The following is a 288,358-nucleotide window of genomic DNA, read 5'->3' on the forward strand; positions in this document are numbered from 1 at the left end:
GCCAATGGCATCCTGGCCTGTATCAGAAATAGTGTGGCCAGCAGGACTAGGGAAGCGATCGTCCCTTTGTACTCAGCACTGGTGAGGCCGCACCTCGACTACTGTGTTCAGTTTTAGGCCCCTCACTACAAGAAGGATGTCGAGGTACTGAAGCACGTCCAAAGAGCAACGAAGCTGGTGAAGGGTCTGGAGAACAAGTCTTATGAGGAGCAGCTGAGGGAACTGGGGTTGTTTAGTCTGGAGAAAAGGAGGCTGAGGGGAGACCTTATCGCGCTCTACAACTACCTGAAAGGAGGTTGTAGCGAGGTGGGTGTTGGTCTCTTCTGCCAAGTAACTAGCGATAGGACGAGAGGAAACGATCTCAAGTTGCGCCGGGGGAGGTTTAGATTGGATATTAGGAAAAATTTCTTCACCGAAAGGGATATCAAGCATTGGACCAGGCTGCCCAGGGAAGTGGTTGAGTCACCATCCCTGGAGGTATTTAAAAGACACGTAGCCGTGGTGCTTAGGGATACAGTTTAGTGGTGGACTTGTCAGTGTTAGGTTAACAGTTGGACTCGATGATCTTAAAGGTTCTTTCCAACCTAAATGATTCTGTGAATAGCATCCTGGCATCTGGGAATGTTCCAAACAATGCTTGAATTTGCTAGCTACCTTCCTATAGGCTACTTTCCTAGTTACATCCAGGGCCTCTAATTGGTGAAAAGCTTCTTTCCTAGCCATCATAGTTACATACTTCAGTGCTAACCATAGTGTTTCCAGGCACTTGAGCATATAGTGTCCTCCAGAGTGGATTAGTCTCTTATTCTCCCAAGCATTCAGATGTATTACTTCATTACCGTCATCCATAAAAACCAAGCACTTACCTGCATGTGGAGACCTCAGTTAGGGTGAGTTACCTTTACCCTGTTCCACCTTCTAAAATTCTATTTGCCTCATGATCAGAAAAATAAGCCCCGGTTATAGAAATGAGACATTTGGAAATAGGCCTCCAAGGATACAAAAATGTGTTTTATTTATTAATTTTGGTTTCAAAACACATGTACATATATGAATAATGAGGTTCATTTTCACTAAGGCTGACTGGAAATAATTTGAAAAAAAAACGTTATTTTAAGTTAAAAATAAAAAACTGGATGGCACATTCAGTACTATCTGTACTCTGTACCTTATCACATGAAGCGGTGAGCACTTTGGAATTCATTTCCACTGTATTACAAACATCATATCCTTTTATCAATTGTATTTCAGTGTATTACAAAATACTTGCTGTTAGGACTATCTTAGGATCAAAGTGAACAGGAAAGTGCCCTTAAAATTATCAGAAATTTTAAACATGAAGCAGTACTATTATCTAACTAATGAAGAAATAAGCTGTGTTCATGCTATAGGCTGCATGATGTGGTAAGTCATGTTGATACTGCATGTCAACAATTGTTTGTGGAGCTGGTTTCAGCAATAGGGTTTTGGGTTCTATGACCATGTGACCCTGTTTGACAATCAACATCTGCTTGGGAGAGATGGGATCCACCTCACTAAACAGGGCAAAGGTATCTTTGTCAGTAGGATGGCTGACCTGCTAAGGAGGGCTTTAAACTAGGAATGATGGGGGAAGGAGAGTATTACCAGCAGCCCTATGAGGGAGTCATGAACAGGTTTGACGAGCAAAAGGCCTGGAGTGATGTGACAGTATACTGGTTTTGGATGGGACAGAGTTAATTTTCTTCACAGTAGCTAGTATGGGTCTATGTTTTGGATTTGTGCTGAAAACAGTGTTGATAACACAGGGATGTTTTAGTTATTGCTGAGCAGGGCTTACACAGTGTCAAGGCCTTTTCTGCTTCTCACAATGCCCCACCAGTGAGTAGGCTGGGGGTGCACAAGAAGTTGGGAGGGGACACAACCAGGACAGCTGGCCCCAACTGACCAAAGGGGTATTCCATACCATATGACGTCATGCTCAGCAATAAAAGCTGGGGGAAGAAGAAGGAAGGGGGGATGTTCGGAGTTATGGCATTTGTCTTCCTAAGTAACTGCTATGCGTGATGGAGCCCTGCTTTCCTGGAGATGGCTAAACACCTGCCTGCCGATGGGAAGTAGTGAATGAAGTCCTTGCTTTGCTTTGCTTGTGCGTGCAGCTTTTGGTTTCCCTATTAAACTGTCTTTATCTCAACCCATGAGTTTTTTCACTTTTACCCTTCTGATTCTCTCCCCCATCCCACTGAGGGGGAGTGAGCGAGCGGCTGTGTGGTGATTAGCTGCCTACCGGGGTTAAACCACAACAGACAGAAAGGAATCACAAAATCAACAAAACAGAGCTTAAGCAGGGTTACCTCCAGCATTTGCATGTAAGCAAGGAAGTGCCTACAAGGCACCATTATGGGGGAAAAAAAAAGCAGCCCCTTTCTGGGTAGTCCGCATGCCAGGATGCCTCTCTGAAGTGCCTGTACACGAATTCATACAGTATGGGGAATAAACACGAGGAATTAGAGACCTTTGTGCAGTCGCAGGGCTATAATTTTGTTGGGGTCACAGAGACGTGGTGGAATGGCTTGCATGACCACATAACTGAAACAGCTACAAGTCCCTGAAGACTGAAGAACTGGCCTAGTGGCACATGAAGGCTGCAGCAGAGTGGCATTAAAAATACTGCACTTAAAAGAATTAGTTCTTTCCAAAGTTGGCATAATGGCAAATAGCAAAAATCAGGAAAACAGTTCAATATTAGCAAATTTGCTTCAGGTAATTTCAGTAGAAGTTGATGTAAATACAGAAATACTATGCTGATATGCTTTCAGCCATATATTATGTTGTTTTATTTTTCAGCACACCATCAAATTTTCTTTTGATACGATCAAAGAACCATACATGTTCACTCAAATAAGGTATAAAGAAATCTGTGCTTCTATTTTTCTTTAGTTTTCAGTCCCTCAGTTTTGTCTGTTCTCTAAACAAAAAACCTTGAGTGTTCTCATGGCGAAGATGTGCATCAGTTAAAAATCACCCATTTACTACAAAAAAGCGAAAAACATTAGGACCTTTAGGATATGCATATCAGTAGTAGGAACCTGATTGCACTCCAGAGAGAGACTTTCAGATATCACAGAAATACTCAGATTCAGTACTCTAGTGATTAGTTCAGGAAAAATACATATACAGATAACTGGATTAAATGGAAGCAACTAATTTTGGCTTAGTGAACTGAGCCTGTAAAGTAATTCCTATATATATTCTGGGCTTCCATTAATGGCGAGATGCACATATTATATAGTCTTGGGCTCTTCTGGTATATGGCTGGGCTACATGGTAGTGCATCAAGATGAAAGGAACTTGCATTTTTTTAAAGGACTTGCAATAATGACGTAAAATCTCCTAGAGTCAAAAGTAGAGTTTGATGCAATAATATACAGCCACCAGTCATATTGTACCAGCTTTTCTCTGATCCTGTTAAATATCATAAGACAGGAGGGCCTACTATAAGCTTTTACTTATATGGAAAACTTTTTAGGGATGCTTATTAAAGTTAGAATAGAATAGAATAGAATAGAATAGAATAGAATAGAATAGAATAGAATAGAATAGAATATATCAGTTGGAAGGGACCTACAACGATCATCTAGTCCAACTGCCTGACCAATTCAGGGCTGACCAAAAGTTAAAGCATAGTATTAAGGGCATTTTCCAAATGCCTCTTAAACCCTGACAGGCATGGGGCTTTGACCACCTCTCTGGGAAGCCTGTTCCAGTGTTTGACCACCCTCTCAGTAAAGAAATGTTTCCTAATATCTAGTCTGAACCTCCCCTGACACAGCTTTGAGCCATTCCCACGCATCCTATCACTGGATACCAGGGAGAAGAGATCAGCACCTCCCTCTCCACTTCCCCTCCTCAGGAAGCTGTAGAGAGCAATGAGGTCGCCCCTCAGCCTCCTTTTCTCCAAACTAGACAAACCCAGAGTCCTTAGCCGCTCCTCATAGGACATGCCTTCCAGCCCCTTCACCAGCTTTGTTGCCCTCCTCTGGACACATTCAAGTACCTTAACATCCTTTTAAAATTGTGGGACTGTAGTGGTTGACCTTGGCTGGACACCAGGTGCCCACCAAGCCACTCTATCACTCCCCTCATCAGCAGGACAGTAGGGGAAAATAAGATGGAAAAGAACTCGTGGGTCAAGATAAAGGCAATTTAATAAAGCAAAAGCAAAGGCTGCACGTGGAAGCAAAGGAAAGCAAAAAAAGATTTATTCTCTACTTCCCATCAGCAGGCGATGTCCAGCCACTTCCCAGGAAGTAGGGCTTCAGTACGCGTAGTGGTTGCTCTGGAAGACAAATGTCGTAATAACAAATGCCCCCCCGTCCTCCTCCTTTCTCTTAGCTTTTATTTCTGAGCAGACGTCATATGGTATGGAATATCCCTTTGGTCAGTTTGGGTCAGCTGTCCTGGCTATGTCCCCTCCCAAGATCTTGCCCACCCCCCAGCCTACTGGCCTTTGGGGGTGAGGAGGGGGGAATGTTGGAGAGACAGCCTTGATGCTGTGCAAGCACTGCTCAGCAGTAGCCAAAACACTGGTGTGTTATCAACACCTTTCTAGCTACCAATACAAAGCACAGCACTGTGAGGGCTGCTACGGGAAAAATTAACTCCATCTCAGCCAGACCCAATACAGGGACCCAGAACTGCACATAGTACTCAAGGTGAGGCCGCACCAATGCTAAATACAGAGGGATAATCACCTCTTTTGACCAGCTGGTTATGCTGTGTTTGATGCACCCCAGAATGCAGTTTGCCCTCTTGGCTGCCAGGGCACACTGCTGACTCATAGTGAACCTGCTGTCAACCAGCACCCCCAGATCCCTTTCTGCAGGGCTGCTCTCCAACCACTCCTCTCCCAATCTGTACTTGTGCCCATTGTTACTCCATCCCAGGTGCAGAATCTGGCATTTGTTCTTGTTAAATTACACGCCGTTGATGATTGCCTAATGCTCCAATCTATCTAGATCCCTCTGCAAGGCCTCTTGTCCCTCGAGAGAGTCAACAGCACCTCCCAGTTTGGTATCATCAGTAAACTTGCTAATGGTGCATTCAACTCCTGCATCCAGATCATTGATAAATATATTGAACAGAACTGGCCCTAGAATTGAGCCCTGAGGAACACTGCTGGTGACTGGTCGCCAGCTAGATGGAGCCCCATTCACTACAACCCTTTGAGCCCTGCCCTTCAGCCAGTTCTTCACCCAGCACACCGTGCACCTGCTCATCTCACAGTTGGACAACTTGTCCAGAAGGATGCTGTGAGGGACAGTATCAAAAGCCTTACTAAAATCCAGAAAAACTACATTCACCACCTTCCCTTCATCCACTAGGCGAATTACCTTATCGTAGAAGGATATTAAATCTGATATTTATAATAGCTAGTTAGGACTGAAACACCTCTACCTTCTGCTCAGGAAGGAGGAACAGCATCATGGAGATAATTATCTTACATATTTTGCATGCTAAGCACTGAAGAATCATGACTTAGGCCAAAACCTCATCCACTTGTGTTAAAAATAATGTGGGCCTTTTTTTGTCTTTGTTTAAATGTATAATTGAGGTTCTTTTTAGATTATGAGCTTCTTCCTTAATAGGTTGTGTGCAAATTTCAAGCTTTTATCTGCAACAAGAGAATCAAGGGTTAATTCATAAAAAATGTAGGTACCTAGCTGCACTTGAGCAGGTCCACAGCTCTGGGATAAGTTCCCTAGTCTCCAGTACTTGGAGAGGGTTAGAGAAATGGAGCATGATTCCAAGATCCTGAGTTTACACCAACCACAACTTGTAAGTGTACTTGGCACAGTTCAGCATCCTCCAGAAGTACTAACAGAGCTATATTTGCACTTTATTCCCTTATTTTTCTAGTTCTGGCTTAGCCAGATGGCTGTTCCTGTGCCTATACATGTGTTTTGGTCATGACGACGTTCACAACAGCCAGTATGACAAAGATGTCTACAAAAAACTCATGGGAAATGTACAAAATGTCCTAAATGTTGCTTCTCTCAGTAATTTATAGGTCTAGTTACTTTAGTAACACCTTCCTCTCCAGATTTACTGAATCTTCCCTAAAATTAGGCATTTAATTTATTTCTGTCCAGATAACTCCTTTATTCTAAAGTGTTAATTTTTTTTAATAGAATGATATTAAAAACAAGTACAGCCTCCCAGATATTGCTCTTCTTTGTAAGATAGTCATACGCTCGAGGCACTTGCTCACTGTTGTCAATAAATCCTTAAAAGAGCAAGAAAAGCTGTTCTAGAAGGGGCTGAAAGTACCAGCCCTTCCTCCACATCTTCAACTTTCTTGCTGCTCATAAGGCTATATTGCAGGGCAGGAGGGGATATGGATCTAAATCCCTTCAGGAAGTGGAGATAGATAGATGAAGTTAGGTGCTGTTCCACTTTCTGGTTGCGTGTACTATAGGAAAAAACACGGTCCTATCACAACTACCTTTGCCAGCTGGGCTTTGTGCAGAGCCTGATCTGTCAGACCTAGTCTGTGCACCTTTACTAGACACAGTGATATACAAAGATGGTCCTTATTTCCTGACAAGTTTAGGTGGCCGATGCATGTCAGTTTGTATAGAACCGTCATCACAGAGGTATTGCTTGGTACGTCCAGGGACAAAACTAAGCAGCTAGAGAATGTGTATACCATAGATGGAGCAACCTAGGGACCTGACACACCTCCTGTCTTAGCTGTGCAGCTGCTCAGCTAATTGCTGTCTAAAAACAAGATCCACAAATGCCTCTTCACAGAGCACCAAACCTTTTGTTGAATCTGTGGCCAAAAACATTTTGTAGATTTATCCTTAACACCAGACATATTAAGAATGAAGATAAGAGTTTCATGACAAACAAGACTCGAGGTGCTGAGAATATAATAAAAATACCAAGTACTGCAAGATTGGTGCTAAAATTGTAAGCACTGACAGTATCATGCTAAAATCCTCACTTCACCAAGGTCAGTCAATGAGAGTTTTACTAAAGACTTGACAGGCTAAGGACTTCATGTTAGGTTTTTAGAGTCAATACAAAACTATGTAAGTCTTGACCATATCCATTGACTTCAGCCTGTCTACTGCGGCACTGGAAACTTCTCAGCAGAACTGTTTTTAAACTGGCATCATAGTTTAAATACAGGTTACTTGACCACTGAAGACTAGGCATACCTACGTGTTTTTAAACATTTATGTCTGGCCACTGAAGCTAGCATTTTGTTTAAACTAAAAGACAAAGAACTATTTCAGGATTTTCTAAAAGAAAAAATTACAGCAAAACCAGACAAGAAATGGGATCTAATATATGCCTTCTATTAACAACACAGAAGTTAACCCAAGGATCTTGGCCGTATTGCAGTTCTAATAATTGCATTTTAGCTCTCTAAATTCCCTCCATAATTTCATATAGGTAGAGAATTCTTCACTTCCTGTCCTAAGCTGTTGTATAGATTTCCTATTTGTTAATGAACAATGCCACTTTCCAGTAAAGCAAGGTTCAAGTCATAAATAAACTAACTGGATTTTATCAAATTAACTATTACAAAAATACCCTAATTCCAGTTTAGCCAGATGTAACTTCTCAGGTAGCTTCACTGGTAAAAAGAATTACGGTTCTCCAAAGTTGGTCTTCTACTCTTCAATTGAAATCTCTAAGATAATAATATTTTAATACACAGCAGTATTATCTTTGAATGAAAGAGTATATGTTTTACTTTGAAAAAAAGAATATGTATTTTTCAGATCACCACAAAAGGATATCTGTAACATATACATAAAATGTATATTATTAACATTCAATAACATGCATATCTTCCAAAGCAAAGCCTGAACAGTTTTTTTTCCTGAATTTTACTCTGTCATTTGAGTACATTTTTTCTGATGCTCAGTTTTTACTGAGCGCATTATGGACTTCTCCAGGGTGCAGAAAATGTGTTTTTATAAGTAAAAATCAAGACATTGAAATGCGATTGCTATAGGAAAAAAAATCTGTTATGTTTTTAACTGAAGTTCTCTGTTTAGGATAATAATAAAACCCAATATCCTAAAAGGCTTAAACCAATTTTTATTCATTCTTGCCCGTACTGCACATTTCCTAAAAACTAAATTGTTGTATCAAATGTAAACAATGCATTCCCATAAGCTAATTGGAAAGAAGTACAAGTTGCATACAGCATATGGAGTGATCAATATTTTAATGTGGTAATTAAACGAAGCAGCACCTTTCAAATACAAATATTTATATTACAGATGTTCAGTGGTCTACATTTTTACCTATTCAATAGAAAACAAAGAAACCCATAGTGCAAACGAATCACACGGCCTTAGAATATTGACCTCTGATAGTAAATTTCAGACCACTGCTTGGAATGGTGCTGAATAAAACACCAGAGGATTGTTTTTACCTAAAATACTCCTTCTTGCTACATATTACCATATACCTTGGAATCTTATGGCTATGCAGAGATTTGTTTTTATGGAGATAAACCACCAAATCTGTACTTTAAAGTAAAAGCCTTAGTTTTCAGCTTTAAAATACAGATTACAGGCCTGATATTGCAAGGAAGTGTACACTGTTCAGTAGTGCCTATTGTCTACAATAGGCTCCTTGTAATTAATTGAGACTGCTCCATAAGTGGAACATGCAATATATATTTCTATGTCCATTACTTATGTACTGCATGGCAAATGCTAACACTGACATTAAAAGTAGTATAGAGCATGAGCCAGATCTTCAGAGGATATAAATCACAATGGCCTTATTGCAGGTGATTGAGGCATGATATTTTATACCACTGTAGGATTTAGCCTTGCATTATTGGGAGAAATAATGTGATTAAATATGAACTATAAGAGTATGAGTCATACATGTAAGTATTTGGAATGTTTAGATAATTAGCAGAAATTATTAATGCTTAGATAAGTAAAAGTACATGTGAATATTGAGGAATCTTTTGCCTCAAACTGACTTATATAAACATCTAAGTCCACCACCACTTTCAGTGGGACCATAAATTCTTAAATCAGGAGATGATCTCAGCAAGTTTAAGACACATACCTGAATCATAAACCTAACAATCTGGTAGAAGTCCAGCAAAGCATTTAGACATAAGCCTAATTTTAATCTAGTGACTAGCTCCACTGAATTAATAGCACAACTCATGGGCTCAAGGTTAAGCAAATGCCTAAAGCATTTTATTGACTCAGTTACAACTATAAGATAAGAACTTCTTGGGACTGCTTCCCAGAGACTGCCAAATATGTAGTTAGTGTGAGACTAGAAGTATTGATATTGAGGAAACCCCAGCAATTCTGTAAAAGCCAAGGGGCACACGAATTTCATGTCTTTGCAGGGGTTCTAGATTTGTATGTACTAACCTGAAATATAATAAATAATTTACAGATTCCACAGCCCTGTACAAATATTAATTACAGCAAGTCTTATCACACTTCCTTATAGCAAAAATGAAAATAAATTGTCCAAAGTCTGGCAGAGAGTTAGTGGCAGAGCTGGTAACACATTTCTAATCCCCATTTATTTGTTCCCTGTTTTGATTTGATGTCTAGACACTCTGTTACAGAAATCATACTTTGGGCTGAGGGTATTGCATTTTAGCTAATCAGTCCTCAAGATGCTATGTTAATCCTGTGTCCTCATGAGTGCCTACAATATTCTCAGTACATGAGTTGTGAGCCCTAGTATTTTATAATATTAAAAAGCAGTCTAAACATTAGAATCCAAAGCACCTCTTTATGAATTAATTACCTTCACAGCATTTGACCTCTTAACAAGAGTGTGGTCTGTAATTTGAGGGGTATCATTAGCAAGCAGTTCCTGTAAAACTGGTACTGGTACAGATCTGTGAATGCTGCTCTCTAATTCAGAATAATAGTCTTAAGATTGTGCTTATTGCTTTTTTTTATCTGTGGGGAAAAATATATCAATTCTTATTGAATGGATCTAGTATTCATCTCTCCCTTGATATCTGGTATAAAGAAATTCATATTATCTGTTTGGTAAAGGCAATAGTAAAAGGTTGATGAAGAAAATAGAGACTGTATTTTAATGAAAATACCTCTGAAATTTGGTAGGTAGAGAGCTTTTATAAACTTTGGTTTCTTCTGGGTTTCTGTATTAGGAGTCTCAAAGCTTCCTCCTCCAGTTAAGGTTAATTTATTGTTTGTAATAGCTCATATGCCTTAACAATGTAAAGAAACCAGTTAATAAGATGCAGCATAGAGGAAGGACCAATGAATCTGTCACAGTCTACTTAGTGAAACTATGACTACAATATTCCAATGCTGAAGTCAGTGAAAAGACACCAGCATGACACAATCCAAGAAAAATGCAAGCTGATATAGCAGAAAAGATTCTTTGTTTAAGAGCAGCAGAAATTTCCAGCAACTATCTGGACAAAAATGCAAGATAGAAGATAATGCAATTAAATAACAAAACAAACCCAAACTAAAAGAGAATCATTATAAACCAGAACAAGGACACTTTGTTTTTAAGTGCACACAATGAATTTTGAAGATCTTTGTTCAGAAGGGGAGGAGTACATTTGATGGGTGTGTAGGTTCTGAAAAACCACATTATCAATTATTTTTTCTTGTTTGACTTCAGTCCAGTAATTTTTATTTGAACAGACCACATGCTTGCATGTTTTTGATTGCAGGAAGTGACTGACTTGTTAAAGGAGATACTATTTCATTTACTATCTTAAGCTTTCCTCTGTCCTTCCTCTTTCTGATAGGGACTCTGTTACGGCAGGCACTGTTTCAGTTCTTAAAAGAAAAAAAAAATGTTTAGTAAACTACTCCCTGTTTTGTTTTCAGCCAGCTCACATCCACTCCAATCCAATCTCTCTCTCAAATTGTTTAGAAAACAAACAATTTGACTGCCCCTCAAGTTCACTCCCCAATCGGTCAGACCCTCTGGGCTGTATCCCTTCTCTCTTTTACACCAGTATTCATCCAAAGAGCTGTCACTAAATGGGATGGAGTCACTTCACTTGAGCTATGAGTAATTAGGGAGTAAACCCCCATTCATTGCTTCCTTAAGTAAACTTTTCAGAGTATTCAAGATTGCCTCATCAAAAGGATTAGTTATCAGGAACAAAATCTCACTGTTTACCTTTGAGACAGGTGTGGGTTAAAGAACTGCTGATAAAGTACCTGGAGTAGGGATCATTACATTATACCCAGTTGCACAGACAGAGACAGTCCTTCAAATAATAATAATTTCCTCTTTGCTTTCTTTAACTGTGGATTGTAAAGGTCCATTTTGCAGCACCCAGGGAAGAGAACTGAACTGTTTAAACTCAGCTTTCAACGAGATCAGACTATGACCCTTACTATAAATCATATCTAGAACATAGGACAGATTCTCACCTGTTCTAAAATGCATTTTGCTCCACTCTAGGAGATCAATAGCAACTCTCCATCCCATAGAAGATACTTGGACTCCCCATTGGGTTCCTCTGATATTGGGGACAAGAAAGAAAAATGTATCAAGGACAAGAAGGGCAATACTGCAACATCATGATGTAATTCATGCCAGGAGAGTTTAACACTCAGCTCTCTAGACCCAGGTGAACAGGGATAACAGAAAGGTAACCTCACAAGCTGCTTTGGTATAATCTGACAACTTGGCAATATTTTTCACGTCACCCTGAAATATATATATAATCCATAAAAGCCCAGTGTTGACCATTTTCTGAAGAAATGATTGCTGACTCCATGGATATTTCTATGTCCATATTTAGGATGGCTGTATGTTAATCCATTAAACACAGAAATAGAAGCAGAATGCATTCAGTGCTTCTCAAAACCCATTTTCTGTTTAAAAGTTTCAAGTCTGAAATATACTAAAAGTTCAAAACTGCCTGGACTCCAGTAATACAGCAGGAAGTTTACACTGCAACTAATATATTTACTTAAAGCACATTCTCACTTTTATTTTCATTCTGAATAATAACTAGAGAGGAATTATTCTGCCTATTCCTTAGGAATTAAAAGTATATTTAGAGAACAACCCTGGTCGTTCATCAGATGAAAACACACTGCAGTCAAATTAGAGTTTTCCCTTGCTTTAGAAGAGTAAACATATATACAGTAGCTATTTCTTGAAATCAGTCTTTGCTAAGCACATAAATCTTTTTATATAATTCTGTAACTACAAAAAGAGGTGTGAGTGTGAACATCTTATTCATGAATGTAAGGAAGTACACCTTCCTACTCCTAAGGAAGGTGTAAAGAAAATAAAACTGTTTCACAATGCACAGTATCTAAATTTCTGATTTCCTGTACTACTGTACTACCTGAGTCTGCAGTACAATAATAGTATGCAAGTCGACTTCAATACGTAATTGAAGATTAAAAGAGAAATGGTGTTTTTACCCTTTCAGAGCAATGAGGAAATTTGCAGTGTGATGTGAAAGAGAAGTTCAAAATCTTATTGATACTCTGAAAATAAGTTCAAAATCTTTTTTGAATTTTTGCCCTAGACGTTATTTCTGTGCTTCTCACTTTACTCACTTTTGCCAAAGTAAAGAAACATTAATAGGGTTAATGTAAAGAACATTAAGCTAAGGAAATATTACATTCATTTTCATTTATTTTTCTTTATTTTGACCTCTTGCCTTTCAGTATGGCTTTCCTTATGCTATTTAATGCACCTTGAACTTGTAAAATTCAATTGGTTTTTATAGTGTTTCCTTGCATGACAAAATATGCATTTCTAATTTAAATCATTCAACAATGTTAATTTCCAAACAGCAATACCTTCTCTTTTATCAATATTATGTGACAAAAATCCCCTTTTATCTTAATATTTACTTTTTAAAAGCTACAGCTTTGAAAAAATGTGGGATATTATTCATTGCACCTAAGAAATCTTGAGTACAAAATTTAACTCAAAGAATTAGATTTATTCAGTAATGAATATGTACCAGTGCCTTTCATTAATGGTATTGCGAGGGCTGGTAGAACTTTCTTTACCTTCAGGGGCATGGGACTGCACCTTGAGTAGCAAGAAGGCATGCTGAGCCCATTCTCTGTATCTTATAATACTGCTAGCAGGCCCTTAACATTGTAGTGAGCACTGAAACCCTGTTGTTAGGGAAGATGAAAGGCTGGATAAAATGGTAAGCCATGTGTTTTTCAGTCATCACTTCTGAGAGGGGTATCCTTGTTCTTGTTATACTGAGGGTGAAAGCATGTGAGCAGGTGATGACTTCTTCCTCATTATAACTCTGGCTTTCAGCACTTAACCCAGCCCATACGTTTTCTTGTGAAACCATATTAATTTTAATATTAATTTTTGGAAGCTAAGAATATATTTGGATCTAACGCTGCAAAAGAACTGGTGGACTTGAAGTTACTGACTGAGATTAACATGGGTCCTATGAATAAAGTGTCCTGAGTAATATTGCTGTATTCTCATCGGGGGTTGTAATTTGTTACATAGCTGGGATATGACTATAAGGTATAATTGTGTGAAAACACTTTGTTTAAGCCCAGCTTTGTCAGATCATGTCATATTGTAATAGTTCCATGTATATTACAAGCTAGAATGTTGCTACAAAATCAGGCATAAAAAGCCTTATGGCTACATCCCTTTAGCAAGTATTGTAGGTAGACCTTAAGACTAAGTCATTCCATTACAGAAAACAAGGGGTGACTAGGTAGCATTCATATCTCAAACCTGAAATTAAGGTATAAGTGCAACTTTACTGATGCATAGGCTTTTCACTTGACTTCTGTAAGGAAGTAAGTTTTCTTCTCAAAGAATTTGTCATGGTTTTGCCACAGAAAAAAATATTACTCATTGCTATTTCATAGATTTCAATGAGAAAGAGAGTATTATCCAGGAAAAAATACTTTAATTTCAAATATCTGCCAAAGCCATTCTGCACTGCATGAGTTTGCAAATCCAGCTTCTAAATATATGATAGGGCTAAACTGCTATCCTTCCTGCAGACAAAACTTCCATGTACTTTAATAGGGGTTTTCTTGCCACATGCCAAGGAGTAAGCTGTAAATTTTTCTTATAAGCAGAACTGTTTAATTGCAAGAAGTTTGCATGTCATATCAAGCACGTCTGCAGAAATAAACAAAAGACCATGAATCCAAAACACCAGTGTCTATAAAAGAACTGAATAAAATGGCACTTTGACAATATTAAAGCAAAAGAATAATGCAAAGACTTAATTAAAAAGAAATTGGAACACAAGATTTCTTGTTTTGTGAGAGCTATATTAAATTGACGTATGAATCATATTATTATTCATAGTACTATAAACTCTCTTAATTTGCTTACTAACTGCCATATACATCTAAGATCACTATTGACTAATTTAGAAAGTTTTATGTAGGGAGCATTTTAAAAACGTACTGAGACAGGATCACTTGATAGCACTTGTAAAACACAAGAACATAAACTGAGTGTCATGCTGCTACATTCTACTATCAGCAAAACCTGGCTTAACACCATAATTGAAAGTTTTAAACAGAGATTAATTGGTACCAATTCAACTTAAAGCCTCATTGAGTTTATCTTCTTGTAAGCTTATTATACAGTGCACTTAAATGTGTAGACTAATGTAAGATTTACTATGAGGCATTTTGAACTGATTGATTTATCAAAGAGTTTAACACTTTTATTTGTGTGTATGTGTGTTTCAGTACATAGCTGAAAAAGCATGGTGACCTAGTAACTTGGTCCCAAAATAAACTGTAAAAAATTGCAGGGATAAGCAGAAGCTTGAGCTACAGTCATTCCAGAAAGGAAATCTGTGGGGTTACATACAAAATGGCCTCTAGATTGGGCCCTTTAATAAAGGTCCTCTGACACTTATAAATCTCTGTATTAAGGTTATGACTCAACTATGACAAAATCACTAAGGTCTGAGAGTGGGTTAGAAAATCTTAGCCAGAAAATAAAATTTCTTTTTTTTTTAACCTATCCTGTAAAATATGTATATAAGCACACATTGTTCTTCTAATTTTAGACCTTAGACTTTAAATGTAAATAAAAGCAGATTAGTTCAGAATTAATAGGAGAAAAAAACCAGATGAGATATTTAGCAATCCCTGGCCCCTCTGTGATATTTCATAAAGTTTTTTCTACACCAGTCAAAACTGAATACACTTACTGTGCATATAAAACTATCTAAATATTTCTTGCAGTCGATTCACTTGTGAGAAATCTTTAGCAAGATGTGTAAAACATTTTAAAATTACCTTCTCTACGTGTTAGATAATAATACAGGTTATATAACCTATCATAAAAGATTTTTCATAAAAGAAGGAAAAACCAAGGAACTTGAAATACAAAACAATCTATATTTAAAGAGCCATCAAGGCTGTGTCAGAAGTGACAAAAGATAGGAAAGTAGAATGAGACTGACATTCTAATCTCAATTCACATCATTTTAAAATGGCAATTTATGGTGCAGTTTCTCTTAAACTTTTGAGTTTCATGGATCTTGCCAAAATGCTGCAAAACTGCAAAAATGCACAGTGATTAGTTCCATTAAGAGTTAAGTGTGTCATTCTATTTTCCTATCTTTTGTCACTTCTGCATACATTTGACTTTAAAGGTGTTGAAAACATTTCAGTTTGGAACTCTACCTCATGCCAAACTAATACAGGGCTACAAGGATAAAAATAAAAAAACCTGTTATTTTCAGAATTTAATTATTCAGATACAGTGTTCGTTTTCTAACAGGACTAGTCCACCTGCAGGTTTAGGATTGCTGTGGTTTAACCCAGCAGGCAGCTAAACACCAAACAGCCGTTCGCTCACTACCCGCCCCCCACCAGTGGGATGAGGGAGAGAATCGGAAAAAAAAAAAGTAAAATTCGTGGGTTGAGATAAAGAAAGTTTAATAGGACAGAAAAGGAAGGGAAAATAATAATAATAATGATAAAAGAATATACAAAATAAGTGATGCACAATGCAATTGCTCACCACCCGCCGACCGATGCCCAGCCAGTCCCCGAGCAGCGGTCACCGCCCCCCAGCCAACTTCCCCCAGTTTATATACTGAGTATGATGTCATATGGTATGGAATATCCCTTTGGCCAGTTTGGGTCAGCTGTCCTGGCTGTGCCCCCTCCCAGCTTCTCGCTGGCAGGGCCTGAGAAGCTGAAAAGTCCTTGACTAGTGTAAGCACTACTTAGCAACAACTAAAACATCAGTGTGTTATCAACATTATTCTCCTACTAAATCCAAAACACAGCACTATACCAGCTACTAGGAAGAAAATTAACTCTATCCCAGCCGAATCCAGGGCAAGGATTTGATCCTAAAATTAGAGGCTGAGTCTGCCCACCACATTTCCAGAGATGCTTACAGCTCTGCAGAATCTTAGAACTCTTCTGTTCTTACACTGCTCAACAAAGCTTGTAAGCATTCAGTTGAGAGGCATTTAAGCATTTGCAGATTTGGCAGCTGTATGTCAAGACTTGATCCTGGCATATAATGAAGGTCCTTTATTTCAGAGGAGTTGAATGTGCTCCACTGCCTGATGAAGGATGCTCATGAACAATCTTTTAAAAGCATTTTTGGTGCTGGAAGATTCGGACACATGAGAAGTGGTATTCTCAGAATTATGCAGGTGCCTTATGTCCAAATCTTCAAAAGATACTTAGAGGCCTAAATCCTACTGGAATACTGATTATGAACTCTGTAAATGTGAAAATTCCAGAGGAGATGAAATCTGCAAGTGGGATGAAGGCTCAGTATTACAATGCTTAATGATTCCTAACTTGTAGACATTTTTTGGTCACAGAAATACAAAAGGTGAAAAAGCCACATTTTGGTCCATTTCCTAGTGACTATCTTTGATTTTATTTGTTTAAGCAAAAAAAGCTTGAAAGGGAGAAATTCAGAATCACTTGCCACAAAACACTCTAGATCCTTGTGGTTATAGTACTCACCATGTAGGAAGAAGATTTTGGTTACAAACCCTAATTCAAAGCAGAAAGAAGAGGGATTTTTTGTCCTAGGCCTCCTGCATCTCTGGGCCCTAGACAATGGCGGAAGATGGACACCATTACCATCTTCATCAGTACCACCATTTACTCTACTTAAGACTCCTGATCTCCTGACTACAGGACTAGTCCTCACAGATCAGGTAAGCAAGGGAAAACCTTGATGGAACATCCCATCAAGGCCTTGAAGAGCTTGGCAGTTGCAGGCCTCAGCCAGAGAATGGTGGGTGGTAAGGAGATTGTACTACTAAAAATATAATTATCTATAATTTAGCTACCATTATTAGGGCACTGTTGCTGAATGAAAGCTTTGAGACTATAAATTTGGAATACAGGCATCAGAAATGATGTGACAATGCCACATCTAGATTAAATTAAATCATCTGGATGAAGGAGTCGAATGTACATTTAGTAAGTTTGCCAATGCTACTAAACTAGGAGGAGCTGTGGACTCCCTCGAGGGTAGAGAGGCCTTACAGAGAGATCTGGATAGACTAGAGAGCTGGGCAATCACCAACCGTATGAAGTTTAACAGGAACAAGTGCTGGATTCTGCACCTGGGACAAGGTAATCCTGGTTATACATACAAATTGAGGGACGAGAGGCTGGAGAGCAGCCCCACAGAAAGAGATCTGGGGGTCTGGGTTGATGGCAAGTTGAGTCAACAGTGTGTCCTGGCAGCCAAAAGGGCCAACTGTGTCCTGGGGTGCATCAAGCACAGCATAGCTAGCCGGTCGAGGGAGGTGATTGTCTCACTCTACACTGCACTGGTGCGGCCCCACCTCGAGTACTGTGTGCAGTTTTGGGCGCCTCAATATAAGGAGGACATCAAACTATTAGAGTGTGTCCAGAGGAGGGTGACCAAGATGGTGAAAGGTCTCAAGGAGCGGCTGAGGTCACTTGGTTTGTTCAGCTTGGAGAAGAGAAGGCTGAGGGGTGACCTCATCGCAGTCTACAACTTCCTCAAGGGGGGCAGTGGAGGGGGAGGTGCTGATCTCTCTCCGGTGACCAGCGATAGGACACAAGGAAATGGAATGAAGCTGCGCCGGGGGAAGTTCAGATTGGACATTAGGAAAAGGTTCTTCACTGAGAGGGTGGTCGGTCACTGGAACAGGCTCCTGTCGTAGTTTAATCTCAGTCGGCAACTAAGCACCACGCAGCCGCTCGCTCACTCCCCCCAACCCCGGTGGGATGGGGGAGAGAATTGGAAGAGCACAAGTGAGAAAAACTCGTGGGTTGAGATAAAAACAGTTTAATAATTGAAATAAAATGATAATAATAATAATATGATAATAATAATAATACACAAAGCAAGTGATGCACAGTACAATTGCTCACCACCCGCCGACCAATGCCCAGCCAGTCCCCGAGCGGCGGCCCCCCCGGCCAGCTTTCCCCAGTTTATGTACTGAGCATGACGTCACATGGTATGGAATGTCCCTTTGGCCAGTTTGGCTGTGCCCCCTCCCAGCTTCTTGTGCACCTCCAGCCTTCTCAGTCAGTAGAGCATGGGAAACTAAAAAGTCCTTGGCTAGTGTAAGCATTACCTAGCAACAACTAAAACATCCGTGCGTTATCAACTTTGTTCTCATCCTAAATCCAAAACACTGTACCAGCTACTAGGAAGGAAATTAACTCTATCCCTGCCGAAACCAGGACAGCTCCCCAGGGAAGCGATCACGGCACCAGGCCTGTCAGAGTTCAAGGAGCATCTGGACGACGCTCTTAGTCATATGGTTTAGTTTTAGGTAGTCCTGCGAGGAGCAAGGAGTTGGACTCGATGATCCTTATGGGTCCCTTCCAACTCGAGATATTCTATGGTTCTATAATTCTATATTTTGCATGCAGGTTTAAACTGCAGCTCATCAGGAATACAAACTGCTTGAAGGCAAATCTAAGCATGACAGGTACAGAAAGAAAGAAGGTCTGAGCCTATCCTTCGCATGTGCACCAATGCATGGTATTGTCTGCAACAGGGCTTGGCAGAAAAATTGTTCTGGGATCTTTTACGATACAGCACCAATAGCGGCAGAATTGTATTTTGGGAAATTAGGCTTTCAAATTATAGGTGTCCTAGTGGCAACAATGTAGGTGTGTGATGCGCAGGCCTGGGAACATGTTTCCTTGAGCCTGCTCTCCAGCCTGCATATCACAAAAGCCACTGTAGCCATAGCCAAACTGCCTGTAAGATCTGGATGTAGCTACCTCTCTATTTCTTTACATACGTAATTTCCAGATACCTTTATTGCACCTTCAAAAATCTGGCCCTTGGGATCTAGCAGTCCTTCTCTCACTTGATGCTGATAGAAAATGCCCTGTCAAATGTCAATGTATCTTTAGAATATACCATTTAAAGGTCAAATCTTTAAGCCTTACTCTTGTGAGTAGCTGAGAAGAACATCCTTTCAGTGGAACCACTTCCAGTAGTAAAGATTTAGTCCCATAAGTAAAGCCGGTAGGAACAAGCCTTAAATTATGTTGCATTTAGTAACTATAATCATTACACATCTCAATCTGCCAAAGCCATATTGTGGGACACTATGTAACTGAGTACAGAAGAAAAATAACAGTGCAGGAAGCTTTAAATGATGTGGGATTGCTTTCTTTGACATCAATATGTATTTGTTTTATATCCTCAGTTTCAGTGACTTTGGATTTCAGATGTAAAGAATTTAAAATAGTACAGGACAGAAGGTCTAAATAGAGGCCTATCTCTGGTAATGCAGGCTGCAGGAGAGGTAAGGCAATTGATGCTCTAACACAACAGTAAAGAAAAAGATGTCTAGCTTTCTGCAAGTACTGTGTGAATGAGCCTCCCAACCAACCTGGTAAAAGATTCTCTAGTATTATACATTTATCATCCAAAATCTGATGGTATATTTTTTCTAAGATGTGGTATGTCGACTCATTTTCTTTAGAACACAGTTGTTTGTTTGTTAACAACAAAAAAGACTTAAAAGGCACATGAAAGCCTGTCCACGGCTGCTGATGAAAGAGACAGTTTAACAATGGACCTTCTGACAGGAGATTGGATCCTTCTGTGGGATGGAAATAAGGTCTCTACTATAGTATCCTCCTCCCAGCCCAGTGCTGAGGGAAGCCCCCCACAGCATTCCCTCCCTAACCTGTCCAAGGGGTTGATGTTACCTATATTTCTGCCTCCCCACAGCAGTGAGGTGTGGGGCATTGGTGCAGGCAGGGTAGAAGGAAAAGTGGGGGCAGAGAGCAAATAACCCCACCACAGCCCTGGCTTTCCCTCACCCACTCAGGCCAGGGTACTGGCAACAGCACCCTGTAAAGCCAGGAAACCACTCCCGCCTCCTTTAGCTCAAGAGGGTGCCCCCCAAAACCTGAAAAGAGTGGTCACATTTCCCTCTCATGCCACATAAATACATAATACACTCCATATAGATATACATATCCTCCATAAGCCCGTGTATTGGGTGTATGTCGCAAAGTTTTGGTAGTGGGCAGGCTGCAGGGGTGGCCTTTGTTGGGAAGAGGTCAGGGGCTGCCCTGCGCCACACAGCTGCTTCCAGCCAGCTTGGCAATGGACCCACCGCTGGCCAAAGCTGAGCTAATCAGCAAAGTTTGTGGCACATCTGTGAAAACATATTTAAGAAAGGATAGAAAATACTGGATGGAGAGAGGAGAAGGGAACAAAAAGAGTGAGAAACAACAGAGGGAACACCGAGGGGAGGGGAGGGGAGGGGAGAAAGAAGTGCCCCACTGCACTATTCACTGCAGATATTCCCTGCAGCCTGTGGAGGACCCGTGCCAGAGCAGGGGAAAATTGTGAGAAGGAAGGAGCAGCAGAGAGAAACCATTATGTATTGACCATAACCCCCTATCCCCCCTGTGCTGCTTGGGAGGGGGTAGAGGAGTCTGGAGAGGAGTGAACTTAAATCTGGAAAGGGGAGAGGAAAGCTGTTGTTTTAATGTTTGTCTTTTTATTTTCCACTACCCAAATTAGTAATCAATTTTTTAATTGTAATTGGCAATGAATTAAATTAATTTTCCCCAAGTCGAGTCTGTTTTGCCAGTGACAGTAATTGGTAAGAAATCTCCCTGTCTTTATCTCAACCCACGAGGTTTCTCATTCCTGCTCTTCCTCTCCAAGGGGGCCCTGATGTAAGGGGAAGGCTGAGGAAAACGAATTAAAGGACATCTGTCCGCCTGCCCTCCCTGAGCACTGAAGTGTCGCCCACCCCGCCTCCTCTCCCCCAGCTCTAAGCAGCGCAGCGACTCAGCCCCGTTCACAGGAAAATTATGCTAACTCCAGCGGCACGTAAAATTGATGTAGAGCTGCAAGGAGCGGAATCGGCCTGAACCCCCCTCTCTTGTCTCAACAGGAGTTTCGCCACGTTACACAAAGCCATGCTTGTCATTTAAGGAGACGTTGCTCCCTAATTAGTGTGCGCCCCTCCCAGAGAGGGCAATACTGAGGCCGCGAGTGGCGCAGAGCAGAGCGGGATGTGGGGGTCCAGGCGCACCCCCACCCCCCGCCGCACCCTGCTCCTGCTGTGCACCACCCCCCGACGTTACTTTGATTGACAGCTGGACAAATGTTTCCCCTGTTCAAATGCCGGCGGTATTGGAACCTCAGTGATCTCAAAGCTTCACCTGAAGTGGTGGGGAGAGGCGGTGCCTCCGCTGGAGGCCCTGTGAAATGCCGGTACCCGCCGGGGCCGGACCTGTATGCCTGTTTGTCAGGGGCGAGATGATGGGCATAAATACAAAACAGCGGTTACTGTGCGGTCGCTGCTGATTGGTAGCCGGCGGCGCCCTTCATGGGTGGAGTGGTGGAGGAAGGGCGTGCGGAGGGGGAGTAGCCGATGGGAGGTGCAGTTCTTGGCACGGCGGCGTGCCTGCACGGAGAGGGGACTACCCCTCCCAGGGTGCCCCGCGAGCGGCGGCTTTCTGCCTCTGAATATGTATCAGAATGTTAATAATGAGCCGCTTCTAAATTTGGTCAAAGAAGTCATCTTGCTAGAGCGTGCTGTGGGAGAGGTGACGCTGCTGCTGTTGTCACTGCCACTTCCCGGAGTTTCGAAAGGCGAGGAGGAGGGGAAAAAGATTACAGCAACCCGGATCGTATTTTCTTTTTCATCCTTCTCTTAAAAAAAAAAAAGCCCCAAACCAAAACAAACTCAAACACTAAGAGAGGGGAAGTGAAATCTGACTGATAGGAGAGGAAAAGCCCACCATAATAAAAGATTACTGCACTTAAACCTCTGGAGACGCGATTATCGCGCGGGGTAAAGACAGGCGCAAAGCCGACTGCTAAACCTTTCCAGCCCAGGACCTGCTCTCGTCCTAGTAAAGAAAGGAGATTTTTGTTTCTTTTTTTTTTTTCCTTCTGTTTTCCCTCAAACGCGTGTAGGAGGGATAACAACCGAGACCAATAAAAGTTTGCAGAAGGGAAAAAAATTGAGAGAGAAGGTCGCTAGGAAAAGCACGTACCGGTGCTAGTGGAGGGACTTTTTTCTCCCCTGCCTTCCTTTTCATCCGTCGCTACACGAGGTTCCCAGCTTGCCGGAGCTATCAGAGTGGCGGCACTCGGCGCTGTCCAGCTCCGGGAAATGTGGCAGCGACCCCCGCGAGCCGGGGACGCCACCACCGCCGCGTCTCGCTGTTGCTGGGGGTGCCCTGCCAGCCCCGGGGCGGCGGGGCCGGGGCGCCCCTGCTCGTCGCTGCGCCCTTAGCTCCGGCTGCCAAGGCCTCCTGAAGCGGCGTGGATGATCCGCGACCTGAGCAAGATGTACCCGCAGACACGGCACCCGGTGAGTGGCGGTGGTGGGCCCCTAGAGGAAGCACACGGGCGCGGAGCGGTGGAGATACCGCAGAGTTGTAGCCATTTTCTTATTGTTGTCCATGGCGCCGCTCCGGGATGGGGGTTGGCTCCTTAGAGTCATCCTCATTCTAGGCGGCTTCCCTTCCCCCATCCCAAGGGCTCAGCTGTTTCGGAGGAGGGAGTGTCCCGGTGGGAAAGAGCTAGCGGCGGCAGCTCTGTCGGGGCGGGGAGCCCGGGGCACTGCGGGTGTCTAGTCGCCGCCGCCGCCACTCCCGGGGCATGTGCCGGGGGTGGCTGCGCCTCCGGGGTGTCTGGAGGGACGATCACATTTGGGGGAGCTCCGGGTGCCGGTGGGGGGGAACGCGACCCGGAGCGGGTGAGACGGGGGGGTGATTAAAAGATCCTCTGCTGACTGATTTCAGGCTCCACATCAGCCCGCTCAGCCTTTTAAATTCACCGTTTCTGAATCCTGCGATCGGATTAAGGAGGAGTTTCAATTTTTGCAGGCTCAGTACCACAGGTAATGATGTTTACTTTCCCTGAGTCTCGTGTTTGCTGGGCTCTTGCCAAACCCCTCTCCCTCCCTCCCACGGCTCCCCGAAGAGGTGGCGGTGTGGGGGTGCCGGAGACCCTTCTGGCTGAGTCCCCAAGGTGCACAGGGGACCAGTCACCCCAGTGAGGCTGTACCTGCTCCTCTGAAACCTGCTGCTACCTATTTCCAGGTCAGCACCTGGTCCTCCAGGGCGAAAGGCTCTCACTTAGAGCCAGGTACTGAATGATGGAAGTGGATTCCCTCCCCTCCACACACACGCGCGCTCTTTCTAATTTTTTTTTTTTTTGGGTGGATGAAGGAAAAATCATCCGAGCTGGGCTCGTCCTCTGCTTTTCTTCAAAATGCTGCTAAGGGTGCCCATCTTGTCTTGACTTTGGTCCCTCATGCCTTTCACTGATATGTCAAGTGTTGATAACCTGGAAGTGTAGCTAGTGAGCTGTTTCATTATCCTTCAGTTGAAGAACATTATATTTTCAAAGTGTCAAATGACTTTTCGCAGGATTGTTCAGTGTGCTTCTGAAAACAAAAAAGTCAACGGAGGTCTTGATGTTTGCTGCAGTATCCCTTAAACTAACAATAGTATTTTTCTTGCAGTTCTGTCATCAGTAATGGGAAAAAAAACAAACAACAAAACCCAGCAACTTATTGCTTCTTTAAGTGGTGATATATATTTGATTCCTCTGTGGGCTGAATGAAAACAAGAGGTGTTTCTAAAATTTATTTAAATAAAACCTCCAAGAACTAAATTATGTATTTGTAAGTGGCTTTTCAAGCTGTAGTGCTATAGTTATGAACCAGCACGTGCATTTTCTGTGAACCAGTGGAATTTATTTTTGTCAGTGAAAAATATTTTCCTATTTGTACTGGGTCACCAGTTCACTTAAGAGATGAAGATGTTGCACAAAATCACTTGAAAGAGGAAAAGGATGAACCCTGCCCTGAACTCCTAAGTAAGAGCTGGAATGTAGATTTTCTTTAGATTTTCTTTATTTGTATGTTGAAGAAATGATTGAAAGGGGGGGAGTAAACCTGTGCTCAGAAGAAAGTCAATTTTGCATTACGAAGTGCTCATGTGTTTGGCTTTTTGTTTGTTTGTGGTTTTTTTAACAGTTTAAAGCTAGAATGTGAAAAATTGGCCAGTGAGAAGACAGAGATGCAGCGACATTATGTCATGGTAAGCAAGCTGCATAACAAATTCAAAATGTCTGTTAGCTTGGTATACTGAAACTAACATACATTTGGATTGCTGGAGGCAAACAGATTATAGTAGTGCTGCTGCTGTTAAGGTTGCATCAATATTTATATTATAAATTCTTAGTTTCAGGGGTTTATAACTTGACTAGCAATTAGTTTCTATGCAAAATCTGCTTTTTAATGTTTTAAGCAATTGGGGATACTTCTTCAGAATGCTGGTGGATTACTTGTCAGCCCTTTAAAGGCATGCACAACTTTTTTAGGGATGATGATTTCACTTTTGCTGACTTCTCCCAACTATCATATCTTCGTAAAACAGTTCGGGGTAATCTGTTTTCTGTTGAGAGAGTGAACCATATATAAACCCAGAGCCCACTTCCTAGAACTGTTGCTTCTGGGCTGCTGGCTCATTGTTTTACTAAATTCAGAATGTCAGGGATCTGAGCTGTGAATGGGGTTTCCTCAATGGTTGTGGTCTGTCTGGTTAAATAATTGCATAGGAAAAAATCTGTAAATACATAATTACATGATGGATCATGATGTCTCCAGAGGAGTTCTTGCTATCAGCTCTCTTGTACATCTGTGAAGGATTAACTGTTTTCCATATGTACATGACAAATAACACCCTTATATTTACAAAAACAGTAAATAACCTTGAAAAACTGTTTACCAAGAGCACAAGCATATGTTAAGGCTCACATTTGTCTTTTTCATGCCTGATGTGCTGAAGTCTTGGAAATTGCTTGGTACTAACATTACACACTGAACTGAGTTCCCTGCGATATTGAGGCACAAGAGATCTGTAGAATGGAGTATCTGTTTTGGCTCTGAATTTCCATGTTCTTTGATTTTTTGCATCCCTACAATTTAATTGTAGCTTTTTTGTGTTTTTAATTTAAAATATCAAATAACCAATCTTTTAAAGGTTGCTGATCTATTTCTATGTCTAGTTTCAAGCACTTTAGGCTTTTTTGGCATCTTTAATGTGTTCTACGGAATAAAATCTTGAGCACTTTGTGTGTTTTCTCTGCTTCTAATCTTTAACTCTGTTCTTTGGGGGGGTTGTTTTTTGTTGTTTTGGTTTGGGGTTTTTTTGTTTGTTTGGGGTTTTTTTTTGCTTGTTTTATGGCTGTTCTTTGAAGTTGATAAGAAGCAATGTAGATAAAGCAAAAAAGGAGGGGGGGAGGGAAAGGTTGCTGTAAGATGCTCTTTCAAATTCCGAGAGCTTTTCAAGGCTAGTCAATGTTTTTAGGTCTGTATATCTTTATACAGATGATGTTTGATTCAAAGTGAATTTTCAAATTATTTTTATGATTGCAAGTTCTAATAGAGCCATTTTCTTCCTTCTTAGTATTATGAGATGTCCTATGGGTTGAATATAGAGATGCATAAACAGGTAAGCAAATATTTTGTTTTCTGTAAGAATGTTCTGCATAATTTATCTCATCAGTCTTAAAACAGATGTGTATTCTGTGTGAGCTGATTTAATTGCATGTTTAAGTGCACTGGATATTTTTTCAGCTCCACAATGCCCTGAAACTTCCATCTGTTATATGCCTGTTGGCTCCCTGTTGTGTGTTATTCTGTTGACTTTCCACCTCTGCACATGCAAGTGGACATGAGTAGGGATGGGAACGTGGGTTGTAGCTTCAGTTCTCTCTAACCTTTGAGGCTTACTTTTTGGAATGACAGCTACATTGTAAACATATTTTAGGTGTCAAGGGACATGTATTTGTGTGTAGAAAAATACTATCATCTTCAGTTAACCTCAAAAGATTTAAGATGGAACTACAAAGGCAATTGATGTACAGCCACGTTCCTGTTTCCTTCAGGCTACTTACTTACTTGGACCTTTGTCCAAAAATAGTGTCTTAGTTTTTCAAACTCAAAAGAGTAAATGAGTTTTCTATGAAGATGTTAGCATGCTCAGTTTTGTGCCTTGAAGTCTAGCACTTAAGCCAAGATTAGGAGGAGATTAGTCAGATGGAGCATGGTAGCGTAATTAGAATTTCTTATTCAGTAATGTGTGTTTTTTAACTTTCTCTAGAGAAGAATGAATTGAACATCTGACCTCTTTTCTAGTGAGGGAACTTTTCATATGGTGGAGTTTAATACTGACAACTCATTTTAGCTAATGGTTGAGCAATTCACTAGCATTGCTGAGGAGTATAAACTGCAAAAATAAAGAAATGGTTGGCCGGGAGAAGAAAGATCATCTGAAAATTGGTTTGTATGCATTTCTGTTCAAACTAAGAGATTTGGAACTTCTCTGGGTTGTGGAAATAGGATTTCTTTATCTTGTTGAGGGCAGGCATATAGTTCAATGGGGTTTTTTTCATGTTATTTATTATATTTTGTATTCCATTAGCATCCCAGTGTCACAGTAGTGATTAGGGCCATTTGGGCTAGATGGTATACAAATACAAAGATGGTGGGATTTCCTGCCTCAAAGCATTTTGAATCTGAAGCTCTAAACCTATGGAACCTTGTACATATACAGTTTTTTATGGACATATACACAGGTCCATTGAATTCAAATGTGCTTCTCACAGATGTAATACCTACCCATAAAGACTCAAGAAGTGTGTTTAAGAAACAGGTGAGAAGAAAAGGCTGTGATTGTAGCTGATCAAATTCTAACTATATGGTTACTCTGTGGATCTGATTCAGATCATTGCAACTGATGGAAGACTGTTCATTGACTCTTGGAGGGTTTGGATCTGTTTTCAAATGAATAACCAGATTGTTTCAGGCTATTAAACCTAAAATAATAGGTGTGAACATGATTTATAAAATTCTCAGTCCTTACAGGTCACCTATGTAGCAAATTCTCATAGGCATTTGAAAGCAACCATTGTAGTCAAACTTGTTTATATATCTAGATACTCTGTTTTCACAGCAATTAGTTGTATGTAGACCTAAACTGACTCCACAGAATTCCATAGGACAAAATCAGGTTGCATGAAAAATGTGTAATTATATTGTTTTGAGGAAAACTAAATGGGTTTTGGTTTTGTTTATTTCTAAATACTTCAGAAGTTGTATGCAATTATGGCAATGGAGACGTCAATGATATTCTGGAAAAATTAAATACTTATTTACAAATAAATGTGGGGATTGCAAAGGACTGAGTTCTAATTAAACACCATTTCCATTACTGTCACTTCTGTTCAATTTAGTAATGTAATTATTGTACTCATGCAAAAATATTTTTGTCAGATGTTGACTGAAATTAGTTGCAACTAAAAACATGTTCTATATCGTTCTTAAATCTGATGTTAGTTTTGTCTTTCATGTTTACCATTCTATTGCCACAGCATTTTTTTTCTTTTTCCTTTTGTTTTAGCAACTACAAAATATTTCCCATCTTGTTTTGATTGCAGTGTTAAGACCCAATTTTTGTCTATAGTGTTGTTTCATTTGATGTGTTTGAAGCTTTATTAGTCTTCCACCTTAAAATCTCTTTTCTTCCTTCCTGATTTTATCCAGCTGAAACTGAGTGATTCACTTTTTGCTTTCTAAAATCAATCACATCAAAAATCCTGAGGGCAGTTTATTACGTTGTGAAATACAAACAGCCCTGCAAACCACCTATATAGTGAATTTTTTTTCCTGTTTTTCACTTTAACACTGTCCTGGTTTCGGCAGGGATAGAGTTAATTTCTTTCCTAGTAGCTGGTACAATGCTGTGTTTTGGATTTAGGATGAGAACAAAGTTGATAATGCACCGATGTTTTAGTTGTTGCTAGGTAATGCTTACACTAGTCAAGGACTTTTTAGTTTCCCATGCTCTACTGACTGAGAAGGCTGGAGGTGCACAAGAAGCTGGGAGGGGGCACAGCCAAACTGGCCAAAGAAACATTCCATACCATGTGACGTCATGCTCAGTACATAAACTGGGGGAAAGCTGGCCTGGGGGGCCGCTGCTCGGGGACTGGCTGGGCATCGGTCGGCGGGTGGTGAGCAATTGTACTGTGCATCACTTGTTTTGTGTATTATTATTATTATCATATTATTATTATTATCATTTTATTTCAATTATTAAACTGTTTTTATCTCAACCCACGAGTTTTTCTCACTTGTGCTCTTCCAATTCTCTCCCCCATCCCACCGGGGGTGGGGGGAGTGAGCGAGCGGCTGTGTGGTGCTCAGTTGTCGACTGAGGTTAAACCATGACAGTCCTTTTTGGCGCCCAACGTGGGGCACGAAGGGTTTGAGATAATAACAGATTAACCGGAGTGTATTAAGGAACTTATATCTGTTAGTAGTTGTGGGTCACAATGTTGGTTTCTCTGTTCTCGATATTGATTTGTATAATCTGCATCATGCTCTTTTTCCTGCTGTACATGTTAAAGACTGGTGCTGGGTTTTGCAGTTTGCTGTGGTCTGCAGTGATTAGTGATGTCTCGCTTGTGAGGTTTGTTTTTAGAACATTGACCTTGACGTTAGTGTGGTATGTAAGTTTCGCAATGAAGCCGTTACTGTACCACGGATACCATTTCGTGGAGACAACTAGCAATTGCAGTAACTTTTCAGTATTTTGAACATCCTTGGGTAGTTAAGATACTTCTATTAATACTTCTTGGGAATATTGTTTCGGTTTTGTCTAAAGTTGGTAAGCAATTTAAGAATATCATCCAGAGAGATGCAGATCATGGCAACGTGCTGGGGCCTGGCCCATGCATACCGAGCCCTGTTCAACACCATTCAGTGCCCTCAAAGGGAAGAGAAGGTCTCTGGATCTGACAGTAAAACGACATGCCCTGCGGCCACTCCAACCCCGGCGACATGCCCTGCGGCCACTCCAACCCCGGCGACATGCCCTGCGGCCACTCAGACTCCGGTGACATGCACTGCGGCCACTCAGACCCCAGCGACACGCCCTGTGGCTGAACCAAAGAACCAGCCTGTGCTGGTATCAGTCGCCCCTGTACACAAGAAGAAATCTTGGAAGCGGAAGTCAGCTCGTTTAGTAAGGGAGGAAGAAGCTGCTTCTAAAAGGGAACCGGAGGAAGAACTGTACGAGACAGATGACCCTGGAGAAGGGCCATCACGAGAACAGCAGGAGGAGAGCCGGCCGCTGATTGGGGAGGAGGAAGAGGAAGAACTCATAAACGAGGCAGTGGCCACCCAATCTCTATCCCTGAGTGAGCTACGAGATATGCGAAAGGACTTCAGCCGCCGTCCAGGTGAGCATATTGTCACCTGGCTGCTCCGATGCTGGGATAATGGGGCCAGTAGCCTGGAATTAGAGGGTAGGGAAGCCAAGCAGCTGGGATCCCTTTCTAGGGAAGGGGGCATTGACAAAGCAATTGGAAAAGGGACACGAGTCCTCAGCCTTTGGAGGCGACTCTTGTCAAGCATGAAGGAAAGGTATCCCTTTAAGGAAGATGTCATATGTCGCCCAAGCAAGTGGGCCACCATGGAGAAGGGTATCCAGTTTCTGAGAGAATTAGCTGTGCTGGAGGTGATTTATGATGACCTGAGCAATGAACAACTATCCAAAGATCCAGACGAAGTCAAGTGCACACGACCCATGTGGCGGAAGTTTATAAGGAGATCACCATCGTCATACGCCAATTCATTGGCAGTGATGACCTGGAAAGACAGAGAAGAACAAACGGTGGATGAATTGGCTGGTCAACTCCGGCAATATGAGGAAAGTCTCTCTTCCTCCCTCGTCTCGGCTGTGGAGAAACTGTCCGAAAAACTGTCCCGGGAGATCCAGCAACTCAGAGAGGATAGGTCCTACTCCTCACCTGTACGGACCAGTATCTCGGCTATTAGAAGTAAGCGTTCTTTTGCTCAAGAGAGAGAATATAAAGGATACACACCACGGGGCACCCTATGGTTTTATCTGCGTGACCACGGAGAGGACATGAGGAAGTGGGATGGGAAACCTACTGCAGCCCTAGGGGCACGGGTATGCGAATTGCAAGGGAAAACAATCACAGAAAGAGGTTCTTCCAGGAAAATTGCTGCTCCAGTTTCCAGCGGGCAGTTCCCCAGAGAAAGTAGAAGGGCTGATCTTACTCCTGATCTTAATGAAGAAACTTCTGACCCGTACGTACAAGAAATGAGAAACGAGTACTGTGATGAGGATTAGAGGGGCCCTGCCTCCAGCCAGGGGGAGGAAAGGGACAACCGGGTTTACTGGACTGTGTGGATTCGGTGGCCTGGCACATCAGACCCACAGAAGTATAAGGCTCTAGTAGACACCGGTGCACAGTGTACCCTAATGCCATCAAGCTATATAGGGGCAGAACCCATCTGTATTTCTGGGGTGACGGGGGGATCCCAACAGCTAACTGTATTGGAAGCCGAAGTGAGTCTAACTGGGAATGGGTGGCAGAAGCACCCCACTGTGACTGGCCCAGATGCTCCGTGCATCCTTGGCATAGACTACCTCAGGAGAGGGTATTTCAAGGACCCAAAAGGGTACCGGTGGGCTTTTGGTATAGCTGCCTTGGAGACGGAGGAAATTAAACAGCTGTCCACCTTGCCTGGTCTCTCGGAGGACCCCTCTGTTGTGGGGTTGCTGAAGGTCGAAGACCAACAGGTGCCAATCGCTACCACCACGGTGCACCGGCGGTAATATCGCACCAACCGAGACTCCCTGATTCCCATCCATAAGCTGATTCGTCGACTGGAGAGCCAAGGAGTGATCAGCAAGACTTGCTCACCCTTTAACAGCCCCATATGGCCAGTGCGGAAGTCTAACGGAGAGTAAAGACTAACAGTAGACTATCGTGGCCTAAATGAAGTCATGCCACCGCTGAGTGCTGCTGTGCCAGACATGCTAGAACTTCAGTATGAATTGGAATCAAAGGCAGCCAAGTGGTATGCCACAATTGATATTGCTAATGCGTTTTTCTCAATCCCTTTGGCAGCGGAGTGCAGGCCACAGTTTGCTTTCACTTGGAGGGGCGTCCAGTACACCTGGAACCGACTGCCCCAGGGGTGGAAACACAGACCTACCATTTGCCATGGACTGATCCAGACTGCGCTGGAGCAGGGTGGAGCTCCAGAACACCTGCAATATATTGATGACATCATCGTGTGGGGCAACACAGCAGGAGAAGTTTTTGAAAAAGGGAAGGAAATAGTCCAAATCCTGCTGAAGGCCGGTTTTGCCATAAAACAAAGTAAGGTCAAGGGACCTGCACAGGAGATCCAGTATTTAGGAATAAAATGGCAAGATGGACGTCGTCAGATCCCAATGGATGTGATCAATAACATAACAGCCATGTCTCCACCAACTAGCAAAAAGGAAACACAAGCTTTCTTAGGCGTCGTGGGTTTTTGGAGAATGCACATTCCAAATTACAGTCTGATTGTAAACCCTCTCTATCAAGTGACCCGGAAGAAGAACGATTTCAAATGGAGCCCTGAGCAACAAGAAGCTTTTGAACAAATTAAACGGGAGATAGTTCATGCAGTAGCCCTGGGGCCAGTCCGGGCAGGGCAAGAGGTAAAAAATGTGCTCTACACCGCAGCCGGTGAGAACAGCCCTACCTGGAGCCTCTGGCAGAAAGCACCAGGGGAGACTCGAGGTCGACCCCTAGGGTTTTGGAGTCGGGGATACAGCGGATCCGAGGCCCGCTATACTCCAACTGAAAAAGAGATATTAGCAGCATATGAAGGGGTTCGAGCTGCTTCAGAAGTGATTGGCACTGAAGCACAGCTCCTCCTGGCACCCCGACTGCCGGTGCTAGGCTGGATGTTCAGAGGGAGGGTCCCCTGTCCACATCATGCAACTGATGCTACGTGGAGTAAGTGGGTCGCACTGATCACACAACGGGCTCGAATAGGAAACCCCAGTCGCCCAGGAATCCTGGAAGTGATCATGGATTGGCCAGAGGGCAAAGATTTTGGAATATCGCGAGAGGAGGAGGTAACGCGTGCTGAGGAGGCCCCAATGTATAATGAACTCCCAGAAAATGAGAAGCAATATGCCCTGTTCACTGATGGGTCCTGCCGTCTTGTGGGAAAGCATCGGAGGTGGAAAGCTGCTGTATGGAGTCCTATGCGACAAGTTGTAGAAACTGCTGAAGGAGAAGGTGAATCGAGCCAATTTGCAGAAGTAAAGGCCATCCAGCTGGCTTTAGACATTGCTGACCGAGAAAAGGGGCCAGTGCTCTATCTCTATACTGACTCATGGATGGTGGCAAATGCCCTGTGGGGGTGGTTGCAGCAATGGAAGCAGAGCAACTGGCAGCGCAGAGGCAAACCCATCTGGGCTGCCGCATTGTGGCAAGATATTGCTGTCTGGGTAGAGAACCTGGTTGTAGAAGTCCATCACGTAGATGCTCACGTACCCAAGAGTCGGGCCACTGAAGAACATCAAGACAACCAGCAGGTGGATCAGGCTGCTAAGATTGAAGTGGCTCAGGTGGATCTGGACTGGCAGCATAAGGGTGAATTATTTATAGCTCGGTGGGCCCATGACACCTCAGGCCACCCAGGAAGAGATGCAACATACAGATGGGCTCGTGATCGAGGGGTGGACTTGACCATGGACACTATAGCCCAGGTTATCCATGAATGCGAAACATGTGCTGCGATCAAGCAAGCCAAGCGGTTAAAGCCCCTCTGGTATGGCGGACGATGGCTGAAATATAAATATGGGGAGGCCTGGCAGATCGATTATATCACACTCCCACAAACCCGCCAAGGCAAGCGCCACGTGCTTACAATGGTGGAGGCAACCACCGGATGGCTGGAAACATATCCCGTGCCCCATGCCACCGCCCGGAACACTATCCTGGGCCTTGAAAAGCAAGTCCTATGGCGACATGGCACCCCAGAAAGAATTGAGTCAGACAACGGGACTCATTTCCGAAACAATCTCATAGACACCTGGGCCAAAGAGCACGGCATTGAGTGGGTGTATCACATCCCCTATCATGCACCAGCCTCTGGGAAAATTGAATGATACAATGGACTGTTAAAGACTACGCTGAGAGCAATGGGTGGTGGGACATTCAAACATTGGGATACGCATTTAGCAAAGGCCACCTGGTTAGTCAACACTCGGGGATCTGCCAATCGAGCAGGCCCTGCCCAGTCAGAACTTTTACGTACTGTAGAAGGGGATAAAGTCCCTGTAGTGCACATAAAAAATATGCTGGGGAAGACAGTCTGGGTTATTCCTGCCTCAGGCAGAGGCAAACCCATCCGTGGGATTGCTTTTGCTCAAGGTCCTGGGTGCACTTGGTGGATAATGCGGAAGGATGGGGAAGTCCGATGTGTACCTCAAGGGGATTTGATTTTGGGTGAGAATAGCCAATGATCTGAATTATGTGATGTTAAGTACTAATTATAGTTATAATAATTATACTAATAATACACAGATATACTAATAATATTATATGCCATACTAATGTTATTACAATAAGAATCACCCAGACTAATGAAGAATAACTTCAGTGAAACCAAGCAAAGCACAGTGATGATGGTACCAGAACTGACTTCAACATGAAACAATCCAACACCACATACCATCTCCATTTTTCCTGCCCTGGAAGATTATTATGACAGATGGAGCCCAAAGTCATGGACTAAATGAACTCACCGAACATTTTAGAGGGATGGCCCACAGACGAAGGGAACGATATCTCTGTGTGTGTGTGTGTGTGTGTATATATATATAAAAAAAAGAAAGGGGGGTGGTGATTAATGAAAATGTACTGGAAAATATGAGACTTGAGCATGACGTAGATGGTATAGAATAAGGGGTGGATATTGTCCTGGTTTCGGCAGGGATAGAGTTAATTTCCTTCCTAGTAGCTGGTACAGTGCTGTGTTTTGGATTTAGGATGAGAACAAAGTTGATAACGCACCGATGTTTTAGTTGTTGCTAGGTAATGCTTACACTAGCCAAGGACTTTTCAGCTTCCCATGCTCTACCGACTGAGAAGGCTGGAGGTGCACAAGAAGCTGGGAGGGGGCACAGCCAAACTGGCCAAAGGGACATTCCATACCATGTGACATCATGCTCAGTACATAAACTGGGGAAAGCTGGCCGGGGGGGGCCGCTGCTAGGGGACTGGCTGGGCATCGGTTGGCGGGTGGTGAGCAATTGTACTGTGCATCACTTGTTTTGTGTATTATTATTATTATTATCATATTATTATTATCATTTTATTTCAATTATTAAACTGTTTTTATCTCAACCCACGAGTTTTTCTCACCTGTGCTCTTCCAATTCTCTCCCCCATCCCACCGGGGTTGGGGGGAGTGAGCGAGCAGCTGCGTGGTGCTTAGTTGCCGACTTAGGTTAAACCACGATAAGCACAGAGGCATATCTGTCTTTATTTGTTTTTCTGGGCAGACAGCCTTGGTCCTCTTAGGTTCTTTTCCTTATGTACTCACTTGGATGCCCTTGTAATGGAAAAGCAGACAATAATGCAGTGAAGTTGCCCTTTGGCATAATTTGGCCTAGTTCTCAAGATCAGGTTGGGCTTATTCACTTATTAGGTTTATGTCTCAAAAGATTCAAGAGCAGGACTTCCTGGAGTCCTTCAAGTACTCTAGTAATTGATGGCCCTGATATTTGAAACCTTTGTGTATTTTTTTTCTTTTAAAGCTTCGGTTCTTCTTGGCTGCTCATGGCCATGGCGTATTTATTTTTTGAGAAATTTTTCACTGGAACAGAAAATGATGGCTGTGATGGAGTCATGACTCTGACTTAGCAAATTTGATAAAAGGATAAACGCACAGAGCAGCAGTGGTGTTTGCCCATGTGTGTATGGGGGGTGGTAGGAGGAAAGGAGGGAGGAAAAGCATTTCTCTTCCCACCCCTCATGATGCTCATCATCAGTCATCCCTTGTTGATTTTGATAGATAACTCATAAAAGTGAAACCTATGGGGAATTTGTCATTCTGAAAGGAAAGCTAATGTAATTAGTACCAATTGAAGTATATTTAGTAAATTGGATTTGATCTTAATTAAGCCTGCATAATGTTGCCAATTTTTAACAATTATGTTTGAGAACATAATTACTCAGTTACCAAAATTTAAAAAAATCCAAATTACTAATTTTACCAGTCTAATGCTATTTAATTTAAAGACAAGTATGGGGTGTTTTGTGAAAGTGGTGTTATAGCCTAAATTATTAACCTAATTTTTTATATTCTGTAGTAGGATCAATAGAGCTTCAAAATAGACACATTCTGAAGAAAAGCCAAAAAGTTGGGGATTGTGGGTTACAGTATGAACAGATATTTCCCTACAATTTTAAATTTCAATAATAGAATAAATGTGAACATTTGAATGTGGTCTGAAGGTGCCTGTTTATTACTAAGTTTCTAATATAGCGTTGCTACTTATTGTTGGTGGTCATTCAGTTTAATTTCTGACATTAGGCAGTTTTAATGTTATGGTAAACAGTTTATTTAAATTGCTGTAAGCAAACATGCTTTCTGAAGGTTTTAATTCAGAATTGTAATTATCACTTAAAATAAGTGTCTGTAGTTGACTACAGACAACAGATACTTGTGAAGAGGAATGATGGAGAATATAAATAGGATGCAGCATTCACTTCTTTTGATTATGTTTTTGGAGGTGGCAAACCATAAATTATGATTCTTTTCTCTGGTTAAATCTCTATCTTTTAATTCACATATTGGGAATGATGGATTTCAGCATTTTTGAAAGAAAGTTCAGATCTTTAAGAAGATGGATGTTTAAAAAAACTATAAAATAAATTAAATGACTTTTTAAAATCACAGTAAGAACCCCATGCCTTCCCATTTCAGTCCAATCCATGTAAGTTTTATTACAGGACTTGGGCAACAGCCATTTGAGTGTTGCTAAAGTATTAATTGCGTAGAAATGAAAGGGCTCTACTAGCTGATAAGATGTCATAATCATAATTGCAGTAGTCAATGGTAAATGATGATATATGGCATTGGGAACCTTTTAGCAAACTGTAATAACTACGAGGAGGGAAGTAGTAACGATTTGCATTATATCTGATACCCTCTGGTACCAAGTAGATTGCCAATACTGCTTGTTTAGCATTTCCTAAGGGTAATAGGATATTGATTTCTGACTTGGAAGGAACAGCTTTGTTTTCACCATTGAAAAGTATTGCAGGTTGTTAAGAAAAAAATGACTTGAAGAGGCCTGACTGCTGCCCATCATGGAGCAAATAAAGCAAAACTGCCGAGGCATGGTGGAGCAGCGAGATAGGGCCCTCAGCTATTTGCTCCTATTAATTTACCATATTCGACAGCAAATCAATTGACATCTCTCTATCTGCTGGAGAAAATGCTGTCCAAGGCAGATAAAAGGCCCTGTGTGGTACAGGGAATAGACTGGATTGGCCAAGCAGAGGCTGCAGTTAATATGTAAATAAGTGAAATCAAGACTACTGTTGCTGAGAAAACCATTTTAAATTAGGTTGGGGTTTATAGTGAACTATTTAAGAAAGTAGTATAGAATTTGGAGAGTAAGGGGAGATTTATTGACCACTTAGTTAATATATGGGTTGTATGACATCCCAGCCTTGAGTTTGCTTACTTCTTAAGCATTAGTAAATTATTTTGGTAAAAGGGTAAAGATGGGGATCAGTTTGTTTATTTGAGGGCTGAGTTTTGACCTTTTTTCATCTCCATGGCTGTAAAATGCATATATCACTGAAAATTTGTCTGTATATGTGCTATGTACGTGGGTGTATGTGGCACAGTTTTGGTAGTGGGGGGGCTGCAGGGGTGGTCTCTGTGGGAGGAGGTCAGGGGCTGCCCTGTGCCAGACACAGTGGGTTCTAGCCAGCTTGTCAACAGACCCACCATAGGTCAAAGCTGAAACAGTCAATGTGGTGCCTCTGTGAAAACATATTTAAATAAGGGTAAAAATGCTGTGCACTGGGGGAGAGGGGTGCTCCAGGTGCTAGAGCAGAGATTCCCATGCAGCCTGTGGAGGAGACCATGGTGAAGCAAGTGTTTCCCTGCAGCCAGTGGAGAGGACCACGCCCTGACCCCAACCTCCTGCACTGCCTCAGCAAAGGGACTGAGTGTAACCTGTGATGATAACAAGGGGAGTGAAGACTAGAAAGGGAAGATGAGGGGTGTCTGGAAGTGAAGTTGAGCTGTAATAGGGGCAGGAAAGTTGCTTTCCCTAAGTGTTTAAATGTTTGTTGTCTTTGTTTCCCAATACTTGAATTAGTAATTAAATATTTAAAATTAAGTTAAATTCCTCAAGTCAAGTCTGTTTTGCCTGTGACAGTAATTGGTGGGTGATTTCCCTGTCTTTATCTTGTTCTTCCTGTTTCCTCCCCTGTCCTGCTGGGGGTGGGGGGGAAATGAGCAAGTGGCTTGGCTGCTAGCTGGGGGCCAACCCACCACAAGTGTCTGAGGCTTACAGTGATTTATGTAAGCTTGATCCTGTTCCATTTCGTATGTACATTGTGGTGCAGTTTTCAGTTATACATACACTCACTGATCTCATTACCAATTTTCCTAGAGGACCTCTTTCAGTGTACAGAATAGACATTAGGAAAGTAGAATTAAGGCTGTAGAGGTGACTATAAAGCAGTCTTGAAAGTATTTGGCTGCTTGGCTCTGCAACTGAAATAACTTTTAATGTAAGGACTCGGGTATATGAAATAATTGGGATTGTTAGCTCCTCAAGGCAGGGATTCTGTTTTACTTACAGTGTATACTGTGCAGTCGGTTTCTTAAAGCAAGGAAATAGACAATATCAAAGCTGAAAAACACTAGGAATTCAGAGTTATCACTTTGGTCTTAGTTGTTTGTTGTTGGTTTTGGGGTTTTTTTTAATGAAAAGATATGATACTATTTGTGGACATAATAGAGAATTGGGTATATCACAAACATGGGGCAGGTTGTAAACAAAGTGGTTATAGTTGTTACAGAAGTCACTTCTGCTGTCTACAAATTGAGCACATCTGTTGCTACTGCCTTTCAGAAAACCTATTTAGCCACAAGGCACAGAGGGAGCAGAACATAGGTGATAATGTGAAACACAGGAAGTATAAACATACTTGCATTAACTAACAGATGACAATATGCTTGAAGCCCAACCTATCCATACTCAAGAAATCCTAGTCTAGGAAAGAAATTGCATGTTTGAATTAAAAAGTAATCTTTATTTTAAAATGTGAAAATCTGAAGTGTTTTTAAGAATACCTATTTGTGTCTCTATTTATCTATATATTTTTACAGTTCCATTTTTACCTTGAAGTACTTCTTAAGTAAAATTTTCCCCTTGATATTGTGTATCTTAGTGGTGACACAAACTGTAAAGCGCAGTGGGAAGAATTTCGTCACAATGTCAAGAGCAGGTGTCTAACTTTTTTTTTATAATGTATTTCTAAAGTATAATTGAAATATGTCACAAATACTAAGTAGAGCTGTAGTATTTCCCTGGCTGTGTATATAGGTTTTGGACATATGGAATAATCTTTCCTAGCCCAGGACCAGGTATGTAATGTTTTGGCATTGAACATTGTGGTGTTACTGCCGAGATGTTTAAATGCACAGATGTCAGGCAGTCAAGGTTATAGTCCCTGCAGTAAACTTGAATTGGTCTCTTTATGGTTATATATTTGTGTGTTATACTGTATTGGCAACTTTAAATGTTAAATCATTCCAGTCCCCAGAAAATCATGTGATTGGCTTAAAATTAATCATTAGATAAAAATAATAAATTTGGGATTCTTTTTGTTTCCCTTGTAATTTTAAGCTGTCAAACTGCACTTGGCTCACCTTTCTTAGTTTTTCCTCCAGCGTTCTCCTATAACCACTTTTTGTTAGTAAAGTGAAAAGTATCCTAAGATTCACAATAAAATCAAGGGAGCTGGATATGTGGTGTAAAAAATACACATATAGCTGGCACCTTTTGTCATAATTTCCTGTTCTCTGAAAATGTGTGAGGCATACTCTACTTAGAAAAAAATAATACCTTGTTTGTTTGTTTTTTAAAAAAAAGTATATTCTAGACAGAATTGCTTGTTAAATTTTTTTGTGGATTTATTATCATATGATGGCACAGCCACACTGGTGGTAATTCCTTTTTCTGTGGAAGCAGAGGGAGCACAGGACAGTTTTGAGTGGAGGTCTTCTAACGTTGCCTCTTTCTTTTGGTCTGCTTAAATGGTTTCTCTGCAGGATCTTATACTGCCAGAGATTTTTTTATATTTGCTGGATGAGATTCAACTTCTTCAAAGGAGAAAAACTTTTCACTGTTATGCTTCAGATGTGGAACACTGACAATGAGAATGTGTGCCTTTCTTCTTTCTTGTATTTGTTTAAAAACCTTGGCAGAGCATTTCACAGTTGAGCCGAAGTCAAAAACTGTCCCATTTATGCTATAGTCTGCATAATAATAGGTCTTGCCACTAGATTTTGATTGGCTTGCATCATGTAGTGTGCTTTGTGCATGTTCTATATGATCACTGAAAGCATTTAATTTTTAAAAATGTTCCTTTCATCCATCTTAAACACAATAATCTTCTCATTTATTTATTCTGTCCACTTATGTGACTGGATTCTTAGTGTCTTTTGCCTTTTTGGTTGTTTGGAGAATTTGCAAATGCAGAAAACCTCTACAACCCTCATCCTCACTTACCCCAGTAAGAGCAACATAAGCCCTAGGACTGAGTAGCCAGTAATATACCAGCACCCCCTGCAATTGACAATGTAGTACATGAGTATGGAAAGGCTGTTATTAATTCATCAGCTGGGTTTCAATTACATGCATAGCTAGTGATACAGACCTACTGTTTCAGAAATGTGCTTTTGAAAGCAAAGGGACCCCTTTCCCCTTTTCTTTTCAGAGTTTGAACCCAAAATGGAAATACAACAGGGCCAACATATGCTCTCTGCAAATATTTAATAAAACATTTTGGTACTTGTAGGTAGTGACAGCAAAAGCTATTGGAATTTAACACTGACAAGGGATAGAGAGAGAGAGTTTAAAAAAAACCCAACAAAACAAACACCCAAGAACAGCAGCAACAAGCTGTGGCCTAGGTCCATTGTATCCTCAGGACAGCTTCCTAGAAAAATTATTATGGGGAGGTCTTGGGGTTAGAATGAGAGACATAGTGGGAGACAAGGGAAAAGGAGGTGACGTGAAGTCCACTAAACTGGCACTGCAGCATGTTTCTCAGGTGTTTCTTTACAGAAGCTGGAAGGGAGTTTGGATGGTGGTGCACTGATTTCAGTGTTTGGGTTGTAGGATGTAGCACCTCGATGGTTGAAGCTGTAATTTATCATGTTAAAATTTCAGTATAATTAAAAATTAATCATAAGGCATATTGGAGTGAGTTTGTATCCTGGAGCTGAGTGAGAAGGTGGCATTTTGATTGCTCACTTTCTTTTTTGTGTCTCTTTGCTTTACGGCAGTAGAGGTGAGGCTTCTTTTTGCTCATTCTTTATGACACAGATAGCTAAGTGTGGACTTTAAGGTTTATATATTTGGACATCCAGTTAACCTATTTATATTTGGTAACTTTTCTCTGGTGATCAACAAATTGCTCCCATTTAGCACTTGATTCAAATCTTAACCGCCCCCCTAAAATGGGGGAGAAAGTGAAGCAAACCTAACATTTAGGAAAGTTTAATCTTGGGCAACTGCTTTTTCCCATTTGTAACCTTTCCTGGGGATGAATAAGTTTTCTGCTGTGCTTCATGATCAAAACACTTTTAGATTTCATTTTGAAAACAGAGGCATTCTCTCTCCTATTCGTCAGAGTTCAATACTCTCTGACCAGGTTCTTTTAGATATTCTACACAAGGAGGGTTTCATGTTTTAACGCTAAATTTACTTATTTGAAGATATTTGACTTTACATGGGTTTTTGATTTAGCAGAGTGATACAGCAACGTACTGAAATCACAATACAAGCACAATATAGCAATTGCAGTATACAGTTGGATCACAATACAAACATGATTCTTCGTACCAGTCTCTATATGCTTGCTGTCACAATGCTGGGAAGGAATACGTGGATTGAAGACTGCTCAAGCCCGTTGCTCTCTTCGAAGTTAATTTTGTTGGTTGCTCAGTTTTTATACTTTATATTGGGCTGAGCCACGTATATACTTCCCTCATGCTGGTATGGCTAGCTCAGGGAGACATTCACGCTTTTCTGATAAACTCTGGAAAGGCCACTTGAACAACTAGTTGATCCACTCAACTGATACAGCCTGTCATCTAAAACAAAGGCCATCCTCTGGTCCCCACTGTATTGAGATAAGTTCAGCTTTCTTTACAACAGCTGTGGTCACTTCTATGTTCTTCTCTGAGCTTCATGAGCACATTGCCTGTGCTCATCCCCTCTGAGCCTTATTCCATTGTGGGGGTGGTTTGGTTGGCCACATTCCACCCCTTGACTCAGACCAACATTAAACAATTACTGGTGTTGCACAGTGAGCTTAATACATTCATTATATGAATGACCAGCCCTCTTGCCTGTGTGCAGTGAGTGTTAGAGCATATACATATATGGGAAACCACTAACTTATATCAGTTTGGTATGTGATTTAACTTGAGTTAATATTTCATTCATGTGTACTATTCAAATTTAAGATAACAGATAAATATCAAGGGTATAACAAATGACAGTACAATGATTATTAACAATAGGAGCATAGAATATAACATCAGTTTCAGTACGTTGCTAGCTTTTGGTGACTAACCTCTGAAGATATACCACTGATGTTCAGTAAGGCTGTTTTCCACTTTCACTAACCAAATCAATTTGTTATTATCACATACCGTTTTTACTTGTCCTTCCTCTAAGCTTTTTCCAATTTCGGACAGATGTTGAGTAACCTTAGCATTGTTTGAGAAACTTTTCTAGTTGATGGAAGGTCACTCCAAGTGTTACTGTGATGTATTAAACAGTGCAAAGACAGATGTCTTTTCAGTCAGATGAGACTTTAAGTAAAGCCTTTGACACTGTTTCCCACAGCATTCTCCTGGAGAAACTGGCTGCTCATGGCTTGGATGGGTGTACTGTTCGCTGGGTAAAAAACTGGCTGGATGGCCAGGCCCAAAGAGTTGTGGTGAATGGAGTTAAATCCAGTTGGCGGCCGGTCACAAGCGGTGTTCCCCAGGGCTCAGTTTTGGGGCCGGTCTTGTTCAATATCTTTATCGATGATCTGGATGAGGGGATCGAGTGCACCCTCAGGAAGTTTGCAGATGACACCAAGTTGGGCGGGAGTGTTGATCTGCTCGAGGGTAGGAAGGCTCTACAGAGGGATCTGGACAGGCTGGATCGATGGGCCGAGGCCAACTGTATGAGATTCAACAAGGCCAAGTGCCGGGTCCTGCACTTGGGTCACAACAACCCCATGCAGCGCTACAGGCTTGGGGAAGAGTGGCTGGAAAGCTGCCTGTTGGAAAAGGACCTGGGGGTATTGGTTGACAGCCGGCTGAATATGAGCGGGCAGTGTGCCCAGGTGGCCAAGAAGGCCAATGGCATCCTGGCCTGTATCAGAAATAGTGTGGCCAGCAGGACTAGGGAAGTGATTGTGCCCTTGTACTCGGCCCTGGTGAGGCCGCACCTCGACTACTGTGTTCAGTTTTGGGCCCCTCACTACAAGAAGGATGTTGAGGTGCTGGAGCGTGTCCAGAGAAGGACAATGAAGCTGGTGAAGGGTCTGGAGAACAAGTCTTATGAGGAGCGGCTGAGGGAACTGGGGTTGTTTAGCCTGGAGAAAAGGAGGCTGAGGGGAGACCTCATCGCTCTCTACAACTACCTGAAAGGAGGTTGTAGCGAGGTGGGTGTCAGTCTCTTCTCCCAAGTAACAAGTGATAGGACGAGAGGAAATGGCCTCAAGTTGCACCAGGGGAGGTTTAGATTGGATATTAGGAAAAAATTCTTCACTGAAAGGGTTATCAAGCATTGGAACAGGCTGCCCAGGGAAGTGGTTGAGTCACCATCCCTGGAGGTGTTTAAAAGATGCGTAGATGAGGCACTTAGGGACATGGTTTAGTGGTGGACTTGGCCATGTTAGGTTAACAGGAAAAATACAGCAGTGGAGATGGTCTTGGAGAAATCCCAGCTCCTGAGACAGGTCTCTGTAAGAGTATGTAGAAGGAGAGAGCATCTGTTCCTTTAAGGGTATCTGGTCAAGGGTCTTTTTCAATGCAAAAGGGGATAATAAGAAAAGGAGGAAGCCGTAAACAAGAATGCACAGAGACACAAACCTGTCTGATCGACAAACAATAAGGAAGGCAGTAACAGGTGGTAACGAGAACCAAACCTGGTCAGTCACACTAATTGGTGAGGGTATATGCAATATCGGAATGTTTATTTCAGTTAGATTATCTGATTGAGGACCTTGTCAAATGGGATACTAAGGAAAAGGGGGAAGCCATAAATTATGCAGAGGCACAAACCTGACAGGCAAACACAACTGTGAGAAAGACAAGAAACAAACCTTGTCGGTCACACTAATTGATGGGCTATCAAGAAATTGCAGGCAAACCTGAAGGTCCTGGATTTTGGAGGGGAGTCAGTGGAGCTATGCAAACTGATGAAGGAATGTGTAGGTGCTGTACTGGGTGTACGTGGCAAGGATTTGGTAGCAGGGGGACTGCAGGGGTGGTCTCTGTGAGAAGAGGTAAGGGGCTTCCCTGTGCTGGACACAGACAGGCCTAGCCAGCTCCACAATGGACCCACCGCAGGCTAAAGCTGAGCTCATCAGCCAAGTTGGTGGTGCCTCTGTGAAAACATATTTAAGAAGGGGCAAAAGGCCACAAAGGCAGAGGAGTGGAGGGGGGTGGGGGGGAGGAGGATGAGAAACAACCCTGCAAACACCAAGGTCAGAGGAGAAGCAGAGGGAGGAGGTGTTCCAAGTACAGGAGCAGATATATTCCCCCAGCAGTAAGTGGAAGAGACCATGGTGGAACAGATATCCACACTGCAGCCCATGCAAGTGACCATGCTGGAGCAGATTTTCCTGACAGGAACTGCAGCCCATGGAGGAGTCCAGGCAGGAGCAGGTTTATCCTGACAGGGACTGTGGCCAGTGGAGAGCCCGTGCTGGAGCAAATTTTTCCTGAAGGACTGCAGCCCATGGAGAGGACCCATGCTGGAGCAGGGGAAAAGTGTGAGGAGGAAGGACCGACAGAGACGAACTGTTATGGACTGACCGTAACCCCCCATTCCCCATCCCCCCCTACGCTGCTCAGGGAAGGTGGAGGAGATAGAGGAGTCAGGAATGAAGGAGTGAAGTTAATCCTAAGAAAAAAGGGGGGGGGGAAGGTGTTGTTTTAATTTGTCTTTGTTTCTCACCATCCAACTCTATTATAATTGGCAATAAATTAAATTAATTTTCCCCCAGTCGAGTCTCTTTTGCTTGTGATGATAAGTGGTAAATGATCTCCTATGTCTCTAGTGTCAGCTACTGGTGAGACCTGTGCGAGTGAATACAGGGCCAGCAACTGGAGTCAGACCAGGGGTGTAAGTGCCCCTGGCCTGTGGTGCCAGCAGCTGGAGTGAGTGGGGGTCTCTGCCACCAGCTACTGGGGTGGGAACGGTGTGTGTCCCAAAAAACAGCTACTGGGGGAGACCAGGGTGAGTGTGGGTGTGGGTGAGGGCTGCAAGGGTTAGGTGCAAGCTACTAGGGAGACAGGCGTGGGTGGATTTGGGGCCAGCTACTGGAGTCAGACCAGGGGTGTAGGAGCCCCTGGCTTGTGGTATCAGCAACTGGAGTGAGTGGGGTCTCAGCCACCAGCCACTGGGGTGGGAATGGTGTGTATCCCAAAAACCAGCTACCGGGGGAGATGGGGGTGAGTGAGGTGAGTGAGATCTGGAGCAGGGCCATGGGTCACAACCTGTGTGCCGGCTGCTGGGGAGGGGCTGAAGATACAAACATGTATCTATCTTCCCCAAACCTGGTGTGCATGGGGGTGTGCATGTGTAATTCACTAGCAAGCTTCAAGCTGGATTAGCCAGTGAGTAGGAGGCCCTGGGTCTAGGCAGGGGTATCAGGTGGGTGGAAGGTCCATGCTGGTATCCAGGGGGACCTGAGAATGTGGAAATGCTTGTGAAATGAGTGTGTGAGTGTGTGTGTGTTTGCTAGCAAGCATTAAGCTGGAATAATCAGCGAGTAGGGGACCTGTAAAGTAGGTAAGAGGGCCTGGGATCCAGGCTGTGGTATTGGGCAGAAGGAGGGGGCTGTGCCAGTACTTGAGGGATCCGTGAATCTGCATGTGCTTGTGAATTTAGAGATTGTCTTGTGTGTGCTTTCACTATTGAACTTCTATCCCTACCTGCCAAAGAGGAGGAGGGGGACTTGGCTGTCTATGCTTCTGTTTTATGTGAGTCCTGTAAGTAGGCACTGTTGAAGGCAGCGCCTTGTCTGTGACAGTCTGTGTAGTTGGTCATGTCAGCGTCCTGTGTGTGTCTTTGTGTCTCTGGGTTACATGCTCTGTATCCCTCAGTCTGGCCAGAGACCTTGGGACTGGGCTCCAGTGACCAGGCAAGAGGAAGTCCTGGGCTGGAGCTGCTGGAGGTGGCGGCCACTCCTAACATCCCTTAACACCTACCTGTCAAAACAAGATGTATAGTTTTGTTTGTTACTCTAGATGTAAGGATCCACAGTACTGGGGGGAGGGCAAAACTCTCCACTGATGGGATCTGTGCAGCATGCTGTGGCTGACCACCTGGGGTCTGCCTGATGCTGCACAACAGCAGGGTTCCCAGCATCTGTGAAGGTACGTAAGATTTACTATCTGTCCTGGAAGGCCCAAAATGAGAGACAAACACCTAAGATTCAAATACTTTAGCAGGCAATAGCTTGGAGAGGCTGAGCTCTGCCTGCTAGACAGTTTTATTAGCTCTCCTGATAACATACCGAGGCCATAAACTTAATACTTACAAAACATTGTCTCCTTTGAACAGATAGCCACGTAACCCTGACACCATCCCCCCCTCACTCAGGGTATGCCCTGACACCCTTCAGTGGATTTGGTTTAGCAGGATAATGGGCATGAAAAGCCTGAACCTTAGTTGGGGCATGCACCTCTGATGCAGGCTCCCAGGAATGGTCCTCTGGGCTGTACCAATGTACCTCTGGGCTTGTGCCAAATAGGCACAAGGATGAAGCTGTCCATCCGATGGACCATGCTGAGAAAGTATGGCCCTGATGGTGTGGGTGGAAGCACCTGCCTCCAACACAAAAGGATGACTGGTATCCGGGTGGGCCAGAACCGGGGAAGTCATAAACACCTGCTTCAAATTGTCAAAGGCCCCCTAAATCTTGTGCTTCCACCAAAAAGGGACGCCCTTACGAGTCAGCACTGTGAGCGTAGCAACCTTTTGAACAAAATTCTGAATAAAACTCTCATAAAAATTAGCAAAGCCCAAGAAGTGCTACATACCACACCGTTGAGGGAGCCTGCCAGCCAAGAATGGCATCAATCTTCATGTCCATGCTCACACCTCAGGGTCCATCAAATACCCCAGGAAGTCCATACACTGTTGGAAGAAAGCACACTTCTCCAGCTTTGCATAAAGACGATGATGGCGAAGGCAGGAGGGGACCTCCACATGACAACTAAGCTGCTCTACTGAGGCTTGAGTCTTCTCCTGTATCTCACCCAGTAACAGTCCCAGTTCCTGTTAATACTGCAACTCAAGCTCTTGTATCCGCTCCATACACCACTGCGGAGCTTCCACAGCATTCTCTGCAGATGCACCTGTGGGGGCTTGGGGACCAGAAATCTTCACCCACCTGGGCGGGGAGGGGGAGTCTCTCCAAGCTAGTTGTCAGGGCAGGCCCAAGACAAGAGACAAAGACATAGGATTTGAAGGCTCTAGCAGGCAATAGCTTGGAGAGGCTGAGCTTTGCCTGCTAGCCACTTTTATTAGCTCTCCTGATAACACACCAAGGGCAGCCTAGTCATAATATTTACAAAACATAATCTTCTTTGAACAGATAGCTGCGTAACCTTGACACTATATTTTTCTCCCTATTTCTATCTTATTATTAAAGCAATTTTTGTCATTGGGGTTCTTCAGTCATCAGAAGGCTGGTTTGCTAACCTGATGATGGAGCAGGACAGTATAATAAACACTATAACACTGCACCAGTCTAAAGAGATGCAATTCATTAGATGGAGTAAAGTTTTGCCTGAAGGCAAGTTTGTCATTCAAAAAGTGTGCTTTCAGTGAACTAGCACCAGTGACACTATGCTATCACAGCACAGCAAAGTTAGAGTCATGGATTCAGGGTGAAATTCAGTTCCTCCCCACTGAAGATGCTATTTGTTGGCAGTATAGCAATGATGGTGATTGCTGTATGAGCACTTTCCACTGCCTTGTCACTGAAAGGGGGCTGCTATCCTGAACACTGTCTTCTCCCAAACAGTATATGAACATCCATTTACAACTATCTGGAAAGTAAGCAAGTTTCCAGAGTGGCAGAGTGGATTGTATCTGGACTGAAATAGTGGGAGTCAAGTTTTGATGAAGCAAAGCCTCTATCCTTTCATTTACCATCTGCCTCTTTTTTATCCCATTTGAGTGGAGGGGTTAGTACTGAAATGTATTGTCTCCCACTATTATCAGCTCTCTGCTGAAGTATTTTACTTATCCACCTTAACTGCTAAAAGCTTGCATTTCAGTCCCTTGTAAATACTGCCTAAAATCACTTTGTTGTCAGGCAACAGCTGCAACATTCACTGTGGTTGGTCCCCCAAAAAATCATTAATTCTGAAAAATGTTAATAGCTTCAGTCTTCAGTTGAAAGATTTAATAATCAAAATTTTAATTTACTCCCTCTTCCCCCCCAAAAAAAGTTTAAGACAGATTAACCTGTCAAGAGCAGCATCACTACTGATCCAACTGAGGCAGAGAAGGAGGTTGTATATTCTCATTAATACCATAATTGGTGTCTGGAATCTGTTCAAAAATTAGGATTTACTTTTTAACAGAGGATTATGGCTGATTTTGGAGCTCTTTATGGTCTGCAGAGGCTTGTGAAATTAAAATATAAAAACCATCAGTTAAACATTTCATGAAAAGCCCTTCCTTATACTAATCCAAAGAAACATGCACAAGTGCTTGAGAGGATGAAAATCCACAATATGTTTTGGTAGCTAGCCACTTACAGAAACATTAACATTCTTGAGCAGGTGTCATGGTTTCAGCAGGGATAGAGTTAATTTCCTTCCTAGTAGCTGGTACAGTGCTGTGTTTTGGATTTAGGGTGAGAACAATGTTGATAACACACCAATGTTTTAGCTGTTGCTAGGTAGTGTTTACACTAGTCAAGGACTTTTCAGCTTCCCATGCTCTACCGACTGAGAAGGCTGGAGGTGTACAAGAAGCTGGGAGGGGGCACAGCCAGGACAGCTGACCCAAACTGGCCAAAGGGCTATTCCATACCATGTGATGTCATGCTCAGTATATAAAGCTGGGGGAAGAAGAAGGAAGGGGGAGACGTTTGGAGTGATGGCGTTTGTCTTCCCAAGTAACCGTTACGCGTGATGGAGCCCTGCTTTCCTGGAGATGGCTGAACACCTGCCTGCCGATGGGAAGTAGTGAATGAATTCCTTGTTTTGCTTTACTTGCATGCGTGGCTTTTGCTTTACCTATTAAACTGTCTTTATCTCGACCCATGAGTTTTCTCACTTTTACCCTTCCGATTCTCTCCCCCATCGTACTGTGGGGGGAGTGAGCGAGCGGCTGCGTGGTGCTTAGTTGCCAACTGAGATTAAACCACGACAGCAGGGTTGCTCTGTGAGCTTCTAAAGTAACTTAGGAGTTAGCAAGATTCAGTTCTTAGTAGACTTCCAACACCCTGAAACAAATAGTCAGTCAGAAGCCTCTAGTGTTTATGAATTATTAATGCTGCCTTTCTCTGTTTTTTTTCCCCTTAGTTTTGCTTTCGTGTGTTGTCCTGGTTTCGGCTGGGATAGAGTTAATTTTCTTCCTAGTAGCTGGTACAGTGCTGTGTTTTGGATTTAGTATGAGAATAATGTTGATAACACACCGATGTTTTAGTTGTTGCTAAGTAGTGCTTACACTAGTCAAGGACTTTTCAGCTTCCCATGCTCTACCGACTGAGAAGGCTGGAGGTGCACAAGAAGCTGGGAGGGGGCACAGCCAGGACAGCTGACCCAAGCTGGCCAAAGGGATATTCCATACCATGTGATGTCATGCTCAGTACATAAACTGGGGGAAAGCTGGCCGGGGGGGCCGCTGCTCAGGAACTGGCTGGGCATAGGTCGGCGGGTGGTGAGCAATTGCGCTGTGCATCACTTGCTTTGTGTATTATTATTATTATCATATTATTATTATTATTTTATTTCAATTATTAAACTGTTTTTATCTCAACCCACGAGTTTTTCTAACTTGTGCTCTTCCAATTCTGTCGTGGTTTAATCTCAGTCAGCAATTAAGCACCACGCAGCCGCTCGCTCACTCCCCCCCACCCGGTGGGATGGGGGAGAGAATTGGAAGAGCACAAGTTAGAAAGACTCGTGGGTTGAGATAAAAACAGTTTAATAATTGAAATAAAATGATAATAATAATATGATAATAATAATAATAATACACAAAACAAGTGATGCACAGCACAATTGCTCACCACCCGCCGACCGATGCCCAGCCAGTCCCCGAGCAGCGGCCCCCCCGGCCAGCTTTCCCCAGTTTATGTACTGAGCATGACGTCACATGGTATGGAATGTCCCTTTGGCCAGTTTGGCTGTGCCCCCTCCCAGCTTCTTGTGCACCTCCAGCCTCCTCAGTCAGTAGAGCATGGGAAGCTGAAAAGTCCTTGGCTAGTGTAAGCATTACCTAGCAACAACTAAAACACCGGTGTGTTATCAACTTTGTTCTCATCCTAAATCCAAAACACTGTACCAGCTACTAGGAAGGAAATTAACTCTATCCCTGCCGAAACCAGGACAATATCCACCCCTTATTCTATACCATTTGCATCATGCTCAAGTCTCACATTTTCCAGTACATTTTCATTAATCACCACCCCCTTTTTATATATATATATATACACACACACACAGATATCATTCCCTTCATCTGTGGGCCATCCCTCTAAAATGTTCGGTGAGTTCATTTAGTCCATGACTTCAGGCTCCATCTGTCATAATAATCTTTCAGGGCAGGAAAAATGGAGATGGTATGTGGTGTTGGATTGTTTCAGGTTGAAGTCAGTTCTGGTACCATCATCACTGTGCTTTGCTTGGTTTCACTGAAGTTATTCTTCATTAATCTGGGTGATTCTTATTATAATAACATTAGTATGGCATATAATATTATTAGTATTATTAGTATATCTGTGTATTATTAGTATAACTATTATAACTATAATTAGTACTTAACATCACATAATTCAGATCATTGGCTATTCTCACCCAAAATCAAATCCCCTTGAGGCACACATCGGACTTCCCCATCCTTCCGCATTATCCACCAAGTGCACCCAGGTCCTTGAGCAAAAGCAATCCCACGGATGGGTCTGCCTCTGCCCGAGGCAGGAATAACCCAGACTGTCTTCCCCAGCATATTTTTTATGTGCACTACAGGGACTTTATTCCCATCTACAGTACGTAAGAGTTCTGACTGGGCAGGGCCTGCTCGATTGGCAGATCCCCGAGTGTTGACTAACCAGGTGGCCTTTGCTAAATGCATATCCCAATGTTTAAACGTCCCACCACCCATTGCTCTCAGCGTAGTCTTTAACAGTCCATTGTATCGTTCAATTTTCCCGGAGGCTGGTGCATGGTAGGGGATGTGATACACCCACTCAATGCCGTGCTCTTTGGCCCAGGTGTCTATGAGGTTGTTTCGGAAATGAGTCCCGTTGTCTGACTCAATTCTTTCTGGGGTGCCATGTCGCCATAGGACTTGCTTTTCAAGGCCCAGGATAGTGTTCCGGGCGGTGGCATGGGGCACGGGATATGTTTCCAGCCATCCGGTGGTTGCCTCCACCATTGTAAGCACGTGGCGCTTGCCTTGGCGGGTTTGTGGGAGTGTGATATAATCGATCTGCCAGGCCTCCCCATATTTATATTTCAGCCATCGTCCTCCATACCAAAGAGGCTTTAACCGTTTGGCTTGCTTGATTGCAGCACATGTTTCGCATTCATGGATAACCTGGGCTATAGTGTCCATGGTCAAGTCCACCCCTCGATCACGAGCCCATCTGTATGTTGCATCTCTTCCTTGGTGACCTGAGGTGTCATGGGCCCACCGAGCTAGAAATAATTCACCCTTATGTTGCCAGTCCAGATCCACCTGAGCCACTTCAATCTTAGCAGCTTGATCCACCTGCTGGTTGTTTTGATGTTCTTCAGTGGCCCGACTCTTGGGTACGTGAGCATCTACGTGACGGACTTTTACAACCAGGTTCTCCACCCGGGCAGCAATATCTTGCCACAATGCGGCAGCCCAGATGGGTTTGCCTCTGCGCTGCCAGTTGCTCTGCTTCCATTGCTGCAACCACCCCCACAGGGCATTTGCCACCATCCATGAGTCAGTATAGAGATAGAGCACTGGCCACTTTTCTCGATCAGCAATGTCTAAAGCCAGCTGGATGGCCTTTACTTCTGCAAATTGGCTTGATTCACCTTCTCCTTCAGCAGTTTCTACAACTTGTCGCATAGGACTCCATACAGCAGCTTTCCACCTCCGATGCTTTCCCACAAGACGGCAGGACCCATCAGTGAACAGGGCATATTGCTTCTCATTTTCTGGGAGTTCATTATACATTGGGGCCTCCTCAGCACGCGTTACCTCCTCCTCTCGCGATATTCCAAAATCTTTGCCCTCTGGCCAATCCATGATCACTTCCAGGATTCCTGGGCGACTGGGGTTTCCTATTCGAGCCCGTTGTGTGATCAGTGCGACCCACTTACTCCACGTAGCATCAGTTGCATGATGTGGACAGGGGACCCTCCCTCTGAACATCCAGCCTAGCACCGGCAGTCGGGGTGCCAGGAGGAGCTGTGCTTCAGTGCCGATCACTTCTGAAGCAGCTCGAACCCCTTCATATGCTGCTAATATCTCTTTTTCAGTTGGAGTATAGCGGGCCTCGGATCCTCTGTATCCCCGACTCCAAAACCCTAGGGGTCGACCTCGAGTCTCCCCTGGTGCTTTCTGCCAGAGGCTCCAGGTAGGGCCATTCTCCCCGGCTGCGGTATAGAGTACATTTTTTACATCTTGCCCTGCCCGGACTGGCCCCAGGGCTACTGCATGAACTATCTCCTCTTTAATTTGTTCAAAAGCTTGTCGTTGCTCAGGGCCCCATTTGAAATCGTTCTTCTTTCGGGTCACTTGATAGAGAGGGTTTACAATCAGACTGTAATTTGGAATGTGCATTCCCCAAAAACCCACGACGCCTAAGAAAGCTTGTGTTTCTTTTTTGCTAGTTGGTGGAGACATGGCTGTTATTTTGTTGATCACATCTATTAGGATCTGACGACGTCCATCTTGCCATTTTATTCCTAAAAACTGGATCTCCTGTGCAGGTCCCTTGACCTTACTTTGTTTTATGGCAAAACCGGCCTTCAGCAGGATTTGGACTATTTCCTTCCCTTTTTCAAAAACTTCTTCTGCTGTGTTGCCCCACACGATGATATCATCAATGTATTGCAGGTGTTCTGGAGCTCCACCCTGTTCTAATGCAGTCTGGATCAGTCCATGGCAAATGGTAGGGCTGTGTTTCCACCCCTGGGGCAGTCGGTTCCAGGTGTACTGAACGCCCCTCCAAGTGAAAGCAAATTGTGGCCTGCACTCTGCTGCCAAAGGGATTGAGAAAAATGCATTAGCAATATCAATTGTGGCATACCACTTGGCTGCCTTTGATTCCAATTCATATTGAAGTTCTAGCATGTCTGGCACAGCAGCACTCAGCGGTGGCGTGACTTCATTCAGGCCACGATAGTCTACTGTTAGTCTCCACTCTCCATTAGACTTCCGCACTGGCCATATGGGACTGTTAAAGGGTGAGCGGGTCTTGCTGATCACTCCTTGGCTCTCCAGTCGACGAATCAGCTCATGAATGGGAATCAGGGAGTCTCGGTTGGTGCGATATTGCCGCCGGTGCACTGTGGTGGTAGCGATTGGCACTTGTTGGTCTTCGACCTTCAGCAACCCCACAACAGAAGGGTCCTCCGAGAGACCAGGCAAGGTGGACAGCTGTTTAATCTCCTCCGTCTCCAAGGCAGCTATACAAAAAGCCCACCTGTACCCTTTTGGGTCCTTGAAATACCCTCTCCTGAGGTAGTCTATGCCAAGGATGCACGGAGCATCTGGGCCAGTCACAATGGGGTGCTTCTGCCACCCATTCCCAGTTAGACTCACTTCGGCTTCCAATACAGATAGCTGTTGGGATCCCCCCGTCACCCCAGAAATATAGATGGGTTCTGTTCCTATATATCTTGATGGCATTAGGGTACACTGTGCACCGGTGTCTACCAGAGCCTTATACTCCTGTGGGTCTGACGTGCCAGGCCACCGAATCCACACAGTCCAGTAAACCCGGTTGTCCCTTTCCTCCCCCTGGCTGGAGGCAGGGCCCCTCTAATCCTCATCACAGTACTCGTTTCTCATTTCTTGTACGTACGAGTCAGAAGTTTCTTCATTAAGATCAAGAGTAAGATCAGCCCTTCTACTCTCTCTGGGGAACTGCCCGCTGGAAACTGGAGCAGCAATTTTCCTGGAAGAACCTCTTTCTGTGATTGTTTTCCCTTGCAATTCACGTACCCGTGCCCCTAAGGCTGCAGTAGGTTTCCCATCCCACTTCCTCATGTCCTCTCCGTGGTCACGCAGGTAAAACCATAGGGTGCCCCGTGGTGTGTATCCTTTATATTCTCTCTCTTGAGCAAAAGAACGCTTACTTCTAATAGCCGAGATACTGGTCCGTATAGGTGAGGAGTAGGACCTATCCTCTCTGAGTTGCTGGATCTCCCGGGACAGTTTCTCCACAGCCGAGACGATGGAGGAAGAAAGACTTTCCTCGTATTGCCGGAGTTGACTAGCCAATTCATCCACTGTTTGTTCCTCTCCATCTTTCCAGGTTATCACTGCCAATGAATTGGCGTATGACGATGGTGCGCTCCTTATAAACTTCCGCCACATGGGTCGTGTGCACTTGACTTCATCTGGATCTTTGGATAGTTGTTCATTGTTCAGGTCATCATAAATCACCTCCAGCACAGCTAATTCTCTCAGAAACTGGATACCCTTCTCCATGGTGGCCCACTTGCTTGGGCGACATATGACATCTTCCTTAAAGGGATACCTTTCCTTCACGCTTGACAGGAGTCGCCTCCAAAGGCTGAGGATACGTGTCCCTTTTCCAATTGCTTTGTCAATGCCCCCTTCCCTAGAAAGGGATCCCAGCTGCTTGGCTTCCCTACCCTCTAATTCCAGGCTACTGGCCCCATTATCCCAGCATCGGAGCAGCCAGGTGACAATATGCTCACCTGGACGGCGGCTGAAATCTTTTCGTATATCTCGCAGCTCACTCAGGGATAGAGATCGGGTGGTCACTGCCTCGTTTATGAGTTCTTCCTCTTCCTCCTCCCCGATCAGCGGCCGGCTTTCCTCCTCCCGTTCTCGTGATGGTCCTTCTCTAGGGTCATCTGTCTCGTATACTTCTTCCTCCGGTTCCCTTTTAGAAGAAGCTTCTTCCTCCCTTACTAAACGAGCTGACTTCCGCTTCCAAGATTTCTTCTTGTGTACAGGGGCGACTGATACCAGCACAGGCTCGTTCTTTGGTTCAGCCACAGGGCGTGTTGCTGGGGTTGGAGTGGCCGCAGTGCATGTCGCCGGGGTTGGAGTGGCCGCAGTGCAAGTGCATGTCACCGGAGTCTGAGTGGCCGCAGGGCCTGTTGCTGGGGTTGGAGTGGCCGTAGTTCGTGTTGCCCGGGTTTGAGTGGCTGCACGGCCTGTTGCCCGGGTCTGAGTGGCCGCAGTGCATGTCGTTTTACTGTCAGAGCCAGAGACCTTCTCTTCCCTTTGAGGGTACTGAATGGTGTTGAACAGGGCTCGGTAGGCATGGGCCAGGCCCCAGCACGTTGCAATGAGTTGCATCTCTCTAGAGTTGCCAGGGTGACAGCATACTTTTTCCAAATATTCTACTAACTTTTCAGGATTCTGCATTTGCTCAGGGGTGAAGTTCCAAAACACTGGGGGTGCCCATTGGCCTAGGTACTTGCCCATCTTGTCCCACACACCCTGCCACTCATAATTATTCAGCCTTGGGGCAGATCTCTGGATGATATTCTTAAATTGCTTACCAACTTTAGACAAAACCGAAACAATATTCCCAAGAAGTATTAATAGAAGTATCTTAACTGCCCAAGGATGCTCAAAATACTGAAAAATTACTGTAATGAAGGAGGAAACATCATAGAAGAAGGTAGCGACGCTGCCATTCTGTATTTCCTCCGTAAAAAAACTCTCAGAAAAGTTACTGCAATTGCTAGTTGTCTCCACGATATGGTATCCATGGTACAGTAACGGCTTCATTGCGAAGTTTACATACCACAGAAACGTCAAGGTCAATGTTCTAAAAACAAACCTCACAAGCGAGACATTTCTATTCACTGCAGACCACAGCAAACTGCAAAACCCAACACCAATCTTTAACATGTACAGCAGGAAAAAGAGCGCGATGCAGATTATACAAATCAATATTGAGAACAGAGAAACCAACATTGTTACCCTCAACTATTAACAGATATAAGTTCCTTAATACACTCCGGTTAATCTGTTATTATCTCAAACCCTTCGTGCCCCACGTTGGGCGCCAAAAAGGACTGTCGTGGTTTAATCTCAGTCAGCAATTAAGCACCACGCAGCCGCTCGCTCGCTCCCCCCCACCCGGTGGGATGGGGGAGAGAATTGGAAGAGCACAAGTTAGAAAGACTCGTGGGTTGAGATAAAAACAGTTTAATAATTGAAATAAAATGATAATAATAATATGATAATAATAATAATAATACACAAAACAAGTGATGCACAGTACAATTGCTCACCACCCGCTGACCGATGCCCAGCCAGTCCCCGAGCAGCGGCCCCCCCGGCCAGCTTTCCCCAGTTTATGTACTGAGCATGACGTCACATGGTATGGAATGTCCCTTTGGCCAGTTTGGCTGTGCCCCCTCCCAGCTTCTTGTGCACCTCCAGCCTCCTCAGTCAGTAGAGCATGGGAAGCTGAAAAGTCCTTGGCTAGTGTAAGCATTACCTAGCAACAACTAAAACACCGGTGTGTTATCAACTTTGTTCTCATCCTAAATCCAAAACACTGTACCAGCTACTAGAAAGGAAATTAACTCTATCCCTGCCGAAACCAGGACATCCCACCCGGGTCGGGGGGAGTGAGCGAGTGCCTGTGTGGTGCTCAATTGCCAACTGAGGTTAAACCACGACAGTGTGTGTTCAGCTGATTAATTCAATAGACTGGTAGAGATGTGAATAGGTATGCTAACTAGCACCAGGGCTAACCTTTAAAGTTTGTTAAAGCTGTCAGCTTTCAATGACATATTTTCATTTTTCTTTTTCTGAACTAGAATACAAACGTTATTTGTATGCTTGGTGCCAGCAGGGGTGCCCCAAGGAATCAGCTTTTAAGATTTTTTTTTTTTTTTAAATGTAGAAAACAGGTTCAAGGAAGGTGTCAGCTTTACAATCCTCATTTACAGTCCCTGTCATGGCAATTTGTTCATGTTGTGCCAGTAGCTTCTCTCAGTTCTCATTACAATCATTGTCATCAAAACAAGGTATAGGGATTTGAATATCTCACACATTGTCTCTCTGAAATAGCAAGATCTGAGGGAAATAAAAGAGAGAAAGGCAGGTTGGGGACTTGAGATGCTACACTATTATGTAGGTTAGAAGTGTAAGGAAAGTTTCTTAAATTTCACCAACAGTGAGAAAATTTAAAAAAATGAAGAAAAGGCAAATTCACTTTACAGTTCCCACTTTACCCTTCTGATAAGTTGTTCTTTTCAAAGATTTTCACGTGTGAGAAAAAGAAAAGGATCTTGACAATCCAGCAGTTACTGTGTTGCATCCTAACTGGTCATTGCTAACTTAAAAATAGAGCTAGCCATGAAACCCAAGTTTGAATCTAGAATCTAAAGAATTCCCAATATTATTCCTGTTTTGTTGAGTCAGACACCAAAGCACAGGAAACTGAAGTAATGAGAGTGAAGTTACAAAGTCAAGATCAAAATCCAACTTCTGATAATAGATAACTGCTCTCTTTTCCTCTTTTCTATTTTTTCTTCTTCCTCCTTTTTCATTACTTTTGAATAAGAAATGGTACCAAACTTCTCCAAAGTTCAACGCTGTGCAATTTCTGCATTCTTGTTCAAATGAATGGATACTACCAAGCTAAATTCACAATCTGCTTCAAGATTCAGTTCTGCGAGGGACTCAGATCCAGCTGTTTTGATAATACCTGTACTTTAGGCTCATCTCAAATTGCCATTGCTACACTTGAAAGGAAGCCTGAATTTTTGTTAAAAACCTATGGTTCTGGTCAGGTTCACAGATAGACTGCCTAAAGCTGCTCCAGCCTGGACTTATTTTATATTATTTTGTGATCTTTGTAAAATGGAGAGTTTGTCCTGAAACGTGGTGACAGAAATTATGTGGTTTTTTTCTTTCTTCAAAAGAAATTAATATTATCTGTCAAATACTATCTAACCAGGTTCTTTTATTAGATATTCTACACGAGGAGGGTTTAATATTTAATGTTAAATGAATTCAGTATTCCTGTTCCTGTACCAATTCCACCCAACAAAGTCTGGATGCTATCTCTTTTAGTTCTATGTCCTATTGGTCTAGGATTTTGTAGCCACCAATCATAGAGAGGGTCACTGTAATCAGCACAAGTCTTATTCCATGCACTAGTGTGCATGTTAATTAGGTTCAAATGTACATCCATTGTCATTAATCTCGGAGCCATAACCATGGGCTCTTGTCCATCATGCAATTGCATTAAGTGAGGGGTACTTTTGTTAAGAGGTTGTTTGGGGTGTTTTATAAGATACACAATCAGGAGCAAGTGGTATCTTAATTTTGTCCATTCACATTGACTTGCTCATCAATTATTACTGGTGTTTATGGAAAAATTGCCATATATTATTATGCTGTTCTCATTGTTTACAGTTAGTGTGTAATTCTTGTGAGCCACTAACATACAATTAGTTACCTTACATGTCTGTAGCACCCATTTCACTCTGTTGTTAAAACTGTGTGCAGCTTCCCATCCAGTGTTATTACACATAGCTAAATTCAGATTAACCTTAAATCTTAGGGTTAGTGTAACATTATCACCTACTATCAGTCCTTGACCTTGTGCTATTACAGATGGTATTCCTCCTGTAACTGTAGTTTCAAAGATGGGTTTGTGACTGATGTTCAACACCCAAGTTGTCCCATGGGCCAGGTGAAAAAGCAGAACCTGTTAAGAGACTGGTTTCAGGTGTATGTTCCAGTTATCAGTGTTCCCAAGGTGATAAGGTAACACCACATTTTCCTGCAAAAGAAGACACCTAGGTCTTGGACATAATCCAAGCCTCAGTTATGGTTAACTTACTGTCGTGGTTTGACTCCAGTCAGCAACTAAGCACCACACTTACCCCCTTTAGTGTCTACAGCATCCCATACTCCTTTTCCTTTGTAAAGCAATAGAGTCACCCAGATTGATCCCTGGGTTGAATGTTTAACCACAACCTCATCTCCAGGGCTTCAATAGGGTTTCACTTCTGTCTTAACAGGAATTCGTGCAGCTACTGACTTGAACCCCTCATCTATGTGACTTCCCATGGGAGTCTGTCACTTATTTAGCCAACTTACAACTTCCTACAAATGGGATCCCCACTTAGAGGTATTAATAGATTTGCTCTTGTGTAGCTGTTGTTATAGTAGTCCATTCCATTGTTCTGCTATACCATTACTTTGAGGTTGATATGGTAGGTGGAAAGTCGATTGTACTCCATTTGAAGCACACCTAGTTTGCACTTCTTTATTCTTAAAATGTGATCCATTATCAGATTGTATTTCTCTGGTCAAGGGAAAAGTAGCAAACCACTGGTTTGAACCAGCAACGGTTGCTAGACCAGCTGCAGCTCCGGTGGAGTGCACATTCCCTATACCACTATTTGTACTGTAGGGATGTATTTCCAGCCTTCAGGTGTTTGCTCTAAGGGACCAATAAAATCTACCTGCCAGGTTTCACAGAGTAGTTTACCTTCCCTGAGACTGGCAAACTGTTGTCCTTTTGACATGTACTGTACCATTGTTTGACAAAAATGGCATGAACACAACGATCTGTACCAGCAACTGGAGTAGGGCTGTGGCTTCGGGGGCTCATATGTCCAGATGCCAGCAACTGGGGAGACTGGGATCCAGGGGCAAGCTACTGGGCAGACCGCGTGTCTCAGCCCAGCTGTTGGAAAGATCCACCTTGTACATATGTATATGCATATATTCTCACTAGTAGACCTCCATCTTGCTCAACCAGAGAGGAGAGCAGGATGAGGCCATTGGTCTGTGTTCGCGTGAGTGCTCTGAGTGTCTGTCTGTGATCTTTGTGGCTAGCCACACATATATATGTGGTATATATGTGTGCTCTGTGTGCAAGTGCCTGCTGGGAATACATCTTCAGCACTGGTTGGTCCTGGGGACATGGAGCGACAGCAGCCTCACCTCTCTTGGGCTGTTGGATCCAGCATGATGTACTTTAACAATATACTTATTATTATTTACAATGACCAACATTTCTGGACTCTGGTTCCGTGCAGCTGCTCGGGCAGCAGCAGCCTGGAGAATGGAGCCAAATTGGTTCCCCTAGTCTTTTAAATTGTTTTGCTCAAAGTGTTGAGTGGTACTCCCTAACAGTTGAGGTATGCAGGGAGCTGGTGTGGGTCATAAGATCTGCTCCTTCCTGGGTTTCTGGCTGGGTTTAACTGCCTGTGTGGTTCTAACCTTTACCTAGAGGAGCACAGGGGCACACAGTGGCAGGCGGGAACCCAAATTAAGGACTCCTGAATTCATGAGCACATTGCCTGTGCCAGTCTCCACTGTGCCTTCTTCAGTTGTAGGGGTCTGTTGTATTGGTTGCATCCTAAGCCAGGGAGCCAAAATAACTGAAGTGCAGTTCAGTCAAGGTTTGTGGAAGGGGGCAAACTTGGACTCTGCCATGTTTGTCCATATGTTTTTATGAAAGCCACTTCATCAAGGGCTGTGTAGGGCCAGGTTTCTGTAAATAACCCCAGTGGTGTATCTGACCGGCTTCCTGTCTGACTCGGGAGATTCTGCATTGTATTTGAGGTGGACAAAACACTGTCTAGTGGTTTGATAGCCAAGAAGTCAGTGGCAGTGTGTACTTTGCAAGATCTTTTAATTCTAATAGTTAAACCAAACGGGACAAATATGTAGTAGTTTTGGCTATGAGAGGTATGTGGGGTTCCACTGGATTTTTATGACAGCTGCAGGATGGAGATGTGAATTCAGCGCTCTTCCTTTGTGAAACACCATGGGTCTGAAGAGAAAAATAAGTGTTCACAGTTGTGTTGTTTCCTGCTCTTGATACTTTAAAATGTCTTGAATCTGAAGAAAAGGCCATTTAATTTAGAGCATGTGACTGGGAAAATTAGCAGTTGTCGTTTCTCTGACTCTGAATGTGATCTTGCATTCTGTAGTACTTTGTGAAAGTCTCTTAACACCTCTGTCTCCCCCTCTGAAATGGTGATGATATTTACATCACAAGAATGATGTAGGATTTAATTCCTTAACGTTCATTATTAGATGAGAGGCTTTTGAGAATCACAGAATATTGAATGAATATATATTTGCTGTGAAGGGAAGAGAGCACATTCCAAATATGTGTCAGCTTTGTAACAAGGTCCAGCAGTGCATTTACTACTCTGGAATTTCATTTGTCCTTATACCCCAGAGGTTATCAGTAGATAACACTAAAGATACTTGAGTTGCTGTGTTGCCTGCTACTCTCTTTATTGTATTTGGAGATAAAAGTTGGAAATGGGGGGCTGATTCTCTGATAACATTTAGAGAAGGAAGGCAAAGAGAATAAGGCCTATGCTGACCAAAATGCTTGTGCCACACTTTTGGTTTGAGGGAGGAGGCAAAGAACAAGGAAGGCTTGGAGGAAACAACTTAATTAGTTTTTTCTCACAACTCATACTTCCCTGCAGTACCATTCACTCTCTGTGACAACTGTCTAGCTTCACAGTACCCCCTTTGAAAGATGGCATTGTGCTGATGTGTAAGAGAGTCAACTACAAAACCACTGTCCGCTTTTTATAATTTGATACAAAGATATAAATTCATACAAAGTAGGTACTTCCTCTTGAAATATCAATCTATAGTGTTCAAATAACACTAAAAGATTGAAAAGACTTTGTGCATAAAAAATATACCCCAGTGTGTATCAGTGTGTTAACAAAGAATATATTGTGTGTTCTTATACCCAATTTAACCAGTCGGCTTTCTATCCTAATTGCAAAAAGCTGCTACAGTCTGAACGGTTGCTTATTTGCAATTTCTATGAATAATTTTTAATTTCTGGGGAGAAGCTGTCTGTTTTCTTTCTCAGTCTCCCCCCCCAATAAATAAATAAATAAATAAATAAATAATCCAGGCATTAATACAAGCCTCTTGCTCTAAAACAGTACCTGTGGAAGACGCTGACTTCTTCAAATGTCAAAGGACTTTTTTATGTGGGAGGTGCTTGCTATATATTTGTCCATGCATAATTATAGAGGTGTTTGTTACTCTTATAAAGTTGCATGTAAGCTCTTGATTTATTTCAGTCAAGAGTGACATTCCTTTTCCTTTGTGTCTCTTTGCTTTATGGCCATAGAGATGGCTATAAAGGGAGACAAAGCTAATGTCTTTGAAGTGGACAATATGAGGAGAAAGAAATTTCCATGCATCTCTACAAGATATTTAATTCTCTCTCCCTCACAATTTTCTCTGGTTAATCTTTACAGATTGGTGACCCCAAAATATGCTTTCTGTTTCACTTCTTTGCAGCATAACAGAAACCTTATATTCCTATGCCTGTGCCACCCTGGACATTTTTGAGGAATGGTTTGTTTCTGACTTTTTTTTTTTTGTTTTTTTTTTTCCTAAAGCCACATTTAACTGAGGATGACAATTGTTCTTGCTCTTAGGTTTGATCACGTAGATAGAGATGTAAAGAGTAATAGCACCACAAACTTGCACAAGAATAGAGTCTCCATGAGGATATATGTGGGGTGGGGTTTTCTGAGGTTGTGGGTTTCCTCTTTAAGATGAGTTTAATATGTATACAAGATGCTTTTTTAACTAGCATTAGCAGCCTCACTAGCTCCCACTTTCAAACCTTACCTCTGAAGATACAAACATGCAGCTTTTTTTTTTCTTCAAATATACTTTCAGCAGAATGGACTTATATGCCTTATGGACATACAAAATGTTGATGTTTTGTTCTTTATCTAGATGCAATTTACTTAGCTCTGTTTTCTGCCTGGAACTCAGATGTGTGTTTCTTCTAAAGCATTGATTTTTAACAAGTCTTTTTTGTGTGGGTGAGAAGAATCCTGGGATAATCTTAGCTTATACATTTTCCAAGAAAAATAGTGCTGTAAATATGAACTATATTAAGGACCATGAAGTTTGTTTAAGCCTGTGACAGAACCTGAAGAACGTGAAAATCTGTAGACACAGGAAATACCTCTCAGTATTAACGTGAAGCAAAGCAGAAAGCTTCCAGGTAGATGAGATGCACACACCAGGGTCTGGGACTAGGGGAAATCCAGGTGCAAGTTTCTGTTCTGTTCTGTCAAAGACTTCCCGTGAGACATTGGATAACCTACTTTGGTTGCTGTCTGCAAAGAGATTGAAGCAATGCTGTGGACGTTTTTGCACCACTTAGCTTTAGATATAGCTGAATGAAAGCAGAATGAAGCTTGCAATGTGTGGGGTGAGTTAAGTGATTCAGGATGGAGCCAAAGAAATCCAGTATGTACTGAGGGTAGCTCATAAGGAAATGCTGAGGTCAGGGGTTTGTCTTAAATCTAATACTGCTTGAAGGATGAGACACCTAACTTAGCATTGCCAGGACATGCTGCCTTTACTTGGGAGTCTCAGCCCAGAATTATTTTTTGAAGAATGGCACTTAAACTCTTAAACTGTCTTTTAAAAACTGAGCATAGTGCATTTTTTTCTTAAAAAAAAAAAAAGCCGGAGAACACAACAATCTTAGTTCATCTCCTTTTCTGTCTACTAGCGAGATCCACATTCCCCTCTACCAGGAGAGTGTGTAATGAGTGGGTTATCCAGCAGAAAGCTGTTTAGTTTGCATGAGATGATACTTAACGGTTTGTTAGAGCTGAAAGAGAGATTCATGCTATATGCTATGACCCTGGAAAGACTGGCCAGCTGGAAGGAACTGTGCTGGGTTCCAATCCCTGTCCCAAAGCAATATATATGTTTTAGCCCATGGTTATTTTTCATGTACAATGAATCTGAGCAGGGACTGGAACAGGGACTTTTTTTCCTCCAGTGTAAGAATTGGGAGTATTTCTTTCCCAGAGTTCACAGTTCTCAATGCCTCAGTTCTCAGTGGTCATCTCTCTTCCCACATCTCTCAAGCCCTTGAAACTCAAGGCAGGGACTGGGGGAATGAAGTCCGTCCCATCGTAGGAGAAGATCAGCTTCAAGACCACCTGAGGAACCTGAACATATACAAGCCCATGGGACCCAATGAGATGCATCCCAGGGTCCTGAGGGAACTGGCAGATGTAGTCGCTAAGCCGCTCTCCATCATATTTGAAAAGTCATGGCAGTCAGGTGAAGTCCCCGGTGACTGGAAAAAGGGAAACATCACACCCATTTTTAAAAAGGGTAGAAAGGAGGACCCTGGGAACTACCAACCAGTCAGCCTCACCTCTGTGCCCGGTAAGATCATGGAACAGATCCTCCTGGAAGCTATGTCAAGGCATATGGAGGACAGAGAGGTGATTAGAGACAACCAGCATGACTTCACCAAGGGCAAATCGTGCCTGACCAACCTAGTGGCCTTCTATGATGGAGTGACTGTGTTGGTGGACAAGGGAAGAGCAACTGATGCTGAAAGAGTTGGGGTTGTTCAGCCTGGAGAAGGGAAGGCTCTGGAGAGACCTTATTGCGGCCTTTCAATATATAAAGGGGTCTTATAAGAAAGACGGAGTGAGACTTTTTACCAGGGTCTGTAGTGACAGGACAAGGGGCAACAGTTTTAAACTGAAAGAGGGTAGATTTAGATTGGACATAAGGAAGAAATTTTTTACAATGAGGGTTGTGAGACACTGGAACAGGTTGCCCAAAGAAGTTGTGGATGCCCCATCACTGGCAGTGTTCAAGGTCAGGTTGGATGAGGCTTTGAGCAACCTGACCTAGTGGAAGATGGAAATTCCTGAAACACATTGAAGATAACTTCTTGATGCAGGTACTAAGGGAGCCGACTAGAAAAGGTGCCCTCCTAGATTTGTTGTTTGTAAACAGAGAGGGACTCGTGAGTGAAGTGGTGATTGGTGGCTGTCTTGGACACAGTGACCACGATGCAGTTGAGTTTCAAATAGCTGGCGATAGGAGAAAAACTGCCAGCAAAACTTCGACCCTGGATATGGGGAGAGCAGACTTTGGGCTGCTGAAGGAGCTAGTTAGTAAAGTTCCCTGGGAATCTGCTTCTGAAGGTATTGGGGTCCAGGAACGCTGGTCACGTTTTAAGAGCCATCTCTTAAGAGCGCAGGAGCAGGCAATTCCAAAGTGTCGGAAGTCAAGCAAGCGGGGCAGAAGGCTGGCTTGGCTGAGCAGGGATCTTCTAGAACTTAGGCGGAAAAGGAAAGTGTATGGACATTGGAAGCAAGGACAGGCGACATGGGAAGACTACAGAGATGCTGTTCGCCACTGTAGGGAGGAAATTTGTGCGGCCAAAGCTCGATTAGAGTTCAAGCTGGCCAGCACTGTGAAGGACAACAAAAAGGGCTTTTTTAAATATGTTAACAGCAAAAGGAGGATCAGAGATAACATTGGTCCGTTACTTGATGAGATCGGTCACCTCACAAATAGGGACGTAGACAAAGCAGAGACGTTTAATGCCTTCTTCGCCTCTGTCTTTAACACCGATGATGGGCCCTGGGACCCCCGGAGCCCTGTGTTGGAAGACTGTGACTGGGGGGGATGATAAACTCCCAGCTGACCCTGAACTTGTTCGAGACTTGCTGCTCCAGCTGGATGCGCATAAATCTATGAGGTCTGATGGGATTCATCCCAGGGTACTGAAAGAGCTGGCTGATGTTATCGCGGGACCTCTCTCCACTATTTTTCAATGGTCTTGGGAATCTGGAGAGGTCCCAGTCAACAGGAAGCTGGCAAATGTTGTCCCAATTTTCAAGAAGGGTAAGAAGGAAGACCCTGGTAATTACAGGCCTGTCAGTCTCACTTCAGTGCCTGGTAAAATTATGGAGAAGGTTGTTCTGGGAGTTACTGAAAAACACCTGAGAGACAATGCAGTTATTGGTCATAGCCAGCACGGGTTCACGAGGGGAAAGTCCTGCTTAACTAACTTAATTTCATTGTATGACAAGGTCACCCATCTAGTTGACCAAGGGAAGCCAGTAGATGTGGGTTTTTTGGATTTTAGCAAAGCTTTTGGTACTGTCTCTCACAGTATCCTTCTGGACAAAATGTCCAGCATACAGCTAGACAAGTCCATAATACATTGGGTGAGCAATTGGCTGACGGGTCGGGCTCAAAGGGTTATAGTAAATGGGGTTACATCAGGCTGGTGGCCAATCACCAGTGGGGTTCCCCAGGGCTCAATTTTAGGGCCAGTGCTCTTCAATGTTTTTATAAATGATCTGGACGCAGGAGTCAAATGTACATTAAGCACGTTTGCCAATGCTACTAAACTAGGAGGAGCTGTGGACTCCCTCGAGGGTAGAGAGGCCTTACAGAGAGATCTGGATAGACTAGAGAGCTGGGCAATCACCAACCGTATGAAGTTTAACAGGAACAAGTGCTGGATTCTGCACCTGGGACAAGGTAATCCTGGTTATACATACAAATTGAGGGATGAGAGGCTGGAGAGCAGCCCCACAGAAAGAGATCTGGGGGTCTGGGTTGATGGCAAGTTGAGTCAACAGTGTGTCCTGGCAGCCAAAAGGGCCAACTGTGTCCTGGGGTGCATCAAGCACAGCATAGCTAGCCGGTCGAGGGAGGTGATTGTCTCACTCTACACTGCACTGGTGCGGCCCCACCTCGAGTACTGTGTGCAGTTTTGGGCGCCTCAATATAAGGAGGACATCAAACTATTAGAGTGTGTCCAGAGGAGGGTGACCAAGATGGTGAAAGGTCTCAAGGAGCGGCTGAGGTCACTTGGTTTGTTCAGCTTGGAGAAGAGAAGGCTGAGGGGTGACCTCATCGCAGTCTACAACTTCCTCAAGGGGGGCAGTGGAGGGGGAGGTGCTGATCTCTCTCCGGTGACCAGCGATAGGACACAAGGAAATGGAATGAAGCTGCGCCGGGGGAAGTTCAGATTGGACATTAGGAAAAGGTTCTTCACTGAGAGGGTGGTCGGTCACTGGAACAGGCCCCCCAGGGAAGCGATCACGGCACCAGGCCTGTCAGAGTTCAAGGAGTGTCTGGACGATGCTCTTAGTCATATGGTTTAGTTTTAGGTAGTCCTGCGAGGAGCAGGGAGTTGGACTCGATGATCCTTATGGGTCCCTTCCAACTCGAGATATTCTATGATTCTATGATTCTATGTCCTTGCCCGTGGCAGGGGGGTTGGACTAGATGATCTTTAAAGGTCCCTTCCAACCCAAACCATTCTACGATTCTATGATTAGTGTGTTCTCCTAGAAGGTGGGAAGGAGAAGTAAAGAAAATTTTGTCATGTATGTAACGCTCTGATTAAAGTCTCTAACCACTAAGATGTTACATAAGTGTCTCTCAGTTCTTCACCCCATTTGCTTTTTATGTTACTGCTGCTGTGTTTTATGTGGGAATAATTCTGGCAGGGATTCTCAGCTCTTTATGGGACATGGGTGAGGAACATCAAGTTGGAGGGGGGGTGTTTGCCAGGGCTTAGTTGTGAGCTGAATGCCGAATAGCTTGGCCTTGTCAAACTAAAGATGTTTCTGAACGTGTCCAGAAAGGGAACTCAGAAATGCTTAACAGGGAGCATCAGTGCTGGAGACTCCTATGTGCTTTTGGTGGCTTCAGCATTGTGCGGTTCCGGAGTGAGAAGGCAAGGGGGCAAACCCCAGAGTTTATATTTGGTGTGCCTTTTTGGAAAGCAATATGTTAAGAAATAGCAGGTGAGATAATACTACATGGTGTGGTGGGTTGACCTTGGCCAGCTGCCAGACACACACCCAGTCATGCTCTCACTCCCCCTCCTCAACAGGATGGGGAGAGAAAATAAGATGAAAAAGCTCGTGGGTTGGGGATAAGGACAGGGAGATCACTACCAATTACTGTCATGGGCAAAACAGGCCTGACTTGGGGAAAATGAATTTAATTTATTGCTAATTAAAATAAAGTTGGATGGTGAGAAACAAAGACAAAAACTAAAAAACCTTCCCCCACCCCCCTTTCCCCCCCAAGGCTCAACTTCAGTCCTTCATTCCCAACTGTTCTACCTCCTTCTCCCCACCCCGATCAGTGCAGTAGGGATGGGGATTGGCCAGGAGGGGTGGTCAGTAGATCTCATCATCTTCATCTCTGCCACTCCTTCCTCCTCACACTTTTCCCCTGCTCCAGCATGGGTCCTTTCCACGAGCTGCAGTTCCTGTGAGGAGAGCCTGTTCCAGCATGGGCTCCTCTCCATGGGCTGCAGTTCCTTCAGGGAATAGCCAACTGCTCTGACGTGTGGTTCTCCATGGGCTCCAGTGTGGATATCTGCTCCGGCATGGCCCTCTCCATAGGCTGCAGGGAATGTGTGCTCCTGCGCCTGGAGCACCTCCTCCCCCTCCTCCTTCTTCTCTGACCTTGGTGTTTGCAGGTTTATTTCTCCCTCCCCCCCTCCCCTTGCCTGTGCAGTGTTTTGCTCTTTCTTCTATTTTTTCACAGAGGCTTCACCAGCTTCGCTGATGGGCTCAGCTACTTCCTGCGGTGAGTCTGTTGTGGAGCAGGCCGGAACTTGCTCTGTCTGGCATGGGGGCAGCCCCTGGTTTCTTCTCACAGAGGCCACCCCTGCAGCCTTCCCACTCCCCCCCCTTGCCATGTAAACCCAGTACACATGGGAGCCACTTACTTAGAAGTGGCTGTCTTTCTCTCTCTGGATTGTAAGATACTTGGGGCAGGGCAGTATTTCCCCAAGACAGTTTTGTCCTTGTTTTGCCTCCCATGTGAATTCTGCTGTCTTCTCCACCCCAGCTGCAATTAGCATGCTCCAGTGATGTCTCTCTCAGTGGCAATGTGGTCAGTGCTTTAATTTTTATTAAGGAGGTTTGTCCCTTGGTAATCAGTCTTCTTGGCCTCTGTTTTCCATCTGGAAAATGGGATAATAGTACTTTCTTGCCTTGATGGGATTTTTTTTTTTTTTGGGGGGGGGGAACCCTTCTTGTCTTGTGGTAGTATGTATGTCCCCAACTTCCTTCTGCATGCTCTCCTGCCTGGGAGCGGGGCCATGCCCAAAACCTTAGCAAATGCCAGAAATAGGACTTGTTGCTGTACACACAATGCTTGCAGCACAGTGGGATCTTGATTCTCTGATACAAGCAATTATATTGTAAAATTGAGGAAAATGCAGATTTCATTTAACCCTTCTATACCTCATGGTTTTACGCAGAATTAGCCTGGGATAGGCTTTTGCTGTAGATCTCAAGTACATAGTTTCCCAGTCCCTTTTTAACCTTATTTTAATTTCTACCTGCTTGTTAGAATATGAATCTGTAAAAGGCTCTTTCTTGATTTATTTGTTGCAGGGGTTGGAAGAGGATAATGGCGGTATGACTTGTCAAAAGATTGGGCAAACCTGCTTAGTATTAAACAGTGACAATCACTGCTTTGGTAGAGTCTGCACTCCTGAGCATGTGAACACTCTACATGTATAAGAAACTGTAAATGTAGTTTTGAGAATAAATGGAAGTTGGACTTTGGAAAAGAAATACGTGTTAGAGGGCTGTCCAGTATCACATAGGAGAAAGGAGCTGGGTTTTCTTGCTGCTTATTTGTTTGCTATGTAAATATTTGTGGTGGATTGACCTTGGCTAGCCGCCAGGTGTCCACCAAGCCGCTCTATCACTCCCCCTCCTCAACTGGACAGGGGAGAGAAAATATGATGAAAGGCTCATAGGTCGAGATAAGGACAGGGAGATCACTCACCAATTACCGTCATGGGCAAAACAGACTCGACTTGGGGAAATTAGTTTAATTTATTGCCAATTAACAACGGAGTAGGATAATGAGGAATAAGAACAAATCTAAAAATACCTTCCCCCCACCCCACTCTTCTTCCCAGGCTCAACTTCAGTCATGATTTCTCTACCTCTTCCCCCCATTGTCTCTGCAGCTCCTTCCTCCTCTCTCTCTTCCCCTGCTCCAGCGTGGGGTCCCACCCATGGGAGACAGTCCTTCACGAACTTCTCCAACGTGGGTCCTTCCCATAGGCTGCAGTCCTTCATGACCTTCTCCAGCGTGGGTCCTTTCCACAGGGTGCAGTCCTTCAGGAACGGACTGCTCCAGCGTGGGTCCCCTGCGGGGTCACACGTCCTGCCAGAAGACCTGCTCCAGCGTGGGCTCTCCATGGGGTCACAGCCTCCTTCAGGACACATCCACCTGCTCCGGCGTGTGGTCCTCCACGGGCTGCAGTGTGGATATCTGCTCCACCGTTAACCTCCATGGGCTGCAGGGGGACAACCTGCTTCACCATGGTCTTCACCACGGGCTGCAGGGGAATCTCTGCTCCGGTGCCTGGAGCACCTCCTCCCCCTCCTTCTCCACTGACCTTGGTGTCTGCATAGTTGTTTCTCTCACATATTCTCAATCTTCTCTCACAGCTGCTGTTGTGCAGCGTATTTTACCCTTTCTTAAATATGCTATCACAGAGGCACTACCACCATTGCTGATTGGCTCAGCTTTGGCCAGCGGCTGGTCCGTCTTGGAGCCGGCTGCACTGGCTCTATTGGACATAGGGGGAAGCTTCTGGCATCTTCTCACAGAAGCCACCCCTGTAGCCCTTCCACTACCAAAACCTTGCCATGTAAACCCAATACATTCCACCCCTTGCCTCTGTGAATCACATATTTAAGAATTATCATTAAAATACACATTCATCAGACAATCTACAATCTTCACAAATTTCTCTTACATCAACAAAAAGAATTCCCCACACCAAAATCAAAATAACATCATCACAGCACTGACAAAAGTGGACAATTTACACACACTCCACCCCTCGTCCCTTCACCACAATTACAACAACAGAAATTCCCCACAATTATTCCGCTCTCTAGCAATGTTCAGTCCATGTTTTGCCCATTACCTCTCCCAATTACTATCCTTATCTCGAATTCCTCGAGCCCTACACTGGGTGCCAAAAAGGACTGTGGTGGGTTGACCTTGGCTGGATGTCAGGTGCCCACCAAGCTGCTCTATCATTCCCCCTCCTCAGCAGGACGGGGGGGAGAAAATAAGATTTAAAAAACCCTCTTGAGTTGAGATAAAGGCAGTTTAATAAAGAAAAAGCAAAGGCCACGCGCACAAGCAACAGAAAACAAAAAATTATTCTCCACTTCCCATCAGCAGGCAATGTCCAGCCACTTCCTGGGAAGTAGGGCCTCAGTACACGTAGCAGTTGCTTCAGAAGACAAACCTTAATAATGAATGCCCTCTTCCCCTCCTCCTTCCTCTTAGCTTTTATTGCTGAGCACAAGGTCATATGATATGGAATATCCCTTTGGTCAGTTTGGGTCAGCTGTTCTGGCTATGTCCCCTCCCAAGATCTTGCCCACCCCCAGCCTTCTGGCCTTTGCGGGTGAGGGGGGAATGTTGGAGAGACAGCCTTGATGCTGTGCAGCACTGCTCAGCAGTAGCCAAAACATTGGTGTGTTATCAACACCTTTCTAGCTACAAATAGAAAGCACAGCACTGTGAGGGCTGCTATGGGGAAAGTTAACTCCATCCCAGCCAGACCCAATACAATCTCCACCCCTCTAACTCCTCCCCCCCGAGTGGCACAGGGGGACAGGGAACTTATCTTTTCAGAGATGCTTGATGATTTTTTTAATTTAGATTGATAGATTGATAGACTGTGAAATGTGTTGAAATCTGGTGTTCTGCACTGAAACACTGCTGTGCTTTTCCACTTTGGTGAAGCAGTGGGTTTTAGGAGGTCAGGTAGGTCAGTTTCCCTATCTTATCATCACTTTGCCGCTACCTTTCTTGGTTACCCTTCCTGAGAAGGGTGCTAATTTTGCAGGCAGAACAGCTGTGAATTTAGTAAGACTCTAATATCTCTCAATTTATAATCTAGCTTAGTCTGTAAAGGTGAAGAAAGCCTAATTTATAACCAGATCAAATGCACTCTACAGAGGTTCTGCAATGGATATTGAGAATAATTTTGTATAGGTTTGGGCTGCCTTGGTGGAAAATGGCATCTACTATTAAAACTTTGTTTATAGGTACTGAGTGAGTTAAGATAAAGTGCTTTTTGGTGCACGTGCACAGTATTTAAGAGTGTGAATGAAGTATTCACAGGCATGTTTTAACTACTTTTGAACAGACCTGCTTAGGTCTTGCTGAGTAGCCTGGGAGCCTGGAGGTCAGCAGGGGTTTACTGTGCTGAGTATTTCTCCAGCTTCTTGGGCAGTTTTGCGACTAGTTTAAGGCAACTTCAACTGTGTGTGTATGAGCTGAAGTTATACCTGTGATGGTAAAGTTGATGTGCCTTTTGTGGGTGTATACTTGATGTATGTTGCAAGGCTTTGGTAGTGGGGGAAGAGCTGCAGGGGTGGCCTCTGTGAGAAGAGGTCAGGGGCTGCCCTGTGCTGGACACAGCCAATTCCAGCTGGCTCCGCAGCAGACCCACTGCAGGCCAAAGCCGAGTCAATCAGCGAAGATGGTGGCGCCTCTGTGAAAACATATTTAAGAAAGGGCAAAAACGCCACACAGGCAGAGGAGGAGGAGAATAAAAGTGAGAAACAGTAGTGTGGACACCAAGGTCAGAGAAGGAGGGGGAGGAGGTGCTCCAGGTGCTGGATCAGATATTCCCCTGTAGCCTGTGGAGAATTCAATGCCGGAGCATTTGGATATTTCCTGACAGGAATTGCGGCCTGTGGAGAACCCATGCTGGAGCAGATTTTTCCTGACAGGCCTGAAAGCTGTGGAATAGCCCACGCTGGAGCAGGGGAAATGTGTGAGGAGAAAGGAGCGGCAGAGAGGAACTGTTATGTACTGACCATAACACCCTGTCGTGGTATAACCTCAGTCGGCAACTGAGCACCACACAGCCGCTCGCTCACTCCCCCAGCCCCGGTGGGATGGGGGAGAGAATTGGAAGAGTAGAAGTGAGAAAACTTGTGGGTTGAGATAAAAACACTTTAATAATTGAAATAAAATAAAATAATAATAATAATAATAATATACAAAGCAAATGATGCACAATGCAATTGCTCACCACTCGCCGACTGATGCCCAGCCAGCCCCCGAGCAGCGGCCCCCCAGGCCAGCTTTCCCCCAGTTTATGTACTGAGCATGACGTCACATGGTATGGAATATCCCTTTGTCCAGTTTGGGTCAGCTGTCCTGGCTGTGCCCCCTCCCAGCTTCTTGTGCACCTCCAGCCTTCTCAGTCGGTAGAGCATGGGAAGCTGAAAAGTCCTTGGCTAGTGTAAGCATTACCTAGCAACAACTAAAACATCGGTGCGTTATCAACATTGTTCTCACCCTAAATCCAAAACACAGCACTGTACCAGCTACTAGGAAGGAAATTAACTCTATCCCTGCCGAAACCAGGACACACCCCCATCCCTCCTGCGCTGCTGGACGTGGGCAGCAGGTGCAGAGTTGTCTGGAGTGAAGGAGTAAAGTTGAACCTTGGAAAAGGGATGGGGGAGAAGGTGTTGTTTTAATTTTTGTTTTTGTTTCTCACTACCCAAATCGATTTTAATTGACAATAAATTAAATTAATTTTCCCCAAGTCAAGTCTGTTTTGCCTGTGATGGTAACTGATAAGTAATCTCCTTGTCCTTATCTCGACCCATGAGCTTTTTCATCTTATTTTCTCCCTCTGTCTTGTTGAGGGGGAGTGAGTGAGTGGCTGTGTGGGTGTCTGACTGCTGGCCAAGGTTAACCCACCACAGGGTGTCTGTTAAAAATTAATTTTTGTTTCACTTCTGTTTTTTTTCCCTTCACCTACACAACATCCTATGTTATATTAGTGAAAACTGACTTTTTTCAGTTTAAAATGACCAATTTCTTTAATGGCTTCCCTTTATATTAAAGGTTAATATTTTCCAGCTTATTCTCTTATCTTCACTGTAGCTCGCACAAAGGAAATGCAGTCTGAGCTATCCACTTGTCATCAGACCTATTTCCCTCTCTTCCCCCACCCCCTGTGAATTTTTCTATTGTCTTTGTGAATAATAGATAGTGATTATTCACAAACAGGTTTACAAACAGTCTGTAGGTAGTTCAATGATTTTAAGGTTTCCGTCTTTATATTCTGGCAAATTTCTAATACAAACGGAATAGCACAACCAAGTCTAATTATCATGGGAAGCTATTGTTACGAAAAGGAATAATTATAATAGTTTGTGCAAAACTGACTCTCATAAACCAAAATCAATACAAGCTTTGTGTATTTTTGTGGGTAAAAACATTAGGGTTTGAATGAGGTGGGTTTTTTTTTTATATATATAAAAACTTGCCTGCAGCCTTTTTGATTAAAAGGGTGGCAAGATTCTAGACCTAGCTAACTAAATATGAAATTAACAAGCCCAGAGACTACATTTTGGTAAACCATAGAATTAGTATGTGGCAAAAAGCTACAGATCCTTTTAAATAAATAAATAAATACATACATACATAAAGAAATTTTTTAAAAGGGCAGAAAAATGTGGTTTTGCTGTCTGTCATGATGTCTGCTATAACTGGAAAACCATGTCGGTTTATGGCCATTTTTTTTTCATTATTTTGACCACAGCATTTAGTTTTTTCATCACATCACTACCAAGCCAGTATGCCCACCACTAATTTCATGGGGTGGGTTTTTTTATTATTATTTTGAATTCACTGTGCAATTGTGTATTGGTGATTTGGTTTACCGGATGACCTAATAATTACCTTCAAAGACTAGTTAAAAACTTGCAACTAAACCAGATTTTGATGTTAACCTGAACGATGAAAAGGTTATTATGTGGTTGATAGCAGTATGTTTTGGTTGCAGTGCAGTAGAAGTGAAACAGAGTGCCTTCCCATACCAAGAGAAGTATCTGTATATGCTACAAGATGAGCAGTTTGCCAAGAGGACTGCTATGCAACTTGCCCTTTTAACAGTGTTTTCGTATCCTGACTTAGAAGAGGAAGATGTTGAGTGTTCACAAAAAGTCTCAAAGGTTTTGCCTGTTCGAGACTGACATTTTCTGTATACTTTGAGCTGGCAAAAGATGGCATTGATGCTGAAAGTGGTGATCCTATCTTTTACCCCTTTTACATCCTCTTCTTTGGGTTAACCCCGTGGTAAATTGGCTCTGGGAATGGGATTTGTATTAAAAAACTTTTTTTAGGTGGGGGGGAGGGTGTGTCACTTTTAACTTGGCTAAGTAAGTTCCTTGTTTGGTTTGCCACATACCCACAAAAATGCTAGCGATGTAAGGATGGGTTGAAGGGGAGTAGCTGAAGTAGGGGAGAGCCTCTTCAGTGGTAGTGCCAGCTTTTTATGTGAGTTGTCCTGGTTTCGGCAGGGATAGAGTTAATTTCCTTCCTAGTAGCTGGTACAGTGCTGTGTTTTGGATTTAGGATGAGAATAATGTTGATAACACACCCATGTTTTAGTTGTTGCTAGGTAGTGCTTGCGCTAGTCAAGGACTTTTCAGCTTCCCATGCTCTACCGACTGAGAAGGCTGGAGGTGCACAAGAAGCTGGGAGGGGGCACAGCCAGGACAGCTGACCCAAACTGGCCAAAGGGATATTCCATACCATGTGACGTCATGCTCAGTACATAAATTGGGGGAAAACTGGCTGGGGGGGCCGCTGCTCGGGTACTGACTGGGCATCGGTCGGCAGGTGGTGAGCAATTGCATTGTGCATCACTTGCTTTGTATATTATTATTATTATTATTATTATTATTATATTCTATTTCAAGTATGAAACTGTTCTTCTCTCAACCCATGAGTTTTCTCACTTCTACTCTTCCAATTCTCTCCCCCATCCCACTGGGGCTGGGGGAGTGAGCGAGCGGCTGTGTGGTGCTCAGTTGCCGACTGAGGTTAAACTATGACAGAGTTTAAAGAGCACATGAAACTACAGCAAGAGCCTTCTCTCTGTCTCTAGAACAGATGCAGCATTTGTCTGAAATTAATGCAGCTTATAATAGCTCTCTACACAAAGTGGGATCTCACAGGGAGTTATAGCAATGGAAAAGGTTTCATGAAATCTGTATGATACACATTTCTCAGAGAATTCTCCTTTGTTCCATACCTCCTCTTTTATTTTTATGGCATTTTCTTAAACTTTGTATGTGGTTTCTTTAAAAAAGTTTTTTTTAAGTTGAAATCCCTCTTGGATGAAGAGTATTTGAAAACTTCAGTAATGCTGATTCTGCACAGAATCTGATGTAATTTAAATAAAAACATCATTTAGTGTTGCTTGACTTGAGTCTTGTCTTGGTAGGAGTTTTATTAGGGGAATGCCATTCAAATGAATTGAACATCAAGATGGATTTAGTGTATCCAGCTATCTTGGACAAGTGAATTTCCTGAATGTATTTCAGCATTCATGTCTTACAAATCTCTTAACGTTTGCTTTGCAAATGTATCTTCTTAAGAAGGTTAAAAAGAGAATTGTAAACTGCCCTATTATTTTAGATGTAGTTCACTAGTGACACTGCCACTTATTAAATATTCACATTTTGAAGAATAAAATTACCAAGTTCTTTCCTTGTCTTCCTCTACGTAAGGCAAAAATGGTGACTGCTGCAAGAAACCAGAGTTGCAGAAATTGGCTGCGTCCAAAGAGTTACAGTTAATGGCTCAATGTCCAAGTGGAAAGCAGTAACGAGTGGTGACCCTTAATGGTCCATACTGGGACCAAAACTATTTAATATCTTCATCGATGACATAGACAGTGGGATTGAGTGCACCCTCAGCAAGTTTGCAGATGACACCAAGCTGTGGTGCAGTTGATATGCTAGAGGGAAGGGATGCCATCCAGAGGGACCTTGAGAGGCTTGAGGAGTGGGCCCATGGGAACCTCATGAAGTTCAACAATGCCAAGTGCAAGGTCCTGCACCTGGATCAGGGCAATCCCCAATATAAATACAGACCGAGGGATGAATGGATTGAGAGTAGCCCTGCAGAGAAGGACTAGGGGGTACTGGTGGACAAAAAATTAGATATGAGCCAGCAATGTGTGCTTGCAGCCCAGAAGGCCAATCGTATCCTGGGCTGCATATAAAAGAAGCATGGCCAGCAGGTCAGGGAAGGTGATTCTCCCCCTCTACTCCACTCTGGTGAGACCCCACCTGGAGTACTGCATCCAGCTCTGGAGTCCCCAGCACAAGAAAGACATGGACCTATTAGAGCGGGTCCAGAGGAGGGCCACGAAGATGATCAGAGGGCTGGAACACCTCTCCTATGAGGAAAGGCTGAGAGAGTTGGGGTTGTTCAGCCTGGAGAAGAGAAGGCTTCAGGGTGACCTTATTGCAGCCTTTCAATATATAAAGGGGGCTTATAAGAAAGATGGGGACAAACTTTTTAGCAGGGCCTGTAGTGACAGGTCAAGGGGTAATGGTTTTAAACTGAAAGAGGGTAGATTTAGATTGGACATAAGGAAGAAATTTTTTACGATGAGGGTTGTGAGACACTGGAACAGGTTGCCCAGAGAAGTTGTGGATGCCCCATCCTTGGAAGTGTTCAAGGTCAGGCTGGATGGGGCTTTGAACAATCTGGTCTAGTGGAAGATGTCCCTGCCCATGGCAGGGGAGTTGGACTAGATGATCTTTACAGGTACCTTCCAACCCAAATCATTCTATGATTCTATGAAATGCTGAAATCCAAATGGAGGTATTTTCAGCAGAGGTAATTATGATCCACGATAATTGAGACTGAGCCATGAGAATTCATATAAAGTTTTTTCTCCTCAGTAGGAGGTAGAGCTACAGTCTGTTATTTTGTTGTTGCTCTCAGAGAAGCAGCATTCTGCTGCATTAAGAATCCCTTCCTATCAAGCTAATAGTTGCAGTGCATGTTTTACTTGTAAAATATGAATCTGTATCATCTGAGTGGTGGTAGGGATGTGTGAAATGCTGGAACTTTTGTTTCATTATTGAATAAATATGCTCATTTTGTCAGCTCCAGGATATTTTCCCACTTTACTTTGAGGGTAACCTGTGCTAGAGAAAAGGAATTGGTATCCCGATTGCATGTCATCGTACAGGATGCTCTGTAATCCCCAAGCAACAAGGTCGGTTACGGTTCATTGTAGCTCACCCATCCTTAGGGTGCTACAGTGTGGAAATTCACAGATGGTACCTCAGCAGAAAGGTGATATTGTCATCTCAAAACATGAAGAAATCATGAGTCAACACCTCAAGTTGAAACTTGCATTTAAATTTAGAGTAAAAGAAAATGTCCCCTGTGTATATACTCGTAGTGTTTTAGATAACTGTCATTTGTCTTTTGGCTGGTTTTTTTTTTTCATCTTGTATGTATTTTTAAAAAGATGTTTTCTACATGGGAAAGGGAGAAAGGTGTTTTAAAAAAACCCTGATTTTCAGATAATCACCTGGTTCTTTAAACTGGGTTTTGATTTTTATTTAAAAAAACCCCAACAAAACAAACAACACCAACAAACCCCACCTCACCAAAGAGTATGAAAGATTTATTTATCTTCAAGAAAGAATTGTCAGGTATCATACTTTCATTTGGTTAAAAATTGAGGTCGTCACATGCTTAAATTTGTGTCATTTCAAGGATCCAAAGCTGATAAGTGATTATAGCATTGCTCTAAAATCCATTGCACTATTCCTTCATCTCTTTCTGGGAATTTTTTAAAATTATGCTCGTGTGCTGGGTTAAAAGAGGCAAGGTCTTTATTAAATTATGTCAAATACAAAAATCTGTAAGCATAACTGATGAGAATTGCATCTGAGTATTGCTCATTTTCATAATACAACAGGAAGGTGCAATGGAAAAGGAGCTACAGTATTTTCCTTTGCATAGACCATTTTTCCTTGAAATAGATATCTATTTTTTGCTGGATTTCTTTAGTAATTGATAGCTTGTTACCACATGGTATGAAATTGCTGGAGGAGGAGATGAGAGAATGAAGGCTTGAAAGCGAAACACAGTTTTCAAATACTGTAAGAATTCTTGTCATAGACCTAACAAATTCACTGAATATATCAGTGTGCTGATTCACAGTGTTTATCTTTTTTAGAAGGAAACATAACTGAATGTGATCATCTATGAATCAAACAGGCTATGGGCTCTACCTTTCATGACTTGAAGGGCTGAGGCTTGTGAGCTAACTAAACCAGAAGTAGAAGAGAAGTAGCAACATTGTTCCTGATGCATAAAGACTGATTCCTGGCCTCCAGACTAATTGAAAATAAATTGAGTTCATTGGTTTTTCTGGTTTTATGAGGGACTTCTGATTGCCCTTTTTATAAGTTTATTGATCAGCTTTATGTAGTTGTCCTGGTTTCGGCAGGGATAGAGTTAATTTCTTTTCTAGTAGCTGGTACAGTGTTTTGGATTTAGGATGAGAACAAAGTTGATAACGCACCGATGTTTTAGTTGTTGCTAGGTAATGCTTACACTAGCCAAGGACTTTTCAGCTTCCCATGTTCTACCGACTGAGAAGGCTGAAGGTGCACAAGAAGCTGGGAGGGGGCACAGCCAAACTGGCCAAAGGGACATTCCATACCATGTGACATAACAGTACATGTGCTCAGTACATAAACTGGGGAAAGCTGGCCGGGGGGGCCGCTGCTCGGGGACTGGCTGGGCATCGGTCGGCGGGTGGTGAGCAATTGTACTGTGCATCACTTGCTTTGTGTATTATTATTATTATTATCATATTATTATTCTTATCATTTTATATCAATTATTAAACTGTTTTTATCTCAACCCACGAGTTTTTCTAACTTGTGCTCTTCCAATTCTCTCCCCCATCCCACCGGGGTTGGGGGGAGTGAGCGAGCGGCTGCGTGGTGCTTAGTTGCCGACTGAAGTTAAACCACGACAGTGTTTTTTGGCGCCCAACGTGGGGCTCGAAGGGTTTGAGATAATAACAGGTTAACCGGAGTGTATTAAAGAACTTATATCTGTTAGTAGTTGTGGGTCACAATGTTGGTTTCTCTGTTCTCGATATTGATTTGTATAATCTGCATCGCGCTCTTTTTCCTGCTGTACATGTTAAAGATTGGTGTTGGTTTTTGCAGTTTGCTGTGGTCTGCAGTGAATAGTAATGTCTCGCTTGTGAGGTTTGTTTTTAGAACATTGACCTTGACGTTAGTGTGGTATGTAAACTTCGCAATGAAGCCGTTACTGTACCACGGAGACCATTTCATGGAGACAACTAGCAATTGCAGTAACTTTTCTGAGAGTTTTTTTACGGAGGAAATACAGAATGGCAGGGTCACTACCTTCTTCTATAATGTTTCCTCCTTCATTACAGTAATTTTTCAGTATTTTGAACATCCTTGGGCAGTTAAGATACTTCTATTGGTACTTCTTGGGAATATTGTTTCGGTTTTGTCTAAAGTTGGTAAGCAATTTAAGAATATCATCCAGAGATCTGCCCCAAGGCTGAATAATTATGAGTGGCAGGGTGTGTGGGACAAGATGGGCAAGTACCTAGGCCAATGGGCACCCCCAGTGTTTTGGAACTTCACCCCTGAGCAAGTGCAGAATCCTGAAGAGTTAGTAGAATATTTGGACAAAGTATGCTGTCACCCTGGCAACTCCAGAGAGATGCAGCTCATTGCAACGTGCTGGGGCCTGGCCCATGCCTACCGAGCCCTGTTCAACACCATTCAGTGCCCTCAAAGGGAAGGGAAGGTCTCTGGCTCTGACAGTAAAACGACACGCACTGCGGCCACTCAGACCTGGGCAACGCGCCCTGCGGCCACTCCGACCCCAGCGACAGGCCGTGCAGCCACTCAGACCCCGGCAACAGGCCCTGCAGCCACTCAGACCCCGGCAACAGGCCCTGCGGCCACTCAAACCCGGGCAACACGCACTACGGCCACTCCAACCCCAGCGACATGCACTACGGCCACTCAGACCCCGGCGACATGCACTGCGGCCACTCAGACGCTGGCGACATGCACTGCGGCCACTCCAATCCTGGCGACATGCACTGCAGCCACTCAGACCCCGGCGACATGCACTGCGGCCACTCAGACCCTGGCGACATGCACTGCGGCCACTCCAATCCCGGCGACATGCACTGTGGCCACTCCAACCCCGGCGACAGGCCCTGCGGCCACTCAGACTCCAGTGACATGCACTTGCACTGTGGCCACTCCAACCCCGGCAACAGGCCCTGCGGCTACTCGGACTCCGGTGACATGCACTTGCACTGCGGCCACTCCAACCCCGGCGACATGCACTGCGACCACTCCAACCCCGGCAACAGGCCCTGTGGCTGAACCAAAGAACCAGCCTGTGCCGGTATCAGTCGCCCCTGTACACAAGAAGAAATTTTGGAAGCGGAAGTCGGCTCGTTTAGTAAGGGAGGAAGAAGCTTCTTCTAAAAGGGAACCGGAGGAAGAACTGTACGACTACCCTGGAGAAGGGCCATCACGAGAACGGGAGGAGGAGAGCCGGCCGCTGATCGGGGAGGAAGAAGAGGAAGAACTCATAAACGAGGCAGTGACCACCCGATCTCTATCCCTGAGTGAGCTGCGAGATATACGAAAAGATTTCAGCCGTCGTCCAGGTGAGCATATTGTCACCTGGCTGCTCCGATGCTGGGATAATGGGGCCAGTAGCCTGGAATTAGAGGGTAGGGAAGCCAAGCAGCTGGGATCCCTTTCTAGGGAAGGGGGCATTGATAAAGCAATTGGAAAAGGGACACGTATCCTCAGCCTTTGGAGGCGACTCTTGTCAAGCGTGAAGGAAAGGTATCCCTTTAAGGAAGATGTCATATGTCGCCCAAGCAAGTGGGCCACCATGGAGAAGGGTATCCAGTTTCTGAGAGAATTAGCTGTGCTGGAGGTGATTTATGATGACCTGAACAATAAACAACTATCCAAAGATCCAGACGAAGTCAAGTGCACACGACCCATGTGGCGGAAGTTTATAAGGAGCTCACCATCGTCATACGCCAATTCATTGGCAGTGATAACCTGGAAAGATGGAGAGGAACAAACAGTGGATGAATTGGCTAGTCAACTCCGGCAATACGAGGAAAGTCTCTCTTCCTCCCTCGTCTCGGCTGTGGAGAAACTGTCCGAAAAACTGTCCCGGGAGATCCAGCAACTCAGAGAGGATAGGTCCTCCTCCTCACCTGTACGGACCAGTATCTCGGCTATTAGAAGTAAGCGTTCTTTTGCTCAAGAGAGAGAATATAAAGGGTACACACCACGGGGCACCCTATGGTTTTACCTGCGTGACCACAGAGAGGACATGAGGAAGTGGGATGGGAAACCTACTGCAGCCCTAGGGGCACGGGTATGCGAATTGCAAGGGAAAACAATCACAGAAAGAGGTTCTTCCAGGAAAATTGCTGCTCCAGTTTCCAGCGGGCAGTTCCCCAGAGAGAGTAGAAGGGCTGATCTTACTCTTGATCTTAATGAAGAAACTTCTGACCCGTACGTACAAGAAATGAGAAATGAGTACTGTGATGAGGATTAGAGGGGCCCTGCCTCCAGCCAGGGGGAGGAAAGGGACAACCGGGTTTACTGGACTGTGTGGATTCGGTGGCCTGGCACGTCAGACCCACAGAAGTATAAGGCTCTGGTAGACACCGGTGCACAGTGTACCCTAATGCCATCAAGCTATAAAGGGGCAGAACCCATCTGTATTTCTGGGGTGACGGGGGGATCCCAACAGCTAACTGTATTGGAAGCTGAAGTGAGTTTAACTGGGAATGGGTGGCAGAAGCACCCCATTGTGACTGGCCCAGAGGCTCCGTGCATCCTTGGCATAGACTACCTCAGGAGAGGGTATTTCAAGGACCCAAAAGGGTACCGGTGGGCTTTTGGTATAGCTGCCTTGGAGATGGAGGAAATTAAACAGCTGTCCACCTTGCCTGGTCTTTCGGAGGACCCCTCTGTTGTGGGGTTGCTGAAGGTCGAAGACCAACAAGTGCCAATTGCTACCACCACAGTGCACCGGCGGCAATATCGCACCAACCGAGACTCCCTGATTCCCATCCATAAGCTGATTCGTCGACTGGAGAGCCAAGGAGTGATCAGCAAGACCCGCTCAGCCTTTAACAGTCCCATATGGCCAGTGCGGAAGTCTAATGGAGAGTGGAGACTAACAGTAGACTATCGTGGCCTAAATGAAGTCATGCCACCGCTGAGTGCTGCTGTGCCAGACATGCTAGAACTTCAATACGAACTGGAGTCAAAGGCAGCCAAGTGGTATGCCACAATTGATATTGCTAATGCGTTTTTCTCAATCCCTTTGGCAGCGGAGTGCAGGCCACAGTTTGCTTTCACTTGGAGGGGTGTTCAGTACACCTGGAACCGACTGCCCCAGGGGTGGAAACACAGCCCTACCATTTGCCATGGACTAATCCAGACTGCATTAGAACAGGGTGGAGCTCCAGAACACCTGCAATACATTGATGATATCATCGTGTGGGGCAACACAGCAGGAGAAGTTTTTGAAAAAGGGAAGGAAATAGTCCAAATCCTGCTGAAGGCCGGTTTTGCCATAAAACAAAGTAAGGTCAAGGGACCTGCACAGGAGATCCAATTTTTAGGAATAAAATGGCAAGATGGACGTCGTCAGATCCCAATGGATGTGATCAACAAAATAACAGCCAGGTCTCCACCAACTAGCAAAAAAGAAACACAAGCTTTCTTAGGCGTCGTGGGTTTTTGGAGAATGCATATTCCAAATTACAGTCTGATTGTAAACCCTCTCTATCAAGTGACCCGGAAGAAGAATGATTTCAAATAGGGCCCTGAGCAACGACAAGCGTTTGAACAAATTAAACGGGAGATAGTTCATGCAGTAGCCCTGGGGCCAGTCCGGGCAGGGCAAGAGGTAAAAAATGTGCTCTATACCGCAGCCGGGGAGAATGGCCCTACCTGGAGCCTCTGGCAGAAAGCACCAGGGGAGACTCGAGGTCGACCCCTAGGGTTTTGGAGTCGGGGATACAGCGGATCCGAGGCCCGCTATACTCCAACTGAAAAAGAGATATTAGCAGCATATGAAGGGGTTCGAGCTGCTTCAGAAGTGATCGGCACTGAAGCACAGCTCCTCCTGGCACCCCGACTGCCAGTGCTGGGCTGGATGTTCAGAGGGAGGGTCCCCTGTACACATCATGCAACTGATGCTACGTGGAGTCAGTGGGTGGCACTGATCACACAACGGGCTCGAATAGGAAACCCCAGTCGCCCAGGAATCCTGGAAGTGATCATGGATTGGCCAGAGGGCAAAGATTTTGGAATATTGCCAGAGGAGGAGGTAATGCGTGCTGAAGAGGCCCCACTGCATAATGAACTACCAGAAAATGAGAAGCAATATGCCCTGTTCACTGATGGGTCCTGTCGTCTTGTGGGAAAGCATCGGAGGTGGAAAGCTGCTGTATGGAGTCCTATGCGACAAGTTGTAGAAACTGCTGAAGGAGAAGGTGAATCGAGCCAATTTGCAGAAGTAAAGGCCATCCAGCTGGCTTTAGACATTGCTGAACGACAAAAGTGGCCAGTGCTCTCTCTCTAGACTGACTCATGGATGGTGGCAAATGCCCTGTGGGGGTGGTTGCAGCAATGGAAGCAGAGCAACTGGCAGCGCAGAGGCAAACCCATCTGGGCTGCCGCATTGTGGCAAGATATTGCTGCCCGGGTGGAGAACCTGGTTGTAAAAGTCCGTCACGTAGATGCTCACGTACCCAAGAGTCGGGCCACTGAAGAACATCAAAATAACCAGCAGGTGGATCAGGCTGCTAAGATTGAAGTGGCTCAGGTGGATCTGGACTGGCAACATAAGGGTGAATTATTTATAGCTCGGTGGGCCCATGACACCTCAGGCCACCAAGGAAGAGATGCAACATACAGATGGGCTCGTGATCGAGGGGTGGACTTGACCATGGACACTATAGCCCAGGTTATCCATGAATGCGAAACATGCGCTGCAATCAAGCAAGCCAAGCGGTTAAAGCCTTTTTGGTATGGAGGACGATGGTTGAAATATAAATATGGGGAGGCCTGGCAGATCGATTATATCACACTCCCACAAACCCGCCAAGGCAAGCGCCACGTGCTTACAATGGTGGAGGCAACCACCGGATGGCTGGAAACATATCCCGTGCCCCATGCCACCGCCCGGAACACTATCCTGGGCCTTGAAAAGCAAGTCCTATGGCGACATGGCACCCCAGAAAGAATTGAGTCAGACAATGGGACTCATTTCCGAAACAACTTCATAGACACCTGGGCCAAAGAGCACGGCATTGAGTGGGTGTATCACATCCCCTATCATGCACCAGCCTCTGGGAAAATTGAACGATACAATGGACTGTTAAAGACTACGCTGAGAGCAATGGGTGGCGGGACGTTCAAACATTGGGATACGCATTTAGCAAAGGCCACCTGGTTAGTCAACACGAGGGGATCTGCCAATCGAGCAGGCCCTGCCCAGTCAGAACTTTTACGTACTGTAGATGGGAATAAAGTCCCTGTAGTGCACATAAAAAATATGCTGGGGAAGACAGTGTGTGTTATTCCTGCCTCGGGCAAAGGCAAACCCATCCGTGGGATTGCTTTTGCTCAAGGACCTGGGTGCACTTGGTGGATAATGCGGAAGGATGGGGAAGTCCGATGTGTGCCTCAAGGGGATTTGATTTTGGGTGAGAATAGCCAATGATCTGAATTATGTGATGTTAAGTACTAATTATAGTTATAATAGTTATACTAATAATACACAGATATACTAATCATACTAATAATATTATATGCCATACTAATGTTATTACAATAAGAATCACCCAGACTAATGAAGAATAACTTCAGTGAAACCAAGCAAAGCACAGTGATGATGGTACCAGAACTGACTTCAACATGGAACAATCCAACACCACATACCATCTCCATTTTTCCTGCCCTGAAAGATTATTATGACAGATGGAGCCCGAAGTCATGGACTAAATGAACTCACCGAACATTTTAGAGGGATGGCCCACAGACTAAGGGAATGATATCTCTCTGTGTGTATATATATATATATATATATATAAAGGGGTGGTGATTAATGAAAATGTACTGGAAAATATGAGACTTGAGCATGACGCAGATGGTATAGAATAAGGGGTGGATATTGTCCTGGTTTCGGCAGGGATAGAGTTAATTTCTTTTCCAGTAGCTGGTACAGTGTTTTGGATTTAGGATGAGAACAAAGTTGATAACGCACCGATGTTTTAGTTGTTGCTAGGTAATGCTTACACTAGCCAAGGACTTTTCAGCTTCCCATGTTCTACCGACTGAGAAGGCTGAAGGTGCACAAGAAGCTGGGAGGGGGCACAGCCAAACTGGCCAAAGGGACATTCCATACCATGTGACGTCATGCTCAGTACATAAACTGGGGAAAGCTGGCCGGGGGGGCCGCTGCTCGGGGACTGGCTGGGCATCGGTCGGCGGGTGGTGAGCAATTGTACTGTGCATCACTTGCTTTGTGTATTATTATTATTATTATCATATTATTATTATTATCATTTTATTTCAATTATTAAACTGTTTTTATCTCAACCCACGAGTTTTTCTAACTTGTGCTCTTTCAATTCTCTCCCCCATCCCACCGGGTGGGGGGGAGTGAGCGAGCGGCTGCGTGGTGCTTAGTTGCCGACTGAAGTTAAACCACGACAGTAGTTCATTGAAAGCTGGAATAACACTTGATGGAGAAAGTAAAAGGGTTGGTGTTTTTTGTTTGGTTTATTTTTGTCTGAAGGAGAGCAGAATATAATATGATAACACTGGTTGCAGTGTTTTCTGCAAGCTTCAAAAATGAAACAATTCGACCTTGTAATTGGAGTTCTGGCACACTCTTCATAGTTCTCAACCCTGATAATATATCTGCTTCTTGATGATTAACAGTTGGCACATACTGCTCCAAAGTAAGCACTGTAACCACAATACAGAGAATGAATGTAGGATAATGGGCCTATAGCTACTTTTGAATATTCTGGTTTTGTGTATTTGTAAATGAAAACTTGAGTGCTGGTGGGGATCAGGAGTGAGAGTTGGGCACTACCAGCTCTAAATATTTTGTAGAGGTAAAATGGTTTTAGTATTTCTTTTGTGATAACATTTAAAAAGAGCATCAGAGCCCCCTTTCCTAAGCACTATACATGTAAAGTTGATAAGTATGGTTTCTTCTAGATTCAACTGTTAGAGGCATTCAACTTTTTGTTGAAATGCTGGGTACCTAATTTTTGCCCAAGGCAGTTAAGGACACCTCAAGGTGAATGTAAGCCTACTGAAAATAGGTTTTGACTCTCTGTCACCTTTTGTTGGTTCTTTGATGCACAGATTGAAACTACTCATATGCAGTATTTCTTTATGATTACTCTTCCTTCTGTCCCTGAAAAAACAGAGTATGAACTTCTGGTGTAAATAAATAGGGGACTTATTACATCCAATTAAATTAAAACTGTGTACTTTATGGCATGTTTACCATACAGTAAAATGCTAAGGATGTGCTCAGATTGACTCGTGTCATTTCTAGTAGGCATAAAAGAACTGTGGTCAGACTCTCTGGAGGGATATGTAAGGGGAAGAATCAAGTAGTAAGAGAGCAGTGATTGTTCATGTGCAGCTGCATTTCATCTTTTATGGGCAAAGATTAAAATGGGAAATTCTGACCTAACTACAGCTATGAGACAGAAGCAAAAGACTGAGCTCAGAGAAGAAGCTGCCTTACTATGATACCACAGTTTTATATGCTTAAAAAAAAGTTGTTTTTTTAAAACTATAAAGTAACATTCCTCCAGTTGGTAGAGAGAGATGAAAACTACTCACTCCTATGATATGAGGCCATATTTCACAAATTGTGCTGCTATAAAAGGCGCCGAGGATTGCTCGTAAGACTACAGACCTCTCCTGAAACAGCACATCCCTTGGCAGTGTCCCCTTCTTGGTTTTGCTATTTGAGCAAGTGTTTTCTGCTACCCTGGTGGAAGGGAAATTGAAGCCAATTTCTGCCTTTTTAAATTCCATTTACAGCCTTTATTCTGGATGCTCTGTTAGAGGTGTGTGTGGCAGTGCAAGGCAAGATATAGCTTTTTACCTGGTGGCAGCCTGAAGAACTGAAGGTCTATGGGAAACTCTAGGCCATTCATTTCTCTGTCACCTACTTGCTGTTAGGAGTAAATATTAACCAAAAGTGTTGACTTGCTCAAGTGACAGGTTTGAAGTGTGTTTATATACCACCTTACTTGATTTGCTTTTTATTGTTTTAATCACGAATGATTCAATATGTATCTTTTCCTACTCAACTGAGTTCCACATGGTTCTTGAAGCATTAAATAAAAGCCATGTCTTACCAGTTCAGAAGCCCACAGATCGGGGATGTACATTAGTAAACAAATTTTTGAAAATTCTGCCACTCTAGTTTATTTATTATTTGTTTTTTTCTCTGCTAAAAAGCAGTGCAAGTGGAGATTTTTAAGCAACAAATTGATTTTGAACTCCCTATGTATAACACATTTTTGATTATTTTAACATCTCAAGTTTATATGACTCTTGCTTCTGTTTTATGCCATAATTGTGCTAAGAATTTGCATGTATGCTAAAATACTTATCAAAGCATGTTTAAACACATTCCCATATTTTACAATGTAAAAAAATTTACTCTTGTGCAGCAAGAGTAAATTGAATTAAACACCTAAGTGCCATCTTCAAAGGGATTTAGGAGTCTAATGGTCTGTCCACATGTTCTCTTCCATATACAGTGTGGTAGCTGCTGGGCAGTAGTTGCCCCATGAGTATTCTTACCCCAAAGACCAGCCTGTGCTGAGTGCATGTTCAAGATCTGGGTTATCTCATGAGAGATTTTGTGTAGCCTTGCCCTTAGGCTTGTCTTTTGAATTTTTTTCAAAAAATACCTAAGTTTTTATAGACACTTACATATTTAAAGGTCAGATTTTTAAAGATCCTTATCTGCATATTTAGGTAATTAAATACCATTTAAACATTGCTCCCTAATTGCTTTGGGCAATAAGATTTTGTTAGCTGAATAAGGGACTCTAAGCAGTTACTACTGTATTATATTCCTTCAATAATGGTGAAGGAATTTTGACTGATACAGGTCTTCATTCCTTTATTTGGATCAGATTCTGGCACGATGATTTTATTATTGTCTCTATATTCATAACAAAACATAACAGAAAAGTTGTCAACATTGTAGTTGATAAATATTTAAGCTTTTTTCCCCTCTTTTTTTTTTTTAAAGCAACCATGTAAATGGCTATGGAAAGAGCTTAAAACTTAAAATAGCGTCTTTTGTAGGTGTCTCCTAGAGAATGCTAACAATACAAGCTTACATTAGATAAGATAAATGATAAGACAGTTCCAACTCAAGCCTTCTCTGCCTGCCCCTTCCACATCTTTTCTGGTTCAATGTTGGTGTGTTTTTATGCAAAAACAAACATCTTTTGTGTTTAGGGAAAGGAGTAATAGAAGTATCAAGTGGTCTGATGAAATTCAAATGCACCGTTGTTAGGAAAATCTCATTCCCTAACTATTGTACCAATTAGTCTTTATAGTATGAAATTGTATGAACTTTCTTTTTTTTTATATATATAGTTTACATTGTATACTGCATAGTCATGGTTAAGTAAGCATGACTAAAGGACCCCAGCTTATTGCAAGGAGGAGGAGGACAGCCCCCGCCCTGAAGAATAAAGAATACCCCTGGACTACCGAGATAACACCAGCATCCTAGCCCCTCCAACACCTCTGTGAAACCCTTCCATTATCTGGCATCATAGATAAGTAACTGTAGCAAGACCAACTCCAGGGACATTTAGATCAAGAAAGCAGCAGATGGATGATGATGCCATAGAATTATAGTTGCTTTTCAAAACAGTAGCATGTGTGTTAAGTAGCAATTTGTCAAATCATGTTGTATCTGAATGCTTGAAAGGTACAAGAACCATGTGTAAAACCGCATTCGGGGTGCCCCAATTTGAATGGGACACCTCATGCGCATGAATAAAGAATTACTCTTGTAATTCTATACTTTGCGTCCTAGTCTCTCTCCTCAGTCAGCACGGGCCAGTTGCAAAATTTTCATGACAGTTTTGGCGACCCAGATGGGACTTAGCCAACTCGCTTGATCCAACATCTCACTACCACCCAGACCCTGACGATCTGCACTGATGTCTTGTGGGCGAGTTCACCTTGAGATACTCGGGCATGGGGGTAGTGAACCATGGATCTTATTTGGTGGTAATGAGGTGATTTTTTGTAATAATGGGAGGCGGACAAAGAGGTCACCAGTAGATGAATTGTTGCAACACTGGAAATTTATTGATGGGATGGCCGGGTCATCAAAAGCCTGAGCCCTGTGTCAGGAAAATTGGCCAGAAGTGACCACCTTTGGTGATGCGTACCAAACGTGGCCACAGTCTGGTTCTTTTAATGATATTAAGCTGAGCTATTTATGCCAGCAATTGGAGGATTGGTTCCCATCACAAATGGACTATTGGTATATCTGGGATAATTACTGGACTATTGATTGGTATATCAGGTATCAAAAAAATATTTTTCCCCTCCGGAGCAGAGAATAATCAAAGATCTCTGAATGAACGGGAAAAATAAGAGCTCTTTACATTCCGGATATCAGAGAGAAGTTTCCCCTTCAGGTCATAAATTGAGTAAAATCTCCAGCCGAATGGGAAAATCAGGGAAGTTCCACATTCAGCTCTACCTGCCTATCCTACTGCTCTTTTTTCTGCTTTTACTATGGTTTCTGCTCCAGCTATTGCTACTGCTTCTGGTTTGTAAGCACATCTCCGACAAAAATTATAGGGTCAGGACTTGAACCTGGCCAGCTTTCTGTGGGAACAGTCCACATGCCATTTGCACCCGCTGATTTGGTTTTGGGGCAACAACAAGTGCTCAGACTGTGAGATGATCCAGAGAAGGTGATACAAACTATATGTGGCATCTTCCGCATTTATAACCCTACGTGGGCTGACATGCAGCAAATATTTGAGACTGTCTTTACTCCTGATGAAAAAATTAAAAACTGGGAAACAAATAACAGATGGCCCGGGGAAGCACAGGGCAGAACCCCATGGCCAGCCAATGACCCAGGTTGGTTCCCCAAATTTACCAGCCGATAGAGGTATGCTGCAAAGAGTGAGAGGGGGATTGTTAGAATCCTTAGAACTGGCAGGAAGGAAGACACTAAATTGGGCTAAGGTCCGAGAATGCCAGCAAGGAAATGCTGAACATCCTTCTGAATATTATGCCCGATTGGTTAAACAAGTAAGAATGTTTGGAGGGGTCAACCCTGAAAATGAGGAAAAATTGGACTCTAATGGTATCTTTCTTTGTAGATCAGTCAGCCCCAGATATTAAAAAATATTTTTCTAAACATATGCCTGGATGTCAGGGCAAAGGATTGAATGAAGTAGTCAGCATTGCTACATTCATGTTTAATGGAAGGGATGAAAGACAGCTGAAGCAAAAAAACCCCCAAAAAACCCCCAGGAACAGAAAGCTAGTCTATTGGCAGCAACATTGAATAGCAATCCTAGACTAACGGGATGGGGATGTGGAGGTCTTCAAGACAGAAGCAGAGGAGGAAATTTTAGGAGCAATGGGCCTTGAGGAACAGGAAACTGTTGTCATTATTGTGGACAACAAGGTCATTGGAAACGGGAATGCCCAGTACAACCAAAGGACTTCCCAAAAGGACCTCTCAATCCTATGGTGCAATCTTTCCCTGCTCTATGCAACAGGGGCAGCTAGATTTCACCCAGGATTGACAATTAGCAGGGTCCTATTGTGCAGTCACTACAGGAGCCTCTGAATACAAAATATTTTCCCCTTCTTCTTATGAGAATCTGGTTTTAAACCTTTTAATTAATGAACATAATTACCCCTGTCTAATACATACAGGGGCAACTTTTTCTACCTTAAATCAGTATACCTATTCATCCAGGCTCTCAATACCTTTTTGCATTTACTTGGGGAAAGATACAGCTAACAGACAAGGCTCCCTCAGGGCTTCGCTGGGTCCTCCACTATTTTTCTAAAATTTTAGTAAAAGATTTGCAGGATGATGTGTTTAAAAAAATGGATCTGTTTTTGATACAATATGTTGATTTATTAATAGCCAAGGAATCTTGTATAGCTGACACCTCTACCTTACTGTTTGTCTTAGCTGAGAAGGGCCATCGGGCTTCTCCACATAAATTACAATTTTTATAAGAGAAGTGTAAAATATCTGGGTTACATTCTCCAACAAGAGGAACAGCGTTTATCTGAGAACCATATTAAAGCCATTCAAAATCTTCCCCGATCAGTTACTAAAAACAAATGTGAGCCTTTTTAGGAGCTGTAGGATTCTGCCGACCCTGGATAGCTGCTTTCGAGGAAACGGCAAAACCACTGATACAGATTACTGCTTAAGATGCTGGAGAACCCATTCACTGGACAACAGACAAGGTAAAGACATTCGAGCTTTTGAAGCAAGCTGCACCTGCTCTGAGATTGCTAGACTATGGTAAGCCATTTGCCTTGTTTGTACATGAAGGGAAAGGAATAGCCTCGGGGATGTTAACTCAAAGCCTTGGGGGATGACAACGTCCAATTGCACGTTATTCAGCTCAGCCAGATCCGGTAGCTCAAGGATCCATTGCCTGTGTCCGTGTGATAGCTGCCACAGCACTCCTAATTGAACGGAGTAAAAATCTAGTGCTCAGACACCCTCCGATGGTACAAGTACCACACAAAGTTGAAATGCTGCTGTCACAGCACATTACACAGGCAATGTCACCACAGCAAATGCATCACTATGAGCTGATTCTCTTAACAATGGAAAACATAACAATTAAGCAGTGTAATACACTGAACTCCCTTTACCTGGGGAAAAAACTCCACATCATAATTGTGTAGTAACAACCTGTAAAGCTGAAAAGACTCAAGGAGATTTAATAGATGTGCTGTTTCTAGATCCTGATCTGGAACTATTTGTTGATGGGTCCTCATATTATCTGAACGGCAACTGGGTTATGGGTTATTCAATAACTACTGTGAATGAAATAGTGGAGACTTCACCACTCAGTTCAAAGCTGAGTGCACAAGCAGCAGAATTAATTGCATTAACAAAGGCCTGTCAGCTGGCCAAAGAAAAGACTGTAAATATTTATACTGATTCTTGATATGCATTTGGAGTATGCCACACTACTGGGCAGTTATGGAAGCTGTGTGGGTTTATACTTCTAGTGGAAGTAAAATATCAAATGCTCTGCAAATTACTGAACTGTTAAAAGCTATACAGTTCCAGAGAAAGTTGCTATTATTCATCAGCCACCCCATACTGGCGGAAGGCAAAAGAAGAGATAAGAAATAGTCTAACAGATATTGCCGCTGAAGCTGCAGCATGACTGCTGTACAAACCACCAGGCTTACAAGAAGTCCAATGGTCCGACCTGGTGTTGCCCGCTCCTGAAAAGATATGTTTGACTGTTCCTGCTGAAGAAATTGACTCTTGGAAGAGGTATGAAGTGACCAAAGACTCCCAGGGAATATGGAGAGCAGGTATGGAAAACCTTCCTATTTTACCTTAGCAATACCTGATTCCCATAGCAAAAATGCATCACCATCTAGGGCATTTTTGGACTGCTGCACTAGCCTAGACATTGCTGAAGAATTGGTTCATGCCAGGAATTTATGCTGCAGCTAAATAGGTAACCATGTCTTGCACACTACCGTTACCCTTGATGAATATTTAACAAAGACCTCAACAAACAACAAAACTGTCTCCCTATGAAATACTATTTGAAAAACTGATACAACTCCCCAGAACTGATGTAGCCACTCATAGAATTATATTAGCAGGAAATGAAAATGTGACTCAGTATATTTTACAGGTTCATAAATTATTAAAATACAATCAGGCCCAGGCACAGCTAATACAACCAGTACCTCTAGAAGGGGCTCTGCACCCCTTCAGTCTAGGGAATTACGTTTGGGTAAAAGTACACAAAAGAAAGAATAACTTATCTCCTTGGTGGGAGGGACCATTTTTGGTATTGCTAACCTTTCTCAGCAATAAAGGTGGAAGAAAAATTGACTTGAATCCATCACTCCCACCTAAAAGCTGCAGCTGGTCTGGAAGTGGAACCAAGAAATCCTCCTGCCACTAAGGGAACATCCATCACTGCAGAGACTGATTCACCCGCAGCTGGGAAATTACACAGAGCCAGCAGATTGGCTGTGAAACCACTGATCTTGTATAAGAATTTGACAACAGGAAAGTGGAAATTAACCTGATACTTACGAATTGCACATGGACTGAACCATATCCTTACTTAGAATTAAAGTGCAACCAAGGGATAATTATTTTTGCTGTTTGTGTCTGTTTTCCTGTGAATAGTGATTTGGAAGCCTAGATTTTAATGATAGCCTTTCTTATAAGCCTGTGGTGGAATACTGATTATACATATTCATTCCATAATTCGGCCATAGCAACAGTCCAAACTATAGCAGCAGCAGCAAATAAGCTCGACTGTTGGATATGCACTAAAAGCCTATCCTCTACGGGAAATCAACTCTCCTCGGTTTCTGTCCCATTGAATTCTCAATGGTACAAGGATGAGCATATACGTTATGGATTTTCACTAAAGAAAGGAATGATACTGCCCTTCCGCCAAGAAGGGTTTGTCACTAGTTTGAAAGGAGACCCCTGGATATGCTTGGAGAGCAAACCTGTTGACAAGCATACTCACTTTGTAGGGTCTGGGAACTGAAAATGCCAATATATCTATAAAATTAATAGAATTAATGGAAATGGACAATTCAGATCTTGGGACCATATAGATGAAAAGGGGATTCTGTTCCTATGCCTAAAGGCAATCAGTATTCCTCCACAGATTCTTTCAAAACCTTACTATATACTACATCCACTGAGAGTGAAAGGGAGATTCTCCAAAAGCCCTTACATAAAACCTATTATAAGACATCACGCTGTAGGTTTCTTCTTGGATGGAGTTTATCAGGCCCTGCAGACTCTGAGATAATGTGGATATTCACAGACAGATAAATTTGGTATTCTGTAGGAAGCCATAATCAAAGTAAAGATAATTATAAAATTTTGGTTTCCACTACGGGCCTATAGGATCCTGATCGCTCTGAGTCATCTAATCTGGGTCCAAATCTTACTGATTTACCTAAACAACCAAATCCAGCACATGCTAACCGTTTTGCAGGAAACAGTTTATATGACTCAGAATTATTTGAGGATTATACTACCCTATTTACATAACTACTTGGGCAATATTGGATATGTGGAGAAAGGGCATTTGAGTATTTACCCTCAACCTGAGCTGAAAAGTGTATTCTAAGTGCATTATTACCATCCACACAGGTTAGAAGCACTGTCTCTTCTGCCCCTGTAGCTCATAACTACTGATATATATGGGAAAAAGTGTTACAAACCTCTGATAGAATGTGGCACTAAGTTCCACCTGTTTCTAAGAGCTCTTATCCCATGGTTAGAGGTTGCATAACTAGAAAAAGCGATTGCAAATGTGTCAATAGAATTAGCATAAGCCATTAATGAAACCGCAGATAGTATTATAGCCCTACAGGAAGAAATCAAAGTATTATGACAAATGGTAATAGAGAATGGATTAGCCTTAGACTACCTATTAGCAGCACAGGACAGAGTATGTGCATTATTGAATAATAGCTGCTGGTTTTATGTAAATCAAGACCAGAAAAATGAAACTGATATAAACAAGATAATGACTCATTTTAAAATATTGCATGAAGTAAGACAGGGATCTCCCCTAAATATATTTGGATGGTTAACCTCTTGGCTCCCAGACTTCGGTATAGTATTGTGAACTAAAAGGTTTTGGTGGTTGTATTCACTATCTTACTTTGCTTTGTAATTATATATGTGTGTTTACAGTGTTGTATTTACCTTATGCACTCGATTTACTACTAAAATAATGAATAATATAGTGTAACCCTGACAGTCAAAAGAAAAGGAGGGATTATTAGGAAAATCTCATTCCCTAATGTCATGGTTTCGGCTGGGATAGAGTTAATTTTCTTCCTAGTAGCTGGTACAGTGCTGTGTTTTGGATTTAGGATGAGAATAATGTTGATAACACACTGATGTTTTAGTTGTTGCTAGGTAATGCTTACACTAGCCAAGGACTTTTCAGCTTCCCATGCTCTACCGACTGAGAAGGCTGGAGGTGCACAAGAAGCTGGGAGGGGGCACAGCCAGGACAGCTGACCCAAACTGGCCAAAGGGATATTCCATACCATGTGACGTCATGCTCGGTATATAAACTGGGGGAAAGCTGGCCGTGGGGGCCGCTGCTCGGGGACTGGCTGGGCATCAGTTGGTGGGTGGTGAGCAATTGCATTGTGCATCACTTGCTTTGTATATTCTTTTATTATTATTATTATTATTACTATTTTATATTATTCCAATTATTAAACTGTTCTGTTGTGGTTTAACCTCAGTCGGCAACTGAGTACCACACAGCCGCTCGCTCACTCCTCCCCCCCGGGCCCCGGTGGGATGGGGGAGAGAATTGGAAGAGTAGAAGTGAGAAAAACTCGTGGGTTGAGATAAAAACAGTTTAATAATTGAAATAAAATAATAACAACAACAACAACAATAATAATGTAGTAATAATAATAACGATACAAAAAGAAAGTGATGCACAGTGCAATTGCTCACCACAGCCGCCGCTGAGTGCTGCCATGCCGTACATGCCGGGGTTTCAGAATGTTTGCTGTCTGTAAGAAGGGTTGACTGTGCAATGTTTCTGATGCATTTGGCAACGCTTCTAAGATATAATGCATGATGTAATCTAACACTACTCTCGAACCTACGTGAACTTCCATCTGCAGGCTATATCCTCCACTCATTTATAGAGATCTTTGATTTTTATATTTATTTATTTTCCTGATTTAAGTAGAACTGAAGTCTTACCAGAATAACTGCAGACACTAGAGGGTTAATGATAAAGTGCTAATCCTTTTTGGAATATTTGTGAGATTGGGATTTTTAAACATTTATCTGTGAGTATTACCGTAAGTTGGCAGATGAAAAACTCTCTAAGACTCAATTTGGAGTTTTAGAAAGCAGGCATTCTTTATTGCGGCGCTGGGTGCGCAGGGGATCGTTCCACCTAGTGTGCGCGCCGGGCTGCTCATCTATAGGAGTTATGTACAATCAGAATATACATATTCATTAGATTTCCAAGAAATGATTAGCATATTCATGTTACTTCCTGGAACTCATTAACATATGTAAAAGTCTTTAACGCATGCGCTCTTATGTTCATTGGTGGTCTTCCAGGGTCCTCTGGTGGTCGTCGATAGTCTTCCTCACTGTGTCCGCTACTTGAACTCAGTCTTTTCGCCTGCGCAGTTTGTCTTTTGGCCCAGTTGCACTAACTAGCTGATTTCAGCATAACTTCCTTATCTATTCCACCCCTGTACACAGAGCTTCAAGGATTCCTTTTATCTATGGAATGTCCAGTCTACAGAACATTTAGCTACTTTGTTTCGACAAAGACAACCATATGTCTCCTTAGTATTTCTTTATATTCGGTATCAATCCTTTCTTTTCTTTTGAGGATTCGTAGCTAGCAAGCTACAATCCTCACTTCATTAAAGAGAGTTAACAAAGTTCAATGGTAAATGGGACAGTGTATAAAGGACAGAGTATAGCTCCATTGTGATTTAATCCTAATGCAATACTTGTGTATATGGTGTATACCGAAGCATTATGAATTGTTAAAACAAAAGCTGTGGCCTTATTGTTGACAGAGTCATAAGTGAAATTAACCAAATACCACCAAGATTGGAATTCCTTTTCAAATTTAGTTGCATTGTCCCAGATTACCTTTCGAATTACAGTGGGTAAGGTGCCCTCTTCTTCTTCTCTTATAATTGGTGTATGTGTAGTTAACAGGATTTGAAATGGTCCTTTCCATTTTTCTTGTAGCGGTTCAGAAGTCCAGGATTTGATGTATACCCAATCTCCAGGCTGGAATGGGTGCGCTGGGGAATCAAGACCTATAGATTTATTTAAAATCACATATCTATTTAGTTCTCGTAAAACTTTCCCGAGGGCAATTAAGTAATTTCTTGCATCACTTTCCCCTTGTATTCGCATCTCTCTTGGCAGTCCAGGTATTTGGTATGGTTGTCCGTACATCAACTCGTACGGGCTGAGATGTTGCCTACCTCGTGGTTGGACTCTAATTCTTAACAAAGCTAGAGGCAAAGCTTGTGTCCAATTCATTGAGGTTTCCTGACATATCTTGCTTAACTGAGTCTTGAGGGTGTAATTCATTCTCTCTACTTTATCACTAGATTGAGGCCTATAAGGGGTATGTAAGTTCCAATTAATACCTAATAATCTGCTTATTTCAGTAATTACCCTGGCTATAAAATGTGGACCTCTATCTGATGACATCCCTAAAGGTACTCCAAATCTTGGAATTATTTCTTTCAACAATATTTTTACTACATCTTTCGCCTTATTGGTGCGACATGGAAAGGCCTCAGGCCAACCTGGATATGTATCCATGAGGACCAACAAATACTTTAGTCCTCCTTTTCTTGGCAATTCGGTAAAATCTATTTGCTAATATTCCCCAGGTGCCTGTCCCTTGGCAGTTTTTCCAAATTGAATTTTATTCTGTGTTTTGGATTGTTCCTACAGCATATTTCGCATCTTTGTGTGACTGATTTAATAATTTCTACCATGTTCCTGCTAATAACTGACTTCTGTAAATGTTTTAACAAATTTTCAGTTCCCCAATGCACAGCGTTGTGTTCTTCCTTTACTAAATTATTCATGAGGGAATGAGGTATGACTACTAGACCTGTAGGTGTAACCGCCCATCCATCCTCTCGTCTTTCTGCTTGTAAAGTCTCAATTAATTTTAAATCTTGCTTATCATAAATAGGGTTTTTCTGAAGGGAGATTCTCTTCTCTGGCACTATAGCTAACATTTCCTCCTCTATGCCTTTTTCTGCAGCCCACTTTGCAGCTAAATCAGCCAGTTTATTTCCTTGCTCCTGAGTGGTTCGTCCCGATTGATGAGCTTTATAATGCATAATAGCCACAGCAGCAGGAGTTTTTATACTTTCTAGCAAATTCAAAATTTCTTCCTTATGTTTCACCTCTGCCCCTTGTGCGGACAATAGCCCCCTTTCTTTCCAGATCGCTCCATGCGCATGCACTATTCCAAAAGCATATTTCGAGTCAGTCCAAGTATTTACGTGCTTGTCTTTCTTTACTTAACTGCAAAGCCCGAGTGAGGGCATCAATTCAGCCTTTTGGGCAGATGTTCTAGTGGGCAATGCTTGTGCCTCTACCACCGTCTCGACAGTGGTAACTGCATATCCTGATACCCGCTTTTCCTTCTTTCATAAAGCTGCTGCCATCCGTGTATAGTTCTCAATCTGGATTCTGCAAGGGAATATCTTTCAAGTCGGGCCTGCTTGAATAGACTTCAATGGTCTGCAGGCAGTCATGTTCAGGTTTACCTTCTTGTCGAGCTGAGAGGAACATGGCAGGATTAATTATGGCAGTAGTCTTTAAGGTCACATCATCTGGTTCTATTAGTACCACTTGATATTTTAACATTCTACTAGGAGACAACCAATGTCCACCCTTCTGGTCCAATACTGTAGTTACCATGTGTGGAACATAAACAGTTATTTTGTCCCATGGTGAGCTTCCGAGCCTCTTGTATTAACAGTACCGTTGCAGCCATTGCTCTTAAACATCCGGGCCATCCCTGGCTTACTGGATCCAATTGCTTGGAAAAATATGCCACTGCTCTTCTGCATTCTCCCAAGCATTGGGTTAAAACACCTAAGGCCACTGCTTGCCTTTCATAAGTGAATAGTTCAAAAGGCTTTTCTAAATTAGGCAGCCCTAAGGCTGGGGCTTTCATCAAGGCCCTTTTAAGTTGAATGTATGCATTCTGACTTTCATTTGTCCATTGCAGGGGACCTTTTGATGATTTCAGTAACTCATATAAGGGTTTTACCATTAGTCCATAATTAGCAATCCACAAGCGACATCATCCCACCATTCTTGAAAGGTTCTCAATTCATGAACGTTTCGAGGTTCTGGAAGTTGGCAAATACCTTCTTTCCTTTCATTGCTTAACTGTCTCTGTCCCCTCAGAATTTCAAAGCCTAAATATGTTACAGTTTCTTGTGCAATTTGAGCCTTCCGTTTCGACACTCGATAACCGCTAAGTCCGAGGAAGTTTAATAAACTGATTGTCAGTTCCAAGCATTCTTCCCGGGAGTTCCCAGCTAATAGTATGTCATCAACATATTGTAACGTTACTCCATTTTTATTGTCTTGTCTCCATAATTCTAATTCTTTTGCTAGTTGATTTCCAAAAATCGTTGGACTATTTTTAAATCCTTGCGGTAATACTGTCCAAGTATACTGAGTCCTTCTTCCCATCTCAGGGTTTTCCCGCTCCAAGGCGAACAATTCCTGACTTCCGGAGTCAAGTGGGATGCAGAAAAAGGCATCTTTTAAATCTAAGACTGTAAACCACCCCTGATCCTCAGTGAGAGCAGTTAATAGTGTGTATGGGTTTGCTACCACTGGGTGTATATCTTGGACAATTTGATTCACTGCCCTCAGGTCCTGGCCTAACCTATAAGATTTCCCGTCAGCTTTCTTAACAGGTAAAATTGGAGTATTATACTTAGATTCACATTCTCTTAATAACCCATATTCCTAAAACTTCTGTATAATAGGTACCAACCCAAGTTTAGCTTCTAACTTTAAGGGATACTGTTTCAATCTTACCGGTGCTGATCCTGGTATAAGGTCTATCCTTACGGGTTCAGCCCTCATTGATTTTCCGGGTATTTCTCCTGCCCAGACAACAGGAATCACTGCATCCTCAGCTTCAGCCGGGATTTTTCTTTTCACTTGCTCAATTTCCTGCAATAATTGAGGCTGGGACAAATTTAGATTCAGGCATTGACACTTCTACTTCTCCATTTTTGAACTTTATTTCAGCTTCTAGTTTTTCTAATAAATCTCGGCCTATTAAAGGTTTTGGTGCACCTGGTAGATACAAAAACTGATGCGTTACCCATTGTTTTCCAATTTTAAATTTTAGAAGTTTAAAGAAGGGCCGCGTCTCCGGCTTTCCTGTCGCACCAATAATTCTCACAGTATCTTATCCTAACTCATGTTTCTTCGTGTTCAAAACCGAATAAGTGGCCCCTGTATTGACCAAACATTCTATTTCAGTTTCATCTTCCCCCAGCTTAATTTTAACCAGAGGCTCTGCTGGGGAAGATTCCTCCGGTCTTCTTCAATCCCTTGCCTCTACAGCTCACACGGGAGTGTCTTGTTCCCCAAATTTCTGCAACGATGGGCACTCTCGTTTCCAGTGCCCTTTTTTTTCTACAATAAGCACACTGTGTCTCTCCTATTGGGGACCTTGGGAATCCTCTACCACGTCCTCTTCCTTGATAGCCACCTCTAAATCCTCCCCTGGGTCCTTCTCGAGTACCATAGGTTCCTCCTAGTGTTGCAATCAGTCTAGCATTTCCCTTTTCTTTCTGCTGATCTCTGTTCCTATAAATCACCCAAGCCACATCCAACAATTTTCCCAGGTCCCTGGCATCTGCTCCTTGTAATTTCTGCAGCTTTCTTCGGATATCATCAGCAGACTGCCCGATAAACAAAGTTGCTAATTGATTCTTCCCTTCCTCTGATTCAGGATCCAGAGTGGTATACTTCCAAGTAGCTTCTTTCAATTTATTTAGGAAATCGGTGGGAGACTCCTTTCTATCCTGCTTAATCTCGTATAATTTTGACCAATTTATCGCTTTTGGTATAGCATTTCTTATACCATACAGGACCCACTTCTGATACTGTGTTAATAACAATTTCTGCCCATTATCATTAGGGTCCCAGTCAGGATCTGCCGAGGGAATGATGCTCCAACTGTCCTTATAATGTCCCTGCCACTATTTGGGCTTCAACCTGAGTCCTTGCCGTCTTACAAATCATCTCCCTCTCTGTACTATCAAACAATACTTGCATGATAACTTCAATATCTTTCCAATCTGGATCCTGAGTTTTTATCATCATTTCAAAAGCACTAGCCACTCGATCGGAATCATCCCTATAACTACCAGCAGCTGCTTTCCATTTATTTAAATCTGTAATCGAAAAAGGCACTTTCACTACAACCGAACCATCATGCCCTACTGCTTGTCTCAACGGAGCTTGCAACGCGGTTCCCCGTCGATTCCGAGTTCTCCTTGCCCCCCGCGTGGCCCCTGCAGCGTCTCTCTCGGACTCATCGTCCAATCCACCCTCTGCCCCAAAGGGCTCAAGTTCATGGTTCTGAGGCCTCTGCCTCAACCCTGAAGCCACTAACATCTCTAAATCCTCTTCCTGCTCATTCTGGGTCAACTTCAAACATCTCTGTCCAATACTGCATGCCAAACAACACCTCTTTAACACTTTCCCTTTTTGTCTCTCTCACTTATCCTTTTCCAATGCCAATACCAGAGGATCAGTTGGGGCCAAATTAATTCCACACTCCTTTTGCCACTCAGGAAGCTGCCTTAATGTGAAGAACATATCAGCATACAATACCTCATCCCATTTTCCTTCTCTCCTTAGAAACAGCATTAGTTGTAACAGAGTATTATAATTCAAAGTACCATTCCTTGGTCACTTTTCTCCGTCTTCTAGTTTGTATAGTGGCCACCATTGATTACAATACTTAATTAGATCGTCCCTTTTTGCGACCCCACCAGGGGATCCTGCAATTTGTTTCCAATGCTTTAAAATACAACCCAAAGGTGATTTCTTTAAAATTCCCCCACCCATGGATGATCCGGCAGATGATCTGGCGCCCATTTTATACACAAAGAATCACACACACAGACGAGCCTTTCATACACAGGGAATCACACACGCAAACAAGTCTTTCGTACAACAACAACAACAATACAAATAACTATAATAATACAAATAACTAATCACTATATCAGAGAAATACTTACAATAATAGAAATCACACGCAGACGAGCATTTTGTACAGCAATAATAATACAAATAACTAATTACTACAGACAAATACTTACAATAATAGACAAGCATTTACAATAATTGTTACTGCGGTTGCTAACCAAACGGGGACTCTAACCCCTGCCTGGGTCCTAAACCTAACCCTGCGGAGCTTTCACTGCGTCTGATGGGCAGGTAGCGGGGACTCTAACCCCTTTGAGTGGGGACTCTAACCCCTTCCAAAATTTCCAAAAGAATGCCTTATTACTCACAAAGCAGTGTTCTTTGCTCAGGGGCTTTTCGGTCCGGGGATCGAGAGAAGTCCTCTCCGAGAATCCCTTGGTGCCGGCTGAGGTTCTGCGATCCCAGGATCCGTCGAGGCTCAAGAGCAGTGTCCCATCTGGGTCGCCAAAACTGTTACCGTAAGTCGGCAGATGAAAAGCTCTCTAAGACTCAATTTGGAGTTTTAGAAAGCAGGCATTCTTTATTGCGGTGCCGGGCGCACAGGGGATCGCTCCACCTAGTGTGCGCGCCGGGCTGCTCATCTATAGGAGTTATGTACAATCAGAATATACATATTCATTAGATTTCCAAGAAATGATTAGCATATTCATGTTACTTCCTGGAACTCATTAACATATGTAAAAGTCTTTAACGCATGCGCTCTTATGTTCATTGGTGGTCTTCCAGGGTCCTCTGGTGGTCGTCGATAGTCTTCCTCACTGTGTCCGCTACTTGAACTCAGTCTTTTCGCCTGCGCAGTTTGTCTTTTGGCCCAGTTGCACTAACTAGCTGATTTCAGCATAACTTCCTTATCTATTCCACCCCTGTACACAGAGCTTCAAGGATTCCTTTTATCTATGGAATGTCCAGTCTACAGAACATTTAGCTACTTTGTTTCGACAAAGACAACCATATGTCTCCTTAGTATTTCTTTATATTCGGTATCATGAGTATTAAAAAATAGCTCAGTGTCTTGCTTATGGCAAAATCTGTTCAGGCAATACTAAGAGGCACCTAAGGTAACATTCTGAGGATGTTCAACTGCAATTGCTTTTGGAGCCAGGCCAAATGGGGTATTAGATTAGAAAAGGAGCAGATAGTGTATCCTTTCTGAAGTCTTTGACTCTTGAATATAAATGCAGATGAGATATTTTGAGGTTCCAGGTTGTAGAACTTTTAACATCCTTCCTAACATTTGTGTATATACATGGTGTTTTCCTTCATGCTTTCCTGTTGACTCTGGTCTCCAGCAGTAGCCAGTCCCTTTCTCAGTCATATTGAACCTCTATAGTCTGTTAGCAAAGTACTGCTGCTAAATCAGGCTGTTTTCTTGCTGCCCACTTGTTAGCTCTGGCAAAGCCCAGCTGCAGCCCAGCATTGCTGCAGAGGAGAGAGATCTGCATAGTGGCATGTGAAATGCTTTACTCTGAGTACCAGTATTTTGGCTTGCGGTTCATCAGGTTAATCTGTCTCACACTGTTCAGATAGCAGTACCCTCAAAAGGTGTGTAACAGTTCTTGCTGCTTACTCTCTCCTTTTTCTCCCCTTGCCAAGACCTTATGATCATAATTTTGCTCTTCAAAGCAACTGTATTCTAGGAAAGTACTGTAAATTTTATGGAAGTGTAGCATTGGGGGATGATAAAACATAACTACACACATCCACTGATTTAAGAACATTCATTGTTGGGGGAGGTAAAGATAATTTTTAAAAGGAAATAGTGTTAACACGTGGTTGTGAGTAGGAAGGACTTCTTAGCCATGTTATGACTGGATTTGTCTAGCTAGGAAAAACTGCTGAGAGGTGTCTCAGCATCTCTTGAAGCCCTTACTGAGCTCTTTTTCTTCTCTGTACATTTGCATAGGAGCTGGGTACTGTCTCAGTTCATTTTTCTGTGTACAACATGAAAAGGCTTTCACTGTTTGTATTCCAGTGGAATTGATACTAAAAGGTGTATTAAGTTTGTATAACTCTTCATATTAGATCAATTATTTTCAGTTGCTTAGAAATTTTTGGAAAACACTTTTTAGCTTAATGTTTCCCAGGCTCAGAAACTTTCTGATGTGAATGAGAGATGAGAGACATCTTCTGACAGTGGGGTGGGGTGGTGGTGATAAAAGAAAAATTATCATAGCTGAAATAGCTGGGGTTGAATGTTGAAATTCAATATGGACATAAAACTTAATTGAGGAGAAATGCCTTAAAGTATTTTAGATTTTAAAAAAAATTTGCTAAGTTATGTTCTAGCTGAACCAGAAATTATGAATTTGATGGAGGAATTGGTGAAATTTTACAGCCTATGTTGCTCAGGAGGTCAGATAAGACAATTGTAATAGTACCTTCTGGCCTTAAAATGTATGAATCTACAAGCATTTTAAAATTACATGCTGAGCATTTGCATTGTACTTTGTGCAAGTGTTATGGTTTAACCCGGCAGGCAGCTAAACACCACACAGCCATACGCTCACTCCACCCTCCACCAGTGGGATGGGGGAGAGAATCGGAGGAAAAAAAAAGTAAACTTCATGGGTTGAGATAAAGACAGTTTAATAGGACAGAAAAGGAAGGGGGAAAAAAAAAAATAATGATAAAAGAATATACAAAATAAGTGATGCACAATGCAATTGCTCACCACCCGCCGACCGATGCCCAGCCAGTCCCCAAGCAGCAGTCACCCCTCCCCTGGCTAACTCCCCCCAGTTTATATACCAAGCATGACGTCATATAGTATGGAATATCCCGATGGCCAGTTTGGGTCAGCTGTCGTGGCTGTGCCCCCTCCCAGCTTCTCGCTGGCAGGGCATGAGAAGCTGAAAAGTCCTTGACTAGTGTAAGCACTACTTAGCAACAACTAAAACATCAGTGTGTTATCAACATTATTCTCATCCTAAATCCAAAACACAGCACTGTACCAGCTACTAGGAAGAAAATTAACTCTATCCCTGCCAAAACCGGGACAGTATCCACCCCTTATTCTATACCATCTACGTCATGCCCAGGTCCCCACACTTTCCAATACATTCCAATTAATCACCACCACTTTTCCTGTCTTTTGATATAAACACACAGATATCACTCTCTTAGCCTATGGGCCATCCCTCTAAAAAGTTTGTTGAGTTCATTTAGTCCATGACTTTGGGCTCCATCTGTCATAAAAATCCTTCAGGGCAGGAGAGATGGTGTGTGGTGTTGGATTTGTTGCATGCTGAAGCCAGTTTTGGTCCCATCACCGCTGCGCTTGTCTGGTTCTATCATCGCTGCATTTTGCTCGGTTTCATCAAAGTTCATTCTTCATTAATCTGGGTGATTATTACTGTAATACTGTTGATATGGCATATAGCCACCACAGAAGAGATGATATACAGTATTATATAGCAATTGACATCATACAGTTCAAATTATTGGCTATTCTCACCCAAAACCAAATCCCCTTGAGGTACACATCGGACTTCCCCATCCTCCCGCATTATCCACCAAGTGCACCCAGGTCCTTGAGCAAAAGCAATCCCACGGATGGGTTTGCCTTTGCCCAAGGAATAACCCAGACTGTCTTTTTTATTTTTTATGTGTACTACAGGCACTTTATTCCCATCTACAGTACGTAAGAGTTCTGACCGGGCAGGGCCAGCTCGATTGGCAGATCCCCTCGTGTTGACTAACCAGGTGGCTTTTGCTAAATGCGTATCCCAATGTTTGAATGTCCCACCACCCATTGCTCTCAGTGTAGTCTTTAACAGTCCATTGTATCGTTCAATTTTCCCGGAGTCTGGTGCATGATAGGGGATGTGATACACCCACTCAATGCCGTGCTCTTTGGCCCAGGTGTCTATGAGGTTGTTTCGGAAATGAGTCCCGTTGTCTGACTCAATTCTTTCTGGGGTGCCATGTCGCCATAGGACTTGCTTTTCAAGGCCCAGGATAGTGTTCCGGGCAGTGGCATGGGGCACGGGATATGTTTCCAGCCATCCGGTGGTTGCCTCCACCATTGTAAGCACATGGCGCTTGCCTTGGTGGGTTTGTGGCAACGTGATATAATCGATCTCCCAGGCCTCCCCATATTTATATTTCAGCCATCGTCCTCCATACCAGAGGGGCTTTAACCGCTTGGCTTGCTTGATCGCAGCACATGTTTCGCATTCATGGATAACCTGCGCAATAGTGTCCATGGTCAAGTCCACCCCTCGATCATGAGCCCATTTGTAAGTTGCATCTCTTCCTTGATGGCCTGAGGAGTTATGGGCCCACCGAGCTAAAAATAATTCACCCTTATGCTGCCAGTCCAGATCCACCTGAGCCACTTCAATCTTAGCAGCCTGGTCCACCTGCTGGTTGTCTTGATGTTCTTCAGTGGCCCGACTCTTGGGTACGTGAGCATCTACGTGATGGACTTTTACAACCAGGTTCTCCACCCGGGCAGCAATATCTTGCCACAATGCGGCAGCCCAGATGGGTTTGCCTCTGTGCTGCCAGTTGCTCTGTTTCCATTGCTGCAACCACCCCCACAGGGCATTTGCCACCATCCATGAATCAGTACAGAGATAGAGCACTGGCCACTTTTCTCGGTCAGCAATGTCTAAAGACAGCTGGATGGCTTTCACCTCTGCAAACTGACTCAATTCACCTCCTTCAGCAGTTTCTGCAACTTGTCGCATAGGACTCCATACAGCAGCTTTCCACCTCCGATGCTTTCCCACAAGACGACAGGACCCATCAGTGAACAGGGCATATTGCTTCTCATTTTCTGGGAGTTCATTATACTTTGGGGCCTCCTCAGCACGCGTTACCTCCTCCTCTGGCGATATTCCAAAATCTTTGCCTTCTGGCCAATCCATGATCACTTCCAGGATTCCTGGGCGACTGGGGTTTCCTATTCGAGCCCGTTGTGTGATCAGTGCGACCCACTTACTCCATGTAGCATCAGTTGCATGATGTGTACAGGGGACCCTCCCTCTGAACATCCAGCCCAGCACCGGCAGTCGGGGTGCCAGGAGGAGCTGTGCTTCAGTGCCGATCACTTCCGAAGCAGCTCGAACCCCTTCATATGCTGCTAATATCTCTTTTTCAGTTGGAGTATAGCGGGCCTCGGATCCTCTGTATCCCCGACTCCAAAACCCTAGGGGTCGACCTCGAGTCTCCCCTGGTGCTTTCTGCCAGAGGCTCCAGGTAGGGCCGTTCTCCCCGGCTGCGGTATAGAGCACATTTTTTACATCTTGTCCTGCCCGGACTGGCCCCAGGGCTACTGCATGATCTATCTCCTCTTTAATTTGTTCAAAAGCTTGTCGTTGCTCAGGGCCCCATTTGAAATCGTTCTTCTTTCGGGTCACTTGATAGAGAGGGCTTACGATCAGACTGTAATTTGGAATGTGCATTCTCCAAAAACCCACGACGCCTAAGAAAGCTTGTGTTTCCTTTTTGCTAGTTGGTGGAGACATGGCTGTTATTTTGTTGATCACATCCATTGGGATTTGACGACGTCCATCTTGCCATTTTATTCCTAAAAACTGGATCTCCTGTGCAGGTCCCTTGACCTTACTTTGTTTTATGGCAAAACCAGCCTTCAGCAGGATTTGGACTATTTCCTTCCCTTCCTCAAAATGTTCTCCTGCTGTGTTGCCCCACATGATGATGTCATCAATGTATTGCAGGTGTTCTGGAGCTCCACCCTGTTCCAGTGCAGTCTGGATCAGTCCATGGCAAATGGTGGGGCTGTGTTTCCACCCCTGGGGCAGTCGGTTCCAGGTGTACTGGACGCCCCTCCAAGTGAAAGCAAACTGTGGCCTGCACTCCGCTGCCAAAGGGATTGAGAAAAACGCATTAGGAATATCAACTGTGGCATACCACTTGGCTGCCTTTGACTCCAGTTCGTATTGAAGTTCTAGCATATCCGGCACAGCAGCACTCAGTGGCGGCGTGACATTTTGTTCAGGCCACGATAGTCCACTGTTAGTCTCCACTCTCCATTAGACTTTTGCACTGGCCATATGGGACTGTTAAAGGGTGAGCAAGTCTTGCTGATCACTCTTTGGCTCTCCAGTCGATGAATCAGCTTATGGATGGCAATCAGGGAGTCTCGGATGGTGCGATATTGCCGCTGGTGCACTGTTGTGGTGGCGATTGGCACCTGTTGGTCTTCGACCTTCAGCAACCCCACAACAGAGGGGTCCTCCGAGAGACCAGGCAAGGTGGACAGCTGTTTAATTTCTTCCGTCTCCAAGGCAGCTCTACCAAAATCCCGCTGGTACCCTCTTGGGTCCTTGAAATACCCTCTCCTGAGGTAGTCTATGCCAAGGATGCACGGAGCCTCTGGGCCAGTCACAATGGGGTGCTTCTGCCACCCATTCCCAGTTAGGCTCACTTCAGCCTCCAATACAGTTAGCTGTTGGGATCCCCCCGTCACCCCAGAAATACAGATGGGTTCTGCCCCTTTATATCTTGATGGCATTAGGGTACACTGTGCACCGGTGTCTACTAGAGCCTTATACTCCTGTGGGTCTGATGTGCCAGGCCACCGAACCCACACAGTCCAGTAAACCCGGTTGTCCCTTTCCTCCCCCTGGCTGGAGGCAGGGCCCCTCTAGTCCTGGTCATAATATTCGTTACTCACTTCTTGTAAATGCGAATCAAAAGTCCCTTTATTAAGATCGGAAGGAAAATCAGCCCTTCTACTCTGTCTGGGGAACTGCCCGCTGGAAACTGGAGCAGCAATTTTCCTGGAAGAACCCCCTTTTGTGATTGTTTTCCCTTGCAATTCACGTACCTGTGCCCCTAGGGCTGAGGTAGGTTTTCCATCCCACTTCCTCATGTCCTTTCCGTGGTCACGCAGGTAAAACCACAGGGTGGCCCGTGGTGTATATCTATTTTATCCTCTCTCTTGAGCAGAGGGACGCTTAGTCCTAATGGCTGAGATACTGGTCTGTACCGGTGGGGAGTAGTACCTATCCTCTTTGAGTTGCTGGCCCTTCCGGGACAGTTTCTCCACAGCCGAGACGAAAGAGGTAGATAGATTCTCTTCGTAGTGCCAGAGTTGACCAGCCAATTCATCCACCATTTGTCCCTCTCCATCTTTCCAGGTCATTAATGCCAATGAGTTGGCATATGACGATGTTGCGCTCGGTACAAACTTATGTCACATGCATCGTGTGCACTTGACTTCATGTGGTTCTTTGGATAACTGCTTGTTGTCCAGGTCATCATAAATCACCTCCAGCACGGCTCATTCCCTCAGGTACTGGATACCTCTCTCTCTCTGTCCTGTTTTCGGCAGGGATAGAGTTAATTTCCTTCCTAGTAGCTGGTACAGTGCTGTGTTTTGGATTTAGGGTGAGAACAATGTTGATAACACACCGATGTTTTAGTTGTTGCTAGGTAGTGTTTACACTAGTCAAGGACTTTTCAGCTTCCCATGCTCTACCGACTGAGAAGGCTGGAGGTGCACAAGAAGCTGGGAGGGGGCACAGCCAGGACAGCTGACCCAAACTGGCCAAAGGGACATTCCATACCATGTCACGTCATGCTCAGTTGTCCTGGTTTCGGCAGGGACAGAGTTAATTTCCTTCCTAGTAGCTGGTACAGTGCTGTGTTTTGGATTTAGGGTGAGAACAGTGTTGATAACACACCGATGTTTTAGTTGTTGCTAGGTAGTGTTTACACTAGTCAAGGACTTTTCAGCTTCCCATGCTCTACTGACTGAGAAGGCTGGAGGTGCACAAGAAGCTGGGAGGGGGCACGACCAGGACAGCTGACCCAAACTGGCCAAAGGGATATTCCATACCACGTGACGTCATGCTCAGTATATAAAGCTGGGGGAAGAAGAAGGAAGGGGGGGACGTTTGGAGTGATGGCGTTTGTCTTCCCAAGTAACCGTTACGCGTGATGGAGCCCTGCTTTCCTGGAGATGGCTGAACACCTGCCTGCCGATGGGAAGTAGTGAATGAATTCCTTGTTTTGCTTTGCTTGCGTGTGTGGCTTCTGCTTTACCTATTAAACTGCCTTTATCTCAACCCATGAGTTTTCTCACTTTTACCCTTCCGATTCTCTCCCCCATCCCACCGGGGGGGAGTGAGCGAGCGGCTGCGTGGTGCTTAGTTGCCGGCTGAGGTTAAACCACGACATCAGTATATAAAGCTGGGGGAAGAAGAAGGAAGGGGGGGACGTTTGGAGTGATGGCGTTTGTCTTCCCAAGTAACCGTTACGCGTGATGGAGCCCTGCTTTCCTGGAGATGGCTGAACACCTGCCTGCCGATGGGAAGTAGTGAATTAATTCCTTGTTTTGCTTTGCTCGCGTGCGCAGCTTTTGCTTTCCCTATTAAACTGTCTTTATCTCAACCCACGAGTTTTCTCACTTTTACCCTTCCGATTCTCTCCCCCATCCCACTGAGGGGGAGTGAGCGAGCGGCTGCGTGGTGCTCAGTTGCCAACTGAGGTTAAACCACGACACTCTCCATGGTGGTCCACTTGCCTGGGTGACATAGAACATCTTCCTTGAAGGGATACCTTTCCTTCACGCCTGACAGGAGTCGCCTCCAGAGGCTGAGGGCTTGTGTCCCTTTTCCAATCGCTTTGTCAATGCCCCCTTCCCTAGAAAGGGATCCCAGCTGCTTGGCTTCTTTACCCTCTAATTCTAGGCTACTGGCCCCATTATCCCAGCATCGGAGCAGCCAGGTGACAATGTGCTCACCTGGACGACGACTGAAATCTTTTCGCATATCTCGCAGCTCACTCAGGGATAGGGATCGGGTGGTTACCATCTCATTTATGGGTTCTGCCTCTTCCTGCTCCTGTTCTTGTGATGGCCCTGGTTCATCTTCATCCCTTACTAAATGAGTTGATTTTCTTGTGTATTTCTTCTTGTGTATAGGGGCGACTAATACCGGCACAGGTTGGTTCTCTGGTTCAGCCACAGTGCCTGTCGCTTGGTTTGGAGTAGCCGTAGTGCCTGTTGTGGGGGCTGGAGTAGTTGCGGTGCCTGTCGGTGGGGTTGGAGTAGCCACAGTGCCTGTCGCCGGGATTGATCTCTGGATGGTATTCTGAAATAATTGTTTAATCTTAAACAAGATCACGACCTGAACCATATTTAGGAGACATAGCAATAGGACCATGCTGGTTTGACCATCCCAAGGATATTCAAAATTCTCAAGAGCTGTTGTAACTCGCCTGAAGGAGAAAGGGAAGGTGAAGGAGCGGGGGAAAGTGTCCCCCCACGTCTCCCCCACAGATTGGTTTCCTGAGGAGAAAAGGTAAAAAGTATAATTATTAATAGTTTCCGAAAAGTGACTCCCGAGGTACGGAGATGATGGCAATGCCGAGTACAAATACAGAAGTACAAATACAAAAATGAGTCTCATGACTAATAATTTTATCACGTCATAAACCAATAGTGTTACACAGTGCACCAAAATGATCCTTGATCCAGCTCTCAGAGGTGATAGACAGCAGAACAGGGAACATATACAGCAAGTAAGGTTTTACATAACACAACTTTGAGAGCCAGCATGACAACTTTGAGAGTAAATTAATGAACATTGTGACCAGCAAATGTTAAACCAATATGATGAATGCTTATAACAAATTTGCCTTGACGTGCTCTGGTCAGATCTGTCGTTATCTCAACCCTTCGTGCCCCATGTTGGGCGCCAAAAGGACTGTTGTGGTTTAACTCGGCAAGCAGTAAGTTTTATTCTTAGTTCCTAAATAGTGCAGTAGAGGTATCCAGATAATGTAACTGTGGTGAAAAGCAGTCTTCTGCTGAGCACAGGCTGAGGTAAAGGCATTCCAGGAACCTTTGGTTAGTGTTCAAGCTGACCTCATCAGCTGTATAGGAGTTGGATAAAGTTGCTACATGAGTATTAAAGATATGTAGGAGGACTTTTGTGGTGGAGGAAAGCATAATATGCCTTTTATTACTAGGGATGTTCTGTGGAGCATGCATCTTCAAATGATCTATCTAGGATGGAAAATCAGTAAATCTGTGTTAAATGACAGGCCAATGGGACTCTGCTCAAGTCAAGAAGGTGTTTTTGAGTTTTCTCTTCATGTGGAAGAGCCTCAAAGAGTAGAATATGTAGCTTGCTCATTGGTTTTAAGGCCCTCAGGAGATTCCTTTATAAAAATAGTAGCATGGCTGAGACCCAAAATTTGGAAATGCCTTAATTAATGTTTCTTGAACAACTATGTACAGGTACTTTGGAGCTATTATGGTCTATAATTCCATAATCAAATATTGTTTCTCAAATAATGCAATATTAGATCATGCAGCCTCTCTTGCTGAAGCTTAGACACGCTTCTTGTAGCTCCCTGTACTGCTCTATATAACAAGCAGTTCATAAATCTCAGTATAAAATAGTAGAGTAAATGTTTTTTATTTAAAAGGATATGTAAATTTTGCACTGCAGAATATCTGATTTTATAGGCATATGTAGACCTTTGAAATTAGAAGTAATTTACCTTTGTAGTGAGCAGAATCTATTCCCAAGAGTCGTTTAAGATGCATATGCTGATGAATCAACAGAAAATATACAGTAGAAAATATATAGTAGATTAATGTCAAAAATATCTTAAAATGCATAACTTTAATGAGGCTGGAACTTACATAAACAGTCAAGACCAGTGAGAAGATACTGGGACAGTGTAACATAGAAATTGCTATATAAATAACCTACAGGAATTTAAATGGATTTCAGAGAAATCAAAAAATTTTATTGTTTGAGAAATAGTGTGTGCTAACTCAAGTGTATCATAATATATACAAGGGGGCAGAGTTAACTTCATACATGCCCTTAGCTCTAGTGTACCATATCTTCTGAATACATGGCTATGTAATCGTAATATTCCTTGAACGCAGATTGATTTTATATGTAGTTCTTGTACTTTTATTGCTAGTTTTTAGCCTTTCTGTTGTAGATAGGTTTCTAAGGGTTTGCAGTTTAAAAGACTGCTTAACAAAAAGGCTGGAAAGTTTGCTGATAAAAGAAGGAAGCCTAAATTGCACAAGTATGTACATCATCATACATTTAGTAACTTTGCAAGAAGAGTATTCTGTCCTACCATATAATGAGGAACTGTCCCTGGTTACAATTTATTATAAGAAAATCACAATTTATTACAAGAAAATCTACATAGCTTTAAATATTCTGTCTCTGTAGCTGTAATTCTTGTGTTATCACTCCAAAGTACTCCATCTCTGTTGTGTATTGTTGAATTGGTCTTTAAATGCTTTTGTTATTTTTATAACCTGTTCTAGTTAGAGAATGACTAGAGATGAAAACAAACAAATCTATGTTCTGTGTTAGTGGGTGACAATCATGTTTGAGAATTTATATAATTAAACTTTTTTCTTCTTGTCATTTGCAGGCAGAAATTGTCAAGAGGCTGAACACTATATTTGCACAAGTCATTCCCTTCCTATCCCAAGAGGTAAGGTAGTAGTACCAGTACCGATCTAAAAAATTGTCTCATCATATGTTACAAAAGTGGTACTTTGTGTTGACACTGTTTCCTTATAAATCTCTCAGTGCTTGTAGATGACTTTCCACTGCTGTTCTTGTTGTAACTTGATTATCTTCTCCAAGTCCATTATAATATCATTTAAATATATTCATGTAATGGAGCATGTTATAATGTACTAAGCAAAATTTTAATTGTTTAAATATTTTGTTCTCATGTACAAATGCAGCTTTACTCAAAATTATGACCTTTTTGATCTGGAATCACGATAGCTTGAAAAAACTGCTAGAAAGGCATGATTTGTGCTATATTCTTGATACTGTGCTTTAAAGTTCAGCAGAAACATTTATGTTGTTCTATTGAGTAGTGATGCTCAACAAAGTAGACGTACAAATGCAGCTTTTTTCTGCTTTTTTTCCTTTCTCCATCCCAGATTACTTATTATTACCTTAAAGCCTTTTGTTTTCTGTGTATTTGGGGAATATTAAAGAAAAATAAAACCCATTGTGATATAATTTCTCTAAGCACTAATTTTCTTCAAATTATGATTTTCTGGTCTTATCTGGAGTGCATTGTAGATACTTTGAGGGGCACTGGGATTTGGGGGAGTCAGTTGGTGCTAGCAAGGGAGCCTTGGAGACACAGGCATGTGTCAAGTAAAATGAAAGTGTGGTTCATGAAAGGAGACTTCAGGTGCATAATAGCTTTCCCTGCTCACCCCACTGAAGGAAATGGACTGGAAAGTGGGGGCTGCTGATGCATGCTGACATGCATCTTTTTAATGTGTGGTTTCATTTTCAGTAGAATCAGTAGGTGAGAAGTCAAAGCTGGAAGCTGTATTTCTTTGTAGTGCATCTGTAAAACATTGTATGCATGCCTGAGAATATGCTAGGACTCTTTCTCCCACCTTTTTAATTGTTCTGTAAAGTGTCATTGCTTTTCAAGAGAGCTGCTCATCCTGCAATGTACTAGAGGCCATGTTTGATATTAGCATTCAGGTAATGCTGTGTGCACATTTCTGTGTGTGTGCACGTGCATGCATGTATGTCTGTGTGTGAAATGATGAGACTAACACCATCAAAACTAGAACCTGACAATGTTCACAAATGCTGTGGTTCTCTGCTTATAAAGATGGGTTTGTGAAAACTAAATGCTGTGTAATACTGATCTAGTTGCATCACTAGGGGACCAGAATTCAAGTCCTACCTGTGCTGGGTTGATCCCAAGCAGCAACTAAGCACCGCACAGCCACTTGCTCATTCCCCCCGCATTGGGATGGGGGAATGTGAAAGGCAAGGTGCTAACTGCAATACGACTTGCTTAGAAGAACGAACACTACCTGGGACTATGAGCGTTTACCTCATGGTCAACATGACCTAAGACTCAACCTAAGCTGGCTCTCTCCAGCTGAGAACACTCCATACTGACGATAAAACAATAGGAGATTTGCCTTAAGAAACCAGGCATATAACCACGGCCAGAACAGCGATTGACCAGAATCCAGTATAAAAATCACTCTACCTGCACGGGACATCAGTTTAGAACAGTGAAGATTAACACACCACTGACCATACATCTACACCACCTGCACAGGACAAGTACATACTGATTACACGAGCATTAGTAACTGATTAGCCCACTCCTTAACACAAGTAATTTGATTGGTCTACACAACTGTATTGTAATATATATAAAGCCTGCTTTCCTCTATATTGGGGTCCTCCATGCATTAGGCTGGGGCACCGCTATGTGCATAGCTAATATGAGAGAATATATTTCCTTGGTAATTCTATGCTAAGCGTCCTTGTCTCCCTCCTCGGCTGGCGAAGAACTGACTTGTACAGTTGGCACCCCAGATGGGATGCTGCCGACTCGCCTGATTCACCACGTTGCTATGATCCCTTGTGATTCAACATCCTGCTGCCGGTAATAAGGTGAGTTCACCTGTGAATTTGAATACAGGGGGTAGCGAGTGGAAGAATCCTTTTGGGCATTAAAAGAGGTGCGTAATGATGGGAGGAGAACTTAGTATAGTGAAGAGGTCAGCCTTAGAAGAAGTTCTAAAGGATTGACCGAAAATAGATGGGACTTGTGGCCTCTTGAGAAAAAGGGCATTACAGTTACGCCAATTAAACTGGCCTGAGGTGACCTCTGTTGGAACTGCAGACCAACAGTGGACCAATATGGGCAGTCTGGATGAAGATAGACAGCGATTGTTGTGTCTCCAATTAGAGGACCAGTCCCCAGGGCAGATGGATTATTGGTATATCTGGAATAATTACGACTGGCGAAAGAAATTTCCCCCTCTGCTCAACCATTAAGGTTGGGTGAATGGGGAATTTTTACAAACCAAACCCCCTCGATTTCCCCCAACTTTGAGGACCCCGGATCTCCTAGTGCACCAGAGATTCAGGCTCCTCTAAAACAAGAGAACAGTCACATAGGAATTAGGGCTTCTCCCCCAAAAAAGGTGGCGGGATTAATAGCCCAACTGAAGTGCATCTACACCAATGCACGCAGCATGGGCAACAAACAGGAGGAGTTGGAAGCCATTGTGCAGCAGGAAAACTATGATATAGTTGCCATCACAGAAACATGGTGGGATGACTCGTACAACTGGAGTGCTGCAATGGATGGCTACAAACTCTTCAGAAGGGATAGGCAAGGAAGGAGAGGTGGTGGGGCAGCCCTGTATGTTAGGGAGTGTTATGACTGTCTAGAGCTTGACGATGGTGATGAAAGGGTCGAGTGTTTATGGGTAAGAATCAGAGGGAAGGCCAACAAGGCAGATATCATGGTGGGAGTCTGTTATAGACCGCCCAACCAGGATGAAGAGGCAGATGAAATATTCTATAAGCAGCTGGGAGAAGTCTCACAATCGCTAGCCCTTGTTCTCGTGGGGGACTTCAACTTGCCAGATGTCAGCGGAGAGGAAGCAGTCTAGGAGGTTCCTGGAGTCTGTGGAAGCTAACTTCCTGACACAGCTGGTGAGTGAGCCAATTAGGGAAGGCGCCCCGCAGGACCTGTTGTTTGCGAACAGAGAAGGACTTGTGGGTGATGTGATGGTTGGAGGCCATCTTGGGCATAGTGATCATGAAATGACAGAGGTTTCGATTCTCGGAGAAGTAAGGAGGGTGGTTAGCAGAACTGCTACCTTGGACTTCCGGAGGGCAGACTGTGGACTGTTTAGGGGCCTGGTTGAGAGAGTCCCTTGGGAGGCAGTCCTGAAGGGCAAAGGTGTCCAGGAAGGCTGGACATTCTTCAGGAAGGAAATCCTAAAGGCGCAGGAGCAGGCTGTCCCTATGTGCCGAAAGATGAGCCGATGGGGAAGAAGACCGGCCTGGCTGAACAGAGAGCTTTTGCTGGAACTCAGGAAAAAAAGAGAGTTTATAACCTTTGGAAGAAGGGGCAGGCAACTCAGGAGGACTACAAAGATGTCGTGAGGTTATGCAGGGAGGGAATTAGAAGGGCCAAAGCCCAACTAGAACTTAATCTGGCTACTGCCATAAAAGACAATAAAAATGTTTCTATAAATACATTCACAACAAAAGGAGGGCTAAGGAGAATCTCCATCCTTTATTGGATGCGGAGGGGAAACATAGTGACAAAGGCTGAGGAAAAGGCTGAGGTACTTAATGCCGTCTTTGCCTCAGTCTTTAATAGTAAGACCAGTTGTTCTTGTGGGTACCCAGCCCCCTGAGCTGGAAGACAGGGACGGGGAGCAGAATGAAGCCCCCGTAATCCAAGGGGAAATGGTTTGTGACCTGCTACACCACTTAGACACACACAAGTCTATGGGGCCGGATGGGATCCACCCAAGGGTACTGAGGGAGCTGGCAGGAGTGCTTGCCAAGCCACTTTCAATCATTTATCAGCAGTCCTAGCTAACCGGGGAGGTCCCAGTCGACTGGAGGTTAGCAAATGTGATGCCCGTCTACAAGAAGGGCTGGAAGGAGGATCCAGGGAACTACAGGCCTGTCAGTCTGACCTCGGTGCCGGGGAAGGTTATGGAGCAGACCATCTTGAGTGCCATCACACGGCACGTACAGGACAACCAGGTGATCAGGCCCAGCCAGCATGGGTTTAGGAAAGGCAGGTCCCGCTTGCCTAACCTGATCTCCTTCTATGACAAGGTGACCTGCTTAGTGGATGAGGGAAAGGCTGTGGATGTTGTTTACCTGGACTTTAGTAAAGCCTTTGACACCGTTTCCCACAGCATTCTCCTAGAGAAACTGGCTGCTCGTGGCTTGGACGGGCGTACTCTTCGCTGGGTAAAAAACTGGCTGGACGGCCGGGGCCCAAAGAGTTGTGGTGAATGGAGTTAAATCCAGTTGGCGGCCAGTCACAAGTGGTGTTCCCCAGGGCTCAGTATTGGGGCCAGTTCTGTTTAATATCTTTATCAATGATCTGGATGAGGGGATCGAGTGCACCCTCAGGAAGTTTGCAGACGACACCAAGTTGGGCGGGAGTGTTGATCTGCTCGAGGGTAGGAAGGCTCTGCAGAGGGACCTGGACAGGCTGGATCGATGGGCTGAGGCCAATTGTATGAGGTTCAACAAGGCCAAGTGCCGGGCCCTGCACTTGGGTCACAACAACCCCATGCAGCGCTACAGGCTTGGGGAAGAGTGGCTGGAAAGCTGCCTGTTGGAAAAGGACCTGGGGGTGTTGGTCGACAGCCGGCTGAACATGAGCCAGCAGTGTGCCCAGGCGGCCAAGAAGGCCAATGGCATCCTGGCTTGTATCAGAAATAGTGTGGCCAGCAGGAGTAGGGAAGGGATCGTCCCTTTGTTCTCGGCCCTGGTGAGGCCGCACCTCGACTACTGTGTTCGGTTTTGGGCCCCTCACTACAAGAAAGACATTGAAGGGCTGGAGCGTGTCCAAAGAAGAGCAACGAAGCTAGTGAAGGGTCTGGAGACCAAGTCTTATGAGGAGCGGCTGAGGGAACTGGGACTGTTTAGCCTGGAGAAAAGGAGGCTGAGGGGAGACCTTATTGCTGACCTTAGTACCTGAAAGGAGGTTGTAGCGAGGTGGGTGTTGGTCTCTTTTCCCAGGTAACAAGTGATAGGATGAGAGAAAACAGCCTCAAGTTGCGCCAGGGGAGGTTTAGATTGGATATTAGGAAAAATTTCTTCACTGAAAGAGTGGTTAAGCATTGGAAGAGGCTGCCCAGGGAAGTGGTTGAGTCACCATCCCCGGAGGTATTTAAAAGACGTGTAGACGTGGTGCTTAGGGACATGGTTTAGTGGTGGAGTTGGCAGTGTTACATTTTCGGTTGGACTTGATGATCTTAAAGGTCTTTTTCTATCTAAATGATTCTATGATTCTATGATTCTAAGTTGTAGTGGGACCCAGGCAGGTTCCTGGACATCTGACTTTAAGTACTGTTCACGTTCCTTTCAACTCTTATAATTTAATGATTGCAACTATTGTGAGCAATACTGGAAAAAAGATTGCCCCTATAAGCCCAGTTTTTCTCTGACACCACAAGCTATGCCCGGTTCAGCCGTGACTCCTGGATTCAGTCCTCCTGCCCCCACACAAAGACATAGTTATACCCAAGACTTCACTCAAGATTGACAATTACTGAGAACCTATTATGCAGCAACCATGAGTAATGCCCACATGATTTTAAATACTCTGAACCCACAACAAGAACTCCAATGGACCCTTAAAGTGGGGGGAGAAATTACTTGTGTCTAGTAGATACAGGTGCTACACATGTGGCTCTAAACAAATGACCACAAAATATTAACACAGTGGGACAAAAATATATCATGGGAATTGAAGGAAGCCCCCAACACATACCCTTGTTAGAAGAGGTGCCCCTCCAGATAGGGGCCTTATCAATTACGCATTCTTTTATACTACTTGAAAACAGCCCAACTAATTTATTAGGGAGAGATTTACTCTCTAAATTGCAGGCAAATCTAAACTGTTCCCCACAGGGCATGCGGCTCCAGATACCTGTCAAAAATTTATCTAAGCTAGTTGCCGCATTACAGGAAACCCCTGAAGACTTCACCCTACCAAAAGAACTGCAGAAATTCCTGCCTCATATCTGGGGGTGGGATCCCACTGAAGTAGGGCTCCTAAAATCCACAGCAGCAGTTATCTTACGAACTAAAGAGGGTTCCCCACCTTCACTCAAACAATACCCATTATCTCATGAAGCCATTGAAAGGGTATTACCCCTAATCCAAAACTTTTTACACCAAGGAATATTAAAAGAAAGCCAATCACCATGCAACACCCCCATTCTACCCATTAAAAAAAACCCTAAACCAGACCTGGATGGAAAACCTGTCTATCAATTCATACTGGATTTAAGAGCAATCAATGAGTGGGTAGAAATACCCCACCCAATAGTGCCTGATCCATCAACTATTATCACCTTAATCCACCCAAATTCTAAATTTTATAATGTAATTGATTTATGCGCGGCATTTTTTAGCATCACTCTTCACCCGGATTCCCAATATATTTTTGCCTTTACTTGGATGTCAGGGCAACTTACTTGGACCCAATTACTTCAGGGTTTTGCAGGATCGCTGACTTATTTTTCCCCCTCAGATATTGATCAAAGACTTATGGGATGTAAAATCTGTACTAATACAATATGTTGATGATTTGCTTATAGCTAGTCCCAACTCCCAGACATGCAAAATCTATACTCTAGCATTATTGACTGCATTGGCTGATAAAGGTCACAAAGTTTCTCCTTATAAACTCCAATTTTGTAAATCAAAAGTGGAATATTTGGGATATATCTTAGAAGAAGGTACTCAACTTTTATCCCCAGATCATGTCCAAGCAATCCAAAATATTCCCCGGCCACAAACTAAAAAACACATGCAAGCCTGTTTAGGAGCTGTAGAATTTTGTAGACCACGGATTGCTGCTTTTGGAGAGTAGTATACATTAGGATCAAGCAGGAATATGAGGCACTTTGCCGCAGACTAAGTGCACAAGCAGCCAAATTAATTGCCTTAACCGAAACCTGTAAATTAAGCACAGATAAATCGGTTAACATCTACACAGACTCGCGATATGGCTTCGGAGTGTGCCACGCTACAGGAAAAATTTGGAAAAAAAGTTTTATAACCTCAGAAGGAATACACATTTCAAACAAAAGAACACATAAAAGGACTCTTACAAGCACTCCTGCAACCTAAAGAAATATCTGTAATACATCAACCAGCTCACCTCAAACCCACCTCACCACATACTAGAAGAAATGCTCTTGTTGATGCAGCTGCAAAAGCCGCAGCAAGACAACCCTTTACCCCAACCTCACACTTGACTGCAAAAAAAAAAATTGACCCCCTCTATGTTGGGGTTCTCCATGCATTAGGCTGGGGTACCGCTATGCGCATAGCTAATATGAGAGAATAAATTCCCTTCGTAATTCTATACTAAGCATCCTTGTCTCCCTCCTCGGCCAGCAAAGAACTGACTTGTACAGGAGCGAATCAGAAGAGCAAAAAAGACGACTTACGGATTGAGTTAATGATAGTTTAATAGGGAAACCAAAAGCTGCATGCACAAGCAAAGCAAAAAGAATTCATTCACTACTTCCTATAAGCAGGCAGATGTCAAGCCACGTCCTGGAAAGCAGGGCCTCAGCATGCATGTAGCAGTTACTTGGGAAGACAAATACCATAACCAAAAATGTCCCCCCTTCCTCCTCCTTTCCTCAAGCTTTTATTGCCAAGCATGATGTCATATGGTATGGAATATCCCTTTGGTCAGTTGGGGTCAGCTGTCTCAGCTGTGTCCTCTCCCAACTTCTTGCCCACCCCTTGCCTACTTGATGGGAGGTAGAGTGGGAAAAATAGAAAACCTTGATGTTGTGCAAACACTGCTCTGGAATAGCTAAAACACTGGTGTGTTATCAATGCTGTTTTGGTCACAAATACAAAGCACAGCACCCTACAGTCTGTTATGAAGAAAATTATCTCCATTCCAGCCAGAACCAGTACACTACCCAAATCTGAAATGAAGGTCTATTGATTTTATACTTTGATTGATACAGAATCACTATACATCTAGTTATGGGGTTTTATTTGTTGTTCAGGAATAACACAGCATATAAAAATGAGGTATAAAACTGATTCATACTCATGCTAAAATGAGCACTAAAATGACATGTTTTTTTAAACAAAAGCAGGAGAAAGTATAGAATCATAGAATGATTTGGGTTGGAAGGGACCTTTAAAGATCATCTAGTTCCAAGCCCCCTGCTGTGGGCAGGGACATCTTCCACTAAATCAAGTTGCTCAAAGTTCCATCCAACCTGACCTTGAACACTTCCAGGGATGGGGCATCCACAACTTCTCTGGGAAACCTGTTCCAGTGTCTCACCACCCTCATCATGAAAAATTTCTTCCTTATGTCCAACCTAAATCTTTCCATTTAAAACCATGGCCCCTTATCCTATCACTACAGACAATGCCAAAAAGTCTTTCTCCGTCTTTCTTATAAGCCCCTGTCACCCGACACTATGGGGACAGGCAGGTTCTTTTACGGATCCTTGGTAGAATGAGAACTGGCCACAGGGTTGTAGTTATAATTAGAGCTTTATTATTATATAAAGATTTTAGCAATCAGCATAGCTTATCGTTACACAGAATTTCTAGTAATTAGCATAGCTTTCCTATTACCTAAAATTTCAGTTACCTCTAGACTTTTCAGTCACCTGGACCCTCTGCAGATCGGGTCAAATTCTTAATAATCTCCACACGATACAATAATCATAATCTAGACTCTGACTTCAAAAAGTACACGAGTCACTCAATCCTCAGAGGAAGAAGAACGAAGGAGGTGGTGTCACAGGTGCTCCCCCTTCCCCCTCAGTCACTGTGCAGGAAGCATGAAGGCCTTAGCAGTCCAGCTGCTGTTGTATCCACTTCAAAAACCTTTTGGATAAACTGATGTATTTATACCTCTCAGTTTGGGAGTTTGGTCTTTACCATTTCCATAAGTTAGTGGATTCTGAAGAGGCTGCCAGACAATCAATATGCAAGAATTTTGGCTGCAGGAGACAGCAAGCTGCAGATGGTAATGTCTGCATAATGATGATCTTTATCTCTTCCTGTCCATTGCCTACCTGTTGCTCTTGCTTTAACCTAATGACGCTGCTCCCAGTATACATCAGGCCTTAGCATGAGCTGTGTGTTAGCCAAAATCTGAGCAGGAATTGAGTGAACGTTCACAGGAGGCATCGCTGACCACCGGCAGATCACGGGTTTTGCCATCCAGAATCTCTCATGTGCTGTTATGCTTCCTTGTTCCATAATGGGTGTCACCATATCCTGGAAAAAATGCTGTCCCAGGTGTCAGGAGCAGGGGGTACCAGTCACAGCCACCTTTATATATTGGAAGGCTGCAATAAGGTCTCCCTGGAGCCTTCCCTTCTCCAGGCTGAACAACCCCAACTCTCTCAGCCTTTCTTCATAGGAGAGGTGTTCCAGCCCTCTGATCATCTTTGTGGCCCTCCTCTGGACCCGCTGGGGACCCCAGAGCTGGATGCAGTACTCCAGGTGGGGTCTCACGAGAGTGGAGTAGAGGGGGAGAATCACCTCCCTTGACCTGCTGGCCACGCTTCTTTTTATGCAGCCCGGGATACAGTTGGCTTTCTGGGCTGCAAGTGCACATTGCCGGCTCATATCTAGTTTTTTGTCCACCAGTACCCCCAAGTCCTTCTCTGCAGGACTGCTCTCAATCCATTCATCCCCCAGCCTGTATTTATATTGGGGATTGCCCTGACCCAGGACCTTGCATTTACATTCTTTTGAGTAAATATTGATTGTGCTTATACTCATGCAGACACATGAAAGCTGGCTGATTTACAGCTAACAATATAGTTATGGCAACCCAGAGCTCAGCACAACCTGCAAAAGCTGTTTGAGAAGCCAGCAAATGTTCATGAGGTTGTCCCCTGTCAACTTCTGTGTTGGCATTATGCAGGCTGGCAGAGTCTATAAGAATTTTTTTCTGAAGGTGCACCTTCCCCTCCATTTGCCAGTGAACTAGCTAAAAACAAGCTAGGAAGTTTGCCCTTTAATAGGGATCTTCAGATCTTCATGCAAAAGAATATACTTATATATTACTTATAATATACTTAGAAGTACAATAAAATGTCTCTTGCGCGCACACACACAGAGGAAATGCTGCATGTGTTACCATATGCAGACTTTTCCTGTCAAACACTTTTAGTGGGTGGTTTTCCTTTTGCAAGATAGGTATGGACCATGTGCTTCCTCTTCTCTGTATGTACATTCCCTAGAGGTGCTTGTAAAGTTCAGTAAATTTAGATGAAGAGTATGAGATCCATTATATAGAAGCAGAGCATGAGTCCTTCTGTATTGTTCAAAAGGAAATAATTATTGGTCTGAGATGTAAGAGGCTAAAAAGCAAAAAAAGATTTTTTTCCTCCATTGTAGACTTTCCCAAGACTAGAGCTGAAACAGTAAATACAAGGAAGCTGTCAGATATTTCTAATCCTTCTACCATGGAAGGCAACTTATTAGCAATTGCATGCATATATTGCTGGTAGTTTTCTTAACGTTTTATGAAGTGATTATTATATGTTGTCTAAGTTACAGTGCCTGGATTCAGTGACCCTGCTGGTACCTTTTAGTTTTCTAAGGGTGTGCTGTGCTCCACTGTAAATATGTTTTTGCTCTGGTTCTCACTAGTGTTTTCAGCTCTGCTTCATTTCATTATGCTGTCTCTAGATCAGGCTTTTCAAAATGACGTTACTGCAGTTCTTGAGTAAGACCTAGCCTGTATTCTCTATAAACAAATAATACAACTGTTGTCCCACGAGCAGGGTCCGGTACCTGGTGTGCAATAATCCAATCTTACACATAGTTCTCATTGAACTTTTCTTGGTGGAATCAACGCTCCAATCAATGATTCTTTTTCAGCAACCCTTTTAGCCGTTTTATCTGCCTTTCGATTTCCTTTAATAACCTCAGTTTGTCCTTTCTGGTGAGCTTTGCAGTGTACAGTTGCAACTTCTTTTGGTCCCAGAACAGCTTGCAGCAGTTTTAAAATCTCTGGTCCATACTTGATAGGGGTTCCCTGAGAGGATAACAGTCCACGCTCTTTCCAGATGGCTCCATGTGCATGGACCACTCCAAAGGCATATTTGGAATCTGTGTATATGTTTTCCCTTTTATCTTTGGATAGCTCTAAAGCTCGAGTAATAGCTATGATTTCTGCTTTCTGAGTGGAGGTATTGGGTGGCAATGCTCGTGCTTCAACTTCCTCTTGTAGAGTTACCACGGCATATCCAGCTTTTCATTCTCCATTCACCATGGAGCTACTTCCATCTGTGAAAAGTTCAACTTCTGGATCGCTTAATGGCACATCTTTCAAATCGGGTCTGCTGGAATATACTTTTTCAATAACAGGTAGGCAGTCGTGTTCTAGCTCTCCCTTCTCGTCTATCGGCATTAAAGTGGCAGGATTTAAGGTTGAAGACATTTTTAAAGTGACATCGTCTTGTTCGATCAGCACCACCTGATATTGGGCTAGCCTGCTAGGAGAGATCCAGTGGTGCCCCTTTTGTTCAAGTACAGCCATCACCGCATGTGGTACAAAAACTATGATAGGCTGCCCCAAAGTTAATTTCCGGGCTTCTTTGACTAGCAGCACCACTGCAGCTACAGCTCTCAAACATGCAGGCCATCCTTGGCTTACTTCATCTAGCTGTTTGGAGAAGTAAGCTAGAGGTCTTTTCCAGTCTCCCAGAGTCTGGGTCAGAACTCCTAACGCCACATGTTGCCTTTCATGCACATATAGCGTAAATGGTTTTGTCAGGTCCGGCAACCCCAAAGCGGGGGCCCTCATTAATTCACTTTTGATGGTATCGAATCCTTTCTGGCATTCTGGGGTCCATTCCAAAGTTTCCCCAGGTCCTTTGAGAGCAGCATATAATGGTTTGGCAATTTAACTGAAGTTTGGTATCCAAAGTCTGCACCACCCTGCCATTCCCAGGAATCCTTGCAGTTCTTCCTTAGACCGTGGAGGAGCTATTCGACAAATAGCTTCCTTTCGTTCCACGCCCAGTTCCCTTTTTCCCTGAGATATTTCAAATCCCAGGTAAATTACAGTTGTCTGCACAACTTGGGCCTATTTCTGGGATACTCGGTACCCAGCCAGTCCTAAGAAATTCAACAAATCTACGGTCGCAATTTTGCATTCCTGCTCAGTCTTCACCCCCAATACTATGTCATCTACATATTGTAACAGGGTACTGGAAGGATTCTTACCTTGCCATTCTTCCAATTCTTTGGCAAGTACGTTACCAAACAAGGTTGGGCTGTTCTTGAATCCTTGCGGTAGTACAGTCCAGCCAGAGCTGTGTCTTCCTTCCGGTGGTGGGACTCTCCCATTCAAAGGTGAAAATCTTCTGGCTCTCCTCTTCCAGGGGAATGCAGAAGGCGGCATCCTTTAAATCTAACACTGTAAAATACACATTGTCTTCAGGTATTGCAGACAACAAGGTATAGGGATTTGGTACAACTGGATGTACATCAACTGTGATTTTATTAATTTCTCTTAAGTCTTGTACCAATCGATACTCTTGGGTTCGAGGATTCTTAACTGGTAAGATGGGAGTATTGTACTCTGACTGGCACTCCCGCAACAGTCCATACTGCATAAAAGTATTAATCAACGGTTCTAGGCCCACTCTAACCTCTAATTTCATAGGGTATTGTCTTTTTCTTACCAGTTGAGCTCCCAATTTTAATTCGACCTTTACCGGAACAGCGTTCTTGGCTCGTCCAGGTTTCTTGGAAGCCCATACCAGGGGTATTATAGCATTCAAAATTTCCTCTGAGATTCTGGTCCCTTCTTGTTTCTTTTCAGTCAATAGACACAGTTGAGCTCTCCACGCTGTCTCCTCGGGCACATGCAACTGAATGGACTTATCAGAGACTGTTAATTGCCCTTTCACTTTACACAATAGATCATGTCCCAGCAATGGGAGGGGGCATTCTGGCATATATAGAAATTCGTGAGTCAGTGTAGTGTTTCCAATTGTGCGTTCCATAGGTTTTAAAAATGGCCTAAGAGCTCGCTTTCCCGTGACCCCAACAATTGGCATATACATTTTACTTACAGGCCTTAAAGTTACTTAAATATACTTTAAGTATATTTAGTAATATGATTAATAATTTATTTATTATTATATTATTGTATAATATTATTATATTATTATAAAATACAAATATTAAGTATATTTAAGTAACTTAAGGTACTTAAAATAACTTTACAACTAGTTACTACCGAATAGGTTGCCCCGCTATCTACTAAGAAATCTATAACCTCGTTCCCCAGCTTTATGGGAACCAGGGGATGGGCTGGGGAAATCTTGATATTCTCCCCTGGTCCCTTCATTCAGTATCAGATGTCCCTAACATGATCAGATTAGCATCTGATTCTTGCCCCCCTTCTCCTGAGGATTCAGCAAATGATTTTCCTTTCTGTGGGCATTCAGATTTCCAGTGTCCTTCCTTTCTACAATAAGCACACTGATTAGGACCCAAAGGAGTACGGTTCGAGGAATTAACTCCCCGCCCCACTCCGCTCTGCATTTTCCCCTATCTCTATTATTATAAACCTTGCATGCTATTTCTGACAACTGTGATACAGACATTCCTCCAGCTCCATCTACCCTTTGCAGTTTCTTTCTAATGTCAGGGGCTGATTGTCTGCACATCCTCAGCCTCCCCACTGTCCTCAATGCATTTCTTTTCACGTTCTTTGCAACAACCCTTTTTCTTTCCTTTCCCATTAACACTTTCTGCTAATACATACATCCCATCAGCATCATCCATCAACAATCTACATTTTTTTCTTTTTTTAATTTTTTTTAATTTTTTTTTCTTTCATGATCAGGCCTCAAAACAGAAAACAAATCAACGTACACAATCTCATCCCATTTATCCATCCTTCTACAAAACAGCATTAACTGCAAAATAGTGTTATAATTCAATGATCCGTTCTCTGGCCATTTTTCTCCATCATCCGGTTCATACATTGGCCACCATTGGGCACAATAAGCTTTTAATTTATCTTTCTTTAGGGGATCCCCTCCAAATCTTCTCCAATTTTTCAGGATGCATCCTAAGGGAGTACACAGGGGTACTTCGGTAGAGGCAGCCGCACCCATATTACCAGATTCCGACCCCCTGTCGGAACAGGATTCCTCTGAGCTCTCACTGCGGGCCTCTCTTGACGCGTCTTATGTAGAGCAATTCCAAGCCATTTCAAAAGCGGCTACTTACCTCCTTGGTCCCTTGCCTCCTTTTAAATATCTCATATTGGCATTGCACCATTGAGTTGCCTGTCGTCCGTCCTCAGAGAGGAACCGGTGGATTCCCTGATCAAAAGGTTGGTGCGTGCTGGAGTCCTTCCCAGTCCCGTCTCTCGTCCAGAGCAGCAGGACAATCCGGGCAAGGCTTAAAATAGCAGTCCCATCTGGGTTGCCAGAAACTGTTGTCCCACAAGCGGGGTCCAGTACCCGGTGTGCAATAAGCCAGTCTTACACACAGAGCCGAGATATTTATTTATCTCATGTTTGCGCAAAGATGGGTGCTAGGTGGTAATTCCACAAAGCTAGCACACCACACAAAAGAACTACAGTGTATTTATATTGTTACATGATTAGCAAAAGCCCGCCGAAGTTCACGCTCATTGGTTAGTTATGTCCAAATTAGCCTCGCTTGACATGTAAATTAGCACGCATGCTCCTTGCAGGTGTGGGGGGGCAAGTCTTTCCAGTCTTGAATTGAGTCGGTGGTCGCAATCTCCCCCTGCTGCCTTTACCTTTCCCCTAGTTACCGCAGTTTCTTGCTGACTTCTTGTTTTTCTGGCAATCAATCTAGCCTCCGACGCCTTCTAGGGCAGGATGTTCCCCTTCTATCAGTCTTCTAGTTCTTCAAGGGCATAGTCGTTGTAAGGCATGCATTGTTTATACAAGGTAATCAGGCTAGTGCAATGAAGACTACAGTCTAGGATAGGTATTAACCCAAGCATATGGCTACACAACAACAAAATAATATGAACAAAACATAGCAGAACCCCTTTTCTTCTGCAAAGTGAATTGTTCAGTGAGTTTTGCATTGGATCTTGTTAGTGGTGCTGGAGAAATGCTGAAATTAGATGTTGTTAACACTATTTTTGTGTGTCAGGGAGGATTTCTGCGAGACGGTTGCTGTCAGCACAGGTTCCCTGTCACTGGAAACATCAGGGAGCTCTGAAATGCTATAAAAAGCCCAGGTATTTTCTGCCATACTGCAATATATTTTTCTGCGATGAGACTATTCTGTTTTCATTTAGCTTTATGCATTGGTGTGTGTTGTTTGTATGTGTGACTTGATGTAGCTTCTGGGCCACTCAGGACAGTGGGAGCTCAGAGGGAGTCTGCCTGGACTCTGTTGCCGTCCTGAGATACAAATGATGGAGAGGCCAATTTACAGACCATCTATTTTGCGTGTTTTGCATACTATGCCACTGAATATTAAATCAATGTTAAAGCATCTGGCAACTGGAGAGTTTTAATAGTCTTTACCATACCTAATGAAGGTTCAGTGTTATAAGGCTCATTAGTTTTCTCCTCTCTATGAAGGCTTGATCCCGAACCTGTTGGAATCAATGAAAGATGCCTCATGTAACTGCTTAGGGAATTTGTGTCTTATTATGCCTTATCAGAAGTGCAGGGGGGATGGGGAATGGGGGGCAGTTATGGTCACTACATAACAGTTCCTTTCTGCCACTCCTTCCTCTTCATACTTTTCCTCTGCTCCAGCTTGGGTCCTCTCCATGGGTTGCAGTCCTTCATGGAAAAAAATCTGCTCCAGCATGGATTCTCCATGGGCTGCAATTCCTGTCAGGAAATATCCAACTGCACCACCGTGGTCTCTTCTGTGGGCTATAGGGGAATATCTGCTCCGGTGCCTGGAGCGCCTCCTCCTCCTCCTTCTTCTCTGACTTTGTTTTTCATACTGCTGTTTCTCACTGGTTTTGTTTTTGTTTTTTTTTTCTTTTTCCTTCTCCTTTCTCCCTCCTCCTCTGCCCGAACAGTGTTGTGCCCTTTCTTAAATATGTTTTCACAGAGGCGCCACCAATTTGGCTGATTGGCTCAGCTTTGGCCTCCTGTGGTAGGTCCCATTGCTGAGCCAGCTGGAACTGACTGTCCCCTGCACAGAGCCTTCTCTCTTCTCACAGAGGCCACCCCTGCAGCCCCTCCCCCCACAGCCTTGCCACATACACCCAGTACAGTACTCTACCCTTCCACCTTCTTTTCCCCTCACCTGGGAAATAATATTTTTTCCAAATGCTCCTCACTGCCATTCTTTTGTATGTTTACTCAAAAGGAAAGGAAACCATTGTGGGGTTGGCTTATTTTTCCAAAATAAATTGGAGTTATTTCTACAATTAATTTCTTTTCAGGTCAGTTTTCTGTAGGTTTCTGTCCTGGTTTCGGCAGGGATAGAGTTAATTTCCTTCCTAGTAGCTGGTACAGTGCTGTGTTTTGGATTTAGGATGAGAACAAAGTTGATGATAACGCACCGATGTTTTAGTTGTTGCTAGGTAATGCTTACACTAGCCAAGAACTTTTTAGTTTTCCATGCTCTACCGACTGAGAAGGCTGGAGGTGCACAAGAAGCTGGGAGGGGGGCACAGCCAAACTGGCCAAAGAAACATTCCATACCATGTGACATCATGCTCAGTACATAAACTGGGGAAAGCTGGCCGGGGGGGCCGCTGCTCGGGGACTGGCTGGGCATCGGTCGGCGGGTGGTGAGCAATTGTACTGTGCATCACTTGCTTTGTGTATTATTATTATTATTATCATATTATTATTATTATCATTTTATTTCAATTATTAAACTGTTTTTATCTCAACCCATGAGTTTTTCTGGGTTTTTCCTCCAGCTGAGGGAGCTGGCGGAGGAGCTCGCCAAGCCGCTCTCCATCATTTATCAGCAGTCCTGGTTAACAGGGGAGGTCCCGGACGACTGGAGGCTTGCCAATGTGACACCCATCTACAAGAAGGGCCGGAAGGAGGATCCGGGGAACTACAGGCCTGTCAGCCTGACCTCGGTGCCGGGGAAGATTATGGAGCGGTTCATCTTGAGGGCGCTCACAAGGCATGAGCGGGACAACCAGGGGATCCGGCCTAGCCAGCACGGATTCATGAGAGGCAGGTCCTGCTTGACCAACCTGATCTCCTTCTATGACCAGGTGACCCGCCTAGTGGATGAGGGAAAGGCTATGGATGTGGTCTGCCTGGACTTCAATAAGGCCTTTGACACCGTCTCACACAGCATTCTCGTAGAGAAGATGGCGGCTCACGGCTTAGACAGGTGTACTCTGCGCTGGGTCAAAAACTGGCTGGACGGCCGGGCCCAGAGAGTTGTGGTGAATGGAGTTCAATCCAGTTGGCGGCCGGTCACGAGCGGTGTTCCCCAGGGCTCAGTTTTGGGGCCGGTCTTGTTTAATATCTTTATCGATGATCTGGATGAGGGGATCGAGTGCACCCTCAGGAAGTTTGCAGACGACACCAAGTTGGGCGGGAGTGTTGATCTGCTTGAGGGTAGGAAGGCTCTGCAGAGGGACCTGGACAGGCTGGATCGATGGGCCGAGGCCAACTGTATGAGATTCAACAAGGCCAAGTGCCGGGTCCTGCACTTGGGTCACAACAACCCCATGCAGCGCTACAGGCTTGGGGAAGAGTGGCTGGAAAGCTGCCTGCTGGAAAAGGACCTGGGGGTGCTGGTTGACAGCCGGCTGAACATGAGCCGGCAGTGTGCCCAGGCGGCCAAGAAGGCCAATGGCATCCTGGCCTGTATCAGAAATAGTGTGGCCAGCAGGAGTAGGGAAGTGATCGTGCCCCTGTACTCGGCACTGGTGAGGCCGCACCTCGACTACTGTGTTCAGTTTTGGGCCCCTCACTACAAGAAGGACGTCGAGGTGCTGGAGCGTGTCCAGAGAAGAGCAATGAAGCTGGTGAGGGGTCTGGAGAACAAGTCTTATGAGGAGCGGCTGAGGGAACTGGGGTTGTTTAGCCTGGAGAAAAGGAGGCTGAGGGGAGACCTCATCGCTCTCTACAACTACCTGAAAGGAGGTTGTAGCGAGGTGGGTGTTGGTCTCTTCTCCCAAGTAACTAGCGATAGGACGAGAGGAAATGGCCTCAAGTTGCGCCAGGTGAGGTTTAGATTGGATGTGAGGAAAAATTTATTTACTGAAAGAGTGGTTAAACATTGGAAGAGGCTGCCCAGGGAAGTGGTTGAGTCACCATCCCTGGAAATATTTAAAAGACGTGTAGATGAGGCACTTAGGGACATGGTTTAGTGGGTGGTGGTGTTGCATCGACAGTTGGACTCGATGATCTTAGAGGTCTTTTCCAACCTCAATGATTCTATGATTCTATGTACCACTTGCTTTGTGTATTATTATTATCATATTATTATTATTATAATTTAATTTCAATTATTAAACTGTTTTTATCTCAACCCACGAGTTTTTCTCACTTGTGCTCTTCCAATTCTCTCCCCCATCCCACCGGGTGGGGGGAGTGAGCGAGCGGCTGCGTGGTGCTTAGTTGCCGACTGAGGTTAAACCACGACAGTCCTTTTTGGCGCCCAACGTGGGGCACGAAGGGTTTGAGATAATGACAGATTAACCAGAGTGTATTAAGGAACTTATATCTGTTAATAGTTGTGGGTCACAATGTTGGTTTCTCTGTTCTCGATATTGATTTGTATAATCTGCATCGCGCTCTTTTTCCTGCTGTACATGTTAAAGATTGGTGTTGGTTTTTGCAGTTTGCTGTGGTCTGCAGTGATCAGTGATGTCTCGCTTGTGAGGTTTGTTTTTAGAACATTGACCTTGACCTTAGCGTGGTATGTAAATTTCGCAATGAAGCCGTTACTGTACCACGGAGACCATTTCATGGAGACAACTAGCAATTACAGTGACTTTTCTGAGAGTTTTTTTACGGAGGAGATGATACAGAATGGCAGTGTCACTACCTTCTTCTATAATGTTTCCTCCTTCATTACAGTAACTTTTCAGTATTTTGAACATCCTTGGGCAGTTAAGATACTTCTATTAATACTTCTTGGGAATACTGTTTCGGTTTTGTCTAAAGTTGGTAAGCAATTTAAGAATATCATCCAGAGATCTGCCCTAAGGCTGGATAGTTATGAGTGGCAGGGTGTGTGGGACAAGATGGGCAAGTACCTAGGCCAATGGGCACCCCCAGTGTTTTGGAACTTCACCCCTGAGCAAGTGCAGAATCCTGAAAAGTTAGTAGAATATTTGGACAAAGTATGCTGTCACCCTGGCAACTCCAGAGAGATGCAGATCATTGCAACGTGCTGGGGCCTGGCCCATGCCTACCGAGCCCTGTTCAACACCATTCAGTACCCTCAAAGGGAAGAGAAGGTCCCTGGCTCTGACAGTAAAACGACACGCCCAGCGGCCACTCCGACCCGGGCAACACGCCCTGCAGCCACTCCGACCCCAGCAACATGCACTGCGGCCTCTCCGACCCCGGCAACAGGCCCTGCGGCCACTCAGACCCTGGCGACATGCACTGCGGCCACTCCAACCCTGGCGACAGGCCCTGCGGCCATACAGACTCCAGTGACATGCACTGCGGCCACTCAGACCCCAGCGACACGCCCTGTGGCTGAACCAAAGAACCAGCCTGTGCCGGTATCAGTCGCCCCTGTACACAAGAAGAAATTTTGGAAGCAGAAGTCGGCTCGTTTAGTAAGGGAGGAAGAAGCTGCTTCTAAAAGGGGGCTGGAGGAAGAAGTGTACGAGACAGATGACCCTGGAGAAGGGCCATCACGAGAACAGGAGGAGGAGAGCCGGCCGCTGATCGGGGAGGAAGAAGAGGAAGAACTCATAAACGAAGCAGTGACCACCCGATCTCTATCCCTGAGTGAGCTGCGAGATATGCGAAAAGATTTCAGCCGTCGTCCAGGCGAGCATATTGTCACCTGGCTGCTCCGATGCTGGGATAATGGGGCCAGTAGCCTGGAAGTAGAGGGTAGGGAAGCCAAGCAGCTGGGATCCCTTTCTAGGGAAGGGGGCATTGACAAAGCAATTGGAAAAGGGACACGAGTCCTCAGCCTTTGGAGGCGACTCTTGTCAAGCATGAAGGAAAGGTATCCCTTTAAAGATGTCATATGTCGCCCAAGCAAGTGGGCCACCATGGAGAAGGGTATCCAGTTTCTGAGAGAATGAGTTGTGCTGGAGGTGATTTATGATGACCTGAACAATGAACAACTATCCAAAGATCCAGACGAAGTCAAGTGCACACGACCCATGTGGCGGAAGTTTATAAGGAGCTCACCATCGTCATACGCCAATTCATTGGCAGTGATGACCTGGAAAGATGGAGAGGAACAAACGGTGGATGAATTGGCTAGTCAACTCCGGCAATATGAGGAAAGTCTCTCTTCCTCCCTCGTCTCGGCTGTGGAGAAACTGTCCCGGGAGGTCCAGCAACTCAGAGAGGATAGGTCCTACTCCTCACCTGTACGGACCAATATCTCGGCTATTAGAAGTAAGCGTTCTTTTGCTCAAGAGAGAGAATATAAAGGGTACACACCACGGGGCACCCTATGGTTTTACCTGCGTGACCACGGAGAGGACATGAGGAAGTGGGATGGGAAACCTACTGCAGCCCTAGGGGCACGGGTCCGTGAGTTGCAAGGGAAAACAATCACAAAAGGGGGTTCTTCCAGGAAAATTGCTGCTCCAGTTTCCAGCAGGCAGTTCCCCAGACAGAGTAGAAGGGCTGATCTTACTCTTGATCTTAATGAAGAAACTTCTGACTCGTATGTACAAGAAATGAGAAACGAGTACTGTGATGAGGACTACAGGGGCCCTGCCTCCAGCCAGGGGGAGGAAAGGGACAACCGGGTTTACTGGACTGTGTGGGTTCGGTGGCCTGGCACATCAGACCCACAGAAGTATAAGGCTCTAGTAGACACCGGTGCACAGTGTACCCTAATGCCGTGAAGCTATAAAGGGGCAGAACCCATCTGTATTTCTGGGGTGATAGAGGGGTCCCAACAGCTAACTGTATTGGAAGCGGAAGTGAGTCTAACTGGGAATGGGTGGCAGAAGCACCCCATTGTGACTGGCCCAGAGGCTCCGTGCATCCTTGGCATAGACTACCTCAGGAGAGGGTATTTCAAGGACCCAAAAGGGTACCGGTGGGCTTTTGGTATAGCTGCCTTGGAGACGGAGGAAATTAAACAGCTGTCCACCTTGCCTGGTCTCTCGGAGGACCCCTCTGTTGTGGGGTTGCTGAAGGTCGAAGACCAACAAGTGCCAATCGCTACCACCACGGTGCACCGGCGGCAATATTGCACCAACCGAGACTCCCTGATTCCCATCCATAAGCTGATTCATCGACTGGAGAGCCAAGGAGTGATCAGCAAGACTCGCTCACCCTTTAACAGTCCCATATAGCCAGTGCGGAAGTCTAATGGAGAGTGGAGACTAACAGTAGACTATCGTTGCCTGAACAAAGTCATGCCGCCGCTGAGTGCTGCTGTGCCGGACATGCTAGAACTTCAATACGAACTGGAGTCAAAGGCAGCCAAGTGGTATGCCACAACTGATATTGCTAATGCGTTTTTCTCAATCCCTTTGGCAGCGGAGTGCAGGCCACAATTTGCTTTCACTTGGAGGGGCGTTCAGTACACCTGGAACCGACTGCCCCAGGGGTGGAAACACAGCCCCACCATTTGCCATGGACTGATCCAGACTGCGCTGGAGCAGGGTGGAGCTCCAGAACACCTGCAATACATTGATGATATCATAGTGTGGGGCAACACAGCAGGAGAAGTTTTTGAAAAAGGGAAGGAAATAGTCCAAATCCTGCTGAAGGCCGGTTTTGCCATAAAACAAAGTAAGGTCAAGGGACCTGCACAGGAGATCCAGTTTTTAGGAATAAAATGGCAAGATGGACGTCGTCAGATCCCAATGGATGTGATTAACAAAATAACAGCCATGTCTCCACCAACTAGCAAAAAGGAAACACAAGCTTTCTTAGGCGTCGTGGGTTTTTGGAGAATGCATATTCCAAATTACAGTCTGATCGTAAGCCCTCTCTATCAAGTGACCCGAAAGAAGAATGATTTCAAATGGGGCCCTGAGCAACGAGAAGCCTTTGAACAAATTAAACGGGAGATAGTTCATGCAGTAGCCCTGGGGCCAGTCCGGGCAGGGCAAGATGTAAAAAATGTGCTCTACACCACAGCCGGGGAGAATGGCCCTACCTGGAGCCTCTGGCAGAAAGCACCAGGGGAGACTCGAGGTCGACCCCTAGGGTTTTGGAGTCGGGGATACAGAGGATCCGAGGCCCACTATACTCCAACTGAAAAAGAGATATTAGCAGCATATGAAGGGGTTCGAGCTGCTTCGGAAGTGATCGGCACTGAAGCACAGCTCCTCCTGGCACCCCGACTGCCGGTGCTGGGCTGGATGTTCAGAGGGAGGGTCCCCTGTACACATCATGCAACTGATGCTACGTGGAGTCAGTGGGTGGCACTGATCACACAATGGGCTCGAATAGGAAACCCCAGTCGCCCAGGAATCCTGGAAGTGATCATGGATTGGCCAGAAGGCAAAGATTTTGGAATATCGCCAGAGGAGGAGGTAACGCGTGCTGAGGAGGCCCCAAAGTACAATGAACGGCCAGAAAAAGAGAAGCAATATGCCCTGTTCACTGATGGGTCCTGTCGTCTTGTGGGAAAGCATCGGAGGTGGAAAGCTGCTGTATGGAGTCCTATGCGACAAGTTGCAGAAACTGCTGAAGGAGGTGAATTGAGTCAGTTTGCAGAGGTGAAAGCCATCCAGCTGTCTTTAGACATTGCTGACCGAGAAAAGTGGCCAGTGCTCTATCTCTGTACTGATTCATGGATGGTGGCAAATGCCCTGTGGGGGTGGTTGCAGCAATGGAAACAGAGCAACTGGCAGCACAGAGGCAAACCCATCTGGGCTGCCGCATTGTGGCAAGATATTGCTGCCCGGGTGGAGAACCTGGTTGTAAAAGTCCATCACGTAGATGCTCACGTACCCAAGAGTCGGGCCACTGAAGAACATCAAGACAACCAGCAGTTGGATCAGGCTGCTAATACAGAAGTGGCTCAGGTGGATCTGGACTGGCAACATAAGGGTGAATTATTTATAGCTTGGTGGGCCCATGACACCTCAGGTCACCAAGGAAGAGATGCAACATACAGATGGGCTCGTGATCGAGGGGTGGACTTGACCATGGACACTATTGCACAGGGTATCCATGAATGCGAAACATGTGCTGCGATCAAGCAAGCCAAGCGGTTAAAGCCTCTCTGGTATGGAGGACGATGGCTGAAATATAAATATGGGGAGGCCTGGCAGATCCATTATATCACATTGCCACAAACCCACCAAGGCAAGTGCCATGTGCTTACAATGGTGGAGGCAACCACCGGATGGCTGGAAACATATCCCATGCCCCATGCCACCGCCCGGAACACTATCCTGGGCCTTGAGAAGCAAGTCCTATGGTGACATGGCACCCCAGAAAGAATTGAGTCAGACAACGGGACTCATTTCCAAAACAACCTCATAGACACCTGGGCCAAAGAGCACGGCATTGAGTGGGTGTATCACATCCCCTATCATGCACCAGCCTCTGGGAAAATTGAACGATACAATGGACTGTTAAAGACTACACTGAGAGCAATGGGTGGTGGGACATTCAAACATTGGGATACGCATTTAGCAAAGGCCACCTGGTTAGTCAACACGAGGGGATCTGCCAATCGAGCTGGCCCTGCCCAGTCAGAACTTTTACGTACTGTAGAAGGGTATAAAGTCCCTGTAGTGCACATAAAAAATATGTTGGGGAAAACAGTCTGGGTTATTCCTGCCTCGGGCAGAGGCAAACCCATCCATGGGATTGCTTTTGCTCAAGGACCTGGGTGCACTTGGTGGATAATGCGGAAGGATGGGGAAGTCCGATGTGTACCTCCAGGGGATTTGATTTTGGGTGAGAATAGCCAATGATCTGAATTATGTGATGTTAAGTACTAATTATAGTTATAATAGTTATACTAATAATACACAGATATACTAATCATACTAATAATATTATATGCCATACTAATGTTATTACAATAAGAATCACCCAGACTAATGAAGAATAACTTCAGTGAAACCAAGCAAAGCACAGTGATGATGGTACCAGAACTGACTTCAACATGAAACAATCTAACACCACATACCATCTCCATTTTTTCCTGCCCTGGAAGATTATTATGACAGATGGAGCCCGAAGTCATGGACTAAATGAACTCACCGAACGTTTTAGAGGGATGGCCCACAGACTAAGGGAATGATATCTGTGTGTGTCTGTGTGTGTGTATATATATACAGAAATAAAAAGGGGGGTGGTGATTAATGAAAATGTACTGGAAAATATGAGACTTGAGCATGACGCAGATGGTATAGAATAAGGGGTGGATATTGTCCTGGTTTCGGCAGGGATAGAGTTAATTTCCTTTCTAGTAGCTGGTACAGTGCTGTGTTTTGGATTTAGGAGGAGAACAAAGTTGATAATGCACCGATGTTTTAGTTGTTGCTAGGTAATGCTTACACTAGCCAAGGACTTTTCAGCTTCCCATGCTCTACCGACTGAGAAGGCTGGAGGTGCACAAGAAGCTGGGAGGGGGCACAGCCAAACAGACCAAAGGGACATTCCATACCATGTGACGTCATGCTCAGTACATAAACTGGGGAAAGCTGGCCGGGGGGCCGCTGCTCAGGGACTGGCTGGGCATCGGTCGGCGGGTGGTGAGCAATTGTACTGTGCATCACTTGCTTTGTGTATTATTGTTATTATCATATTATTATTATTATCATTTTATTTTAATTATTAAACTGTCTTTATCTCAACCCACGAGTTTTTCTAACTTGTGCTCTTCCAATTCTCTCCCCCATCCCACCGGGGTTGGGGGGAGTGAGCGAGCAGCTGCGTGGTGCTTAGTTGCCGACTGAGGTTAAACCACGACAGTTTCTTAAAAAAGTTTTTTGTTCTCCTCCCCATGGCCCTGGGAACAGGATTTAAATGAGTCTTGGAATTATAAAACAGAATGCTCATTATAAAAATAAAGAGCTAGATTCTTTTCTTTGCCTCAGTGCAGAGAGCATTGCTTAGGAAATGGTAGGGAATGCAAAGATGGCTATAAACCTCTGGGTCAATGAAACTTTTTTTTATTGATCAATTTTTTTTGAATGACGATCGAAAATGCTATGAACCATTTTTAGTGTAATAGACCTCCACCAGAAAATGGTGGTGTAATTTTTTTATCATCCCCATGCCATATAACACAGTGTGACGCAGGGCTGTCAGCTACATAATTGATGTAAACTGTACCTGTCCTTATCACGTGGATGACCTGGAGATTATAACGCATGATCAGGAACTTGAGTCTTGGGTATTTTAATTTTCTTTTACTGTTTATCCATGGTGGTGATGCACCACTGCATTTTTTCCCAAATGCCAAGAACCCATTTCCTCATATTTGGCCTGCTTTTTATTCACTGACTGCTTGTAAGTGACAGATTTGGTTTATGTTGGCACTATTGCTTTAGAAAAAACTAAATGGGACTGCTGTGATTCTGTTTTGAATAGTATGTTTACTCTCCTGGCATTTCCTTAATTTAATTTCTCTTTGCTTAAAACCAAACAAACCTGAAAACTATTTTCTGCCTTCCAGAAGTGTTTCTAAATTACCTCCTTCATTGTGCTTGTTAATCCATTTTTTGTAGTTGAGGTCAGCATTTCTTTTAGTTACAGATGGATTTTTAGGCTCGTTTTTCCTTACCCTGGGAGAGAATTTATACGTGAAAATATCATTTTTGTATATGCATTGCAGATTCTGGGCCCTTTTAGTAATAGAGCAGGGGAAAGCACTGAGAACTGGTAAATCTGAGAATGCCAAACCCCAGAGCTAGCAGAGCCTGCCCTTATGACCCTCCTCTTCTAGCTTAGCTCAGAGTGATACCGTAAGTCGGCAGATGAAAAACTCTCTAAGACTCAATTTGGAGTTTTAGAAAGCAGGCATTCTTTATTGCGGCGCTGGGCACACAGGGCATCACTCCAACCTAATGTGCGCGCCGAGTTGTTCAACACCAGAAGTTATATACAATTAGAATATACATGTTCATTACATTTCCTAGAAATGATTCACATATTCATGTTACTTCCTGGAACTCATCAACATATGTAAAAGTCTTTAACGCATGCGCTCTTATGTTCATTGGTGGTCTCTCAGGGTCCTCTGGTGGTCGTCAATAGTCTTCCTCACTGTGTCCTTTTGCTCACCTCTTCAACTTGGCGTCCTTCAGTCTGAGTCATTCTTGTCTTCCTTAAAGGTTAACTTTAAAGGTTAACTATTGATGTATGGTTTGCCCCTGTTCTTTTCCTATTACTGTTACAGGGTGTTACATATACTTCTGAGCACTGATGCTATCATTCCCTCCTATTCTTTTGAGGACCTGGAGCTATTAAAGCTACAATCCTCACTACATTATTGGTTATGAATATATTGTAATTCTTTCCGATATTCTATCTTAGCTGATAACTGTCGCATTATACACCAGATTCTAAGATATAAAATTAATATCAGTAATAGGCATAATACAATTAGTATTATCAGAATAATGATTGGATGGAGCATCAAGTTCAGGATTCCTGTTGCAGTTGGTGACCAGCCAAGAAGAGTTTCCCACCAATGATGTTCTCCATCCTTTTTCACCCTTTCCAAGATATGATGTATTTCTTCCGCATCATGATGTACAGTAACTGAAGTCCTTTGTCTCGAACTCGTTCTAGTAATTGGCACAAATCATTATGTTGTAGCAACTTTTTCACTAATGTGAGATTCATTCCAATGGGGGTAGGTAACAAATCTTCATTTAGTGTATAATTGGATTGTAGTAACTGATAAGAGGTAACAGGAGCAGTATAGTTAAAATCACATCCCATAATGTTAGTGAAGTTGCAAACACATATATTTGAATGGTTGCTATTATCTACTTTAACATTATCTACAAATATAAAATCACAAAAGGTTCTCATACAAACACATCCCTTTCCAATATATACAAGCATAGTTTCGAGCATTCCATCGGGATGCACTTCAAAATGACAGACATTTTGCTCAGTGTCAAGGCACACGTCTTGGGCTTTAATGGTGTTACTTTCACAAATAAATCCTCGTTGTTCCCGTACAATACATGTACTATCATCAACAGTCTGCCATTTGTTTCCATTTCATTGGGCCCATACCCTATGTTCTAATGGATAGAGTATAGCTCCATTGTGATTTAATCCTAATGCAATGATTGGGTATATGGTGTATACCGAAGCATTATGAACTGTTAAAACAAAAGCTATGGCCTTATTGTTGACGGGATCAAAAGTGAAATTAACTAAATACCACCAGGATTGGAATTCTTTCTCAAATTTAGTTGCATTATCCCAAATTACCTTTTGAATTTTGGTGGGTGGGTGCCCTCTTCCCCTTCCCTTATAATTGCCGCTACCATAGATTGCATCCACAATTGAGCCTGGACACAACTAAGGGCTAGAGAAACGTTATTTTGGGCTGTAACAAGATTTGAAATGGTCTTTTCTATTTTTCAGAAGTCCAGGATTTGATGTATACCCAATCTCCGGGCTGGAATGGATGTGCTGGGGAATCAAGACCTAGAGATTCATTTAAGACTACATACTTATTCAGTTTTCGTAAAACTTTCCCGAGAGCAATCAAGTAATTTCTTGCATCATTCTCCCCTTGTATTCGCATCTCTCTTGGCAGTCCAGGTGTTTGGTACGGTCGTCCATACATCAATTCGTATGGGCTGAAATGTTGTCTACCTCGTGGTTGGATTCTAATTCTTAACAAAGCTAAAGGCAAGGCCTGTGTCCAATTCATCGAGGTTTCCTGGCATATCTTACTTAACTGAGCCTTGAGGGTATAATTCATTCTTTCTACTTTACCACTAGATTGAGGCCTATAAGGGGTATGTAAATCCCAACTAATACCTAACAGTCTGCTTCTTTTGGTAACTACTTTGGCTATAAAATGTGGACCCCTATCTGATGACATCCCTAAAGGTACTCCAAATCTTGGAATTATTTCTTTTAATAATATTTTACTACTTCTTTTGCTTTATTGGTGCGACATGGAAAGGCCTCAGGCCAACCTGTATACATATCCACGAGGACCAACAAATGCTTTAGCCCTCCTTGGCAATTCAGTAAAATCTATTTGCCAATACTCCCCAGGTGCCTGTCCCTTGGCAGTTTTTCCGAACGGAATTTTATTTTGTGTTTTTTGGATTATTCTTACAACATATTTCGCATCTTTGTGTGACTGATTTTATAATTTCCACCATATTTCTGCTAATAACTGACTTCTGTAAATGTTTTAACAAATTTTCAGTCCCCCAATGCACAGCGTTGTGTTCTTTCTTTACTAAATTATTCATGAGGGAACGAGGTATTACTACTAGACCTGTAGATGTAACTGCCCATCCATCTTCCCGTTTTTCTGCTCGTAAAGTTTCGATTAGTTTTAAATCTTGCTTATCATAAACGGGGTTTTTCTGTAGGGGGATTCTTTTCTCTGACACTATAGCTAGTACTTTCTTCCCTATGCCTTTTTCTGCAGCCCGCTTTGCAGCCAAACCAGCCAGCTTATTTCCTCGCTCCTGAGCGGTTTGTCCCGACTGATGAGCTTTACAATGCATAATAGCTACAGCAGCCGGAGCCTTTATGCTCTCCAGTAGGCTCAAGATCTCTTCTTTATTCTTTATCTCCGTACCTTGTGAGGATAACAATCCTCTTTCCTTCCAAATTGCTCCATGTGCACGTACTACTCCAAAAGCATATTTAGAATCTGTCCAAATATTCACACACTTATTTGCACTTAACTGTAGAGCTCGGGTGAGAGCTATCAGTTCGGCCTTCTGAGCTGACGTCTTGATGGGCAGCGCTTGTGCTTCCACCACCGTTTCGACAGTGGTGATTGCATATCCTGATACCTGCTTTCCTTCTTTCATAAAGCTGCTACCGTCTGTGTATAGCTCCCAATCCGGATTCTGCAAGGGAACATCCTTTAAATCAGGTCTGCTTGAATAGACTTCCTCAATGGTCTGCAGACAGTCATGTTCTGGTTTGCCGCCTTCTTGTCGAGCTGAGAGAAACGTGGCAGGGTTAATCACAGTAGTAGTGTTTAAGGTCACATCATCTAGTTCTATTAGTACCACTTGATATTTTAGCATTCTACTAGGAGACAACCAATGTCCACCCTTCTGGTCCAATACTGTGGTCACCATGTGTGGAACATAAACAGTTATCTTTTGTCCCATAGTAAGTTTTCGAGCCTCCTGTATTAATAACACTGTTGCAGCTACCACTCTTAGGCAACTCGGCCATCCTTGGCTCAACGGATCAAGTTGTTTAGAAAAGTAGGCCACAGCCCTTTTATATTCTCCCAACCACTGGGTTAAAACTCCAAGGGCTATTGCTTGTCTTTCATGAGTAAATAGTTCAAATGGCTTTTCTAAATTAGGCAGTCCCAGAGCTGGGGCCTTCATCAGAGCTCTTCTGAGTTGAATGTATGCATTTCGATCTTCATTTGACCATTGCAGGGGACCTTTTGATGACTTCAATAATTCATACAAGGGTTTTGCCATCAGTCCATAGTTAGCAATCCATAATTGTCTCTGTCCCCTCAGAATTTCAAAGCCCAAATATATTACAGTTTCCTGTGCAATTTGGGCCTTTCCTTTCAACACTCGGTAACCACTAAGTCCGAGGAAATTTAATAAACTGACTGTCAGTTCCAAGCATTCCTCTCGGGAGTTCCCAGCTATTAGTATATCATCGACATACTGTAGCATTACTCCCTTTCTATTTTCTTGTCTCCATAATATACTGGGTTTTCCTTCCAGTCTCAGGATTCTCCCATTCAAAGGCAAACAATTCCTGGCTTCCGGAATCAAGTGGGATGCAGAAAAAGGCATCTTTTAAATCTAAAACTGTAAACCACCCCTGATCCTCAGTGAGTGCAGTTAATAGTGTATACGGATTTGCCATTACCGGATGTATATCTTGGACAATTTGATTCACTGCTCTCAAATCCTGGACTAATCTGTAAGATTTTCCATCAGCTTTCTTAACAGGTAAAATCGGAGTATTATACTTAGATTCACATTCTCTTAATAACCCATATTCCTAAAACTTCTGTATAATAGGTACCAATCCAAGTTTAGCTTCTAACTTTAAGGGATACTGTTTCAATCTTACCGGTGCTGATCCTGGTATAAGGTCTATCCTTACGGGTTCAGCCCTCTTTGATTTTCCAGGTATTTCTCCTGCCCAGACAACAGGAATCACTGCATCCTCAGCTTCAGCCGGGATTTTTCTTTTCACTTGCTCAATTTCCTGCAATAATAATATTGAGGCTGGGACAAATTTAGATTCAGGCATTGACACTTCTACTTCTCCATTTTTGAACTTTATTTCAGCTTCTAGTTTTTCTAATAAATCTCGGCCTATTAAAGGTTTTGGTGCACCTGGTAGATACAAAACCTGATGCGTTACCCATTGTTTTCCAATTTTAAATTTTAGAAGTTTAAAGAAGGGCCGCGTCTCCGGCTTTCCTGTCGCACCAATAATTCTCACGGTATCATATCCTAACTCATGTTTCTTCGTGTTCAAAACCGAATAGGTGGCCCCTGTATCGACTAAACATTCTATTTCAGTTTCATCTTCCCCCAGCTTAATTTTAACCAGAGGCTCTGCTGGGGAAGATCCCTCCGGTCTTCTTCAATCCCTTGCCTCTACGGCTCACACGGGAGTGTCTTGTTCCCCAAATTTCTGCAACGATGGGCACTCTCGTTTCCAGTGCCCTTTTTTTTCTACAATAAGCACACTGTGTCTCTCCTATTGGGGACCTTGGGAATCCTCTACCACGTCCTCTTCCTTGATAACCACCTCTAAATCCTCCCCTGGGTCCTCCTCGAGGACCATAGGTTCCTTCTAGTGTCGCGATCAATCTAGCATTTCCCTTTTCTTTCTGCTGATCTCTGTAAATCACCCAAGCCACATCCAACAATTTTCCCAGGTCCCTGGCATCTGCTCCTTGTAATTTCTGCAGCTTTCTCCGGATATCATCAGCAGACTGCCTGATAAACAAAGTTGTTAACTGATTCTTTTCTTCCTCTGACTCAGGATCCAGAGTTGTATACTTCCGAGCAGCTCCCTTCAGTTTATTTAGGAAATCAGTGGGAGACTCCTTTCTATCCTGCTTAATCTCGTATAATTTTGACCAATTTATCACTTTTGGTATAGCATTTTTATACCAAACAGAACCCACTTCTGATATTGCATTAATAACATTTTCTGCCCATTATCATTAGGATCCCAGCCAGGATAATGTCCCTGCCGCTATTTGGGCTTCAACCTGAGTCCTTGCCGTCTTACAAATCATCTCCCTCTCTGTACTATCAAACAATACTTGCATGATAACTTCGATATCTTTCCAATCTGGATCCTGAGTTTTTATCATCATTTCAAAAGCACTAGCCACTCGATCGGAATTGTCCCTGTAACTACCAGCAACTATTTTCCAATTATTTAAATCTATAATCAAAAAAGGCACTTTCACTACAACCGAACCATCATGCCCTACTGCTTGTCTCAACGGAGCTTGCAACGCGGTTCCCCGTCGATTCCGAGTTCTCCTTGCCCCCGGCGTGGCCCCTGCAGCATCTCTCTCGGACTCATCGTCCAATCCACCCTCTGCCCCAAAGGGCTCAAGTTCATGGTTCTGAGGCCTCTGCCTCAACCCTGGAGCCACTAACATCTCTAAATCCTCTTCCTGCTCATTCTGGGTCAACTTCAAACATCTCTGTCCAATACTGCATGCCAAACAACACCTCTTTAACACTTTCCCTTTTTGTCTCTCTCGCTTATCCTTTTCCAATGCCAATACCAAAGGATCAGTTGGGGCCAAATTAATTCCACACTCCTTTTGCCACTCAGGATGCTGCCTTAATGTAAAGAACATATCAGCATACAATACCTCATCCCATTTTCCTTCTCTCCTTAGAAACAGCATTAGTTGTAACAGAGTATTATAATTCAAAGTACCATTCCTTGGCCACTTTTCTCCATCTTCTAATTTATATAGTGGCCACCATTGATTACAATACTTAATTAGATCCTTTTGCGACCCCATCAGAGGATCCTGCAATTTGTTTCCAATGCTTTAAAATACAACCCAAAGGTGATTTCTTTAAAATTCCCCCACCCGTGGATGATCTGGCGCCCATTTTATACATGGGGAATCACACACACAAACAAGTCTTTCATACAACAACACAAATAACCAGTCACTATGACAAACAGACGAACCATAACAGAGAGACAAAATGCTTACAATAATAGACAAATTCTTACAGTATTTGTTACCGCGGTTGCTCTTAACATTTACCTTGAGCAGGAATTCCAATCTCTTTTAAACCAAACGGGGATTTTAACCCCTTCCAAACTAAATGGGGATGTTTAACCCGTACCAAACGGGGACCAGCCCCTACCAAACGGGGACGTTTAACCCCTACCAAACGGGGACATTTAACCCTTACCAAACAGGGACGTTTAACCCCTACCAAATGGGAACTAGCCCCTGCCTGGGTCCCAAACCCAACCTTGCGGAGCTTTCGCTGCGTCTGACGGGCAGGTATCCAAATTTCCAAAAGAATGCCTTAATACTCACAAAACAATGTTCTTCACTCAGGGGCTCTTCGGTCCGGGGATCGGGAGAAGTCCTCTCCGAGAATCCCTCGGTGCCGGCTGAGGTTCCGCGATCCCAGGATCTGTCGAGGCTCAAGAGCAGTGTCCCATCTGGGTCACCAAATCTGTTACCATAAGTTGGCAGATGAAAAACTCTCTAAGACTCAATTTGGAGTTTTAGAAAGCAGGCATTCTTTATTGCGGCGCTGGGCACACAGGGCATCACTCCAACCTAATGTGCGCGACGAGTTGTTCAACTCCAGAAGTTATATACAATTAGAATATACATGTTCATTACATTTCCTAGAAATGATTCACATATTCATGTTACTTCCTGGAACTCATCAACATATGTAAAAGTCTTTAACACATGCGCTCTTATGTTCATTGGTGGTCTCTCAGGGTCCTCTGGTGGTCGTCAATAGTCTTCCTCACTGTGTCCTTTTGCTCACCTCTTCAACTTGGCGTCCTTCAGTCTGAGTCATTCTTGTCTTCCTTAAAGGTTAACTTTAAAGGTTAACTATTGATGTATGGTTTGCCCCTGTTCTTTTCCTATTACTGTTACAGGGTGTTACATATACTTCTGAGCACTGATGTTATCATTCCCTCCTATTCTTTTGAGGACCTGGAGCTATACTTCTGAGCACTAATGTTATCAAGAGTGCTGCTTTGAAAGCATTTCTGCTGCTCTTTATGTATTCTTATGTCAGAGGAAGTCTTGAGGATTTGGGTTCCATTGTTATTTTATGCAGCCCCCCTGACTGTAGCATGTTCTGTCCACAGATTCCTATAACAGAGCCCTACTGACCTCTCTCACAGCAAATCAAATATTTCTCCTTCCTCCAAATTCTATGTGCAGATTAAAGAAAATAATAAGCAACAATAATCATCAACATATATGGGGCTGATCTGTAACTCTGGATATGCTTGCTTGTCAGAAACTGAAAACATAATTTTCAGCTGCACTGTTAACATAGGTTATACCCTTAGTTATCGTATGTAAATATGAGCTGGTCAAGATTTGGTCATCAGATGATTGTGATTGGGAGAAAATGGAAGTTTTCTTTTTGTTGGTTTTTTAAATGTTAGTATTTCGAATTGTGGTGTGGAGAGTAGTAGAGAGAGCCTGTGTGTTCCTGCCTCTGCACGCAGCTGCCTGGCCCTGAAAAGCTGTGAATTGCCCTCAGGGATGGTGTGGCTTTCTTCCCTATTATAAGGACACAGGTAAAGAATAGCTGCATGTGCTGTACACCGGCTCTCCTCTGCCCATGTACACAGATATGGGGCACAAATTGGGCCTAACATTTAGGAGATTTTAGTAAGACCCTGTCAGCCCTTTCCTTAAACTCTGCATGATGAAAATCTAGACCTTAGCTTCCAAATGAAATATAGAGCTGGTATTTCAGTATTTCCCTTTCCACTGTAGCATGAAGGCCCCTTTATAGTTTCAGTACCCCTTGATATAGGCGAAAGTTCATACTTTACTTTGTTCAACCTATGGCTATAGATTCAAGATCTGTTTGCAATATTAGGGCCTTATTTTATTTGTAGTTGATGTTTTCAAATAAATATCAGTTTTCAGCATACAGAAATTTTGAATTTACTGCTGAAATATACTGTATTACTTAAACTGAGATAATATATATAACCAGTGAAGCTTGTAAACTGTTGTTAATTAAACCATGTGTTTTTGATGGACTTTTTGAAGCTATTAAAATTTACATGTTGAGGATTGAAATAACTAGTAACGTGTGTAACAATTGTGAATATAATTTTAAATTTCCTTCTTGTGGTTGAGCTGCTTTGAAATGTATCAAGGAGAATCTACATATCCTTCAATAATGTGGGCACCATGCGACTGTTGAAAATTCATACCTTTCTTCTTCATTATGCTTTTTTTAACCAAAAAGTTTCTGTGTCTGTAAGGAAAGTTGCTTGCATTTTAAGGTGGCATATAAATTCAAGAGCACACTGTGCTGGTGAACAAATGAAGGCAGTTCCTCCATATAGCCAAGTTGTAAAATAGTTCTTTTTGGGAGCAAGGATATAATTCCTGGCAAGTAATGGCATAAATGAAATCTTCCCCTCATCTGTTACTCTTGCACATCAACATAGAATTTGACTGTCTGTTAGAGAACAGTTATTTCAAGCCCCACATGATTGAAAAGAAAAAAAAAAGCTTAATAATTTAGAAAAAAATCATTTTATTCTGTTTCTGATCTTCATTTATAGCATCAGCAACAAGTGGTGCAGGCTGTGGAACGTGCCAAGCAAGTGACCATGGCAGAACTGAACACAATCATTGGGGTATGTGGTCTTTCCATTTTAACTCTAATAGTGTTTGCAATTAGCTTTCTTTTTCTTTTTTCTATTAACTTGTTTACATTCAGTGGACAAAAGTTGTGGTCAGTGGTGATGTTCAGTAGCTTAATCTTCATAAAAGCTGGTTACTACATGAAAACATTTGCTTGCACTGTGCCAAGAAGACTAACAGGGTAATGTCTGTGTCGTATCCATTCCCCTAAGCTGAGTGTATATCTATTTTTTGTTGTGCTTTTTAAGTAACATTGCTTCCTTTGCATACTGCATGCCAGTCTACTTCTGCAGTCATTTTAACAGATAGCCTTCAAATGACACTGTGCTTTAATGAGGGGTTTTTCTCTCACTGCTGCCCATGTATTTTTTTTGTCTGGTGGCCAGGAACTGTGAATATTCACCACTCTTTTTTTTTCTTCTTTCTTTTTACATTAAAAAATAATTACTTGCCTTTTTTTTTTTTAAACACAGTTTATGACTGGAGAGGAAAGAAATAACAATGAAGCCTTGGCTGTTCACACTACATAAAATAAAGGTGAGAAGTCATAGCTTAATAGCACATTATTCACATGTATAATTATGCAGCTGGTGCAAGCAGTTGTTTAAGTTCTTCTAATGAAGACACTACAACTGTACTGCCCTTATTCTGCCTCCTCCCAAATGCTTTTTATTTTGTCTATAGATTATACATGGTTTCTTCTTTTTTATTCAGTGTATTGTTGGGGATTTTTTGTTTTACCCCTTGAGACAAATTAAACACGTTTGTGCTTAAATATATTTAAAAAAAAATAAAATTAATGACCAATGCACTGAGTCCTACCGCTATAAGCGGTTCTACAAGGAGTCTGCAAAGATGAGTCACAAGTCGATTCCTTATATACACTTGCAGCAGCACCAATCCTGTGAGCACTGGCATGGGGCACCTCAGCCTGGCCTTGGGTCCATCCCCCAGCGCCAGCTCTGCTGCCCAAAGGTGGCCCCTGAGCGCTGAGTTCCAGGATGGCTACAAGACAATGCTGGGGCTGTTTCTTATCTCATCACCAAGGGAAACTTCACTCCCTTACAGGGAGTAGTTCTGTCTCTGGCATTCCTGCTTCCAGTTTAACCCCTTCTGCATTTAGGCTTTCTTGCCCTCCATGCCAGATCATTCCTTGGACACAAATTACCACTGCTGAGCAGTTGCAATTTGAATTTCCCCTTCAGTATCAACCACACTTTAAAATTCTAATTAATCCATTTGCTTTCATTAAAATTCAAATTGATGAGTGAATAAGGGTCACTAAATAATCAGTCTAAAGTGAAGATATTGCTTCAATTATGCCTCTGTCTTTTAACAAGGAAATCAGGACTCTGATCATTGCTGACAGTAGTGTGAGCAGTGGTGTGACTGTAGCTTATATGTAATAGGCTGTTTCTAACTCTATTTTGTATCCCTCTGACCACAAGAAAATACTGGTAGTCAATTAGAAGATATAAATGGAAAAGAGTAAACTTTATTTCTTCTGAAGTGTCTGTTAGAAAGAAGGCAGTGAATCGGAGCATGTCACATAGAATCATGAATAACATTTGTTCTATACTGTTTATAGAATCATAGAATAGTTTGGGTTGGAAGGGACCTCTAAAGGTCATCTAGTCCAACCCCCCTGCCGTGGGCAGGGACAACTTCAACTAGATCAGGCTGCTCAGAGCCCTGTCCAACCTGACCTTGAATGTTTCCAGGGATGGGGCATCCACCACCTCTCTGGGCAACCTGTTCCAGTGTCTCACCACCCTCAGCGTAAACAATTTCTTCCTTATATCTAGTCTAAATCTACCCCCCCTTTAGTTTAAAGCCATTCCCCCTTGTCCTGTCGCAACAGGCCCTGCTAAAAAGTTTGCTGCCATCTTTTTTATAAGTCCCCTTTAAGTACTGATAGGCTGCAATAAGGTCTCCCTGAAGCCTTCTCTTCTCTAGGCTGAATAACCCCAACTCTCTCAGCCTTTCTTCATAGGAGAGGTTTATGTTCCAGTGGGAAGAGTGGGAGATGAATAATTTCCCAATTAGTTTTCATTACCTAACCAAAAATATTGCCTTTTATTAACATGCTTTGCATAAAGTTAGTTGGCTTCTTTGTTAAAGAAGTTTTTATATGTATGTGCTGCATGTGTGTATATGTAGTGTTTGTGTGTATGTGCATGCACATGCATGCATATGAATACTTTACAGTATGTTTGTGTACATTTGTCATTCACTATTACATATATTAGACGGTAAAAAATCATTTGTTTTCTAGTAGAGAATCAGCTTATTGATGTAGAATGCGATGTTTATAGATATTGCATATTGCACTTGTTATTTAATGTTTATCCTGCTTTCATGAACCACTAAAATACAAAGAATAAATATATGCAGACTGGACACTTGTCTGGGAGCCTGTAGTTCCTTCTGTTGGTGCTCCCCCACCAGACAGAAGTAAATTTTCTGTTTTGTCTGTTGCTGTCTGAATTTATCTTTTCAAGTCAATTGAGACTCTATTGCCTCAAACTTTCATAATATCTGAATTTTTGGTTTTGTGTATTAAAAAAGGATAGCTCTCACCTCCCTCATAAGAGTGATTTTTAACTTGCTCCACTTGCTTTTTTTACTCTTCTGTTTTATACTGACTTGGGATCAGTGTGAATCTTTCTTTAGCTTTAGACAAACAGGAGCAATACTGACTGAAAAAAATCATGTTCATTTAAATTATCATGGAAGAGAAGTAATCTAATATAATTTTTAAGACATTTATTAGAAAAACTGAATAAATAGGATAGCAATTTATCAAAAGAGCTTATGTTCTAGTTGTGTGAGTACCCACAATAATTTTATGTCTGTGCTTGAGAGACAGAAATGTAGAGACAGAAACTGTGGCATAGGACTAGAAAAAGCTTGTCATACTTTGTAAAGTGAATACCAATAAAAATCAAAGAACATAATTAGAAATGACTACTTTTTTATATCTCTGTTCTTTGTTTTATATTATTTTTCAGTTTGCTAAGTCTGACAGTTTGTGTTCTTGTAACACTGATATTTTAAAAGCTTCCAAAATTTGTTTGCTTTTTAGAGTTTTTTTTAAATATCTTGTAATTTGTACTGTAATTTTAGTTTTTAAAATATAACTGTAGCCTAAATTTCTCTGTGGTTTTGGGGGCCTATTCAATTCACCTCACTCATGCTAAACCCCTTTGGTTCGAATGGAGGAACCCTGGGTTAGAATTTAAAATGGGTTTTATCAGAATGGAATATGGCATAACAAAAGAATTGAATGTGCACAAATCATGTCTCTGTTTCACATATATATTTTTATATGAATGTATTCTGATTTAATTGAATCTGATGAAGCACCTTTTTAACTTTGCAATATTATTCTATCTATCTTCATTGGTAAATTAACCAAATTGCTGATCCATGCAGTTTAAATGCAAAATGCTGAAGTGAGCCTGAACCTGGAGAGACTGCTTGTTCTCTTGACAATAAGTAGTTGTGTTTAATGGAATGAAACACAGTTATAATGACGTCTTTCACAGGTCATGTTCAGTTTAAAACTGTTGACAGGCTGAAACAAGTTAAATATCATCTATCGTCTTCTTGAGAGATACAGGGAGAAAAACTAAACCAAAGCAATTTATCATAAGCATGCTGCAAGAGGATTGTAAATCTGCAGGCATTCAGACTGACATTTGCAATAGATGGTATTGTACAGGATTTCTGCTCTGAATAATTTGTAGTGCATATTCTCAGTGCTCCTTTCCAGGTTGGCTATATTGGGACAAGGAATATGATGTATCCAATTGATATTGTCATGTGTCGTAGCTGCAGTGTTTTTTAAATTAGAAACTGCAAGATCACATTGTTGTTCCAACACACAAATTGTAGCCTTAAATCAGTAATATGATCTAATTAGGAAGGATGTTTTCATTTCCTGTATTATTAAATTGAGTCATCTAACTCTTGTAAAATAAATAATTAAAATATTTATCCATTGTACTATATAATCAGAACATGCTGCGTGAATGTGGTTACTACATTTTAATAAAGGAACCAGGGTATTAACTGTACAAGAATTTTATCAGTCTGATTTTTTTCCCTGTTTAAAACAGTTTTCAACTGCATTTAGGCAGTAAGACAGAAATGGAGGCTACTGCTTGTATAGCTGTTTATCACATAGAGATAAATGTACCAAAAACTTGCAAACAAGTATGCGATGGTGTTCAAAGAAAACACAGTTTAGCACAAGAAATGCTGAACCTCAAATTTAGTAGTGACATTTTAATGATAGGAAGTCTGCAAAATTATTTGCCATCAATTGTGAAGGCAATAACAAGTCTTGGTGGTTTTTCACATTCTCTGTGTTAAGTGCTTTCAGAATGACAGTGTAAACTGTGTTAGAGAACTCCAAAAAAGTAAAACTTTAAAATGTTCATGCTTGAATGGTGCTGATGGAATAGTTCATTTGGACTTTCTCTATCTCCTGCAGCTCAAGCTGAAATATTAAAATTCAGTGGGTTTAAATGTCTCTCCCCTCAGCTCAGGAAAAAAAAAATATTTTGACAGGTTTTAAACTCATAATTCATTGGTTTAGAATAGAATAGAATAGAATAGAATAGAACAGAACAGAACAGAATAGAATAGAACAGAATATTTCAGTTGGAAGGGACCTACAACGATCATCTAGTCCAACTGCCTGAACAATTCAGGGCTGACCAAAAGTTAAAGCATGTTATTAAGGGCATTGCCCAAATGCCTCTTAAACACTGACAGGCATGGGGCATCGACCACCTCTCTAGGAAGCCTGTTCCAGTGCTTGACCACCCTCTCGGTAAAGAAACATTTCCTAATGTCCAGTCTAAACCTCACCTGGTGCAGCTTTGAACCATTCCCACGCATCCTGTCACTGGATACCAGGGAGAAGAGATCAGCACCTCCCTCTCCACTTCCCCTCCTCAGGAAGCTGTAGAGAGCAATGAGGTTGCCCCTCAGCCTCCTTTTCTCCAAACTAGACAAACCCAGTGTTCTTAGCTGCTCCTCATAGGACATGCCTCCAGCCCTTTCACCAGCTTTGTTGCCCTCCTCTGGATGCATTCAAGGACCTTAACATCCTTCTTAAATTGTGGGGCCCAGAACTGCACACAGTACTCAAGGTGAGGCCGCACCAATGCTAAATACAGTGGGATAATCACCTCTTTTGACCGGCTGGTTATGCTGTGTTTGATGCACCCCAGGATGCGGTTTGCCCTCTTGGCTGCCAGGGCACACTGCTGACTCCTATTGAGCCTGCTGTCAACCAGCACCCCCAGATCCCTTTCTGCAGGGCTGCTCTCCAACCACTCCTCTCCCAATCTATACTTGTGCCCAGTGTTACTCCATCCTAGGTGCAGAATCCAGCATTTGTTCTTGTTAAATTTCATGCCATTGATGGTTGCCCAATGCTCCAATCTATCTAGGTCCCTCTGCAAAGCCTCTTGTCCCTCAAGAGAGTCACCAGCACCTCCCAGTTTAGTATTATTACTTATTTACTCAGCGGATTGGCGACTCATCTTCTTCGAGCAGGAACCCATGGCCGAGCTCTGTTGATGGTGGCATAATTCCTGGCAGGTGGCGTAATTCCCTCAGCACAGGCCAAGGGTGTTGACAGTGGCATAATTCCTGGCAGGTGGCGTAATTTCCTCAACAGTCTGATTGTGGTTCCATAGTGGTAACAGCAGATCTCTCTATATAATCTAAGGTATAATCTATATGCAATCTGTATGTAATAAAGCACATGTATTCTGCGGCAAGCCCAATATTTTAACTGGGTGGTGGAGAGGCTGGGAGATAGCAAAGAGTTCCTCTCTCCCTATAGTGTAAAGTCTGACCAATTTGGTATAATGTTAGATCTCTCCAAGAGAGAGACCTCATCTCCTTTCCCCCACTTAACATGAAAGAAAGAAGTACAAGATGACCACTAAGATATTTCCCCACTTCTGCTCGCTGTCCTTCTCCCCAAGAAATCCTCTAGGCAAGCAACAGTGTAAGGGCAAGATTTGTCTTCTAGTTGTATTGTTCAGACAACCCAAAGTCAAGCCCAGTTTGACTGGGCTTTTTTTGTCCATACTCTATATTTTGTGTTCATAACAGATAATCTTCTAGGATTATAGATAACTGCAGGGCCAGAAAGGACAGAACAGCAAAGAAATGGTGACATAAGGAAAATCTTTGATGTTGAAATAGAAGTGTGTATTGAAAAGAATTCCTCAGGACTAGATTTCCCTTGGTGCATGTAATCCTCTATTAGCATTAATGGTACTTAGGCACACATGCTTCTTAGGGAAAAATACATACCTTTGTGACCAGATGCATGGCCAGTAACCATATGAAGAAATCATCATGCTCTGTGCTTTGACAGTAGAGAAGTTGTGGATGCCCCATCATTGGTAGTGTTCAAGGTCAGGTTGGACGGGGCTTTGAATAACCTGATCTAGTGATAGATGTCCCTGTCCGTGGCAGGGGGGGTTGGACTAGATGATCTTTAAAGGTCCCTTCCAACCCAAACCATTCCATCTTTCTATGATTCTAAGGCATGAGTATAATGGCACAGTTACATTACAAGGAGAACTTCAAGAAAGAAAATAAACAAATTCATTCTCTCCCTTTACTTCTTTTCTCCCAGGTATTACATTACTAACGACTTTGTGCTGGAGAAATCCTTTCCACTCACCTCCTCACCCCAGCAAACTCCCTCTTCTTCCTCTACAATGTTAAGTCATAATCCTATATTATCAACATCACAGTCTGTTGCCATGGAAATAATTAGACATGACTGCTCAGGTTAGAAATTACAACCCATGTGTTTGCCTCCTGGGTGAAGAGAGCATCTGGAAAGACAATATTTGAGTTACTCTAAATCATTGAGTAGCAAAATAAAGTTTGATAGTGAGAAGCACTGTAGGAGTTTGCCCAAACGTGGGCACACTGCTATATGAGTCATCCTGCCGTAACAGGCAAAAGTGTGCAAGGTAAGAAGACAGTGTACAACTTATATACAGAAGCAGGAAAAAAGTTATTAGGCAGGGTTGGTGAAGCCATCAAAAAATGGCAGAAGCAGCTAGTTCTTTGAAATTGCTTTTGTATGAATATACTAAATTAAAATTCCCAGATGGCCTCATTAAAAAGGCAAATGATATGACACTGAAGGTAGGAAAGAGAGAAAGAAATTTAAAACTCGCTTTAAAAAAGAAAACACACCAGGAAGATATTTACCCGAGGCCTGTGTTTTTTAACAGATTTTTAAAATATGAAATCAAACTTGAATTATGTGCTACAAAACTAGCCACAAAAAGGTTATTAAAAAAACCAGTGCCAAAAAAATCAGCTCCACAAGATAGACCAAAACAACAAACAGGATCCTATTAATTTATTGTATAAATCAAAATTTTGCTACCACATCAAAACATTACACTGGGGCTGTATAACGTTGTCCATATTCTCATTATGTGCTACACTACTTGCTACCAGCAGATTCAGAATTTTCTGCACATTAGAGGCTTTTAGAGGAGCTATAAAAAAATATTCAGGCACCATTACTTTAAATTTGTATTGAAATTTCCTTTTGACCAATGGCCAAAAATTACTTATTATTTAGAGTATCAGAGCTGCCTGTTTGCACATTAGAAGAAAGGGACAAATTAAAAGAAAGAAATTTATGCCTTGCTCATTACCTGTTAAATGTTAAGAAGCATTATCCTGCATGAATAAATTATTTCATACAAGCACACAGACTCCAGCTGCTGGCAACTGGCATGTTCTGGCTGACAAAAATCATCTCAAGTCACACAGCAGACAATCATAAAAAGCCTCTCTTAACCAGGAGCCACTTAAGGGAAGACAGATCAATAAAACAAGTGATTAACTGCAACTCTGGGCATCACTGAAAACATTTAAGGAAATTAGCAAACTATTTCACCTCACAAAGTTGGCAGCAAGCCCCTTATGCTGACACACAAGCCAACTCACAACCTGAACACCGTACAAGGCAAACCTCTATTTATAGTTATAATTTCAAAATAAATTATTCCCCGTAATATCCACGCCAGCATAAATACCTCAACATTCCACAGACATAGAAACAGGAATAATATTTGGTTTAAAAGCAGTGATTAGTATACCCTATATATTAGCAGTTCTCTTCATTCACTTTGAGTGAGATGTTTGTGGTTCCAGCTATACAGGTATGTAAACTCACTAAAGAAACCAAGCATTTTGCATTCTCAGATTTAGATATTAGCCTTGCATGTATTTGTTTGGGTGTGGAAAAAAATAATCTACTAAACTATCTGTCCATAGGGAACAGAGGGTGTTCTAAGGAAAACATCATTAAATTGTGCACAATTTTATTGCTGTAAGGGTATGTGGAAGGAGAGTGTCTGGTCCTTTAAGGGTACCTGGTCAAAGGAACCATAAACAAGAACATACAGAGACAAACCTGACCAACACATGGGAGGTAGTGATAAGAACAAACCTGGTCAGTCCCACTAATTGGTAAGGATACGTGGAGTGTGATGATGTTCATTTTTTCAGTTGGGAGGATAAGAAAAGGGACGGAGACAAACACACAGAGACATAAAACTTGGCCAATTAGCATTAACAAAGACAATAACCAGAAACAAACCTGGTCAGTCACACTAACTGATGGACTATCAAGAAACTGCAGGCAAACCTGGACTTTGCAACTGATAAGGATGCAAACCTGAGGGTCCAGGATGTTGGAGGGGAAGAGTGGAACTATGCCAGCTGATGAGACAATGTGCAGGGGAAGGGGTAGCAGGGAGGAAAAAAGAGGAAAGGAGACAGAAAAGGGTACAAAAGGGACCGGTCGCATGTAAAACAGGGCCGGTCAGTATGCTTGTCTGGCTGAGCCCTATGCCTGATCACTGCAGTCTGTCTTATCTTCTTATTAAATCTTTTCTTAACTATGCCTCTGCAGAATCTCACTATCTTGTGTTTATGTGTGCTGCAAGGACTAAGTGCCAGCTACTGGTGAGACCTGTGTGAGTGAATTAGAATCACAGAATATCCTGAGTTGGAAGGGACCCACAAGGATCATTGAGTCCAACTCCTGACTCCACACAGGGCAAGTTAAAAGGTAAACCATATATCTAAGAGCATTGTCCAAACACTTCTTGAACACCGACAGGCTTGGGGTCATGACCACTTCCCTGGGGAGCTTGTTCTTCAGAGCACTGGGCAGAAATCACATTGCATCAACACCCGCTGTGGGCCTTCACGATGCTTTGTTTTAATTAAACAGTTGGATTTCCCTGGTCCGCACCAGTTCTAAGCTGTCTGCTAGGTGCCAGCCAAGGCGGGGCACCAGCCCGGGGAATCCCAGCTCTCCCCACTGTCACTAACACGGCATGGATTTGGTGCCAGGTACTGGAGTCAGACACGGCCTGTGGTGTCAGCTACAGGAGCAAATGGGGGTCCTAGCCTCAGTAGTTGGAGAGGCCATAGCTCTCTGGATCTAGGGAGGGTCCTACAGACTTTGTGTCTGGAGTGCCAGCTACTGGGGGGACTGGTGTGAGTGGACTGGGTGCCAGCTACCGTAGTCAGACTGAGGGTGTAGGCACCCCTGGCCTGTGGTATCAGCAGCTGGAATGAGTGGGGTCTCAACCGCCAGCCACTGGGGCGGGAATGGTGTGTGTCCCAAAAACCAGTTACTGGGAGGGACTGGGGTGAGGGGTTCAGAACAGGTGGCTGGAGCAGGACCACAGGTTACAGCCCATGTGCCTGGTGCAGGCTGTTGGGGGAGGGTTTGACTGTCTATCTTCCCCAAACCAGGTGTGCATGTGTAATTTACTAGTAAACTTAAAGCTGGACTAGCTGGCAGGTAGGAGGCTGTGGGTCCAGGCAGGGGTATCAGGTGGGCAAGAGTCTGTGCTAATATACCCAGGGTGACTTGTGAGTGTGGAATGCCTGTGGGACGAATGTGTGAGAGTGTGTGTGCTTGCTAGCGAGCATCAAGCTGGACTAGCTGGCGGGTAGGAGACCCACAAAGCAGGTAAGAGGGCCTGGATCTGGGCAGTGGTACCGGATGGATGGGGGGGCCATGTCGGTACTTGGGGGATTTGCAAAATGTGCATGTGCTTGCGAATCCACAAATGTGTAAATGTGCGTGTGCTTGCGAATCTAGAGTGTTGTGTGTGTGCCTTCACTAGTGAACTTCTATCTCTACCAGCCGAAGACGAGGAAGGGGACTTGGCTGTCTATGCTTATGTTTTATGTGAGTCCTATATGTAGGTGCTGTTGAAGGCAGCACCTTGTTGGTGGCAGTCTGTGTAGTCAGGCTTGTCAGTGTCCTCTCTCTCTCTCTCTCAGATATGTGCTCAGCTTCGCTACTGGTTGAACCTGCAAACGGGAAAGTGGCAGCCGCATCCCTCAGTCTGGGCAGGGTCCCTGGGTGCACCAAGCTGGGCTCCAGCAGCCGGGCAGGAGGGAGTCCTGGGCTGGGGAAGGAGGCAGCCTCATCTTAACATCCCTTAACAATTGCATAAAGCAATAATCCCAGTTTCTAGCCCTTGTGACAAATTGAAATTAAAACTGACATCTTCAGTGCCTTTGTTGCTCACAGTAAAAACTGACAGTTCGTGTTGGCTCCTGATTGTTATGCAGAACCATGTGGGTAACGGTAAAACTGACAACAATCAGCTCAATTTCAACCTGCTGGGACGTGACAAAGTTGCCAGTGGCAGAACAGATGTGCTGGGGAAGGGTACAGAACACATCCCCACCTGGAGCTGCCAGAAAAGCAAAGTAATACCCTATCACACCACAGTCCCCACAGTGACAGGTCTCTGGTGGGGGCAAGGTCTGTACCCAGGCAGCCTGCTTCTCCTGACTCCATCTCAGACACACAAATACCATCCTCCTGGCAAGTACCTGGTGATCTTGTTAAACACACCTAAGACTTGTATTATTAACACCTCTTCTGCCATTTAGCCAACCCTAAGAATCAATTATGTATTTCTAAAAAACACTATTGAAAACTTGGTTGTAAGGGTTCAGTAAGCTGTTGGTGCACATACGTACACTACAGAGTCATTCAGAGCTTGGAAATTAACTTTTGGGAATGGAATATAAGAGCCTTAATGTGATTGCCATCTTCTGTGCGCTACAGAATAACAGTTCTTTCCCACTCAACTAAGTGCTTCTAAAACAATAGTGGGTAGGAGACTAATACTTTCCTGTGAGTGACTGATTCTTTCTTTCTGTATCTGCATTAAGAGTATTTCATTGGGTTATATCAGAATTATAATTTTACAATCTCCAAAGATTTAAAACTACTGGTTAATTCTTTTTCTTTCAGATGCTCATGGAGAGACAGAACAGCCTTCTATTCCCGTATTCACGAACAGCCTCAATTCTGAAGAGTCTGCCTAGGAGCTAAGGTATGATTATTAAACTCACTGGATGATAGGTCATCTGCAATCCTACTTATGCTGTTATCAGCCATTTTCTAAATGTGATACATAATCCGTATATGACTCTGCTAATCGACATGAATGTCACAATCCAGTTTGTTTGTGACATTTTCCACAATTCCAGTTCATACTTTGATAAATGCAGTGTGCGGCTCTTTAAGTCAGTCCTTCCACCTATGAAATGGGAATCCTACCTTGATGAAATCTCTGTCTGCATGCAGAACAGCCACAACACACAAGGGGAGGAGGCAGCAGTGGTAGCACCAGCAGGGGATGGGGAGGTGGAGTAAGAGAGAAAGAGATAAGTACTAGTTAGTTTATATAAAATTATACATTTATCATACTTGGAAGAAAGAATCCTGATGTCTGTTAAATAATAAATGGCACAGATGCTAACTTTTCTGTACAGTTAGTTATTAATATTGTACAGCCAGATTTATAAAACTGTATTTCTACCATTTGAACACACTTTCTGACTACAATTAGGTAATAAATACTGAAGCAATTATCTAGGATTTTTTTTTTTAAGAGAGTTTAAAAAAAGAGAAAGAAGGAAAGAAAAATGAACAAAGCCATACACTCATCTGGCAGTGCCTACCTCTTTGGTGATTGTTTTCAGGGTGCTTCTTTTCATCTTTAACTGTGGGTCTGTCCATCCAGTGCACTAGACAATGCCAGAAGGCCAGCACTGCTGCCAATGGATGGGATGGTTGGAGGCTGTAAGCCTGAGGGGTGTGGAGTGAAAGGCATGGGGAGACCATGCCCATGTGAAAAATGCTGGGCCTGGAGTTGTTGCTGCTGTGAAAAATGAAACACAGATATTGAATTTGCTCAGGGAACAGGGGGTTGTCTGATTGATCCTGTACATAAAATGTAATGGATCAGATCAATCAATACATCTGATTGATCCAGATATAAACTCACACAAACATCCTGGCATTTTAAAAGTGTCCATGTGTTTGGACACAACACAATCTGTAAACTTCAGGCTGAATTAAACAACAAAAATAGAAGAGACTAAAGTAAAGGAATTTTCCAGTTTTGGTGAAATTCTCATTCCTCTGACAGAGCTATTAGATTTTATTCTTGCTAGCAGAAACACACCACATACACATCTAATCAAAACATAAGTAACTATAAAAGCAGTTATATAATGCAAAAAAAATCCCTGAACATTGAGAAAATTAGTGTTTAACAGTTCTCCCAGCGCTACTGCACAGCATGCAGTGGAGCTAATTTGAAAGAGAAAACCTGAATTAATAATCCAGAAAAGGAAACCAGTTGCAGCCACTGTCTTAAGTGTCCTCAGCGGTACTTGAGGAAATTACTAGCGAAAATCTAATGTAGCAAGGCTTGGGTCCTCCTGTAGGCTTGCTCAATAAAGCTGAAATAATTGGGCTCTCTGCATGTTTAGTGATGCTCAAATAAAAAACTAGAGGTTTGCCCTTGTCCTCTTCTCTAGCTGCCGACTCTGTGTTTTAACAGGTTTATTTGAATAGGATTGCAATACCTGCAGCAGTAACTGTGTCATTTTTACCAGTACACTGGCAACACAGAGAAAGGTTTGAATTGGAGTGCTTGACCTCAAGGAAGGCTGCATCAAGAGAAAGAGAGAGAGAAAGAGAGAGAGAGGGAGGGAGGGAGGGAGGGAGGGAGGAAGGAAGGAAGGAAGGAAGGAAGGAAGGAAGGAAGGAAGGAAGGAAGGAAGGAAGGAAAGGAATGGACAAAATATCCTATGCTCTGGAGCCTCAACTTTCATTTTAAATAAGGCATTTCCAGTTCCCGTTTGAGAATGTGCTATAAACCAATGCAAGATGTCTGCCTGAATCTGCCAGTGACTTGAAGCAATGGCTTTGAGAAGGGCCTAAGAATATTAACAGTGACAGAGATTTCCCATCACTAACTATTTTGCCATTGATCAAAGTATACAAGATAAGGGACACTCACTGCACAGTACTGTGCAACCGAGACAGATCTGCCTACTGATCTACAGAATCTGCATTATATACCCCCTTCTCTATGGGTACAGGATGCTTTCCAAAGAGCTTAAAAAATGCATCGCCAATGCAATCCTTGTTTTACTGCTGTTTGTTGGGAGTTTCTCTACATAGCTCAGTAAGACAACAGTGCAGTCTCTGCATCTTGGATGTACCAAACGTCATTAATGTCCCCCAGAAACAATATGGATATTAAGAGTAGTGTGTGTAATGACACCTCAGCTTGACAGTGCCTACTGGCTTGAGATGACCCAGAATAGCATGGTTGGCCCAATCCCTCTTGGCCAAGAACTGATGTTTTCCCTGCAAGTTGAATTGCAGAGAACTCTGAAAATAACTGAAAAGAACATGATACCCACGGTCATGAAAGCATCATTGCCTGGTACAGCAGAAATTTGGTTTGATTTAGCCACATCATAATGGCATAAAGAAAACACTTTGGTATGAAAACTGGATTGTTAAATAAATCTAAATAACACCCAAAGTTCCATTATTGCCTAGTGTGCCTGTATCTACAAACCACACAGAGACGTGGACAATGTGATGAGACTCCTATAAGTCGTTCACATTGTTAAACTGGAGTGGGACTAGAAGTTCAATAACAGGAGGATTGTGGACTATGATTGCATTGGTACAAAACAGGACTATGAACTCCTCTAATATGGTATGGCAAAAGTGAGATATTGGTCCAAAACCAGAAATGAAAATAATACAAGTGGGCAAACTCTTGCTCTCAGAATACAACCCCTTGTAGGGACAAAGCTGTCAGTAATCATGCAAACCAAAAATAAGACAGTGTGATCACATAATTAAGCCTTGTTTGCTAACACACATACTCAGAGGGCAAAGATAGACAGTGACAGTGTGTCTAACTGCCATTTCCAGACTTCTGAAATCTATTACTCTGTTCAAATGCTCACAACGTTCACAGCTTGGTTTTGCTTTTTCACCGCCCAGAGATGTCACCAGTGAATATTGGCTTGCAGGGTGACCCGTACACAGCTGCTCGGCTACAGGGAAAGTTAGAAAAATATGGAGAACTCCTTACACTGGACATCAGGTTTATTATACAAAGTGACAGAAAATGTAGTCCCTTCTCTAGTTCTCAAAAAGCCAAAGATACAGAAGAGTAAGACAGCTGGTTTTACACTGACAGATATTCACCCCACACAGAAATATTCCACTATGGAAGAAAGTTTACATTCATTTCTGCCTATATAATGAATTTAGAAGATCATAAAATCTGATGCTATTTGAAAACTTGCAAGGAAGACCTGAAAACGAGCCAACTGAGCAACCATGTAATTTTTTTATGTTGCTATAATGCTTTTGCTCCCCATCCATCTCCTCTCTTTTATTTGTTATCCTTGCTTGTATTATTTATGAACTCTCAGCATGTGGTTAACTTCAGACAATCCAAGCACTGCTGACTACAGTATGCATTAAGTCAAACACACATTTTCAGGATCAATGCATAATAGGTGAAAACTTGTAAAGGCAATAAACCAGGCTTTATTATGCTGTAAATTTCCCAGAACTATTTAAAAATTAAAACAGCAACAGTTAGCTACCAAGAAATACATCCTACGAAATGCTACTGGATTGCAATGTTTTTAAGAATCATCCAAGATGCAAAAATATAAAAGCAAGGGTAAACTCAGGAATCAGAAAGAAACCCCAAAACCCTGCATTTTTTTGTAATAAGTTTAGGAAAATTTAAATAATCTCAGTATTAAAAACTTAAGTAAAACTTTCAAGACTTATTAACACGTATCAAATAAAAGATAACATCTGATTGCTATTAATTTGTTTTTTAATTTTCTTAGTGCTCTTCTAGATAGTCTATAGGAACAAGGAGTAAAAACCAACACATCTAAACAAATAGGTAAAAATGCTTTACACAGGAAAAAATTTTCCTGCACCTCCCTCTAGTAAACAGTCTGTTTAGGCACTCGGCATCAGAAGGGAAAGAGCATCCACTCTCCTTGTAAAGCTTCAGGGCCAATTCTCAGCTTTCCTGTCAAGTTATAACCAGCAATATCAGCTACGAATTTCTCCCCCTTAACTGCTGCAGTTCAATGAAAAATCCCTCTCTCTGCCTCACAGTGTAAGGACATATGAGAGGCAGGAAGAATCCACTTTGCATGAAGAGTCAGAAATTCTTCTATATGTTAAACACTAATGCAAGGAAATGCTGCACTTTGCAGCAGGAGGTCTGGACCACTGGTGCCACAGGAATAATAGCATGCATTGATGCTAAGTTTTTATCAGAACTTGTGTGCACTTATCTGAACCACACCACTTAAAGGTTTGCACATCTGCAAATGTACAAAAGATGACATTTTTGTTAAAAGAGGCATTGTTCCCCACATCTGTAGAAATGGACTACTCACTTAAAAACAACCGAAAAAATTACATACCTTCTGAGATGGAGCAAACAAGTGCCTCAAAGAATCATAGAATCATAGAATAGTTTGGGTTGGAAGGGACCTCTAAAGGTCATCTAGTCCAACCCCCCTGCCATGGGCAGGGACATCCTCAACTAGATCAGGTTGCTCAGAGCCCCGTCCAACCTGACCTTGAATTTTCTTTCAAGGTCTTTGCCTGACTGCCATGATTTTTCAAATACAATGGAGAGCAACTTAGTGACTACATCTGCCAGTTCCCTCAGGACCCTGGGACGCATCTCCTTGGGTCCCATGGACTTGTGTATGTTCAGGTTCCTCAGGTGGTCTTAAAGCTGATCTTCTCCTACGATGGGAAGGACTTCATTCCCCCAGTCCCTGCCTTGAGATTCAGGGACTCAAGAGATGTGGGAAGAGCAATTGCCAGTGAAAACTGAGGCAAAAAACGTTGTTGAGTACCTCAGCCTTCTCCATGTGAGTTGTCACCAGATCCCCTGTCTTATTTTTCGGGGTGGGGGGGAGGATTTCTTTTGTCTTCCTTTTCTGGCCAACGTACCTGTAGAAGCCCTTCTTGTTATTATTCACATCCCTTGCAAATTTAGCTCCAGCTGTGCCTTAGCTTTCCTGATCCTATCCCTACACTCCCAGGCAGTATCCCTATATTCTTCCCAGGATGGGTGTCCCTGCTTCCAATGCCTATGCATTTCCATCTTGTGTTTCAGTTTGACCAGGAGGTCCTTACTCAGCCATGCTGGTCTCCTGCCTTCCTTGCCTGATTTCTTGCACATGGGAATCGAGAGCTCTTGTGCTCTAAGAAAAATGTCCTTAAAGAGCTGCCAGCTCTCTTCTGCTCCTTTATCCCTGAGGGCGGTTTCCCTGTGCAATCATTTTTTTTTACATAGAGGGGAACCCCCCCGCTCCTCCTTCCTTGCCTGTCCCTCCTGAACAGTCTATAGCCATTGATTGCAGCGCTCCAGTCGTGTGATTCATCCCACCATGTTTCAGTGATAGCGAGCAGATCATAGCTTTCCAGCTGCACAGTGGCTTCCAGCTCCTCCTGTTTGTTACCCATGCTGCATGCATTGGTATAGTGACACTTCATTTGGACTGTTGACTGTCTCACCTTTTTGGAGGAATTTTTTTGGAGGGTTGGAGGGCATTCCTTCACTACTCTGATAGGTGCGCTCATCCACCCTGTTGCTTGTGAGTAAACAAGTGTCACGGCTTTGGACTCCACCCCCCAAGTTCATTAGTTTAAAGCGCGATTCACTAAGTCAGCCAATCTGCCAGCAAAGAGTCTCCTTCCTCTTCTAAATAAGTGGATCCCGTGGATCCCATGTCTCCCCAATAATCTGTATTCGTCAAAGAATGTCCCGTGATCATAGAAGCCAAAGCCCTGGCGACGACACCAGCCACAAAGCCAGGTGTTGATCTGCATGATGGGTCAACGTCTGCCTGTACTCCTATCTCTAACTTTCAAGACAGAGGAGAAGATCACTTGGGCCCCTGTCCCCTTCACTTGTGCCCCCAGGGCTCTGAAGTACTGCTTGACCTTGCCCAGGTTATGCTTTGCCGTGTCATTGGTGCCCACATGGAAAAGAAGTAGGGGATAGTAGTCTGTGCTTTTTACCAGTTGTGGCAGTCTCTCTGTGACATCCTGGATCTTGGCTCTTAGCAAGCAGCAAACTTCCCCTGAGTGTATATCAGGCAGATGGGTGCCTCGGTGCCTCTCAGCAGAGTCACCCACTGCTAGCACTCACTGCTTCTTTTTGCAGCTTTTTGCAGCTTAGGTGCTCATATTTGTGGTTTACACCAATTTACTCATGGTGAACATATCTGGAATGAAAAGCATGCTTGCAGTTCAGGTTAAATGCCTGTTAGTCTAAGTAATGAGAGAAAATAGGCAATATTGATCAATTTTTATCAAAGCAGGACACAGAAACTAGATGGTTGCTTTCTGTTTTATAGATTGTTCTTTATTTTGTGATGCATTTTTTCTTTATATTGCCCAAGTGGTGTTTTAAGAACCAAAGTAATCTGAAACATCCCTTACTTTAATGCAAATTAATGGATTCACTGTGAATTCTAATTATGTATTAAAAGAAAAGAGAGAAAGAAAACAGATTAACTTCTAGAATCAGTGGCATGGTCGAAATGTGTTGCAACTTTCTGTCTTCTGGCTAAAAGTCACAGAATGCTAATAGAAGGTTAATAGTTGCTTTTGCTGCCCCTTCCCCCACACTGGGAAAGAAGTATATTCTCAGTCAGAGTATTGTCAGTTTCTTAGGTTGATTTTTAAAGAAGTTGAAGGAAATGAATGGTCTGACTGATTCAGAAGTTATAAAAGATTGCTAAGTGCATCATGAATTACAAAGTTTTAAACATGTTTTTGAGGAAAGAAATAATTATGCCAGCCAGCAGGAATCAGACATTGAGAAGAATGTGTGGAAAAGGTATACCATATCTCCTCTCTCCAACACAGTTCTAATTAAGTAAAATAATTAAATATCTAAAGCTTAATTAGCCTATTTTACATAGCAATTTGAAAAATTCTGTGTTCTATGTTTTCTTGAGCTTTTTGAAGAACAAGAAATTGGAAATGTTAATGTTTTCCGGCCAACTAAAGGATGAAAATAAAAATGTCTCCATAGCAACAAAGCTTCTTTCTAGATGGTTTCTCAAGATATGCCTGAACTAGAAGCAGACGTCTGATTTGAGAATCTTGCTTCCTTCAATGTAAATAAATAACTTATAGGCAGGTATTGGAAATAATATGGAAGTCCTATTAAAGGGCCCTGGGTTTCTGTCACTCAGGAAGCCCCTGCCAAAAAAGGGTTGGTTGTCTGAATAAAACAGAATAAATTCTTATTAGGCTTTAGCTTTTCCCAGGAAATTACTGTCTCTGCATGTTCTTTCTCCTGTGAATCTGAATATAAGCTGTTTTTTCTGTTCATCTATTCTGCTGGCCCTCACTTTCTCCATCTCCTTTTGGATTAACACTTGGTATCTGCTGCTACTTTGAGTTGTGACATTTGTGATTTTTAACCCCCCAACCCTCTTTCCCCCACCTCCTCTAATAAAATAACAACCAATAAAGAAATCTAATGAGGCATTGCAGGCCTGTTGAGAGACAAGCAGCTTGGTTTAAGGAGAGAACAGAAAATAAGTGACAGGAGAGGTGGATCAGCAAAGTCATAGACAGCTAATTTATCCAGTTTGTGTGAATTTATAGATTATGTTGTAGTCCTTGACACTATAACACCAAGTGTTGCTCAAAAAAAGGGGTTTTCTTTTACAGGGACCACAACTTTGGAAGGGTTTCGATAAAGGTTTCAGCTTTGATTACTGATGATACACTTCAGGATTCAAAATGAGATTATGGGTGTTTTTTGGTGATTTTTTTTCCCCACCCTAATCTGGCTAGGAAGTATGTGCATTTTGCTTTTTCTTTTCTTTTGAAATTATTGAGAAAATGTATCTGCAGTTAATAATTTGTTGTTCTAATTTAACATTTGTGCTGCATTTTTACTTTCTATCTTCAGTTTTGGACCCAAACACCATTGTGCTAAGCACTGTGCAAACGCAACGCTAGAATTTGTTTACTTACAGCCAACAGATGAAAAACTTTAACATAGACCTTTCAGAAGCAGACCCTTAGGACATGTTTTCCAATGTTTCTAGGTTGGAAGCCAAGACCATATTTCCCCCTGCTCATCTCTGCTATTTTTCAGTGTCTAAGATGTGCATAGTGATGCTTTTAATACTACGCAAAGGGATAAACGTGAATAAATACAAAACAAGGCTTCTGAAAAGCCTCAGTATTATTATGCAGCATTGTTGTGGGTTAACCCCTGTGGGCAGCTAAACACCACAGCTTGCTCACTTCTCCCCTGTCGTGGTTTAACCTCAGCCAGCAACTGAGCACCACACAGGCGCTCGCTCACACTCCCCCCACCCCTGGCGGGATGGGAGAGAGAATTGGAAGAGCACAAGTGAGAAAACTCGTGGGTTGAGATAAAAACAGTTTAATAATTGAAATAAAATGATAATAATAATAATAAACAAAGCAAGTGATGCACAATGCAATTGCTCACCACCCACCGAACGATGCCCAGCCAGTCCCTGAGCAGCAGCCCCCCCGGCCAGCTTTCCCCAGTTTATGTACTGAGCATGACGTCACATGGTATGGAATATCCCTTTGGCCAGTTTGGGTCAGCTGTCCTGGCTGTGTCCCCTCCCAGCTTCTTGTGCACCTCCAGCCTTCTCAGTCGGTAGAGCATGGGAAGCTGAAAAGTCCTTGACTAGCGCAAGCACTACCTAGCAACAACTAAAACATGGGTGTGTTATCAACATTATTCTCATCCTAAATCCAAAACACAGCACTATACCAGCTACTAGGAAGGAAATTAACTCTATCCCAGCTGAAACCAGGACAACTTTCCACCCCAAGTGGGACAGGGGAAAAGGAAAGGAAGAGTAAAAGCAAGAAAACTTGGGTGTCAAGATAAAAAAAAAATTTTTAGTAAGTGAAGGCTAAGTGGACGAAGAGAGAAGAAAAAAAAAACAAAACCAAGTGATGCAAAGGCAATCACTCACCACCTCCTGTGGGTAGACCGATGCCCAGGCAGTTCCCGAGCAAAAGATAGCTATCCCCTCTAAAACCCCCTCTTTTCTCTTTTATTGCTGAGCATGACGTAATATGGTATGGAATATGTCTTTAGTTAGTTCAGGTCATCTGCCCAGCTGTGTCCCCTCCCAGCCTATTGCGTACTCCCTAATCTATTCCCTGGGGGGCAGAGTGAGAAACAGAGAAGGCCTTGATGCTGTGCAAATGCTGTTCAGCAAAAACTAGAACATTAGTGTGTTATCAGCACTGTTTTGGTCAAAAATCTAAAACACAGCACTATATGAGCTGCTATGAAGAAAATGAACTCTATCCTAACTAGGCCCAGTACAAGCATTTTTCTTACTATAGTCCCCAAGGCATACTTCATAAAGCCAATAAAGTGCACACTGGTGGTCTCCTGTTGCCCTAGCAACAGACCATAAGGCATAGTGTATGTGAAATGCATGAACATCTGTGAATTAGTCTCTTTTGGTTTGTTCTTTTCTTGTCACTGAATGGGCCACTGTGGCTTGTGCTTGTGACACTGTATGAGGAGGGATAAGCTGAAGAGTCCCCCAGGCCCTGCCCTAAGTAGTTGGCAGAATGGAAAGTGAAGTGAGATTTATCCAGGCATTGCTTCTGGTAGTTGAGGGGATTTAGCCTGACAGCACTCTCGGTAGGTTCTTATTAGCTTACTTTTGGCTCCACAGGGAAATAAATAAAAAACTTGTAGGAAATCTAGGCATTATTGGGTTTATTGGTCTGCCATAAAAAAATAATTGAGGAAAAAATTGAAATAATTACATGTGTTTATACCACAATTTACTGGACTTTACTACCCTTGTGCTTCACTCTCATTAGATTATAGAGAAAATTAAAATTGAGGGCTACTTTGTTTCAGGAAAAACTGCAAAATGGAGACTCATAACAAAAATCATCACTGATAGCAGACTTGACAAGAGGCCCAACTGTAACTATGTTTTAGAGTTTCAATACTTAGGAGATGGTAATTTTTGCAAGAGGTGGCACTGAGCTGGAGGGGGTCTTCCAGAGTAATTGCCTAATGCATCAGCGCAGAAGTAGTTAGTGTCTAGCCAGCGCTGTTGTGGATACACAGGTTTTCTTTCACCTCCCTGCCACCCTCGTCCACCCCTTGGGTGCACTACACTGCAGATTTTGTGTTCAACTCCTAATGTCAATACCAGCTGCTCACTTGTAAATGGCTTGGCTTACCTGTGTTATTCTCCACTGTGTCTCTGAGAGGACTGTAGGGAGAACACTGTGCATGTCATATAATCAGCTAATGCTGGACGCAATCAGTATTTTAATGAAGTATTGAAAGTGAAATGCTGCTTTAATCTGCTAATTGCATTAAGTGGCCAACAGATTGCTCTGTATCACTTCTTTCTCAGCTACAAACATAAAGAATACCAAGGTGAGGTATTATGGCCAGTTGGAATCTACTTGTTTGCATACAAATATTAACAGCACAGCTTTACCTTAGTTTTTCTGCCTCTCCAGAAGCAGAAAATGCAGCTGTGGGAGTTGCCTTAATGTGCACTTATGAGTAAGTGGGCGGAGGGGAGGGAGAAGGGAAAAATTTCAACACGGTTTGTTCCTTTTTTTGTTTACAGGATAAGCTCTACGTCATTGCTTGTCTGTGAGGCAAAAGAGTGCAGAGAAGCTGAAGTATTTCTAGCCACTATATTTTTGAAAGAGGATATAAAGTATTTTCCTCACTGTATTAATCTTAGTAGGTCAAAATAATTGTACTGGTTCTGGCCGGAATGGAGTTAACTTTCTTCATAGCAGCCTGTACAGGGCTGTGCTTTCTGTTTGTGACTAAAACAGTGTTGATAACACACCGATGTTTTGGCTATTGCTGAACAGTACTTACACAGCGTCAAGGCTTTCTCTTTCCCACTCTGCCTTGCCCGAGCACCTCCAGCAAGTAAGCTGGGGCTGGGCAAGAGGTTGGGAGGGAACACAGCTGAGACAGCTGATCCAAACTGACCAAAGGGATATTCCATACCATAACAACATTGTGTTCAGCAATAAAAGCTAAGAGAAAGGAAGAGGAAGGGGGGGCATTGGTGGTTATGGCATTTGTCTTCCCAAGAAAACGTTATGCGTACTGAGGCCTTGCTTTCCAGGAAGTGGCTAAACATCTGCTTGCTGATGGGAAGTAGTGAAGGAATTCCTCTTTTTGCTTTGCTTGCATTGTTACCATAAGTCGGCAGATGAAGAACTCTCTAAGACTCAATTTGGAGTTTTAGAAAGCAAGCATTCTTTATTGCGGCGCCGGGTGCAAGGTGGAATTTCCACAAATCAAGCACACCTATGGCTAGATCACCGTTACATTTATACACAACAATTACAAGGTACTACACTCCCAGTTACAATGATTGGTTAGTGATTTACATATTATTATAATATCGGTTGTGTCATTCTCTTCTGTTACTACGCTTGCGCAGGGGAAGGGTCTTCACCTGGGCAAGGGTCGTCTTGACCTGTGGGTGTGGTTTTTAGTATTATAATGAAGGCAGTTCACTTCAGGACACCTTAAAAGTAAGTTTTGTTGCCAATTTGGCCAGCTAGATATCTACTTTGTCAGGTTGTCAAATAACTCATCCTATATAGAACCCAGGTGCTATATACAATAGAACCCAGGTGCTCTGGTTATGGTCTAGAGGGTCCAGAGAATAGGAACTTCAAGGAACTCAGCCCCGGACAACAAGTAGCACAGCACCCATACATAACGCTAACATAAAAACTAACTTATTAAAATCAAGATGTTCTTATACTTGATTATTTCACAACCAAACATAGAAAGATTCAGTAAAAGTTAAGATAATCTTCAACAGCATGCATGACTTTTGCTTTCCCTATTAAACTGTCATTATCTCGATCCACGAGAATTCTTGCCTGCCTTCTATTTTCTCGTGGGAGAGGGGAGGGAGCAAGCAGCTGGGTGGGTGTTTGGCTGTTTAGCCCACCACAGTCCATATTTGGCACCCAGCATGGGGCTTGAGATAACAATAGTTTTGGTCTGAGCATGCTATAGCTATTACAGTTGTTAATTGACAGGCTCCTGTGCTGGTAATGGAGCTTGTTTGCTTTACTGTATATTAGAGTCTAGGGCTTGTTAGCATCTGCTTTTGGCTTTTGCTGTTGGCTCTGCTGCTTATGTATTTTGCTGTGCCTTGGAACATTTTGATAAAAGCAATGGCCATGCACTTGGGTTGGCATATGGCCCTGGCATTGATGCCATTCCTGTACTGTGTGAGCTATTTTGTGGGGAGAATAAGAGATTACTCCTTCCTCATCTCCTCTGGGATTGACATGGCTAGCTTTGCTGCATGGCCTCCCAAGGTTTTTGTACATTCTTATGTAAGCTGCTTGATCCCATTATCTAACATCACTGGCTTGTTGTTGAGTGTGTGGAACCTGATTTGTTCCTGGCATAATAGTAAACAACTTGTTGGTGAGGTGACAGAGAAACGTTCCCTGAGGCAGTCGATCCCTGGGTGGCAGGGTGTGTGGGAGGATTTGGGCAGGTGCCTAGGGCGATTATCACCTCCCATAGCCTGGGATTTTATGCCTGAACAGGCGTATAATCCCACTGAATTGGTGCAACCCTTGATGGAAGAGTGCCTTGCCTACCCCAATGAGACCCAGCAGCTCCTAGTACTGTTTTGGGGCTTGGCCTATGCCTATCGAACCTCTGTCCAGTACCATCAAAGGAGCAGGGTAAAGAGGGCTTCTACATCTAACATCACCATGGCTGAGCCAGAGACCCAAACCCCAACTACAGTAATCGCCCCAGTAGTCAAAAAGAAACACTGGAAGCGGAGGCCGATGGGTCCATATCATTGATTAGTAAGGGAGGAGGAGGAGGAAAGGTCTGACCAAGAAGCTAGTCCTTCAGCAAGGAAACAGGAGGAGGAAGTCACCCAAGAGGTGGAAACCACCTGGTCCCTAACCCTGGGTGAACTTCGAGATATGCAGAACAATTACAGCCGCCAGCCAGGTGAGCAGATTGCTGCCTGGTTGCTCCGACGCTGGGATAGTGAAGCCAACAGTCAGGAATTAGAAGGTAAGGAAGCCCAGCAGCTGGGATCCCTAGCTAGGGACCAGGGAATTGAGTAAGAAATTGGAAAAGAGGTGACAATCCTCAGCCTCTCTAGGCATCTCCTGATCTGTGTGAAGGCAAGATATCCCCTTCAGGGAAGATCTTGTAAATTACCGAGGGGAGTGGACCACAGCTGAGGAAGGTGTCCAATATCTGAGAGAATTGGCAGTGGTGGAGGTTGTCTACAGTGACCCGGACAACAAACAGGTCTCCAAAGTTCCAGATGACGTCCAGTATACATGGGCCATGTGGAGGAGTTTTGTCTGAAATGCACTGGTGTCATATGCCAACACCCTCGTGATGATGGACTGGCCAGACCTCAAGATACCAACTGTGAAGACACTGTCTCTCTGGCTCCAGTGTTTCAAAGAGTATCTCTTCCTTCTTGTCGCCATGAGCCAGTGTTTCAGCTATCAGAGGCACCAAATGGAGTCATTCTCCACCTGCCAGAGGGAATGGGAGCCCCAGGTACTTGCCATGTAGCACCTCTGTTTTTTCCTATGTGACCAGAGGGAGGACACGAGGAAGTGGGATGGAGAGCCTACATATAAGCTAGAAGCCTGTGTACATAAATTGAGGGGGAAGACAGCTGCTAAGAAGGTGTCATCCAAGAAGGCTGCCACTCCAGGTGCTGTCAAGACGGTGGGAGGCAACCAGCAAACCCCAAGATGTAAAAGAAGGGCTGAGAATGCCTCTCCTCTTAATTTTGGTGAAGGGGCTTCTGGTCTGACACTGCAGGAGTCAGGTAGTGAATACTCCAACCTGGAATAAAGGGTCCCCACCTCTGGCCAGGCAGAGGAAACAGACGAATGGGTTTACTGGACTGTGTGGATTCTATGGCCTGGCACATCACATCCATGGGAATATAAGGCTCTGGTGAACACCGGTGCACAGCGTACCCTAATGCCATCAGGGTACAAGGGGGCAGAACACATCTGTATTTCTGGAACAACAAGGGCTTCCCAACAGTTGTCTGGGTTGGACACTGAGGTGAACCTAATGGGGAACAAGTGGCAGAAGCATCCTATTGTGACAGGCCTGGAGGCCCCATGTATCCTCAGCAAAGACTACCTAAGAAGAAGGTACTTCAAGGACCCAAAAGGGTACCAGTGGGCCTTTTGTTTAGCTGCTGTGGATGCAGAGAAGATTAAACATCTGCCTGGTCTCTTGGAGGATCCCTCTGTTGTGGGGTTGCTGCGTGTTGAAGAACAGCAGGTGTCGATTGCTACCATGATGGTGCACCAACAGCAATATCGCACCAACCGAGACTCCCTGATTCCCATCCATAAGCTGATTCGTCGACTGGAGAGCCAAGGAGTGATCAGCAAGACTTGCTCACCCTTTAACAGGCCCATACGGCCAGTACAAAAGTCTGATGGAGGGTGGAGGCTAACTACTGTGGCCTGAACGAAGTCATGATGCTGTTGAGTGCTGCCATTCAGGACATGCTAGAACTCCAGTGTTAATTGGAATCGAAGGCTACCAAGTGGTATGCCACAACTGATATCACTAATGCGTTTTTCTCAATCCCTTTGGCAGCAGAGTGCAGGCCACAGTTTGCTTTCACTTGGAGGGGCGTCCAGTACACCTGGAACCGACTGCCCCAGGGGTGGAAACACAGCCCTACCATTTGCCATGGACTGATCCAGACTGCGCTGGAGCAGGGTGGAGCTCCAGAACACCTGCAATACATTGATGATATCATCGTGTGGGGCAACACAGCAGGAGAAGTTTTTGAGAAAGGGAAGGAAATAGTCCAAATCCTGCTGAAGGCTGGTTTTGCCATAAAACAAAGTAAGGTCAAGGGACCTACACAGGAGATCCAGTTTTTAGGAATAAAATGGCAAGATGGACGTCGTCAGATCCCCATGGATGTGATCAACAAAATAACAGCCATGTCTCCACCAACTAGCAAAAAGGAAACACAAGCTTTCTTAGGCGTCGTGGGTTTTTGGAGAATGCATATTCCAAATTACAGTCTGATTGTAAGCCCTCTCTATCAAGTGACCCGAAAGAAGAACGATTTCAAATGGGGCCCTGAGAAACGAGAAGCCTTTGAACAAATTAAAGAGGAGATGGTTCATGCAGTAGCCCTGGGGCCAGTCCGGGCAGGGCAAGATGTAAAAAATGTGCTCTACACCGCAGCCGGGGAGAACGGCCCTACCTGGAGCCTTTGGCAGAAAGCGCCAGGGGAGACTCGAGGTCGACCCCTGGGGTTTTGGAGTCGGGGCTACAGAGGATCCGAGGCCCGCTATACTCCAACTGAAAAAGAGATATTAGCAGCATATGAAGGGGTTCGAGCTGCTTCGGAAGTGATCGGCACTGAAGCACAGCTCCTCCTGGCACCCCGACTGCCGGTGCTAGGCTGGATGTTCAGAGGGAGGGTCCCCTGTACACCTCATGCAACTGATGCTACGTGGAGTCAGTCGGTCGCACTGATCACACAACGGGCTCGAATAGGAAACCCCGGTGTCCTGGTTTTGGCAGGGATAGAGTTAATTTCCTTCCTAGTAGCTGGTACAGTGCTGTGTTTTGGATTTAGGATGAGAACAAAGTTGATAACGCACCGATGTTTTAGTTGTTGCTAGGTAATGCTTACACTAGCCAAGGACTTTTCAGTTTTCCATGCTCTACTGACTGAGAAGGCTGGAGGTGCACAAGAAGCTGGGAGGGGGCACAGCCAAACTGGCCAAAGGGATATTCCATACCATGTGACGTCATGCTCAGTACATAAACTGGGGAAAGCTGGCCGGGGGGCCGCTGCTCGGGGACTGGCTGGGCATCGGTCGGCGGGTGGTGAGCAATTGGAAGCCACCGAGGCGAAGGGCTCTGGAGCGGAGGATCGCGCCGGGGACCCTTCCTGAAGCGGCAAAACCGCGGCAAAACCCGCGAAAAGCAAAAGCGCAGGGAGTGAGAGGGTGCCCCAGCGCCCCCGCTCCCCGAGCCGGAGGAGAGAGCTCCTGACGAGCGGCAGCTCTCACTCAGCGTGGGCGGGGACAAGAGGGGCGGTGGCCAAACCCCCCTCACTTAGAAGAGCAGCCCCCAGGGAGCGCAAGCGACCCAGAGAGTGGCGAACAGGACGTGGCGTGTCAGAAGGGCATGGTGCGGCAGTTTGCACGGTAGTTTGCACAGGCAGGGCATGCACGGAAGGTAAGCGGGCAAGGTGCAGCCCCCCTCCTGGCTCTAGAGGCCAACTCAGTTAGTAATCGTCGGCTTCCAAGAAGAGGACCAGCTATGGTTTCCACTCGGCCGAAAGCCGTCGCCAGAAGGAATGTGGCGACCTAGACGGAGCCCGCACGCAAGCATACAGCTGTCCAGGTCTCTGGCTGCAGGGAGTGCCTGAGCCTGTCAGCTGTACCGGAGGGCAGCAGAGACACCACCTGTGTGCGGTGTGACCAGGTGGATGATCTGCTTGGCCTGGTGGCAGAGCTGAAGGAGGAAGTGGAAAGGTTGAGGAGTATCAGGGAGTGTGAGAGGGAGATAGATTGGTGGAGCCGCACCCTACCATCGCTGGGGCAAAGGCAGCAGATGGAGGCTCCACAAGAAGCAGAGGATCCCCTGCCCTCTTGCCACCAGGTAGAAGGAGGGGACCTAAGTGATGGGGGGGAAATGGAAACATGTCCCTGCTTGGGGTGCCAGGCGAACGCCTGCCTGGCCTCCCTCACCTTCCCAGTTGCCCTTACAGAAGATATGGGGCCCTGGAACTTGAGGGCCAGGCAAATGAGGATGTAGATGAAGGTCCATCCAGGGGGTTGCCTAGGGTGAGGCAGTCAGCCCCACGCATTATGACTGCCTCTGCTAAGAAAAAAAGGAGGGTGATTGTCGTAGGCGATTCCCTTCTGAGGGGAACAGAGGGCCCTATATGCGACCGGACCCATCCCACAGGGAAGTCTGCTGCCTCCCTTGGGCCCGGGTCAGAGACATCACTAGGAAGCTCTCTGGTCTGGTACGGTCTTCCGATTACTACCCGCTGTTGGTTATACAGGCTGGCAGTGATGAGGTTGCAGAGAGAAGTCCTGCAGCGATCAAAAGGGACTTCAGGGCACTGGGGCGACTGGTTGAAGGGTCAGGAGCACAGGTAGTGTTTTCCTCAATCCCTACAGTGGCAGGGAAGGATGCTGAAAGGAACAGGAAAACACACCTGATCAACACGTGGCTCAGGGGCTGGTGCCATCGGCGGAATTTTGGCTTTTTTGATCATGGGGAGGTTTACATGGCACCGGGCCTGCTGGCGACAGATGGAGTCCAGCTGTCTCACAGGGGAAAAAGGATTCTCGCTCATGAATTGGCAGGGCTCATCGAGAGGGCTTTAAACTAGGTTCGAAGGGGGAAGGGGATAAAACCAGGCTCACTAGAGATGAGCCTAGGGGTGGTGTGCCGATGCCGGGGGTGAAATCGATAGCCCAGCTCAAGTGCATCTACACCAATGCACGCAGCATGGGCGGCAAACAGGAGGAGCTGGAAGCCATTGTGCAGCGGGAGAGATATGACTTAGTCGCCATCACAGAAACATGGTGGGGTGACTCTCATGACTGGGGTGCTGCAACGGATGGCTATAAACTCTTCAGAAGGGACAGGCGAGGAAGGAGAGGCGGTGGGGTGGCCCTGTATGTTAGGGAGTGTTTCGATTGTCTAGAACTCAACGATTGTGATGATGATACAGTCGAGTGTTTATGGGTAAGGATGAGGGGGAAGGCCAATGAGGCAGATATCCTGCTGGGAGTCTGTTATAGACCACCCAACCAGGATGAAGGGGCGGATGAAGCATTCTACAAGCGGCTGGCAGAAGTCTCTCAATCGCTAGCCCTTGTTCTCGTGGGGGACTTCAACTTCCCGGACGTCTGCTGGAAATACAACACGGCAGAGAGGAAACAGTCCAGGAGGTTCCTGGAGTGTGTGGAAGACAACTTCCTGACACAGCTGGTAAGTGAGCCTACCAGGGGAGGTGCCTCGCTCGACCTGCTGTTTACAAACAGAGAAGGACTGGTGGGAGATGTGGTGGTCAGAGGCCGTCTTGGGCTTAGCGACCATGAAATGGTAGAATTCTCGATTCTTGGTGAAGTAAGGAGGGGGGCCAGCAAAACAGCAACCATGGACTTCCGGAGGGCGGACTTTGGCCTGTTCAGGACGCTGGTTGAGAGAGTCCCGTGGGAGACGTCCTGAAGGGCAAAGGGGTCCAGGAAGGCTGGAGGATCTTCAGGAAGGAAGTCTTAAAGGCGCAGGAGCAGGCTGTCCCCATATGCTGTAAGAAGAACTGGCGGGGAAGACGACCGGCCTGGCTGAACGGGGAGCTCTTGCTGGGACTCAGGAAAAAAAGGAGAGTTTACCGCTTGTGGAAGAAGGGGCAGGCAACTCAAGAAGAGTACAGGGATCTTGTTAGGTCGTGCAGAGAGGAAATGAGAAAGGCAAAAGCCCAGCTAGAACGCAATCTGGCCGCTGTCGTTAGAGACAACAAAAAATGTTTTTACAAATATATTAATGACAAGAAGAAAGCCAAGGAGAATCTCCATCCCTTATTGGATGCGGGGGGGAATATTGTCACCGAGGGTGAGGAAAAGGCTGAGGTACTCAATGCCTTCTTTGCCTCAGTCTTTAACAGGCAGACCAGTTATCCTCAGGGTACTCGGCCCCCCGACCTGGAAGACAGGGACGGCGAGCAGGATGAACCCCCCATAATCCAAGAGGAAGCAGTCAATGACCTGCTACGCCACCTGGACGCTCACAAGTCTATGGGGCCGGATGGGATCCACCCGAGAGTGCTGAGGGAGCTGGCGGAGGAGCTTGCCAAGCCGCTCTCCATCATTTATCAGCAGTCCTGGTTAACGGGGGAGGTCCCGGATGACTGGAGGCTTGCCAATGTGACGCCCATCTACAAGAAGGGCCGGAAGGAGGATCCGGGGAACTACAGGCCTGTCAGCCTGACCTCGGTGCCGGGGAAGATTATGGAGCGGTTCATCTTGAGGGCGCTCACAAGGCATGAGCGGGACAACCAGGGGATCAGGCCCAGCCAGCACGGATTCATGAGAGGCAGGTCCTGCTTGACCAACCTGATCTCCTTCTATGACCAGGTGACCCGCCTAGTGGGTGAGGGAAAGGCTGTGGATGTGGTCTGCCTGGACTTCAGTAAGGCCTTTGACACCATCTCCCACAGCATTCTCCTCGAGAAGCTGGCGGCTCACGGCTTAGACAGGTGTACTCTGCGCTGGGTAAAAAACTGGCTGGACGGCCGGGCCCAGAGAGTTGTGGTGAATGGAGTTCAATCCAGTTGGCGGCCGGTCACGAGCGGTGTTCCCCAGGGCTCAGTTTTGGGGCCGGTCTTGTTTAATATCTTTATCGATGATCTGGATGAGGGGATCGAGTGCACCCTCAGGAAGTTTGCAGACGACACCAAGTTGGGCGGGAGTGTTGATCTGCTCGAGGGTAGGAAGGCTCTGCAGAGGGACCTGGACAGGCTGGATCGATGGGCCGAGGCCAATTGTATGACATTCAACAAGGCCAAGTGCCGAGTCCTGCACTTGGGTCACAACAACCCCATGCAGCGCTACAGGCTTGGGGAAGAGTGGCTGGAAAGCTGCCTGGCGGAAAAGGACCTGGGGGTGCTGGTTGACAGCTGGCTGAACATGAGCCGGCAGTGTGCCCAGGCGGCCAAGAAAGCCAATGGCATCCTGGCCTGTATCAGAAATAGTGTGGCCAGCAGGAGTAGGGAAGTGATCGTGCTCCTGTACTCGGCACTGGTAAGGCCGCACCTTGACTACTGTGTTCAGTTTTGGGCCCCTCACTACAAGACAGACATCGAGGTGCTGGAGCGTGTCCAGAGAAGAGCAACGAAGCTGGTGAAGGGTCTGGAGAACAAGTCTTATGAGGAGCGGCTGAGGGAACTGGGGTTGTTTAGCCTGGAGAAAAGGAGGCTGAGGGGAGACCTCATGGCTCTCTACAACTGCCTGAAAGGAGGTTGTAGCGAGGTGGGTGTCGGTCTCTTCTCCCAAGTAACTAGCGATAGGATGAGAGGAAATGGCCTCAAGTTGCGCCAGGGGAGGTTTAGATTGGACGTGAGGAAAAATTTATTTACTAAAAGAGTGGTTAAACATTGGAACAGGCTGCCCAGGGAAGTGGTTGAGTCACCATCCCTGGAAATATTTAAAAGACGTGTAGATGAGGCACTTAGGGACATGGTTTAGTGGGTGGTGGTGTTGCATCGACAGTTGGACTCGATGATCTTAGAGGTCTTTTCCAACCTCAATGATTCTATGATTCTATGTACCACTTGCTTTGTGTATTATTATTATCATATTATTATTATTATTATTATTTAATTTCAATTATTAAACTGTTTTTATCTCAACCCACGAGTTTTTCTCACTTGTGCTCTTCCAATTCTCTCCCCCATCCCACCGGGTGGGGGGAGTGAGCGAGTGGCTGCGTGGTGCTTAGTTGCCGACTGAGGTTAAACCACGACAGTCCTTTTTGGCGCCCAACGTGGGGCACGAAGGGTTTGAGATAATGACAGATTAACCAGAGTGTATTAAGGAACTTATATCTGTTAATAGTTGTGGGTCACAATGTTGGTTTCTCTGTTCTCGATATTGATTTGTATAATCTGCATCGTGCTCTTTTTCCTGCTGTACATGTTAAAGATTGGTGTTGGTTTTTGCAGTTTGCTGTGGTCTGCAGTGATCAGTGATGTCTCGCTTGTGAGGTTTGTTTTTAGAACATTGACCTTGACCTTAGCGTGGTATGTAAATTTCGCAATGAAGCCGTTACTGTACCACGGAGACCATTTCGTGGAGACAACTAGCAATTACAGTGACTTTTCTAAGAGTTTTTTTACGGAGGAGATGATACAGAATGGCAGTGTCACTACCTTCTTCTATGATGTTTCCTCCTTCATTACAGTAACTTTTCAGTATTTTGAGCATCCTTGGGCAGTTAAGATACTACTATTAATACTTCTTGGGAATATTGTTTCTGTTTTGTCTAAAGTTGGTAAGCAATTTAAGAATATCATCCAGAGATCTGCCCCAAGGCTGGATAGTTATGAGTGGCAGGGTGTGTGGGACAAGATGGGCAAGTACCTAGGCCAATGGGCACCCCCAGTGTTTTGGAACTTCACCCCTGAGCAAGTGCAGAATCCTGAAAAGTTAGTAGAATATTTGGACAAAGTATGCTGTCACCCTGGCAACTCCAGAGAGATGCAGATCATTGCAACGTGCTGGGGCCTGGCCCATGCCTACCGAGCCCTGTTCAACACCATTCAGTACCCTCAAAGGGAAGAGAAGGTCTCTGGATCTGACAGTAAAACGACACGCCCTGCGGCCACTCCGACCCCAGCAACAAGCCATGCAGCCACTCAGACCACAGTGACAGGCACTGCAGCCACTCAGACCACAGTGACAGGCACTGCGGCCACTCAGACTCCAGTAACAGGCCCTGCAGCCACTCAGACCCTGGCGACAGGCCCGGCGGCCACTCCAAACCTAGCGACAGGCCCTGCGGCCACTCAGACCCCGGTGACAGGCCCTGCGGCTGAACCAAAGAACCAGCCTGTACAGGTATCAGTCGCCCCTGTATGCAAGAAGAAATCTTGGAAGCGGAAGTCAGCTCGTTTAGTAAGGGAGGAAGAAGCTGCTTCTAAAAGGGGGCTGGAGGAAGAAGTGTACGAGACAGATGACCCTGGAGAAGGGCCATCACGAGAACGGGAGGAGGAGAGCCGGCCGCTGATCGGGGAGGAAGAAGAGGAAGAACTCATAAACGAGGCAGTGACCACCCGATCTCTATCCCTGAGTGAGCTGCGAGATATACGAAAAGATTTCAGCCGTCGTCCAGGCGAGCATATTGTCACCTGGCTGCTCCGATGCTGGGATAATGGAGCCAGTAGCCCGGAAGTAGAGGGTAGGGAAGCCAAGCAGCTGGGATCCCTTTCTAGGGAAGGGGGCATTGACAAAGCAATTGGAAAAGGGACACGAGTCCTCAGCCTTTGGAGGCGACTCTTGTCAAGCGTGAAGGAAAGGTATCCCTTTAAGGAAGATGTCATATGTCGCCCAAGCAAGTGGGCCACCATGGAGAAGGGTATCCAGTTTCTGAGAGAATTAGCTGTGCTGGAGGTGATTTATGGTGACCTGAACAATGAACAGCTATCCAAGGATCCAGACGAAGTCAAGTGCACACGACCCATGTGGCGGAAGTTTATAAGGAGCTCACCATCGTCATACGCCAATTCATTGGCAGTGATAACCTGGAAAGATGGAGAGGAACAAACAGTGGATGAATTGGCTGGTCAACTCCGGCAATATGAGGAAAGTCTCTCTTCCTCCCTCGTCTCGGCTGTGGAGAAACTATCCCGGGAGATCGAGCAACTCAGAGAGGATAGGTCCTACTCCTCACCTGTATGGACCAATATCTCGGCTATTAGGAGTCAGCGTTCTTTTGCTCAAGAGAGAGAATATAAAGGGTACACACCACGGGGCACCCTATGGTTTTACCTGCGTGACCACGGAGAGGACATGAGGAAGTGGGATGGAAAACCTACTGCAGCCCTAGGGGCACGGGTACATGAATTGCAAGGGAAAACAATCACAGAAAGAGGTTCTTCCAGGAAAATTGCTGCTCCAGTTTCCAGCGGGCAGTTCCCCAGAGAGAGTAGAAGGGCTGATCTTACTCCTGATCTTAATGAAGAGACTTCTGACTCGTACATACAAGAAATGAGAAACGAGTACTGTGATGAGGATTAGAGGGGCCCTGCCTCCAGCCAGGGGGAGGAAAGGGACAACCGGGTTTACTGGACTGTGTGGGTTCGGTGGCCTGGCACATCGGACCCACAGAAGTATAAGGCTCTAGTAGACACCGGTGCACAGTGTCCCCTAATGCCATCAAGCTATAAAGGGGCAGAACCCATCTGTATTTCTGGGGTGACGGGGGGATCCCAACAGCTAACTGTATTGGAAGCCGATGTGAGTCTAACTGGGAATGGGTGGCAGAAGCACCCCATTGTGACTGGCCCAGAGGCTCCGTGCATCCTTGGCATAGACTACCTCAGGAGAGGGTATTTCAAGGACCCAAAAGGGTACCGGTGGGCTTTTGGTATAGCTGCCTTGGAGACGGAGGAAATTAAACAGCTGTCCACCTTGCCTGGTCTCTCGGAGGACCCCTCTGTTGTGGGGTTGCTGAAGGTCGAAGACCAACAGGTGCCAATCGCTACCACCATGGTGCACCGGCAGCAATATCGCACCAACCGAGACTCCTTGATTCCCATTCATGAGCTGATTCGTCGACTGGAGAGCCAAGGAGTGATCAGCAAGACTCGTTCACCCTTTAACAGGCCCATATAGCCAGTGTGGAAGTCTAATGGAGAGTGGAGACTAACAGTAGACTATCGTTGCCTGAACAAAGTCACGCCGCCGCTGAGTGCTGCTGTGCCGGACATGCTAGAACTTCAATACGAACTGGAGTCAAAGGCAGCCAAGTGGTATGCCACAGTTGATATTGCTAATGCGTTTTTCTCAATCCCTTTGGCAGCGGAGTGCAGGCCACAATTTGCTTTCTCTTGGAGGGGCGTCCAGTACACCTGGAACCGACTGCCCCAGGGGTGGAAACACAGCCCCACCATTTGCCATGGACTGATCCAGACTGCACTGGAACAGGGTGAGGCTCCGGAACATCTGCAATACCTTGATGATATCATCGTGTGGGGCAACACAGCAGGAGAAGTTTTTGAGAAAGGGAAGGAAATAGTCCAAATCCTGCTGAAGGGTGGTTTTGCCATAAAACAAAGTAAGGTCAAGGGACCTGCACAGGAGATCCAGTTTTTAGGAATAAAATGGCAAGATGGACGTCGTCAGATCCCAATGGATGTGATCAACAAAATAACAGCCATGTCTCCACCAACTAGCAAAAAGGAAACACAAACTTTCTTAGGCGTCGTGGGTTTTTGGAGAATGCATATTCCAAATTACAGTCTGATTGTAAACCCTCTCTATCAAGTGACCCGAAAGAAGAACGATTTCAAATGGGGCCCTGAGAAACGAGAAGCTTTTGAACAAATTAAAGAGGAGATGGTTCATGCACTAGCCCTGGGGCCAGTCCGGGCAGGGCAAGATGTAAAAAATGTGCTCTACACCGCAGCCGGGGAGAATGGCCCTACCTGGAGCCTCTGGCAGAAAGCACCAGGGGAGACTCGAGGTCGACCCCTAGGGTTTTGGAGTTGGGGATACAGAGGATCCGAGGCCCGCTATACTCCAACTGAAAAAGAGATATTAGCAGCATATGAAGGGGTTCGAGCTGCTTCGGAAGTGATCGGCACTGAAGCACAGCTCCTCCTGGCACCCCGACTGCCGGTGCTAGGCTGGATGTTCAGAGGGAGGGTCCCCTGTACACATCATGCAACTGATGCTACGTGGAGTAAGTGGGTCGCACTGATCACACACCGGGCTTGAATAGGAAACCCCAGTCGCCCAGGAATCCTGGAAGTGATCATGGGTTGGCCAAAAGGCAAAGATTTTGGAATATCGCCAGAGGAGGAGGTGATGCGTGCTGAGGAGGCCCCAAAGTATAATGAACTGCTAGAAAATGAGAAGCAATATGCCCTGTTCACTGATGGGTCCTGTCGTCTTGTGGGAAAGCATCGGAGGTGGAAAGCTGCTGTATGGAATCCTATGAGACAAGTTGCAGAAACTGCTGAAGGAGAAGGTGAATCGAGCCAATTTGCAGAAGTAAAGGCCATCCAGCTGGCTTTAGACATTGCTGACCGAGAAAAGTGGCCAGTGCTCTATCTCTATACTGTCTCATGGATGGTGGCAAATGCCCTGTGGGGGTGGTTGCAGCAATGGAAGCAGAGCAACTGGCAGCGCAGAGGGAAACCCATCTGGGCTGCCGCATTGTGGCAAGATATTGCTGCCCGGGTGGAGAACCTGGTTGTAAAAGTCCATCACGTAGATGCTCACGTACCCAAGAGTCGGGCCACTGAAGAACATCAAGACAACCAGCAGGTGGATCAGGCTGCTAAGATTGAAGTGGCTCAGGTGGATCTGGACTGGCAACATAAGGGTGAATTATTTATAGCTCGGTGGGCCCATGACACCTCAGGTCACCAAGGAAGAGATGCAACATACAGATGGGCTCGTGATCGAGGGGTGGACTTGACCATGGACACTATTGTGCAGGTTATCCATGAATGCGAAACATGCGCTGCAATCAAGCAAGCCAAGCAATTAAAGCCTTTTTGGTATGGAGGACGATGGCTGAAATATCAATATGGGGAGGCCTGGCAGATCGATTATATCACACTCCCACAAACCCGCCAAGGCAAGCGCCACGTGCTTACAATGGTGGAGGCAACCACCGGATGGCTGGAAACATATCCCGTGCCCCATGCCACTGCCCGGAACACTATCCTGGGCCTTGAGAAGCAAGTCCTATGGCGACATGGCACCCCAGAAAGAATTGAGTCAGACAACGGGACTCATTTCTGAAACAACCTCATAGACACCTGGGCCAAAGAGCATGGCATTGAGTGGGTGTATCACATCCCCTATCATGCACCAGCTTCTGGGAAAATTGGGCGATACAATGGACTGTTAAAGACTACACTGAGAGCAATGGGTGGTGGGACATTCAAACATTGGGATACGCATTTAGCAAAGGCCACCTGGTTAGTCAACACTCGGGGATCTGCCAATCGAGCTGGCCCTGCCCAGTCAGAACTCTTACGTACTGTAGATGGGAATAAAGTTCCTGTAGTGCACATAAAAAATATGCTGGGGAAGACAGTCTGGGTTATTCCTGCCTCGGGCAAAGGCAAACCCATCCGTGGGATTGCTTTTGCTCAAGGACCTGGGTGCACTTGGTGGGTGATTTGGGAGGATGGGGAAGTCCGATGTATACCTCAAGGGGATTTGATTTTGGGTGAGAATAGCCAATGATCTGAATTATGTGATGTTAAGTGCTACATAATATTATATGCCATACTAATGTTATTACAATAAGAATCACCCAGATTAATGAAGAATAACTTCAGTGAAACCAAGCAAAGCACAGTGGTGATGGTACCAGAACTGACTTCAACATGAAACAATCCAACACCACATACCATCCCCATCTTTTCTGCCCTGGGAGATTATTACGACAGATGGAGCCCAAAGTCATGGACTAAATGAACTCACCGAACATTTTAGAGGGATGGCCCACAGATGAAGGGAATGATATCTGTGTGTGTGTATATATATATATATATATAAAAAAAGAAACCCAGGAAAAAGGGTGGTGATTAATGGAAATGTACTGGAAAATATGAGACTTGAGCATGACGTAGATGGTGTAGAATAAGGGGTGGATATTGTCCTGGTTTCGGCCGGGATAGAGTTAATTTTCTTCCTAGTAGCTGGTACAGTGCTGTGTTTTGGATTTAGGATGAGAATAATGTTGATAATGCACCGATGTTTTAGTTGTTGCTAGGTAATGCTTACACTAGCCAAGGACTTTTCAGCTTCCCATGCTCTACTGACTGAGGAGGCTGGAGGTGCACAAGAAGCTGGGAGGGGGCACAGCCAAACTGGCCAAAGGGACATTCCATACCATGTGACGTCATGCTCAGTACATAAACTGAGGAAAGCTGGCTGGGGGGCCGCTTCTTGGGGACTGGCTGAGCATCGGTCGGCGGGTGGTGAGCAATTGTACTGTGCATCTCTTGCGTTGTGTATTGTTGTTATTACTATTATTATTATTGTTATTATTATTATTTTATTTCAATTATTAAACTGTTTTTATCTCAACCCACGAGTTTTTCTCACTTCTACTCTTCCGATTCTCTCCCCCATCCCACCGGGGGTAGGGGGGAGGAGTGAGCGAGTGGCTGTGTGGTGCTCAGTTGCCAACTGTGGTTAAACCAGAAGTGACTTTCAAGCAACAATTAAGGAAATTATCTTTCTAAGTATTCCCATAAAATTATTTTTTTGGTGAGCTATTCTCATCCTCACAATTGTGACAATGGGTTTTTCATCGGGACTCCTGTGACTTTTTTAGGACTAAGGAGATTAAAACCTTCCATTAAGCATACATCTATATCTGTAGGTGAACCCTGTTGTAAAGTTTGTGCTCTTGTAATAGATGTGACATGTCAGGGAGCATCGTAGAAGAAGACAATTTCGCAACCTAACTGTTCTCCCTGGAAAATATTTTGAGATGCAGGTGTTGATAGTTCATTCACAGATGGCATAACTGGCAGTCATACAACATATTCTTTCTCAGTGAGAGCCCTGGTTCTGACAAGAGAAACTGGGATTTGTGGTTGTTGTGTCTGTTGTTAAAAAACAAGCCCAGAAGAAAGAAAAAATCCCAGTGAATTTTTTGCTGGTCTGTCATGTCATACGTCAGCAAGTGTGTCTTGAGGACTTAAATCCTTGACAGCAGTGGTTTCAGTGCACCTTTACATATAGTGCTAGGCAGTTTCACTCAAGCTGTGTGGGACTCAGTGCATTCAGGTCAGCTTGGCAGTGCTTGCTGAAGTTCATACGTTAGAGTCAGTAAGGGAACAACCAAATGTCCCCTGGCATTCAGCTACTCCCTTAATATTCTGCAACAGCCAGCTGACTGTTTCTGTCCTCCACAGGGGCCCTGATCTGTCTTTCCTTCCCTTTTCCACATGTGCTGGTCTCTCCACACACTGAAGTTTAAGAACAGTGTCATGTATCCTCACTCATGCCAGAAATCTTCATCACATGAGTTGTAAAAGCTTATTTGATTGGTAGATGATCCTTTGATTGGTAGATGATCCTTGTCTTGCCACATTAAAAGGGAGCGAACAGTACCCAAGCATATGCTTTGAGATCTGTACTGTAGGTATCTGAATAATTTGTTCTTCAAATTATTGCAAAAATTGCAAGAGGAGCTAGGTGCACAATATGAATGCCCACAAGGGAAAATGATAAGCTGTTGATGTGCATATGTATGTATACATGCGTACTGCACACACACCCCATTCTCTTTTCTTAAATAGGCTTGAAGAACAACTTATTAAATCACTGCCCTCTCACCCCTTTTCCTCCCCCCCCTCCATCCCCTAGAGCATATTCATTTCATGTAAGTGCAGATGGTCAGATGCAGCCTGTTCCTTTCCCTCCTGATGCCCTCATCGGTCCAGGAATCCCTCGCCATGCCCATCAGATCAGCACTCTGAATCACAGGGAAGTTGTGTGTGCAGTTAACAACAGCAACCCCACAAGATATGTGTACACAGGTGGAAAGGGATACGTCAAAGTCTGGGACATCAGCCACCCTGGCAACAAGAGCCCTGTCTCTCAGCTGGACTGCCTGGTAAGTGAAGCGGCATATGACGGTGGAAAAGGTAGCAGGTTGTATTAACATTGAAATGATACCGTTAAGGTACAAAAAAACAGTGGCTATTTGAGTGTTGTCATTGAAATCAAAGCTTGATATTTCATTTGTAATTTTGTCATTTATTTTAGAACTGTTAGAAGTATGTTCCTTGTAGTACTTGTGTTTTTCCCCCAATGAATCAAAACATACTTAATGTCCTAAAATTGTATTAGTAGGGGGAAAGATCAAAGACAGCACATACAAACTTTGGCATTTGTTGGCAATCTTAAACTTGATATTCTATCATGTTAAAAATTGCTGTCTTGCAGCTGCATTCTCAGAGAATATTTGAAGCTTGTGTCCCATTTTGTGTTAATGTATATGTGTGAATGCATTGCCCTGTCTTAACGTGACAATTAAAAATATCCTTGAGTGTTATTCACAAATTATTTGAATGTGCTAACAAGATGAACCATTGTTAGCAGCTTTTCTCATGTCATTTACCAGTTCTTGGTAAGATGTTGCTTCTTGTTACAGAGGCTGTTAAATGAGAACTGTGCAGCACGTGTAGAGATATAATGAATTGCTACACAAATTGCTACACAAATGAAGAATATTGCCCAAATATTTTTTCTCTGACATCTCCTAGTAAGTGACAGCAAGTCTCACTGGAACAGAGTGGGAGGAGGAGGAAGTGTTCAGGGAATTTGGGAGTCCCCCATGCTGAGAGGTTAATGTGCTGAAATAAACAAAGTATGCAAACATAACTTTCTACACAAGCTGTCAAGTACAGCTTTCTTGAATTGTTTGGGGTTGGGTTCAGTTTTTTCCATTTTGATGCTAATTAAGATAAAATATCTCTCACTACTGAATTTTGTAGATCAAGTTTGAGTACTTCCCTAATGTAATTTTCTGGCATTAATACACTTTATCATTGTCATAAGTATAAATGGCTCATTAAAACCAGGAAGGAATACAATACTTTTATGGATTTCTCTCATGTTAATGTTGTTTTCCTTTCCTTCCCCATGAGTAATCTCTTGATGGCTTCTGTCTCCACAGAACAGAGATAACTACATCCGTTCCTGCAGATTGCTTCCAGACGGCCGCACCCTGATTGTTGGTGGGGAAGCCAGCACGTTATCCATTTGGGACCTGGCAGCTCCAACTCCACGTATTAAAGCAGAGCTAACATCTTCTGTTCCAGCTTGCTATGCCCTAGCTATCAGCCCGATTCCAAAGTTTGCTTCTCTTGCTGTAGTGATGGGAACATTGCAGTGTGGGACCTGCATAACCAGACATTAGTAAGGTAGGTTGACAGAACTGGATCATCAGTTTCTGAAGAATTATTTAGACGTAGACTTACATGCTCTTCTACTTAAATATGTTCTTTTCTTAATGGTTTCAACATAACTGCTTTCAGTATTTCATCACTGGGCAATAACTATGTGTGCTGGTTTTGGCTGGGATAGAGTTAATTTTCTTCATAGTAGCTAGTATGGTCCTATGTTTTGGATTTGTGCTGAAAACAGCGTTGATAATACAGGGATGTTTTAGTTACTGCTGAGCAGTGCTTACACAGAGTCAAGGCCTTTTCTGCTTCTCACACCATCCCACCAGCGAGTAGGCTGGGGGTGCACAAGAAGTTGGGAGGGGACACAGCGGGGACAGCTGACCCCAACTGACCAAAGGGATATTCCATACCATGTGATGTCATGCTCAGCATATAAAGCTGGGGGAATAAGAAGGAAGCGGGGGACGTTCAGAGTTATGGCATTTTGTCTTCCCAAGTAACCATTACGCGTGATGGAGCCCTGCTTTCCTGGAGATGGCTGAACACCTGCCTGCCAATGGGAAGTAGTGAATGAAGTCATTTTGCTTTGCTTGTGTGCGCAGCTTTTGGTTTCTCTATTAAACTGTCTGTATCTCAACCCATGATTTTTCTCACTTTTACCCTTCCGATTCTCTTCCCCATCCCACTGTGAGGGAGTGAGCGAGCAGCTGTGTGATGCTTAGTTGCCGGCTGGGGTTAAACCATGACACCATGGTAACACCTGGTAATTCTATATAATTGTTTGTAGGTTTTGAGAGTTTCATAATTCCAGACCTATCAAGCAGCCACAGAACTTTAATTGCCTAAGATGAGCTGGTGTTGGCATTGTTGTTGGTTCTTTGAATAGATGGATTTCTTTGTTTCCACTGTGCTCACACTCCAATCTCTTTAATCAGTGCTCTTGCAAGTATCTCTTGGGTAAAGATGTGTGAAAATGCCTGCATTGCACACTTCAACATCTTGGGAGTATGGGTTGCTATTCAAAACTAATGTACAGTTATCTAGGAGCCAGTAGTACAAAGCTTCCCTATATGCTGCACTGCAGATATATTATTATAAATAGTATATCAGTATTGCATGTAAAGGTGGGCTTTTCCCAGCTGATGCTCCCATTTAGAATGCTCTGGTTTTAAACCTTTTTAATGACCTGCATATTCTTTTTAAAGAAAGTGTATTTTGTCTATCATGCTACATTCCTTCAGGGGGAATGTGGTATTTCCTGTTAAATGGTGGGTATTACAGTCAACAACAAAGATCCCCAGTATATCTGACTCTTAAAGTGTGCTTCTTGAAATCAAATTAGTGTTCAGATGTCTGGCCTGATTGCTTCATGAATTCATCACAAAATTCACATGGTCATCCCAGAATTAAAATTAATCTTAGATTGCTATTAGAATCTACGTTACTGTTGTCTTTAATAGCTGGGTGTAAGAGACTGAAACAAAAAGGAGATATTCTGAGTACATGCTCAGAACTGACTATTCCCACTGTGAGAACGTATGTATCTTCTTTCTGTATTTTCAGGCAATTTCAGGGCCACACAGATGGAGCCAGCTGTATTGACATTTATAATGATGGCACCAAACTATGGACGGGAGGCTTGGACAATACAGTCAGATCCTGGGACCTCAGAGAAGGGAGACAGCTACAACAACATGACTTTACATCACAGGTTCAGTCTCAGAAGCTTTGACATGTTAAGAAAAAAAAAATCTGTCGAGGTTTTATAAAACAAGCACTTAAAAAAGAAAAAAAAAGGAAAAAAAAAGAAAAGAAAAAGCAGGTTCAAAGAGAATTCCAAAACAATTTTTCACACTCTTTTTTTAATATGACAGCTAAATATCTTTCTGGATTATGACTCTATTTGGCAGATTAGTACTTCTCCCATGAGAGCAGCGGAGAATTGTTTTTATAAAAGAATTGCTAGATTAAAGTGTTTCTGTGCACAATCTGTTACCATTTCTGTAGATCCTTGTTCAAAAATATTTTACAAACATATTTTTAAATGCTGTCAGATAAGCTAGGACATTAACTTTTATAGCTTTATTCAGTGCTTTATTATTACAGTTTTAATTGAACTTTGTTTACATGAACTAATTTATCTTACTATAGTAATTGGATTAGCATGTTTTTAAAACTGTGTAGCAGACCAAAATTTGGTTTTGCATAGTGTTAACAGTGTAGCAGGAGTTGATTTTGAATATCTCAAGCTCATTTAAGCTGATTGAAGCATGTGCTGTACTACTTCCAGATCTTTTCATTGGGCTATTGTCCAACTGGTGAATGGTTGGCAGTAGGAATGGAGAACAGAAACATTGAGGCACTGCATGTTACTAAACCAGACAAGTATCAGCTGCATCTTCATGAGAGCTGTGTGTTGTCACTCAAATTCACTCACTGTGGTAAGCAAAGCTTTCTATGCTAGTATTTTCCCTCCTGAGAAATTTATTCAAGATCACCTTTGAATAAAAATAAGGATATTTAAAAATTAGATGTTAAGTTTAAATATTAAAATTTATTAAAATGTTTCTGTGAGACTGCTTTTTTTTATACAAACTACTTATGTTGTGATCAAACATCTTAGTGTAACAAGATTAAAATGTGACTGTTCTTTGCATATGTTTTTCATTGATGTATGAATGAATTGTTTTTATGACTAATCTGTTTCTTGGGGTGCTTTTATTGAAAACAAACCACAACCATAACATTTAAATGATCTTTTGCAGGCAAATGGTTTGTAAGCACTGGAAAAGATAATCTTCTTAATGCCTGCAGAACACCTTATGGAGCCAGTATATTCCAGGTAGTAATCTCCTAAAAGCTGTTTTCTACATTATGAAGCAGTAGAGTTGCACTTCTTAGGGTCTGCCATTATCTTAAGGGATTTTAAAATGGAAACTCTTGTCTTATTAATATGTTCCTTTAAGACTTTGTCTGTACTTAAAGAGGTGCATGCTTTTGTCCTTTCTAACATTTTAGTAATTTAGGTCTTTCAATAAAGTAACCCTTTAATCTGAAATTGTTTTTAATACCCTTCTTTCTGAGACTATTTTTCTTGCCTTCTTGTGCATATTGCTGCAATAAGAGCACCCAAGTCACACGGTTAGCTTAGCAATCACTGAAGGTCCAAAATGTATCTAAAATAATGAAAGCCATATTCAACACGTATTTTTCTTGGATGAGATGAATAAATGCTAAGGAATGCTTTCTCAGAGCTTGTATGTGTAAAGTATGCAGATAAATAACATTAAGGTGTCATATCTTGTATTAACACTGAAAAGTCAGTGGATTAAACAGGCAGACTCCTGAGCTGAAGACTTGATCCTTCTACAGGAGTCCTGTGGACTGAGACTGGAAGTTATAACCTTTCTATTGTATTTAATAGCTCTGTGCCCAATTTTAATGGAACTTCAGTGCCATTGAAGAAGAGTGGAATTTTTGGCGTATCCCTCTCTTTGACCTACAGGTACCTCGGTGCTGGGAATTTTTTCAATTAAGTTAATCATGGTGTTCTGGGTTAAATGGTCAGGTCTCTGCTATATTGATACCTGCAATGTCTCTGCCTTTCGGGAAAGTTCTGTTTGCCTTGGCATGAGAAATCTGAAGTCAGAGTTCTCTTAGTGGAGAGTACTCAGCTCTGGAACAAATTAGAATCATAGAATCATAGAATCATTAAGATTGGAAAAGATCATCGAGTCCAACCGTCAACCCAACACCACCATGCCCACTAAACCATGTCCCTAATCACCTCATCTACACGTCTTTTAAATACTTCCAGGGATGGTGACTCAATCACTTCCCTGGGCAGCCTGTTCCAATGTTTAACCACTCCTTCAGTAAATAAATTTTTCCTCACATCCAATCTAAACCTCCCCTGGCGCAACTTGAGGCCATTTCCTCTCATCCTATCGCTAGTTACTTGGGAGAAGAGACCAACACCCACCTCGCTACAACCTCCTTTCAGGCAGTTGTAGAGAGCCATGAGGTCTCCCCTCAGCCTCCTTTTCTCCAGGCTAAACAACCCCAGTTCCCTCAGCCGCTCCTCATAAGACTTGTTCTCCAGACCCTTCACCAGCTTCGTTGCTCTTCTCTGGACACGCTCCAGCACCTCGATGTCTGTCTTGTAGTGAGGGGCCCAAAACTGAACACAGTAGTCGAGGTGCGGCCTTACCAGTGCCGAGTACAGGGGCACGATCACTTCCCTACTCCTGCTGGCCACACTATTTCTGATACAGGCCAGGATGCCATTGGCCTTCTTGGCCGCCTGGGCACACTGCCGGCTCATATTCAGCCGGCTGTCAACCAGCACCCCCAGGTCCTTTTCCGCCAGGCAGCTTTCCAGCCACTCTTCCCCAAGCCTGTAGCGCTGCATGGGGTTGTTGTGACCCAAGTGCAGGACTCGGCACTTGGCCTTGTTGAATGTCATACAGTTGGCCTCGGCCCATCGATCCAGCCTGTCCAGGTCCCTCTGTAGAGCCTTCCTACCCTCGAGCAGATCAACACTCCCACCCAACTTGGTGTCGTCTGCAAACTTCCTGAGGGTGCACTCGATCCCCTCATCCAGATCATTGATAAAGATATTAAGCAGAACTGGCCCCAGTACTGCCACCACACAACACCACTTGTGACCAGCCGCCAGCTGGATTTAACTCCATTCACCACAACTCTCTGGGCCCGGCCATCCAGCCAGTTTTTTACCCAGCGAAGAGTACACCTGTCTAAGCCATGAGCTGCCAGCTTCTCTAGGAGAATGCTGTGGGAGACAGTGTCAAAGGCCTTACTGAAGTCCAGGTAGACCACATCCACAGCCTTACCCTCATCCACTAGGTGGGTGTCCTGATTTCGGCAGGGATAGAGTTAATTTCCTTCCTAGTAGCTGGTACAGTGCTGTGTTTTGGATTTAGGAGGAGAACAAAGTTGATAATGCACCGATGTTTTAGTTGTTGCTAGGTAATGCTTACACTAGCCAAGGACTTTTTAGTTTTCCATGCTCTACCGACTGAGAAGGCTGGAGGTGCACGAGAAGCTGGGAGGGGGCACAGCCAAACTGGCCAAAGGGACATTCCATACCATGTGATGTCATGTTCAGTACATAAACTGGGGAAAGCTGGCCGGGGGGGGTGCTGCTCGGGGACTGGCTGGGCATCGGTCGGCGGGTGGTGAGCAATTGTACTGTGCATCACTTGCTTTGTGTATTATTATTATTATTATTATATTATTATTATCATTTTATTTCAATTATTAAACTGATTTATCTCAACCCACGAGTTTTTCTCACTTGTGCTCTTCCAATTCTCTCCCCCATCCCACTGGGGTTGGGGGGAGTGAGCAAGCGGCTGCGTGGTGCTTAGTTGCCGACTGAGGTTAAACCACGACAGCGGGTCACCTGGTCATAGAAGGAGATCAGGTTGGTCAAGCAGGACCTGCCTCTCATGAATCCGTGCTGGCTGGGCCTGATCCCCTGGTTGTCCCGCTCATGCCTTGTGAGCGCCCTCAAGATGAACCGCTCCATAATCTTCCCCGGCACCGAGGTCAGGCTGACAGGCCTGTAGTTCCCCGGATCCTCCTTCCGGCCCTTCTTGTAGATGGGTGTCACATTGGCAAGCCTCCAGTCATCCGGGACCTCCCCCGTTAACCAGGACTGCTGATAGATGATGGAGAGTGGCTTGGCGAGCACCTCCGCCATCTCCCTCAGCACTCTTGGGTGGATCCCATCTGGCCCCATAGACTTGTGAGCATCCAGGTGGCATAGCAGGTCATTGACTGCTTCCTCTTGGATTATGGGGGGTTCATCCTGCTCGCTGTCCCTGTCTTCCAGCTCAGGGGGCCGAGTACCCTGAGGATAACTGGTCTGCCTGTTAAAGACTGAGGCAAAGAAGGCATTGAGTACCTCAGCCTTTTCCTCATCCTCGGTGACAATGTTCCCCCCCGCATCCAATAAAGGATGGAGATTCTCCTTGGCTTTCTTCTTGTCATTAATATATTTGTAAAAGCATTTTTTGTTGTCTCTAACGACAGCGGCCAGATTGCGTTCTAGCTGGGCTTTTGCCTTTCTCATTTCCTCTCTGCACGACCTAACAAGATCCCTGTACTCTTCTTGAGTCGCCTGCCCCTTCTTCTACAAGCGGTAAACTCTCCTTTTTTTCCTGAGTCCCAGCAAGAGCTCCCCGTTCAGCCAGGCCGGTCGTCTTCCCCGCCAGTTCTTCTTACAGCATATGGGGACAGCCTGCTCCTGCGCCTTTAAGACTTCCTTCCTGAAGATCCTCCAGCCTTCCTGGACCCCTTTGCCCTTCAGGACGTCTCCCACGGGACTCTCTCAACCAGCGTCCTGAACAGGCCAAAGTCCGCCCTCCGGAAGTCCATGGTTGCGGTTTTGCTGGCCCCCCTCCTTACTTCACCAAGAATCGAGAATTCTACCATTTCATGGTCGCTAAGCCCAAGATGGCCTCCGACCACCACATCTCCCACCAGTCCTTCTCTGTTTGTAAACAGCAGGTCGAGCGAGGCACCTCCCCTGGTAGGCTCACTTACCAGCTGTGTCAGGAAGTTGTCTTCCACACACTCCAGGAACCTCCTAGCCTGCTTCCTCTCTGCCGTGTTGTATTTCCAGCAGACGTCCGGGAAGTTGAAGTCCCCCACGAGAACAAGGGCTAGCGATTGAGAGACTTCTGCCAGCCGCTTGTAGAACGCTTCATCCGCCCCTTCATCCTGGTTGGGTGGTCTATAACAGACTCCCAGCAGGATATCTGCCTCGTTGGCCTTCCCCCTCATCCTTACCCATAAACACTCGACCGTATCATCATCACAATCGTTGAGCTCTAGACAATCGAAACACTCCCTAACATACAGGGCCACCCCACCGCCTCTCCTTCCTCGCCTGTCCCTTCTGAAGAGTTTATAGCCATCCGTTGCAGCACCCCAGTCATGAGAGTCACCCCACCATGTTTCTGTGATGGCGACTAAGTCATATCTCTCCCGCTGCACAATGGCTTCCAGCTCCTCCTGTTTGCCGCCCATGCTGCGTGCATTGGTGTAGATGCACTTGAGCTGGGCTATCGATTTCACCCCCGGCATTGGCATGCCACCCCTAGGCTCATTTCTAGTGAGCCTGGTTTTATCCCCTTCCCCCTTCGAACCTAGTTTAAAGCCCTCTCGATGAGCCCCGCCAATTCATGAGCGAGAATCCTTTTCCCCCTGTGAGACAGCTGGACTCCATCTGTCGCCAGCAGGCCTGGTGCCATGTAAACCTCCCCATGATCAAAAAAGCCAAAATTCCGCCGATGGCACCAGCCCCTGAGCCACGTGTTGATCAGGTGTGTTTTCCTGTTCCTTTCAGTATTCTTCCCTGCCACTGTAGGGATTGAGGAAAACACTACCTGTCCTCCTGACCCTTCAACCAGTCGCCCCAGTGCCCTGAAGTCCCTTTTGATCACTGCAGGACTTCTCTCTGCAACCTCATCACTGCCAGCCTGTATAACCAATAGCGGGTAGTATTCGGAAGGCCCTTTCAAACCCCTTCCCTTTGACCGGCAGGATTGACGAAAAAACTACCTGCGCTCCCGAGTCCCTTACCGCCGCTCCCAGGGCTCTGTAGTCCTTCTTGATAGGCCTCAGACTGCTCCTGGCTGTGTCACAGGTGCCCATGTGAAACAGCAGCAGCGGATAATAGTCAGTGGACTGTATGAGGCTTGGCAGCCTCTCGGTGACATCCCTGATGTGAGCCCCCGGTAAGCAGCACAGCTCTCTAGAGAGTGCATCTGGTTGGCAAATGGGTGCCTCCGTACCTCTCAGAAGAGAGTTGCCTACTGCTATCACCCGTCGCCTTTTCTTAGTTGCGCTGGTTGTTATACGGGGGGCAGATCGGGCTTCATTACTCAGCTCCAGTGCTTCTCCTGGTGTGACAGGACTTTCCAGTGTGGCCTGCAGAGCAGTGAAGCAGTTCTGCAAGGGCACCTCAGGCTTCAGGGGAAGTCTCTTCCTCCTGCTGGTCCTTGCCTTTGCAACCGTCCATTCTTCTGCATTATTGGCCCCCCCACTCCCTTCTGTGTGTGCCGGTGGGGGAGTTTTTGACTGTTTGGCCGTGGGCTGCGGGTCCACTGCAGACTGCGCTTGGAACCAACTATCTAGCTCCTTCTTTGCCTCCCTGATGTTACGCAGTCTTCTCACCGCCTCCTGCAGCTCAGCCACCTACTGCAGGAGGTCCTCGACCTGGGCACACCTTTTGCAGGCAGGTCTGCTGCCTGTCCCTACCCCAGGAGAGAGGTCTAGGCACTTCCTGCAGCCTGAGGTCTGCACTGCAGCCTCTCCCTTCAGCAGTTCCATCTGCGTGGAGGCATCGGCCACTGCTGGGGTATGTGGTGCGGACCCCCCAGCCGGAGCAATGGCCTTTACCCTCAGATGAGTGCCCACCATTCTGCCTTGAGGGTTGGGTAGGATGAGTGCCCTTGACCTGTGCCCAGTTGCTGGGTTATGTGTACTTCAAGTCTCCCACTCGGCCCGTGGAATGCCTCTCCCTCGAAGAGGTACCCTCCCTGCGCGCCCTCCCTTGCGAACTGCCGCGCAAACTGCCGTGCCAAGCCCTAGCTGACGTGCCACGCCCTGTTTGCCCATCCTGGTCGCTAGCGCTCCCTGGGGCTGCCTTTAGCGGGAGTCAGGGGTGGCAGCCAGTTGCTCCTGGCCCCACCTATGCCTTGTCAGCCGCCCTCGTGAGAGCTGCCGGCTCCCGGCAGGTCTCTGCACTCCCCTGTGGGTTCCCCGGCTCAGGAAACCCCCCTGTACGCCACGATCCGCAGCTCCGCTGCGGGACGTGCCTGCACCGGAGCCGATCGCCTCTGCGAGTGATACTATGGTGGACTTGCAATAAGCAACAGTGTACAGCAGGTTAATGGAAGACAGGACACAACAGGATATAGTAACTTTGTTTCTCCCAGCTTTTCTATCAACATGCAGATGGATCTTTTCTGAGATAATGTCTATGTATGCACACTGTCACATTTTACTTCCTGTTTTAGTGTATGTTTTCTCTGTATAACATATATGTCTAAATTGTCTTTTCTGCCTGTCGCTGCAAGAGCTAAACACTTCCCAGTAATGCTGTTTTTAAAAAGAAACCTCTACTGCACGGTACAAAAGTTTCTTTCTCTACCCCTCATTAAGAAAGCTGTATTGGGGAAGATCGTCAGTTTTAAGGGAGATGTGTTCTTGGAAGGATTATTTGGGCTTTCTGTGGGAAGTGGCCATTTCAGCGAAGCCACCAAGGCAAAGGGCTCCGGAGCGGAGGATCGCGCTGGGGGACCCTTCCTAAAGCAGCAAAACTGCGGCAAAACCTGCGAAGGCAAAAGCGCAGGGAGTGAGAGGGTGCCCCCCTCATTCCCCGAGCCGGAGGAGGGAGTTCCTGACCAGCGGCAGCTCTCACTCAGTGTGGGCGGGGACAAGAGGGGCGGTGGCCAAACCCCCTCACATACAAGAGTAGCCCCCAGGGAGCCTGAGTGACCCGGAGCGCGGCCAACAGGGCGGGCAAACAGGACGTGGCACATCAGAAGGGCATGGCGTGGCAGTTTGCACGGTAGTTTGCACAGGCAGGGCATGCACGGAAGGTGAGCGGGCTAGGTGCAGCCCCCCTCCTGGCTCTAGAGGCCAACTCAGTTAGTAATCGTCGGCTTCCAAGAAGAGGACCAGCTATGGTTTCCACTCGGCCGACAGCCGTCGCCAGAAGGAATGTGGCGACCTAGACGGAGCCCGCACGCAAGCATACAGCTGTCCAGGTCTCTGGCTGCAGGGAGTGCCTGAGCCTGTCAGCTGTACCGGAGGGCAGCAGAGACACCACCTGTGTGCGGTGTGACCAGGTGGATGATCTGCTTGGCCTGGTGGCAGAGCTGAAGGAGGAAGTGGAAAGGTTGAGGAGTATCAGGGAGTGTGAGAGGGAGATAGATTGGTGGAGCCGCACCCTACCATCGCTGGGGCAAAGGCAGCAGATGGAGGCTCCACAAGAAGCAGAGGATCCCCTGCCCTCTTGCCACCAGGTAGAAGGAGGGGACCTAAGTGATGGGGGGGAAATGGAAACATGTCCCTGCTTGGGGTGCCAGGTGAACCCCCGCCCGGCCTCCCTCACCTTCCCAGTTGCCCTTACAGAAGATATGGGGCCCTGGAACTTGAGGGCCAGGCAAATGAGGATGTAGACGAAGGTCCATCCAGGGGGTTGCCTAGGGTGAGGCAGTCAGCCCCACGCATTATGACTGCCTCTGCTAAGAAAAAAAGGAGGGTGATTGTCGTAGGCGATTCCCTTCTGAGGGGAACAGAGGGCCCAATATGCCGACCGGACCCATCCCACAGGGAAGTCTGCTGCCTCCCTTGGGCCCGGGTCAGAGACATCACTAGGAAGCTCCCTGGTCTGGTACGGTCTTCCGATTACTACCCGCTGTTGGTTATATAGGCTGGCAGTGATGAGGTTGCAGAGAGAAGTCCTGCAGCGATCAAAAGGGACTTCAGGGCACTGGGGCGACTGGTTGAAGGGTCAGGAGCACAGGTAGTGTTTTCCTCAATCCCTACAGTGGCAGGGAAGGATGCTGAAAGGAACAGGAAAACACACCTGATCAACACGTGGCTCAGGGGCTGGTGCCATCGGCGGAATTTTGGCTTTTTTGATCATGGGGAGGTTTACATGGCACCGGGCCTGCTGGCGACAGATGGAGTCCAGCTGTCTCACAGGGGGAAAAGGATTCTCGCTCATGAATTGGCGGGGCTCATTGAGAGGGCTTTAAACTAGGTTCGAAGGGGGAAGGGGATAAAACCAGGCTCACTAGAAATGAGCCTAGGGGTGGCATGCCAATGCCGGGGGTGAAATCGATAGCCCAGCTCAAGTGCATCTACACCAATGCACGCAGCATGGGCGGCAAACAGGAGGAGCTGGAAGCCATTGTGCAGCGGGAGAGATATGACTTAGTCGCCATCACAGAAACATGGTGGGGTGACTCTCATGACTGGGGTGCTGCAATGGATGGCTATAAACTCTTCAGAAGGGACAGGCGAGGAAGGAGAGGCGGTGGGGTGGCCCTGTATGTTAGGGAGTGTTTCGATTGTCTAGAGCTCAACGATTGTGATGATGATACGGTCGAGTGTTTATGGGTAAGGATGAGGGGGAAGGCCAACGAGGCAGATATCCTGCTGGGAGTCTGTTATAGACCACCCAACCAGGATGAAGGGGCGGATGAAGTGTTCTACAAGCGGCTGGCAGAAGTCTCTCAATCGCTAGCCCTTGTTCTCGTGGGGGACTTCAACTTCCCGGACATCTGCTGGAAATACAACACGGCAGAGAGGAAGCAGTCTAGGAGGTTCCTGGAGTGTGTGGAAGACAACTTCCTGACACAGCTGGTAAGTGAGCCTACCAGGGGAGGTGCCTCGCTCGACCTGCTGTTTACAAACAGAGAAGGACTGGTGGGAGATGCCACCTATGCCTAGAAACATTCAAGGTCAGGTTGGACAGGGCTCTGAGCAACCTGATCTAGTTGAAGATGTCCCTGCCCACTGCAGGGGGGTTGGACTAGATGATCTTTAGAGATCCCTTCCAACCCAAACTCTTCTATGATTCTATTCTATGATCTTTTCATATGTGCATCCTCCCTGGTAATGTAAATTGTTTTGTGCGAGGGCTTTGTCTTCTGTGTTGGGGAAATACTGAGAGGAGATAAAGTTACTTCTGTGGACTCTCTTTGCATTGCATTGGTTGGGCTTTGTAGTGCTTCTTCATAAGGATTTCTGGTTTAAAACACAAAAGGGAGGGAAGAAAAAGACGTCAGCTTTTGATTCCTTTTTTTGCAAGGACTAACTTATAAAATTTGAATACTCATTATTTGTAAAATGTATAGAAGGGTCTGCTTGCTTTTGTTTGTTTGATAGATCTCTAGTTCCGTAGCATTAAATAAAACATTCACTGCCCTTTTTTGTTGCCATAAAGCTTTAGGTGAGACAAATTTGGAGAAATAGTCTTGTAACAAAAGCTGCCATTCTTTCACTTCCACTCTGAATCTACAATGCAGATATTTAAATGAGCCTTCCCATGCATTCCCTCTATAAACTTTTCTGATTAATCTTCAAGTCTTTTTAGGGATTGAAAAGAATTTTTTTTTTCTTGTAGTCCAAATAATCCTCATCTGTGCTTAGCTGCGATATCTCTGTGGATGACAAATACATTGTCACTGGCTCTGGGGACAAGAAGGCTACAGTCTACAGTTATTTATTAGAGACAAATCTGAATGCAGACAGGACTCCTTCTCGTAGCACTTTGCTGTATATTCCTTTTTTTCCTTTCCCAAACTGAAAACTTTAATGCTCATCACAGTTGTGGAATTTTTCCCCCCTCTTAACCTTTCATTAAATTGTGAATGCTCATTTAGAACTTGTGATACCAAATCACCAGATGTCTACTTGGAAGATGGAATGAGCATTAGTGATGGAATGAGTAACAGTGAACTTGACTCTTTAATTTAATTGACTCTTCAATTATGTATTATAGCTGTAATGTACTTATAGCTGTAATGTACTTATTTTGTTTAAAGAAGGCTTTCTAACAGTGAACTGACTAAATAAAGCTGTCTGGCCCAACTTTGGTTTGAAAGGTACGTTGTATATTTTGTGGTTTTGCTGGTGAATGAAAGGGACTGGGAAGAAGGATGTTCAGGAGATAGTAAAAGTTGCACTGAATAGACTCATACTTTCTAATTAAAAAATAAACTTATATTTTTTTAGTCCTATTCTTGGATGAAACCTCTAAGCATTATTACCGTATAATTACTTGGTGGGAATATTCTGTAATTCAACTATTTTAGACAACCTTGGAAATTTAGGAAATTGCAACCTGTAGCCAGTGATTTACGTGCCTGTGATGAATGGCAAGTTCAGTTAACATATAAATTAAATACACTTTAAGTAAAAATATGCTAATTTATATATTTCCAATGTCAATATAGCATCTTGTGAACAGATTTGTTCTCTTCTGTTGATGAACATAAAGCATTTTGGTGTCAACCTAGTTTTTTTAATATAGCATCCCTCTTTGTCATATCATAGAAAGAAGTACAATAAGTGGCCTCAAAGAATCATCTTTATTACTTCTGGATGCTTTTGCTACATTTCTTTGAAAAGGGAAATATGTGTCTGGTGGCACTTTTTCAGTTACAAGGGATTATGAAAATATTTAATATATTCCTTGGAAACCGCACTGAAATAAGAATGGATGCCTAGTAGTATACAAACTACTAAAGCAAGGACCTCTGAGGTAGGATTTACAAGAACACTCATTCTGAAGTACAAAAAGGAATGAATGGAAAAGGACACATGGGAAAAGGACTTGGTTTCTTTGCCACTAGTTCAATCCAAGTCTTTGGATGTATCCAAAATAGACACAGGCTGAGCTTTGTGCCAGAGATGACATTATATTTTTATGTTGTTGTTGTTGTTGTTGCTGTTAAACTATGATCTGTGACTTTTTTTGGAAATCTTTAAAAAAATCTTTAAGTCTGTTGATATGCTGATGTACAGTGCCTTTGCTGCTATGGAACAAAATCAAAAGACCCATGTAGATAAATCTTATTGTATAAGTAAAAAATTATTTAATTTCATACTAGAAATGGATTGATGCTGCAACTTAAAATAGACTGTTTATTGAAGTTCCAAATGTGGTAGCAAAAAATGGTGTCTAAATGCTTAGTGTTTGATGTCATTAACAGTTTCATAATACTCTACAGTATAGAAAGATATTGATACTGAACTGGATCATTGTATATAATTCTAATGCATTGTATTGACCACCAGTACTTCCATAATGGTAGAATATTGTTTGTGCATTCAGACTTTTAAGCATTCAACATAAGTAACTTCTGATTATTGTTTGTATTGATAGTTTGTAAACACTCTAGGAAATTAAATGCTTTAATCCAGGATTACTGCAGTGAAATGTGTAATCAGCCTATTTTTTTCATTCAGGATTCAGTGCAAATAAGGTGGTACAGAGCTACGTTCTGTTTTTTAGTTAAACATCCATAGTCACCTTCCTTTTTCATTCTGTAATTTCTCTAGCCACTACAGAGCATGATTTTTTCTTGTGCAAAAATGTTTAGTTACAGATGTTTTCTGCACCACAAACATGTAGCTGATGTTCTCCATATTCAAGATGTAACCATTGCTTTCTCTGTATTCCTTTTCCCCCTCTCAGTGTTGTTTAATGCAATGATACATTAGGAAAGCCATTTCTTCTAATCTTTCTGTCCTTTCTGACTGGCCAGTATAGACAAGTTTCTGGGAACCACCTTCCATCAAAATGGTATTTTCTAAAAATATAGAATCTTAAATTATACTTCTCCTGCTTTCTCTTAGCCCAGGGTGATTTTTCTCTCCTATTTCTTTTTAAGCTACTCGGTTATGTGTTTAAAAACAACAACAACAACAACAAAATCATGCAACACCCACACCAAAAATAGCTTTTGGAGGGGGAGTGGTGTCTGTATGAGGGATTTTTGAGTCTGTACTAGACAGACAGAGTTCAAACTGGATTGTGTGTTTGTTTATACTCTGGCACCCAAAATATATATTTAATATAAAATATACATATATATTTCCTTCCTGAAATGTTGATGGATATATGAGACAAACATGAAGACAGCTCTACAGATCTATGTATATCTGGAGTATCTTCTACAGAAACACAGGTCAGATCCTTGGTGCAAATGAGTGTATCTATACTGAAAGCAATGATGCTTCTATGACTTCTATAGCTGAAAATCTAGCTCACTGTCTACTGCATACAGGACTCAATCAACCCATTTATTTTTTCTAGTAGTTTGGTCCTTTGAGCCCCTTCTCTTTTTTTACTAGCATGTTTATTTGTGATCATTCTTACTGAAATCCAGATATGGCTAGCTTTTATTCAAGGATTTATGCTCTGAAAGAGTGAAAAGGAAAAAAAATGTTAAATAAAATATTTTCATGTTTTTGTGTGTACAAGAGTCAGTAAATTCAAAGTAGTAACTTGGACTGCAACTTTCTCATTTGCATTGAATATGCTACATGTCTATGGCACTAAATTGACACTGAAATCAGCAATACAAGATATGCATAAGAATATCAAGTGTTTACTGTGAGAACTGTCACTTTGAATTTTTCATAGTGCATACTGAAAAGCTTGGCCAAAGAATTGTACTTGCATGGAATATGTGGGAGAACCGACTGCAATAAGTATTGAAGACCTTTTCTAATATTAAGATTTTGTAGTGACCACATGTTGCGGGCAACAAAACAGTTTTGAGTTGTGGAATTTTTACTTTATTTAATTTATTGCCAATTAACAAATTTTTAATTATTGATTCTGGTATTGAGAAATAAAAACAAACAGAGAAAATGCACCTCAGCTTCCCTTTGGACACCTCTTCTCTCCCCTTTCTGTTCTTCAATCCACTCACTGCACGTCACACACAGTCTCTTCAGTGAGTACAGGAGATTGGGAGTCAGTGTGTTGTCATTCCTTTTCTTTTGCCACTCCTTGTTTCTTACTCAACTGCTCTGGCATGGGCTCCTCCTCCCTTTACCTTTACCGCAGTACCTCTTCCTCAGTCTTGGCTCTGTCCTGCTTGGGTGGCTCTTTTCCTTCAGCATTTCTCCTGCTCTGGTGTCTCTCATTTCTCTTTTCCTTTGGCATCTCTCTCCTGCTCTACTGTCTCTCCTGCCCTGGCATCTCTCTTGTTTCTCCTCCTGTCTAGTGGTTACCTCCCTTTGTTAAATATGTTTTCACAGAGGCACCATAAACTCCTCTGGTTGTTTTGGCTTGTGGAGGGTCCACTTTGTCCATTGCCAAGGTAGCTGGAACCGGCTGTGACTGACACAGGTCATCCCTGCAGCTCTCCCCGGCTACCAAACCTTGCCAATTATGCCCAATACACCACAATGGTATTCAAATAGATTGGGCAGTATGGGCTCGATGTGCAACAAGGCAGTTCTGCCATATATTTACATGAGAATCTCCTTCACAGGCATAGCAGGCGATGAATCCTGAAGTAGTGTGCTGTAGAAGATCATCTTTGACAAGCTCTTAAAAAATGCACCTGCAGCGTCTGCTTTTGAACTGACAGTTACTGAACATAACCCATGAGATTTCATGTTTCTTCCGGTATTTGGAATACAGCATTTCTACCTCACAGCAAGAAATTTTTATGTCTAAACCAATAAATGTTCTTACTATTACCAAATGATTCTCTGTCCCAGTTACAAGGAAACAGTATTATAGTGTCTTTTTTTAATTATTATTAAAAAAATGCACAGTCTGACATTTACAACATGTCCAAAAACCTGCCATCAAGTGCAAAGAAGCTTTTCTGTGGATCACTTAGACTCACATGGATCTGCTCTAAACTCTTGTTGCATAATTACTTTTTTCTTGGTTTTGGAGGATTAACCTATGATATTGTATGCATAATATACAAATTAAGGGAGGGACGGTCTAGCAGTTACTTCTGTATCTGTGATTTATTCCCTTCTGAGGGGAACAGAGGGCCCAATATGCCGACCGGACCCGTCCCACAGGGAAGTCTGCTGCCTCCCTTGGGCCCGGGTCAGAGACATCACTAGGAAGCTCCCTGGTCTGGTACGGTCTTCCGATTACTACCCGCTGTTGGTTATACAGGCTGGCAGTGATGAGGTTGCAGAGAGAAGTCCTGCAGCGATCAAAAGGGACTTCAGGGCACTGGGGCGACTGGTTGAAGGGTCAGGAGCACAGGTAGTGTTTTCCTCAATCCCTACAGTGGCAGGGAAGGATGCTGAAAGGAACAGGAAAACACACCTGATCAACACGTGGCTCAGGGGCTGGTGCCATCGGCGGAATTTTGGCTTTTTTGATCATGGGGAGGTTTACATGGCACCGGGCCTGCTGGCGACAGATGGAGTCCAGCTGTCTCACAGGGGGAAAAGGATTCTCGCTCATGAATTGGCGGGGCTCATCGAGAGGGCTTTAAACTAGGTTCGAAGGGGGAAGGGGATAAAACCAGGCTCACTAGAAATGAGCCTAGGGGTGGCATGCCAATGCCGGGGGTGAAATCGATAGCCCAGCTCAAGTGCATCTACACCAATGCACGCAGCATGGGCGGCAAACAGGAGGAGCTGGAAGCCATTGTGCAGCGGGAGAGATATGACTTAGTCGCCATCACAGAAACATGGTGGGGTGACTCTCATGACTGGGGTGCTGCAATGGATGGCTATAAACTCTTCAGAAGGGACAGGCGAGGAAGGAGAGGCGGTGGGGTGGCCCTGTATGTTAGGGAGTGTTTCGATTGTCTAGAGCTCAACGATTGTGATGATGATACGGTCGAGTGTTTATGGGTAAGGATGAGGGGGAAGGCCAATGAGGCAGATATCCTGCTGGGAGTCTGTTATAGACCACCCAACCAGGATGAAGGGGCGGATGAAGTGTTCTACAAGCGGCTGGCAGAAGTCTCTCAATCGCTAGCCCTTGTTCTCGTGGGGGACTTCAACTTCCCGGACATCTGCTGGAAATACAACACGGCAGAGAGGAAGCAGTCTAGGAGGTTCCTGGAGTGTGTGGAAGACAACTTCCTGACACAGCTGGTAAGTGAGCCTACCAGGGGAGGTGCCTCGCTCGACCTGCTGTTTACAAACAGAGAAGGACTGGTGGGAGATGCCACCTATGCCTAGAAACATTCAAGGTCAGGTTGGACAGGGCTCTGAGCAACCTGATCTAGTTGAAGATGTCCCTGCCCACTGCAGGGGGGTTGGACTAGATGATCTTTAGAGATCCCTTCCAACCCAAACTCTTCTATGATTCTATTCTATGATCTTTTCATATGTGCATCCTCCCTGGTAATGTAAATTGTTTTGTGCGAGGGCTTTGTCTTCTGTGTTGGGGAAATACTGAGAGGAGATAAAGTTACTTCTGTGGACTCTCTTTGCATTGCATTGGTTGGGCTTTGTAGTGCTTCTTCATAAGGATTTCTGGTTTAAAACACAAAAGGGAGGGAAGAAAAAGACGTCAGCTTTTGATTCCTTTTTTTGCAAGGACTAACTTATAAAATTTGAATACTCATTATTTGTAAAATGTATAGAAGGGTCTGCTTGCTTTTGTTTGTTTGATAGATCTCTAGTTCCGTAGCATTAAATAAAACATTCACTGCCCTTTTTTGTTGCCATAAAGCTTTAGGTGAGACAAATTTGGAGAAATAGTCTTGTAACAAAAGCTGCCATTCTTTCACTTCCACTCTGAATCTACAATGCAGATATTTAAATGAGCCTTCCCATGCATTCCCTCTATAAACTTTTCTGATTAATCTTCAAGTCTTTTTAGGGATTGAAAAGAATTTTTTTTTTCTTGTAGTCCAAATAATCCTCATCTGTGCTTAGCTGCGATATCTCTGTGGATGACAAATACATTGTCACTGGCTCTGGGGACAAGAAGGCTACAGTGTACAGTTATTTATTAGAGACAAATCTGAATGCAGACAGGACTCCTTCTCGTAGCACTTTGCTGTATATTCCTTTTTTTCCTTTCCCAAACTGAAAACTTTAATGCTCATCACAGTTGTGGAATTTTTCCCCCCTCTTAACCTTTCATTAAATTGTGAATGCTCATTTAGAACTTGTGATACCAAATCACCAGATGTCTACTTGGAAGATGGAATGAGCATTAGTGATGGAATGAGTAACAGTGAACTTGACTCTTTAATTTAATTGACTCTTCAATTATGTATTATAGCTGTAATGTACTTATAGCTGTAATGTACTTATTTTGTTTAAAGAAGGCTTTCTAACAGTGAACTGACTAAATAAAGCTGTCTGGCCCAACTTTGGTTTGAAAGGTACGTTGTATATTTTGTGGTTTTGCTGGTGAATGAAAGGGACTGGGAAGAAGGATGTTCAGGAGATAGTAAAAGTTGCACTGAATAGACTCATACTTTCTAATTAAAAAATAAACTTATATTTTTTTAGTCCTATTCTTGGATGAAACCTCTAAGCATTATTACCGTATAATTACTTGGTGGGAATATTCTGTAATTCAACTATTTTAGACAACCTTGGAAATTTAGGAAATTGCAACCTGTAGCCAGTGATTTACGTGCCTGTGATGAATGGCAAGTTCAGTTAACATATAAATTAAATACACTTTAAGTAAAAATATGCTAATTTATATATTTCCAATGTCAATATAGCATCTTGTGAACAGATTTGTTCTCTTCTGTTGATGAACATAAAGCATTTTGGTGTCAACCTAGTTTTTTTAATATAGCATCCCTCTTTGTCATATCATAGAAAGAAGTACAATAAGTGGCCTCAAAGAATCATCTTTATTACTTCTGGATGCTTTTGCTACATTTCTTTGAAAAGGGAAATATGTGTCTGGTGGCACTTTTTCAGTTACAAGGGATTATGAAAATATTTAATATATTCCTTGGAAACCGCACTGAAATAAGAATGGATGCCTAGTAGTATACAAACTACTAAAGCAAGGACCTCTGAGGTAGGATTTACAAGAACACTCATTCTGAAGTACAAAAAGGAATGAATGGAAAAGGACACATGGGAAAAGGACTTGGTTTCTTTGCCACTAGTTCAATCCAAGTCTTTGGATGTATCCAAAATAGACACAGGCTGAGCTTTGTGCCAGAGATGACATTATATTTTTATGTTGTTGTTGTTGTTGTTGCTGTTAAACTATGATCTGTGACTTTTTTTGGAAATCTTTAAAAAAATCTTTAAGTCTGTTGATATGCTGATGTACAGTGCCTTTGCTGCTATGGAACAAAATCAAAAGACCCATGTAGATAAATCTTATTGTATAAGTAAAAAATTATTTAATTTCATACTAGAAATGGATTGATGCTGCAACTTAAAATAGACTGTTTATTGAAGTTCCAAATGTGGTAGCAAAAAATGGTGTCTAAATGCTTAGTGTTTGATGTCATTAACAGTTTCATAATACTCTACAGTATAGAAAGATATTGATACTGAACTGGATCATTGTATATAATTCTAATGCATTGTATTGACCACCAGTACTTCCATAATGGTAGAATATTGTTTGTGCATTCAGACTTTTAAGCATTCAACATAAGTAACTTCTGATTATTGTTTGTATTGATAGTTTGTAAACACTCTAGGAAATTAAATGCTTTAATCCAGGATTACTGCAGTGAAATGTGTAATCAGCCTATTTTTTTCATTCAGGATTCAGTGCAAATAAGGTGGTACAGAGCTACGTTCTGTTTTTTAGTTAAACATCCATAGTCACCTTCCTTTTTCATTCTGTAATTTCTCTAGCCACTACAGAGCATGATTTTTTCTTGTGCAAAAATGTTTAGTTACAGATGTTTTCTGCACCACAAACATGTAGCTGATGTTCTCCATATTCAAGATGTAACCATTGCTTTCTCTGTATTCCTTTTCCCCCTCTCAGTGTTGTTTAATGCAATGATACATTAGGAAAGCCATTTCTTCTAATCTTTCTGTCCTTTCTGACTGGCCAGTATAGACAAGTTTCTGGGAACCACCTTCCATCAAAATGGTATTTTCTAAAAATATAGAATCTTAAATTATACTTCTCCTGCTTTCTCTTAGCCCAGGGTGATTTTTCTCTCCTATTTCTTTTTAAGCTACTCGGTTATGTGTTTAAAAACAACAACAACAACAACAAAATCATGCAACACCCACACCAAAAATAGCTTTTGGAGGGGGAGTGGTGTCTGTATGAGGGATTTTTGAGTCTGTACTAGACAGACAGAGTTCAAACTGGATTGTGTGTTTGTTTATACTCTGGCACCCAAAATATATATTTAATATAAAATATACATATATATTTCCTTCCTGAAATGTTGATGGATATATGAGACAAACATGAAGACAGCTCTACAGATCTATGTATATCTGGAGTATCTTCTACAGAAACACAGGTCAGATCCTTGGTGCAAATGAGTGTATCTATACTGAAAGCAATGATGCTTCTATGACTTCTATAGCTGAAAATCTAGCTCACTGTCTACTGCATACAGGACTCAATCAACCCATTTATTTTTTCTAGTAGTTTGGTCCTTTGAGCCCCTTCTCTTTTTTTACTAGCATGTTTATTTGTGATCATTCTTACTGAAATCCAGATATGGCTAGCTTTTATTCAAGGATTTATGCTCTGAAAGAGTGAAAAGGAAAAAAAATGTTAAATAAAATATTTTCATGTTTTTGTGTGTACAAGAGTCAGTAAATTCAAAGTAGTAACTTGGACTGCAACTTTCTCATTTGCATTGAATATGCTACATGTCTATGGCACTAAATTGACACTGAAATCAGCAATACAAGATATGCATAAGAATATCAAGTGTTTACTGTGAGAACTGTCACTTTGAATTTTTCATAGTGCATACTGAAAAGCTTGGCCAAAGAATTGTACTTGCATGGAATATGTGGGAGAACCGACTGCAATAAGTATTGAAGACCTTTTCTAATATTAAGATTTTGTAGTGACCACATGTTGCGGGCAACAAAACAGTTTTGAGTTGTGGAATTTTTACTTTATTTAATTTATTGCCAATTAACAAATTTTTAATTATTGATTCTGGTATTGAGAAATAAAAACAAACAGAGAAAATGCACCTCAGCTTCCCTTTGGACACCTCTTCTCTCCCCTTTCTGTTCTTCAATCCACTCACTGCACGTCACACACAGTCTCTTCAGTGAGTACAGGAGATTGGGAGTCAGTGTGTTGTCATTCCTTTTCTTTTGCCACTCCTTGTTTCTTACTCAACTGCTCTGGCATGGGCTCCTCCTCCCTTTACCTTTACCGCAGTACCTCTTCCTCAGTCTTGGCTCTGTCCTGCTTGGGTGGCTCTTTTCCTTCAGCATTTCTCCTGCTCTGGTGTCTCTCATTTCTCTTTTCCTTTGGCATCTCTCTCCTGCTCTACTGTCTCTCCTGCCCTGGCATCTCTCTTGTTTCTCCTCCTGTCTAGTGGTTACCTCCCTTTGTTAAATATGTTTTCACAGAGGCACCATAAACTCCTCTGGTTGTTTTGGCTTGTGGAGGGTCCACTTTGTCCATTGCCAAGGTAGCTGGAACCGGCTGTGACTGACACAGGTCATCCCTGCAGCTCTCCCCGGCTACCAAACCTTGCCAATTATGCCCAATACACCACAATGGTATTCAAATAGATTGGGCAGTATGGGCTCGATGTGCAACAAGGCAGTTCTGCCATATATTTACATGAGAATCTCCTTCACAGGCATAGCAGGCGATGAATCCTGAAGTAGTGTGCTGTAGAAGATCATCTTTGACAAGCTCTTAAAAAATGCACCTGCAGCGTCTGCTTTTGAACTGACAGTTACTGAACATAACCCATGAGATTTCATGTTTCTTCCGGTATTTGGAATACAGCATTTCTACCTCACAGCAAGAAATTTTTATGTCTAAACCAATAAATGTTCTTACTATTACCAAATGATTCTCTGTCCCAGTTACAAGGAAACAGTATTATAGTGTCTTTTTTTAATTATTATTAAAAAAATGCACAGTCTGACATTTACAACATGTCCAAAAACCTGCCATCAAGTGCAAAGAAGCTTTTCTGTGGATCACTTAGACTCACATGGATCTGCTCTAAACTCTTGTTGCATAATTACTTTTTTCTTGGTTTTGGAGGATTAACCTATGATATTGTATGCATAATATACAAATTAAGGGAGGGACGGTCTAGCAGTTACTTCTGTATCTGTGATTTATTCCCTTCTGAGGGGAACAGAGGGCCCAATATGCCGACCGGACCCGTCCCACAGGGAAGTCTGCTGCCTCCCTTGGGCCCGGGTCAGAGACATCACTAGGAAGCTCCCTGGTCTGGTACGGTCTTCCGATTACTACCCGCTGTTGGTTATACAGGCTGGCAGTGATGAGGTTGCAGAGAGAAGTCCTGCAGCGATCAAAAGGGACTTCAGGGCACTGGGGCGACTGGTTGAAGGGTCAGGAGCACAGGTAGTGTTTTCCTCAATCCCTACAGTGGCAGGGAAGGATGCTGAAAGGAACAGGAAAACACACCTGATCAACACGTGGCTCAGGGGCTGGTGCCATCGGCGGAATTTTGGCTTTTTTGATCATGGGGAGGTTTACATGGCACCGGGCCTGCTGGCGACAGATGGAGTCCAGCTGTCTCACAGGGGGAAAAGGATTCTCGCTCATGAATTGGCGGGGCTCATCGAGAGGGCTTTAAACTAGGTTCGAAGGGGGAAGGGGATAAAACCAGGCTCACTAGAGATGAGCCTAGGGGTGGTGTGCCGATGCCGGGGGTGAAATCGATAGCCCAGCTCAAGTGCATCTACACCAATGCACGCAGCATGGGCGGCAAACAGGAGGAGCTGGAAGCCACTGTGCAGCGGGAGAGATATGACTTAGTCGCCATCACAGAAACATGGTGGGGTGACTCTCATGACTGGAGTGCTGCAATGGATGGCTACAGACTCTTCAGAAGGGACAGGCGAGGAAGGAGAGGCGGTGGGGTGGCCCTGTATGTTAGGGAGTGTTTCGATTGTCTAGAGCTCAACGATTGTGATGATGATACAGTCGAGTGTTTATGGGTAAGGATGAGGGGGAAGGCCAACGAGGCAGATATCCTGCTGGGAGTCTGTTATAGACCACCCAACCAGGATGAAGGGGCGGATGAAGTGTTCTACAAGCGGCTGGCAGAAGTCTCTCAATCGCTAGCCCTTGTTCTCGTGGGGGACTTCAACTTCCCGGACATCTGCTGGAATTACAACACGGCAGAGAGGAAGCAGTCTAGGAGGTTCCTGGAGTGTGTGGAAGACAACTTCCTGACACAGCTGGTAAGTGAGCCTACCAGGGGAGGTGCCTCGCTCGACCTGCTGTTTACAAACAGAGAAGGACTGGTGGGAGATGTGCTGGTCGGAGGCCGTCTTGGGCTTAGCGACCATGAAATGGTAGAATTCTCGATTCTTGGTGAAGTAAGGAGGGGGGCCAGCAAAACCGCAACCATGGACTTCCGGAGGGCGGACTTTGGCCTGTTCAGGACGTTGGTTGAGAGGGTGCCTTGGGAGACGGTCCTGAAGGGCAAAGGGGTCCAGGAAGGCTGGAGGATCTTCAGGAAGGAAATCTTAAAGGCGCAGGAGCAGGCTGTCCCCATATGCTGTAAGAAGAACTGGCGGGGAAGACGACCGGCCTGGCTGAACGTGGAGCTCTTGCTGGGACTCAGGAAAAAAAGGAGAGTTTACCACTTGTGGAAGAAGGGGCAGGCGACTCAAGAAGAGTACAGGGATCTTGTTAGGTCGTGCAGAGAGGAAATGAGAAAGGCAAAAGCCCAGCTAGAACGCAATCTGGCCGCTGTCGTTAGAGACTACAAAAAAAGTTTTTACAAATATATTAATGACAAGAAGAGAGCCAAGGAGAATCTCCATCCTTTATTGGATGCAGGGGGGAACATTGTCACCGAGGATGAGGAAAAGGCTGAGGTACTCAATGCCTTCTTTGCCTCAGTCTTTAACAGGCAGACCAGTTATCCTCAGGGTACTCGGCCCCCTGAGCTGGAAGACAGGGACGGCGAGCAGGATGAACCCCCCATAATCCAAGAGGAAGCAGTCAACGACCTGCTACGCCACCTGGATGCTCACAAGTCTATGGGGCCGGATGGGATCCACCTGAGAGTGCTGAGGGAGCTGGCGGAGGAGCTCGCCAAGCCACTCTCCATCATCTATCAGCAGTCCTGGTTAACGGGGGAGGTCCCGGACGACTGGAGGCTTGCCAATGTGACGCCCATCTACAAGAAGGGCCGGAAGGAGGATCCGGGGAACTACAGGCCTGTCAGCCTGACCTCGGTGCCAGGGAAGATTATGGAGCGGTTCATCTTGAGGGCGCTCACAAGGCATGTGCGGGACAACCAGGGGATCAGGCCCAGCCAGCACGGGTTCATGAGAGGCAGGTCCTGCTTGACCAACCTGATCTCCTTCTATGACCAGGTGACCCGCCTAGTGGATGAGGGAAAGGCTGTGGATGTGGTCTGCCTGGACTTCAGCAAGGCCTTTGACACCATCTCCCACAGCATTCTCCTCGAGAAGCTGGTGGCTCACGGCTTAGACAGGTGTACTCTGCGCTGGGTAAAAAACTGGCTGGACAGCTAGGCCCAGAGAGTTGTGGTGAATGGAGTTCAATCCAGTTGGCGGCCGGTCACAAGCGGTGTTCCCCAGGGCTCAGTTTTGGGGCCGGTCTTGTTTAATATCTTTATCGATGATCTGGATGAGGGGATTGAGTGCACCCTCAGGAAGTTTGCAGACGACACCAAGTTGGGCGGGAGTGTTGATCTGCTCGAGGGTAGGAAGGCTCTGCAGAGGGACCTGGACAGGCTGGATCGATGGGCCGAGGCCAACTGTATGAGATTCAACAAGGCCAAGTGCCGGGTCCTGCACTTGGGCCACAACAACCCCATGCAGCGCTACAGGCTTGGGGAAGAGTGGCTGGAAAGCTGCCTGGCGGAAAAGGACCTGGGGGTGTTGGTTGACAGCCGGCTGAATATGAGCTGGCAGTGTGCCCAGGCGGCCAAGAAGGCCAATGGCATCCTGGCCTGTATCAGAAATAGTGTGGCCAGCAGGAGTAGGGAAGTGATCGTGCCCCTGTACTCGGCCCTGGTGAGGCCGCACCTCGACTACTGTGTTCAGTTTTGGGCCCCTCACTACAAGAAGGACATTGAGGTGCTGGAGCGTGTCCAGAGAAGGGCAACGAAGCTGGTGAGGGGTCTGGAGAACAAGTCTTATGAGGAGCGGCTGAGGGAACTGGGACTATTTAGCCTGGAGAAAAGGAGGCTGAGGGGAGACCTCATCGCTCATTGTAGTGAGGTGGGTGTTGGTCTCTTCTCCCAAGTAACTAGTGATAGGATGAGAGGAAATGGCCTCAAGTTGCGCCAGGGGAGGTTTAGATTGGACATGAGGAAAAATTTCTTTACTGAAAGAGTGGTTAAACATTGGAACAGGCTGCCCAGGGAAGTGGTTGAGTCACCATCCCTGGAGGTATTTAAAAGTCATGTAGATGAGGCACTTAGGGACATGGTTTAGTGGGTGGTAGTGTTGGGTCGATGCTTGGACTCGATGATCTTAGAGGTCTTTTCCAACCTCAATGATTCTATGATTCTATGATTCTATGATTTGGGCTTAGCCAATTACCCCAGTATCCTAAAATGCATCTGAAGGGTAAAAACAGTAAGTAAAAATATTTAAGGATTTTTTTTTTAAATCTCCTGTTCTATAGTAATTATATTGACTCAAACTGTCTTTTAATGTCATATCAAGTTGTAAGCATCAGTATTACACCTTCTTTTCATATTTAAATAAAGGAAGGGGTGGAGGAATTTAAAGCTAATCTTTATCTTTCAGTCAAATCTGTTCTTTAAAAAATACTGCCAATGTTAATGCTTGGAGGAGTGGAAGGATTGCCTTGGTTGTATTATCATCATTCTTGAAGAATTTTATAACAACTGTACTACGGCACAATCCACAGTAATGCCATAAATGGAGACAGATGATATGGTTGCTAATAAAAATCAGACTTTGGACAGTGTTATTGGCATAAAAAAAAGTCAGTGTGACTTGGTGGCTACAGGTGTCATGTTATTTCCTGAGCAACAGAAATCTGTATTTTTTGGTAATATATTTGAATGCAATTTAATGTCTGTTCAGTATGAGTTTGGGAAATTTACTATGTTATTTCTCAGTATCCTATAGTCAGAATGTTTATGCTGCAAAATTAAGGAAGTTGCCAAATTTTTATGGATTTCAACAATTCTGTCTTGATCTTTTATTGTAATTTAAGATTTGTTTGATTCAAAGAATGGTGCTTCAGTGATGAATTGGATCCCAAGGTCACAAGAAGAAGATGTCGTGTATAGAATGGCTGCCCTATTTCTATTTCCAGGCTGTGCTTTCTGCTTCTTGGCATGTAATGAAAAGATTTGCATATGCCCTATGTAAAGTGTTTTTACATTCTTCTGAATGAAAGGCTTTATCTAAATGCTAGATATTCTTTATAAAACTTTGTCACAGCTGAATTGAAATACAGAGAGACATTTTCTGTTGGGGAAAGAAAAAGGAGGACCCCTGGGAAATCAAGCATTTCAACCCATTAGCAAGCAACATAAGTGTGCAAATGTGGCAATTGCACGGCTACTTTATAAACTGTCAGTCTTCTGCCCAACAGCTGGAAGCTGCTAATGGGGTGGGAAAAAAAATCATAAATGCATTGTATAAATATAATAGGCTTTCTTGTGTTCTAACATGGCTTTAAGACGTTAGGTGTGAAGTCCAATCTATATTCCTTTTAAAATAAACAAACATGAATGCTCTTGCAGTTTTAACTATGGCATGGCTAGCCAAGATTTTTCATCCTACAAAGAATAGTGAAGTTGAAAGAATGAAGCCTTTCTCCCCTCCAATACATGAAGCAATACTGTACAAAAAATTGCACAGTCATTTTGCAGTATGACCTCCTAAGTGTGGACAGCAGTGTTAATATTTCAATGAAAATATTTTTTTCCAAAGCAACATTAACGTCATCCTCCCGTTTCCCTATGTACACTTCTTTGTTGATTTAATGTTCCCACCTTCATTGTAAACTAGTTTATTTCATTCAGACCTTTAACAAATAATCAGAATAGCTTCTTTATATCATACCATTTTAATGATTTGTTTTCTGCAACGTTGCTGCTACTTTCCCACTCCTTCCTCCCCCATTGAGAAACTTTCCTGAAGTTGGTATTCAGCTCTCAAGAGGAATGCTGTAGCTTGTGTACAGAGAGCAGATATGAATGTTGTATTAAAATGCTTCAAATGTCTAATCAGCAAGGGTGAAAAGGTATTTAAACTGAAAGATAATGCTGGCACAAAAAACAAGTGAGGAAAAAAGTATAGCCTGGAATTAGAAGAGGCTTCTATTAGAGCAGGGAGGTTTTAGAGCAGCTTTCCAGTCCAAATACAGGGGAGAAAAAAGCAAACTGCTTTTAAGGTGGAGCATGACACATTTATAAAGAGGTGTATATGACAGTAGGGCACTGGAGTCCATAGCCTCAGAGGTCTCTTTCAATCCTTCCTATGTGTTTGACCTGCATAATTAAAGTGTGTGTAATGGAATGAAGGAATGTTTATTTTGAAAAAAAAGTTTGGTCTGAGGGAAGGAGAGGGTAGGTGAAGAGGATGGTAGAAAAGGGCTGTCAAAGAGAAAACAGTCATTTGGAGTGTTCCTCTGCAGCTGAAAAATGAGTGCTTCTCCCTAGGTCTATTTATCTAAAAACAATAATTAAGAAGAAAACTACATTATTCAAGCTTTAATGTAATTTGTTCCAACCTACTTAAACTCACTGGGTTTGAACTCCATCAGCCCTGACAGGTGATCTGGTTTCTTTTATGAGACAAAGTCCTTGGATCTTTTGTGCTTGGAGATATTGCTGATGCTTCTCTTCTATGTCTGTCACTGGTCGTGTCCTTAAGCACTTGGGTTCAGTGGAGTATCCCAGACTGCAGCTATGCAGAATGATAGCTATAAGCTACCAAAAATAAGAGCAAGGGAAGAGAAGGAAGATATTTCTTTTTGCTGCACAGAAGGGAGGCAAGATGATTACAGCACCGGGTAGTGAGTTGTACTGGCTGCTAATGTGCACTGCTGTGAGAGATGTGGCTTGAGGACAGAGACTGATGAGGATCCCTTCACTTACCATATCAGAAAGAGTAGGGGAGAATGGTATTAGCAGCCAAATTTTTCTATGTGAAACAGATGGCCTTCCCACACCAGGTGTACTGGTTTTGACTGGGATAGAGTTAAATTTCTTCATAGTAGGTTCTATGTTTTCGATATGTGCTGAAAACAGTGTTGATACCACACTGCTGTTTTAGCTACTGCTGAGCAGTGCTTACACAGAGTCAAGGCCTTTTCTGCTCCTCACACTGCACTGCCAGCGAGTAGGTTGGAGGTGCACAAAAAGTTGGGAGGGGACACAGCCAGGACAGCTGACCCCAACTGGCCAAAGGGATATTCCATACCATATGACATCATGCTCAGCAATAAAACTGGGGGGGGAAGGTTGGCAGGGGGGCCGCTGCTCAGGGACTGGCTGGGCATTGGTCGATTGGTGGTGAGCAATTGTTTTCATTTGCATCACTTGTCTTTCTTGGGTTTTATTTTCCTCTCTGTTGTTTTTTTTCTCTTTTCCTTACAATATTATTATTATTATATCTTTTTTAATTATTAAACTGTTTTTATCTCAACCCACAAGTTTCTTTCTCACTTTTACACTTCTGATTCTCCCCCCATCCCACCATGGGGCGGGGGGAGTGAGCGAGCAGTTGTGTGGTGCTTAGTTGCTGGCTGGGGTTATACCACAACAGTCCTTTTTGGCGCTCAACGAGGGGCTCGAAGGGTTTGAGATAATGACAGATTTGACCAGAGTGTATTAGAAGGGATTTATATCTGTTAACAGTTGTGGGTCATGATATTAATTTATCTGTTCTCAATATTAGTTTATCATCTGATCTGTGCCATGCTCCCTTTTTTGCTGTACATGTTAAAGACTGGTTTTGGCTTTTGAAGTTTGCTGTGCTCTGTAGCGTTTAGTGATGTTTTGACTGGGAGATTTATTATTAAAACACTGGCCTGGAGCTCAATCTGGTATTTGGGCTCTGTACTGAAGCCATTACTGTACTTCGGGTACCATCTCATGGAGACAATTGACAATTATACTTCTTCCTCTGAGAGGTTTTTTGTGGAGGAAATACAGAATGGCACCTTCACCACTTTCTTCCATGATGTTTTCTCCCTCATTACAATAACTCTCCAGTATCTTGAACATCCTTGGGTAGTTAAAATACTTCTATTGGCATTTCTTAGGAATATTGTTTCAGCTTTTTCTAAGGTTAACAAGCAATTTAGGAATATGACCCAAGCCCCGCGACAGTATGGTCATGGGTGGCAAGGCATGTGGGAGAATATGGGCAGGTATCTAGAAAACGTCTCACCTCCAATGGTCTGGAAATTTACTCCTGAACAAGTGCAGGATCCTGATGAAGTGATAGAATGTTTGAGAAAAAAAAAAAAAATGCCCTGGCTATTCCAAAGAGGCACGACTTATCACACTGTGCTGGGGCCTGGCCAGCACCTACCAAACACTGCTCAATATTATGCAGCACCCTCAAGGAGAAGAGAGGGTCTCTGGATCTGAAAACATACCAACAGGCACTATGGCTAAACCAGAGACCCAGCCCTCAACTATATCAGTCACCCCTATAATTAAAAAGAAACAATCAAAGCAGAAGTCAACTCGTTTAGTAAGGGATGAAGAAGCTTCTCCTAAGAGGGAGCAGGAGAGAGAATCAGAAGAGCAGCCTGTTCTGCAGCAGAGCAGTCACAAGAACAGGAGGAGGAAGAGACCGAAATCATAAATGAGACAGAAACCACCCGATCCCTATCCCTGAGTGAGCTGCGAGATATGCAAAAAGTTTTCAGCTGTCAACCAGATGAGCAAATTCTCGGCTGGTTACTCCGATGCTGGAATATTGGGGCCAACAGTCAGGAATTAGAGGGTAAGGAAGCCCGGCAGCTGGGATCCCTTGCTAGGGATAAGGCCATTGACAAAGGGATTGGAAAAGGAGCAGGAGTCCTCAGTCTTTGGCAGCGACTCCTGTTGAGTGTGAAGGACAGGTATTCCCTTCAAGGAAGATCTTGCAAATTCCTGAAGCAAATGGACCACCATTGAGGGAGGTATGCAGTATCTGAGGGAATTAGCCGAGGTGGAGGTGATCTATAGCAACCTGGATGACAACCAGATATCCAAAGACCCGGATGAAATCTGGTGCACGCAGTCCATGTGGCAAAAGTTTATATGAAATGCACCGACGTCATACGCCAAGACCCTGGCAATAATGAGCTGGACAGACACGGAGGCACCAACTATGGATGGATTGGCCAGCCAACTCTGAGAATTTGAAGAGAATCTTGCTTCCTCCCTATGGACCTGTGTCATGGCTGTGGAGAAACTGTCCCAAAAATTGTCCCAGGAATCTAAGAAGGATATGTCTTCCTCACTCATACCAACCAACATCTCAGCTATTAAGAGTCAGCCTTTTTCTGCTCAAGGGAGAGGGTACTGCTGGCGCGCACCATGTGCAACCCTGTGGTTCTTCCTGCGTGACCAGGGGGAGGAAGTGGGATGGTGAACCTACCTGGAGACTAGAAGCTCGGGTACAGGAACTGCAAGAAAAAACAACAGCCAAAAGGCATCCATCCAGGAAAATGACTGCTCCAGTGTCTGTTGGGCAGAGTAGAAGGGCAGATTGTACTTTTGACCCTGATGAAGGGACTTGTGCTCTGCAGTTACAAAAATCAGGTAATGAAGACTCCGACCAGGAATAGAGGGGCCCTGCCTTCGGCCAGGTGGAGGAAAGGGACAGCCGGGTTTACTGGACTGTGTGGATTCGATGGCCTGGCACATCGGACCCACAGGACTATAAGGCTCTAGTGGACACCACTGCACAGTGTACCCTAATACCATCAGATTACAAAGGGGCAGAATCCATCTGTATTTCTGGAGTGACAGGGGGATCCCAAGAACTGTCTGTGTTAGAGGCTGAAGTGAGCCTAACTGGGAATTAATGGCAAAAGCATCCTATTGTGACTGGTCCAGAGGCTCCGTGCATCCTTGGCATAGACTACCTCAGGAGAGGGTATTTCAAGGACCCAAAAGGGTACAGGTGGGCTTTTGGTATAGCTGCCTTGGGGATGGAGGAAATTAAACAGCTGTCCACCTTGCCTGGTCTCTCAGAGGATCTGTCTGTGGTGGGGTTGCTGTGGGTTAAAGAACAGCAGGTGCCAATTGCTACCATGACAGTGCACCGGCGACAATACTGCATGAACCGAGACTCCCTGATTCCCATTCATGAGCTGATTTGTCGACTGGAGAGTCAAGGAGTGACCAGTAAGACTCATTCACCCTTTAACAGTCACATATGGCCAGTGCAAAAATCTAACGGAGAATGGAGGCTAACAGTGGACTATCGTGGCCTAAATGAAGTCATGCCGCCGCTGAGTGCTGCTGTGCCAGACATGCTACAACTTCAATACGAATTGGAGTCAAAGGCAGTCAAATGGTACGCAAGAATTGATATTGCTAATGCGTTTTTCTCGATCCCTTTGGCAGCAGAGTGCAGGCCACAATTTGCTTTCACTTGGAGGGGCATCCAGTACACCTGGAACCGACTGCCCCAGGGGTGGAAACACAGCCCCACCATTTGCCATGGACTGATCCAGACTGCACTGGAACAGGGTGAGGCTCCAGAACAACTGCAATACATTGATGACATCATCGTGTGGGGCAACACAGCAGGAGAAGTTTTTGAGAAGGGGAGAAGAATAATCCAGATTCTTCTGCAAGCTGGTTTGGCCATAAACCAAAGTAAGGTCAAGGGACCTGCACAGGAGATCCAGTTTTTAGGAATAAAATGGCAAGATGGACGTCGTCAGATCCCAATGGATGTGATCAACAAAATAACAGCCAGGTCTCCACCAACTAGCAAAAAGGAAACACAAGCTTTCTTAGGCGTCGTGGGTTTTTGGAGAATGCATATTCCAGGTTATAGTCAGATCATGAGCCCTCTCTATCGAGTGACCCGAAAGAAGAACGATTTCAAATGGGGCCCTGAGCAATGACAATCTTTTGAACAAATTAAACGGGAGATAGTTCATGCAGTAGCCCTGGGGCCAGTCCGGGCAGGGCAAGATGTAAAAAATGTGCTCTATACCGCAGCCGGGGAGAATGGCCCTACCTGGAGCCTCTGGCAGAAATCACCAGGGGAGACTCGAGGTCAACCTCTAGGGTTCTGGAGCCGGGGATATAGAGGATATGAATCCCGTTACACTCCAACTGAGAAAGAGATATTGGCAGCATATGAAGGGGTTCGAGCTGCTTCAGAAGTGATCGGCACTGAAGCACAGCTCCTCCTGGCACCCCGACTGCCGGTGCTGGGCTGGATGTTCAAAGGGAGGGTCCCCTGTACACATCATGCAACTGATGCTATGTGGAGTAAGTGGGTCGCACTGATCGCACAACGGGCTCGAATAGGAAACCCCAGTTGCCCAGGAATCCTGGAAGTGATCATGGATTGGCCAGAGGGCAAAGATTTTGGAATATCGCCAGAGGAGGAGGTGATGTGTGCTGAGGAGGCCCCAACATATCATAAACTGCCAGAAAATGAGAAGCAATATGCCCTGTTCACTGATGCATCCTGTTGTATTGTGGGAAAATATCGAAGGTGGAAAGCTTCTGTGTGGAGTCCTATACGACAAGTTGCAGAAACTGCTGAAGGAGAAGGTGAATCGAGTCAATTTGCAGAGGTGAAAGCCATCCAGCTGGCCCTAAAGATTGCTGAACGAGAAAAATGGCCAGTACTTTATCTCTATACTGCCTCATGGATGGTGGCAAATGCCCTGTGGGGGTGTCTGCAGCAATGGAAGCGGACCAACTGGCAGCGCAGAGGCAAACCCATCTGGGATGCTGCATTGTGGCAAGATATTGCTGCCCGGGTGGAGAACCTGGTTGTAAAAGTCCATCACGTAGATGCTCACATACCTAAGAGTCGGGCCACTGAAGAACACAGAAACAACCAGCAGGTGGACCAGGCTGCTAGAATTGAAGTGGCTCCAGTGGATCATAGAATCATAGAATCATAGAATCATAGAATGGTTTGGGCTGGAAGGGACCTTTAAAGGTTATCTAGTCCAACCCCCCTGCAATGAGCAGGGACATCTTCAACTAGATCAGGTTGTTCAAAGCCTCGTCCAACCTGACCTTGAATGTTTCTAGGGATGGGGCATCTACAACCTCTCTGGACAACCTGTTCCAGTGCTTCACCACCCTCATCATAAAAAAATTCTTCCTTATATCTAGTCTGAATCTACCCTCTATTAGTTTAAAACCATTACCCCTTGTCCTATCACTACAGGCCCTATTAAAAAGTCTGTCCCCATCTTTCTTATAAGCCCCGTTTAAATATTGAAAGGCCGCAATAAGGTCTCCCCGGAGCCTTCTCTTCTTGAGGCTGAACAACCCCAACTCTCTCAGCCTTTCTTCATAGGAGAGGTGTTCCATCCCCCTGATCATTTTTGTGGCCCTCCTCTGGACCCGCTCCAACAGGTCCGTGTCTTTCTTGTGCTGAGGACTCCAGAGCTGGATGCAGTACTCCAGGTGGGGTCTCACCAGAGCAGAGGGGGAGAATCACCTCCCTCGACCTGCTGGCCACGCTTCTTTTTATGCAGCCAGGATCTGGACTGGGAACATAAGGGTGAGCTATTTATAGCTCGGTGGGCCCATGACACCGCAGGACATCTAGGAAGGGATGCAACATACAAATGGGCTCATGATCAAGAGGTGGACTTGACCATTGATACCATTGCACAGGTTATCCATGAATGTAAAGCGTGCACCATAATCAAACAAGCCAAGCGGCTAAAGCCTTTTTGGTATAGAGGACCATGGCTGAAATATCAGTATGGGGAAGCCTGGCAGACTGATTATATCACACTACCACGAACCCACCATGGCAAGCACCATGTGCTTACAATGGTGGAAGCAACTACTGGATGGTTGGAAACATACCCTGTGACCTATGCCACTGCCTGGAATATGATCTTGGGCCTTGAAAAGCAAGTTTTATGGCGACACGGCACCCCTGAAAGAATTGAATCAGACAGCGGGACTCATTTCCGAAACTACCTCATAAACACCTGGGCCAAGGAGCACGGCACTGAGTAGGTGTATCACATCCCCTATCATGCACCAGCCTCTGGGAAAATTGAACGATACAATGGACTGTTAAAAACTACACTGGGAGCAATGGGTGCTGGGACATTCAAACATTGGGATACACATTTAGCAAAGGCCACCTGGTTAGTCAACACTAGGGGATCTGCCAATCGAGCTGGCCCTGCCCAATCAAAACCCCTGCACGCTGTGGAAGGAGATAAAGCCCCTGTAGTACATATAAGGAAGTGGCTGGGAAAAACAGTCTAAGTTATTCCTTCCTCAGGAAAGGGCAAACCTATTCATCGGATTGTTTTTGCTCAAGGACCTGTGTGCACTTGGTGGGCAATGCAGAAGGATGGGGGAGTCCAATGTGTATCTCAAGGTGATTTAATCCTGGGTGAAAATAACCCGTGATTTGAGTTGTATGATGGCAGTGTTACATGATGCTGTATGTCACCACTGCTGTGGCCACCATATGTCAAAGGTATTATAGCGGGAACCTCTTGCTGCTAGCCAGGCTAGAGGCAAGAGGAGGAATTCATTGCAATGTTAAAACTTATGGCCTAGTCCAAAGGGACCAGGGGTGGAGACTGGAATGGATATACCTTTAAATTGTTATAACCCATTATTTGAGTTACATGTTATAGGAAGTACTATAGCAGGAACCACCTGAACCAATGGAGGATGAACCTCACAAGAAGCAGTGCAAGTGCAGGAGTGACCCCACTTGAACTGGTTTTGGTGCCCAAAAACTCCACACAACATACCACCTCTCCTGTCCTGAGTGACCACCATAACAGATGGAGCCCAAAGTCATAGACCAAATGAACTCAGTGAACATTTTATGGATATTTATGGACATTTCACAAACATTTTACGGGGGAAGGGGTGGTTAATGAGGATGTATTGGATAGTGTGAGACCTGAGCATGACGTAAATGGTATGGAATAAGGGGTGGAGAATGTGCTGGGTTTGGCTGGGACAGAGTTGATTTTCTTCATAGTAGCTAGTATGGGGCTATGTTTTCGATTTGTCATGAAAGCAGTGTTGATAATACAGGGATGTTTTAGCTATTGCTGAGCAGTGGTTACACAGCATCAAGGCCTTTTCTGCTTCTCACACTGCCCTGCCAGCGAGTAGGTTGGAGGTGCACAAAAGTTGGGAGGCGACACAGCCAGGACAGCTGACCCAAACTGGCCAAAGGGATATTCCATACCATAAGACATCGTGCTCAGCAATAAGACTGGGGGGAAGTTTGGCAGGGGAGCCGCTGCTCGGGGAGTGGCTGAGCATCAGTCAGTTGGTGGTGAGCAATTGTTTTCATTTGCATCACTTGTCTTTCTTGGGTTTTATTTTCCTCTCTCTTTGTTATTTTTTTTCTCTTTTCCTTACAATTTTAAAATTATTATTATTATCTCTTTTTAATTATTAAACTGTTTTTATCTCAACCCACGAGTTTCTTTCTTACTTTTACCCTTCCGATTCTCCCCCCATCCCACCACGGGGGAGCGAGTGAGTGAGCAGTTGTGTGGTGCTTAGTTGCTGGCCAGGATTAAAACACGACACCAGGCTAAATCTTAGCAGCCTAGTCTTCTAGATTAGGCGTTTTTCTAATGCTTAGCAAAAGGAAAATTTCTGATTGTGGTGGGTTGACCCTGGCCAGCAGCCAAGCACCCACCCTGCCTCTCGCTCGCTCACCTCTCCCATGAGACAGGGAGAAAATTGAAGGAAGGTAAGAAGACTCATGGATTGAGATAATGACAGTTTAATAGGGAAAGCAAAAGCCACACATGAAAGCAAAGCAAAAAGAGGAATTCATTCACTACAAAATATATATAGCAAAGTGCTATAAGAAGGAGTCCTGTCTGCATTCAGATTTGTCTCTAATAAATAACTTTGTAGATTGTAGTCTTCTTGTCCCCAGAGTCAGTGACAATGTATTTGTCATCGACAGAGATATCGCAGCTAAGCACAGATGAGGATTTTTTCGACTATAAGAAAAAAAAAATTATTTTCAATCCATAAAAAGACTTAAAGATTAATCAGAAAAGTTTACAGAGGGAATGCATGGGAAGGCTCATTTAAATATCTGCATCGTAGATTCAGAGTGGAAGTGAAAGAATGGCAGCTTTTGTTACAAGACTATTTCTCCAAATTTGTCTCACCCCAGAATGCGGTTTGCCCTCTTGGCTGCCAGGGCACACTGCTGACTCCTATTGAGCCTGCTGTCAACCAGCACCCCCAGATCCCTTTCTGCGGGGCTGCTCTCCAACCACTCCTCTCCCAATCTATACTTGTGCCCAGCGTTACTCCATCTCAGGTGCAGAATCCGGCATTTCGACTTGTTAAATTTCATGCCATTGATGGTTGCCCAATGCTCCAATCTATCTAGGTCCCTCTGCAAGGCCTCTTGTCCCTCAAGAGAGTCACCAGCACCTCCCAGTTTAGTATCCTCAGCAAACTTGCTAATGGTGCATTCAACTCCTGCATCCAGATCATTGCTAAATATATTGAACAGAAATGGCCCTAGAATTGAGCCCTGAGGAACACCGCTGGTGACCAGTTGCCAGCCAGATGTAGTCCCTTTCACTACAACCCTTTGAGACCTGCTCATCTCACAGTTGGACAACTTGTCCAGAAGGATACTGTGAGGGACAGTATAAAAAGCCTTACTAAAATGACTGATGTCTGGAAAGTTGAAATCTCCCATAAGGACAAGGGCTACGGATCCAGAGATTTCTCTTAATTGCCTATAGAATAACTCATCAGTGCTAACATCCTGGCTGGGTGATCAGTAGTAGACACCCACTGTGACAGCTGCTTTGTTTCCCATCCCCCTAATCCTCACCCAGAGGCTCTCAACCACATCATCCCTAACTGTAAGGGCTGTACAGTCACACCTCTCCCTTACATACGGTGCCACTCCTCCACCTCGCCTGCCCTGCCTATCCCTCCTGAACAGCCTGTAGCCCTCCATCCCAGCACTCCAGGCGTGGGACTCATTCCACCAAGTCTCACTAATACCAATGACATCATAGCTCTGGGAGCTGACCAACGCTTCCAGTTCATCCTGTTTGTTTCTCATACTGCGTGCATTGGTGTACAAGCATTTCAGATGTGCTCCTAAGCCCTTAGTGCTCCCTGGAGCAGCATAAATGCTCCCTGGAGCATTGTCACCCTCAGGCAGTGCCATGCCAACCCTTGGCTTACCTTCAGCTCTCCTGTTGGTATCCCCTTCCCCCATCGATCCTAGTTTAAAGCCATCTCAATCAGTCCTGTCAGTTTATGAGCAAAGAAGTGTTTCCCCCATTGGGACAGGTGGATCCCATCAGGCCCCCAGATGTCTCTCCCAGCCCCCAGCTTTTAGGCCGTTTTGCCTGGGGCTCAGTGTAACTGTGTGATTGCGCTGTGCATCCCTCTGAGCTCTTCGGGGCTGCAGGCACTGCTGCATGGGCACTTTCTGCTCACCTCTGTGTGCACTTGGACCTGCACTTTTGGGTGGCTGCAGGCCTCTCCCGTCTCTCTCCCTGGTTTTGTTGAACTTCTCCGCACTTGGATGTGTGCCTTTCCCTAGCTGGCATTGCAGCCAGGCTTTTTCCCTGGTGCACACCTTTCCTTCCAGGCTGACTGTGCCCAGCAGTCTCAGGTTCCCTGTGGCACCCACCTCCCCAGGGAGCAGCTTGCCAGGGGGCTCAGCACCCTGTCCACCCCGCTATCCCGATTCCCTGGGCAGCCTCCTCAGTGTCTGCCCATGCTGCTGAGGGGGCTAGGAGGCCGGTCCCCGCCGCAGCCCCCACGTGTCTGTGCCATGGCGCAGCATCCCGTCCTTCCTGCCCACCATTTTCTCTCCTCTCAGGTGAGGTGAGGCGAGGAGCCGTGAGGCGAAGCGGCGGGCAGCTGCCTCTGTCTCCCTCCCCTTCTCCTCAGATGCCCTTTGCTGCCGCTGCTGCAGGGTTATTATTATAGTATATGGCCGCTACCTCCCCCCACGCCGCTCACTGCTCCGCGGCTGTGCAGGGCCTTGGCCCCGCTCCGCGCCTGGCCGCCGCCCAAGTCCCTGCTGTGAGAGGAGCACCAGGCCCCGCCCGCACGGGGGGGACACTAACGGCCGGCAACACCAACAGACGGGCACGCCAACGACTTCCCCTCAGCGCCGCGGGCGGTGGCAGCTCTGCGCCTTGGGGGGCGCTAACACCGCCTGGCCCCGGCCCTGCCCGCGGCTGCGGCGGCCGTCGGAGCACGGCCTGCGGCGGGGCGGGCGCTGCCCTAGCTCCCAGACAGCTGGGGAACGTGGGGCTGCGGATTATTGCAGACTAAGCAGTCTGGCTCAGCAGCAGCGGGCGGGGGTAGCAGGCGGGCGGGCAAGTAGGGGGAGCGTGTATGTGTAAGGAGGGGATGGGAGGAGAGGGGGGTGAGCTGACAGCCAGCCAGCCAGCTACCATCAGAATTAGCTCATTGTTCAATATAACCAGCACTGGCAGCCAAAACCCATCCTGAGAGAGAGGGAGAGAGACTTTCCCCCAGTCACCCCCACCCCTTTTTCTTTTTTTCTTGAAGGCTACACTTTGGAAGAGGTGCAGTCATTCTTCCCACACCCCCTACCCTCTCTCCACTCCCCCAACTATAAATTCCATTCTGTAGCATGCTGCCCTTTTTTAAATCCACATTTGTGTTTCAGATCATGTAGAAAGGACAGAAAGTGAGCAGAGAGCTGGGGCTTTTGTCTGTAAGTATATGCAATTCCAATCCACAGTTGTGTTTGGGTTTTTTTGTTTGTGTTTTTGTTTTTTTAATTAATTCTCTCCTTGTTTCTTTGCCTTTCCTTTCTCCCTTAGCTGGACTTTGCTGCAGCTTGACTTGCCCCCCCCCCCCCCCCCAGTGCACATTTTCAAATAGGCTTTCTTAAAGAAGATGAGAAACGTGCAGTATATATATTTAACTGTTTGTCTTTATCCTTTAAGGCTGGTTTTCTAGGCTGAGGATTTTTCTGCACATATTCAAGGGAAGATGTGAAGTGGTTTTCTAAATCTGTTGGGATTTTTTTTTCTGCTCTTGCACTTCAAAAACACCAAAATGCATTTTTGAACATAATGCACTTTGCTTTTTTAGCATGCATGAAAGGCTCTCAGGTTTTCCGTCTCTTCTTCTCCCTTGTAAAACGAATCTCCCTCTTCTCCGCCCTGTCACTGGATTCCTCTCAGGCTGCTGGGGTTTATTTTTAGAAAGCAGTAATTCTTGCAACAGCTTTCTGCATTTTTGCATATGCAGCAGTTAAATTTTGTGTGGTTCTTTTGGAAAAAAAAAACCCACACAATAAAACAAATGCATTTTGGTGTACATTTAGTGATGTGCTTTCTTCCAAATGTTTCTGTGTACACCTATAGATATAAGTTTGCAATTTTCTGTCCTATCTGTATGTATGTGTTTGTATGTAAATATATGACTCATACCTAATTATATTTCATACATACACACTATAGGTAAGAAAACTATAATCAATAGAAGAAAACTTTAATTTTTGTCACTATATGAAAACTGATAAAGGAGTTATGCTACAAATACAGTCAATTAAGAGAGTAGTATTTTAAGGTGCCATTTAAATGAGAGAGCACCTACTCTTTTTTTCTCCCTCCCTATTTAAAGTAGGAGTGTGTATGTGTGGAATAAAGGGAGAGAAAACTGTAGGTTATGTAATGCAGTGTAATTTCCAAAAATGCCTACTCTCTGGGCCATTGCATTGTGAAAGCCTGACACTATTATACTTGTTTCTTAATTGCAAAACCCCCAACACTTTGTAGCATGCCTGGGAACAATGGACCACCTTTACGGTAAGCATAGGATGATGGATTTTTGTCCACTTGGGTGATTTTTAAGTGTGTTAACTATTAGGTATAGTGCTCTTCAGAGAGGTATGAACTGCTAAGAATAGCATAGGGGTTTGCAAATCCAGGTACCAAGGATTCCTTTGTCCGATATTTAAGCCTACAGACCACCGAAGTGCAGATAAGCATGATAGAAGGTCTGGTTAGAATAATTTGCATGACTTCAGTCTTAATCGCTGAAGCTTATACTTGGCTCATTCACTATCATTCACAAAAAGCCTTTAAAATGTTGTGACACTTGGAATTACATGTTTTTTTCTTTTTTTTTTTTAATTATTTTCAGATTGTTCTTGTGCTACTTGAGAGAAACTGCAATCCAAAGACTTAACAGAATCTAAAAATGGTAAGAGTTAGTTGCTTTAGCAAAGAATCAGTAATTTTTTATATAAATACAAACCTCCTTTCCCCATTCCCAACACCCATTTATAAATATGACCCACATAAGACATACTTTTTGAGATTACAGGGATTTGCCATACAATGATTGATGTACTCTGGAAACCTCCATATGTTGGATCTTTGATTTTCATGAGTTTTTTGAATAAAAAACTGAAATCCTTTTTTGTGCAGTAAGGCTTATTTAATTAGCTTATTTAAAAAATGAAAAGTATTTAGCAAAGTATGAAAAATACACATAACACATGTAGGAATACATACAGACAAAGCAATATCCAATAATTTCACCTCCACCTTCCCCCCCCAAAAAGAAGAAATAAATCATTGCATTTAGTAAATGAAACATTTAATGTTATTCTGTCAGGGAAGTAAGAAAAATTAGTTGGCATCTTATTTATTATTTAATAAATTTTCCAGAAGGATAGCCTTTCTTTGTGGTAGGAGTCTGTTCCAGAAAAAAAGGATAGGCCTCAGCCTAACTGAACTTATAAACACTTAGTTGGAATGTATTTATTGAACAGTATTGCAACAGTTATTCATTTCCTTCACTACTAATTATGTGTATATCTTTACTGGTTTGATGGCCCATTTTTCATACTGTGAGCTACTACTGCTGATGAATACCTAATTTTAACAATGAAACATATTATACATCTAAACATTCTCTATATATGGTATTCACCGAGAATGGTTATGTCTCAGTCAGCAGAACAAAGAAAATAATAATTTTTTATGAAAAGGGTATGTAAGGTAAGCAGAATTAGGTAGATTAGATGCTCTGTAGTCATATAACGTTCTTGAAGATGCAACTATTACTGAAGTATGTCTGAATACATATATTGACATAAATGTGATATATTTGGGGTGCTATATCATACTACTTTCATAGTAAAAATCTGCTAATTTCTACAGGGGCAACAGTTTGTTTGAAGTAGCGTTGCATAGGGTGTGCATTAGCACAAAATATTTTCCAAAGTGTGAGGCTCTCAAGGACATAGACTTATAAAGGTGGGGTTAAATTAATTGCATAAATTATAATAAATGTATCAGTGTTTGGAGATTATCCTGGTTTCGGCTGGGATAGAGTTAATTTTCTTCCCAGTAGCTGGTATAGTGCTGTGTTTTGGATTTAGGATGAGAATAATGTTGATAACACACCGATGTTTTAGTTGTTGCTAAGTAGTGCTTACACTAGTCAAGGACTTTTCAGCTTCCCATGCTCTATCAGCTGAGAAGGCTGCAGGTGCACGGGGGGCTGGGAGGGGGCACAGCCAGGACAGCTGACCCAAGCTGGCCAAAGGGATATTCCATACCATGTGACGTCATGGTCAGTACATAAACTGCGGGAAAGCTGGCAAGGGGGACTGCTGATCGGGGGCTGGCTGGGCATCGGTCGGCAGGTGGTGAGCAATTGCATTGTGCATCACTTGCTTTGTATATTATTATTATTATTATTATTATTATTATTATTATTTTATTCTATTTCAATTATTAAACTGTTTTTATCTCAACCCACGAGTTTTTCTCACTTCTACTCTTCCAATTCTCTTCCTCATCCCACTGGGGTGGGGGGGAGTGAGCGAGCAGCTGTGTGGTGCTTAGTTGCCGACTGAGGTTAAACCACGAGAGTCCTTTTTGGCGCCCAACGTGGGGCACGAAGGGTTTGAGATAGTAACAGATTAACCAGAGAGCATTAAGGAATTTATATCTGTTAACAGTTGCAGGTCACAATGTTGGTTTCTCTGTTCTCGATATTGGTTTGTCTAATCTGCATCATGCTCTTTTTTTTTGCTGTACATGTTAGAGATTGGTGTTGGGTTTTGCAGTTTGCTGTGGTCTGCAGTGATTAGTGATGTTTTGCCTGGTAGGTTTGTTATTAAAACACTGGCCTGGAGCTTAATCTGGTATTTCAGCTTTGTACTGAAGCCATTACTGTACTTCGGGTACCACTTTTTGGAGACAATTAGCAATTATAGTTCTTCCTCTGAGAGTTTTTTTACGGAGGAAATACAAAATGGCAGCGTCGCTACCTTCTTCTATGATGTTTCCTCCTTCATTACAGTAACTTTTCAGTATTTTGAACATCCTTGGGTAGTTAAGATACTTGTATTGGTACTTCTTTGGAATATTGTTTCGGTTTTGTCTAAGGTTAATAAGCAATTTAAGAATATCATCCAGAGATCTGCCCCAAGGCTGGATAGTTATGAGTGGCAGGGTGTGTGGGATAGGATGGGCAAGTACCTAGGCCAATGGGCACCCCCAGTGTTTTGGAACTTCACCCCTGAGCAAGTGCAGAATCCTGAAAAGTTAGTAGAATATTTGGACAAAGTATGCTGTCACCCTGGCAACTCCAGAGAGATGCAGCTCATTGCAACGTGCTGGGGCCTGGCCCATGCCTACCGAGCCCTGTTCAACACCATTCAGTACCCTCAAAGGGAAGAGAAGGTCTCTGGAACTGACGATAAAATGACAGGCCCTGCGGCCACTCCAACCCCGGTGACAGGCACTGCGGCCACTCCGACCCCGGTGACACGCCCTGTGGCTGAGCCAAAGAACCAACCCATGCTGGTATCAGTCGCCCCCATATGTCGGAGTTTACCTTGTCCGGTGTCGACGGCGGAGCGGGAGTGCGAATCCGGAGTAATGATGGATCTCAATATGAGTATGGTCATTCTCCTTTATTCATACTTACAACAAGGCTTATATAGTTATCTACTATAGGCACGCGCTTCATAACAACCTATGATTGGCTAACTACAGCTATACACGCGCTACCTGCAGCTTGCAGATAGGTTATAGCCTTGTGTTCACGCGCATCTATGCTCTAGCAGATTGGCCCGTTCTTTCTGATCATGCGAAATGCCTTCATGGTCTTTATCTTGTTTTTCTCCTTCCAGCTGCACATTCCTTTCTCCGTTGTTTTCTGCTTAAGTGCCTTGTTATGCCGGGTGGTACAGTGTTTGCTCATTAAAATCAAACTCAGGAATGTCCGTTAGTGAGATTCCCATCCCCACACCCATACACAAGAAGAAATACTGGAAGTGGAAGTCGGCTCGTTTACTAAGGAAGGAAGAAGCTGCTTCTAAAAGGGAGCCAGAGGAAGAAGTGTACGAGGCAAACTACCCTGGAGAAGGGCCATCACGAGAACAGGAGGAGGAGAGCCGGCCGCTGATTAGGGAGGAAGAAGAGGAAGAACTCATAAACGAGGCAGTGACCACCCGATCTCTATCCCTGAGTGAGCTGCGAGATATACGAAAAGATTTCAGCCGTCGTCCAGGCGAGCATATTGTCACCTGGCTGCTTCAATGCTGGGATAATGGAGCCAGTAGCCTGGAAGTAGAGGGTAGGGAAGCCAAGCAGCTGGGATCCCTTTCTAGGGAAGGGGGCACTGACAGAGTGATTGGAAAAGGGACACGAGTCCTCAGCCTTTGGAGGCGACTCTTGTCAAGCGTGAAGGAAAGGTATCCCTTCAAGGAAGATGTCATATGTCGCCCAAGGAAGTGGACCACCATGGAGAAGGGTATCCAGTACCTGAGAGAATTAGCTGTGCTGGAGGTGATTTATGATGACCTGAGCAATGAACAGCTATCCAAAGATCCAGATGAAGTCAAGTGCACACGACCCATGTGGCGGAAGTTTATAAGGAGCTCACCATCGTCATACGCCAATTCATTGGCAGTGATGACCTGGAAAGATGGAGAGGAACAAACGGTGGATGAATTGGCTGGTCAACTCCGGCAATACGAGGAAAGTCTTTCTTCCTCCCTCGTCTCGGCTGTGGAGAAACTGTCCCGGGAGGTCCAGCAACTCAGAGAGGATAGGTCCTACTCCCCACCTGTACGGACCAATATCTCGGCTATTAGGAGTCAGCGTTCTTTTGCTCGAGAGAGGAGGTAAAGGGTACACACCACGGGGCACCCTATGGTTTTACCTGTGTGACCACGGAGAGGACATGAGGAAGTGGGATGGAAAACCTACTGCAGCCCTAGGGGCACGGGTCCGTGAGTTGCAAGGGAAAACAATCACAAAAGGGGGTTCTTCCAGGAAAATTGCTGCTCCAGTTTCCAGCGGGCAGTTCCCCAGACAGAGTAGAAGGGCTGATCTCACTTCTGATCTTAATGAAGAGACTTCTGACTCGTATTTACAAGAAGTGAGTAATGAATACTATGACAAGGACGAGAGTGGCCCTGCCTCCAGCCAGGGGGAGGAAAGGGACAACCGGGTTTACTGGACTGTGTGGATTCGGTGGCCTGGCACATCAGACCCACAGAAGTATAAGGCTCTAGTAGACACCGGTGCACAGTGTACCCTAATGCCATCAAGCTATATAGGGGCAGAACCCATCTGTATTTCTGGGGTGACGGGGGGATCCCAACAGCTAACTGTATTGGAAGCCGAAGTGAGCCTAACTGGGAATGGGTGGCAGAAGCACCCCATTGTGACTGGCCCAGAGGCTCCATGCATCCTTGGCATAGACTACCTCAGGAGAGGGTATTTCAAGGACCCAAAAGGGTACCGGTGGGCTTTTGGTATAGTTGCCTTGGAGACGGAGGAAATTAAACAGCTGTCCACCTTGCCTGGTCTCTCGGAGGACCCTTCTGTTGTGGGGTTGCTGAAGGTCGAAGACCAACAAGTGCCCATCGCTACCACCACGGTGCACCGGCGGCAATACTGCATGAACCGAGACTCCTTGATTCCCATTCATGAGCTGATTCGTCGACTGGAGAGCCAAGGAGTGATCAGCAAGACCCGCTCACCCTTTAACAGTCCCATATGGCCAGTGCAAAAGTCTAATGGAGAGTGGAGACTAACAGTGGACTATCGTGGCCTGAACAAAGTCACGCCGCCGCTGAGTGCTGCTGTGCCGGACATGCTAGAACTTCAATACGAACTGGAGTCAAAGGCAGCCAAGTGGTATGCCACAACTGATATCGCTAATGCATTTTTCTCAATCCCTTTGGCAGCGGAGTGCAGGCCACAGTTTGCTTTCACTTGGAGGGGCGTCCAGTACACCTGGAACCGACTGCCCCAGGGGTGGAAACACAGCCCCACCATTTGCCATGGACTGATCCAGACTGCGCTGGAGCAGGGTGGAGCTCCAGAACACCTGCAATACATTGATGACATCATTGTGTGGGGCAACAAAGCAGGAGAAGTTTTTGAGAAAGGGAAGGAAATAGTCCAAATCCTGCTGAAGGCCGGTTTTGCCATAAAACAAAGTAAGGTCAAGGGACCTGCACAGGAGATCCAATTTTTAGGAATAAAATGGCAAGATGGACGTCGTCAGATCCCAATGGATGTGATCAACAAAATAACAGCCATGTCTCCACCAACTAGCAAAAAGGAAACACAAGCTTTCTTAGGCGTCGTGGGTTTTTGGAGAATGCACATTCCAAATTACTGTCTGATCGTAAGCCCTCTCTATCAAGTGACCCAAAAGAAGAACGATTTCAAATGGGGCCCTGAGCAACGACAAGCCTTTGAACAAATTAAACGGGAGATAGTTCATGCAGTAGCCCTTGGGCCAGTCCATCCAGAGCAAGATGTAAAAAATGTGCTCTACACCGCAGCCGAGGGGAATGGCCCTACCTGGAGCCTCTGGCAGAAAGCACCAGGGGAGACTCGAGGTCGACCCCTAGGGTTTTGGAGTCGGGGATACAGAGGATCCGAGGCCTGCTATACTCCAACTGAAAAAGAGATATTAGCAGCATATGAAGGGGTTCGAGCTGCTTCGGAAGTGATCGGCACTGAAGCACAGCTCCTCCTGGCACCCCGACTGCCGGTGCTAGGCTGGATGTTCAGAGGGAGGGTCCCCTGTACACATCATGCAACTGATGCTACGTGGAGTAAGTGGGTCGCACTAATCACACACCGGGCTCGAATAGGAAGTCCCAGTCGCCCAGGTATCCTGGAAGTGATCATGGATTGGCCAGAAGGCAAAGATTTTGGAATATCGCCAGAGGAGGAGGTGACGCGTGCTGAGGAGGCCCCAATGTATAATGAACTGCCAGAAAATGAGAAGCAATATGCCCTGTTCACTGATGGGTCCTGTCGTCTTGTGGGAAAGCATCGGAGGTGGAAAGCTGCTGTATGGAGTCCTATGCGACAAGTTGTAGAAACTGCTGAAGGAGAAGGTGAATCGAGCCAATTTGCAGAAGTAAAGGCCATCCAGCTGGCTTTAGACATTGCTGACCGAGAGAAGTGGCCAGTGATCTATCTCTGTACTGATTCATGGATGGTGGCAAATGCCCTGTGGGGGTGGTTGCAGCAATGGAAGCAGAGCAACTGGCAGTGCAGAGGCAAACCCATCTGGGCTGCCGCACTGTGGCAAGATATTGCTGCCTGGGTAGAGAACCTGGTTGTAAAAGTCTGTCATGTAGATGCTCACGTACCCAAGAGTCGGGCCACTGAAGAACATCAAGACAATCAGCAGGTGGATCAGGCTGCTAATACAGAAGTGGCTCAGGTGGATCTGGACGGGCAACGTAAGGGTGAATTATTTCTAGCTCGGTGGGCCCATGACACCTCAGGTCACCAAGGAAGAGATGCAACATACAGATGGGCTCGTGATCGAGGGGTGGACTTGACCATGGACACTATTGCGCAGGTTATCCATGAATGTGAAACATGCGCTGCAATCAAGCAAGCCAAGCGGTTAAAGCCCCTCTGGTATGGAGGACGATGGCTGAAATATAAATATGGGGAGGCCTGGCAGATCGATTATATCACACTCCCACAAACCCGCCAAGGCAAGCGCCACGTGCTTACAATGGTGGAGGCAACCACCGGATGGCTGGAAACATATCCCGTGCCCCATGCCACTGCCCGGAACACTATCCTGGGCCTTGAGAAGCAAGTCCTATGGCGACATGGCACCCCAGAAAGAATTGAGTCAGACAACGGGACTCATTTCTGAAACAACCTCATAGACACCTGGGCCAAAGAGCATGGCATTGAGTGGGTGTATCACATCCCCTATCATGCACCAGCCTCTGGGAAAATTGAACGATACAATGGACTGTTAAAGACTACACTGAGAGCAATGGGTGGTGGGACGTTCAAACATTGGGATACGCATTTAGCAAAGATCACCTGGTTAGTCAACACTCGGGGATCTGCCAATCGAAGCTGGCCCTGCCCAGTCAGAACATCTGCGTACTGTAGATGGGAATAAAGTCCCTGTATTGCACATAGAAAATACGCTGGGGAAGACAGCGTGGGTTATTCCTGCCTTGGGCAAAGGCAAACCCATCCGTGGCATTGCTTTTGCTCAAGGACCTGGGTGCACTTGGTGGATAATGCGGGAGCATGGGGTAGTCCGATGTGTACCTCAAGGGGATTTGATTTTGGGTGAGAATAGCCAATGACCTGAATTATGTGATGTTAAGTGCTACATAATATTATATGCCATACTAATGTTATTACAATAAGAATCACCCAGACTAATGAAGAATGAACTTCAGTGAAACCAAGCAAAGCACAGTGATGATGGTACCAGAACTGACTTCAACATGAAACAATCCAACACCGCATACCATCTCCATCTTTCCTGCCCTGAAGGACTGTTATGACAGATGGAGCCTGAAGTCATGGTCTAAATGAACTCAACGAATATTTTAAAGGGATGGCCCACAGACTAAGGGAATGATATCTGTGTGTATATATATTAAAAAACCAGCAAAAGGGGTGGTGATTAATGGGAATGTATTGGAAAGTGTGGGACCTGGCCATGGAGTAGATTATGTAGAATAAGGGGAGGATACTGTCCTGGTTTCGGCAGGGATAGAGTTAATTTCCTTCCTAGTAGCTGGTACAGTGCTGTGTTTTGGATTTAGGATGAGAATAATGTTGATAACACACCGATGTTTTAGTTGTTGCTAAGTCGTGCTTACACTAGTCAAGGGCTTTTCAGCTTCCCATGCTCTACCAACTGAGAAGGCTGGAGGTGCACAAGAAGCTGGGAGGGGGCACAGCCAGGACAGCTGACCCAAGCTGGCCAAAGGGATATTCCATACCATGTGACGTCATGCTCAGTACATAAACTGGGGAAAGCTGGCCGGGGGGGCCGCTGCTTGGGGACTGGCTGGGCATCGTTCGGTGGGTGGTTAGCAATTGCATTGTGCATCGCTTTCTTTGTATATTATTATTATTATTTTATTCTGTTTCTATTATTAAACTGTTTTTTCTCAACCCACGAGTTTTCTCACTTCTACTCTTCCAATTCTCTCCCCCATCCCACCGGGGTGGGGGGGAGTGAACGAGTGGCTGTGTGGTGCTCAGTTGCTGACTGAGGTTAAACCACGACAGAGGTATTTTGACTTGGGGGAGGGGGATGAAGCAAAGAATGTTTTAAATAAAAAAATATGTAATCTGTTATATAGCTTTTTTTCTTTTTTGCTCCTTGTTTTATAGCATTCCTATCTGCAAAAATAAACTTGCAAATTCTGGAGTTTTAGTCAGTTTTGGAATCTACTTTTACGATAATGCTTTGCTCACCTATATATAAAGGAATAGTTGGGGGTGGGGAATTAAAAGGGAAACGATTCACTTAAATTTTCTATTCTGATTTTCTGTTTCTGATTTTCTATTCACTGTGAATAGAAATCTTGTAAAAATATATTCTGTTCACACAACTGTGGAATATTGGATAAGGAAACTTTTCCTACCAGCACCAAAGTGACCATGAGCCCACATTTTGAGATGGTATGCAGGCTGTGATGTGCTTTATATGACAATCTATGGAATTAAATAGTATTTCAGGTTTTGTTAGGCATAAAATAGACATTGATTTTTACCAGCAGATGGTTCTTAGATTGAAAGTCTGATCAACAATCACAAAAAAAGTGGAATTAGAGATTTTCACAACAAATAGAAAACTTTTCAAAAACAGCAAAATGAAATTTTAATTTATGTTACACTGCAGAACTAACAATCGGAAAAATAAATAAATGGGTAATTACATTTGATTTTCTGCATTTGCATGGTTTTAAGTCGTATTTTATGTTCTGGCCTGGAGGCTGGCTTTACAAAAGCAAGGTTCCTGTAGCAGTCAGTGAAATTAGTTTTGTAAATTATCCAAATGTGATTGTTGATCAGAATTTCAATCTAAGAAAGACTAGTTGTTGCCCCAGTTTACAGGGTTGCTTAAAATATGAGACTTGGCAGACTCTCTTCCCCTACCACCATTTTTGGCACAATAATACTAAATATAATGAAGTCAGACCACTGACATACGTTCTTTGCAGTAGTGGACACGCTTGTCTTTGGCATAGTTCTTGTATTTATTCCAAGTGTCTCCTTCACCATTCTAATTTGCAGGGAAAATTCTTCTTTGTATATTTAAGTAATCAACACTTTCTACACTGAAATACATAATTGTCAATGTTTTTACTTTTTTAAAATATAACTACATATGTAAAGGTTGTATTCTGTTTTCACTGGTCATTGAGAATTTAGCTGTTACATTTCACCAGGCTGAACTAAACTTTATAAAGGGAAAAATATCAAACTATTTCCTTTGCTAAACTGAAGGTACATTAATTATTTAGTTACACTTACAGTAAAATTAAAAGTGACTAGAATAAGCTTGTTGAATGAGAACAAATTAATACTTGGTTTAACTCCACTGATTTAACTTCTCAGTTTCTTAATGTTTTTATTCCATAAAGTATTTCTTAAACTCCTTACAAGTAAAAACAAGCACCGTAGAAGGTTAGTTTTCAATGCTGCTTCTCTTTTTCCTAGACTTAGAATTATGATTTGCTCATACGTGGTTAATAAATCTTTCTTGGAGCTGTATAATATTAACATAATCAATAATTTAAAGACAAATAAAAAGGCAAAAGAGTGTACTTTGTATTGTTCTGACAATTTTAACTCATGGATATTTTGAGCCATCTTACACAAGAACATCTGACATTTAAGGATCTGTCCTTAATTGTGTAAAATTTATTTGCTTACAAAGTGACCCCTGAAGAAAGAAGGAACCTTTTATATTTCTTTGCAATCTATAAAGTCCTGAGATTATTATTTTTTTTTTTTAATTTAAAATGTTAGAATTTCAGTATACCACCTTCCTGGAAAGTGCTCTATGTCATAATGTCCAAAGTTTTCTGTGACCTCCAAGAAGACTTTTAGCAAAACCAGGAAAGACTTTTTTTTTAAGGTAAACACTTTGTGAACTGTATAAAAGGCCTGTTTGATTTCTTTCTTTAAAAACAAACCGATCTGTTTGTTTTCTTTTAAAGCACTCCAGTGTGTCCTTTTCCCCCTGTTCCCATTGCAGTTCATTTCTGGACTTCAAATTTAATACTGAGAGTTTGCAGTGCAGGTGCTAGGGAATTTAAATGGCAGGTTTATCACTAACTAATAAAAGCATGTATTAGTAAACAGATACATCCCTTATAATTTAATTTTGACCTACCTGAAAATAAAGAAAAAAATATTCTAGAGCAGCTCATTATTTTACTTCTGACTTACCATGATTAGATGGCTTTCTTCTAAAGCACTAGTGGAATCTCAGAGGCTAGGTATTGCACAGTATAGCTACATTATCCCAAAGCAAAAGACCCTAAAGGGAGGTCATTCGGGTTGAACATTTCCTGTAGTGTGTCCTTGACTGAACTGGATCAGTTATGAAGTTATTTTATCATTTGCATTCTCTGCATTTTATAATCTTACTTGGAAAAAAAAGAGAAAAATGGGATGGTGGCCTCTTGGAGAGAAAGACAATTGGGGGAAAGCTTTTTTTTCATTAAGTCAGAGAAAGAAATGGCAACCTACATTTGGATAAGGGGAAAAAAAATCATCATCCCATTTCTTTTTTGCAGTTCATAAGGAAATGTATAACATCATTTAAGTTAATTGAAGATATGTATATGAGAAAGCTTATATTTAAGATTTCATCCCAACTTACCCATTTAAGAACCTATTTCCAGTGGGTTATCTGCAGATACTTTTACACATTCTGTAATTTTCTGTGTCTATAAAATGACTTCATTTTAGTTGGAACAACTGTTCATAGCTTTAGGATAATCTATGGAAACTGGAGCCTGGGATTGGTCTGACAGAGGCAAACATTGTTATGTACCTTTTATATGCTCTGAAGAATAAGAAGAATGCGATACTAGGATGAGGCATTAAGTCTAACCTAATACTAGATAAACACCGGACAAATGTAACTCCTGGTTCTGGCATGAGAAAACTTATACTACTTTGTTGATTATTACTGAGTCTGAAACTGGAATTGAATTCTACTTTATGGTAGTTCAGAACTGCATAGGAGCTTTAGGAATATATCAGATCCTTTTCTGTTTATATGTAGCCATGGGCAGAATTTGGTCAAGAGAAGTTACTGAGAGATATGACAGTTAAGCAGTTTTGGCCATCTGAATGTGTGTATTGTGCTTTTTTAGTGTGCTTATGTATTGTACATGAAGAATACATTTGATGCAATTTGTCCTACAATACTTGATTACTGAAAACAGGGAGAATTAAGGCCTTCCCAACTTACAAAATAAATAAGCAAAAATAAAAGCTCACTTTTTGCAATACTTTTCCTAATCCAGCTGTTCAATTGTATAGAAAAAGCACCTTTACTTGATTATGGCTAGAACAATTTGAAGTAGAGTTTAAAAAAAAGTAATTGTCCAAAGCAGATACTGTGGGTATTTCTGTGGTAGAATTCATATGCACATTTAAAAGTAAAGTAGCTATATATATGGGAGTCTACACAGTCACAAACATGCACATTCCAGATGCTAACATTTTACAGTTGTGCACCAGCATACTGTATCTGAACAGGACAGTGTTGACACATGGAATTGGAGATTTAAATAATACTTTGCCTTTTTCCAGGACAAATCTTTATTGAACCTTTTTCACAAAGGCTGAAATCTTGAAAAATCAGAAATAAGAGTTCATATACAACTTGTAATAATACAGCAAGTGGCTGTGTGGTGCTCAGTTGCCGACTGAGGTTAAACCATGACAACAGTCATGACACTGCTTTTCAAGTGTTGGGAGCAAAAGCTTTCACCGATAAACAAATTTTTTGCATCATACTACTGCTGCCCCACACCTGAGCTCTGAGCATTGTGTGTATGCCTAAAGAAAGAGAGACTACACCTAACAGTCCTAGAACAACCTCATAAAAATAATTCAGTTAGTATCATTGACTGGGACAGGATATTTTAATAAAATATTTTTAAATGTTTGTATTTTCCTTTTATTTCAAAGATTTTTTCACTCTGATGCTTCATTAAACCATATTGGTTGAAGATGCAATCTGTAAAGGTGCAAAAATGTTCTTTTCAAATGTTTTATGTGGAATGATACTATGAATCATTGTTTGAATATTACATGAAATTCAATTTAGGCTTCTGATCTGGCAAATTCACTGTAGCACTACTGAATGAATCCCTATGTAGATGTTCCTGTGTGGGTTGCTGATGTTTCCTTCTGTAAATACTGCATTAAAAAACACCTTCAAAATATGTAACATTTTTTTCATCCTGCAAGAAGAGATGTTTCTGGATTAATTTTGTTAACTGTAACCTTCTTGTCTGTCTACTTGCATAGCACACCTTTGTGGGATATATGTTAAAAAAAGTTCAAAGAAATTTGTATATTCTCACTGAAGGTAGTATAAGCCTTGGCTTAATATGCACATTATCAGAAAGAATTCTTAAATTCTTAAAACGTTGATGTTTAGAAAGCACACATTGCCATCATACAGCTACTCAAGATTAAGTTAGAGGAACAAATCTTTCTTTATTTTGACAAGAATATATCTGTGACAAATCTTCCAACATTAAAGGGTACAAGTAAATAACTCTATTACTGCTGGCAGAAAAAATCCTCTGGAAATATTGGTAAATTTTCTTACCCTTCATTTCTCAGCTAAGTAATTAAATAAAGCAACAAGAACAGAAACAAAATAATACTTGCTAGGCAAAGTTATTTTCCTTTATGTCACCTGATTAGATAAATTCCAGAATCCATAAGTATTTTATTATTTACAACATACATAATATATATGATACCATTTAGATTGTGCTTTTATATTTTGAATAACAGTAAAGCAGTATGCATTAAATGATGGTAGATGATGGTAATATGGTGACTGTGCAGGTAAATGTGCCATAATGCTTTCAAGCACCCGTTACAGTATCATCAGCTGTGGCCATTACATCTCTTTTAATGTGGTAAGTACTGGCTGTGGTTCCGTCTCTCATTTCCAAGAGTACCACTGGGGCTTTTAATACTTGCCTGAAATATGCTGATTGGGCAAGAGGTTGGTATCCCACGAGGGGTAAGACTAACTGCTGGGCTCTGCAGGAAAGTAGTCATCAGAGGCAGTGTGCTTGCTGCCACTTGGAGAACATAATCAGTGTGGATTTCTAGTCATCTTTGGTATGTGTGAGAAATTTAAACAAAATTAAAAAAAAACCCACAAAAGTTTTAATCAAAAACAGTGTATTAATTCTTCTGTAAGTTACAATATTCAGGCTATTAATTTAGAAAATTTATAGGAAATAAAACAGAAAAAAATGAAACATACTTTGGGATTTAGCTTGGTGTATGTTTTGTATACCCCAAGATTGGAAGTAGGGAACTGGGAGAGCATACAGGAGAAGTGTTAGTCTGGGTTTTCTCTGTTCTTACTCTTTGGGATTTCACTACTGGCCACTGTTCTTGCCGGTCTTTCCCTTAGGAACAAAACTTAATGGAGTGAGGATACTGAGCTAAATAGACTTTTGGTCAGCCTATGGCTACTCTGACAGTGCTTTTTCTTCCTCCTCTGTTGCACCCAGTAATTTGTCAGTCTTGAGTATGAAACTACCTAAGAACTTGAGCATGCAGCCTTTGGTCCTGAATTTTGCTGCCATACTCTGTGTTCACCTAACTTTGTAACAAGAGACTTGGTTCTGCATCTGCTTCTGCAGTTATCATTAAGTGTAAATACAAACAGTTACTAATTAAACATTTCATTACCTGATTGTGCTTGAAGAGTGAACGATGAACTCACAAGTAATTGACTGAAAACTTAAATATTGTTTTAATACTCAGGCCTGTTATAATTGTTTTTCTGTATGTGTATGTTAATATCTTAAGTAAAATAAGAAAAGCTGCCATTGTAGTACACAGGCAAACAAAACTAAGACAAAAAGGTGTTGGGTTGCACTGGTTTTTGAGTTTGGCTTATTTGTATTTTGATTTTTGTAATGTTTTATAGTTTCAGAGTCCATACACTGAAATTCATTGGTGGAATAAAGTAGTTCACAGTTGTTTGCATTAGACAGTTGGCTGCATTAGACAAAGTATTGCCAGCAGGTCGAAAGACGTGATCCTTCCCCTTTATTCAGCACTGGTGAGGCCACACCTGGAGTACTGTGTCCAGTTCTGGGCTCCCCAGTACAAGAGAGACATGGACATACTGGAGAGAGTCCAGCAAAGGGCCACAAAGATGATTAAGGGACTGGAGCACCTCACATATGAGGAAAGGCTGAGAGAGCTGGGACTGTTTAGCCTAGAGAAGAGAAGGCTCAGGGGGCATCTCATCAATGTGTACAAATGCCTGAAGGGTGGGTGCAAAGAAGAGGTAGCCAGGCTCTTTTCAGTGGTGTCTGATGACAGGACCAGAGGCAATGGGCACAAACTGAAACACAGGAGGTTCTGTCTGAACATCAGGAAATCCTTTTTCACTGTGAGGGTGACTGAGCACTGGAACAGGTTGCCCAGGGAGGTTGTGTAGTCTCCCTCCTTGGAGATATTAAAAAGCTGTCTGGACACGGTCCTGGGCAACCGGCTATAGGTGGCCCTGCTTGAGCAGAGGGTTTTGTCAAGATGACCTCCAGAGCTCCCTTCCAACCTCATCTATTCTGATTCTGTGATTCTGTTTTATTGGTTAATGGAACTTTTCATATAATATACATTTCTATCTTCTTATTATTTTGGAAAATATTTGCAATTCTTTTTCTTCCAAGGAGTGTGATACTCTAGTAATGGGTATCTTTGTTAAATTCATGAATTCAGTCAGAAGTTGGTTGAGCATTTATGACAGTGTTCACAATGTACCACTTGATTTCTTTTTCTTCATATGCATGTTAAGTATTAACAATGCTTTGCAATGGTTTTTGCATGCTTAATGTAGAAAATGAGCAGCTTGAGACCACTTGTAGCACATGAGCTATATTCATTCTGACCAGTACAGAAAAATGCAAATTGATCTCTGCCAGAAAATTGCATTACACTCAGGTGGTGTGGGGAGGGAGGATTTCTCTCCAGGGAAGAACAAAGTGTTATCTATAACTAGCCTCATTCAGTCATGTATGCCAGAAGACAACTGAAGTTTCTGTTGAGAAGTTATTACCAGCTGAAGAATTTGGAAGGAATGTGCTGACTATACTCAAGCTAGATTAGGTTGTGTATTTGCCCTCCTCAATACCATACTTGCTCACTTTTGGAGGCTAGTAGTCACCTCTTGGTGGAAAAGCATGCCTACTCTGAGCACTTAGTCTCTACCAGTATCCTTTCCTGCAGCAAGGGGCTCTGCAACATTAAAGCACATGTCTTAAAACCATATTTTTAGTCAATTTTGTACAGTTACTCAGATAACTTTCTTATACATGTCATAGGAAGCTGTAAATACACATATAAATTATATTATGGATGAAAACAGGAGTGAGTACTTTGAAGAAGCTGATGTAGATGGGCCAAGGTAGGAGACTACATGGAAGCAGACTCTTCAATTTCACCTGAAGAATACAAGCTTTAAGAAGGGAGAAAGAAACTATGGAAGAAGATGGATTTATATGAAACAATTTGTATTTTAAACCTAGGAAAATTACTTCTAAAGTTACTTCATTATGTCGTGTAGAGAAGAAGCAGATGACATCCTATTCTGTGAAATTGACAGAAATTGAGGATGTGATGAACAAGGACTGCAAAAAAACCCTAATGAATAAGCTTGCTAGGACAAGAGGCAATGGGCACAAACAGAAACACAGGAGGTTCAGTCTGAACATAAACAGGTTGCCCAGAGAGGTTGTGGAGTCTCCCTCCTTGGAGATATTCAAAACTGTCTGGATGTAGTCCTGGACAACTGGCCCTATGTGGCCCTGCTTGAGCAGGGGGGGTGGACCAGATGACCTCCAGAGGTCCCTTCCAACCTCAGCCATTCTTTGTGATTCTTTGATTCTGTGGAAGTTCAGGTGTGCAATTGTCCTGCCATGTCCTGCCAATATACTGCCATGCATTAATTCTTACTATAATGGCAGGTATAGTCTAGCCAAAATGGTAGGTGTCGTGGTTTAACCTCAGTCGGCAATTGAGCACCACGCAGCCGCTCGCTCACTCCCCCCTCCCCCAGTGGGATGGAGGAGAGAATTGGAAGAGCACAAGTGAGAAAAAGTCGTGGGTTGAGATAAAAACAGTTTAATAATTGAAATAAAATGATAATAACAATAATAATAATAATACACAAAGCAAGTGATGCACAGTACAATTGCTCACTACCCGCCGACCGATGCCCAGCCAGTCCCCGAGCAGCGGCCCCCCCCGGCCAGCTTTCCCCAGTTTATGTACTGAGCATGACGTCACATGGTATGGAATGTCCCTTTGGTCAGTTTGGCTGTGCCCCCTCCCAGCTTCTTGTGCACCTCCAGCCTTCTCAGTCGGTAGGACATGGGAAACTGAAAAGTCCTTGGCTAGTGTAAGCATTACCTAGCAACAACTAAAACATCGGTGCGTTATCAACTTTGTTCTCATCCGAAATCCAAAACACAGCATTGTACCAGCTACTAGGAAGGAAATTAACTCTATCCCTGCCGAAACCAGGACAGTAGGCTACTTGGAACAATCCCAGAAAGGAAGAGAACAATTGTATTATTGTTCATCAATTCTCTCAGACCATTTATCTACATCTATCTGCTGTGTGGAAGAAACCAAGTGCTAAATTATTTTCTCCACTAATTTTTTAATGTTCCTGGCACTAATCTGGAAAGTAGGATTGCTAGAGCTACCCTGACAGTATATTTAAAATGTGAAGACAGTTTATTTTGAGATAACTTGCTGTACCTCAAGCAGAGGCTCAAACTTGTGATGCAGAGCCACACAAAAAAAGCAATCAAGTTGGCAAAGTTGGGAGACCTCACACCTGCTAAACCAGTTCTTCACATTGCTTTTAAATGGTTAATTAAGTTTGCAGTTTAACTTGGGAAACTTGTGGTTTCTGTTAGTTTAATAGGGAAAGCCTCCTCACTGAGCCTGTTTCTAAATCAGCCTTTCAAGATAGCAACATCCCACTTGATTGTGACTACAGCTTCTTAAATATAATAAAGAATCAAAACTTCAGTGACTTAGTCTTTGAAATAAGTAATAATGAGCACTCTTGATCTTATACTGGTGTTTCTCTCTCCACAAGTTTCAGAAGGCAAAATCTGATTGAGAGCAGACTGCCATCCAACTAAACTCTGAGGAGCAGCAACTATTCAGCTGACAGTTGCTATATGTATTAAAACTTGCACACTAGGTTTGGAACATGGTGGATGTTCCCATCTACATGAAGGGCCAGAAGGAGGATCCAGGGAACTACAGGCCTGTCAGCCTGACCTCGGTGCCGGGGAAGGTTATGGAGCAGATCACCTTGAGTACCATCACACAGCACGTACAGGGCAACCAGGGGATCAGGCCCAGCCAGCATGGGTTTAGGAAAGGCAGGTCCTGCTTGCCTAACCTGATCTCCTTCTATGACAAGGTGACCCGATTAGTGGATGAGGGAAAGGCTGTGGATGTTGTTTACCTGGACTTCAGTAAGGCCTTTGACACTGTCTCCCACAGCATTCTCCTGGAGAAACTGGCTGCTCGCGGCTTGGACGGGCGTACTCTTTGCTGGGTAAAAAACTGGCTGGATGGCTGGGCCCAAAGAGTTGTGGTGAATGGAGTTCAATCCAGTTGGCGGCCGGTCACAAGCGGTGTTCCCCAGGGCTCAGTTTTGGGGCCGGTCTTGTTTAATATCTTTATCGATGATCTGGATGAGGGGATTGAGTGCACCCTCAGGAAGTTTGCAGACGACACCAAGTTGGGCGGGAGTGTTGATCTGCTCGAGGGTAGGAAGGCTCTGCAGAGGGACCTGGACAGGCTGGATCGATGGGCCGAGGCCAACTGTATGAGATTCAACAAGGCCAAGTGCCGGGTCCTGCACTTGGGTCACAACAACCCCATGCAGCGCTACAGGCTTGGGGAAGAGTGGCTGGAAAGCTGCCAGCAGAAAAGGAACTGGGGGTGTTGGTCGGCAGCTGGCTGACTATGAGCTGGCAGTGTGCCCAGGCGGCCAAGAAGGCCAATGGCATCCTGGCCTGTATCAGAAATAGTGTGGCCAGCAGGAGTAGGGAAGTGATCGTCCCTTTGTACTCGGCCCTGGTGAAGCCGCACCTCGACTACTGTGTTCAGTTTTGGGCCCCTCACTACAGGAAGGACGTTGAGGTGCAGGAGCGTGTCCAGAGAAAGGCAATGAAGCTGGTGAGGGGTCTGGAGAACAAGTCTTATGAGGAGCGGCTGAGGGAACTGGGGTTGTTTAGCCTGGAGAAAAGGAGGCTGAGGGGAGACCTTATCGCTCTCTACAACTACCTGAAAGGAGGTTGTAGCGAGGTGGGTGTTGGTCTCTTTTCCCAGGTAACAAGTGATAGGACAAGAGGAAACAGCCTCAAGTTGTGCCAGGGGAGGTTTAGATTGGATATTAGGAAAAAATTCTTCACCGAAAGGGATATCAAGCATTGGAACAGGCTGCCCAGGGAAGTGGTTGAGTCACCATCCCTGGAGGTTGTCCTGGTTTCGGCAGGGATAGAGTTAATTTCCTTCCTAGTGGCTGGTACAATGCTGTGTTTTGGATTTAGGATGAGAACAAAGTTGATAACGCACCGATGTTTTAGTTGTTGCTAGGTAATGCTTACACTAGCCAAGGACTTTTCAGCTTCCCATGCTCTACCGACTGAGAAGGCTGCAGGTGCACAAGAAGCTGGGAGGGGGCACAGCCAAACTGGCCAAAGGGACATTCCATACCATGTGACGTCATGCTCAGTACATAAACTGGGAAAAGCTGGCCGGGGGGGCCGCTGCTCGGGGACTGGCTGGGCATTGGTCAGCGGGTGGTGAGCAATTGTACTGTGCATCACTTGCTTTGTTTATTATTATTATTATTATTACATTATTATTATTTTATTTCAATTATTAAACTGTTTTTATCTCAACCCACGAGTTTTTCTCACTTGTGCTCTTCAATTCTCTCCCCCATCCCACCGGGGGTGGGGGGGGGAGTGAGCGAGCGGCTGTGTGGTGCTTAGTTGCTGACTGAAGTTAAACCACGACAGATGTATTTAAAAGACTTGTAGATGTGGTGCTTAGGGACATGGTTTAGTGGTGGACTTGGCAGTGTTAGGTTAACGGTTGGACTCGATGATCTTAAGGGTCTTTTCCAACCTAAACAATTCTATGATTCTATGATTCTATGTTAATCATATGCTTTCATACTGTTCCTCTCACAATGTTAAAAATAAACTACTGTAGATGGGAGCACTAGTTTACCTCTTGCACTGAAGTTAATGATAAAACATGCATTGATCCTAGCACAAGTTTTTCTTCCAATTTTGTTTAAAATGAATTATTTTTTTAACAGAATGATTTATCTGATATTGAAGTAGCAGTGAAACAAGATTTTTAGTGAAGGCTCTGTTTGTACATCTGGATGGTGATGGTGGGCTCTTGGTTTTAAATAGAACTTTTTTACACATTTGGGGGATTGAAAAGTGGATGGTACTATATGCTGGGAAAAGTCATTGCAGCTCAAACCAGCTGGTAACTAAGAAACTTAAGATACTCAGAAATAGCTGTTTCCACTTAGCAGGCAACTATGTTATTTGCACAAGAAAATGCATCAGGACTCAACTTAACTGGGAACGAAAATCTGCTAGACACATTCAGTGATGCTGAGACCAGCCAAAAAGGAAAAAATCTACAACCTAAAAGCTCTAGGAGCTTTAATACCATTGAGTTGCGTCATTGCAACACAGAGCAACAGTGATGAAAAAAATCTCTTAACTACTTGAAAGTAATGTAGATATGGAAATGAGGAGTGGTGTAACTCCTTTACAGAGGAGTAAAATGATACATGTATGTGTTGAAGAGAAGGAAAGAAAGTGGCAGCACACTTCTTTCATGGCATGCTCTTCCCCTGTGCAGTGCACTAAAACTTCACTGATGCAGTTCTGAGGACTGAGGGCCCTGTGCTTCTGTAGCAGTGCATAATCCAGAATGTAACTGTGGGGGCTTTCCTTGTTTGTTTCTTAAATATAAAAACCTTGGAAATGCTTAACAGGAGTGTGCTCATTGTACTGAAAACCTACATTTGTGATATATTAAGTCTGTTCTTTTTCCTGATAGATGTATCTGACTGTTTGAAAGATGCTCTTGATGTGTACGAATGAAGAACAGGGAGCAAGAAAATAATTTTAGCATTTTGTTGTGACTGATACAGTAGATATAGTCTAGCTCTTTTACAATTATTTTACATATCAGTTTTGAAGATGGGCAAAACTTTGTGCTCACTTTCTATTGCTCATAAAGAGGAAGAAGCTTTATAAGAGGACCAGTAGCTCAAAATGGAAGAATAGAATCATAGAATCATAGAATATCTCGAGTTGGAAGGGACCCATAAGGATCATCGAGTCCAACTCCCTGCTCCTCGCAGGACTACCTAAAACTAAACCATATGACTAAGAGCGTCATCCAGACACTCCTTGAACTCTGACAGGCCTGGTGCCGTGATCGCTTCCCTGGGGAGCCTGTTCCAGTGACCGACCACCCTCTCAGTGAAGAACCTTTTCCTAATGTCCAATCTGAACTTCCCCCGGCGCAACTTCATTCCATTTCCTCGTGTCCTATCGCTGGTCGCCAGAGAGAGATCAGCACCTCCCCCTCCGCTGCCCCCCTTGAGGAAGTTGTAGACTGCGATAGGTGTTAGGGTTTTGAAATGCTGGTCAAACAGAGCCCTTGCAATAGCAAAAAGAGGATTCTCGGTTTGTTGAACAGAGAAAAGATGATCCTACTCTCAGAAATCCTTCTGATTTTGAACAAAGTAGCAGTAAATAGTTTTGCAGTCCTGATGCTGTAATAGCTGGTAAATCAATTGGGCATTTATTTTCCTCTACCTTTGCTTTTTCTGATTTTTATTCTTAATTTTGATTTTTTTTTAGACTTTTAAGAAAACAGAGGCTAAAAAAGTTAAAACCATCTTCCCTGTTTGAAGTTGGACTCAATTTCTCAGGCAGAACTGCTTTGTTGTTGCAGAACAGTCTCACACAGCACTTACCAGATCAGTGGGTTTCTTTTCCCCTGACTTATTAAAATGGGAGTGAATGTTTTTGTGTATCACATGTTCTGCCAGAAAATAATGCTTCCAAGGCATATAATGTTGTTAGTCAGATGTTTAGGAGTGATCCACTCCAATAGCTTATGGATGAAGTTTACTAACTTGTTTTTTTACTAATGATTATCAAACACTGAGGCTATCAGTTTGAGTCAGCATACTGCTCTTATGCATTATTTAGACTTGCAGGTACTCTAGTTTTCAGTCCATCTGTCCAATTCTTTTTTGAATCCTGATTATTTTTGTTATTTATTGTTATTTTCCAATATCGTTATTTTTGTTAATTGTTATTATCCAAGCCTGTACTCTCATAGTAATCATGCAGGAAATACTAAGAAATGAAAATATGGTGTGTATCAATAAAAGCATTTATCTAGAAGTGTTTGCTTCATGCTAACAGCTGGAATATTTTAAGCCTTACATCCCTCTCTGTAATGGAACATTGCTTTGCAATGTTTTGCTCCATATGGCTCATCATGAAACATTAATATCAGTTGTTTTGAGCTGCTGTAATTGACTAAAAGTTCTCACTGTGTCTTTATAACACCCTAGTAACCTGCATATCTGAATATTTAAGTAGTTTCTGCATTTTAAAGAGGATGTAGCATGGCAAGACACGTCTTTTTTTTATTTTTCCTTGTGGACTGTAGTAAGTCCTGAGTGGACTTTTCTACACTGGCATCTTTTTTCCATTCCAGAATCTTCCTTCATTTAGCCAAAATCCAAGCTATGATTACCCAGCCTTTCAGTGTTGTACAAAAGGCAGGTAATTACAGTCCTTTGGCTGCCCAGTTAAGGACTTTGATACAGTTATAGCACAGCAGTTACTACACATGGAGTAGGTCCATGTGATTATTATCTCCCAATAGTGGCCACAGTAGATCTTTTTGAAGAAGGTATTAAATAAGTAGGACATTAACTGAATATTTTGTCCATAGAGGAAATTAATGTGAAAGATAATTTGGGGTTTTTTTCTTTTGTTTTGTTTAACCCTGGAGCATAGTTGTTAGTATATCTTACAGTTTACACCTTTTCCTTAACCCCACCCCAAAAACCCATTCTCAAACTGTAGTCCCTCTAAGATCTTATGCATTCAAGTCTAGATGCTCCTTTTTGTCATTTAACTGCAGGTGCTTATTTTATTCCTACTGAATTATTAATAGGGGTGACAAGGTCTATAGGATAACTTGAATCTATCTCAGACTTCACAGAAAATATAGAAGCTTACATTCATTATAATGAGTAATACTGTATTCTGTTGCTAATTCATTCCTTCTATAGGAGAATATGCATTTTTGTATACTCACAGGTTTGAGCTGAACCATTATTGCTGATTCATATAATGCATTTTCATACAAAGGGTATGACTAAACAACAAAATCAAGGCATAATTGCAATATGAGTAATCAGTGATTATAAATAACAGGAGAACTTAGGGGTTACTTGGTATCTTTCATTTGAGTGTCTCAAATATTCAATGTGAACATTAACTGATGAATTCAGAGTACCCTGTGCTGTGTAGTAGTTATCCCTATGTCAGTGTTGTGGTTTAACCTCAGTCGGCAACTGAGTACCACACAGCCGCTCGCTCACTCCTCCCACCCCACCCCCAGTGGGATGGGGAAGAGAATCGGAAGGGTAAAAGTGAGAAAACTCATGGGTTGAGATAAAGACAGTTTAATAGGTAAAGCAAAAGCCGCACACGCAAGCAAAGCAAAACAAGGAATTCATTCACTACTCCCCATCGGCAGGCAGGTGTTCAGCCATCTCCAGGAAAGCAGGTCTCCATCACGCGTAACGGTTGCTTGGGAAGACAAACTCCGAATGTCCCCCCCTTCCTTCTTCTTCCCCCAGCTTTATATGCTGAGCATGACGTCATATGGTATGGAATATCCCTTTGGCCAGTTTGGGTCCGCTGTCCTGGCTGTGCCCCCTCTGTCACGTCCCACCTGCGGGAAGGGGAGAGTGACTAAGGTCCGCAAATCCCCTTGGTGTGGATTAAGGTGAAATAACACTCAAGGTCCAAAAACAAACTCCAACTTTAATGGCACGAACACTTCTATAAGCATCAACCCTCTATGTCTTAATATATAATACAAGCTAAGCGGCTTTGTGAGGAGTTGAGGTAGGCCTTGTATTACTTAGCAACATCAAAAGCAGAGAGCAAGAAGGAGGAGGGGAAGAGAGAGAGAGAGACAAAGAAAGAGCTGGGAAGCAGGAGAGAGGTAGAGAGAGATAAAGAAATCACCAATCCTGGATCCAGCGTCGGACCTGCCAACGGGGGGAGGGGTGTCAGTATGGAGAGTGCCCTTGAGGAGGCTCATGTGCGCCCCTATTTATTGGCTCCAGCCCAAGGTTTCTAGTATCTTCTCTCACCCCAGCTCCAGCAGTGGTTGAGACATTAGTCAGTCAAGAAGAGTGACACCGGGCCCCTCCCCGTGGCTGGCTTCTGGAGCTTTTCCTGGGGCATTGTCTGTGCTTACAGCACAGCCATGTGGGCCTCGTCCCTTACGCCACCCCGTGGCTCAAACACTCCGAGGTCCTCTTCGATGGTGGTGATCTAGACATATCGCAGAAAGGAAGAGATAGAAGAGAAGGAGTGGCGAATCAGGCACCTCATTACAGCAAAGCCGATAGCTAGACCGATTAATATTAACAAAGACATTACTAAGGCTTCTACTATCCAATTCCACCATCCCGTAAGTCCGAGGCTTTTGAGCAAAGCTGAAATCCATGAGGCTGGGTTACAATCCCCCTTCCAATCACTCGGTAACATTGATTGGAACAAGTCTCCTGTCTTGGCTGTGATTTCCTGCATCTTCTGTCGTGCTTCCTCGATTGTGGTCGTGGCATTGTGTATGGTAACGCGGCATTCTCCAGCCGTATGGTTTAGCACTCCACATATACCTTGTTCTTTAACTAGCAGCATGTCTAAGGCTAAGCGGTTTTGCAAGGCCATCTTCAACACCTGCTGCACCTGTAAATTTAATTCTCCAAAAGCATGTGCGGTCCAATTACTCAAAACATGCATTTGCCAGGTTAAGTTTTCTAACACAAACTGGTGTCTTTTAAGGGTTACATATGGGGTGAATATATTTTCTAACATCAGAGATGTTGTCGTGCCCCAGGTATAATAGTCAGGTATTTGGACTCCATGCATTGCCCACTCAGGTGCAGATTGGGGTGTTTGAGTATCTCATTTCTTTCGGTTGTACCCAGAATTAATAAAATCAGATGTTTTGGCAGGGCACATTGATGGAATCCCGATGGCACAGCGTAAACCTGCCATTTTGTGTACATGTAGGTGTGAGTACATCTTCCCATCTGAACATGCCCAAAAGGTACCTTGAGGGGCTGGATATTTAGCAGTGGAGCATGTTGATGGGTCGTGAGATTCGGCTAGTTTGGTTTCCCCTTCCCACGCAAGATTCCACTTTGTTTCGTGGGTGAGTGTAACTCCACATTTTAACGCGGTTTCTTGATTGATAATGTTTCCATAACACATGGGATCTCCAGGCTTAAACCCTGGTACCGAAAAACCCCAACAAATACACATATCTCGAATAAAGATTCGTAGCTCTGGTACATACCATGTTTCTATTGGTTCCCACGATAATGAATCACAGCTAATTGTTCGTGAGCAATTCATTAGAGGAATATTTTCATAGGGTAGGGGATTTATTTCCCATGTATCAACTATATTATCTGGACTGGATAAGAAATGTTTCAGGGACCAAGCATATTCATAACGAGAATGATCACGGTGGGCGTAGCCACCCCATTTACTAGGAATTTGAATACACCAACCCGGGGAGAACGGGACGTTATATTCGTGACGTAGGGGTTCACCGTGAGGCGGGGAGTCCCACCACCATAGCAGATTACAGGGGATCTCCACCTCCTGGGGACACCACGTCCATTCCAGTACAAGATTGCAAGGGATCTTCACTTCCTGGGGACATAATGTCCAGTTCTTTCGGGCTGCGAGGGCAGCGCTTGTAGTTCCCTTACAGAGTTGTTGCTTCCAACAGGTAGCATTCCACATGTCTCTCCAGGTCCTGTTAATTGGAAATAGGTAGGCCACTGGAGAGGGTGCGTACCAAGTTGTCCCGCTATATTCTTGGAATGGGAATGAATCTGCTCCCTACAAACATTTTCCTTTCCCATGTGGATTTTGGATGCACTTTTGGTTTAGTATCTCTAGCTTTGAATTTAGAATTCGTGAAAAATTTAACCAGATAATGGCAAATTTAAATCCCGCTGACGCGGATGTGGTGAGGTCCACACAAAGACCTTGGTCTCTTCGATTCCAGATTCGGGTAAAGCCAGTAATCAACTCCCATGCCAAGTTGGGTTGATTATTCAAATTCCCAGTTGGTTGAAACAAGATTGTACATTCACAAAGTAAGAATATAAACTTCTCCCAGACCATCTCTCTCTAGTAAAGAAACAGAGCAAGCTTAGTAAAATCAGACAAACAATGCAAAGAATGACCCACTCAACAACCGAAAGCATAAGTCCCACGGTGGGCTTCTGGCAACCTGCAAAATATATTCATAAAGACAAACAATGATTAATAAGATGGGACAATCCATCGGGTATGGATTCGGTGACCCTTCCCACGTGCATCGGTGGCCACTCAAGTATAGAGATTGAGCGTTTTTTTTAAGGTTAAAGGCACTGCTCCCACCATCGGTAGGTCCACCAGAACAGGTTGTCCCGGATAATTGAGCGGACTCACCGGGTCTTTATCCTCCCTTTTTCCGGGGAGTATGGACAGAGGCTTGGGGCAGAATGCGGTGAGTCATGGGCACCCGTTAATTCCCCAGTGGCTATTAACTTTATATACTGCATCTGATAGTCGCTGTGCCCACCCAGGTTCATGCGGTTTCAGAGCTTGCTTTAAGAGTCTGTTGGTGCGCTCGACAATGCCATTTGCCTGGGGATAGTATGGGGTGTGGAAGATCCACTGCATTCCTTTGCTTCGTGCCCACTCTTGAACTACCCCGGCAGTAAAGTGGCTTCCATTATCTGATTGGATTGATTGGGGTTTAGGTAGATAACTGAACCATAACTTTAAACCTTTTACAGTATTATCTCCCGTCGTACTGCTTCTGCTTGGGTCAATCCCGACACCACTTCAACTCCTACTAGTACATATTGTTTTCCTTCAGAGATCCGAAATGGACCAATGTAGTCCACCTGATTATTCAGAAGGTGAGCTGGGTGATTCCCAGCTTGGTGTGCGGCAACCCACCCTACTAGAAAGGGTTTCTGCTTGGCGATATTTAGGATTTCTTCCCATTTTTCTCGTTGCCACACTGGTACCCAATTGACCTCCCATTGACTCTGTTCCCAAAACGGGAGCCATTCAGTGCATCCCTTGAATACAGCATATGAGTCTGTGTAAATAAACACTGGTTCTTTAGTCTCAGCCTCTTTAACAACCACGCTCCACACAGCTACCAATTCTCCCACTTGAGCACTTCCCTCCCCTTCTGTTATGATTCAGTTCCCGGAATCAACATGTAGGGCTACCGCCCAGTCTTTCCCTCTCTCCTAGAGGACACGTCAGTGAACCACACGTTTTTCTGGTGGGGGTCGAATGGAGGGGCAGGTTTTATATAAGAGCGGGGTGGTCCCTGGTTTGGTTGGTTGTCAGGAGGTTCTTGTATTTGGAGCATTTTAGGTGCTCCCTCCTCTATCTGGCACTTATGGCAGTAATGACCTAATTGCGCATACCACTTTCTTATTGTTTCTCGCTGTGCAACCCCCGCAGGGGGTGGGGTTCCGGCCAGTACCGGCTTCAAGACCTTAAAGGGTCCTTGAAGAATAATTGGTTGTTGCCGTATGATTTTTTCAGCTTCCTGTAGGGCTAGACTCACCACAAAGAGGCCCTTCTCCCAAACTGAGTAACGCTTTTCTGCGTCTTTGAAGCTGCGCAAGTAAAACCCGATGGGACGGGTCAGACCCTCCGGTCCGCACTGCCACATATGTATAGATAGTCCGTGGATTGCGAAACCCCATTCAATATAAAGCGGGTCTGTTGGGTGCATGGGCCCCAAGGCCTGATATACCCCAGCCTCAAAGATTAACAACTTTAAGGCTTCTTCATGGATGGGGGTCCAGTCCCAGGTGGCCCTCTTGCGAGTTAAATCGTAAAGGGGGCGGGCTATGATGGAGAAGTCTGGGATGTGCTTTCTCCAAAATACCAATAAGCCTAGGGCATGTTGCAGCTCCTTTTTATTTCCCGGCATCCATACTTGTTCAAGGGTAGTTAAGGTTTCGGGAGGAATACACACTGTTCCTCCCTTCCACCAAATACCCAGGAACTTTACCTCAGAAGATGGGAGCTGTACCTTTCCGCCGGAATCTGAAGCCCCAAATTTTCTAGGTGAGTAATTATCTTAGTTTGGGTTTGTCCCACCGCCGTGGCATCAGAGCCGCCGATCAATACATCGTTGATATATTGATATATTTTGACCCCCTCTCTGGGAGTGACTCGGGCAAGCTCTTGTGCCAGTGCGAAGTGTGCAATGGTCAGCGAATGGCGATATCCTTGGGGGAGGCGTGTGAAGGTGAATTGCACACCTTCCCATGTAAAGGCGAAGCGATCTCTGTCTGCTTCCTGTAAGGGGACCATAAAAAACATATCTTTCGCATCAACGGTTGCTAAAATTTGGTGGGCTTGCTCCTGTATAGTTGCGATTAATTCGGCCATGTTAGGCACTGCGGCTGTCAAGGGGCCCGTGTTGGCATTTAAACGCCGATGATCAATTGTCAATCACCATTTTCCATTGGGCTTACGGACTGGCCATACCGGGGAGTTATAAGGTGAGTGAGTGGGGTGATTATCCCTTGTTCTCGCAGTTCAGCTATCACAGGAGTTATTCCCTTCCTTGCTCCTAATGGTAGGGCATAGGGTTTTACATTAACAATTTTGGAGGGGGGGAGCGCGGGCACCGATTGTAAAAGTCTTATGAGAGCTGCGGGGACTCCAAATTTCCACTCCCTCCCCTTTGAGTCTACCCAGGCTCGCCCCTTCAATACATCAAGTCCCAAAATATTCATAGGCAATACACCCAGTATCATCATAACCTCAATAGGGGATGTGTCCCCCAGGAACCAGCACTTGACTCGAGCTGTGGGCTGCGGTTTGGAGTTTCCGAACACATCCGTGACCCAGATTTGCTTTTTGACGGTGACTATACCATTGTGGTTAGCAACGTCCGCCTGAAGTGCTGACATTTGAGCACCTGTATCTACTAGGAACGTAACAGGGGTCTTAAAGGGACCGAGGGGAAATGTTATCAATAGGTCCCCTTTACTATTTTCTGTGAGCCTTCTTAAATGGACCCACTGGCCGTCCCCCAGCTCACTTACTGGGGATGGCACGTCCAGTTTCCCATTCCCAGGTCAATCAAATCCTTTTCAGGGGTGGTAGGAGCCTTAGAGGCAATCATTGCCCTATCATCAAATTGGGGTTCTGCCCTCATACTCTCCCGAGTGGGCTGTTCAAATTTGGGGGGCATTTTCCTTTTGTCTTTCCAGGCTCGGATGAGTTTTTCTAAGGCCATAATGGGCATACCATCCATTACGTCCCGGGGAATCCCCTTTTCGATTCCCTCAGCCCACAATAGGTTTCTCTTTGCCCCCAAGGTTTGCGCAGGGGGCGGGGGTCGATTCTCCTGCTGTTCCACTCTCGGCACCGCAGTTTTCGATTTTGTGGCTCCCCCCATGATTCCCATCCTCCTACTATAATTTATTAACTCTTGGGCTACTTCGCCCCAAGTCATGGGCCCTCCTCAGGCTCGTCTCCCTCCTCGTGGGGCTAGTGCGTCCTGCAAGCGGTCTTGCAGTTCCACTGCATAGAGTTTCAAGGAATCAGGTAAACCTCGGATTAGGGGAGTCATTCTATCGGGGTTAGCAATTAATAACATTGGGGAAGGTCGTTGAGGGACTAAACGCCTATCATGCATTAATTGAGGACAAGCAGCCTTTTGCAGACTCTTGATCAAGTGGTTTGTGGTCGGGGTTTCAATACACATGGGATCTCCCCTTTCCAAGGGGTCTAGACTCCCTGCCCAATAGGCAGCTTGCTGGGTTAATGACCACGGCTCCCTGGGGTCATCGGTAGTTAGGAAAACCCCTGGCCCCCAGTACCCCTGGGCCTCATCTTTTGACAACAGGATTCGGTCACCACCGGTTAGCGATACCCTCCATACATACTCCGTTTCAGTTTCTTGGGCCAATCTAGTATATTTTTCTTGGATTTCTGACATTTCGGCTGCCGAGTACGGCACCGTTCGGGTGGTGATTTGTGGAGCTCCCCCACCTTGGCCGTCATCAGTGGTCTCCATTTTAATCACCGGCCTCATCACCACTTCCCCATTCTCGGGGTAAAATATTTCTCAGTCAATTCCTAGCTCTTTACTTGGGTACAAAGGTCTTAGGCTCTGCTTTTCAGCCATCTGTGCCAAGCTTGTAAATCCTGGCACACTATCCGGAACAGAAACAAGATCTGTCCGGTCGGGAGATTTTTGTCCCCCTTCCTCTAATTCGGACCGTAAAATTTTTTCTCGGTCCAATGCATCTGACAGGGCCGCGTGGAGTCGCTGAGTAGTGTTGCGTTCAGCGGCTAGTTGACCCTGCAGGGTTTTTATTTGTTCTTGTAAGGATTCAACCATTTCATCATTGGTTTGCTTAACCAGGTGCCTCTCCTTCTGGGCTGCCACTAGTACTGCTCCCAACACAGCACACACCATGGCTTTCCCTTTTCCCGGTCGAGCCTTTTGTTCTTTCATGAGGGTTGTGATTTTGTCCACTACAGCTTTCGGGTCGTGCCAACTAATATGGGCCCATGCCATTCCTGGTGGGGAAGGGCATGCCCTATATTCCTTTAACTTTTCAACCACAGGGAGGCAGTCAAGCACCGGCATTTCCCGGGCAGCCATGGCTTGCCACTGCTTGTACCTCTCCTGACTTATAGCTGAGAGGTCACTTCCCGGCACTCCCCACCCGCACTCACCAGGTGGAGAGTCGGTATCCCGTAGGACCTTCCAACACTGAGGGGATCCTGTCCATGATGCCAATTAATATGTCACGTCCCACCTGCGGGAAGGGGAGAGTGACTAAGGTCCGCAAATCCCCTTGGTGTGGATTAAGGTGAAATAACACTCAAGGTCCAAAAACAAACTCCAACTTTAATGGCACGAACACTTCTATAAGCATCAACCCTCTATGTCTTAATATATAATACAAGCTAAGCGGCTTTGTGAGGAGTTGAGGTAGGCCTTGTATTACTTAGCAACATCAAAAGCAGAGAGCAAGAAGGAGGAAGGGAAGAGAGAGAGAGAGAGACAAAGAAAGAGCTGGGAAGCAGGAGAGAGGTAGAGAGAGATAAAGAAATCACCAATCCTGGATCCAGCGTCGGACCTGCCAACGGGGGGAGGGGTGTCAGTATGGAGAGTGCCCTTGAGGAGGCTCATGTGCGCCCCTATTTATTGGCTCCAGCCCAAGGTTTCTAGTATCTTCTCTCACCCCAGCTCCAGCAGTGGTTGAGACATTAGTCAGTCAAGAAGAGTGACACCGGGCCCCTCCCCGTGGCTGGCTTCTGGAGCTTTTCCTGGGGCATTGTCTGTGCTTACAGCATAACCACGTGGGCCTCGTCTCTTACACCCTCCCAACTTCTTGTGCACCTGGGGCCTTCTCAGTTGGTAGAGCATGGGAAGCTGAAAAGTCCTTGGCTAGTGTAAGCACTACCTAGCAACAACTAAAACATTGGTGTGTTACCAACATTTTTCTCATCCTAAATCCAAAACACAGCACTGTACCAGCTACTAGGAAGGAAATTAACTCTATCCCTGCCAAAACCAGGACAGTCAGCCATACCCAGAGAGCTTAACTGACTTGCCTGAGATCATATAGTAAGATAAAATATAAAATATAATTTGATGCTTTAAACAGTAGACAGCGCTGCATTTTGTACTGTAGAAAATCATAGGAGAGTTTATCAGAATAGGCATCTACCTTTGGCTCTGTGTTTTAAATTTCTTTCCTGTGTTTCCTACTTTACAGTAGAGTTCAGGATTTTCTTTGGAAAGATGATTTAAATAGTCCTCTAATAATTTCTCCAAGATGCATCTAGTCCAGTTGTTACTAGTAATTGTCAACATGCAACTCCACAAAAATGAAAACATTTCACTGGTTTCAATGTAGATACAATGGCAAGCAGGTGAATAAAAGCCAGTTCACCAGGAATTTAAGGGACAAGGTAAATTTTGAGTCCCAAAGTACAAACAAGTTTGAAGGGTGTAACTTATAAAGTAGTTCAGCTTGAAACAGTTTGACATTCAGCCACTGCGCAGAAAGAGTTTAATTCACAAACCAAAGGCCCAGTAGGCAAACCCAGCAGGAAAATAAATTTAAAATCTTCAGTGTCTGTCCTGGATTCGGCTGGGATAGAGTTAATTTTCTTCCTAGTAGCTGGTACAGTGCTGTGTTTTGGATTTAGGATGAGAATAATGTTGATAACACACCGATGTTTTAGTTGTTGCTAAGTAGTGCTTACACTAGTCAAGGACTTTTCAGCTTCCCATGCTCTACCAGCGAGAAGCTGGGAGGGGGCACAGCCAGGACAGCTGACCCAAACTGGCCAAAGGGATATTCCATACCATATGACGTCATGCTCAGTATATAAACTGGGGGGAGTTGGCCAGGGGGCTGCAACCGCTGCTCGGGAACTGGCTGGGCATCGGTCGGCAGGTGGTGAGCAATTGCATTGTGCATCACTTATTTTGTATATTCTTTCATCATTATTATTATTATTATTATTATTTTCCCTTCCTTTTCTGTCCTATTAAACTGTCTTTATCTCAACCCACGAATTCTACTTTTTTTTTTTTTCCCGATTCTCTCCCCCATCCCACTGGGGAGCGGGGGCAGTGAGCGAATGGCTGTGTGGTGTTTAGCTGCCTGACCGGTTAAACCACAACAGTCCTTTTGGCGCCCAGCATACCCTTGGGGCACGAAGGGTTGAGATAACGACAGGTCTGACCAGAGCGTGTTAAGGCAAATTTGTTATAAGCATTCATCATATTGGTTTAACAGTCGCTGGTCACAATGTTGATTAATTTGCTCTCAAAGTTGTGTTATGTAACACCTTACCTGCTGTAGATGTTCCCTGTTGTTTAAAGTTAAACAATTATTTAAGAATACCATCCAGAGATCAACCCCCACAATAGGCACTGTGGCTACTCAAACCCCTGCAAAAGTCACTATGGCTACTCAAACCCCGACAACAGGCACCACAATTACTCCAGCCCCCACGACAGGCACTGCAGTTACTCAAACCCGGCTAAAGGCACTGTGGCTGAACCAGAGAACCAACCCGTGCTGGTATCAGTCGCCCCTATACACAAAAAGGAAACACAAGCTTTCTTAGGCGTCGTGGGTTTTTGGAGAATGCATATTCCAAATTACAGTCTGATCACAAACCCTCTCTATCAAGTGACCCGGAAGAAGAACGATTTCAAATGGGGCCCTGAGCAACAACAAGCCTTTGAACAAATTAAAGAGGAGATAGATCATGCAGTATCCCTGGGGCCAGTCCGGGCAGGGCAAGAGGTAAAAAATGTGCTCTACACCGCAGCCGGGGAGAATGGCCCTACCTGGAGCCTCTGGCAGAAAGCACCAAGGGAGACTTGAGGTCGACCCCTGGGGTTTTGGAGTCGGGGCTACAGAGGATCCGAGGCCCGCTATACTCCAACTGAAAAAGAGATATTGGCAGCATATGAAGGGGTTTGAGCTGCTTCAGAAGTGATCGGCACTGAAGCACAGCTCCTCCTGGCACCCCGACTGCCGGTGCTGGGCTGGATGTTCAGAGGGAGGGTCCCCTGTACACATCATGCAACTGATGCTACGTGGAGGAAGTGGGTCGCACTGATCACACAACGGGCTCGAATAGGAAACCCCAGTCGCCCAGGAATCCTGGAAGTGATCATGGATTGGCCAGAGGGCAAAGATTTTGGAATATCGCCAGAGGAGGAGGTGACGCGTGCTGAGGAGGCCCCAATGTATAATGAACTGCCAGAAAATGAGAAGCAATATGCCCTGTTCACTGATGGGTCCTGTCGTCTTGTGGGAAAGCATCGGAGGTGGAAAGCTGCTGTATGGAGTCCTATGCGACAAGTTGTAGAAACTGCTGAAGGAGAAGGTGAATCGAGCCAATTTGCAGAAGCAAAGGCCATCCAGCTGGCTTTAGACATTGCTGACCGAGAAAAGTGGCCAGTGCTCTCTCTCTAGACTGACTCATGGATGGTGGCAAATGCCCTGTGGGGGTGGTTGCAGCAATGGAAGCAGAGCAACTGGCAGCACAGAGGCAAACCCATCTGGGCTGCTGCACTGTGGCAAGATATTGCTGCCTCGGTAGAGAACCTGGTTGTAAAAGTCCATCACGTAGATGCTCACGTACCCAAGAATCAGGCCACTGAAGAACATCAAGACAACCAGCAGGTGGATCAGGCTGCTAATACAGAAGTGGCTCAGGTGGATCTGGACTGGCAACATAAGGGTGAATTATTTATAGCTCGGTGGGCCCATGACACCTCAGGCCACCAAGGAAGAGATGCAACATACAGATGGGCTCGTGATCGAGGGGTGGACTTGACCATGGACACTATTGCACAGGTTATCCATGAATGCGAAACATGCGCTGCAATCAAGCAAGCCAAGCGGTTAAAGCCTCTCTGGTATGGAGGACGATGGCTGAAATATAAATATGGGGAGGCCTGGCAGATCGATTATATCACACTCCCACAAACCCGCCAAGGCAGGCGCCACGTGCTTACAATGGTGGAGGCAACCACCGGATGGCTGGAAACATATCCCGTGCCCCATGCCACTGCCCGGAACACTATCCTGGGCCTTGAAAAGCAAGTCCTATGGCGACATGGCACCCCAGAAAGAATTGAGTCAGACAACGGGACTCACTTCCAAAACAATCTCATAGACACCTGGGCCAAAGAGCACGGCATTGAGTGGGTGTATCACATCCCCTACCATGCACCAGCCTCTGGGAAAATTGGGCGATACAATGGACTGTTAAAGACTACGCTGAGAGCAATGGGCGGTGGGACATTCAAACATTGGGATACGCATTTAGCAGAGGCCACCTGGTTAGTCAACACTCGGGGATCTGCCAATCGAGCTGGCCCTGCCCAGTCAGAACTTTTACGTACTGTAGAAGGGGATAAAGTTCCTGTAGTGCACATAAAAAATATGCTGGGGAAGACAGCGTGGGTTATTCCTGCCTCGGGCAAAGGCAAACCCATCCGTGGGATTGCTTTTGCTCAAGGACCTAGGTGCACTTGGTGGATAATGCGGAAGGATGGGGAAGTCCGATGTGTACCTCAAGGGGATTTGATTTTGGGTGAGAATAGCCAATGATCTGAATTATGTGATGTTAAGTACTAATTATAGTTATAATAGTTATACTAATAATACACAGATATACTAATCATACTAATAATATTATATGCCATACTAATGTTATTACAATAAGAATCACCCAGACTAATGAAGAATAACTTCAGTGAAACCAAGCAAAGCAAAGTGATGATGGTACCAGAACTGACTTCAACATGAAACAATCCAACACCACATACCATCTCCATTTTTCCTGCCCTGGAAGATTATTATGACAGATGGAGCCCGAAGTCATGTTCTAAATGAACTCACCGAACATTTTAGAGGGATGGCCCATAGACTAAGGGAATGATATCCGTGTGTATATATCAAAAGACAGGAAAAGTGGTAGTGATTAATTGGAATGTATTGGAAAGTGTGGGGACCTGGGCATGACGTAGATGGAGTAGAATAAGGGGTGGATACTGTCCTGGTTTGAGCTGGGATAGAGTTAATTTTCTTCCTAGTAGCTGGTACAGTGCTGTGTTTTGGATTTAGGATGAGAATAATGTTGATAACACACCGATGTTTTAGTTGTTGCTAAGTCGTGCTTACACTAGTCAAGGACTTTTCAGCTTCTCAGGCCCTGCCAGCGAGAAGCTGGGAGGGGGCACAGCCAGGACAGCTGACCTAAACTGGCCAAAGGGCTATTCCATACCATATGACGTCATTCTCAGTATATAAACTGAGGGGAGTTAGCCGGGGGGCAGTGACCGCTGCTTGGGAACTGGCTGGGCATCCGTCAGCGGGTGGTGAGCAATTGCATTGTGCATCACTTATTTTGTATATTCTTTTATCATTACTATTATTATTATTATTATTTTCCCTTCCTTTTCTGTCCTATTAAACTCTCTTTATCTCAACCCACAAATTTTACTTTTTTTTCCCCGATTCTCTCCCCCATTCCACTGTTGGAGGGTGGAGTGAGCGAATGGCTGTGTGGTGTTTAGCTGCCTGACGGGTTAAACCACAACAGTGTCATATGCAACTTGTACCTGAGCACTTCAGTCTTTAATGAGAGCGAGATGGAGAAATGCTGCAGTCCCCATCCTGAAGCTGAGAAACTCAAGCACAGGAGGTCCGCAGCTCAGATTCATCATAATTGGCATTTATTCACTCTAGGTTCCCACTGTAGTCAGTGGCCTGCTTTGGATCTTATCCATTTTTTTGATGGGTGAGAGTCTCTTGATTGCAGAGACTCTACAAGACCTGGGCACTTTTGCCTGCAAGACCTAGGCAAAGTGGGCTCTTTCCTTAGTGTCTCAGGTAGAATGTATCAGCCCAGATCATCTCTCCTGTGGTTGCATAGTACGTTTTGTCACAGAGCAGTTGTAGGCCAGTACCATAACCATTAAATCCTGCTGCCAGCTATTTTATCATGTCCTTTATAATGTTTTGGAATTCCTTTAATGTCTGAAAAAATAAGGTACTAACACAGGATTATAACTATGTTCAATGACCTCAGAAAGTAGTAAGTTCCAGTTCGTAGTTCACTGTGAAAGGATTATCAAAGGTGTGTTCCCCTTGTCTCCTGCAGTCTTCAGCAAAGTTAATAATCTTCATTAGTCTTGCCAGTGAATTATGGCTGCTAGTGGTGCTGTGCACAGCTGTAATTCAGGAGTGTATTGTGGGAGTTGTTCATTCTGGTTTTTCTTCCTCCAGACCCTCAATAAGACAGTAGCCTGTAATATCCTTTACCAGGGATGTTGTATAACAGGAGTTGGAGGCAGAAGAGAGTGGGCATGTATGTGGTCTCACAAAATCCTAAATAAGTTTAATAGTAACAGACATCCTTTTATATGTATAAATCCTGCCATATTACAGATTTTCTTAAAGAGATTCTAAAAGCCATATTACAAAAAGATGCGTCCTATACTCTGTAAAAAAGCCTGTTGAATGCAGATTGCCATATACGATATAGTTGAAATACTCTAGGGACAGATCTTGTTGTCATGGGTACTCAAAAAATGTATACTGAGCATAAAACACAGCTCTAGGTCTCTGGGCCAAACTCAACTGACATTAGACTTTCGGTTTTAGTAATGTGATCTGTCACATGAACACCATTTGATTGCATTTAATGGATATCTTTTTGTTAGTAAGACATTATATGTATTTATGTCACTACAGGTTTATCAACCAAGGTTAATGATTTGGATTAGCCAGAAAGTCTTTCCAACCAGCCCAGGGAATGGGGAATTTCCGAAGGTAAAGTTATTTATGTAATTTCTTTCATCTAACAAAAAATTTATTAAGGTGAAAGTTTTCTCTAAAAGAAAACCACCGTGAAAGTTCATTAGATTTTATAACTGCTTCAAGAGAGTAGCCAACTCTCATGATTTCATCACGAGTTTCATGATATTATGTTTTTTCTTAAAGCCTTGACAGTTAAGTGAGGATTTCAGCTTTCATTTTAAAATTATGTTTTTAGCCTTCAGGCTTGCAGAAAACATGGACTCTCTCTGGCTTACTTACCAAAAAGAAAACATACTAATTTTCAAAAGCTCATGTTTCTTAAGCCTGTCTCATGATTTTAAACAGCTTGACATCTGAGTTTTGAATGCTTGATTTTAGTAATTCTCACGTAGCAATATAGAGGAAAAAGTCAATGATAATGCAGGAGGAGGGAAGGGGTGATTTGTTCTTTATTTTCTTTTTCTTTTGTTAAGTTTTTTGTTTCTGCTTGAGTAGCAAGCATACAAAGATGGCATTCTTCATTTGAGTTTGACAAGGAGTAAGTACCCTGTTAACATAAATGCAGAAGATGTGGCATATCAGACAAGATTGATAAGGTTTTGTTCTGTTACCATAACTGGTTTCATAAACCCCAAATTGGACATGAAATTTGAATAGGAAAATAAAACCATTACTCAGAGCCACAGAACATGTATGTTTTATTCTCATATTCTTGTTGATTAATGACTCAAAATCTGGCAAAAAAAATGGCAGGTAAGCAAAGGAAAGAGTACATGGAAAAGTGTTTTGATTAAATTTCATTTACTATCTATACTGCAGATCCCTGTTAACAAAATTTTGCTATTTGATCTGGATAACACTATAATTTCCACACTTTTTCTTTATAAACAAAGTCCTGAAATTCATAGCTAGGCTACATTTGTGTGTATCACATTTGCAGACTCGTGTGAGCATACTTAGTTTTAAATTAACATATATGACTACTGTAATTCTTGACATTTAAAATATTTCAGAAGTTCAGCTAAATAGGCTGATAGCAATGCTAGATTAAGATGAATGTGCTATATATGGTCACACTTATATTAAATGGATTTCCTAATCAGCTGTGTGTTAACTAGTTGATTTTTATTCATGCTTTTTAAGTTAGCAGTTTTTCCTGAGTTGTCATTCATCATTATACACAGTTGCTCCTGAAACATTTATTCCTATAAATCTGCGAACTGTGCAGCACAGTTAGTAACAATGCTGCATTATATCGAATTTATGAATAGCCATGTTTTTAGTGTTGTACATAGCTTTGAAAAAGTATATTAAAAGGGATAATGGTTTCTGAACTAGTCAGAATATTATACATTTTTCTTTAAAGTGTCTGGATTCCTGCTTTTTAATTTCCATGCATTTGTTCTAGGTTTTATGTAATTTTTCAAAAGATATTTGGCATATGCTTAGGAGGACCAGTTTTTAGAACTAGCTCCAAATTTTCTTTCATAATTGAGTTTCAAAAGCAACTTGAATATTAGTTGCACACAATCCAGCTTCCAGCTTTAACAGAAACTGAGTGTCTGTTTTTTCACCAAGCTTATAAAATTATTCAGGGTAAACTGCTGAAGAAGACTTCAGAAAGTACTCAGTCCTTCAGTTCAACAGTTTTATATACTCATTGTTAATCTAAACAGGTTGAACTACTGAAAGAATAAAATAAAAGAATAGATTTTTTAAAACTCTTAATTTCATATAAAAGATGCAACCAACAAGTATAAAATGATATATTTATTAAAGACAACTTATTTCCAGACCTAGAAGGGTCATATGGGACTTTTTATCTTATGATTGTATGGCAGAATTTCAGGACTGAGATTGTTTTTGCAGCTGAAAATGAACTGCCCAACACTGCTTTTGGAAATTTGCCCAGATCTTTGGTCTGTGTGGTGTGCCTGTTTGCATGTGTAAGTTTCTAGGTTTTTTCTCATATCCTTTATTTTCTGGAGTTCTGTGAGGGAACATGCTTTGTGCAGTCACTAAAATTTTTTTCAACAACTTACAATATATTACTAGTTAAACACAATTTTTTTAAGATCCCATTGTGACATATCATCAGCAAAGTATTTTAATCACACCCTTAGCCTTTAGTCCTCCTACTGATGCTTAAACCGAAACATATATTTAAGTGCTTTGCTAAATAAGCATAGACTTCAGCCAGTGGGGCAGAATGTTTAAGTATGGTTAACAAAAAACTGACATAGCTAACTAACATGGCACCATTTCTTTACTTGTCCAGAGACTGTGATAATACACTACAGTACCTTTAGAGTGCCAATAGGAAAAGGATAAATGCTCTTTTCAATGAAGTATTATAGGAAAGTTACTTATTAGTGTATGCTAGCTGCTTAAGACGTAAGGTGTTTAAAAGGTGAGAGGTCTAAGCTCTGAAAGGTTCTCTTAATAATGAGGCAATCTTTCATAACTAAGACACACTTTCCATGTTGGAGGCCAAGTGGAGTCATAAAATAGACCTTGGGATATAAAAAAAGCAGTTAAGCAAAGTAATTCATTGGTAGATAATACCATTAACATTAATTTTTTGGCTACTCACATTAGTATTGAGTTATATTTTTAAAGGGCTCAATGCCATCTGTAGATTTGTGGCCATGAGTTTTGCATTCACGATATTGAGAGACTGTGTGTTTTGTGCTTCATGTGTGCAAAATGGATAATTGCTAGTTATCGCCCATATTTGTATGCCAAAATAACTGCACATGCAACATGTGCAGGTGCAGTTTTAGGCCTGAGCTGTCCCAGCTCTTGTGAAGGACACAGAAATTGCTTGGTTTGGTGGTAGCAAGAAACATCATTTTGAGGAATAGTGTAGCATGTACAATTGATGGTGAGCTGTGGAAAGGGTCGTCACTCCATAGCTTCTTCCCCTGTAGCTTTGATAGGATTGTTGGGGTCTTCCCCAGCTGCAACAAACGGCCGAATTCCCCAGCTCAGCTGTGGAGGGGGCTTGTTGTCTTAAGTCTTTTGTATTTTGTCTGCCAGGGCACACTTGTTCAGCTCAAAGTAAAGACATTTCCTCAGATGTTCCAAGGCTTGCCTAGTTTTTAAACAATCTTTTCCTCCCTGTGCCACTAATATTTACAGTTGATAAAGCTATGTTTAGTAGGTGTTTACTTCTAAACTACAGTTAAAGGACTATAAAAACCTTAGGATGTGAAAAAGGAAGGAGGATCCCATCAGACAGATTTTGTAGAAGCACAGCTAATATTGTTTTTCCTCTCTGCAGGGATATCTTCCTATCTCAAAGGAAGTAAATCACAAGAAGAAAAGTGAGGCTGAATTGGCATTCCTGACTCCAGTAAATGGCTATGGACACAATTTCACCAAAATCAATTACCTCTACTCTTTTCAGTCATAACTCTTCCATTTGTATTACATATGGTTCTATGGGTTTGATGAGGTCATGGTGTCATATATCAGGAATTGTTTCTGTGTAAATTATCAAGTGTAAGAAGAAACTATGGGACTCTGAGCCTTGCTTTAGAGAATAATAGTGGAATAAATGCGTATCATAAAAATAGTTTTTAACATTCTGACTCAAGTGAAAGCTCTCAGAATTTCACACTGTGAATCCATGTTTACAAACATTACAGGTGGGCCTTCAGGCCTGGTTCTACCACAGCAATGTCTTCCACTACTCAAACTCCATGGCTCACATGCAACTGGTAAACTGCTCGCCCTCTCTGTTTCCACCATCCCTAACTGCTTCTTGCAGAGGCTGAGTCCCCCCCCTCTTTTTTTTTTTTCATTTACATGTAACAATCCTAGTAGTTTATTTTCATCAATTCTCTGTATATCTCTATATTTTATCCATGTACTCTTTTGATGTATAGAAGTAGCATGAAACTCATGGTTTTCTTGTGGTAAGTGATTGTGATGCTGCCACGGGATTTGAGACACTGATGAATGGTGCTATTTTGGACTTTAAATATGCTCCTTGGCAAGGTAGCTCTGATGGTATTTTTTTTTTATTTCCATGTTCTGAGAAGGTGTTAGTACTTTGTTTTTCTGAATGTTGTTCTTTAGACTGGACTGATTTTTTTACTTGTGTCTTCAGTGCAGCTTTCTTATTCAGTGCTGTAGGTGAGTAACTACTTAAAGTGTACAAGCAAGGAACTGATTCCCTATCAGGGTACACTCACAAACATGCAGTTATAGTGGGAGCAATCACAAAAATGTAATTTACTTAAAATTTCCTTTCTGGTTCCTATCCACCTAACTTGGAGAAAGACAAGCAATAATTTTTCATCACTTTCAAAATTTCTTTTAGTTTGTTTTTGGGTTTTTTTAAAGCCTTTTTGAAGGAAAGAACAAGTTTTAATGTCTTCTTCAAATCCATAAAATAGAGGATAATAGGGGGAAAGGGTACATTTCCAAAGTACTGTCAATATGTGGATTTTACTTTTTTGTTCTTGCTCCCAGAGAACTAACAATACAAAACACAAAGCTAAACAGTATCATCTACTCATGGAATGTTGTTGTGCTAGACACAGTCTGAAAGCCCACCTTATTTTTTTAGATAACTCTTGTCTTTTATCTCTTCCTTTTACAGGGCAAGCTTTGTTCTGGTTTAGCTTCTGACTGTTAAAAACCAATGCATGCACTGCACTTCCTAGATTTCTTTCCTTTCCCCACTTTCTATATCCCTCTTCTTGTATATTTTATTTTCCAATAGTTTAGATACATCTACTGTGCTGTATATAGAACAAGAAATAATATTCAGCATTTGTAGCATTTATGTGTAGTTGCAGTTGTATACCGCTGAAAATGCAGGCTTTTGTAACAATGTGATCTTTAATAATGCACTACAGGTATCCAATGTATGTTAGCTATTTTAGTAGGATTTGTTCAATAAATATGTAAGCTCTAAAGGTAGCCATGATGTCTCTGTTTTCTTACTGTAAAAGGAGGGCTCCTTTACTATATCTTTGCACCTGATCTTTACATGACTTCTGAGTTTATTTCAGAAATATCTGGTAATGTAAAAGGTGGTTCCTTTTGAATTGTTGTCTGCTAAACAATAGCTATTAAGATAACCTAAATACCAGATCTGGATCTGGGAAATGATAGCGGCCAGAGCTATCTCTTTTTAAGATTTGTGAGTAGCTGGGTCAGATGTGATACTTGATGCCACTTTTAGTAATCCTAGGAGGAGACTGTGGGGTTGTATGCATGGCAAGTACAATACATTTCATTTTCCATCCCTGATAAAAGAAACTGAATTAACAGGCCTTTTTTCTATTATGTGTAAGTTAGAGAATGTTGATATATGCATCTCTCTCAAAAGCAATTTTATCAGTAATATCTGCATTTGTTAGGTTTAGAATGTATATTGGTTTCATTTTTGCATAGAACACAAATTTAGCAGCATTTTTTTAAAATACAAGCAGAGATCTACCAATTAACAGCAGATGTAGGTCTGCCCCTGAAGTTTTCCAGTCATGAGACCAAATGAATACAATTACATATGCCATGAGTGTTTATCCCACTAAGTGAATTTACACAGGGATTGAGTTTAGCTTGATGACTTCGGTTGTGTCTGTACTGGTTTTGGCTGGGATAGAGTTAAATTTCTTCATAGTACCTTGTATGGTGCTATGTTTTGGATTTGTGATGAAAATGGTGTTGATAACACAGGGATGTTTTAGTTATTGCTGAGCAGTGCTTACAGAGTCAAGGCCTTTTCTGCTTCTCACACTGCCCGGCCAGCAAGTAGGCTGGGGGTGCACAAGAAGTTGGGAGGGGGCGCAGCCAGGACAGCTGACCCAAACTGGCCAAAGGGATATTCCATACCATGTGACGTCATGCTCAGCAAATAAAACTGGGGGGATGGAGGTTGGTGGGGGCTGCTGTTGCTTGGGGACTGGCTGGGCATCGATTGGTTGGTGGTGAGGTATTGGGGTGGGTTTTTTTGCATCACTTATTTTTTTTCTTGGTTTTGTCCCCCCCCCATTGTTTTCTTTTTTTTTCTCTTTTTTTTTAAATTATTAAACTGTCTTTATCTCAACCCACGAGTTTACTCACTTTTACCCTTTTACAACTTTTCATATAATAACATTATTTTGCTGGTTTTGGCTGGGATAGAGTTAATTTTCTTCATACTAGCTGGTATGGGGCTATGTTTTGGATTTGTGCTGAAAACAGTGTTGATAATACAGGGATGCTTTCGTTATTGCTGAGCAGGGCTTACACAGAGTCAAGGCCTTTTCTGCTTCTCACACCGCCCCACCAGCAAGTAGGCTGGGGTTGCACAAGAAGTTGGGAGGGGACACAGCGGGGACAGCTGACCCCAACTGACCAAAGGGATATTCCATACCATGTGATGTCATGCTCAGCAATAAAAGCTGTGGGGAAGAAGAAGGAAGGGGCAGACGTTTGGGAGCGATGGCATTTGTCTTCCCAAGTAACAGTTATGCGTGATGGAGCCCTGCTTTCCTGGAGATGGCTGAACACCTGCTTGCAGATGGGAAGTAGTGAATGAAGTCCTTATTTTGCTTTGCTTGTGCGCGCAGCTTTTGCTTTCCCTATTAAACTGTCTTTATCTCAACCCATGAGTTTTCTCACTTTTACCCTTCTGATTCTCTCCCCCATCCCATTGTGGGGGGAGTGAGTGAGCGGGTGTGTGGTGCTTAGTTGTTGGCCAGGGTTAAACCATGACAATTATAGAGACTGACATTTGCCAAGGATGATTGATTATGATTGATAGAAGCTTCCTAGCCATTCAAAGGTCACCTATACTATTGCATCACCAATAGTAATTGTAGCATGTATGAACCATCAGCTTCATAAGATTTGGGGAAAAAAAAAAAGGGTTACAGAGGGACAATATCTGAAAAAAAACCCCACAGTATGGTCATTTAAAGGAATGCACGTAGGATTTCATATATGTCTTCTTCCTTGTAATGATCTATGAAATAATTATTAGACATGGTTGCAAAGAAACTGTTCAGTTTGGACTGTCTGGGATATTATCTACATGAATCATGTTTGCTCCTGTCTGTTGTACAAAACTGACTCTGGGCTCAAAAGCGTCCTGAAGTCCTAGCTGCCCTTTTTTGCAGGGGGCATGTAGTCTGCGCTCTGGCATGGGGCCTGGGCCAATGGCACCTTCTTTCTAGCCACTGCAAATGAAGTCCCAAGGGACAGGCCCTTACTGTTGAGTAAAATCAGATGGGTTGAGGGCTTGGAGGTTTAGTGGAGACGGAAGATCTCCATATGCAAAACTTGCCCATCTCACAGCTTTCCCAAAAGCCTGCCCCAATCATCTCTCCACTCCCCCAACCCAAAATGCCACTGATCTCTCCCAGCTGTATGCCCAGTGCAGCTACAGCACAACTGAACTTTGTGGCATCAAGAATGAGGGCAAAAGAAGTTATATTATTCTCATCCTTGGAATAGTAACATTTATTTTTCCCTATGCCAAAAAGAGACCTTGAGCTGGATCTGAGAATCAACAGTATAAAAGTTGATCTAGGGAGGTGGTGGTAGGACAAGGGAGGGGAACAGAGCAGATTAGTGCTCCTCTGATTGTTGAGGAGGCTTCTTGTGGGTGGAAAACTGATGAAAACAACTGAAAAAAAGCAGTGAATGTGTCTCACAGTTAGTTGATGCAGTACAGCATGACAAACTCCCCTGTTAACCCCCTTGTTAAATAATTATTTGTGCAATAGAAAGACTAGTGAGAGTATTTTTAAGGCATTATTAACAAGTAGATTAGTTCGGGAAACCTTGGTTCTATCTCACAAACCTTCTAATAACATCTCATGTAGGATCTGGCAAATCAGTCTTTGTCCCTCAACAAAGCAAATTTAAAAGATCAAAGATGACATCACTCAAAGTTGCTCCCTGACCACCAGAAGTGACCTCCCTGACACCGGAAGTTGATGCCTGTACACCAGAAGTTGCTGTCTGACACCAGAAGTATTCTTCTGCCAACCGGAAATTTCTATCTCCATACCGGAACTCCCCCAGCGACACCGGAAGTGCCCTTCTACACACTCCCTACACCCCTAAACCTAAAGACCTCGGAGACTAACCCTAAGACCCCTAGCCCTAGGAGTCACTAACCCTAGAGGGCGCTAGGCAGATAAAATCACTAGGAACTAGTTATTATTAGCATTGAGCACCACATTTTAAGTAAAAAGTAGGACAGAACTGCAAGTATTATCAGTTAAATTCCAGTACTGAAAAAACAGCATGGTGAACTACTGCATGAAGAAAACATTAACCATTACACCTTGGAATAATACCACCAAGGACATCAAAAGGAGATGGGTTTAAAAAAAACCCATTGATATTCATCAGCTTGTTCAGTGGAAGTTAGCTAAATTATGTCTGTGTGGATATAAAACCTATACAAAAAAACAGTAGCAGATTTAAATCAAACGTTAGACTCCAATTGAACTAGACAAGTTTATTCACAAAAAACTTCCAATATTAAAGCTGTACTACCATATCACAGAATCACAGAATCACAGAATGGCCGAGGTTGGAAGGGACCTCTGGAAGTCATCTTGACAAACCCCTCTGCTCAAGCAGGGCCACCTAGAGCCGACTGCCCAGGACCATGTCCAGATGGCTTTTGAATATCTCCAAGGAGACCTGCTGGCAATACTTTGTCTAATGCAGCCCAGGGTACCATTCACCTTCTTTGCAGCAAGGGCACATTGCTGGCTCATGTTCCACTTGGTGTCCACCAGGACCCCAAGGTCCTTTTCTGCAAATCTGCTTTCTAGCCTGTTGTGGGTTACTCCCAGTAGGCAGCTAAGCACCACACAGCCGCTTGCTCACTCCCCATGGAGCAAGATGGGGAAGAGAATCGGAAGGGTAAAAGTGAGAAAACTTGTGAGTTGAGATAAAGAAAAATAAATAGGGAAAGGAAATGCTGCACACACAAGCAAAGTCAAATAAGGACTTCATTCACTACTTCCCATTGGCAGGCAGGTGTTTAGCCATTTCCAGGAAAGCAGGGCTTCATCATGCACAACAGTTACTTGGGAAGACATACACCATAACTCTGAATGTCCCCCCTTCCTCTGTCTTCTACCAGCTTTTATTGCTGGGCATGACATCATATGGTATGGAATATCCCTTTGGTCAGTTGGGGTCAGCTGTCCTGGCTGTGTCCCCTCCCAACTTCTCATGCACCCCCAGCCTACTCATTGGCAAGGCAGTCTGAGAAGCAGAGAAGGCCTTGATGCTGTGTAAGCACTGTTCAGCAATAACTAATACATCAGTGTGTTATCAACACTGTTTTAATCACAAATCCAAAACATAGGACCATACAAGCTACTATGAAGAAAATTAACTCTATCCCAGCCTGAACAGCCAGTCAGCCCCCAGAATATATTGGTGCATGGGGTTGTTCCTCCCCAGGTGCAGGACTTGGCACTCCCCCTTGTTGAACTGCATAAGGTTCCTGTCAGCCCAATTCTCCAGCCTGTTGAGGCCCCTCTGGATGGCAGCATGACCCCCTGGTGTATCAGCCACCTCTCCCAGTTTGGTGTCATCAGCAAGTTTGCTGAAGATACACTCTGCCCCATTATCCAGATCATTAATGAAGATGTTGAACAGGATTGGACCCAGTATTGACCCCTGGGGTACACTGCTAGTTACTGGCCTGCAACTAGACTTCATGCTACTGATCACCACCCTCTGGGCCCATCCGTTCAGCCAGTTTTCAATCCACCTCACTATCTGTTCATCCAGCCTGTACTTCAACAGCTTCTCTATGAGGATCTTATGGGAGACAGTGTCAACGTCCTTACTGAACTCTAGGTAGACAATATCCACTGCTCTCCCCTCATCTACCAGGCCAGTCATTTCATCATAGAAAGTTATCAAGTTGGTCAATGGCAACAAAAAGAAAAAAATCAATATTCCAGATCAGAAGTTCAAACTCAAAAAGATAATTTAAATAGAATGAAAATGAGCCCATATCTATCTCAACAGCATGATGTTCTTGGGGAAAAAAAAGCAAACGTACTGTAATAACCTGGAGTACAGCCAGGAAGCAAAGTGAAGTAATAGTTTAGTGATACTCAGCATTGGCAAGGCTACAGCTGGTGTAAGACATTCTATTTGGGCATCCCAGTTCAAAGAAGATACATGCCCGGTGGCGAGGATCCAGGAGAATGTAACAAGTGTGATGCAAACAACAACTGTAGAAAATGTGTTTGGTAGGGAATGAGTGAAAGAATTGAGGTTGTTCAGTGAAGAAAATGAGCTGCTTTTTATGGGGTAGAACAAGATAAAGTAGCCTTCAGTGTCATGAAAGTGATTTAGGTAATACTTAGAAATTTGGGAAACACTTTCTAAGGGGAAAGGATAGGAATGTGCTGAAGTGGATTGCTAAGGGAGAGGCTGTGGCATGTTCATCTTTTGAGATGAAATAACATATATTGGCAAATATATGTTATTTGTATTACCTTTTACTCAGACACACATCTTGAAGTATTAACATCCTATCGTGAAGTAATAATAGACTAGAAGTAGGAATGTCTGCCTTTTTATGGCTTCCTAAAAATTATCCTCATGTGTGGCCCCATACATACCTAAGCTCATCCACATGAGACTTACTTTCCCCACTCACCTTTGGCAAATTCTGTAGACCGAGTCTAAGTGGGCTGTGAGTTATGTGCTAAAGTACTAGACCCCTTCTTGTAGTCCCCTCACATCCTTATTTTCTAAGATTCATTCAAGTTTTGGTGAAGTAAAAGAAAGCAATATAGAAACTTAGATGGGCTTTGCTGCTACAGCAATAAAAACACATGTAACTTACACTCCAGTTGAGAGAAAGGAAAGACCAGGAGGAAAAAAAAAAAGAGAAAAGAATGTAGCAAACGATTAAGGGGAAATAGGGAATTTGGAAGACACTGTGCCTGTCTGAGCTAGAGCTCGAGAGGGAAGGTTTGTAGAGACAGAAACATAGCCAAAGTGTATTATACTGCAATTTGCAATAGGTGTTTTCCTTTTTGGACACTGATCTCTGAAATACCTTGCTGAAAACACCCAGAAAGCAAACTTGACCTTAGAGGATAGTCACTGATAGTTTTTCTCCCAGGGAGCAGGAAGCTGCAGGAGGGGAGGTGGGCTGGAGTACTGCAGTCCCACTGGGAGAAGGTGTAGCATGAGACTCTTCACTAGCTCTGTGTGAAAGAGGAAGGGCACACCTTGCCTTAGCTGTGCTTGCTTAGACCAGATTGGGCCTCAAGATGCTGTCTTTGCCTGTGGTCACAGATGTACCTGGCTGGCAACATTCACACAATGGCCAGCCACTGTATGACCCTGTGCCTTTAGTTCTAGAACAGACATACTGTAGTTTGCATCCTCCTGAAGAAAAAGTCTCCAATACTTGGATACTCAAATACAGCCTATATATGCTGCAAAATAAAGCACAAGCTACATCCTGCATTTATAGTTTGACTGCTATGTAAACATAACCTAAAATCCTCAGGTAACCTACTAAGATACTGACAATTCCTACTACCTACGCTGATTCATCTGAACAGTTTTGTAAATGTATTCAGAGTTTTGAGCTGCTATTTGTCTGTCAGGGTATGACCATAGCTCAAAGTGCTGTGTAGGCGGGTGTAAATTATCTCAGAAAGTAGCATAAGTGCAAAATCAGGGCTGCTTAAAAAAAAATCAAAAGGGTGCTCATACTCTTTGTGCATTCATTTCTACCTTGCCCTTTCTGATATTGCCCGAGCATGTTAGTGACACCAACTTGACACTGTTTGTAACCTTATCCCTGCTCTGAAAGCTCCAGTTCAGTGGTTTTCCTTGTAAGTTTAAAGGTATCACTTGGTGCATGCTGCTTTTCAAAGTTCTCACTCCTTGTGACTCATCTAATATTTTCCAATTGCTGATTCCAGAGGAAGAGATATGACCCAACAGCTGATGTTTTATATAGAGTGTCCTGCTTGCACAGTACTGTTTCAGATTTGTACTGCATATGTTCAAAGTTAAACCCATGAATCTGTCCAGACAGATGATTGTATTCTTGGGAAATTTACTTTATGTAACTTAAACCAGTTCCTGAATGCTTCAAGAAGTCACAGCAGTTAGGGACATCTTTCTTTCAAGACACATCATCAAGGTGAAAGTGCTGAGCAGGTTTCGCATGCATTTTTTGCATGTATTCTCATGTATTTTTTTCCAAGTCTTGAGTCTTCAGTTCATCTCAGCAGACTTCCATTAAAAATATAAGAACTCAGAAAGCTTTGTGCTCTGATTTCTCCTTCTCAACACCTCATCATCTTAAAAGTTGCATTTCCCAACCAGAAATTTCAATGTTTTAAGCTCCTATTAAAAGTCTTTATATCCAGTCATGCAAGATTTACCATTGACCATTCAACTTTCTGCAACAAAACTACCAGACAGCAAGTTGTAGAAGCTGCTTTGTTTAGGATTCCATTGCCCCAGATTTGTTGCTATATCTAGATTTGCTTTCCCACTGATTATACAATTAGCCACATCACTGACTGTACTGACAGCTGTACAGCTGTTGCTAAAGTTAAGTGTGTTAGCAGGCTGTCAAAGCAGTCTTTTCTCTGGAGGTTTCATTTCCCTTTGAGTCATTTTTGGCTTGGTCACTTTCTCCTCACTGCCATTTGCTCCAAGGTAGTTTTCTGTCCATTAGTCACTAGCTCAATTGTAGAGACCCATCTGGTGAAGTCCCCTGGGACTCAGGAGCTGTAATATTTCTGGCACAGACTTCAGTTGACCTTTCAAAACCACCTATAGCCTTTCACAACTTCACAGTTCACAATACTTTCTTTTCAAGTCCAACAAATTCTCAACAGTTCCTTGGTAGCCCATGCAAGCTAGAAGTGCTGTTCACAGGAAGATTGTGTGAGGACAGGGCTATATGGGGCAAAAACACTCCCAGAAAAAGAAAGCGGGAGAGAAGAAAAAGGATGCCTGAACATTGCATTCATAAATAAACAACAGTAAGTTGTCAGTAAGTTAACTGTAGCAGCAGGAAACATTTCTGTCGGATTCTGGAATGCAAACCATGGCAGGAAATGGTTATGTTTAATGTAGAATTGCTTCTATTTAAAAGTGCTTTTTGATCAACAAAGTGAGAAAAGATATATTTCATGCTTTGCACTCTGAAATACAATAATCTGAGCAATTTGATAAAGTTCTTTTTACTGGGGAGTCCCAAGTTAACAGACTTGCAATTTGCTTCATCTGGTAAAGCTCATACCATTGCCAAGTCACATGAATTCAGAGGAAAAGCCAGGGCACTCTTCCTACAAGTTTCACTTGCTGTCCCACCCTTTCCTGAATGATCTGAATATCTTAAGTCAGAAGGGAGAAGCTGGGCACTTGCATGGGGGTGCACAGCTCTCATCTTGCCAAAACCCAACACTACACTTATTCACTTCTCCAATTTGCTCTGCCCAGAGGGACAGAGATGAGCATGTTTTAGCAACAGGATTCCATGTCTAGCAGCTGTGAGCCAAATATCTGGTTAAAAAATATATTAAAAAACCCCCAGGTGTATTTGTTCACGTGAGAATATCCCATATAATGTCCTAAGGCTAGGGAGAAGTTTTCTAAAGGGAAATAAGAGGAACAGGATCACCCAAGCCCCTGAAAACAAGAAAGGCAAAGAAGTGGAAAACAGGGAATGATCTTCCACTTGTAGAAAAGAGGGACCTTAATTAAATCTTTTCTATGATTTAATGTTATCTATCCTAATTTCCAAGATATTAGGTGGAAAGACAATTCAAGAGCACTATGTGCCTAAATTACATGCCAAAGGACCAGGGATGTTGAAACAGTAAGCCATCAGCTTGATCTCACACAACTGTAAATTTTGAGTTATTACAGTGGACTTACTAGGCTGAATAAACAAGATCAAAACTGGGTTCACAGGGTTGATGGATTCATCCAAATCTTTTAATACATTTGTAAAGTAGACATTTCAGCTGAGTAATTGAAATTTTGTAGGTTAGCTCTCACAGTCTGGACATTATCACTAAACATGCTCTAAAGAAATGCAGGCTTTGAGCTCAGGGTGCACCTGAGCTTCCCTCTTGTGAGCTCTTTCCAGTTGCATACCCTTTTCCCCATTTTTTGGCTTCTGAAAGGCAAATCTGAAGTTTTCTCTCCTTTTTGGGGTGCTCAATTGCTACTGAATAGACATTAAAGCCATTTATGCATTTTAAGTGAGATCACCAATTTAATCCATCCTTAATGGGTTTCTTTTATTATCAGGGTGATTATGCTGTGATGTTCCTTCTTTAGAGGCTGCCCCATATTGGGGTGGAGGAAAAGACATGAATCACAGCTAATTTTGTACTGGGACAATCTGGAATCTATTCCTACTTACCCCCCTAGCAAAACAAATCTAAACCACACTTAATCAGCTACTGGGTAATTTTTGGATAGGGACTGACCTAGGGAGTATGTCCCAGAGAAAGGAGTCATAATACAGATTCCCTGAAAACTTATTTTTCCCCAACTACTTTAATGGGTTTTGCAGTGCTCTAATTTACTTGAGGGATGAAGATAACCTGGTTGGAATACCATTTCGTGGAGACAACTAGCAATTACAGTGACTTTTCTAAGAGTTTTTTACGGAGGAAATGCAGAATGGCAGTGTCACTACCTTCTTCTATGATGTTTCCTCCTTCATTACAGTAACTTTTCAGTTTTTTGATCATCCTTGGGTAGTTAAGATACTTGTATTGGTACTTCTTGGGAATATTGTTTCGGTTTTGTCTAAAGTTGGTAAGCAATTTAAGAATATCATCCAGAGATCTGCCCCAAGGCTGGATAGTTATGAGTGGCAGGGTGTGTGGGACAAGATGGGCAAGTACCTAGGCCAATGGGCACCCCCAGTGTTTTGGAACTTCACCCCTGAGCAAGTGCAGAATCCTGGAGAGTTAGTAGAATATTTGGACAAAGTATGCTGTCACCCTGGCAACTCCAGAGAGATGCAGATCATTGCAACGTGCTGGGGCCTGGCCCATGCCTACCGAGCCCTGTTCAACACCATTCAGTACCCTCAAAGGGAAGAGAAGGTCTCTGGATCTGACAGTAAAACGACACGCCCTGCGGCCACTCCGACCCCAGCAACAAGCCATGCAGCCACTCAGACCACAGTGACAGGCACTGCAGCCACTCAGACCACAGTGACAGGCACTGCGGCCACTCAGACTCCAGTAACAGGCCCTGCAGCCACTCAGACCCTGGCGACAGGCCCGGCGGCCACTCCAAACCTAGCGACAGGCCCTGCGGCCACTCAGACCCCGGTGACAGGCCCTGCGGCTGAACCAAAGAACCAGCCTGTGCAGGTATCAGTCGCCCCTGTATGCAAGAAGAAATCTTGGAAGCGGAAGTCAGCTCGTTTAGTAAGGGAGGAAGAAGCTGCTTCTAAAAGGGGGCTGGAGGAAGAAGTGTATGAGGCAGACGACCCTGGAGAAGGGCCATCACGAGAACGGGAGGAGGAGAGCCGGCCGCTGATCGAGGAGGAATAAGAGGAAGAACTCATAAACGAGGCAGTGACCATCTGATCTCTATCCCTGAGTGAGCTGCGAGATATACGAAAAGATTTCAGCCGTCGTCCAGGTGAGCATATTGTCACCTGGCTGCTCCGATGCTGGGATAATGGGGCCAGTAGCCTGGAATTAGAGGGTAAAGAAGCCAAGCAGCTGGGATCCCTTTCTAGGGAAGGGGGCATTGACAAAGTGATTGGAAAAGGGACACGAGTCCTCAGCCTTTGGAGGCGACTCTTGTCAAGCGTGAAGGAAAGGTATCCCTTCAAGGAAGATGTCATATGTCGCCCAAGGAAGTGGACCACCATGGAGAAGGGTATCCAGTTTCTGAGAGAATTAGCTGTGCTGGAGGTGATTTATGATGACCTGAGCAATGAACAGCTATCCAAAGATCCAGATGAAGTCAAGTGCACACGACCCATGTGGCGGAAGTTTATAAGGAGCTCACCATCGTCATACGCCAATTCATTGGCAGTGATGACCTGGAAAGATGGAGAGGAACAAACGGTGGATGAATTGGCTGGTCAACTCCGGCAATATGAGGAAAGTCTCTCTTCCTCCCTCGTCTCGGCTGTGGAGAAACTGTCCCGGGAGATCCAGCAACTCAGAGAGGATAGGTCCTACTCCTCACCTGTACGGACCAGTATCTCAGCTATTAGGAGTCAGCGTTCTTTTGCTCGAGAGAGAGAATATAAAGGGTACACACCACGGGGCACCCTATGGTTTTACCTGCGTGACCACGGAGAGGACATGAGGAAGTGGGATGGGAAACCTACTGCAGCCCTAGGGGCACGGGTACGTGAATTGCAAGGGAAAACAATCACAGAAAGAGGTTCTTCCAGGAAAATTGCTGCTCCAGTTTCCAGCGGGCAGTTCCCCAGAGAGAGTAGAAGGGCTGATCTTACTCCTGATGTTAATGAAGAAACTTCTGATTCGTATGTACAAGAAATGAGAAACGAGTACTGTGATGAGGATTAGAGGGGCCCTGCCTCCAGCCAGGGGGAGGAAAGGGACAACCGGGTTTACTGGACTGTGTGGATTCGGTGGCCTGGCACATCAGACCCACAGAAGTATAAGGCTCTAGTAGACACCGCTGCACAGTGTCCCCTAATGCCATCAAGATATATAGGGGCAGAACCCATCTGTATTTCTGGGGTGACGGGGGGATCCCAACAGCTATCTGTATTGGAAGCCGAAGTGAGCCTAACTGGGAATGGGTGGCAGAAGCACCCCATTGTGACTGGCCCAGATGCTCCGTGCATCCTTGGCATAGACTACCTCAGGAGAGGGTATTTCAAGGACCCAAAAGGGTACCGGTGGGCTTATGGTGTAGCTGCCTTGGAGACGGAGGAAATTAAACAGCTGTCCACCTTGCCTGGTCTCTCGGAGGACCCCTCTGTTGTGGGGTTGCTGAAGGTCGAAGACCAACAGGTGCCAATCGCTACCACCACGGTGCACCGGCGGCAATATCGCACCAACCGAGACTCCTTGATTCCCATCCATGAGCTGATTCGTCGACTGGAGAGCCAAGGAGTGATCAGCAAGACTCGCTCACCCTTTAACAGTCCCATATGGCCAGTGCGGAAGTCTAATGGAGAGTGGAGACTGTCAGTAGACTATCGTGGCCTAAATGAAGTCACGCCACCGCTGAGTGCTGCCGTACTGGACATGCTAGAACTTCAATATGAACTGGAGTCAAAGGCAGCCAAGTGGTATGCCACAACTGATATTGCTAATGCGTTTTTCTCAATCCCTTTGGCAGCGGAGTGCAGGCCACAATTTGCTTTCACTTGGAGGGGCGTCCAGTACACCTGGAACCGACTGCCCCAGGGGTGGAAACACAGCCCCACCATTTGCCATGGACTGATCCAGACTGCACTGGAACAGGGTGAGGCTCCAGAACACCCGCAATACATTGATGACATCATCGTGTGGGGCAACACAGCAGGAGAAGTTTTTGAGAAAGGGAAGGAAATAGTCCAAATCCTGCTGAAAGACGGTTTTGCCATAAAACAAAGTAAGGTCAAGGGACCTGCACAGGAGATCCAGTTTTTAGGAATAAAATGGCAAGATGGACGTCGTCAGATCCCAATGGATGTGATCAACAAAATAACAGCCATGTCTCCACCAACTAGCAAAAAGGAAACACAAGCTTTCTTAGGCGTCGTGGGGTTTTTGGAGAATGCATATTCCAAATTACAGTCTGATTGTAAGCCCTCTATATCAAGTGACCCAGAAGAAGAACAGTTTCAAATGGGGCCCTGAGCAACGACAAGACTTTGAACAAATTAAAGAGGAGATAGATCATGCAGTAGCCCTGGGGCCAGTCCGGGCAGGGCAAGATGTAAAAAATGTGCTCTACACTGCAGCCGGGGAGAACGGCCCTACCTGGAGCCTCTGGCAGAAAGCACCAGGGGAGACTTGAGGTCGACCCCTGGGGTTTTGGAGTCGGGGCTACAGAGGATCCAAGGCCCGCTATACTCCAACTGAAAAAGAGATATTGGCAGCATATGAAGGGGTTCAAGCTGCTTCAGAAGTGATCGGCACTGAATCACAGCTCCTCCCAGCACCCCGACTGCCGGTGCTGGGCTGGATGTTCAGAGGGAGGGTCCCCTGTACACATCATGCAACTGATGCTACGTGGAGTAAGTGGGTCGCACTGATCACACAACGGGCTCGAATAGGAAACCCCAATCGCCCAGGAATCCTGGAAGTGATCATGGATTGGCCAGAGGGCAAAGATTTTGGAATATCGCCAGAGGAGGAGGTGACGCGTGCTGAGGAGGCCCCAAAGTATAATGAACTACCAGAAAATGAAAAGTAATATGCCCTGTTCACTGATGGGTCCTGTCGTCTTGTGGGAAAGCATCGGAGGTGGAAAGCTGCTGTATGGAGTCCTATGCGGCAAGTTGTAGAAACTGCTGAAGGAGAAGGTGAATCGAGCCAATTTGCAGAAGTAAAGGCCATCCAGCTGGCTTTAGACATTGCTGACCGAGAAAAGTGGCCAGTGCTCTCTCTCTAGACTGACTCATGGATGGTGGCAAATGCCCTGTGGGGGTGGTTGCAGCAATGGAAGCAGAGCAACTGGCAGCACAGAGGCAAACCCATCTGGGCTGCCGCACTGTGGCAAGATATTGCTGCCCGGGTGGAGAACCTGGTTGTAAAAGTCCATCACGTAGATGCTCACGTACCCAAGAATCAGGCCACTGAAGAACATCAAGACAACCAGCAGGTGGATCAGGCTGCTAATACAGAAGTGGCTCAGGTGGATCTGGACTGGCAACATAAGGGTGAATTATTTATAGCTCGGTGGGCCCATGACACTTCAGTTGACCTCAGGTCACCAAGGAAGAGATGCAACATACAGATGGGCTCGTGATCGAGGGGTGGACTTGACCATGGACACTATTGCACAGGTTATCCATGAATGTGAAACATGCGCTGCGATCAAGCAAGCCAAGCGGTTAAAGCCTCTCTGGTATGGA

General features: G+C 43.9%; 2 protein-coding genes across 2 annotated transcripts; both read left to right on the forward strand.

The window, feature by feature from the left end:
- Positions 1 to 22,768: 22,768 nt before the first annotated feature.
- LOC143172187 (transducin-like enhancer protein 4) lies at positions 22,769 to 203,626 on the forward strand. Its single transcript, XM_076361435.1, is given in 16 exon segments — positions 22,769 to 22,813; positions 23,247 to 23,344; positions 24,488 to 24,551; positions 25,923 to 25,967; positions 114,576 to 114,638; positions 149,803 to 149,877; positions 150,358 to 150,399; positions 186,398 to 186,407; positions 189,557 to 189,804; positions 190,870 to 191,032; positions 191,035 to 191,116; positions 192,665 to 192,812; positions 193,392 to 193,542; positions 193,867 to 193,943; positions 203,274 to 203,425; positions 203,533 to 203,626. Coding segments are annotated over 16 exon segments (1,557 nt in total).
- Positions 203,627 to 230,647: 27,021 nt separating this feature from the next.
- Positions 230,648 to 272,719, forward strand: LOC143172267 (neuronal regeneration-related protein-like). The gene is made up of 4 exons (XM_076361489.1): positions 230,648 to 230,668; positions 232,108 to 232,167; positions 269,239 to 269,316; positions 272,588 to 272,719. The coding sequence occupies exons 2-4, from the start codon at positions 232,165 to 232,167 to the stop codon at positions 272,717 to 272,719; spliced, it is 213 nt and encodes a 70-aa protein (XP_076217604.1). The 5' UTR covers positions 230,648 to 230,668; positions 232,108 to 232,164.
- Positions 272,720 to 288,358: the final 15,639 nt, after the last annotated feature.

This window comes from Aptenodytes patagonicus, chromosome W (assembly GCF_965638725.1).
Source record: "Aptenodytes patagonicus chromosome W, bAptPat1.pri.cur, whole genome shotgun sequence".
Lineage (NCBI taxonomy): Eukaryota > Metazoa > Chordata > Aves > Sphenisciformes > Spheniscidae > Aptenodytes > Aptenodytes patagonicus.

Excerpts from the sequence above, each read along its gene's own strand:
- LOC143172267 (XM_076361489.1), top strand. Across the intron at positions 269,317-272,587 it reads GGAATGGGGAATTTCCGAAG|GGATATCTTCCTATCTCAAA; the intron begins GTAAAGTTATTT and ends TCCTCTCTGCAG.